This window comes from Trichomycterus rosablanca, chromosome 3, assembly GCF_030014385.1.
Source record: "Trichomycterus rosablanca isolate fTriRos1 chromosome 3, fTriRos1.hap1, whole genome shotgun sequence".
In the NCBI taxonomy this organism is placed as follows: Eukaryota; Metazoa; Chordata; class Actinopteri; order Siluriformes; family Trichomycteridae; genus Trichomycterus; species Trichomycterus rosablanca.
In genome coordinates, this window is record NC_085990.1 from 10,955,501 (window position 1) to 11,194,431 (window position 238,931).

Here is a 238,931-nt window from a genome sequence, read left to right on the forward strand (position 1 = left end):
AGGACTCTCCCAGGACCACTACTGTACAGAGTAGGTATTATTTAGGTGGTGGATCATTCTCAGCACTGCAGTGACACTGACATGGTGGTGGTGTGTTAGTGTGTTGTGCTGGTATGAGTGAATTATCACCTCACTGTCACTGCTGGACTGAGAATAGTCTACCAATCAAAAATATCCAGCCAACAGCACCCCGTAGGCAGCGTCCTGTGACCACTGATGAAGGTCTAGAAGATGACCAACTCAAACGGCAGCAATAGATGAGCGACCGTCTCTGACTTTACATCTACAAGGTGGACCAACTAGGTAGGAGTGTCTAATAGAGTGGACAGTGAGAGGACACAGTATTTAAAAACTCCAGCAGCGCTGCTGTGTCTGATCCACTCATACCAGCACGACACACACTAACACACCACCACCATGTCAGTGTCACTGCAGTGCTGAGAATGATCCACCACCTAAATAATACCTGCTCTGTGGTGGTCCTGTGAAGGGTCCCGATCATTGAAGAACAGGATGAAAGCAGGCTAAAAGTATGCAGAGAAACAGATGGACTACAGTCAGTAATTGTAGAACTACAAAGTGCTTCTATATGGTAAGTGGAGCTGATAAAATGGACAGTGAGTGTAGAAACAAGGAGGGGGTTTTAATGTTATGGCTGATCAGTATATATTTATATATACTATGGCCAGAAGTATATGGACACCCCTCCTAATGGTTGAACTTATTTTTTGCCACATCAGTTGCTAACAGAACTACAAAATTCTATAAGGTAAATGATATGCCAATCACGTCTGTCAAGAGACCGCAGCGCCACCCCAACACCTAATTTGTGAATTTTTTTTTTTTATAAACAAAGGATGTGTTCCAATCTGTCACAGAAAAAAGAAATCAGACATAAACTGTCTATACTGTGACTTTAATTCAATTCAAATGTAACTCGGATCTGATTGTCAGTATCCTGGATGGAATCAGATCACAGGTAAAGATAGTAATCGATTCATAACTGGAACACAAAACAATTCAAACTTGTTCCTGTCCAGCACAACAATGATGCCAGATTATTTTCATTTCTACATTATGCCCAGTGGAGCAGAGTCGGGTCGGTATAAATCTCTTCCCGGCAGTCTCAGCTCATTCTCATTCCCGTCCCAGTGACTCATACTAGAGTATAAAACTTCCGCATTTCGGCTTTGGCACCTCTTTTTTTTTCATCACTGATTTCACGATGTGGGCGTAACATGGTCAAGCAGGTAGTAGGTTTGGTCATTTTTCAGCCACCACAACGTGCATAAAAGCAAGCAAGCAGTCAATCATGAAATCTCCATCGGACTATAAAGCTTAATGCCTTTCACCAGGCCAGTATTACTGAAAGCCACTTTTCGTCTCAGTCAGTTTTTTTTTTACTGATGAGGCTTTTCTGATTGACAACAGCTCAGCTGTAAAGTGGGAGACCAGACTACCTAACAGAACTGTACCAGCAGCTTCTGAAGTGAATACAAATCATGTTTAAACTGTGTCTGTCAGCAGTGTCAATACCAGAAGTGTTGGTCAGGAGACTTATGGATTGGGTTTTTACGGCTGAGTAGCTGCAAACAATCCTAAGACCACCATGTGCAATGTCAAGTGTGGGCTGAAATCTTGTAAAGCATCAACGTTTTACAATGTATTCATGGCAAAAGTCACTTTTCTCAGTCTGACAGATAAATAAGTAAATGACTCTCTGTACACAAAGCTGATTCGCATATGAACTCGCTTCGTGCAGGTGAAAAGATGTAGTCGGCTACTGCACACAACGAAGGGGGGTTGGCTCTCCTCAACCAGGGTGATCAACATCAGTAGAGAAGAAGCAAAATGCAATCGGGTTATCAGATACGACTAGAAAAAAAATGTTTAAAAAAACTGTGTAATTGTAAATACATTATATTAATCCACTTATTTGTTTATAGTTTGTTTTTTTTAAATTTGGGACTGTGGTTGGATGTTTTAAAACTCTTGTGTGGGTGCTCGAATGATGCGGCTGTAAATTATGCCAACCAACATCTGCTGGGATCCAGGGTTCGTATCCCCATTGGTGCTATTGGCCAGTGGGGTGACTACATAGACATGATTAGCCACGTCTGAGTGGGGGTCTAGATGGCTGATGGATTGGTGTCCTGTTTAATATGTTCTTGATGCAAAAGCCTTATGACTTTGGCGCTTTGTTTGAAACATTAGTTTCACAAGCAGCCGCTCAGGTGATGCAGCGGTGAATTACGCTAGCCCACCACTGCTGAGATTTGGGTTTGACTTTCAGCTGTGCTACTGGTCGGCCAGGCGTCTACACAGACATGATTGGCCTGAAGTCCTGTGATGGATCGCACTTTGTCCACCGTATTCCTGCCTTGCGTCTAGTGTTTCCTGGTGCAATCGGACACGCCCCAAACCTGACCAGGATGAAGCGGGTGGTGAAAATAAAATTATATTGACATTTTCACAAGCATGAAAGAGAAACTGATGTTTAAACCCCACAGTAAGAAAAACAGCCATGTGCACCCATGCATGTTAAGTGAATCATTATATTTAAATTGCAGCCTAATTTGTACAGCGCCCCATTGATAAGTCAGTCCTCTCCTTCATGGATAAAGCTGGAAATGACCAGAACCCTGGACAGGGTAAAGGGTCCATAAGGAAAGCGCTTAAGTGGTAGCGTAGTGGGTAGAGCTTTGGGCTATCAGTTGGAAGACTGTTGGTTCTAATCCACTGTTGGGCCCTTAAACAAGTCCCAGGGGCGCCGTACAATGGCTGACCCTGTGCTCTGACCCCAGCTTCCAAACAAGCTGGGACATGTGAAAAGAGAATTTCATTGTACTGTACACGTGTATATTTACATATGACAAATAAAGGCATTCTTCTTAAGCTAAAAGTTCATGTTGTCCTCAAAATTCCACATTTTCCTGTGCAGCTCATGTTTTCGCTTACAAATATGTTCTTCTTTGCTGGAGCTGTACGTCCTGAGGACTGCGGTCTGGATGCTTGTGTCTCTGGGCAGGTTTTGGGTATTCCCTTCCATTGCAGGCGGCTGTAAATTCTTCCGAACCCACAATTCCTCTGTTGGTCAGAGCTCCGGTTCGTATGTGGCCGCTCTGATCCGTGTTACAAAACTGCTAAGTGGATGTTTGCTTCCCAACTGTAAATGAAAAGGAAAGGCAAAGGAAAAAAGCAAATCTAAGGAATGCAAAGCAAAGGTCATGCTAAATATACTATTTGGTCCAAGGTATGTGGACACCTGACAGTGAGCATGTTGGATATCCTATTCAAAACAAAGAACATTAACTGTTACTACATGTTTTTATGGAGCTGTTTGTGCAAAGCAGAGCAGTCAAGGTGGAATAGAAAAGAGCCTTTCTTAAACTGAAAACACTGGCCACGTATCAGGAATACCCTGGACAGGGTGTAAATTCAGCCATTGCAACACTGGGCAGGACACCACTCAACCATACATTCATGCTGTCTCACACCTAGGAGCAATTTAAGGTTTACCTTCTGCATATGTTATATGTTACCTTATAAGTTACCTTCTGCATATGCATACAGGAGCATCCATGCCAGGACCAGTTGGCTCAAAAACAGTTTTTTTCCCACTTCAATCACTTTACTGAACACCACACTATTATGACTATTATAATGTATACCTAACTAATCTTTTATTATTATTACTATTATAATGTATACCTAGCTAATCTTTTATTATTATTACTATTATAATGTATACCTAACTAATCTTTTATTATTATTACTATTATAATGTATACCTAACTAATCTTTTATTATTATTACTATTATAATGTATACCTAACTAATCTTTTATTATTATTACTATTATAATGTATACCTAACTAATCTTTTATTATTATTACTATTATAATGTATACCTAACTAATCTTTTATTCTTATTACTATTATAATGTATACCTAACTAATCTTTTATTATTATTACTATTAAAATGTATACCTAACTAATCTTTTATTATTATTACTATTATAATGTATACCTAACTAATCTTTTATTATTATTACTATTATAATGTATACCTAACTAATCTTTAATTATTATTACTATTATAATGTATACCTAACTAATCTTTTATTGTTATTACTATTATAATGTATACCTAACTAATCTTTTATTATTATTATTACCATTATAATGTATACCTAACTAATCTTTAATTATTATTACTATTATAATGTATACCTAACTAATCTTTTATTATTATTACTATTATAATGTATACCTAACTAATCTTTTATTATTATTATTACCATTATAATGTATACCTAACTAATCTTTTATTATTATTATTACTATTATAATGTATACCTAACTAATCTTTTATTATTATTACTATTATAATATATACCTAACTAATCTTTTATTATTATTACTATTATAATGTATACCTAACTAATCTTTTATTATTATTACTATTATAATGTATACCTAACTAATCTTTTATTATTATTATTACTATTATAATGTATACCTAACTAATCTTTTATTATTATTATTACTTTTATAATATATACCTAACTAATCTTTTATTATTATTACTATTATAATGTATACCTAACTAATCTTTTATTATTATTACTATTATAATGTATACCTAACTAATCTTTTATTATTATTACTATTATAATGTATACCTAACTAATCTTTTAGTATTATTACTATTATAATGTATACCTAACTAATCTTTTATTATTATTACTATTATAATGTATACCTAACTAATCTTTTATTATTATTACTATTATAATGTATACCTAACTAATCTTTTATTATTATTACTATTATAATGTATACCTAACTAATCTTTTATTATTATTACTATTATAATGTATACCTAACTAATCTTTTATTATAATGTATACCTAACTAATCTTTTATTATTATTACTATTATAATGTATACCTAACTAATCTTTTATTATTATTACTATTATAATGTATACCTAACTAATCTTTTATTATTATTACTATTATAATGTATACCTAACTAATCTTTTATTATTATTACTATTATAATGTATACCTAACTAATCTTTTATTATTTTTATTACTTTTATAATGTATACCTAACTAATCTTTTATTATTATTACTATTATAATGTATACCTAACTAATCTTTTATTATTTTTATTACTTTTATAATGTATACCTAACTAATCTTTTATTATTATTACTATTATAATGTATACCTAACTAATCTTTTATTCTTATTACTATTATAATGTATACCTAACTAATCTTTTATTATTATTACTATTAAAATGTATACCTAACTAATCTTTATTATTATTACTATTATAATGTATACCTAACTAATCTTTAATTATTATTACTATTATAATGTATACCTAACTAATCTTTTATTGTTATTACTATTATAATGTATACCTAACTAATCTTTATTATTATTACTATTATAATGTATACCTAACTAATCTTTTATTATTATTATTACTTTTATAATGTATACCTAACTAATCTTTTATTATTATTACTATTATAATGTATACCTAACTAATCTTTTATTCTTATTACTATTATAATGTATACCTAACTAATCTTTTATTATTATTATTACTATTAAAATGTATACCTAACTAATCTTTTATTATTATTACTATTATAATGTATACCTAACTAATCTTTTATTATTATTACTATTATAATGTATACCTAACTAATCTTTAATTATTATTACTATTATAATGTATACCTAACTAATCTTTTATTGTTATTACTATTATAATGTATACCTAACTAATCTTTTATTATTATTATTACTATTATAATGTATACCTAACTAATCTTTAATTATTATTACTATTATAATGTATACCTAACTAATCTTTTATTATTATTACTATTATAATGTATACCTAACTAATCTTTTATTATTATTATTACCATTATAATGTATACCTAACTAATCTTTTATTATTATTATTACTATTATAATGTATACCTAACTAATCTTTTATTATTATTACTATTATAATATATACCTAACTAATCTTTTATTATTATTACTATTATAATGTATACCTAACTAATCTTTTATTATTATTACTATTATAATGTATACCTAACTAATCTTTTATTATTATTATTACTATTATAATGTATACCTAACTAATCTTTTATTATTATTATTACTATTATAATGTATACCTAAGTAATCTTTTATTATTATTACTATTATAATGTATACCTAACTAATCTTTTATTATTATTACTATTATAATGTATACCTAACTAATCTTTTATTATTATTACTATTATAATGTATACCTAACTAATCTTTTAGTATTATTACTATTATAATGTATACCTAACTAATCTTTTATTATTATTACTATTATAATGTATACCTAACTAATCTTTTATTATTATTACTATTATAATGTATACCTAACTAATCTTTTATTATTATTACTATTATAATGTATACCTAACTAATCTTTTATTATTATTACTATTATAATGTATACCTAACTAATCTTTTATTATAATGTATACCTAACTAATCTTTTATTATTATTACTATTATAATGTATACCTAACTAATCTTTTATTATTATTACTATTATAATGTATACCTAACTAATCTTTTATTATTATTACTATTATAATGTATACCTAACTAATCGTTTATTATTATTACTATTATAATGTATACCTAATTAATCTTTTAGTATTATTACTATTATAATGTATACCTAACTAATCTTTTATTATTATTACTATTATAATGTATACCTAACTAATCTTTTATTATTATTACTATTATAATGTATACCTAACTAATCTTTTATTATTATTACTATTATAATGTATACCTAACTAATCTTTTATTATTATTACTATTATAATGTATACCTAACTAATCTTTTATTATAATGTATACCTAACTAATCTTTTATTATTATTACTATTATAATGTATACCTAACTAATCTTTTATTATTATTACTATTATAATGTATACCTAACTAATCTTTTATTATTATTACTATTATAATGTATACCTAACTAATCTTTTATTATTATTACTATTATAATGTATACCTAACTAATCTTTTATTATTATTACTATTATAATGTATACCTAACTAATCTTTTATTATTATTACTATTATAATGTATACCTAACTAATCTTTTATTATTATTACTATTATAATGTATACCTAACTAATCTTTTATTATTATTACTATTATAATGTATACCTAACTAATCTTTTATTATTATTACTATTATAATGTATACCTAACTAATCTTTTATTATTATTACTATTATACTGTATACCTAACTAATCTTTTATTATTATTACTATTATACTGTATACCTAACTAATCTTTTATTATTATTACTATTATAATGTATACCTAACTAATCTTTTATTATTATTACTATTATAATGTATACCTAACTAATCTTTTATTATTATTACTATTATACTGTATACCTAACTAATCTTTTATTATTATTACTATTATAATGTATACCTAACTAATCTTTTATTTTTTTTACTATTATAATGTATACCTAACTAATCTTTTATTATAATGTATACCTAACTAATCTTTTATTATTATTACTATTATAATGTATACCTAACTAATCTTTTATTATTATTACTATTATAATGTATACCTAACTAATCTTTTATTATTATTATTACTATTATAATGTATACCTAACTAATCTTTTATTATTATTACTATTATAATGTATACCTAACTAATCTTTTATTATTTTTACTATTATAATGTATACCTAACTAATCTTTTATTATAATGTATACCTAACTAATCTTTTATTATTATTACTATTATAATGTATACCTAACTCTTCTTTTATTATTATTACTATTATAATGTATACCTAAGTAATCTTTTATTATTATTACTATTATAATGTATACCTAAGTAATCTTTTATTATTATTACTATTATAATGTATACCTAAGTAATCTTTTATTATTATTACTATTATAATGTATGCCTAACTAATCTTTTATTATTATTACTATTATAATGTATACCTATACTAATCTTTATTATTATTACTATTATAATGTATACCTAACTAATCTTTTTATTATTATTACTATTATAATGTATACCTAACTAATCTTTTATTATTATTACTATTATAATGTGTACCTAACTAATCTTTTATTATAATGTATACCCAACTAATCTTTTATTATTATTACTATTTTAATGTATACCTAACTAATCTTTTATTATTATTACTATTATAATGTATACCTAACTAATCTTTTATTATTATTACTATTATAATGTATACCTAACTAATCTTTAATTATTATTATTACTATTATAATGTATACCTAACTAATCTTTTATTATAATGTATACCCAACTAATCTTTTATTATTATTACTATTTTAATGTATACCTAACTAATCTTTTATTATTATTACTATTATAATGTATACCTAACTAATCTTTTTTTATTATTACTATTATAATGTATACCTAACTAATCTTTAATTATTATTATTACTATTATAATGTATACCTAACTAATCTTTATTATTATTACTATTATAATGTATACCTAACTAATCTTTTAATATTATTACTATTATAATGTATACCTAACTAATCTTTTATTATTATTGCTATTATAATGTATACCTAACTAATCTTTTATTATTATTACTATTATAATGTATACCTAACTAATCTTTTATTATTATTACTATTATAATGTATACCTAACTAATCTTTTATTATTATTGCTATTATAATGTATACCTAACTAATCTTTTATTATTATTACTATTATAATGTATACCTAACTAATCTTTTATTATTATTACTATTATAATGTATACCTAACTAATCTTTTATTATTATTACTATTATAATGTATACCTAACTAATCTTTTATTATTATTACTATTATAATGTATACCTAACTAATCTTTTATTATTATTACTATTATACTGTATACCTAACTAATCTTTTATTAATATTACTATTATAATGTATACCTAACTAATCTTTTATTATTATTACTATTATAATGTATACCTAACTTATCTTTTATTATTATTACTATTATAATGTATACCTAACTAATCTTTTATTATATTACTATTATAATGTATACCTAACTAATCTTTTATTATTAATACTATTATAATGTATACCTAACTAATCTTTTATTATTATTATCATTATAATGTATACCTAACTAATCTTTTATTATTATTACTATTATAATGTATACCTAACTAATCTTTTATTATTATTACTATTATACTGTATACCTAACTAATCTTTTATTATTATTACTATTATAATGTATACCTAACTAATCTTTTATTATTATTACTATTATAATGTATACCTATACTCATCTTTATTATTATTACTATTATAATGTATACCTAACTAATCTTTTATTATTATTACTATTATAATGTATACCTAACTAATCTTTTATTATAATTACTATTATAATGTATACCTAACTAATCTTTTATTATTATTACTATTATAACGTATACCTAACTAATCTTTTATTATTATTACTATTATAATGTATACCTAACTAATCTTTTGTTATTATTACTATTATAATGTATACCTAACTAATCTTTTATTATTATTACTATTATAATGTATACCTAACTAATCTTTTATTATTATTACTATTATAATGTATACCTAACTAATCTTTTATTATTATTACTATTATAATGTATACCTAACTAATCTTTTATTATTATTACTATTATACTGTATACCTAACTAATCTTTTATTATTATTACTATTATAATGTATACCTAACTAATCTTTAATTATTATTACTATTATAATGTATACCTATACTCATCTTTATTATTATTACTATTATAATGTATACCTAACTAATCTTTATTATTATTACTATTATAATGTATACCTAACTAATCTTTTATTATTATTACTATTATAATGTATACCTAACAAATCTTTTATTATTATTACTATTATAATGTATACCTAACTAATCTTTTATTATTATTACTATTATAATGTATACCTAACTAATCTTTTATTATTATTGCTATTATAATGTATACCTAACTAATCTTTTAGTATTATTACTATTATAATGTATACCTAACTAATCTTTTATTATTATTACTATTATAATGTATACCTAACTAATCTTTTATTATTATTACTATTATAATGTATACCTAACTAATCTTTTATTATTATTACTATTATAATGTATACCTAACTAATCTTTTATTATTATTACTATTATAATGTATACCTAACTAATCTTTTATTATTATTACTATTATAATGTATACCTAACTAATCTTTTATTATTATTACTATTATAATGTATAGCTAACTAATCTTTTATTAATATTACTATTATAATGTATACCTAACTAATCTTTTATTATTATTACTATTATAATGTATACCTAACTTATCTTTTATTATTATTACTATTATAATGTATACCTAACTAATCTTTTATTATATTACTATTATAATGTATACCTAACTAATCTTTTATTATTATTACTATTATAATGTATACCTAACTAATCTTTTATTATTATTACTATTATAATGTATACCTAACTAATCTTTTATTATTATTACTATTATAATGTATACCTAACTAATCTTTTATTATTATTACTATTATAATGTATACCTAACTAATCTTTTATTATTATTACTATTATAATGTATAGCTAACTAATCTTTTATTAATATTACTATTATAATGTATACCTAACTAATCTTTTATTATTATTACTATTATAATGTATACCTAACTTATCTTTTATTATTATTACTATTATAATGTATACCTAACTAATCTTTTATTATATTACTATTATAATGTATACCTAACTAATCTTTTATTATTAATACTATTATAATGTATACCTAACTAATCTTTTATTATTATTACTATTATAATGTATACCTAACTAATCTTTTATTATTATTACTATTATAATGTATACCTAACTAATCTTTTATTATTATTACTATTATACTGTATACCTAACTAATCTTTTATTATTATTACTATTATAATGTATACCTAACTAATCTTTTATTATTATTACTATTATAATGTATACCTAACTAATCTTTTATTGTTATTACTATTATAATGTATACCTAACTAATCTTTTATTATTATTACTATTATAATGTATACCTAACTAATCTTTTATTATAATTACTATTATAATGTATACCTAACTAATCTTTTATTATTATTACTATTATAACGTATACCTAACTAATCTTTTATTATTATTACTATTATAATGTATACCTAACTAATCTTTTATTATTATTACTATTATAATGTATACCTAACTAATCTTTTATTATTATTACTATTATAATGTATACCTAACTAATCTTTTATTATTATTACTATTATAATGTATACCTAACTAATCTTTTATTATTATTACTATTATAATGTATACCTAACTAATCTTTTATTATTATTACTATTATACTGTATACCTAACTAATCTTTTATTATTATTACTATTATAATGTATACCTAACTAATCTTTAATTATTATTACTATTATAATGTATACCTATACTCATCTTTATTATTATTACTATTATAATGTATACCTAACTAATCTTTTATTATTAATACTATTATAATGTATACCTAACTAATCTTTTATTATTATTACTATTATAATGTATACCTAACTAATCTTTTATTATAATTACTATTATAATGTATACCTAACTAATCTTTTATTATTATTACTATTATAATGTATACCTAACTAATCTTTTATTATTATTACTATTATAATGTATACCTATACTCATCTTTATTATTATTACTATTATAATGTATACCTAACTCATCTTTATTATTATTACTATTATTATTAAAATACATACCCGTTTTTATTTATATGCTTATTGTTATTATTGCTATTATGTATATAGTACTATGTTTATATGTACATATAATTCCATATATGTAAATAGCTATAGTTATAACTTTATATTCATATTAATCATAGATATATGTTACTGATATTCTCCGTTTTCTTTGCACAATGCTACTATTTGCACTTCAAAGTTGAATCTATGTTAAGAAGAGGTGAGAAGAAATCAGAATGCTTGTTGAAAACCCACATTGACAGAGAAAGAAAATCCAATCTCCTCACAGAGCGTAACCAGAAGCACTGAGATACTGAGGGAAACATGAATAAAGCCAGTGTACCAGGACAGAACAGAGGATATTATCTCACCTGGCATGGAACTAAATCTGAACAAGAGCAACAAGTCCAAGCCTAAAGCCAAAATAACTTTCCAAACGTTTAAAAAAGATAAAGGTGCTTGCATGGTTCAGTGTGTCTTGATAAACAGGTGCTTGTAACTTTGGGGAATTCAGCTGATCCAAATCGAAGCACAATGCTGTGAAAAGCTCATTAATTCTCACCACAGACATCTCAAACCAAAGTACCATAGGTCTTAATTTGTGTTTTTTTTTTCCCTATTAGTTTTGTTGGGCAGCTTAGTGGGTAACACTATCGCCTCACAGCAAGAAGGTCCTGGGTTCTATTTCCAGGTAGAGCAGTCCAGGTTTTTTCTGTGTGGAGTTAGCATGTTCTTCTGGGTTTCCTCTGGGAGCTCCGGTTTCCTCCCACAGTCCAAAGACATGCAAGTGAGGTGAATTGGAGATACAAAATTGTCCATGACTGTGTCTGATATTAAAACTTGAGCTGATTAATCTTGTGTAAGCAGTGACTACCTGTTCTGTCATGAATGTAACCAAACTATGTAAAACATGACGTTAAAATTCTAATAAATAAATAAATATTAGTTTTGTTTGTTATTAAAAACCCTACATATTTGTTTGTTTGTTTATTAGGATTTTAACGTCATGTTTTACACTTTGGTTACATTCATGACAGAAACGGTAGTTACTCATTACACAAGGTTTATCAGTTCACAAGGTTATATCGAACACAGTCATGGACAATTTAGGGTCTCCAATTCACCTCACTTGCATGTCTTTGGACTGTGGGAGGAAACCGGAGCACCCGGAGGAAACCCACACGGACACGGGGAGAACAGAAAGGACCCGGACTGCCCCACCTGGAGATCGAACCCAGGACCTTCTTGCTGTGAGGCGACAGTCCCTACATATTTATTCATGTTATATATATATATGCTGTATATGCTGTGCACTCCTGCTGAAATATAACACACATGTTCTCTACAAAAATACACAACATGGACATGCTCATAATCTCAGATTATTTTCCCATGTAACCACTCAATTAAGGCGTAGGTCAGAATGGTAATGAGCGTACATGTCATATGTCATGCCAGTTTTGGAATTTCAAAGATTTCTGCAACTATCTTTTTCTGTGACTGAATAACTAGAACACATTATTGTGGTTTTATAAACATCTGTGAGTCCACAATATACATATCAGCAATTTAGATGATCAATGTCATGGTGTAGAAAGTTCTACAATGTATGAATAGCATTGACTACAGCTGCTGACTTGTCTGTAACTACATTAATAGCTAGTTTGTTGCTGGCATGAATCTGAGCATCTGAGCTACACAGGTAGCACTGTCCACCACCAAGCAAGTGTAAACACTGATCAGCCATAACATTAAAACCACCTCCTTGTTTCTACACACACTGTTCATTTAATCAGCTCCACTTACCATATAGAAGCACTTTGTAGTTTTACAATTACTGACTGTAGTCCATCTGTTTCTCTAAATATCTTTGTAGCCTGTTTTCACCCTGTTCTTCAATGGTCAGGACCCCTACAGGACCACTAGAGAACAGGTATTATTTAGGTGGTGGATCATTCTCAGCACTGCAGTGACACTGACATGGTGGTGGTGTGTTAGTGTGTGTTGTGCTGGTATGACTGAATCAGACACAGCAGCGCTGCTGGAGTTTTTAAATATCATGTCCACTCACTGTCCACTCTATTAGACACTCCTACCTAGTTGGTCCACCTTGTAGATGTAAAGTCAGAGACGATCGCTCATCTATTGCTGCTGTTTGAGTTGGTCATCTTTGAGACCTTCATCAGTGGTCACAGGACTCTGCCCACAGGGCGCTGTCGGCTGGATATTTTTGGTTGGTGGACTATTCTCAGTCCAGCAGTGACAGTGAGGTGTTTAAAAACTCCATCAGCGCTGCTGTGCCTGATTCACTCATATCAGCACAACACACACTAACACACCACCACCATGTCAGTGTCACTGCAGTGCTGAGAATCATCCACCATTTAAATAATACCTACTCTGTAGTGGTCCTGGGGGGTCCTGACCATTGAAGAGCAGCATGAAAGGGGGCTAATAAAGCATGCAGAGAAACAGATGGACTACAGTCAGTAATTGTAGAACCAAGGAGGTGGTTTTAATGTTATGGTTGACCAGTGTATGTATGTACAGTGTATCACAAAAGTGAGTACACCCCTCACATTTCTGCAGATATTTAAGTATATCTTTTCATGGGACAACACTGACAAAATGACACTTTGACACAATGAAAAGTAGTCTGTGTGCAGCTTATATAACAGTGTAAATTTATTCTTCCCTCAAAATAACTCAATATACAGCCATTAATGTCTAAACCACCGGCAACAAAAGTGAGTACACCGAACACTGAAGTTTCAATATTTTGTGTGGCCACCATTATTTCCCAGAAATGCCTTAACTCTCCTGGGCATGGAGTTTACCAGAGCTTCACAGGTTGCCACTGGAATGCTTTTCCACTCCTCCATGACGACATCACGGAGCTGGCGGATATTCGAGACTTTGCGCTCCTCCATCTTCCGCTTGAGGATGCCCCAAAGATGTTCTATTGGGTTTAGGTCTGGAGACATGCTTGGCCAGTCCATCACCTTTACCCTCAGCCTCTTCAATAAAGCAGTGGTCGTCTTAGAGGTGTGTTTGGGGTCATTATCATGCTGGAACACTGCCCTGCGACCCAGTTTCTGGAGGGAGGGGATCATGCTCTGCTTCAGTATTTCACAGTACATATTGGAGTTCATGTGTCCCTCAATGAAATGTAACTCCCCAACACCTGCTGCACTCATGCAGCCCCAGACCATGGCATTCCCACCACCATGCTTGACTGTAGGCATGACACACTTATCTTTGTACTCCTCACCTGATTGCCGCCACACATGCTTGAGACCATCTGAACCAAACAAATTAATCTTGGTCTCATCAGACCATAGGACATGGTTCCAGTAATCCATGTCCTTTGTTGACATGTCTTCAGCAAACTGTTTGCGGGCTTTCTTGTGTAGAGACTTCAGAAGAGGCTTCCTTCTGGGGTGACAGCCATGCAGACCAATTTGATGTAGTGTGCGGCGTATGGTCTGAGCACTGACAGGCTGACCCCCCACCTTTTCAATCTCTGCAGCAATGCTGACGGCACTCCTGCGCCTATCTTTCAAAGACAGCAGTTGGATGTGACGCTGAGCACGTGCACTCAGCTTCTTTGGACGACCAACGCGAGGTCTGTTCTGAGTGGACCCTGCTCTTTTAAAACGCTGGATGATCTTGGCCACTGTGCTGCAGCTCAGTTTCAGGGTGTTGGCAATCTTCTTGTAGCCTTGGCCATCTTCATGTAGCGCAACAATTCGTCTTTTAAGATCCTCAGAGAGTTCTTTGCCATGAGGTGCCATGTCGGAACTTTCAGTGACCAGTATGAGAGAGTGTGAGAGCTGTACTACTAAATTGAACACACCTGCTCCCTATGCACACCTGAGACCTAGTAACACTAACGAGTCACATGACATTTTGGAGGGAAAATGACAAGCAGTGCTCAATTTGGACATTTAGGGGTGTAGTCTCTTAGGGGTGTACTCACTTTTGTTGCCGGTGGTTTAGACATTAATGGCTGTATATTGAGTTATTTTGAGGGAAGAATAAATTTACACTGTTATATAAGCTGCACACAGACTACTTTTCATTGTGTCAAAGTGTCATTTTGTCAGTGTTGTCCCATGAAAAGATATACTTAAATATCTGCAGAAATGTGAGGGGTGTACTCACTTTTGTGATACACTGTATATATATATACAGTATATATATATATATATATATATATATATATATGTATATATATATACTGTATATATATATATATATATATATATATATACAGTGTATCACAAAAGTGAGTACACCCCTCACATTTCTGCAAATATTTCATTATATCTTTTCATGGGACAACACTATAGACATGAAACTTGGATATAACTTAGAGTAGTCAGTGTACAACTTGTATAGCAGTGTAGATTTACTGTCTTCTGAAAATAACTCAACACACAGCCATTAATGTCTAAATAGCTGGCAACATAAGTGAGTACACCCCACAGTGAACATGTCCAAATTGTGCCCAAAGTGTCAATATTTTGTGTGACCACCATTATTATCCACCACTGCCTTAACCCTCCTGGGCATGGAATTCACCAGAGCTGCACAGGTTGCTACTGGAATCCTCTTCCACTCCTCCATGATGACATCACGGAGCTGGTGGATGTTAGACACCTTGAACTCCTCCACCTTCCACTTGAGGATGCGCCACAGGTGCTCAATTGGGTTTAGTCCATCACCTTTACCTTCAGCTTCCTCAGCAAGGCAGTTGTCATCTTGGAGGTTGTGTTTGGGGTTGTTATCCTGTTGGAAAACTGCCATGAGGCCCAGTTTTCGAAGGGAGGGGATCATGCTCTGTTTCAGAATGTCACAGTACATGTTGGAATTCATGTTTCCCTCAATGAACTGCAGCTCCCCAGTGCCAGCAACACTCATGCAGCCCAAGACCATGATGCTACCACCACCATGCTTGACTGTAGGCAAGATACAGTTGTCTTGGTACTTCTCACCAGGGCGCCGCCACACATGCTGGACACCATCTGAGCCAAACAAGTTTATCTTGGTCTCATCAGACCACAGGGCATTCCAGTAATCCATGTTCTTGGACTGCTTGTCTTCAGCAAACTGTTTGCGGGCTTTCTTGTGCGTCAGCTTCCTTCTGGGATGACGACCATGCAGACCGAGTTGATGCAGTGTGCGGCGTATGGTCTGAGCACTGACAGGCTGACCTCCCACGTCTTCAACCTCTGCAGCAATGCTGGCAGCACTCATGTGTCTATTTTTTAAAGCCAACCTCTGGATATGACGCCGAACACGTGGACTCAACTTCTTTGGTCGACCCTGGCGAAGCCTGTTCCGAGTGGAACCTGTCCTGGAAAACCGCTGTATGACCTTGGCCACCATGCTGTAGCTCAGTTTCAGGGTGTTAGCAATCTTCTTATAGCCCAGGCCATCTTTGTGGAGAGCAACAATTCTATTTCTCACATCCTCAGAGAGTTCTTTGCCATGAGGTGCCATGTTGAATATTTAGTGGCCAGTATGAGAGAATTGTACCCAAAACACCAAATTTAACAGCCCTGCTCCCCATTTACACCTGGGACCTTGACACATGACACCAGGGAGGGACAACGACACATTTGGGCACAATTTGGACATGTTCACTGTGGGGTGTACTCACTTATGTTGCCAGCTATTTAGACATTAATGGCTGTGTGTTGAGTTATTTTCAGAAGACAGTACATCTACACTGCTATACAAGCTGTACACTGACTACTCTAAGTTATATCCAAGTTTCATGTCTATAGTGTTGTCCCATGAAAAGATATAATGAAATATTTGCAGAAATGTGAGGGGTGTACTCACTTTTGTGATACACTGTATATATAAATTTATATATATATATATATACTCCTGATCAAAATCTTAAGACCAGTTAAAAAATTGCAAGAATTTGCATTTTGCACTATTGGATCTTAAGAAGGTTCCAAGTAGAGCTTCACAATGCTAAAAGAAGAAATGGGCGCAAGAGACAAAAACTTTTAAGCAGCCAATTTATTGAAAACTGCATTTACACTCAAACATGCTTTTTTCAGCTGATCAAAAGTTTAAGACCACAGCGTTTAAAAGCCAAAATGTGCGCAGAAATGTGGATTCCATGTCATTTTCTGTCAAGTATTTACACTGTCAAGACCTCCTGATGGCAAAAGCAAAAAAGCTCACTGACTTTGAACGTGGTAGGATTGTTGAGCTTCATAAGCAAGGCCTCTCACAACGTGCCATCGCTGCTGAGATTGGATGCAGTCAGACAGTCATTTTGCATTTATTAAAAGACCCTGAGGGTTATGGAACAAAAAAGTCAAGTGGTAGACCCAAAAACATTTCACCGATTGGCTGTCCGTCAAGACACGGGACGATCCTGGACCCAAATTAAGGCCATTACTGGTGCTGACTGCAGCTCAATAACCATCAGACGGCATCTGCGAGGGAAGGGCTTCAGAAACAAAAAACATCTTCAAAGGCCACGTCTTCTTCAACGCCACAAAATTGCCCGTTTGGACTTTGCAAGGGAGCACCAAACATGGGACATTGAAAGGTGGAAGAAAGTTTAATTCTCTGATGAGAAAAATTTTGACCTTGACGGTCCTGATGGCTTCCAACGTTACTGGCATGACAAGGAGATCCCACCTGAGATGTTTTCTACGCGGCACAGTGGGGGGGCGCCATCATGATTTGGGGTGCTTTTTCCTTCAATGGAACAATGGAGCTTCAAGTTGTGCAGGGGCATCAAACAGCAGCTGGCTTTGTGGAGATGTTGCAGCGGGCATCCCTCATGACTGAGGGCCCTCGTCTGTGTGGTAACGACTGGGTTTTTCAACAGGACAATGCTGTAGTTCACAATGCCCGCCTGACAAAGGACTTCTTCCAAGAGAATAACGTCACTCTTTTGGACCATCCTGCGTGTTCCCCTGATCTAAATCTGAATAAGAACATTTGGGGATGGATGGCAAGGGAAGTTTACAAAAATGGACATCAGTTCCAGACAGTGGATGCCCTTTGTGAAGCCATCTTCAACACTTGGAGCAACGTTCCCACTAGCCTCCTGAAAACACTTGCATCAAGCATGCCTAAACGATTGTTTGAAGTGATCAACAAGAATGGTGGAGCTACTCATTACTGAGTCCTTTTTTTGACACTTTGATTTCTGTTTTGAGGGGGTTTTCGGATTTTTTTGAGCTGTGGTCTTAAACTTTTGATCAGCTGATGAACAGCCTATTTCAGTTAAATTGTTGTTTTCAATAAATTGCCTGCTCAAAAGTTTTTGTCTCTTGCGCCCATTTCTTCTTTTAGCATTGTGAAGCTCTACTTAGAACCTTCTTAAGATCCAGTAGTGCAAAATGCAAATTCTTGCAATTTTTTAACTGGTCTGAAGATTTTGATCAGGAGTGTATATATATGCTGTATGTATTAAATCTTGCTAGTTGATGATTTCCAATTTTTTAAATTGTTTAATAAAGTTTATATGACTGTGGCTGACTCAGGTGGGAGGGGTGTCCACATATTTTTGGACATATAATGTGTTTAAAAAAATCACGGTCACACACACACACACACACACACACACACACACACACACACACACACACACACACACACCACGCGGCCACATAGCTTTTTCAGCATGCGCCTGTGTGGGGGTGTGGCCACAGCCCGAATTCCTATTGGCTGGCAGACGGGCGGGGGCCGATTAGAGGGCGGGGCCATGTGAACGAGCTATTTGGAGAGTAAACAGAAGCACATTTGAGTGGAGTTTGGTTCTCTGCGTGGGAGAAGGTAGGAGCTCATTTACACCTCATCACATTACACATCACATTACACTGAGTGTGCTACAGGACCAGGAGACTGTAAATAACACATCTCACCTGCACTAAACCATACAAACCAGTACACAGTCCTACTGGTTCCTGCTGCTTCTCTAATGCTCCCTAATGGAGCTTCCATATGGGTTCATTTTATGGCATTTATTTAAAAACCCTAGTGGTTTAACAAACCTGTTTAATAATTCTTTTTAATAGGATTTAACGTTTCTTCATGAATCTAATGGCTTCTGATAATGATGTGTTGCTATAGACTGTAGTTTATTGTTGATTTGGTGGATTTTTTTAAGGATCTTGTTTCCCCTCTGAAAATAGTATTTATAGACTGTTTAGAAATGAAGTCCATCATGTTTGTTTGTAAGCAATGGAGTGTGACTTTTACAAGCCTGTAATGGTTCTTAATGGTGTTTCCATATGGATCCATTTATGAAACATCAGGAAAATCCTAGTGGTTTAACCCTGATCTGTGACTGTCCAAAGGTATTTGTTTTTAATGGGAATTAAAGGTCCTACTGGAACCTAATGGTTTCTGATGGTTAAATGTTGCTACTGTTTGTAGTCTAATATTTAATGCCTATTTTTGAATGTACAAACATCCAAAGGAATCGATTTGATTTTAGACAAAGTAAAAGGTAAAAACAGATCACTAAATTTTTTGGAAGGGTCTCATGTTTATTTCTTCATGCATCAAAAGTATCTATAAACACTGAGTTTACCATGTTTGTGTTTGTGAGCAGTAACAACAAGGTGTGGTTTTCACAGGCTTGTATTGGTTCCTAATGGTGTTCCTATATGGGTTAATTTTTGTAAGGTTAGTAATGAGGTTTTGTATCGAGCTTTAACTGATGATCTGTGACTGTTTTAATTCATTTAATTTCATTTTCCGTGTTATCCCAGTCAGGGTCGTCGCAGTTCCGGTACTGGGAAACATACCAGGGCTTTGGCCATCCTTAAACATAGCCAGTCATGTCTGTGTAGATGGTTGGCTGGCTAATAGCAATGGTGGACAAGTATAATAGGCCGCTGAGCCACCCGAGTGCTGTTGTGAGCCATATTTAATTGTTCTTTGAAAGGTCCTATAGAGGAACCTAATGGCTTCTGATGCTTATATGTTGCTTGCAACTGTAGTTTATTGCTCATTCTGTGGATTTGATTAGATGATTTGACATTAAGATATGTACTGCTCCTGATTTTAGCCTAAAATCAGGAACATTCAGAAGAATCTATATTATTTTAGACAGCAGGGTTAAAGGTGAATGCGTTTGGAATTTTATCATTTCTGAGCTACAAAGAGATCATACAATAATAGTATCTATAGACACTAACTGTTTAGCATGGGAGTCTACCATGTTTGTGTTTGTAAGTAGTAAAAATAGGGTGGAACACAGCAAGAAAAATGTAAACAAGCATGTAATGGTTTCCAGTGGTGTTCCCATATGAGTTCATTCACATAACTTTAGGATGGTTGATCTGTGACTCCTTCCAATGATATTTCATTAGAATTAAAATATCCTAATGGTTTCTGATTATGATATTTTGCTGTCGACTGTATTTTAAAGTTAATTTGGCATCTTAAGCTGTTTTTTACCACAATACATCAATATTTCACATTTAAATTGTCGGAGGGGAGCCCACCATGTTTGTGTTTGTGAGCAGGGCAGATAGGGTGGGGTTGAAGGCTCCTGTCCAATCATAGCCAATCATGTCTGTATGTAGATGCCTGATTGGCCAATAGCATCTCTGAGGATTTTAACCATAGGATCTCAGCGGCAATGGGCTAGTGTGATATACCGCTTCACCACCAGAGTGCCCCCACTATTACTGCATTGGTTCCCAAAGTGTGTTTGTGTGGGGAAGGGAAGGGAAGGGGTGCACAGAGCTATTGCAGGGGGGTCAGCAAGGCAAATAAATGAGGCTTGTTTGAGCACTGTTTGTGAGAGTTACACAGTAAGGGTTTAAGATACATAATACATGTCACTTGTAATAATTTTATTATAAGAGTGATTTGCCAGTTTATTTTCTTTTACTCAAAATGAAGTTGCAGTTTTTATGGATTACAATGTTTACAATAAATTCCAGTGGAAAAAATGCAAAAAGATGTGTATGTGTGTCGGAGTGAAGGGGACCACTGCATTACTAAATCATTTTCCCTGATATTAAGTATTTCATTAGGTAGTATTGATGCAGAGCTCCAAAGTTTTGGAAACCCAGGTTCCAGCTTCGCTTCTGTTTGTGAGGTCTGTTATTTTCTTCCTTGTGAATTTCTTGCCATTGCAGAAACAATGCAAGTAGGTGGATTTATTTATTCTAATTTAAGGTATGAACATATTAGAAGCAGATTAGATGTGTTCTGGTCTTAAGTACAATGTGTGCTCTGTACCCACCATGACCCTCGATCAGGAAAAGTTGTTACTGAGGATGAAAATTAAATTTTAAATTTAAAACCTTTATGTGAATGATTAACAAGCAATAATTGATGGGGTGTAAATAACTCAATATGTTATTGATGTTCTGTAATTAGGCAACATCCTGTTTTTATGATGGTTTCATGACTTTCTGTGACTTTGATCAGGACAAGGTGGAAGTAAAATTAACTTGCAGCTGGGTCCTTTGGATCTGGTATTGATCCTCGTTTTTGGTTACTTACTGTGTACAATTTGACATGTTCTGCCTTTTGGCTTTCCTTCATGTCACAAACAAATGCCAGTGGATGGATTGGCAACTCCCAATATTTCTGTAACTGATTTAGAAGCAATAATTGAAGGGGCGTAAACTACTAAATAAGTGAACGATGTCCTGTGTTTCAGTGATGGTGGATGGGGATCCTGGAGCCTTTAATACCCTAATCAGGTTAAAATTAAAGTAAAGTGAACTTAAATACAGCTTAGTTCAAGTTCAGAAGGCTTTTATTGCCATTTCGGCTTACATCATACACAATGCAGTGCAGATGGAGTACAGTGTGATAAATACAAAGACCTACAATAAATATGAGGGACATTTCTGGACCCAAAATAGTGAAGGTATGGGACCAAAGCACAAGTGTGGTGTTGGCCAGTACACAGTACTGAGTAAATGTAACGTGAGGTTATGCTAAAACAGAAACATACTATGACATGTTATGACATTTAGCTATTTATGTATGTTATAGCCACTCCATATTGACATACCTTGATATACAACATACTTTGATAGATAAACAACAGTGTAGAATTTATATAGCTGCAATTATAGCAGCAGACATATTTAGGAAAAGTGTGCAAAAACATGAGTGATATAGTCACTGAGTGTGAGATATAGTAGTTGTATGTATTATTTGGAAATGTCAGAGTCCAGGGAGCAAGTCTGTGTCAGTTGTGTGTGTGTGTGTGTGGTGTGTGTGTGTGTGTGTGTGTGTCCATCAGTTCAGACTTGGGTTGAGGAGTCTGGTGGTTTGTGGATAAAAACATTTGCACTATCTAGCACTAGGACCAAATGCTATGGTACCTTCCTCCAGACTGGAGACTGTAGGGTTCCTGTGAGGAGTGTGAAGGGTCCTCAACAATACTGAAGACTGTGTGGTGTCAATATCTGTTACTGTCAAGGATGGCATTTGGTGCAGTGGTTAGAGTGGGTCCCGAGCAACATAGGTCCAGGAAATCTGGGTTTAATTCTTGCTTCCGGTTGCTGTCTGTATGAAATTTGGCATGTTCCCACCTCACTTAAAGTGGTGCAGTGGTTAGACTGGGTCCTGGACAACATAGGTACAGGATATCTGGGTTTGATTCTTGCTTCCGGTTACAGTCTGTTTGAAATTTTGCATGTTCCCACCTTACTTAAAGTGGTGCAGTGGTTAGAGTGGGTCCCGAACAACATAGGTCCAGGAAATCTGGGTTTTATTCTTGCTTCCGGTTGCTGTCTGTATGAAATTTGGCATGTTCCCACCTCACTTAAAGTGGTGCAGTGGGTCCCGACCAACACCCCGTACTGTCTGTATTAAATTTGGCAAGTTCCCACCTGCTTAAAGTGGTGTGGTGGTTAGAGTGGGTCCTGAACAACATAGGTCCAGGACATCTGGGTTTAATTATTGCTTCCGGTCACTGTCTGTATGAAATTTGGCATGTTCCCACCTTACTCAAAGTGGTTCAGTGGGTCCCGAGCAACATAGGTCCAGGAAATCTGGGTTTTATTCTTGCTTCCGGTTGCTGTCTGTATGAAATTTGGCATGTTCCCACCTTACTCAAAGTGGTTCAGTAGGTCCTGAACAACACCCCGCACTGTCTGTATGAAATTTGGCATGTTCTCACTTTACTTAAAGTGGTGTGGTGCAGTGGTTACAGTGGGTCCTAAGCAACATAGGTCCAGGAAATCTGGGTTTAATTCTTCCGGTTTAATTCTTCTTGCGTTTAATGAAATTTGGCATGTTCCCACCTTACTTAAGGTTCCAGGGAGTAGATTTAGACTTCAATGAATGTGTGATGTTTTGTCCCAGCTGGATGAAGTGGTTACTGTAGATGAATGAATGAATGTCAGTGAGGGTGAGGAACTCTTGACACCTGCGTGTTAATACGCGTTATGTAGGCACTCAGTGCGGTTTCGCACGTACTCGCTTGCGTTGCTGGAACGTGTGAGAGCCGTTCCGGGCGCGGGGGCGTGGCTTGCACGGATAAGGGCGTGGTTTGGAGTGACCGCAGGCGTGGTTGATGTGCGCTGTGGGGGCGTGGCTTGGTGTGTGTTGGGAGAGTCAGCTGAGAGCGTATATGTGTCCTGCTCTGGTGAATCGGCCGGCTGGAGCAAAGCTGTGTGATTTATTGTGTTTTATTCATTCGGACTCTGCGCTTTTATCCTCTCTGAGGTGAGAAGAACTCTTCTAGATTGTATTCTGATGTGTATTTTAGCGGTAGCGCTCGGCATAAGTTTTGGCACCCTTCTAGAAAGTGTACATGTGTGGAGCAGTCGGTGGGCTGAGTGTATGGAATCACTCGGGTGGAGCGTGTCTGATATACATTGCATTTCTGAATCTTTAAGCTTTAATTAATTGAAGTAGAAAATGCATCGATTAAAATGCAAACATTTAAACTATATCTAATTCGATTTAGTTTGAACTTGTACATATTTTGTGCAGATTTTGATTTTCCAACTTGTTCACGTGGTCGGTTGGACTGTGTGCTTTCTTCAGTGCAGTAATGACAAATCTCTAAACTTCAATTCTATAGACGAGTGTATTGTTAGAAATCATAATGAATGATGATCTATATGGTCATTTCTTTTTGCTCAGAAAGCTCACAGGAAGTCTCAGATCCACCGGCTGTAATGTTTTATTGACCGTGGGCACAGAGTACAACTTAATGCTCTGCTGCGTTTTTACTTGATAGATTCACCAGCGAGTCGATTCACTTATACGACTCACAGAAACGAGACAGTTGCACGAATCGATTCACTGGTTTGTATACGTTGCATACGTTTTTATTCATTGGCTTATTGACCTCCAGCCGCTTTGTCCTGGTCATGGCCACCTGGAAACACTGGGCGCAGGGCTGGAATACTTCTGGAGAACTTCTAATAACATGAAAAAATGTGATTCAGTAAATACTGCAGCTGATAACAGTAATAATGATAAAACTATTATTAATAATAATATACATAGCAATATAATACATTAATGGAAAACAATGCTTTTATCCTTATCATTTTACAATTGTGATTGGGCGGCACGGTGGCTCAGTGGGTAGCACTGTCGCCTCACAGCAAGAAGGTCCTGGGTTCGATCCCCAGGTGGGGCGCTCCTGGTCCTTTCTGTGTGGAGTTTGCATGTTCTCCCCTTGTCTGCGTGGGTTTACTCCGGGTGCTCCGGTTTCCTCCCACAGTCCAAAGACATGCAAGTGAGGTAAATTGGAGATACAAAATTGTCCAGGACTGTGTTCGATATAGTCTTGTGAACTGATGAACCTTGTGTAATAAGTGACTACCGTTCCTGTCATGAATGTAACCAAAGTGTAAAACATGACGTTAAAGTCCTAATAAACAAACAAACAAACAATTGTAATCAAATGCAATCAATTGAGGGTTCCTGATCAGCCCAACTGAAGCAACTTGGCAGTGTTTGGTATTTGAGCCAGTGACCTTCTGATCACTAATACCATAAGCACTGAGCCTTTATTCAGGGGGTGGTCGACAGGGTGACTTTGTTTGCTACCCACTTTCTCTCTGTTCTGTCATGTTCTGCTAATATTTTGCAGCTGCAGTTGTTGGTGTCCTTTAACTAAGAAACATTGGTAGTGTTTTTTTGTATTAAAAAACATACACCTGGGGCACATCCCTGGACTGGTGCACCATGCAAGATTTTGCAACATGCTGTCTGACAAGTGATAAACATAAAGTGGAACCATAAAGTCTTCACATTTTCTCAAGATAAATTAAAATTGAGCCACTGTACTGCAAAAACTAAGAATTTCATACTGTAGTATACTTCTTTAGAGCTGTGATTACTAACATTGGCTTTGCTACCAAGTTAATGATTCCTTTCAGCTGTTCCCATTATGGCCTGCTACAGCAGATCATTCGACCTCTTATTTGACTTGGCCCAGTTTTTACACCAGATGCCCTTCCTGACGCAGCCCTCCTATTTATCCTGGTTAAGGGTGCACTGATATCACTAGGTATCACAGGGCAAGTCGTAGCCTAGTGGTTAAGGTACTGGACTAGTAATTAGAAGGTCGCTGGTTCAAGCCTCACCACTGCCATGTTGCCACTGTTGGGCCCTTGAGCAAGGCCCTTAACCCTCAATTGCTCAGACTGTATACTGTAACTGTAATGTAAGTCGCTTTGGATAAAAGGCGTCTGCTAAATGCCGTAAATGTAAATTATATGTACACCTCCCCATGGCTAGGTTCACATAATGCCATGCAACGTCTGTATTTGTGAGCCCAACTTGGGGTTCAAACGACTGGAACCTCGGGCACTGCTGTTACCAGCAACATGGGTCTTACCATTACATGACACCAGCTCACAGCTTTGCAACAATATACTAATGTTATTCATTTGTGGTGTTTAACTTTATTCCCCCTTATTTACTTTGTTTCTTGTTCAAGACAACTTCAACTTGTTTTAACTTCAGCTGTACCAATATGGAGAAAGTTGATCATATGACCCAATCCTAGAGTGATATGTTCTTTATGACACTGTCCCACCCCAACTCAATGCTTCTTGTTGTACTCTGTAAAGTGAAGCTGTTTATTTAAAGTGGTCCTCAGCAGACAGACATCTGAGCTGCTTGTTCAGATTTGTAAAAACTTTACTGAAGGCTGAATGAACTGATACTACACAAACAGAAGACGGATTTGAGTTTCTGTCTGGTTTGTTTGCACTGTCAATGCTGCCATACAGCAGAACAAAACCCCACTTTATGGACTCATGGCAGGCTTGGACGGTTTCTTTCAGCAGCAGAAATGAATTGTGTTGAAGAATAATCGTGTGTATGTAGTTAAAGTTCATGTCAGGTCCTGTTGTATAGTCAGTTTAGTTATACAAAAGATGAAATTGAAAAAATATATTAACAAAGATCAGGACAACATTCATGGAACTACACCACTGCTTTCAGTTACATATGATTTTTGAATTTTGGAACCATACATGGTTTCATGTGGTTAAATGCGTCAGATCACTGCATCACTGTGAAGAGTTCAAGCTCTGGAGTTCAAATCTCAACCACTGCAATACTCACCTCAGCGTTAGTAGTAGTAGGGACGTTGCAGGACTCCTTGTAGTGTTCTTTTTTGCAGCAATGGAGTTCAGCTTTGGCTTAGTTCTCTCTTGGTGAGGCTTTTACAAAGAATTGAATAAATGATTCAGTTACTTTTGTGATTAAGGGATTTATTCAATGGGAAAATGGCAATTATATCCATTTGAAATTAAATCTGTTTCAAGAAAGGGGCCAAAAGTCACGGGGTGTGAATACTTTTTGAATCCGCTGAACATCTGATTTTATACACTTGTGAGAAATGGGTGTGGAGGAAACACCTAAACCGAGTAAGTTAGAAGGGTGCCCTCATACTTTGGCGTAATTTACATTTCAGTGTTTTAATGTCCCAACTTTTCTGGAATCGCGTTTTGTACATGAGACAGTCTGTGAGCTCATAACATTAAAACCACCTCCTTGTTTCTACACACACTGTCCATTTTATCAGCTCCACTTACCATATAGGAGCACTTTTAAGTTCTACAATTACTGACTGTAGTCCATCTGTTTCTCTGCATGCTTTGTTAGCCCCCTTTCATGCTGTGTTTCAATGGTCAGGACTCTCCCAGGACCACTACAGAGCAGGTATTATTTAGGTGGTGGATCATTCTCAGCACTGCAGTGACACTGACATGGTGGTGGTGTGTTAGTGTGTTGTGCTGGTATGAGTGGATAAGACACAGCAGAGTTTTTAAACACATCACTGTCACTGCTGGACTGAGAATAGTCTACCAACCAAAAATATCCAGCCAACAGCGCCCTGTAGGCAGCATTCTGTGACCACTGATGAAGATCCAGAAGATGACCAACTCAAACAGCATCAATAGATGAGCGATTGTCTCTGACTTTACATCTACAAGGTGGACCAACTAGGTAGGAGTGTCTAATAGAGTGGACAGTGAGTGGACACGGTATTTAAAAACTCCAGCAGCACTGCTGTGTCTGATCAACTCATACCAGCACAACACACACTAACACACCACCACCATGTCAGTGTCACTGCAGCGCTGAGAATGATCCACCACCTAAATAATACCTGCTCTGTGGGGGGGCTGTGGGGGTTCTGACCATTAAAGAACAGGGTGAAAGCAGGCTAAAAAAGTATGTAGAGAAACAGATGGACTACAGTCAGTAACTGTAGAACTACAAAGTGCTTCTATATGGTAAGTGGAGCTGATAAAATGGACAGTGAGTGTAGAAACAAGGAGGTGGTTTTAATGTTATGGCTGATCGATGTATGTGAAGTTTTAGCATTAAGCTTAGCGTTTTTTTATAATACAGTTCTTGGTTGCCATTCTTATCATAGCTCATGATTAATCTAGTTGAGCAGACACTTTCTGTGTAGTCGTGCGTCAGGTTGCTATAATACAATGTGAATTCCCCCTGCTATACTGTAGCTATAGAGAGTGAAACCTACATTGATGCTGTACAGTACTAATCCCTCCCTGCATGCTTTGCTTTGTGTCTGAATCTATATTGAGGTGGTGACTCAGGGGGAGTGATGGGACTATATTTAGTTTAGTGTTATGATCGGCAAGATGGTTTTACAGTGTTGGGGTTCACCGTGAACATTAGTCTGGTTTATTTCTCTGACACTTAAGCCAGCTCAGCCTTTATGAGCTGCTATCACGGGTAATTTTAACATCTTGGAACTGATGTCACAAAAAAATAAGTTTTGAGAGCAAAGGGGGTCCTACCCAGTTTTATTGCATAGTTCTTCATAAAGAGAGCAGTAAGAGAACTATTTACCAAAAAAGTCAAAGGTGTACACGCACCATGAAGAAACAAAACAAGTAAAGAATGCTGCTTAGTCAAAACATAGATTAACTTCCACTTTTCTTGTAATTAATTAAATAAAGCTGGCACCTTCTCTGTGCCCAAATAACTAAGGCTAATTAGGCTGCACTTACTAGCTGGGCTCAAGCATTTTTTAAAAAAAATAAATTTTCTTCCCATTTTTCTCCCAATTTAGCGCACTCCATTTGTCTTCTGCTGCTGATGGATACCCGACTGCATCCGAGGAGAGCACATCGCTGTACACGCCTCCTCCGACACGTGCACAGCCCTCCTCGTCTTGCCCCTGCATTCTGCACAGGCGTCTCTTCCGCCAGTCAGGGTTCTTACACAGCGTATGAAGATCCCACCCACACATAGTCCGGCCCCCACCCTGCAGATACGGTGGCCAATTAGTATCTGCTGCAGGCAATGCCACTTGTGCCCACCAGATGGCACCCAGCCGACCGGTGGCAACGCCGACTTTCGAACCAAAGAGTTCAGAATCTCGGCACTGGTGTGCTAGCGGAATATCCCGGGGCTCAAGCATTTTAACTGGAAAACTAAAGTAGTCTGTTCAGATCTTAGAAAGCTGAATTGCACAAGTCATTTCTAAGCATCTACAGTCCCAAAATCATCTCTGCAAACAACTGTCTGCAGGTACAGAGCACATGGAACAGTGGTCTCTGTCCAAGGTCTGGAAGAAAACCTTGAACTCAGAGGAAATGTGTCTTTGTGGCCAAATGGAATCCAAAAACCATGCAAAACAGGTTTGCTAGAAATTAGAAGCTGTTGACATGGTGCCCAGGTGGCGCAGCGGGATATTCCGTTTGCACACCAGCACCGAGTTTCTGAACTCCTCGGTTCGAAACTTGGTGTTGCCTCCATTCGGCTGGGCGCCATCTAGCGGGCATAAGTGCAGAACGCAGGGGCGAGTGGAGGAGGGCTGTACACGTGTCGGAAGAGGCGTGTACAGCGACGTGCTCTCCTCGGATGCAATCTGGTATCTCTCAGCAGCGGAAGACAAAATTGAGTGCACTAAATCGGGAGGAAAATGGGGAGAAAATGCATTAAAAAAAATAAGCTGTTGACACAGGTTGCACTGTCCACAGTCAGACGAGCTTTATGTTGTCGTGAGCCTCCACTGCTTCACAAGATCTAAAGGAAGCGTATCATTACGCCTTGTTTTAGCAGCCCCAGGTTATACAGTTCACTTTATCCCAAGTTCATAGCACGTTCTAAAACCACATGTAATGCTGCTCTAATCCGCCTCTTTACTTCAGCCAGCATGCAGCTCTGTAATTGTTTTTTTTAGTTGGCACTCAGATACTTTGATAGTTTGCCAGCAGCGCAAAAAAGCAGCGTTTCCCTTTATATCATCCTCACATGATCGGCTCTGTACATGATATGAATCGAACCTGACACTCTGTTCTTTCTCTTTCTTGGAAGCATCGGTAGGACCGTTTGAATTTGAAACTTGGACGGCTTCAGCCAGCCCACCCACGCAGCAAACACGGGTACCGGCATAATAGCTTCCGTCCCGCCCGTCAGTCCAATTTCCTAAAAGCCTGTATCCTCCGTAGCCAAGCCCTCATATAATTAATGATTGTTCACGATGCCAAAAGCTTTACTTTGAGTGCAGCCATTCATCTCGTCATCATCAGACGCTCCCGTGTGCTCCCGTCTCCTGTCACTCAGGAATAATGAATCTAGCTGGTAATTAAGTAATGCTCAGCTACATCAACGTCTACTGAGCTGTGACCGCCGTCTGGTTTAGAAAATGACCCACTAATGCTCAAACCTATTTCCAGAAAAGATGGGACATTTTGTAGGACTTTGTGAAGACAAGAATCTAATTGACATCTGGCAATAGAAAAAATTAATTCCAATGTTTTACTGAACAGCTTTATTATAGTTTGTAAATTTGACATCTGCAACACTCCAAAAAAGTTGGGACAGAGGTGTGTTTAGAACTGTGTTCCATCACCTTTCCTAATTGTAGTTCCTAATTTTAATTGTTTGGAAACTGAGGACACTAATTGCACATTTTTGCTTGATAAGAGACTTTGTCTGATTCTCCTCTTCAGGAGACAAATCTGGACTGCAGGCATGCCAGTAAAGCACACGCACTCTGTGTAATCACATACTTCCATACTGAACAGTACGCGAGAGCGGTTAGTATGTCCGAATACATAGTTTTTTTATTTTGTTTATGCATTTTTTCCCCTTTTTTCCCCTTTTAGCACGCCCAATTGCCCGATTGCGTCATGCTTTCTCTCCACCAATGCCGATCCCTGCTCTGATTGAGGAGAACGAAGCTAACCCATGCCCCCTCCGACCAGGGCAGCATGCCGTATGCATCTCATCACCTACAATTTGACGAGTGCAGTGCAGTTCAGCGTTGTGTACGGAGAGACACACCCTGACAGCAATCTTTTCTCATCTCTGTGCAGGCGCCATCAATCAGCCAGCAGAGGTCGTAATTGCACAATCATGAGAGAGAGACCCCATCCGGCTTAGTCCCACCCATATCTGAACAACAGGCCAATCGTTGTTCATGTGGCCGCTCAGCTTAGCCAGCAGGCAGAGCTGAGATTCGATACGATGTATTCGAGATCCCAGCTCTGGTTCCAGCGTGTGTTTTTACCGCTGCGCCACCTGAGCGGCCTCTGGGCACCCATTTTTGAGTATGCAAACGATGCACACTTACGGTCCATTAATCTATCTCATAATTCAACTGGAGCTGCAAAGGCGGAAAGCGGAGCAAGACAAATATTAAAAATGTTATGATTAGGTACAGCCCTGAATAACATTTTGAGTAGCCTTGTGGAGAATGACAGAATTGTGCGAGGCTGCGTGCATACTGCACACTTGTGTACTGAAAGAGCCTACTCAAATCTAGTACGTACTGCTTAAGTATGCGATTTTGGATGCAGCCAAGGTCTGGCATCGTCTTGCTAAAATAATTATGGACTTCCCGAGAAAAGACGTCATCTTGATGGCAGCATGTGTCTCTTTAAATCGTTATATCATCGATACCTGCACACATGTGCAAGTCACTCATACTGTGGGCACTGATGCACTCTCATATTATGACTGATGTTGGGTTTGCACTTTTCTCTGCTAACAGTCTGGATAGTACTTTTAGTCTCTGGTGCTCAGCGAAATTGTGGATTTATGTGAACACAGCACACAGTCTTTCTTTGCTGACAATTAATATTTAAATAAGGAGCAGAGAAAACCGCACGCATCACCACTAAGAGACGAATCTGGTGTTGTGAGGAAAGTTTACTGAGCAGAAATTCAACATCCATTCAGATGGTACACCAGTGGTGTTACATAAAAACCTGAACGACTGCTGTCAGGTGCACCCCCTGTCGGCAAAGCATGGTAAAATTCAGCACGTATGGCTCTGTCTTCATTATAAGGTTCATTCTGACCTTGTTATATTAATTTCTGTTGTGAAGAGAAGCTTTGAGATACAGGTTGCATTTGTACTTTTTTACATTTGTTAAAAAACAATACATTCTCAGGGCGCTCAACTGGTGCAGTGGTGAAACACGCTAGCCCACCAGTGCTGGCTTGGATCTTAAAACTCTCAAGTTTGAATCTCAGGTCTGCTATCAGCCGGCTCAGCGCTTACAGAGACACATGATTGGCTGACTTAAAACAGTTGTGAATCTACCCAGATGTAAGCAGTCTGATAACATTTCTTCGAACCCTCAGTAATACATTTTTCAGGTAAAGATCTTAGAATACATGCCATAATGCCATATTATAAAGCGAACGTGAGGAAGAGAGGAATTAATGCTTCTAGGACCAGATGTGGATTCTCACAAACAGCTATGCTGTGATGCTTGTGAATCCTCCACCTCTTGTGCAGGTACCTCGACCAGAGATTGCATTATGCAGCGGCACTGAGGAGAAACCCGATCTGGCCTGTCCTCCTTCAGAGCTGGTGGGTAGCAGGCTCAAGCTCATCACAGTGTTGGACTAGCGTATTAGGCTGCAGAAATCTTACTAATTCTCCTGTGTTTAGTCTTTAATAAAGAATGTGTCTCTGTTAGGGTTACAAGCTAGAAAATATCTACAAAAAATGACTAAACAATGTTCTGGAAGGGTTCCAAACATTTTTCATTGTACTGGTTTTTACACAACCTGTAAGTATCCGGGCCACTAGCACTAATGCCAAAGAAAACATATTTTAACAACTGTTTGCAAAGCCTAATCCTCATGATATCATACTGAGGTGCTGCCAAAAATGAAGTTTGTTTAGAGAAAGAATAGGGCTTAGCCACATGATTGCTGTTAATACTGTGGAACTTATTAAGAACTTGCTTTATGAATGGACTATACCCTATAGCCTAAAAACTTGCTCCTTGGCCTGTAACTGGCCTTTCTATTTCTGTAACCTAAGCCTGCTCCCTGGATCCATGATGCAGCAGTAGACTCATTTTGCTACAGGCAGATTCCCTTCTGACCCAGATTAACCTGCTAATCACGAGGTTGCATGTTTCAGCGATGCAGCCTACGTGTGGAAAGTCATCAGGTAGCTTCCAGACCTGATCACAAAAAAAAATCTGGCCTGGTCCCAATTTTTGCCACAAGTCCTAAGCCCCTTAAAGTGCACATTTCTGTGATATGGTTTAATAGTGTAGAACGAGGTTGTTCAGCTCCAAGCTGTCAAAGACACAAGAATAGAATGTGTTTATTACATTTAAATCATAAACAGGGAAACTTGAGCTTTTCTACAGGCTCTACTTCAACAAACTCTGATCCTATTTGTCAGCCGTAAGTCAAATACAGAGGTGTTTAAAGTTTGCCATTGATATGAGTGGAACTCTTCTCAAACCTTCACTGACGGTCCGTAACCTTGGTGTTGTTTTTGACCCACTGCTTAACCTTAAAGCCAAGAACAGCTTCCTCACAAAAAATCTTTCATCTACATGACACTGCAAGACTTAAAAGCTACAGAGACTCTTAATTCATGACTGGACTACTGTAATGTCCAGTTCATTGGTCTTCCTTTAAAATCCGCCATCTAGAGCAGTAGTTCTCAGCCTTCGTTGGGTCTTTGAGAAAAGACAAATATTTGATTTGCCACCACAAAAGTGCAATGGTCAATATACAGCGACTATGAATATTCTGATTCAGTTGTTGATGCAGGTCCTGCTAAAGTGAACCAAGGTGAGGAAGTGCCCCCTGTGGCCACCCCTAAATACAGAAGCGGGCGAAAGAAAAAAATCTGACTAACAGGGGGTTCCTGGTTCAGTTTTATGAAATCTAAATTTCAAATGTGAAATTCAACACCTCACATCAATATTCATCCTGGCTGCTAAATTGACCAGTTGTCAGTATTTAATTGGTAAGCCATTGTAGCTAATCAAACCCTGCCTGGCTTGATTTTTAGCAGCTTTGTATGGCCCATTCATCTTAACTTTACCATCCAAGTCCATCAGTCAATTGAAAGCTTCTTCAAGAAACTCCCACCACCAGTGTACCAGATGTAAACCCACTACATCAACCAAAATCTGAAAATACCAAGATAATACATCTTCAGCAAGGGTTTATCGAATTTCCCATGAGCAAGAACACAATACCATTTGCCATGCTTGCTGAAAGCGTAATAATATCATTACCCTTGTCAAGGGGGTCCCAGAAAATACACTGTGAACGGGTTGGAGGGAGCATGTGTTAGGCAAATATACCCTCCGTGGATGTGCTTGGGATCCCCAGCAATGGAAGATTAATTGGCTGTGGTAAATTGGGAGAAAAAGGGAGAAAATGCATAAATAAAATGGTAAAAATGTATAGAAAATTAAAATAACACTATTAAGTGGCTGTCTGTCAATAAATCTTGACCATTGTATATCAAAACAAACAAAATACACCTAATCTTGCAGTTGTAAAAATGGATCCATTCAGCGTTTGCTTGGAGATTTTACATTCTTGACTCCACTTTTCCTCCAAGAAGTTGTTTAACAAAACCAGGTTTGGATCAGACCAGGGTTCACCTTGACTAACAACCCTCTTTATTACCTTTTTAGCAGATTGTGTTTTGGTTTTGGCAGATGCAGAAGGTATCGGAGCAGAACCCGGGTTTATCATTGGTTCAGTGCAGTAGCCTGCGTGTGTGTACATGTTCGATAGCCTGGAGATAGAACCTACAGAAAGATGGAGCAGAAGTGCTGATGTAGGAGATTTGGGTGCTGCGGTCATGCCACATCGACTCTAAGCCTGTCAGCACGCCTGTAAGTCGACACTTTGCTTTTTGCTTCAGGTAATCTGGTTCCTGACAGTCTCGTGAAGAGTATTCTGATGGTCTAAATGGCTGTCTCATGGTTTGGGGGTTGGGGGTGGGGGAGTATGACTTGGAGGTTCAATTTTTGCACTTTATGGACCGTTTGATCTTTTACTTTGTTTACCGTTTCTTAATCTGCACTCTCACTTTCTGCCACTTTGGCTTTATCCGGGTGCTCACGTCACCACTTGGGAGAACTCTGAATGGTTTGCAGTGTGCATTTATCTGCTTGTTGGGGGTTAACGGGCGAGCGAAGATGGTGTGATCAGTCACTGATGAGGGGTCTCGCACTATGGAATATCCATCACAAATCCAGATGTTCTCTCATAAATAAATACACAACTTCATACGCAACTGCTAAGTACAATTGATTACACATTTCCCGAGAGGTGCCGGGTTTGATTTCCAACAAGTTCAAGGCCCCATGTTCACATACTTTTTGTACATGTAATAAATTGATCTCAATACCGAATACAGAACCGGCCTGGTTCCACTTGCCAAGTTTAACCGAGCATTGTCAATCCAAATCCTGATCCAGTATATTACACTGAATGGTCAAAAGTATCTGGACACCTGATCATGAGCTTCTCGAACATTTCATTTCCAAACCATGCCCCCCTCCACTCTTTTAAGGATACATTCCACAGGATTTCGGATTGGCACTGATGTTGGACGAGAATGCCTGACTCATAATCGATGTTCCAGTTCATCCCAAAAGTGTTTAACTGAGTTGAGGTAAGGGCTCTGTGCAGGCCGCTGGAGGTTCTCCTCAGCAAGCTCGTCAGACCTCGTTATGGTCTTCACTTTGTGGAACTGGGAGGAGTCTTTTCCAACCTATTGCCACATATTTGAAAACACAAAGTTGATTTTATACACCTTTTTAGTAATTAGGAGGGGTATCCACATCCTTTTGACCATATATTGTGCGTATGCCCCTTTTTAGGACATTTTTTTTAACGTCTGCCTTTACAGTAGGTATATTTGAGCATTTTGCAGAGCTATAAGAATAGAGTTACAGGTCTTTCCAGGAAGGGATCTGCTTAAGCACTTCAATTAAATTTAGAAATGCAGGAAGCTTTTAGTGCTGCTCAGTCCTCGTCGTCTACGTGCTCAGGAGCTGTTCATTGCGGGGCGTCCTCCCGGTGAGGCACGATGTACTCTTCCTGACCCCTGCCTGATGAACCAAACTCGCTGTAACCTGTTCTAAGTGATGAGGGGAGAATTTCTGTGAAACTGCTCCTAGATAAAGATGACGATGCTAGATCAGATCTGAAGGTGGCCAGAAAATCACCAGACTATACAGGAACCTTAAGTCGGGTTAATGAGCCAGATTGTAGCAGCATCATCATCCTGAAATATGGGGACACGATCATAAAAAAGTGTCTGCACCATAAGGTGCACCTAGTCTTGTAAAACTACCTGAAATTCTCTGTTTTGTGACTGATGTACCTGCTTTGCGACCTCTTTGGAACTCTTAGTGAAAGACTTTTTATTTTATTAATGGATTTTCTCTTAATTTAGTGTAGCCACTTAGGCTTCTGCTGCTGGGGACCTCTATCATGTCTGAGAAGGGTGTATTTGCCTGACACACGATTAGTCCATTGACCCCCTTTTATTTTACCATACTTTGGTGAATTGGTGCCAGTCTCGCGCATGGAGAGTTATGCACTGATCTCCGCGTTCCTCCACTTTTGCCCAAGGCGGACACCTCCCACTTTTTTAGTCTAGTCTTTTCCCACCCAGCAGACTAGCAAGCCATTTTGTCTGCCACAGGCACTGCCATTTGTGCAGGTTTCCAGATGCTTCATATTCATGACATACTTTTTCATGTCTTGGATTACATCTGAACATCTGGACAAATTTATTCTTGGCATAAGGCGACAGTTCAGAGTTTCTTTCCACCCATGCCAAAAAGACCACTGTTCCATGCAGCTACACTGATCAGTCATAACATTAAAACCACCTCCTTGTTTCTACACTCACTGTCCATTTTATCAGTCCACCATATAGGAGCACTTTGTAGTTCTACAATTACTGACTGCAGTCCATTTGTAGAGAAACAGATTGACTACAGTCAGTAATTGTAGAACTACAAAGTGCTTCTATATGGTAAGTGGAGCTGATAAAATGGACAGTGAGTGTAGAAACAAGGAGGTGGTTTTAATGTCTTGTCAGTGTATAGGCCCATCGTCTGGCTAAGGCACATCTTTCTCTCTACTCTACCCTCTCTCTCTCTCTCTCTCTCTCTCTCTCTCTCTCTCTCTCTCTCTCTCTTTGTCTCGCGCTCTCTCATTCACTCCCACAAAGTGCACTTTCACCTACAAATGAGTGTGGCACTCAGCTGCTCTCCTCCCTGTACCATGCATGTTAAAGAATGCGCTTCAAAAATACCCCTCCCCATCCTTCCCGTCACACACAGTTTAGAAAACTTAGGGATTTGTATCTGATTTGTCTGATTTATTCACGAAAAAAATAAATTTTCAGTTTAAAGCTAAAATACCAACAGTTCATAAGTTTCCATCCCATTTGTGGGCAGCTATTACAGCCAGTACTCATCAGACAGTTTTGCACATCAATAGATAGCAGATTTTGCCAGGTTTTACAGGGCTGTGCATTATGTACCTGTTGCCATATTTTACAGTAGGGATGGTGTTACCTTTATTACCTTATTTTATTTTGTTTTTTGTTTTTCAGAGCCCAAGAGTTTTTGCCACTTAACTGGAAAATCTTTCTGACTTCTGCTACCCAGTAAGAGTAGTAATTAGGCCCCTTTTCCACTGCACAGCACCTTCTGGAACATTACAGTACACATCCAAGTCTAGAATTGTCTGTGCTGTACATAATGTGCATGTAGGAGGAGTCGCTGGAGGTGAGGATGTGACCGCATTCTAGACATACACTGAGAGCGTATATGTGACTGTAACTCTGAACAATAGCAGCATTAACAGTTGCAGTTATTGTGGAGGTTAATTTTCTGGAACCCTGCATATTTTTTACACCTTTTTTACACCTTTTTAATACAATTGCTGCAGTGGGGATTTAAACATGATGTCTGTATTGTCTCACTTCAGTTCCAATTCTGTTTAACCAATCAACGATCTGCACTATTTCTCGCACCACCCATAATCCCAGGTGAAGAAGGGTAACCAAATATAGCTCAAGTACAGTGCGGGTCACATAACACTTAACAGTGTTAAAACCTCTTTTTTTCACCTACGCAACATAGCTAAAATCCGCCCATGTCTTTCCCAGACTGCTGCTGAAGCACTAATCCATGCTTTCATTTCTAGCAGTTTAGCTTATTGTAACTCTCTTCTTGCAGGCATCAGCTCTTCTCAGATTCATAAACTTCAGATGGTCCAGAATTCAGCTGCCCGCCTCCTCACTTACACTCGGTCCCATCACCATATCACACCTGTTCTCCAAAACCTCCACTGGCTTCCCATAAAATATCGTATTCAGTTTAAGATCCTTCTCCTCACATACAAAGCTCTCAATAATCTTGCTCCGTCCTATCTCTCTGACCATGTCCACATCTACAAGCCTGTGCGCGCTCTTCGTTCATCCACAGCTGGTCTGCTTACCGTTCCCTCCTCTAACCTCCATAACTTTGGTGATCGAGCATTTTCCAGACTTGCTCCACGCTTCCTGTTTATCATTGTTTACTTGTTCCCTGTATTACCAATTGTACTCTGTAAGTCTCTTTTATATGTTGTCACTTTGACTTTTTTATCATTGTTTTCCTGTTTGTTGTCATTTATTTGTTCCTTGTATTACTAAGTGTTCTTTGTAAGTGTCTTTGGGTTGTTGAAAAGCGCTATATAAATGTGATGTATTATTATTATTAACAGTGGAAAAACGTACCATATTATAGGGTACCGTGCAGAGGAAAATGGGCATTAGGGTTGAGTTGCCTTTTAAGTTTGGAGAGGCGACCCAGGCCTAGTGTTGCTTTAGTTTTATTGTATTCTCTACTGTTGGGTGGCACGGTGGCTCAGTGGGTAGCACTGTTGCCCCACAGCAAGAAGGTCCTGGGTTTGATTCCCAGGTGGTGCTGTGCATGTCCTTTCTGTGTGGAGTTTTACATGGGTTTCCTCTGGGAGCTCCGGTTTCCTCCCATAGTCCAAAGACATGGAAGTGAGGTGAATTGGAGATATGATCTTGTGTAACCAGTAACTACCTGTCCTGTCCTGAATGTAACCAAAGTGACGTTAAAATACTAATAGGGATGTAACGATACACTCTACCCACAATGTGATTCACGATACGATTTTTTCCAGATTTTTATTTTTTTTCCCATTTATTTTAATTGTCAGATCGATTTGAATCGTGGAATTTTTGAATCAGTTATTAACTGTATCGTGGTGCATCGTTACATCCCTGAATACTAATATTAATAATACTAATAAATAAATCATTCTCCACTACTCTATGATGGACCAAACTGAGCTTAGTTAGATGCAGCCAGTTATTAAATTCAGGTGCAGTTATTTTTTTTACAGTGGTGATACGGGTGTTGGATAACTTAAGCTTTATTTTTGTGATATGTTTTGTTCATGTAACTATTTTATACCAGAGACTAGGGCTGGGCGATTTTGCAAAAAAAAAAAAAATCTTTTTTTTGTTCTTGTATAATGCAATTAAAATAAAACTCAAATTTATTTTTTTGCATCGGAATTAAAGGCTGCAGAAGTGCAAAAATAGTAACAGCACCACTTATAATTATCCTTTTAAGGGAGTCAAACTTTATAACAATAACGATATCACAATAATTAACAATAATTAAAACAAAATAGATCAAAATTATCTATATCCTTATCTATCTGTATCTAAGAATAGCTCACAAACAACTTTTATTTTAAATAATGTTCAGCAGAACCTCCTTACATTAGGAAAAAAACTACAAAAAGTTCTTTACAGGTTTCTTAAAAGAAAGCCTGTACTGTGCTGTTTCCACCACTGAGTGAGTCTGTATCAGTATCTACATTGGGGGGGGCATCAAGTGATCACTCAGCTCAGCTTTGATTTTGTCCTCTTGTGATTTGGGGGGTGGATACAACATTTTAAACATTTAAGGATGTGTAATGTGTCATTTTAGTCCCATAAAACTTTCAAACTGTATTAACCACTATTATGTGTCGTAGAATGATTCGATTCTATTGAACGGCCCTTTAAGCCAAAATAAAGGAACCGATTCGCGCATTTGGGAGTCGTTACGTACATACGGCTCTTTAAAAGGAACCGAGACAAAAGATCCGACTCCGTATCGCAGAATTCACTGCAGCAGTTTCCCAGACGCGAAAACTTTCCCTGATTTATATTCCGCGGGCGTCTGGTCAGTTTCTGCTTCGTGACATGTTGGTATTTTAATTAAAATATAAAGTATGTAAACAATCGCGATTGTCACATTCTAACATCGGGTGAAAACGTTCATGCGAATTAACCGAATTAATCGTGAAAATCGCCCAGCCCTACCAGAGAGTGACTGGGAGTACTGGCTTTTTGCTGCTGGGTTGGACCGTGCATGTCTGGTTAAATCTGCTTATGCAAAATATCCAAACCTTTCATAGCGCTGGTATGTATGGTACTTGTGGCATGCGCACCTCCTGGGTAGCTGTTTTGATTTCGGACAGCCGCGGCTATGAATAACACAAATATTTTTAAGTCCGGCCCGATTTGGAAGAAAGAATTTATGACCTCTTGAATGCAGCATAGCTGGTATGGGACGGCCAGAGACCTCAGCAGGCACTATTTAGAAGTTAGCTGCACTTTTGCTTTGGAGGAGCCAACAGAAACATGTCATCATGCTGGCACGGCGTGCCGCCTCGCCCATGTTGTGGCCCTATTTTTACTGCTGCCTCCACGTTCTTCGAGCCCTTTAACCCAGATGTTGTAGCCTGTGGGAAGTTCAGTGCGTCTGTGAGCCCCTCACAGACGCACCCTCCCGGGCCCCTCCCGGTCATCTGTGGATTTTCCCACTCCTCTGAAGATGAGTCTGTGTCCCGATTGGAGGGGAATAAAAGGGCATTTTAAGGATTTGTAAAACATCAGGAGCTTGTTAAGGGTCTTGGAATATCGTTCCATGGAGGAATTTGTTTTGCATATAAACAATGCTGTGGAAAAAGTAATTGGGGATTTCATTCACATTTTTTGCATTTAGCGGACGCTTTTATCCAAAGCGACTTACAATTTTGACTAAATACAGTTTAAGCAATTGAGTGTTAAGGGCCTTGCCCAGGGGCCCAACAGTGGCAACCTGGCAGTAGTGAGGCTTTACCCTGCCTCCTTCTGATTACTAGTCCACACAGACACAGGGAGAGCATGCAAACTCCGAACAGAAAGGACCCTGGCTGCCCGTCAGTGGAATTGAACCCACACCCTTCTTGCTGTGAGGCGACAGTGCTACTCACCGCACCGCCACCAGTTAATCATCACAGACTTAATCTGACTGCTCACCTGATCAATATGATTAAACATTCTATCTTAATAGGAGTGATCTCTTTCACAATGACTGTGCCCACACCCACAGCGCAACACAAAATAGTTTGATAACCAAGAAAATTATGTCAATACAGAGGAACCTCGATTTAACAGACCTCCATTTAACAGATTTTGGATTTAACAGACAAAATGTGGAAAACCGAATGTTGGGTCAGATTGTTTAAAATTCCAGCAAGAAGCGTAAGACCTGTAGTTCAGTAATTGTCCACTAGCCGGCGCACGTCTCTCTGTTTAAATGAGTGATATGCTTTGTCTTGCCTGGAAGCTTGCTTTGTTCTCGCCTTTTTCTCTGTGTTATGCTTAATTTTTGCGAATTAAATCACAGCCTATCACCAGCACTGCTCCAGTAGCCACCAGACTCGGAGTAATAGAGACGATCAGGGCAAAAAAAACCCAAAACAAAACATCTCCACCACACAGGGTAAATTAATCTTCTCCCCAGTAGGGGAGCGCAGAGCGCAGGGTCAGCCATTGTACGGCGCCCCAAGGGCCCAACAGTGCTGCTGGGAGAGCAGAGCTGGGAGTTGAACTCTCAACATTTCAGTTGATAGCACAGAGCTCTACCCACCAGGCTACCACTGTAATATGCCTTGGCTTTCACATTCTCTATCAAAGCAGCAGACATGGGATGATCTTTTGAATGAATGGCGTTCCTATTTCCAGTACAGTCATAAAGTCTTGTCGAAATGGGATCAAACGTTCTGGCGGGTCATGGTGGCGCACAAACTTACTTACGACTCTGTGTTGTTTTTTCCCACTTTAATTATTCATCTATCTGTAAAACAACTCCATTCTAAAAGATTACAAGTTTAAAAACATTATCTAGTATCTTCGAAAGTTTTAAACAGGATCTAATAAAACTTTTGCTGACTTTCCTCAAAAACCAGCGGCGTCTGGCGTGGCTCTCGGTGTGAAGTACAGAACGGGACTGAAAGTGGGTTGTATAAACTAAAGCTCCAGAGCTGCCGGCGAACCTGCTGTGCTCCTGTTGCTGCACACTTTCACTACACCATAAATCACGTCACTTATATCCACAGTGCACAGCGGGAACAATAAATCCTATATTCTTATACAGCGCTATAAGAACTGCTCCTGTCCCTCAGGGGTGTCAGTGCAACAAATCACTCAACACTTCAGCCTAAACCTGAATCTTCATCATTGAGAGGATGCAGAAGTGTTATTGAGAAAGCTGGTTCTGCTGGAAAGACAGATCCCCCTTCACACCCTTTTTCCATTGTTACAATTTGGATGTACCCAGTACCCTTTTACAGTTACAGTTCTGCCGTTTGCACGTTCACAGGTTGGCACGCACCTTCCGACCGCAGTGGATTTTTACAGAACTCCTCAGCGTGGCCGCTCAGGTGGCGCAACAGTAAAACACGCTAGCACACCAGAGCTGACATTTCCAACTCGTCGGTTCGAAACTCAGCTCTGTCCGCCCAGCCCAGCCGGATGGCAGAGCTGAGATTCGATATGATGTATTCAAAATCCCAGCTCTGGTGTGCTAGCGTATTTTAAAGCTGGGTCACATGAGCGGCCCTACTGCGACCCATTTAAAAAAAAAAAATGGCAATTGCTTTTTTTGCTTGATGTCAGTTAAACCAGGGATAAAAAAAAACTAAAAACTGGGTCACAACCCTTAGGTGGCCCGCGGGCCGGAAAAAATGGGACGCAGTGGGAAATAATACTTTACATTTATTTACATTTTCAGCATTTAGCAGACATTTTTATCCAAAGTGACTTACAGTACTGTGACAGTATAGAATCTGAACAATTGAGGGTTAAGGGTCTTGGTCAAGGGCCCAATAGCAGTAACCTGGCAGTGGTGGGGCTTGAACCAGTGACCTTCTGATTACTAGTCCAGTACCTTAACTGTTAGGCTAGAACTGCTCTCTATATAATATATAAAATAATAATATAATAATAATTTAATAAATTTGTCTGTGAACGCCCCCTTGTGGAGGCCTTATGTTACATCTTGTATAAAGATAGTAAGATGCATTGTTTGTGTTGCCAGGGTCGTGTAAAAAATTAAACCATGGCAACCAGATACCCACAATGCAATGATGACATTGGTGATAACAGGGTGATAAGCGTTGAGCAACAATAGGCGAAAAATCGCTGTCAGTCTGAACGTAGGGTTAGAAAGAACCACACTTCTCTCTCAGGATTCTTCCACCACTTGTGCCAGTACCTTGACCAGACATTAGGCGTTCACAGACAAATTTATTAAATTATTATTATATTATTATTTTATATATTATATAGAGAGCAGTTCTAGCCTAACAGTTAAGGTACTGGACTAGTAATCAGAAGGTCACTGGTTCAAGCCCCACCACTGCCAGGTTACTGCTATTGGGCCCTTGACCAAGCTGTGAACAATTCTTAATATGGTTGTCCACATTTAGTGCATATTTACATTTTCAGCATTTAGCAGACGCTTTTATCCAAAGTGACTTACACAATGAGCAGAACACGATGAGCAATTGAGGGTTAAGGGCCTTGCTCAGGGACCCAACGGTGGCAACTTGGTGGTGGCGGGGCTTGAACCGGCAACCCTCTGTTTACTAGTCCAGTACCTTAACCACTGAGCTATCACTGCCACTATTAAGTAAATCTAAATGGGTGAATACTCTCATCATTATACATATTGCGCACTGAACAGCTTGGATCATGGATCCATTTTTACCAGTCTATTTGTAACCGGGCTGCACTGGGATTTCTTTTCTGTGCTTTATTTTAGCACCATGGTGAATAAGAATCCAAAATAATACTGTCTGGTCTGTCATCCTCAGGTGTCCCTCATTGACGGTGTTCTCCAAATTTTGTAAACCTACAGGGACTATGTTTTGACTATGTTTTGGGTGTTCTGACTCCAAGTTAGAACCCTGTTCTGAGGTATAAACCCACATATGGAGAGGGCGTTGTTGCAGATAATCGAGAAACTAACCACCCTTTTTCACTCACAATCAGTTGTTTGTTGAGCACCAGGCCAGGCTGATGGCACTGCTGAGACTTAAACCTGGAAAATCAAACTCTCAGCAGCGGTGAGCCAGTCGTGTCCCCATGAGTAACCTGTACTAGGATGTCTGGTGTTAATTCACATGTTGATTACTGCTCATTATTGAACTGACTTGGTACAAACTTTAAATCAGCTGTGAGATTTCTTTTGGGTGTAACTTATAATATTTCTGTTTATTTTCTCTGATCTGATCTGCAGGTGAGACATTGATGACATGGCTGTAGCTGAATGTCCGGATTATTTCATGCATCAGCCCAAATATAAGGTAAAATATATTTTTTCATCATTCATCTTGTGTAAATGCTTCTTTCTGAACAGGGTTAATGGGGATCTGACACTCGATTTACAGAAGGTTTAGGAAGATCAGGATTGGTTGAGATGGGTGAGCTGAGCAGATTGAGTGTTTTTAGCTTACACACTTGGTTGTGAATGGCATCAAGTTAAATGTCTGCTGCTTGCACCACCTCTATGCTGGATCGCGAAGAGCTACCCCCTGCTAACCCCTGTACAGTTGCAGGTCATTTCTTTACACCAGCCAGCAGTAGATTCTTAAAGAGAGCTGTATCAAATATGGAGATTCACACTATGCACTGTGTTGCTGTTGCAGACAGGATTGAGGAGGAACCTTATTCAACCTTCCATCTTTGAGTGTGTGACTAGGCCGGCAGCCCCACTGACACATGAGTTCTCAGGCATGATTATTATTCTTATTATATTTTTAGGATAATCTGTGTCTGCTTTTTATTAACTGCCAGTGTTTGGTTCCCACACATAACGTGTCATGTATGGAGAGCCACACTAAGCTCCATGTGACCCACCTCCCCCAACATTTGTGCCAGTACCTGGACACTCTCAGGGGCCCTAACAGACCTAAATGACCTTTCCTCCCTCAAATTTCACAGTTCGTGGCATGATTTTCACGGCCATGAATTAGGTAGGGCCTTACCTATAAAGAAACAAATAGACCCCCACTTTGACCTTTTTTTCTATTTTATTTATGCATTTTCTCCCATTTTCTCCAATCTACCATAGTCAATTTTGTCTTGCTGCTGGGGGATCCCTGATTGCAGTAGGGGTGAGTATATTTCTGCTCACGCCTCCTCCGACCTGTGTTCAGCCCTTAGCGGAACCCTTTTTCACCTATGCATTATGCACAGGCGCCTCTCTATCTGCTAATCAGGGTCCTTACACAGCGTTTAAAGACCCCACCAACATAGTCCGGTCATCCTGCCCTAGCAGAACCGTTATGCCCGCTAGATGGCGCCCAGCCGACCGGTGGCAACGATGAGTTTCGAACCGAGGAGTTCAGAATCTCGGCGCTGGTGTGCTAGCGGAATATCCCACTGTGCCTCCTCGTCTTTGACCTTTTAAAAAACAATTATTCAGCCATTATGATAGCCATAGAAGCTGACATGCGTTAAGAATCAAACAAACAATCGTGTAGTGTGAAAACCACAACGACTTAAAAGACTCCCGATTACAAGCGATGAAGTTGTGAAGTGTGAACTGTACAGCGGTCTGAACACTTTAAAAGTCATGTAGTGTGAACTTAGCATTAGGCTCCCTGTAAAGTTTGCCGCTGGGAGCTGTAAAGATGCAACACAGGGCAAGTAAGTATATTTAAATAGGGACAATGCAAGCGGGGAGAAATTTGCCGATGCACAAACCAGTGCACCAAAGTGTTAACACCGATAAAGATTAAATCCTCTCCCTGACTGAAAGGCGTCAGGGTATGAAAGTGCTGGTTGTTGGTATTTTGATGGTACTTGTCGCAGCTTGTAGATTTAGTAGCCGGGTCTGAATAAAGCCGGGGAGAAAATAAACGGCCGTGGTGTGGATGTGCATTCCTTTAGGCTGACCGCATCTGATTCACACGGCGTAACCTGACGTAAGAGTATCTAAACAAAAGCTTAACTGGCTTGTTTTGAAGGCCTCTCTGCGCCATTGTGTGCGTCCACGTGCGGCGGTTCGGAGCCAGTGGGAAATATCCATCAGCGGCGTCACCCTGTGGAGAGCTGGCTACGCCGCCGGCTCTTTATTTAACCGCTGCTGCTCTACCACGGTCCCTCTGGTATGTCGTTCCAGGAGAAAGAGACGCGGATGCTTTTAAATGAAATGCCCGCCGCTTCACAATTACTGCCTAGGAAGGACTTAGACCCTGCATTTCACAGCAGTGGGAGAAACTGGGAACTGAGGGTACGAGGATTTTCGGGAGGAGGGGGACGGTGGGACTCTGGTTTAGGTCCAAGGTCCAAGGTTTAGGTCCATTCAGCTTGGCCGGGAATGCAAACCAAATTCCACAAAAACTGTCCCGAGTCTGCAGTGTTTTCCACACACACATTATTAAACCTGACCGGAGACGGATTCATCTAGTGCCAAGTGCCCAATGTGGTCAAAAGTATGTGGTCACCTGACCCTTAGCTTGTTGGACATCCCATTCCAAAATTATGGCATAGTGGAGTTTATATGGAGTTGTCACCTGTTTGCCTTATTCTGAACGTGGGGGCAGATATAAATGCATAGATTTTGGACTGCATCTGTGGTAAATTATGCCCATAGTCAGAAGCTGTTTGTAGGGTTTGTATGGATGAGGAGTGCTTCAGACTAGCACCTGTGAACACCAGCCATATAGCTTATGTGTTTTTTCACTACTTGTGTCAGTGACTTGACCACACAGAAGCAGTGATCTAGATAGATAGACAGACAGACAGACAGATAGATACTTTATTGATCCCGAAGAAAATGAATTATCTAACCTTCCCTCATACATGTTGTGTGTGTTGCGTGCCCAGCCCAGCACTTCTGAGACTTGAACTGGGAAGACTGGACTTTCAGCAGTGGTGGAAAGCTCAGCCAACCGAGCGGCCTGTTTGTATAATTTCAGAAGCATGTTTGTAAGGTCAGATACCTTACCCTACATACCCTACAATACCTTTCCCACACGGATAAGAAGAGCCTCAGACTAACACCTGTGAACACCAGTTAGAGATGGAGCCTTACAGAGAGCCGTACCACGTACAGAGTCACACAATAGCTTATGTGTTTCTCCACTACCTGTGTCAGTGACTTGATCACACAGCAGCAGTGAGATAGATAGATAGATAGATAGATAGATAGATAGATAGATAGATAGATAGATAGATAGATAGATGAAAAGATAAACAGACAGACAGACAGACAGACAGACAGAAATATATCCTTTATTTGTCATATATACATATACAGGTGTACAGTACAATGAAATTCTTTCTTCGCATATCCCAGCTGATGTTGGAAGCTGGGGTCAGAGTGCAGGGTCAAACAGGGCAGACAGGGTTAAGGGCCTTGCTCAAGGACCCAGCAGTGGCTACATAGCAGAGCCTGGATTTGAACCGCCAATCTTCCGGTTGATAGCCCAAAGCCCTACCCACTAGGCTACCACAGGCCCCGTAGATAGATAGATAGATAGATAGATAGATAGACAGACAGACAGACAGACAGACAGACAGACAGACAGACAGAGATAGATAGATAGATAGATAGATAGACAAATAGACATAGATAGATAGATAGATTAGATAGACAGAGCTAGATAGATAGATAGATAGATTAGATAGATAGATAGATAGACAGACAGACAGACAGACAGACAGACAGACAGACAGATGATAGATAGATAGATAGATAGATAGATAGATAGATAAAAAGAGAAATAGACAGACAGATAGATAGACAGACAGACAGACAGATAGATAGATACTTTTATCTTTATCTTTAAACCTTCTGACTTTTCCCCTCCTCATATACATGTGTGTTGGGTGCTCGACCAGGCTGATAGCACTAGACTGGACTTTCAGCCAATCGAGCGACCTGTTTGTATCAATTTATTGGTCTTTTGATAAATGAAACAGTGGTATTGATGTTTTAGACCAGGGGTGTCAAACTCAAGGCCCGCGGGCCAGATCCGGCCCGCCGCGTCATTTGATCCGGCCCGCGAGAGCTTAAACGACTGTATGATTGTTGTGATGGTTCGAGTCGTTACAGAGACGCTCCTGCGCCTTTAAGAGACAACGTGACATCGTAGTCATGGCAACTAACTTTAACCTTCGCTAAGAAGCCATGTGACTTTTACGGCAAAAGAACGCGGGGTAGCGTAGTCAGTAATGTAAACAATAATAAATAAATACAAATAATTATATTGCAATATAATACCCAAGCATCGTCTGTAAGTAGTGGCGTTTATATTCTCAGTTGTTAGTAAATGTTTAGTGAGTATATCACAGCGTTTTAGTTACAAATTTACCGTAATTAAATACTGTTGTTACGTTACTATAGCAATTAGTATCTTTACACACAATTTTTACTCGTTATTTTACGTTTGGTTAAATCTCATATTGTACCAGATGTAACACTTGACTACAGCTGTGTGCTTTTACTGTATTAAGTTCTTTATTGTTTTTATTGTTTGTATTTTTACTTCATTTTGATGCACACAGCTGGGAAGCAAATAAATCGACTGTATTCTGAAGGAAGCTGTCTGTCTGTCTGTCTGTCTGTCTGTCTGTCTAGCTGAGAAAGGGGGATAAACTATTAGTGAGGGCAGAATGATTGTCTTAAAAATACACTGTAAAATCCTAAATAAACTGCATCTTTCAAAATGCAGGCTGATTTTGTGACCTGCAAAGTGACACATCCCGCCAGTAGATGATGTTACACATATTTACACATGATCCTAAAATGTACAAAAAGATAATTAAGAAAATTAAGCATAAGGAGGAAATTTAATGAAAGTGAAAACAAGTTTGTGCTTCAGGAAAAGAAACCGGTGCGTCTCTTGTGTTATGAGGCCGTGTCTGTGGTAAAGTAGAACAATATAAATGCAGAATTCAGCCTCCAAGAAAAATAGCAATGTGACTGCAATCACAGCAGGATACGTTACAATCGGCCCTTTGAGTGCCACCATAATGCTGATGTGGCCCTCGGTGAAAATGAGTTTGACACCCCTGTTTTAGACTGTTTACATGTAACATGCTAGGTTAAAATAATTGTTTTTCTTGCATTTCCACCTTTTATCTTTCAATTTAGTCATTTCCAATTCCCGTTTGGTAATCCACTGCTACTTGCACATCCCTCGATCTAATCAGAGAGCTGGATCGCCACATGTGGCCGCTTCTTGTCACCTGCCAGTGTTGGGTTCCCACACAGCCATACTGCATGAAGAGAACCATGCTAGGCTCCATGTGACCCACTCCCCTCCCCAACACACACATTGCCTATCACAGTAAAAGTGGGAAAAGACCATGTCCCATCTTCCCTCCCTCAATCACCGCCAACTGTGTTTGTGTGGATGCCCGGCAAGGTCTGCTGAGATTTGAGCTCGGCAATGCCAATGCCAGACCTCAACACCACTCACACGCCCAGATTAAAGTAAAATACCCGACCCTAACCCTACTCTGAACTTGCAACATTGTATTATGTGCTTTCTTCTTTTGTTTGATATGTTAGCATAAATGTTTTATAACCTATTTCTGCCCCCTTATTGTGAAACATTCACACAATGGGACGAGAAATGAGCTTGGCCTGCTGAATTCCAAAACAAGACAAATCTCATTTTAAATTTAAAACCAGGCCTTGGCTTACCAATCATTACGAAACAATATTTTCTCAGCAGAGTCCTCGCTGGTTTCAGGCCCGTACTGGTCAGAGGCGTGACGCAGTTGACGGATCTTTTTCTGAAACGTGGGTTGGTCTGTAGATTCATGTGCGCGCTGTTTAATCCATTACAGTCCCTCCTGCTCCCCTGGACACACCAGCGGCCCGAGGGCCGTAAATTTTTCGCTGTGGGTTTTCTACATGTTTTCAGAGTGAATCAGGCTGGCTTTTGGCAGCATGCGGTTCCTGTTCCTGGAAGTCAAGCTCCTAGTTGTTGGTATTTCTTGGAACTGGCAGATTCAGGATCTGCTGCTTTTATTGTGTTGTCTTGAGCTAAAAGTGGTTTTTTTTTTTTTTTTGCTTGGGGCTGAATCAGAATAGAGGTGCTGTTCACATGCAACCAGGCCTCGCTGTCTAACAACTAACCTGAGGTTCATATGCACAGTGATAAATTACTGCTAGAAATTAAAACATAAACGATGTATCAAGCTAACATTCATTTCAACATTCTAATGATGGGAAACTTGTGTTTACAAGTCAGTCAGTAATCGGATTTTTTAGAGAGTCGTGGTGCAACTAGCTGTGGTGATGCTCTTCTCGTTCAAGTAGCAAGGTAGTAGCATTTTCTCCTATTTTCTCCCAATTCAGCGTAGTGAATTTGTCTTCCGCTGCTGGGGGATCCCTAATTGCAGTCAAGCTGGGTACATTGCTGCTCACGCCTCCTCCGACCCGTGTGCAGCCCTTGGCGGAACCCTTTTTCACCCCTGCATTCTGCACAGGCGCCTCTCTATCTGCTAATCAGGGTCCTTACACAGCGTTTGAAGACCCCACCCACATAGTTCGGTCATCCTGCCCTAGCAGAGATGTGTCTGCTGCAGGCACTGCCAATTATACCCGTTAGATGGCGCCCAGCCGACCGGTGGCAATGCCGAGTTTCGAACCGATGAGTTCAGAATCTTGGCGCTGGTGTGCTAGTGGAATATCCCGCTGCTGGGGATCTTGATTGCATTCGAGGAGGGTGTATTTGCCTGCTACATGCCCCTTCAGATGTGTGCACGGGGGTCTTCAACCCCTTTTTTTTTGGTCGAGATTTTGGTGGATTTGCCCATGAGGCTCATCCACTTCTGCACAGGCACATCGGTCTGCTAACCAGGATCCTTACACAGCATTTGAAGACCCCACCCACTTAGTCCGACATTTTCCCACCCAGCAGACTCTGTGGCAAATTTATGTCTGCTGCAGGCACTGGCAAATGTGCCCGCTAGATGGTGCCCAGCCGACCGGTGGTAACGCCGAGATTCGAACTGGGGTGTGGTGTGCTAGCGAAATATCCCGCTGTGCCAATGGCTACATTTTAAAGACAGGTTAGCTTTTTGCTTTTAAGACGCAGGGCAGGAATACCTTACACAGGGCGCCAGTCCATTGCATTGTTTCGCCCCTTATTCGTGATGACTCTTCTATTCATTTAAATGTTTTTTTACCACCAACATTGATTAAACAAACACATATTTGTGGCTAACTGGCTAAAACTGGGCCTTTTCCAAAGCATTTCCACTGCAGTTGAATCCAGTGCAGATTTGCATGTCGTAGTGAACCACTTTTTTTTCACATTAAAATCTGTCATGCAAAACCATAGAAGGTTTTTTTTTACTTGTGTGTTTTTGCCAACCAAAATGTGGTGTGCGCTTATTTTTCACTTCCCAGCACACACACACTCATCACACCACAATAACTTTATTAATCAATAATAAAGCTGAGCGTTTGGGGTGTGAAGCTAATCCAGGGTGAGATTTACTCTGATCTGCTGAGTCGGAACATAAATCAGATTTAGCTTCACCACATGTCTGACGTTTTGACACCATGTAGAATGTTTTTATGCACTCGTACCACAGGCTGTATTCACTTCTCATTGGCTGATTGATGTTATCTTAACATGCCAGTGTTGAAATAGTGATGGGAAGATGGGATCAGCTGGGATCCAAATGGTCATTTTATGGGCAGAATGTGCAGCTGGCTAATTTTTTTTAAATTAAGGCCAATACATGAACCCCCTCAACCTTCCCCCTTCCCCACCTACACATTTATATTACCTGATTTAACAATCATATACAGTGTATCACAAAAGTGAGTACACCCCTCACATTTCTGCAAATATTTCATTATATCTTTTCATGGGACAACACTATAGACATGAAACTTGGATATAACTTAGAGTAGTCAGTGTACAGCTTGTATAGCAGTGTAGATTTACTGTCTTCTGAAAATAACTCAACACACAGCCGTTAATGTCTAAATAGCTGGCAACATAAGTGAGACCCTCCCTGGTGTCATGTGTCAAGGTCCCAGGTGTAAATGGGGAGCAGGGCTGTTAAATTTGGTGTTTTGGGTACAATTCTCTCATACTGGCCACTGGATATTCAACATGGCACCTCATGGCAAAGAACTCTCTGAGGATGTGAGAAATAGAACTGTTGCTCTCCACAAAGATGGCCTGGGCTATAAGAAGATGGCTAACACCCTGAAACTGAGCTACAGCATGGTGGCCAAGGTCATACAGCGGTTTTCCAGGACAGGTTCCACTCGGAACAGGCTTCGCCAGGGTCGACCAAAGAAGTTGAGTCCACGTGTTCGGCGTCATATCCAGAGGTTGGCTTTAAAAAATAGACACATGAGTGCTGCCAGCATTGCTGCAGAGGTTGAAGACGTGGGAGGTCAGCCTGTCAGTGCTCAGACCATACGCCGCACACTGCATCAACTCGGTCTGCATGGTCGTCATCCCAGAAGGAAGCTGACGCACAAGAAAGCCCGCAAACAGTTTGCTGAAAACAAGCAGTCCAAGAACATGGATTACTGGAATGCCCTGTGGTCTGACGAGACCAAGATAAACTTGTTTGGCTCAGATGGTGTCCAGCATGTGTGGCGGCGCCCTGGTGAGAAGTACCAAGACAACTGTATCTTGCCTACAGTCAAGCATGGTGGTGGTAGCATCATGGTCTTGGGCTGCATGAGTGTTGCTGGCACTGGGGAGCTGCAGTTCATTGAGGGAAACATGAATTCCAACATGTACTGTGACATTCTGAAACAGAGCATGATCCCCTCCCTTCGAAAACTGGGCCTCATGGCAGTTTTCCAACAGGATAACGACCCCAAACACAACCTCCAAGATGACAACTGCCTTGCTGAGGAAGCTGAAGGTAAAGGTGATGGACTAAACCCAATTGAGCACCTGTGGCGCATCCTCAAGTGGAAGGTGGAGGAGTTCAAGGTGTCTAACATCCACCAGCTCCGTGATGTCATCATGGAGGAGTGGAAGAGGATTCCAGTAGCAACCTGTGTAGCTCTGGTGAATTCCATGCCCAGGAGGGTTAAGGCAGTGCTGGATAATAATGGTGGTCACACAAAATATTGACACTTTGGGCACAATTTGGACATGTTCACTGTGGGGTGTACTCACTTATGTTGCCAGCCATTTAGACATTAATGGCTGTGTGTTGAGTTATTTTCAGAAGACAGTAAATCTACACTGCTATACAAGTTGTACACTGACTACTCTAAGTTATATCCAAGTTTTATTTCTATAGTGTTGTCCCATGAAAAGATATAATAAAATATTTGCAGAAATGTGAGGGGTGTACTCACTTTTGTGATACACTGTATGTAGCCCTTACCACAGATCTTGTTTGCTTCAAACCGGAATAGTCATTGACCTTTTCTTAATTCTATTTATGCATTTTTCCCTTTTCTCCCAATTTAGTCATATCCGGTTACCCTTATTATATCTCTCCTCCACTACTGCAGACCCCTACCCTGGCTGAATAGGGTTGCACCTATGTACCTATGTATTGACCACCCAGCAGAGACCATATATTCAGCATCGATGAGGAAACCTTCCGGCTTTCCCACCTGTCAGACATTTGCCTATTGCGTCTGCGTGTATCCCACATAACAGAGAGTCATTTACTTACAATGATTTCTTATTACAATCTTATTTCAAACAGAAATGATGTGGATGTTTTGCCTCATGCTCCAGTATGAAGATAAAACTCTGATTATTGTCTTATATAATGACACTAATGCTGTCAGGAAGAGCTTTAATATTCCGACCGCTTTATTCCTTCATTGTACCTACACAAGGTAAAACACGCTAGCACACCAGAGCTGGGATTTCGAATACATCGTATTGGCTGTTGTTCATAGGGTAGGACAAGCCGGATAGGGACCTCATAACTGAGCAAATTATGACCTCTGCTGGCTTGGCTGGTTGATGGCGTCTGCACAGAGTCGAGGAATAATGCTAAACTACATGCACAAAGCTGAGCCGCATATGAACTCGCCTCACGCAGGTGAAAAGATGCAGTCGGCTACTGCGCACGTGTTGGAGGGGGTGTGTGACAGTCTCGCTCTCCTCAATCGGGGAGGGGGTCAGCTCCAGTAGAGAGGAAGCATAATGTAATTGGGTATAAATTGGACACGCTAAAAAATCAGGAGAAAAAGGGAGAAAATGCATAAAAAAATCATGGTAAAAAACCATTTGAACCATGGTTGATTACAGGTAACTGAAATCTAGGGAGTACACTACACACAGTGTGGCATCCCACTCATTACTTACAATGATTTCTTATTACAAACAGAACTTATGTGGATGTTGTGCATCATGCTCCAGGATGAAAATGAAACTGATTATTATCTTATATAATGACATTAATGCTGTTTCTTTATTTTTCCATTAGCATGTTTAGTTAGCGCTTGGAATGAACTCTACTGACTCTGCTCACTGTGTTTGTTCTTACTGTTTTACATTACTGCCACATTTACTAGTTACACTGTTTATTCATCTATAAATGTGTGACTTGTTTATAAACCTCACTGTTGTGTATAGGTTTTAATTGGCTGCTATGAGCATGTTATTGTTTAACTGTCGGTTTAAAGACTTTGGCAGGATTTGCATCCCTAATACAAACCACAGTGTTTGATGCTCTTCTGAAGAAAGCGAAGTTAAAAAGTGTCTACGTTGTAGAAAGTGCAGGTCAGCGTCCAGACGCTCGTTAATACAGGCTGAGGTCAGATTGGGTCTGGACGCTGTGCACAGACAGCACTTAAACACAACAGTGCTGAGAAGCTTTTAATGATTCAGGAGTTGAGATGCGTAGCTGGGAATTTGGAGCTACTATGGTGGAGTTTGATCACGATGCAGTCTGACAGAACGGACGAGTTTCTCCTGCTGTGGGTTTGGGTGGAACTCAGGACAAATCAGTCATGCCTGACTAACTGAACCTTGGCCTTAAGGTGCCGAGGTCAAGATCCAGGACACATAAACTTGCATGATCTGGATTTTAGTTTAAATGTGTCAGAGTTTAAGGATATTTTTAGCCCATGTCATGTTTTTTGTGCAGTCAACTTGTTTATACACGTGCTTGGTAAATGGTTATACACCTGATTAGTTGAAAAAATAGTGACCTCCAGACCTCCACTCTGACTGAGGAGAACTGTGACTGACACACACCCCCTTAAACAGAAGTGCAGTACCGACTGCATCTTTTCACCTGCATGAGGCGAGGTTATACATGGATCAGCTTTGTGTATGGAGAGTCACACCCTGATCCCATTATTCCTCGTCTCTGTGCAGGTGCCATTAATCAGCCAGCAGAAGTCGTAATTGCATCAGTTATGAGGAATCCCCTCCTAAGAACAAGCCAATCCTTGCTCGTGTAGACGCCCAACCTGCCGGTAGCAGAGCTGAGATTCGAACCGACGAGTTCAAGATGCCAGCTCTGGTGTGCTATGGCATTTTACTGCTGTGCCACCTGAGCGCCCAAGCCACCACCCCTTGTATGCGAGCATCTCAAAAAGAATTAATGCTGCTCTCAAGAAAAAGGATCCTACTTTGTATTCACACCTTCAGATTCTATTTCAAAGCCACGAAGCCTCCTGCTAAACTTCACAGCCTTGTTGTTGTTCTATTAAAAATTGTTATGTCTCCTTTTTTGGGCAACAATTATGTCCTTCATTTCATCCACACATGTGGGGCACTCATAAACCAGAAACGCTGGCATCGAAAGGAAGACAAGACCCAGCTTTAATTCCGTATTATTATTAGAGCTGGTACATCCACAATAGAATACATTGACCAGCTTTGTGGTTGCTTTGGGTACAACATCTCCGAACATGGGAACCACAGAACATTCTGTTCCTGTCTCCTGCTGTGACGGCCCCAATCAGCACGGTGGCTTCAGATAGATATCCCACCGTTCTCCTCTTTATAGTGCCGCCAGGAGAAAGTACAGATGGGGTACTTGGATTGCCCAGTCGCTTGTTGCTTGTGTATTGTCCATGTGTCCAGAGAGCAAACCTCCAGCTCCCAGCTTAAAACTTCTCATCATTTAGTGTCCTGGCCCCTGTGAAACATGGCTGTAACCCTGCTGAGACACTGCAGGGGGTATTCAGGACATGATGGAGGGCCTTCTCTACCCCGATCGTCTCCAAAAGAAGGATTATATTACTGAAAATGAGACTTTGACAATGGAGGAGCAACGAAGGAATGTACACACATTTTGGGATGATGCGAAAGTATACAGATCAAGGGATACACAGGTGTACTGTAAATGGCCAAAAGTATGTGGATACCTCACCATGTGTTTGTTGGGCATCTGTGGAAATGTGTGCTCAGTCAGATACTGATATTGGCCTGACTTGGAATCAGTGACTGCAGCTCAGTCCTAAGGGTTGAGGTCAGGACTCGGGAGTGTCTTTAAACCAAGCTTTTCTTCATGTCTTTGTAGACCTTGCTTTGTGCACAGGAGCAGGAAAGGGTCTTCCCTAACCTTGCGTTTACATTTACATTTTCGTCATTTAGCAGATGCTTTTGATCCAGAGCGACTTACGACAGTACTGTGACAATAGACACTCTAAGCAATTGAGGGTTAAGGGCCTTGCTCAAGAGCAGTGGTGGGGCTTGAACCAGTAACCTTATGATTACTTGTCCAGTACCTTACTTGCTAGGCTACAACTGCCCTAGAGATACAATTAATATTGAGCAGAATTACATTAACATTTTCAGCATTAAGCAGACACTTTCATCCAAAGTAACTTACAGTACTGTGACAGTATAATGTCTAAACAAGTGAGGGTTAAGGGTCTTGCTCAAGAGCCCAACAGTGACAACCTGGCAATGGTGATCCTTGAACCAGTGACCTTTCAATTACTAGTTCAGTACCTTACTCGCTAGGCTACAACACGTTACTTTAAAATTTGTTTAGAAGAGGCGTCCCAATACTTTTGTCTACTGTATTTACCAGGAGAGTCTGGTTTTAAGAAAGCCAGATGGTGCCTTCAAACCCACATGGTCAGCTGACGACTTAAGTAATGTGGTGGATCCAAAATTGTATGGTCAGCATCTGGTGGAAATCATTGGGTCGTATAGCAGCCAACAAATAATATATTGTCCTCCTAGTATCATTATGGACTTCCTCCATGTACTCTGGGTTCTTTCATCTTCCCAAAACATGCAGAAGGTAGATTGACCCTAGTTGTAACTAGCCCTATATGTAAAGGATGATATATGTTATTCTTTAAGGGGTTGCCACACTCTTCAGGGTGTGTTTCTATTTTTTGTGGCATATGACCCACAGCAGTCTTGACCAGGATTAGGCACTTGACATGAAATGAAAAATAAATTTTCTCTCGATAAAAAAAATAATTCTTGTCTTTTGACTCACCAGGACAACGTCGACAGAACCGCCAATCACAGACCAGCAGATCTTATTGGGTCGAGTTTCCAGCAGGCAGCCAATCGGAGCTCTCCTAACCACCAAGGTTAGTGTTTATTTACTCCACACTTCTGTTTACAGTTACACACACTTGAAAGATACTTGTACACTATATAGCCAAAAGTATGTGGACACCTGATCATGAGGTTGTTGGGCATTCTATTCCAAAACCGCAGGTAATAACATGGAGTTGCCTCTATACTGGCTATAACTGCTTCTGTTCTTTTGGGAAGGATTTTGTCTGGGATGAATTTGTGCCCATTCAATCCAAAGAGCGGTTGTAAGGTCAGGCACTGAAGCCTGGCAGTGGTATTGGTAGCTAAGTGGTTAGGGTAAAGGGCTAGTAATCAGAAGTTGCTCATTCAAGCCTCATGTTGGCCTTGTTGGGCTTTTGAGCAAGGCACTTAACCCTCAATTGTTTGCAATATACACCAATCAACCTTAAAACCACCTCCTTGTTTCTACACCATTTTATTAGCTCCACTTACCATATAGAAGCATTTTGTAGTTCTACAAGTACTGACTGTAGTCCATCTATTTTTCTGCATGCTTTGTTAGCCCCCTTTTGTGCTGTTCTTCAATGGTCAGGACTCTCCCAGGACCACTACAGAGCAGGTATTATTTAGGTGGTGGATCATTCTCAGAACTGCAGTGACACTGACATGGTGGTGTGTTAGTGTGTGTTGTGCTGGTATGAGTGGATAAGACACAGCAGTGCTGATGGAGTTTTTAAACACCTCACTGTCACTGCTGGACCGAGAATAGTCCACCAACCAAAAATATTCAGCCAACAGCACCCCATGGGCAGCGTTCTGTGACCTCTGATGAAGGTCTACAAGATGACCAACTCAAACAGCAGCAATAGATGAGCGATCGTTTCTGACTTTACATCTACAAGGTGGACCAGCTAGGTAGGAGTGTCTAATAGAGTGGACAGTGAGTGGACACGGTATTTCAAAACTCCAGCAGCGCCGCTGTGTCTGATCCACTCATATCAGCACAACACACACTAACACACCACCACCATGTCAGTGCTGAGAATGATGCACCACCCAAATAATACCTACTCTGTGGGGGTCCTGGGAGAGTCCTGACCATTAAAGAACAGCATGAAAGGGGGCTAACAAAGCATGCAGAGAAACAGATGGACTACAGTCAGCAATTGTAGAACTACAAAGTGCTCCCATATGGTAGGGCAGTGGTAGCTCAGCGGTTAAGGTACTGGACTAGTAATGAGAAATGGTTCAAGCCCCACCACCACCAAGTTGCCACTGTTGGGCCCCTGAGCAAGGCCCTTAACCTTCAACTGCTCAAAATTGTGTTCAGTCATAATTGTAAGTCGCTGGATAAAAGCGTCTGCTAAATGTGTGTGTACAGTATATATATATATATTTATACATGGTAAGTGGAGCTGATAAAATGGACAGTGAGTGTAGAAACAAGGAGGTGATTTTAATGTTATGGCATGATGCACGGCATCGCATGGCAAACATGGACAGTACCACACATTTTCACTTTTTGATTGAAATTTTGAAATTACATAATTAATTGGATTATATCTGTCCATCGGTTTAAATTTCCTCAAAAAAGCTACACTTTTGTATACTTTTTAATGGGATAACTTGGAACACTGACTGTGAGCCAGACCTCCTCGATAAACATCATTGCCTGACCTCAAAAAATGCTTTTTTCTTTTTCCGAAAAGTGTGACATCAGTTTCAGCTGCAAAGATGAAGGAGTGGGGGTCAGCTTCATATTAACCCAAATAGTTTTGAAACGGGACGTACAACAGGCTCATGATCATGTGTCCACATACTTTTGGCCAAATAGTCTTTCAAGGTTTTTTCTCTACAGCTTAACATTACCACAGTTTAGAGGCTGACTAAGGGTTCCAATCTCATTAGGGTTGTACAAAACATCCAAAACATGAGAATGGGAGCATGAGATTTAAACACATTATTGGCTCAGCGTGGGGGCAGAGCCGGAATGTCTTTGTGTGGTTTTTCTTAGGAACCATCGCCGCTGTCTCAAAAAGAAATGGAGCATAAAAGTTTACTGTGTTTGTTGATGTCTCAATTTCACAGAAGTCAATGGACACCAGAAGATCTGAAACAGGGAGGGGGGTGTTCATGTCCACACATGGCATGATTTAAAGCTTTGCGGCTGTGTGTGTGTGTGTGTGTGTGTGTGTGTGTGTGTGTGTGTGTGTGTGTGTGTGTGTGTGTGTTGCCCCTCTTATTTTGAACCTGGGAGTATCCTTGGTTTGAACTTGACTGGTTCTAAAAATAGATCTATTTAGCAAATGTAGAGGAATTACTAGTTGCTTCAGTGAGAGTCAACATATTCTATCGCTTTTATTTTTATTTAATATACTTCCAGTGCAAATATTCACATACTGTCATTTAAAGGTAAGCTTAGAAATAAGGACCCAAAAGTATGTCTTTTTAAGCAAAGTAACAGTGGAAAGTATCCAGAAACCACAAATAAAGCTGTTGTTGGCAGTTATAGCTTTAAGGCGTCTTTGCCAAGAAATAATATGCTTTTCGCAGCATTGTGGTTCAACTTTAGCCTATTTCTTTCAGCAAACTGCATGGTCTGTCTGATAGACTCCCAATTCAGGAGATCTAAGCCATGCTATCACTTTTACCTTAGTTTTTTAGGAACCAGTCTTGAATTGATTTTGCTGGGAATTTCTTGAATTGTTTATTTTCCCTTTGCACTCCGCTGACCTTTTTTGATTGCATGGGACCCTGGGGCGACACGGTGGCTTAGTGGGTAGAACTGTCGCCTCACAGCAAGAAGGTCCTGGGTTCGAACCCCAGGTGGGGCGGTCCGGGTCCTTTCTGTGTGGAGTTTGCATGTTCTCCCCGTGTCTGCGTGGGTTTACTCCGGGTGCTCCGGTTTCCTCCCACAGTCCAAAGACATGCAAGTGAGGTGAATTGAAGATACTAAATTGTCAAACACTGTGCTTGATATAAAAACTTGTGAACTGATAAACCTTGTGTAATGAATAACTACCGTTCCTGTCATGAATGTAACCAAAGTGTAAAACATGACGTTAAAATCCTAATAAACAAACAAAGCATGGGACCCTTACTGGCCGTGGGCTTGCACGAGCCTCTTCTGGTGACTGGATTCTTCTCAGCTGCTTCCACACGACATCTTCTTAGCCACTTTTTTTCAGGTCCTTTAACCTCAGCAAGAACAATACCAAAGACCAAAGAAGGTTTTGGGAAAAATTGGATGGAGTGCATCTAAGGAACAACACTTCACAAGGACTGTAAACTGAAATATGACGTACCTTTTCTTCCGTGAATATAACCACTGTGTAAACACAGCGTAAAGCATCTAAATAAATAAATGAATAGTCTCAGCAAGGAGGTCAGGACTTTCTAAGAGCTCAGTTTAGCCTATGTTGGCCTTTAGAAACCCAAGCCAACATAAGCTTAACAGGCCACATAGACTAAACTGAGCTTTTAGAAACTTGGATTTTAGAAAATCTGACCCCTACCCCAGTTGGTTTTGGAACGGCCAACATAGTCTGAATTGCTGGGTTGGAATTCAATACTTTTTTGGCTTCAAACATACCTCTGGTCATTTTTTTGGATAACCATGTGATCAGCAACAAACTTTATTTAAGCATTAAGCGTACATAGTGACAGTGGTAGCCTAGTGGGTAGAGCTTTGGACTAACAGTCAGAAGATTCTGGGTTTGATTCTTAGCTCTGCCATGCAGCCACTGTTGAACCCTCTCAGCTCCAAGGGTGCCGTACAATGGCTGACCCTGCGCTCTGACCCCAGCTTTCAAACAAGATGGTATATGCGGAGGAGAATTTCATTGTACTGTACATGTCTATTTGTATACACTGATCAGCCATAACATTAAACCACCTCCTTGTTTCTCCACTTATCATGTAGAAGCACTTTGTAGTTCTACAATTACTGACTGTAGTCCATCTGTTACTCTGCATGCTTTGTTAGCCCCCTTTCATGCTGTTCTTCAATGGTCAGGACCCCAACAGGACCACTACAGAGTAGGTATTATTTGGGTGGTGGATGATTCTCAGCACTGCAGTGACACTGACATGGTGGTGGTGTGTTAGTGTATGTTGTGCAGGTATGAGTGGATCAGACACAGCAATGCTGATGGAGTTTTTAAACACCTCACTGTCACTGCTGGACTGGGAATAGTCCACCAACCAAAAATATCCAGTCTTGTGACCACTGATGAAGGTCTAGAAGAAGACCAACTCAGTCACTGCAGTGCTGTGAATGATCCACCACCTAAATAATACCTTCTTTGTGGTGGTCCTGTTGGGGTCCTGATCATTGAAAAACAGGGTAAAATTAGGCTAAAAAGCATGTAGAGAAATAGATGGACTACAGTCAGTAATTGTAGAACGACAAATTGTTTGTATATGGTAAGTGGAGCTGATAACATATTAATGTTATTGCTGATCAGTGTATAGGATAAATATATGGCTCTCTATTCTAAAGGGCAGTTGTAGCCTATTAGGTCACTGGTTCAAGCCCCACTACTGCAAGGTTGTCACTGTTGAGCCCTTGAGCAAGGCTCTTAACCCTCAATTGCTTAGACAGTATACTGTCACAGTACTGTAAGTCGCTTTGGATAAAAGCGTCTGCTAAATGCTGAAAATTTAAATGTAAGCTTACCGTGGAGTAGGGGCTTCTTTCTAATCCCATGGTCATGTAAACCTTGCTTGACTGTGCACAGTGGCCAATGTGCTTCAGCAGCTTTTAATTAACAGCAGGCTGGCTTTTAAATTACATCAAACTATCTGAAGACATAGTCTTGTAGTATAAGGTGACAGTTTTTTTTTTTTTCTGACCTTGATGAAGAGACCATTGTTCCATGTACTTTACACTTGCATACAAACAGTCAGAACTGCCTGGACACAAATGCCCATAACAAGTGCCTTAACTGTACCTGTAAGTTTTTTTTCTATAATAATTTTAACAACAATTTAAAAGGTCCTAAAGCAGAACCCTGATGAACCCCACAACAGATGGGTCTGGTATTAAAGAGTATGCTGGTAAAATTTACAATGTCTGATTTACTGCAAGACTTCAGGGAAAGCTAAATAATGTGGTTTATAGGGAATACTAAGTACTCTGCATCAACATGCTCTTATATTCCACAGACCACAGCTTTCTCCTCAGGAACTACTTACTGTCTCGTGGGTTTGTTATTTGTTTTCAGTTGTGGGTATTTTAGATTTGCGCGTCATATACTTTTGATTTGTAGTCTTAAACTCAAAGGGCACATAAGGACCCGTAAAATCATCCCTGAGGTTGGTTGTAGTTCAACCGAAGCCGCGCACATCCTGCGCTAATGTAGTAGTGAGCAGCAGGCTGGGTGAACATGAGTCTGCATGGGGTTCAGCTTACCAGCTGATGCTTTTCAGGGAAGAATAACAATCTGATTTGATTTCGTCTCCCTTGGCTGACTTTCTGCTGGGAAAACAACGTGCCCTGGGATTCCTTGCCTGGATACAACCTTGTCTGCCTGGCGTAAGGCTGTTGAAATTTAGACACTTCATTTGCACTGTTTCACTTAGTTGTATTCTAGGTCCTATGTTGTTGTTATAAGTTAGTTCACACGTCTGTTACACATGGCGTTTACTTGGTGTTTTTCAAGTATATTAGACCTATTTTTAAGGGAACTTGCAGTTACTTGTGTTTTATGTGTATACAGATAATATCTGGAGGTTTAGTTAAGGAAATGTTGCTAATATTTTGTGAATGTTGAGAATTTTTGATGTGCACTAGGCTGGGTGAATATGAACGTGCATAGGGTTCAGCTTACTAGCTGATGGCTTTCTGGGAAATATTATACCCATCTGATTTAATTTAGGTGCCCCTGACTCTTACAGAGCAATATAATGTGATTATAGTGACCTTCCTGCTCCAGTACAAGTTATTTCCCATCATGCTGGCCAGAAGTAAGCCTTCATCCCAGTTTCTGTTAGCCAGTAGTGTTTTATTTATTAATTAATTTATTTATTTCCTCACCCCCTTGACCTTGCTCTGTTTAGCCAACCATTATTCCTTTTCCACTGGCACTGTGGTTCCAGTTCTCAATCTTGCACTTTTCTGCACTTTCCATCACAGTATAGCTTTGGTTCCCGTTCCAAAATTCTGTTGGTATGAAACCAAGACCTGGTGATGATGCACACAGTGTCATTTCGGAGATGTGACCAATTTATTTTCACTTATGTATGTACAGAGCGACACAGTGGCTTGGTGGGTAGAACTGTAGCCTCACACCAAGAAGGTCCTGGGTTCGATTCTTAGGTGAAGTGGTCTGGGTCCTGTTTATGTGAAGTTTGCATGTTCTCCCCATGTCTGTGTGGGTTTCCTCTGGGTGCTCCGGTTTCCTCCCACAGTCCAAAGACGTGCAAGTAAGGTGAATTGGAGATACAAAATTGTCCATGACTGTGTTTGACATTAAACTTGTGAACTGATGAATCTTGTTTAACCAGTAATTACATGTCCTGTCATGAATGTAACCAAAGTGTGTAAAACATGACGTTAAAATTCTAATGAGTACATTAATAAATCAATAACCAGAATCACATCTCTCTCTCTCTCTCTCCCTGCAAAACAAATGCTGAACATCTTTATATATATATATATATATATATATATATATATACTGTATATATGTATACACGAGGGTGCTTTATTTATTAAGAATTTCAAGAACAAATAACATCACTTTTCTACATAGTCACCTTCCAATGCATTTTTCCCGGCATCATACCAATTTTTTAGTGCCATCAGCAAAAAATTTTTTTGGTTGAATGCGTAGACAGTGATGCATCGCTGCTTTCACATCATCACATGAAAATCTTCTTCCCCTTAAAGCTTCTTTGAGCGTCCAAAAAGGTAGAAATCAGATGGTGCTAAATCCAGACTATAAGCTCTCCTTCAGTCTCTCAGACACAACCAGTTACTACTCCTCCCACACTCACTGCTTCCAACCAAAATATAAAGGTGCGGACACTTTTAGACGATCCCCGTGTATGTATATACCAGTGGCGATTTCTCTAAGACTGCAAGGGAAGCTCAGCTTCCCCTAAAATGTCAAAAATTAAATGGTCAAATATGTACAGTTGTGTTAACATTTCATTGACTACAAATGCGTTAGAACACGTTCATCTCGAAGACGAGTTCGTTCAGAATCAGCTACTTATTCGATTTTGTTAACTCCCGTAGCGTCAATGCATTTGCCCGTAGAAGCTGAGCGTCTGTTCACTTCAATGGGACTGAATGGAAAAGTTTTTTTCATTGCTTTGAAACTTGCCGGTCATTGGATAAATGCCACGATTTGGTCCCGCCCCCGGACGCTGAGCGTCTCTGGGGGTGAATGGAGCTGTGGGCGGGTCTGGACGCGGAGCTTCTGCAAGATGATTGGAGGATCAGTCGAAAGGCTGAATCCCGTTTTGATTGACAGCTATTTTGAGATCCACGTCACTTAAGCACTGGGAGCTTCAGTCCCATCGCGGATTTTGCGAGTGAAGTCGAAAGACAAACTGCAACCCATTTCTTGGTATTTGCTTGGTGAAATTACTTGACCATTTCCATTGTTCATTGTGTAAATAAAACACACTCATAGTATTTGTTTCAGGACACTGGTCAAGTCCGATAGGATCACAGGTCATTTTCTTGAAAAGGAACGGAGGGCAGAATTTATGTATAAATAAATTGACAAATTTTATGATGTAAGCCGACAATGAGCTTCCCCTCTTTGAAAGACCAGCAGCCGCCACTGGTATCTACTAATAGTAATCATAAAGGTAAACAAGTTTTCAGAAACAGAATATTTAAACAACACTTTAATGACAAAAATTAGAATAAAAGAGAAGCCAGAAGTCATTTGGAAAGAATTGCAGGATGATCTAAAACAGCAAAAACAACAGTTACACAGTTATGAATAAGCAATGGACTGCATCTCCATTTCTACACAAGTAATTCCAGTCTGCAAAAAAAATGCAGGGGACCTACAAGTGAACGGAGAAAGTCGAGCATGAGCATTTAATACCATCACAAGAATGTTGGGACTATTGGGAAATTGTCCTGGGAGAACACGGATCATCAGATTTTACATGTCCATGCATGTGTGTGTCTTTCCTCTAAGGAAGAGGTGCACCGGGATGCACTGTGGGACAATCCACCTGCTGGTAATGTCCTGGTACCAGATACCACAAGAGTGATTCATGTCTTGAGAAGTCCAGGTCTCGGCGATCAGAGCATATTAGGCAGTATAATTAGTGTATAATTTTTAAATAGGAGCTATATGTACTCTGAGCTAAATTTTTTTTTTTAGATATTTGGCTACCTCTAGTGGTAGGAGGATGAAATGCAGGTTAATAGTATTAGGGATTATAATACAGTACAGTGGTACCTTGTAACTCGATGTCCCCTAAACTCAGAGTATAGCAGTGTTAATTTTGACAGCAAATTTTGATTTTGTTTTAGTCATAGTCTTTTGACTAAAATGTAATTTAGTTTTAGTCATAATTTAGTCGTCTGAATTGTTTTAGTTTTAGTCTAGTTTTAGTCGACTAATTATCATAAGAATATAGTCGACTAAATCTACAGTCAATTCAGTCGACTAAAATACATATTTGTTTGTTTATTAGGATTTTAACGTCATGTTTTTACACATTGGTTACATTCATGATAGGAACGGTAGTTACTCATTACACAAGTTTATATCGAACACAGTCATGGACAAATTTAGTATCTTCAATTCACCTCACTTGCACGTCTTTGGACTGTGGGAGGAAACCGGAGCACCCGGAGGAAACTCACGCAGGCACGGGGAGAACATGCAAACTCCACACAGAAAGGACCCGGACCGCCCCACCTGGGGTTCGAACCCAGGACCTTCTTGCTGTGAGGCGACAGCGCAACCCACTCATGGAACTAGGTTAACTCCACAATGCCGCCCTAAAATAAATATAAAGGGTGTAAAATGTAAATGCTTTTTTATCACTTCCCTGAAATTATTTAAGTAATTATATACACTTACACAAAATGTAACATTTTTAACCAGTTATGGAATATTATTAATGTTTGAATGTGCAATACACAAAAACAGATTTAACTTATTTCAAACAACATCTTTATTTACATGACCTTGCTCATTGAGCATAACAATAACAAAATATTAATGACCAGTAGGCCTGCTCTGCCTGAAAAGTATATGCATTGTTCATAACAAATTGCATATTACGTTCTTTATAAAACTGGGTACCATAAAAGCAGCTGTGACATTATGTTGCCATTATACTGCCAGCGGTGCCAGATGTTTCAGATTTGTTGTGTTTTTATCCGAGATCGTCGCCCCACATGGTTTACACATCATCTTGTTTTTCACGACGTCAAATGAGAAATGTGTCCATATATCGGCTCTCATCTTTCTCCCTGTTGACATTGTGGAGTTAATCTAGTTCCATGAGTAAAGAAAGTTCACAGGCTAGTCTGCTCTTCCCGGGTTTAGATCAAACTTGTGCGAGTGTGGTCTTACCGCGGTACAGAGCTATCTCTATCTACGGCTCTGCCGCGGTACTGCAAAAGATTAGTACTGATTGGATGGCTAATCGCCTTGTCCTGCCCCTCCACATACGCTAAAGTAGTTCTGATTGGATCTCTTTCTAACTTGTCCCTACCTTCCACAAAACTAAATCAGTTCTGATTGGATGTCGCCCCTGCCAAACATTTTCGTCTCGTTTTTATTCGTTGACGAAAGTGTCGATTCATTTCGTCATAGTTTTTATCCTTTTATGTAGTTTTCATTTAGTCATCGTCTCGTTTTCGTCATGAAAAAAAGGTTTGTTGACGAAAACTATGACGAAAATCATTCGTCAACGAAATTAACAATGGAGTATAGGTGTCAAAAACACCCCCATTATTTTACATTAGCCTAAAATATATGCAGTTCCACAGGACCATGGAACGCATTAACAGGTTTCTCATACATCCTTATGGGAAAAAATACCTTGAAACTCAACACCTTTTAAAATCCTCCACTCCCAGAACCAATTGACGTTGAGTTTTGAGGTACCACAATGTTTTGCGTATAATTCAGTATTTTATTTATTTATTTATTTTTGTAATTTTTTATCAAGTGCTTTATCCTGGTCAGGGTTGAGGTGGGTCTAGTTTCATTGGGAAACACTGGGCATGAGGCAGAAACACTGGACTGGGTGTATCCATCTCAGCCGTAGTGGGCTAGTGTAACAGACCGCTGTCCCATTATCACTGTAGACCAAAAACCTGATCCTGAATTTGAAACATAAATCAGCTGTTAGTGATCATGAATCTTATGTAATGAATCTCCTTCTCTCTCTCTCTTTCTCAGAGGATGACGTTGATCTGGAGGCTCTGGTAAATGATATGAATTCGTCGTTTGATAGTCTGTACCCCTCCAGCAGTGTGCAGTGCGAGTCCACCCCACTGCTGCACAACGGGCAACATGCACACACTCTCACACACTCACACAGCCACGGTCATGGCCAGCCCACCTCAGGACATCACAGACTACGCCGCTCCCAGCCTGTACACATCCTCGCCTTCAGGTAACACGCACACAAATACACACACTGTATAAGTAAAAGTATTTGGACACCTGACCATAACCTTTTTGAACATCCTATTTCCAAATGCTGTTAATATAGAGTGACCTCTATGTGATTTTCTCACAAGACTTTGGAGTATGTCTGTGGAAATTTGTGTTCATTCAGTCAACAGAGCATTTGTATGGCTGATCACTGATGTTGGCCATTAAAACCCAGTTGATGGGCTGCTCAGGTGGTGCAGCGGTAAAAACACACACTGGAACCAGAGCTGGGATCTCGAATACATCGTATTTGCCGGCTGGGCTGAACGGCCACATGAACAACGATTGGCCTGTTGTTCAGATAGGGGTGGGATGTTAAAGCCGGATAGAGACTCTCTCATTACTAATGCAATTACGACCTCTGCTGGCTGATTGATGGCTCTGCACAGACATGAGAAAAGAGTGCTGTCAGGATGTGTCTCTCCGTACACAGAGCTGACCAGCATTGCATTCATCAAAGTGTAGGTGATAAGATGCATACGGCTGCTGCCCACGTGTTGGAGGGGGTGTGAGTTAGCTTCGTTCTCCTCAATCAGAGCGGGGATCGGCATTGGTGGAGAGGAAGCATGACGCAATCAGGCAATTGGACGCGCTAGAAAAAGGGAGAAAAAGGTGAGAAAATGCATAAACAAAATATATATATATATATAAAAAAACCCAGTTGATGTTCTAGTTCATTCCAAAGCTGTTTAGTGAGACTGCTGGAGTTTCTTTAAATCAAGCTTTTCTTCATGTCTTTATAGAGCTTGCTTGTACACAGGGGCACGGTCATGCTGAAATAGGAAAGGGCCTTCCCTAAACTGTTGCTGCAAAGCTGGAAGTGCGAACTTTTCTTAATATAATTGATTTATTACACCTGTTAGCAATTGTTGTGGCTGAAACACATAGATTCAAAAAGGGCGAAGAAGGGACACAAGAAGGCGCCACCAGCAAGCTGAAGTGAAACCTCACTCTAGGGGTTTCTGGTCTGTTGGTCCTGGATTCTGTAAAGTTGCTTTGAGACAATGTCCATTGTAAAAAGCGCTATATAAACAAATTTGACTTGACTTGACTTGTCTATGTACTATACAGTCTGCTCAAAATAGTTACATCCCACTTGTTGATGTGTCATACTTGAAGAATAATATACATAATGTGCACCTAATATTTGTGGCACCCCTCCTTTTTTTCCAAGCAATTTAATCATATCTAACCCCTCTTTGCACCCACAACCTGTGCCAATTGCACAACAATGCTCATGCTGGCCAAGGAGGGCTGCAGCCTTAACCATGCACCGCGACTGCTTCCTTTCATTGGTAACAGGTCACCTTCTTTTTATTCTGCGTGTACTTTCAGAAAACACACACACACAGTTTCTAGCACAGATCTAGTGTTTGTTAGAAGCTGTGTGTGTTTGTGTGTGTGTGTGTGTGCGTGTGTGTGTGTGTGTGTGCGCGTGTGTGCTGGGATAGAATTTCTTTCAACCTGGGTTCATCCAGAGGTTAGCATTCAGACTTAGCTGTGACCTCTGTGTTACCCACATGCACACAACGTCTGATGTGTGTGTGTGTGTGTGTGTGTGTGTGTGTGTGTGTGTGTGTGTGTGTAACCCTACTTCAAAAGGTCTAGGCCTCCAAAATTACCCCGTGGCCTAGTCAGTGATACCCCGACAATGACTAACCAAAATGTTCTGCACTTAAAATAACCTGTGTGTTTGTGTGTGCTTGTTTTTATGCATGTATATGTCTGCACATGGGGTTTGTGTGTGTGTGTGCATGCGTTCTTTGTGCAGTGTGTGTGTGTATGTGTTTGTGTGTGTGCAGTATTAGTGTGTGTGTGTGCAGTATTTGTGGGTGTATGTGCTGTAATTGTGTGTGTGTTTTTGTGTGTTTGTTGGGGTTTGTGTTTTGTGTGTGTCTAGGCAGTGATAGTGTGTGTGTGTGCAGTATTTGTGGGTGTTTGCGGTATTTGTGATTGTGTGTGTGTCTGTGCAGTATTTGTGGGTGTGTCTGTGCAGTATTTGTGTGTGTGTGCACAGTGTTTGTCTGTGTCTGTGCAGTATTTGTCTGTGTCTGTGCAGTATTGTGTGTGTGTGTGCAGTATGTGTGTGTGGTGTTTGGCTCAAGTGCTTTTTTTATACTAATCTGTATTAAGTTTGTGTGTGTGCATGTGCAGTATTTGTGTGTGTGCAGTATTTCTGTGTGTGTGTGTGCAGTATTTCTGTGTGTGTGTGTGTGTGTGTGCAGTATTTGTAGGTATGTGTGTGCAGTATTTCTGGGTGTCTGTGCAGTATTTGTGTGTGTGTCTGTACAGTATTTGTGTGTGTGCAGTATTTGTGTGTGTGTTTTGTGTGTGTGTGTGCAGTATTTGTGTGTGTGTGTCTGTGCAGTATTTGTGTGTGTGTGTGTGTGCAGTATTTGTGTGTGTATGTGTGTGCAGTATTTCTGGGTGTCTGCAGTATTTGTGTGTGTGTCTACAGTATTTGTGTGTCTGCAGTATTTGTAGGTACAGTGTATCACAAAAGTGAGTACACCCCTCACATTTCTGCAGATATTTAAGTATATCTTTTCATGGGACAACACTGACAAAATGACACTTTGACACAATGAAAAGTAGTCTGTGTGCAGCTTATATAACAGTGTAAATTTATTCTTCCCTCAAAATAACTCAATATACAGCCATTAATGTCAAAACCACCGGCAACAAAAGTGAGTACACCCCTTAGTGAAAGTTCCTGAAGTGTCAATATTTTGTGTGGCCACCATTATTTCCCAGAACTGCCTTAACTCTCCTGGGCATGGAGTTTACCAGAGCTTCACAGGTTGCCACTGGAATGCTTTTCCACTCCTCCATGACGACATCACGGAGCTGGCGGATATTCGAGACTTTGCGCTCCTCCACCTTCTGCTTGAGGATGCCCCAAAGATGTTCTATTGGGTTTAGGTCTGGAGACATGCTTGGCCAGTCCATCACCTTTACCCTCAGCCTCTTCAATAAAGCAGTGGTCGTCTTAGAGGCGTGTTTGGGGTCATTATCATGCTGGAACACTGCCCTGCGACCCAGTTTCCGGAGGGAGGGGATCATGCTCTGCTTCAGTATTTCACAGTACATATTGGAGTTCATGTGTCCCTCAATGAAATGTAACTCCCCAACACCTGCTGCACTCATGCAGCCCCAGACCATGGCATTCCCACCACCATGCTTGACTGTAGGCATGACACACTTATCTTTGTACTCCTCACCTGATTGCCGCCACACATGCTTGAGACCGTCTGAACCAAACAAATTAATCTTGGTCTCATCAGACCATAGGACATGGTTCCAGTAATCCATGTCCTTTGTTGACATGTCTTCAGCAAACTCTTTGCGGGGTTTATTGTGTAGAGACTTCAGAAGAGGCTTCCTTCTGGGGTGACAGCCATGCAGACCAATTTGATGTAGTGTGCGGCGTATGGTCTGAGCACTGACAGGCTGACCCCCCACCTTTTCAATCTCTGCAGCAATGCTGACAGCACTCCTGCGCCTATCTTTCAAAGACAGCAGTTGGATGTGACGCTGAGCACGTGCACTCAGCTTCTTTGGACGACCAACGCGAGGTCTGTTCTGAGTGGACCCTGCTCTTTTAAAACGCAGGATGATCTTGGCCACTGTGCTGCAGCTCAGTTTCAGGGTGTTGGCAATCTTCTTGTAGCCTTGGCCATCTTCATGTAGCGCAACAATTCGTCTTTTAAGATCCTCAGAGAGTTCTTTGCCATGAGGTGCCATGTTGGAACTTTTAGTGACCAGTATGAGAGAGTGTGAGAGCTGTACTACTAAATTGAACACACCTGCTCCCTATGCACACCTGAGACCTAGTAACACTAACAAATCACATGACATTTTGGAGGGAAAATGACAAGCAGTGCTCAATTTGGACATTTAGGGGTGTAGTCTCTTAGGGGTGTACTCACTTTTGTTGCCGGTGGTTTAGACATTAATGGCTGTATATTGAGTTATTTTGAGGGAAGAATAAATTTACACTGTTATATAAGCTGCACACAGACTACTTTTCATTGTGTCAAAGTGTCATTTTGTCAGTGTTGTCCCATGAAAAGATATACTTAAATATCTGCAGAAATGTGAGGGGTGTACTCACTTTTGTGATACACTGTATGTGTGTGCAGTATTTCTGGGTGTCTGCAGTATTTGTGTGTGTGTCTACAGTATTTGTGTGTGTGTCTGTACAGTATTTGTGTGTGTGCAGTATTTGTGTGTATTTTGTGTGTGTGTCTGTGCAGTATGTGTGTGTGTGCAGTATTTGTAGGTATGTGTGTGCAGTATTTCTGGGTGTCTGTGCAGTATGTTTGTGTGTTTGTGTGTGACTGCTGTATTTGTGTGTGTGACTGCTGTATTTGTGTGTGTTTCTTTCTATGTGTGTCGTTGCAGTATGTGTGGGTGTGTGTGCACTTGCCGTACTTGTGTGTGTGTGTGTGCAGTGTTTGTGGGTGTGTGGTGTTTTGCTCAAGTGCTTTTTATATAATCTGTATTAGGTGTGTGTGTGTGTGTGTGTGTGTGTGTGTGTGTCTCCATCTATGACAAGGTAATGTTCAGTTTTTCCACAAGGCCACTTGTCCACTTCTAACTGACATGGTAGGGTTTCCACTCATTGCTGCTGATGCAGCGTGTCCTGGCATGACTTGTGAGAATCCACCACTGGCTGGTGTAAAGAAGCAGCCGGTGACTCTTCAAGGTGCTAGTCTGTGGCTCTCGAGGCAGAGGAATTTGGATGGGAAATGGAAAGAATTAAATTGGGAGGAAATGCAGTGGGGGGAGCAACAGAATATTAAAGCCTGTTATATTGGATGTGATGTTTGGGTGAGGGCAGACTGAACTGACCGGGTTTGAACATGACGTTCTGATGGATTTTAAAGATTTTTTCTCCTCAGACAATTAAACGATTAGCATGAATTTAAAATGATGTGCAGCGTGCTTGTACAGACAAGACGTGAATGAAAATGTGTCCAAGTTCAGCCTGTACTTGTATTGTTCCAAGAACTCGAAGCTTAAGTTGAAAAGAATACACCGTTCTTACCTCTCGAGGACGTTTTGACCTAACGTCTGGTACATCAAGTCATATGATTTGGCGTCTAACAGCTGGTTAGAACCGGACTGATAAGAAGTGACAGTACAATCAACAGTTGGTGTATAATTCCTCTGTGGAACATTCAGTCCATTCAGTTCAAACTGTTTGAATGTTACCATTGTTAGCTTGAAATCATGTTCCAAAATGTACAGGTCTACACACTGGGTCTGTCTAAAAACCTAGTGAGCTGCCTTGCTGCCTACTGCCTACCTATTCAGCTGTTTAAGTAGAGAGGATTCTAATAAGACATAGAACTTATAAGGCAGATTATTTGGATGCACTACTTAGACAGCGATTATGGCGATTGCATCAACACAGTTTTCGCTTACTAAGCTAACACAGTTAGCCTCACGCCATTCAAACCATTGGGTTGAGGTGGCACAAATTACAGCTTGTACATCTTTATACAAATTAACAATCAATAAGAATTTATTTACTTTTAAAAAGAACTTTTCACTGCTAAGTATGCATCGGATTCTCCATCGTCATTCAATCAGTTTATGGCTTCAAAATAAGGAACATCAGTAAGCAGCGTTTTAAGGCATCTAAGAATTTAGACATGCCGTCAATGTGGAGAGCTCACTAGGTTTTCAGACAGACCCTTCATGACCAAAAATATCCAGAAACTAGACCATATAAACCTGATACCATCCATCCAAGGACATTATAATCCAGCGGATGCTCTAATACCTCAGTTCTGGACACGTTTATAACATTTAATTACACTTCTGTAAATATTTGACCACCTTTATTCCTCTTTCTGTGTTCAGGAGGCTGCAGGAGGAGGAGCAGCAGTACCGGACATCGTCTCTACCCGCCATCCCAAATCCCTTTCCCGAGCTGTGCAGTCCGGCCAGTTCGCCCACCGTTTGCCCTGGATCTTTACCTCCCAGTCAAGCCACGGACAAGCATGTAAGTCAAGTTCTAATATATCTATATGTGTTCACACGTGTGTGTTTGAGGGAGCCTGATCAATAGGTCAATAAAACCAATCAGCTCAGTCATGAGCATGAAGTCTTTTAGTAAGAGTTGCTCTTAACTTCACGTATGGATGGAGAACGTATGGATACGATCCGTATTACTGTATATACACACTGATCAGCCATAACATTCAAATCACCTCCTTGTTTCTACACACACTGTCCATTTTATCAGCTCCACTTACCATATAGAAGCACTTTGTAGTTCTACAATTACTGACTGTAGTAATTACAAACACAGCAGCGCTGATGGAGTTTTTAAACACCAGCAGCTTTGCTGGGTCTGATCCACTCATACCAGCACAACACACACTAACACACCACCACCATGTCAGTGTCACTGCAGTGCTGAGAATGATCCACCACCTAAATAATACCTACCCTGTGGGGGTCCTGACCATTGAAGAGAAGCATGAAAAGTATGCAGAGAAACAGATGGACTACAGTCAGTAATTGTAGAACTACAAAGTGCTTCTATATGGTAAGTGGAGCAGATAAAATAGACAGTGAGTGTAGAAACAAGGAGGTGGTTTTAATGTTATGGCTGATCAGTGTATATATTTATATATATAGTCAGTATGGGCTCTTCTACCTCGAGCTACTCCTGCTTATTACTGCACACTAACTAGGGTCCAGTACCATACAGAAACACTGGACACAGGGTACTGCGAATACAAGGCGCCCACTCACTCACTCTCACACACCTTGAGGCAGTTTGAGCAGCCAATGTACTGCATTTTTTAAGAGGTCGAGGAACCAAAGAACCTACAGAAAACTCATCTGAAAACCTGCCAAAGTGGTGTGTGTGTGTGTACTGTTTATGCAGGGATTTTTACAGAGTTACCATTGTTGGGCCCCTGAGCAAGGTCCTAAACCCTCAGTCGCTCAAATTGTATTCAGTCACAATCAAACATCGCTTTGGATGAAACCATCTGCTAAATGCCATTATGTAAATGTGTATAGGACAGGTACCTATCAAGAGGGTCATAAGTTAATAAATATTTGGAATCAAATGTATCATTGGATTATGCAGTGCAGCTTTCCATTAGTCACTAAGATGACTTATGCTTCCACAGTGTAGTAGATAACAGCCAAAGAACTTCATGTTAAGGAGAAGGTGAGGTTGGATTATCTCTGAAACTGTTCTTGTGATAATGTTTCCAAAAGCAGTTTGGGACTCAGTAGTAAGTGGTTCTATTCTGTGCATATGTGGTATCAGCTATGACTGAGCTGTTTTTTTTTTTTTTTTTTTTTTTTTTTTTTTTTTTTACTGTAGCACAGTTAACGACATGAGCCATAACAATACAGAAACTCAATCAGTTGGGCTGCAATAAGAACATCAAACCCAATTTCAAAAAAGTTGGGATATAAAGATAAAATGCAGGTGGCACGATGGCTTGGTGGGTAGCACTGTCGCCTCACAGCAAGAAGGCCCTGGGTTTGATTCCTAGGTGGAGCGGTGCGAGTCCTTTCTGTGTGGAGTTTGCATGTTCTCCACATGTGTCTGTAAGTGTTTCCAAAGACATGCAAGTGAGGTGAATTAGAGATACAAAATTGTCCATGGCTGTGTTTGACATTAAACTTGCGAACTGATGAATCTTGTGTAAAGAGTAACTACCGTTTCTGTCATGAATGTAACCAAAGTGTTATACATGACGTTTAATCCTAATAATAATAAATAAGTACATACTTGCTGCAATAAGAAATTGGGCTTAAAGATGAAATGCAAATAAAAACAGCCCCCTCACTTTTCCTCAGACATAGCTAATCATGTCTGTTTAGATGCCCAGCATGAAGGCTGTTGTCACCACTGAGATTTGAACCTGGAGCCTGTTGCTGGTGGGCCACAGTAATAGACCTGAGCATCCATTATTAATTTTAATATTAATATATAAATGTACAGTGTACAGTGGAACTCAACGTCAGTTGGTTCTGGGAGTGTCGTTGAGTTTAAAAGGCCTTGAGTTTTAAGGTATTTTTTCCCATAAGGATGTATGGGAAACCTGTTAATGCGTTCCATGGTTCCCGTGGAACTGCATATGTTTTATGCTTATGTAAAATAATGGGGTTGTTTTTGACACTTGTAACACAAATTTAAAAGTGAAACAAGAAAAATCCAGTTAAACACAGATACATGTGGAGCTTTCAGACTGGATTTGACGTTTATTCCACACAAATGCAGATTCGTCTCATATGCACACTTTGATGACATTTTACCGCACCGCTCAAGCCAAGCACTGAACAAAGTGGCTGTTCATTGTTAATTTAAAATTAAATAAATACATTTAAAAACAAACAAACTGAACGTTGAGTTTAAGGGTACAAGATTTTGTGTTTAGGGGACGGGGAGGGTTAAGGTACCACTGTACATTGGTTTGGAATATGATTTCCAACAAGCCATGTTTAGGTGTCCACATATTTTGGCCACATAATGTATCTATATGTGTATATGTAGGATATATATATATATATATATATATATATATTCCTCAGTGGGACCTTTCTGATATTAATAAAGCTCATTTATAGCACCTCCCTAATATCCACATGAAGATTTACTCCATTACTATAACAGACCCAAGATCATCATAAAAATTTGCTCCATGTTTGATTCAATTATTTTAATCTCGCTTTCTTGACGTTTATTGTCCCTTGGATTTGACCCAGTGGGCCTGTAGAATCAGAAACAGCCCTTCAGCCGGGCGTCAAGCACAAGAAGGGAGTCTGAAAGTCATTTCGGCTGCTCATGTCCATAAATATCAGCGCTGACTTTTCTTTTTGCACGTGAATAGCTGGCATTGCTTCAACATGTACGGACGCCTGATAGTCGCTCGCGTAGCTTTTTCATCTTTGCAGTACCATCCTACGCTTTTTTAACTTACACGCTAAGTATTACATCAAATTCATGACTACTGAGGCTATTTTACAATTCCACATGCACACGAGACCGATCCGAATACCTGGCATTCCTCCCATGCATGACTGGCGCTAACCTATGGAATGTAGCCGTGTCTTGGATCCACAGGCGGTGTCGCGTCAGAGACAATTAGTCCTCTGCATCTCGTTATGTGCAAACGGACATCGTTTCGGAGCACAGATGTCCCCTTGGCTGCTCGCTGAGGAGCCAAGTGCTTACAGGAGTGTTTACAGAATTTTCCAGGCCGCGGGCCTTTTTCTGACAGGCTCCTATTTTTTTGGCCGACCCCCACGTGGGAGGCACGCGAGCCAGAGCGCTTTCTTCAGTCCGTTCTGCGTGCAATGCTAATCCATGTTCTGCCATGACCTGATCCTTATTAGCTGCTGCTTAAGCCGTTCTTTTTTCTGTCTATTCATGCTCTTTCATTCTTTCATGTTGGAAACACATGTGAAAAAGTTTGTTCACGCTTCTCTAATCATCATGATTTAGATATAATGCAGGGGTCCAAGCACCAATAGACACGGCTGAAGTGTTCCAAAAGCAGGCAGCCGCCCAGCACTTATGAAACAGGGAGGCTATTAACAACAAAAACATGAATTTACTAAGTATATGCACATAAAAGAAGGTACAATGCTGTGGAAAACAAGTATTTGCCCATTTCTTGTCTTGTCACACTTAATTGTTTCAGATGTTCAAACAGAATTTGACAACCTTAGTGAACACAAAATGCAGTTTAAAACTAGAAAGGTGAGGCTGCTCGGGTGGCGCAGCGGTTAAAACACACGCTAGCACACCAGAGCTGGGATCTTGAATACATCGTATTAAGTCTCAGCTCTGCCTGCCGGCTGGGCTGAGCATCCGCATGAACAACGATTGGCCTTTTGTTCATATAGGGGTGGGGTATTGAGCCAGATAGGGACTCTCTCATGATGCAACTACGACCTCTGCTGGCTGATTGATGGTGCCTGCACAGAGATGGGAAAGGAGTGCAGATCAGGGTGTGTCTCGTCTGGTGTATGTGACAAAATGCCTACAGCTGCTGCCCACGTGTCGGAGGGGGCAAGGGTTATCTTTGTTCTCCTCAATCAGAGCCGGGGCCGGCATTAGGGGAGAGGAAGCATGACTCAATCGGATGGCAATCAGAGGTGCTAAAAGTTGGGAGAAAAAGTGGAGAAAATGCATAAACTACACATGTATATATATAAACTAGAAAAAAAATTGCAGTGTGATTGCAGCTCAGCAGTGGTAGGCGCCCGAATACTTTTGGTCATGCAGTTGGTGTTGTCCGAACACCTTTGGTCATGTAGTTGGTGTTGTCTGAATACTTTTGGTCATGCATGTGGAAGTTCTGTAGATCAACCTGCCTTTTAAAAAATAAATGGAAGTGAATGGGGTGAAAAAATGGGTGGGGGGTTAACAGGTGCACGTATCCAAAAGCTGTATACAAGCCTCAGGGCCATCAACGGGACGGATGATTTAGAGTTGGACCAGCATCGATAATTCGGATTCAAAAAAGGAATGGAAGTGAATGGGGTGAAAAAATGGGTATAAAACCGGGCATGGGGGCTGAACGGGTGTGCGGATCTAAAAGCTGTATATAAGCCGCAGTGTCATTAATGGGACGGATGATTTAGAGTTAGAACGGCATCAATATCTTAATTTTAAAAAATGAATGGAAGTGAATAAGGCAAAAATTGGGTATAAAAACGGGCATGGCGGGTGAATGGATGCACGTATTCAAAAGCCATGGTGTCATCAACGGGACGAACTGCCTTCTGCAATCACACTAATAATGATTTCATTCATTGTAGGAAAAAAGCTATTCAAAAAAGACTTTGCGTCCTTAGTTACCTAGGAAACCCATTAAAATAATAGTCTAAGGGTTTTTCTTTTTCTACAGCTCAGGGACTCCTAATGAACCACAACGAGAGCAATTGTCTCTAAATGAATAAAATTTGGTGAATCTTCCCTGAAGTTACTAGCTCACCAGCGTTTCACTAGAATGCATGAACAACTCATTAAAAGTCACCAACACCATCACATAAGGTCAGCACCCATGACCCCACCATTAAAGAGAGACCATAAATTATATGCTTTATGGCAAAGGTTTGGGGAAGGCTCTTTCCATGGTTTGATACATTTGGTGGAAAGGAACTCCAGTGGCCTACACAGAGTCCTGACCTCAACCCCACCAAACACCTTTTGTGATGAATTGTGATAAATTGATTTCAGGCCAGGAACTCTCGCCCAACATCAGAGCCTGATCTCACAAAAGCTCTTTCGTCTAGATGGGCCCAAATTCCCCAAAACACACTCCAGATGAGTGGATGCTGTTAGTTATAGAAAAGGTGAGGGCAAATCCATGTTGACGCCCATCGTTTAGGAATTAAATTGTCCAAAAGGCGTGATGGGTACACTGGCATCTGGATTGAGTTTGTTGCATTTCCTTGAACTCATTACATACAGACTTGCTGTGCAAAAGCAGCTTGCCGTGTGTTCTTACATTCTACCTATTCTGACACCTTTTCTTCATCTCAGTTTGTCAGCGTGTGGGTTTTAATCCATTTAAAGCGTTCAGTGAGCTCACACTCTGGCACTGGCTGGAAGGGTGCAGGGCAGAAATAAAAAGATGAGCCATATCAGTAATAGCATCCTGCCTTTATTTACCAGGATGAGGTAAGCGCCTGGAAATAAAAACTGCTGTCCATACTACACAGTCCAGGTGAGTTAGACAGCAAGGCTGATTAACAGATAGTCAGGTTCTTTTGGGAGGAACAGGAGGAGTGGATGTTCTGTTGCATTTCATTTTGGAGTACCCCATCACAGGGAAAGGGTTGCACTCTCAAGTTTGAGCTCCCGTGTTTGAGTTCTCATGTTTGAACTCGCATATTTGAGCTTTTAAGTTTGGACTCTCGAGTTTATGTCTCAAGTTTGAGCTGTCGAGTTTCACCTCCTGAGTTTGGACTTTGAAATTTAAGCTCTCAAGTTTGGACTCTCGAGTTTTAGCTTTTGAGTTTGAGCTCTCCAGTCTGAGGTCCCGAGTTGGAGCCCTCAAGTTTCAACTTCCGAGTTTAAGCTTTTGAGTTTGGACTTTCAAATTTGAGCTCTCAAGTTTGGACTGTCAAGTTCCACCTCCTGAGTTTGGACTCTTGAGTTTGAGCTTTCAATTTTGGAGCTTTCAATTTTGGACTTTTACTCCCCGAGTTTGAGCTCTTAAGTTTGGAGCTTTCGGGTTTGCACTCTCGAGTTTGAGCCTTCAGGTTAGAGGTCCCTAGTTTTAGCCCTCAACTTTCAACTCCCGAGTTTGAGCTCTTGAGTTTGGACTCTCGAGTTTGATCTCTTGATGTTTGGACACTTGAGTTTGATCTCTTGAGCTTCACCTCCTGAGTTTGGACTTTCAAATTTGAGCTTTTGAGTTTGGACTCTCAAGTTTGAGGTCCTGAGTTTGAGCCCTCAAGTTTCACCTCCTGAGTTTGAACTCTCAAGTTTGGACTCTCAGGTTTGAGTTTTCAAGTCTTGAATTTGATCTCTTGAGTTCCACCTCCTGAGTTTGGACTTTCAAATTTGAGCTCTTGAGTTTGAGCCCTCAAGTTTCACCCCTCGAGTTTGAGCTCCCAAGTTTGGACTCCTGAGTTTGAGCTCTTGAGTTTCACCTCCTGAGTTTGGACTCTCAAGTTTGGACTCTCGAGTTTCACCTCCAGAGTTTGGACTCCTGAGTTTAAGCTCTCAAGTTTCAACTCCTGAGTTTGAGCTCTTGAATTTCAGCCGTGATATGCAAAAAAAAAAAAAAACATAAAAAACATAAAAATATCTTTAATTAAAATTACCCTTACCTGAACATTATACTTTATTATCTGCAGGTTTCACCAAGGTTTAAAGTAAATGATTAATCCTAAACCCTTCATCGATAATTCATGTAATTAATCACTCGGTGCCCCAGAGCGGGTTTATAATGACTGGGCACATGACGGACAACGTGATGAGCGATCAAACTGCTAAAACATCATAATATCATAAAAGTCATAAAATCTAAGGCAAGTCTGACAGGTAATTAACACTTTTATATCCTCCTCACTTAATAATGTTTAAAAATATGTACTTATATAAGGATCTGAAGATTTGTCTTGTGCTTAGTATAGTCAAAGCACAAAAGATATTTTTATGGAAATAAAGCAGTACATTTAGAGTAAAACTGGATCTAAATGAATCTAAATATTATTGTTTTACTCACATTTGTGCCTAAATAAAGAATATCGCTGTCCTTTAATATTGATATTAATATTTAATTATTATAAAAAATGTGAGTTACATATTTAAACATTTAGACAATTCCTCCCACTTTGTCTACCATTATATCATGCTTGACATCCATGCTGGCCAAAGAGGAGCAAGGACTAGCATATGCCCCCTTCCTGTAAAGCCATCAGGCTCTACATTCAAGTTATCCTTCACCACTCATGCAATTGAGTTGCAGCACCCGTGGGGTGAGTTACCATTCTGTCTGTTCCCTCAGACATGACCAAATTTAGCTCTCGAGCACCAGGCCAGTGGCACAGACTCGAATATGGTACTGTGATAGCATAAAAGACTGGGTAAAGTCTGTTTTTAACTTTAGGAGCTCATTTATTGATGAAATAATGAGATAGGGACCCGTGACTGACTTCTCTTTGTGGAACACTGTCCAGTTTAGGTTTGATTAATGGTGTGGACTCTCTATAAATGCCTATATTTTTGGAATGTGATTTATCCAAAAGCTTATGATTGTGTCCACATACTTGTGGCCATTAGTGTATTTTTATGTAGTGCAAGCTTAACCCACTTTCTTGTGATTTCAGAATTGCAATACTTATTTGTAATTTAAATGAAAATTGCTTTATAAAGGTAATTATTTGAAGGTATTCGACGGCCTTGCTGTTCACTCTCAACACTCAGTAGTTACATTTTCCATATGCAGCGCTCGTATGTGAGTGACAGCGTAGTTTATCTACACCTCTCGCTGAAGTTCAATCCTCAGAGCTTTTCACCAGGAGGCTTTAATAACCGAGCGCACGCGATATGACTTGTTGCTGAAAGGTGGCTCATCTGTTGCCATGAGGGAATTGAACTCTCCAGGTCAAACAGATTATCTGCAGACTGCTGAGACTGCAAGCTCCCAAACTAGAGGAGGAAATTAGAAAGCTGCAAGGTAAACGACGGTGAAAGTGTTCTCTGTGTTAAAGCAGTCCGTCCTATTAGCATACCTATGAGAAACCCAGTCAGAGCCTAATGTGAGAGAGTACTATTTCTGTGCTTAATGAGAAAGCGTGTAATAGAAGGAGGTAAGCGAATGCTGACTGCTGACTGAACTTGGCTCAGTGTCCTGAGAACCGCTATTACAAAGCCTGAGTGAGACAGAATGTACCCTACTGTACCGTAGCTCAGCTGAGTCCTGATCTACATCTGAGAACATTTTCTTCTCTGCCCACACTCTCCCAATCCAACTGCACCAGTTTAAGAACCACACTCTTATCTCAGTGATTCTTATGGTCCAAATTCAACTGCTCCAGTTCAAGAACCACATTCTTATCCCAGTAACACTAATGTTTCCAATCCAACTGCACTAGTTCAAGAACCACATTCCCATCCCAGTAACACTAATGACCAGTTCAATGGTTTGTAAACAAACAGAATAATGTCAGTTGGGTGACATTTTGAACCTGAATGGCTACTAAATGTAATTATACTTGCTCGGAAATATGAAAGCACAACATCAGCCTGAAGCCATAAACATTTAGGGATTCTAAATGTGGCTTTTATTTATGACGCCCGTCCGACACAATCTGATGCATTTTATTTTGCAACCCTGTGGTTCACAGTGGTTGTTAACCTTTGATCAGGTGTGCCGCAATGGACCATGACAGTAGACGAGCGTAGACCCCACACACACAGAGTGGTGATTCTTAACTTTTCCCCAAACTTTTTACCAGTTTATTCACAGCATTATGGACAAATGTATTGGGACACCCTTTTGAATTATAAAATTCATGTGTTTGAGGCACAACAGTTGCTAACGTGCTTAATAAATCAGTTTTGTGAAGGAAATTATATGCTTCCAACTTTGCATCAACAGTTTAGGGAAGGCCTCTTTCCCATTTCAGCATGACTCTGCCCCTGGGCACAAAGCAAGCTCTATAAACACATGAGTAAAAGCTTGTTTGCCCAACCTTACAAATGCTCGACTGAATGGGCACAAATTCCCATACTTCAAAGTCTTGTGAGAAGCCTTCTCAAAAGAGTGGCTGTTGTTATAACTAAAAATATCACATACAGAAATGAGATGTCCATTAAGCTCATGGTCAAGTGTCCAAATATTATTAGCCATATAGTGTTATGGGTATTTATCATTTGTAGAAGTGGTTTAACCAAGTGGTTAAAGTGCCACCAGCCTGGCATGCCATTCAACATACAGCTTTTTAAAACTTTGGTCAAAATTGTCTATAAAGATATCAAGAAAAGCGTGGTTGAAAGTATAAAAAACCCCAGTGACCCGCACAGAGCCCCTGACCTCAGTCCCACTGATCAGCTCTGGAATGAACTGATACTTATTTTTACTAAATGGGCGCAAATTCTTATAGAAAGTCTTGTGAGAAGCCTTCTTAGATGTGCGGCTGTTGTTATAGCTTATACACCGATCGGCCATAACATTAAAACCACCTTCTTGTTTCTTAACTCAGTGTCCATTTTATCAGCTCCACTTACCATATAGGAGCACTTTGTAGTTCTACAATTACTGACTGTAGTACATCTGTCCCCCTTTCATGCTGTTCTTCAATGGTCAGGACTCTCCCAGGTTCACTACAGAGCAGGTATTATTTGGGTGGTGGATCATTCTCAGCACTGCAGTGACACTGACATGGTGGTGGTGTGCTAGTGTGTGTTGTGCTGGTATGAGTGGATAAAACACAGCAATGCTGCTGGAGTTTTTAAACACCTCACTGTCACGGCTGGACTGAGAATAGTCCACCAATCAAAAATATGCAGCCAACAGCGCCCCGTGGGCGGCATCCTGTGACCACTGATGAAGTTCTAGAAGATGACCAACTCAAACAGCAGCAATAAATGAACGATCGTCTCTGACTATACATATACAAGGTGGACCAACTAGGTAGGAGTGTCTAATAGAGCGGACAGTGAGTGGACACAGTATTTAAAAACTCCAGCAGCGCTGCTGTGTCTTATCCTTTTATACCAGCACAACACACACTAACACACCACCACCATGTCAGTGTCACTGCAGTGCTGAGAATGATCCACCACCTAAATAATACCTGCTCTGTGGGGGTCCTGAACATTGAAGAACAGGGTGAAAGCAGGCTAAAATAGTATGTAGAGAAACAGATGGACTACGGTCAGTAATTGTAGAACTACAAAGTGCTTCTATATGGGAAGTGGAGCTGATAAAATAGACAGTGAGTGTAGAAACAAGGAGGGGGTTTTAATATTATGGCTGATCGGTGTATATTGTATTATATAGAGGTCACCCTATTTCATACCATTTGTTTTTAAAATGGGATGTCCAATAAGCTCATGATCAAGTGTCCAAATACTTTTGGCCATATTGTGTATATACATTTGAAATACAGCCACAAATGTTGTTTGCAGCTGAGCTATAGATAATATCATATTGGTCAAGCAGAGGACATGATTCTGTATAGATTGCAGCCTTGTTGTGGACCACACGTGCAAGCTGACTCCAGACAAATGACCAGATCAGAAAATCTTTCACTTTATTTACTCATGGCTCTTAGCTTTTCCGTTCCATGTCACCATGCGGACCCGTGCTCATAAAAGAGGCGCTAACTGCCCTCATCTATATACATAACCCTCCAAATGCTTTGGATTAGCTAGTATTACATGATTAATAGGAGAAAAAGGAATGCCATGTCTTCCACCCAGACAGCAGTTTTAATTGGCTCCTGACTTATTGCTGTGGCTTAAGGCATAGTCTGAACTCAAACTCCATCCTCTGGACCATGAGCCCTTTGGAAGCCAATCAGAGTTTTATTGGTGAAATAAAAAGTGCTTCAAACAATCACAAAAAGACCCTAAAGTCCTGGTGGAACAGATAGGTGCTTTAAAATGCATACGATTTGGCTCAAACCTTTTTATTTCTTTTAGTATTACACCCTTGACAATAATTTGGCTGATTTCCAGCTCACCTGGTTTAACCTTTCCTCGTAGGTGTTGGATATCCACGCATTCATTTTCTTCAAACCTGAACACAGACACACTTGCCGGGCAAGTTAAACCAGCCCATTGTAAACTAGGCCCCTGGTTTAATTCCATGTCGCCACTTTTATGAGATCCCAGACTACATTTAAGTGTTACCTGTCATTACGCACCCTGTGTGACTCTACAGTATCATTAGTTAAACAAATCTGCAAACTGGTTCGGCTGCTTGTTGGCTCGATCACGGCTGTCAGCGTTGTTCTGCATCGAACCTGCAGTCTTGCGTCATACCTCATGTACCCTATTATTCCAGCTAACGTCATTTGCTTCTTAATTTTTCCATGAAGGCACGTTCAAGATTAAAGTTGTCTGTCCAGTGTTTGTTATTTTTGTAACTACAGTATGTCTGTAACATAACATTATCACATCGTTGTGATATTTTAGCTGCTGGAACACACTTGAAATAAACGTTCTATGATCAGATGAGACAAAATATGTACGAGGGATCTTCAAAAAGTTTCTGCACTTTTATATTTTCATTGGAAGCAGTGAGGGTGGGAGGAGGAGTAATTGCTCATGTCTAAGATACTGAGAGAGAGCTTATAGTCCGGATTTCATGCCATCTGATTTCCACCTTTTTGGACCACTCAGAAAAGCTTTAAGAATATTTTTATGTGATGATGTGAAAGCAGCGGTGCATCAGTTGTTACACGCTCAACCAAAACTATTTTTTGCTGATGGCATTAAAATGGTACGATGCGGCCGCTCAGGTGGCGCAGCGGTAAAAACACGCTGGAATACCAGAGCTGGGATCTTGAATACATCGTATCGAGTTTTAGCTTTGCCTGTGGGCTGGGCTGAGCAGCCGCATGAACAACGATTGGCCTGTAGTTCAGATAGGGGTGGGATATTAAAGCCGGATAGGGACTCTCTCTCAACTAATGCAATTACGACCTCTGCTGGCTGATTCATGGCGCCTGCACAGAGACGGGAAAAGAGTGCTGTCAGGGTGTGTCTCTGCGTACACAGTGCTGATCTATCTGCATTGCCCTCGTCAAAGTGTAGGTGACAAAATGCATACGTCTCCTGCCCACGTGTCGGACGGGGCATGGGTTAGCTTCGTTCTCCTCAATCAGAGTGGGGGGCGGCATTGGTGGAGAGGAAGCATGATGCAATCGGGCAATTGGACGCGGTAAAAGGGAGAAAAAGGGGAGAAAATGCATAAACAAAAATATTTAGAAAATGGTACAATGCTGGGAAAAATGCATCGAAAGGAAGATGACTGAAGTAAAGTAATGTAATTTGTTTTTAAAATTCTTAAAAAATAGAGTTAAAAGTGTGGAAACTTTTTGAAGAACCCTCGTATAAGTTTTTTTTTGACAAACAAGCGTGTTCAAATTTTTCAGTCGCAAAAAAACCCCACAAATCATTGAAAGTTCAAGTCCTAAATGTCCATGACAAGTGTAAGTACACTTTTGCCATTAGCTGTATAAATTAGAAATTAGGATTGAGAAAATTATAACCAATCAGTCGCCCTGTTTTTTTTTGCTACTGGTATTTATTAAAGAGGTTCAGTTTGGCATGAATTCAGCCTCAGTGTGTCACTTTTCCTGGCAGGCAGCTGAGTGTGAGTGGGTGGCCGGCTCTATGGGAAGAAACATGGGGGAAAGTGGAAGTACAGTGGCGCTTGTCCCAAATTGATTTGTTCAATTAAAGGGTATGATGTCATCCCCGGTGGCCGCTCTCGAACACACAATGATCCGCCGTTATGCTCAGCGCTGTCTTCTGTTCGAGAGATGCCATCAAAATGTCTGTGGCCGTCTATTGAGGACACGTTTGGCTCGTCCCCATCTTCATCGCGATCGGGCCAAGAGCTGAAGAGGTTGTGCATTGTTGGGGTCGATGTGGGTGGCAGACAGGGTGATGAGGAGGGCTGATGGACATGAAGGGTGTCCCATGTGATCTATATTTAGCCAACCAGTGCGTGCTGAGAAAAAAGGGACTTGTTTGTCAATGGAGCTGACTCATTGGGAACATTCCTGCTAGTCGTGGCTTTTATGCTACAGTAACAAAGGTTGAATTACCATGAACTCAAATTAGAATAAACTATATACGAGGGTTCTTCAAAAAGTTTCCGCACTTTTTTAAACTCTTTTATTAAGAATTTCATAAACAAATGACATCACGTTTCTACAGTCACCTTCCGATTCATTTTTCCCAGTGCCGTACCAACTTTTTAATGCCATCAGCAAAAACTGTTTTCTGTGAGTTATCAAGAGGGATGTTCAAAAAGTTTCCGCACTTTTATATTTTTGTTGGAAGCAGTGAGGGTGGGAGGAGTAGTAACTAGTAGTGTCTGAGAGAGAGCTTATAGTCTGGATTTAGTGCCATCTGATTTCCACCTTTTTAAACGCTTAAAGAAGCTTTAAGAGGAAGAAGATTTTCATGTGATGATGATGTGAAAGCAGCGGTGCATCAGTGGCTCCACCTTCAACCAAAAACATTCAAATTTACCTTCACTGTTTGGGCATAAGGGGGGGTGTTAAGACAACTAACCTTTTTCCGTTAGAACAATTCTGTTTTATTCGGGATGACCACTGAATAAGTTTATGAGATGGCCAGAACAGAAAAGAAGCTACTGAACCACAGTAAGTCCTGCAAGTTACATAACCTTAGGGTGGCTTGGTGGGTAGCACTGTTGCCTCACAGCAAGAAGGTCCTGGGTTCGATCCCCAGGTGGGGCAGTCCGGGTCCCTTCTGTGTGGAGTTTGCATGCTCGCCCCGTGTCTTTGTGGGTTTCCTACAGGAGCTCCGGTTTCCTCCCACAGTCCAAAGACATGCAAGTGAGGTGAATTAGAGATACAAAATTGTCCAGGACTGTGTTCGATATAACCTTGTGAACTGATTAACCTTGTGTAATGAGTAACAACCGTTCCTGTCATGAATGTAACCAAAGTGTAAAACATGATGTTAAAACCCTAATAAACAAACAAACAAATGCATCCTCAGGCATGTGATGAAGCACCACATGAGAACATTATAGGCAGTGTGATTACATGATGAGGAAGATCAAGATTAAGCTGGATTGACATCATCACAATGTGGATTGCACTATCAGAGACGTCTGAATTAGAGAAAGTTGAGTCATCTGAGCAGCCAACCATTACAAAGCGATGAAGGTGTAGTGACGTGGTGTGACTGTGTGTTCTGTAAAATCATTGATGTTTTGTCAGAGAACCCAGCAAAAGTGGGGCATCTCTGCATCCTGGGCCAATTATGATTCCGTACATTTTTACATCAGCCAATCAAAACGTAGAAAGGCTTGTTGTATTTTGAACAGTTAATAAACACTGTTCTATTTCTGTGCACCCAGATAATCTGCTTTAAAAAACAGCCTAACCAGATGAAGAGGGTTTGTTGGTGGTTGGCTATCTGAATTCCCAGTTTGGAAAAGTTAGTGTTGGGGCAGTCTAGCAGACCAGCATATACCTTATACCTAAACTACTGAGCTAACAGTGCCCACCTTGATGAAGTCCTTATCTAATAGAATTGGCACTGTAATTAATGTTAAGGAAGGTGGAAGCCTGTGATTGGTTTTGTTGTATTTCTGTTACACACAATCCCCACTGTCGAAATAACAGGTTTGATAAATGACCAAGGAGGCATGTAGCTTCTCTGACTTCATGATATTGAACTCAAATGTTGACCGCATGACTCTCATACTTCCTTTATGGTGACACTGGAGACTGTGGTGTTACGAGTTTGAATGACTTGTGTAATGCTCATGTCCATTTGAGGAATTCGGTTTCTTAGCTGTTACCTCCTCGAGGCATTGTGTAGATTGGATTACATCGTGAACGGTGCTCTGGCTTCTCTGTGTTCTCTGGACCTGTGCCTGACTGCTGTCATTTACAAAAGAGCTAATAGGAAGTTTCTCTTTCACACACCCACACAGATGAGCACAGATGTGCATGCTCGGAAAAATACTAAAGTTTTAGAAAAGGCGCAGTAGGAACTAAATTTAACAAATTTTACTGCACGGTACCCTGTGGTATGGTATGTTTTTAAATCCGTGATCCTTCATTTAGTGGATGTTTCTATTGCCAAGAACTATTTTGTCTGGATTTTCCCTCATGTCTCCCAGTCTAGTAATTTCTAATTCCTGAAGTGACTCCATCACCGCTTGCACAACCCTTAATCTGATCAAGGACAACCGGATGACCACACGCCCTATCTGACGTGTCTTTTGTTGGGTTCCCATACAGAGGGCCACACTAGGCTCCAAGAAAGAGGATAAAAACTTGCGCAGACGTCGCTCAGGTGGCGCAGCGGTAAAAAGTACGCTAGCACACCAGAGTTGGGGTTTCAAATACATCATATCAAACCTCAGCTCTGCCTTTCCGACTGGGCTGGGCAGCTGCATGAACAACGATTGGCTGTTGTTCATAGGGGTAAAAAGTTGGATCATAGGTCCTTATAACTGGTGCAACTGCGGCCCCTGCTGGCTGACTGATGGCGCCTGCACAGGGATGAGGAATAATGCTGATGGGGGTGTGGCCTTCCGTACACAGTGCCCGTCAGTGTGCTTTTGTTGGGTTCCCTCATATAGAGAGCCACACTAGGCTCCACGTGACGGCACCCACCCAAATAAGAAAAAAAACTTGCTCGTGCACCTGTACCCCGTCCAACCTTCCCTCCCTCAGACATAGCCACTTAGTGGATGTTTCTGTTGCTAAGAGCTATTTTATTCTGGATCTTGCCCCTTTATCTCCCAGTCTAGTTATTTCTAATTCCTGATGCGAATCCGTTGCCGCTTGCACAACCCCCAATCCGGACAACCGGGTCACCACACGCCCCATCAGGCATGTGTCCAATCTTTGGCTGCTTCTGTTGGGATTCTATGTACAGAGAGCGACGCTAGGCTTCATGTGACAATCCCCTCACAAATAAACTTGCGCATGCACCTGTACCCCGTCCAACCTTCCCTCCCTTAAACACAGCCAGTTAGTAGATGTTTCTATTGCCAAGAACTATTTTATTCTGGATCTTCCCCCTTTATTTCCCAGTCTAGTCTTTTCTAATTCCTAATGTGAATCCGTTGTCATTTGCACAACCCCCAATCTGATCAAGGACAACTGTGTTACCACACGCCCCCTTCAACATGTGTCCAATCTTTGGCCACTTCTGTTGGGTTACCACATATAGAGAGACACGCTAGACTCCTTGTGACAGCCCCCCCCCCCCCCCAAAAAACAACAAAATTTCAAACATTTGAACCTGCCAGTTTAACCCACTGCAGTGTCCAAGTGTACTAAAGCGGGCCATATGGATGGAGCGAGAACCAGTACAAGACTGCCAGATCCAATCAGTATCAGCACTGGGGTGAGAATGCAGTACATTTCATTAAGGTGTTACAGGGGTTAAAAACACATGGGTACAGAAAATTAAAGACCTCAATAACCACAGTGGGGAAACTGAAAACCGTCCTTTTGTTACTGCTGCTATTGTTCAGAGTACTGTAAGTGTCTTGGTGTCTCAGTGTCTGATAGAGAATGTCATCACATCTTCACTCTCACAGGTACCTTGTGCAATTGGGAACATATAGTAGCACATTAGGTACGGTATGAACAGTTCTGGATTTGAATGTGTACTGTAATAGACCGTAGGATGTTGTGCAATTGAAAAGGGCCTCAAAATCAACCATGCCTGCATTAGTCGGAAACACAAATCAGGCCTCCGGTACAGGAAAGGCTATAATAAGTACGTCTGAGAGGATTCAGTGGGAAGTGGAGATGAATATCTTGCTGAGTCAGCCTAAAGACATGTGCAAATAAAGAAACAGGAAGCTGGAAATTCGGCTTCTGGAATGTAGAGGACTGAGCCCTATTGTTAGAATATTTAACACCGTATTTCTTCCCTACAGCCCAAAGTTAGGGCTGGCCAGGCTGGTGGCACTTACCCGCTTGGTTTACCACTTCTACAAATTAAAAAATACCCTTAACACTACATGGCTAAAAGTATTTGGACAACTGACCCTGAGCTTGGTGGACATCTCATTTCAAAACAAATGGTATTAAAATAGTGACCTGTATGTGATATTTTCAGCTATAACAACAGCCACTCTTCTGAGAAGGCTTCTTACAAGACTTTGAAATGTGAGAATTTGTGCCCATTCAGTCTAAAGAGCATTTGTAAGCAGGGCAGACAAGCTTTTACTGATGTGTTTATAGAGCTTGCCTTGTGCACAGGGACACATTCATGCTGGAACAAGAAAGAGCCATCCCTAAACTGTTGCTGCAAAGTTAGAAGCATGTAGTTTTGTTTATATCATTACTTTAATACACCTGTAAGCAAATGTTGTGGCTGAAACACATGAATTTAAAAAGTCAGACGATGTGTCCCAATACTTTTGTCCAATACTTGTGTACTTTTGTCCAATACTTGGGGACAGTGGTAGCCTAGTGGGTGGAGCTTTGGGCTATCAATTGATAGGTTGAGAGTTTGAATCCGGGCTCTGCCATTCTGCCACTGTTGGGCCCTTGAGGAAGGCCCTTAACCCTTTCGGCTCCAGGGGCACTGTACAATGGCTGACCCTGCGCATTCTTTTACTGTTAGAGAAAACAGGATAAATTATCATGACTCTCGCGGCTTCATCCTTCTCCAACAAAGTTCTCCAACAATTTGACTTGAGACCAAATTGGAAGATCTTTCAATGACTGTGTTCTTCTCCAGCAGCTCGTCAGTAAATTAAACAATACTCTGGTAAACCGCCCATGTAGTGAACCTTTCATTCTAACAGTTTTGCTGTATAACTGAACCTGGGCTCGATGACCCCAGACTGCTTTAGGTGTCTGTGGTCAGCATGGAGCTGAACTGCTGTGTAATGAAAGGCTTTGTTTCATCACTGATAATGTGCCGTTTTGCTGGGGGTAAAGAAAAAGACACTTAAAGCACCACCTTGAGAATTGTACCATGAGGTCCCGCCTATACAATCCACAATGTATATGCTTCTGAGCGCAACCTGTCAGGAACACGCCCTAAACACATTCACCTCTGACCTTGTGCTGACAACTGATTCTTATCTGATCTATTATCTATTTATTTTAGTGAAAAGGGGGAAATCTTGGAAAATGTTACATTAAGATACAATAAAGGAACATATCTGTTAATCATTATTAGTAATAATAGTGATAGTAATAAAAATTAACTATTTAACAACTAACACTATGCAAAACTCCTGTTCCAGCATATCTAAGCTTCTGTGCTCAAAGCAAGGTCCACAAAAATGATGATAATTTGATGAAATTGCTTTTCAGGAACTCCAGTGACCCCCACAGCACGGTCAGTTGTGAACCAGGCCTTTCCATCCAATGTAAATGCTTAAAAAAAATCTTACCAATGTTTTTTTTTTTATAAAATTGGCACAAATTCCTGCAAAAAAACACCCAGAAGAGTGGGGGCTGTTATAGCTGCAAAGAAAGGGTTAGGACAGGCACCTCCATATTAATGCCCATGATTTTGCAATAGCTCATGGTCAGGTGTTTACATACTTTTGGTATATATAGTATACATACAGTACCGATAATGTGTTATATGTGGTATATATACCACTGTGCTCTTTTCACTCTAATTATACGCTTCCACCACCATGCCTCACAGTAGGTACAGTGTTGTTAGGTTCGAATCCTTCAACTTTCCTTCTTTAAACATAACTCTGGCCAAATAATTTTCCTCTTTTTCCAGAAGGCTTTTTTTCTTTGTCCATGTGATCAGCAACAGTCTTTATTCAAATTTTAGCAAAAAGCATTAATGAGGTCACTGGGCATTGATGTTCTTTCTAATTGATGAATGTTTTGGATGGGGTTAAGCACTTTTCTTTAAAATCCTTTCTTTGTAGACAGGCATTTCCCAATCTGTTGCCACAAGGAAGCTCAGCGTTCTCTAAAAATGCCATTTTATGCTGTAGATCTTCCCATCCCAAACCCAACCCAACAAGCCATTTAGAGAGGTAGTGTTCTTCTGGGTTATGCTATCCTATATATTATTGGTGTTTTTCTCCATAGATGGCAGTACTACTGCTCCATAGTGCAGTGCAACACTTTGTGCTTTATAGCAGGTGCTTACCATGGTGTTGATCTTTTGAAAGGCCAGTGTGTGGGAACAGAATTCATAAAGCATTGGTTTCTCTATAGTAAGTGTTGGAACTAAGGATTCATTTTTATGAGCTTTGTACCTGTGGTCTCATTGTTCTCTGTAAGCTTATGTGGCTTCACTGCTGAGCTGTTGTTGCTCTTAGACTTATTCATGTAAAAGTAATAGCACTACCTTTAGCAGGGTAGAATTATGACTAAGAAACTCGGTCAAAAGTTGGCATTCCACGACGATGCCACATTAAAAGTCACTAATCGTTGTAGTATGATCCATTCCACAGGAAGCGTTTGTCCATGCCAGTCTGCATCAAGCCCTTTTGGTCATGAAGTGCTTGTGCATGTAGAAGTGACCGGGATATTTCACCATGAGAAATATTAGTCTGAATAAAATCACTTTTTACTGGAAATCAGAAGCAGGAGCCAAGTGCCTCTACTTGGATGTCGAAAACTTTCCAGATCCCTGAGCGCAGCTCAAAAGGACAAGACTGTTGAAGTTCCTGGGCCTGAGCAAACACACACCCCCCTACACACCCACACACTCCTGACTGTCTGGGTGACGGAGTGACGGGCGGAAGAGGGGAGGGGCCACCCTGTCCAGCTGGAGCTCTGGAGAGTTAGCATGCCTTTTATGTAACTCTTTCTTCTGCTTCCTCTTGCTCCTTCCCCACCCCCATGTCCAAATTTTTCCCCTTAAGCCAGAGGCACTCAAACAGCCTGAGTCATCCTGTGCTTTCTTTCCCAGCACTGCAGTTTCAGTGCTGGTTTATGGTAATTTCCACACTATCAGAATGGAATGAAAAGTATATATAAATTAGTAAATGAAAAACGAAGCTTTCAGTAATAAAACACTTTCTTTGTGTGTTTCAGACTTGAACCCGGTTACATTTCTGTGTGACAAAAAAAAGGTGGAAATGAGTCAGTTTTTGCATGTAGTTTCTTTCCAGGTTTTGTATGTTTTTTTCTTGTTTGTTCGGGGGAGGAAAGAGGCAGACCAGCGTTCATTTCACTGCAGCACTAATGAGCTCTGCCTCGTCGAGAACAGAGAGGTTTCAGACTTCAAAGCTGAACTTCTAGAGGAAAAATGAAAAAAAAAAACCAAAGAAGCAAGTCTTCACTTGAAACTACACAGAAAATCACCAAAATGAAAGTTCAAATCGAGGTTTAATATCAGAAACCAAAAGTAAAACTGTAAAAACGATTTTAACTTAAAGCCACAGGTTTGAATATTTGCCCTGAATGTAATACAATTAAATAAAAAGATAGATAAAGAATGTTTTAACTTTTACAACAAGTAATTATTCTTTATTTGAAATGACACCGAATTTAGTTAAAGTTTAAACCAGGTGGTAATATAGTTAATGTACCTAAAACTACAAAAACACAGGTGCTACAATAGTGCAGCGGTAAATGAAGCGAGCTCACTACTGCTGGGATCCAGGGTTTGAATTGGTGCTAATAGCCGGTTACATACAGACTTTATTGGCTAACACTGGAGTGGGGAGATGGCCGAAACCTTGTGATAGATTGGCGTCCTGTCCGGGATGTGTTTTTGCATTGCGCCCAGTGATTCTGGTAAAGCCTTACCACCACAACTACCAAATAAAACTATCGAAACACATTTTTACGTAAAGGAAAATTTGTTGTAGCCTAGTGGTTAAGGCACTGAACTAGTAAGCTGAAGGTTGCCCACCACTGTCAGGTTGCCACTGTTGGGCCCTTGAGCAAGGCCCTTAACCCTCAATTGCTTAGACTGTGTACTGTTAGTCACTTTGGATAAAAGTGTCTGCTAAATGCCGAAAAATGAAAATAACATACTGAAATGAAACCATCCAGAAGATACTACCAGAACAATCTACAGTATCAACCATTAATCATTAATAAAAAAATCATTTGTGTTTTCTTGGGAGAAATAAGGGGATGAGGGGGTCGGTCAGTTGTGATTAAACAAAAACCGGCACCCAAACTGTAGACTTGGAGGGGGAAAAAGTTCACAGGGTTCGTTCCTCTAAAAATAGACTCGATTTTATTGTTCTCATTAACGTCGGCCAGATAAAGAAACTGTTGATAACTGACACATTAAACAAGCACAGTGTGTGTTCATACCCGGGTGCAAAACTGCACACTGAAAAGAAACTAAAACGTAAAACTGAATACAATCTACCAATCAGTTTCTTCTTTTCTTTTTCTTTATAAGCCTTTGATGTTCCATTAGTCTTACAAGAACTGAAATAAAAATTCACTCCAGGCAAATCTGAAATAAAAAGAGAGAAATGTCTTTTTTTAATCTCTTTAAATATAAAAACTCTTTAAATTTAATCTCTTTAAATATAAAAAAAAAAAAAACTTTTTTGGTTTAGTATGTTTTTTATTTAGTCTTTTTTTGTATTTTCATAGTTTATATAGTTTTTGACTTCCTTAATTATAACTTTTATAATAATAATAATAATAATTTAAACAGGTTTGTGTGTGTGTGTGTGTGTGTGTGTGTGTGTGTGTGTGTGTGTGTGTGTGTGTGTGTGTGTGAGCGAGCGAAAAACTCCACAGATTTTTGTTTGAGTGTGTGTGATTGTACACTGTGTATATGTATGTCTGTACACTGTGTGTAAGTAAGAGACAAATAGTGTGTGTCTGTGTACTGCGTGTGTGTGAGGTTATCCTGTATGTATGTCTGTGTGTGACAGTGTGTGTACACTGTCTGTATACTGCACATGTGAGTTGGTTGTGTGTGAGTGTACATTGTGTGTCTGTATACTCTGTGTGTGTGTGTGTGCGTGTGCGCACAGAGAGTGTGTGGGAATGATTACATCAGCCTGAGCTCAGCCTGTGATTGGTTAGGGAAGTGTGGTTTGATTCGCTACCTAAAGCCTGAGCCTTGTAACCCTTTGTGAGGGGAACAGAACGAAGTTGTTGGGGAACAGTTGCCTTTCGTCTACTTCCTCTAAGGAACTGAGAAAGAGAGAGGGAAGGAGAGAGAGAGAGATGAACGACTCGGAGAGCATAGAGAGAGAGTATAGATAGAGAGCGAGAGAGACTGACATACAGAGAGGGAGAGAGAGACTGCCCTTCAAAAAGAGAGAGCAGATAAGCAGATAGTGAAAGATTGTTTGACAGGTATTGTACCGTGAGTCTCTGACAGCTTCACATCTCCTCTGCGTTTTTTTATTTCGACTTTTTCCCTTGTTTTCGGATTGTTGGAGCTTATTTCTGGAGTTGTGGAGAACGTCGGAAAGCCGTTCTCAGAGGAGGTGGAAATGCCATCGTGCTCTCCCGACTGGTGCCTGCTCAGGCCTGGGGAGGTAAGATATATATAGGAGTTTATTTGAGTGAGCAGATTTCAGTGATGTTATGAATGCCGTGACGTGAAAAGTTAAATTTTAAGTCAAATGTGCGTTGGAAGAAGTGCACGAAGTGTGCAAAATTTCAATTTCAACGTCATCATTTCCGAGAAAAGCCAGTTTGATTTGTGCATTGGAGGTGGCTCAAGATGCAAACTGGGAAGAAACTGCGCAGTTTCTTTTCTGACCAGTCGTTTCCATTTTCAGATCATTTTTAGCTAATGATAAGTCAGTCGCCGTTCAGTACACCGCAGCCTTGCAGACCTTCTGATTCGTGTCATAATTCTGTAAAGAAAAAATTCAAGAGAACATGTTCATTCGCCTTGTGCAGCTTCATCTTTTCCAAGCGCTTTTCCTCCCTGCTTTTTGGGTGGAACATCCCTATATAAAGATCTTTAGAAATTTCACATTTTAATTGGGTGGCGAATGGATTGCAGGAATCTTCTGAATCCCATGATAAGTGAAGTTCTTGATATAAAGACCTTGATATAAAAAGTGGATGAAAGAGGGCAAAAATACAACGTAGACATTGTATGTTTGGTTCAAGCTAGCTGAGACTGAGAAGGCCAATCAACATGTGACAAAAAAAGCCTTCATATCAGATTAAGTGTTTATTTTAATTAATGATTGGATGTGAAATTGTACAGGTTGATTTTGTAGGATTTGATTGATATTATGATCCATCAAAGTGTCATTTTATTGTAAAGAAAATATCAAAGGAACGTATTTTCGTATTCGCATTCTATACAGCGTTATTTTTTTATTGGCGTCATGCTTTTTTCCCCACACTGGTGCCTGCCTAAGACCTGGGGAGATAGGATTTTTTTTTAAAGAAAAGCATTTCTTCTCTTCAGGCAGCAGGCAATGATGGAATATAAATGATGGAATTTTTGTTTGTTTGGACGGATCACAGGAATGTTATAATGTTATGGATCCTGTAGCAGTAAATGTTGGAAGGGTGTACAAAAGAGGGCAAACTATAGTGTAGAAATATTACTAGGATTTGGAAGATCAAGCTTGATTTTTCTTTTTCTTTTTTCTGTATTTTTTTCGGCTGCTCTTGTATCATGTATTTAGGGGTCGCCACAACGGATCTGATCTGCATACCAGACTTGGCATAGTTTTACACTGGATGCCCTTCCTGACGCAACCCTCCTTATTTTATCCAGACTTGGGAACAGCACTGAGAGCACACCGTCAAGTACGCTTCACAATAGCTAGGCTGTTTTGGCCAACCCCCCTGGACAATTACCAATCATGTCTGTGCCGACTCCCCAGCTGGACGTCAGCACAACTGATTCAATATAACGCAGGATTCCTGGATCTCAGAGGTATTGGGTTTGTGTACTTTACCACTAGCACCCTGAAGGAGTGAGCTTAATATGTAACTGTATAATTCTGTAAAATACACTGTCGCCTCACAGCAAGAAGGTCCTGTGTTTGATCCCCACAGATCGAAGATGGGTTTCCTCCGGGAGCTCTGGTTTCCTCCCACAGTTCAAAGACATGCAAGCGAAGTGAACTGGAGATACAAAATTGTCCATGTCTGTGTTTGACATTAAACTTGTGAACTGATGAATCTTGTGTGATGAGTAACTACCATTTCTGTCATGAATGTAACCAAAGTGCAAAACATGACATTAAAATCCTAATGAATAAATAAATAAATAAATTAGGTAAAATAATCATTCCGGGGAGATTCTGCAAGCATTTACATTCTATACAGCATTGCTTTTTCAGCTGGTGACTGTTCAAGCATCTTTTCTTTGAAAATGTTAAAATATAAAAAATATGTGGTAGCAGGAGCAAATAAGTGCAATAAGAGCTCCAGCTTCATTATTTGCCAGTATGAATTGTGAATGTGGATTCTGATTCTGATTACTGTACGGCATTTCTGTGCCATTGTATTATTTTTTAGATAAATTTTTGTCAGATCATGAAGCATGTTCTTTTAGAATTCTGTCCACTGCTTTTTGGATGAAGAAAATTACACTTTTTTCCAGGCAACTGGATTTCGGATCGCACAAAGCTTGTGGATACAAAATCATAGTTTACAAAATCTGCTGCATTTTCCATGAATAGACAGTGTCATTTGTGAAGTGGAGATAAAAAAGGGCGCATAAAATAAGCATTTTCCTCACTGTTATTCAGGAAGAACCTCCTGTTTCCAGACACCTGAAAACAATAGAATGTAAAGTTTGGAAATTTATGTGGGTGGACGGATTACTGGAATCTTGGTGCTGATGTGAAACTGGAAGTTTAGGCTGTTTGACAGATTTACAAGACCAGATGTGAAATGTGCCGTGTGACAATTATGCAAATGAGCCCAACAAACAAACCCTAGGTTATTCTGGGAAAAGCTGTTCTGATTTGTAAATTAGAGGTAATTTGAGGGCTAGTGGTCTGGTTTTTGAATAACTGTTTATTCATTTGTTTAGCTTGTACATGGTATTTAAGTCACTTAGTGCAGAGTTTTTTAAGTGACCCATATTTTGTCTATTCTTTTTACCGCGACCCAGGCAACACAAACAATGCATAAAAAAAAAAACTAAAAAAAAGCACAAAACAAAATATACTTATTAACAGAAGTGGTGGCAATCTGGTCCCACTGTGGCTTACAATTACTATAATAAACTACCCTTTCTGTATGGAGTTTGCATGTTCTCACCGTATCTGCGTGGGTTTCCTCCGGGGTATCGGTGTCCTCCCACAGTCCAAAGACATGCAAGTGAGAAAAATTGGAGATACTAAATTGTCCATGACTGTGTTTGATATAATCTTGTGAACTGATTAATCTTGTGTAACGAGTAACTATGTTTCTGTCAGGAATGTAAACAAAGTGTGTAAAACATGACGTTAAAATCCTAATAAATAAATAAATACAGTAAGCTATGTAAAGCCTCAAACAAGGGGTTTTCAGGTACAAGTTCATTTTGTGTTTATGTGCCTGTTAAAATTCCTTTATTTAATTATATTTTTGTCTGCGACCCTTTTTTTTTTTTTTTTTGGAAAACCCCGACTTAGTGCAAAAGGAAGTGTGTTAAACATGACTGTGTATTTAGTTTTGTACCACACACTCAATAATTTTGTAAAACGTTTCACTTTCTTAGCAACATGTTTCCTTTTTAGATGTCTGGAAATTTACAATAGCTGCCAGGATATGGGAGGTTTGAGAGGTTAGACAGGTTTCCCTGGGTCATATCCAAAAAAGTCCAGTCTGATTTGTGAATTAAAGGAAAAGATGTAAATGTCAGCAGACAAATGTGGTGTAAAAATAGCTTCGACTCGGATCAGATACATAGTTTATTATTTTATTTTTACTCAAGTTTCAGCCATAACATTAAAACCACCTCCTTATTTCTACACTCACTGTCCATTTTATCAGCTCCACTTACCATATAGAATGGCCAGGACCCCCACAGCCCCCCCACAGAGCAGGTATTATTTAGGTGGTGGATCATTCTCAGCACTGCAGTGACACTGACATGGTGGTGGTGTGTTAGTGTGTGCTGTGCTGGTATGAGTGGATCAGACACAGCAGCGCTGCTGGAGTTTTTAAATAAACTGACCGCTAGTGTCCACTCACTGTCCGCTTTATTAGACACTCCTACCTAGTTGGGCCACTTTGTAGATGTAAAGTCAGAGACGATCACTCATCTATTGCTGCTGTTTGAGTTGGTCATCTTCTAGACCATCAGCGGTCACAGGATGCTGCCCATGGGGTGCTGTTGGCTGGTTATTTTTGGTTGGTGGAACAGTGACAGTTTGGCAGTCCAGCAGTGACAGTGAGGTGTTTAAAAACTTCAGCAGCACTGCTGTGTCTGATCCACTCATACAACATACACTAACACACCACCACCATGTCAGTGTCACTGCAGTGCTGAGAATGATCCACCACCCAAATAATACCTACTCTGTGGGGGTCCTGACCATTGAAGAACAGCATGAAAGGGGGCTAACAAAGCATGTAGAGAAACAGATGGACTACAGTCAGTAATTGTAGAACTACAAAGTGCTCCTATATGGTAAGTGGAGCTGATAAAATGGACAGTGAGTGTAGAAACAAGGAGCTGGTTTTAATGTAATGGCTGATCGGTGTATGTCTATCTTTAGACTTTACTGCCATTGTCATAATTCTGGAATTCTTCAAAAGTATTTGCTTTTATTGCTGCATGTGTTTTTTACAGATCTTTTATCAGTGCACAGAGTCCCATAGCTTTGATACCAGAAACTGAAACTGGAATTTTTCCACCCGTGGTCAAGTCTTGTAAATACTCCAGTTTCAGTATTAACTCTACCTGTTCAGGTTCAGTACCAGCATGACTACGGATGCAAATTTTGCCAAACGTTTTGAACCGAAAACTGCCCATCATTAGTCAAATGTTAACCAGCAAGCGTGTTTCACGTCACCGCGGCTTTAGGCTTTATTGAAATAAAAACCACATGACGTGACAGTAATGAACCTAAATATCAAGACCAGAACTGGTTCATCATTTAAACCGTCTCTAAGCTTTTCTTGACAAGGTCAACAGAGTCTGACCTCAACCTTTGAGCTTTAGGCAACATATCTGCAGAATAATACCATTTTACAGTAATCCACGTGCGGACTTGTGTAATATTCCTGACAGGGGAGGCACCTAACAGCTAACGGGTGTGCACATTTTTGCATGACACCACTGTTGGGTGACACGTGCTGCACATGCACGCTTCTTCATCTTTCGGCTGCTCCCATAAAGGGGTTGCCACGACAGATCATTGGTCTTCATCTTATCCTGTCCTGAACGTTCTCCACGATCACCCCAACCACCTTACCACATTCATTAACCTTTTCTTTAGTAAATTTCAAGCTCAATCAAAATTCATCAGAGCACCAGATTCTCTCCCAGTGGAAGAAGTGTGAGAGATCTTCAGCTTCACTCCTTACTTAAATATCAACCATTAGCTGTTGACAATGGATTAAAATAAGCTTTTTGAACAACAGCTTTAATGGTTACATGTTAATCGTTACAGTCCCTAAAAAGGACTTAATGGTGCTTGGTGATGGGACTCTTATCAGTGTTTGATTCCAAATTCTTACACCTGTGCTTCTCAACCCCTGTATCACTGGACTGCGCAACAAGGACCAAATGCGTGTCACGTGTAGTAACAGCTCTGTGCTATAAAAGTACAGACTGCAGATAAAAAATACAGATACTCTATATGGCCAAAAGTATTTGGACACCTGACCAAGTGCTTGTCGGACATCCTATTTCAAGAAGAAGTGGTATTAAAATATAGTGACCTGTATGTGTTCTTTTTAGCTATAATAACAGCTATTCTTCTGAGAAAGCACTCAGTTGATGTTCCAGTTCATTCCAAAACTGTTCAGTGGGGTTGAGGTCAGGACACTGGACTTTCATCATGTCATTTTCATCATGTCTTAACAGACCTTGCTTTGTAGTAAGGGGCACAGTCATGCTGGAACAGGAAAAAGCCTTCCCTAAACTGTTGCAGCAAAGATAGCATATAGTTTCCTTTAAAGAATTGATTTATTACATTTGTGCCATTTATCAGACACTTATCCAAAGCAACTTACATTTATCACTGAATACAGTTCAAGCAATTGAGGGTTAAGGGCCTTGCTCTGGGGGCCAACAGTGGCAACTTGGCAATGGTGGGGCTTGAACCGGCAACCATCTGGTTACTAGTCCAGTACCTTACCCACAGAGCTACTACGGCCCTGTTACACCTGTTAAAAATTAGAAGGGGGTGTCCCAATACTTTTGTCCATGTAGTGTAAGTCTTATGCAAAAGTCTGGACACTGACCTTTTTAGATATTTTTCCCATGTGTTCATTTTATACTAATTACATCACCCCGATCAGGGTTTCGGGGGGCCCAGAGCCATTTGAAAATGCTAAGCACAGGGCAGGAATAAAACACTGGACAGGCAGACACTCATGCAATGGATCATTTACTCACTTAGGGATGATACAGAGAAGCCAGTCCTGCTTCCGCATGTTCTGGGAAGGTGGAGGAAAACAAAGTACCTGTTTGAGACCCATGTGGATGAAGGGAGAACATGTCAAACTGTTTACAGGCAGTGACCAGAGGCAAGACTTGAATGATACTATTGTGTGATCGCTGTGAGTCTGAAAGCTGTGGTGAAGTTAGGGAAACGTAACACTGGTGCCTTTTCTCGAGCTGTAGCTGCTGTTATGTCATTGGAGCACTTTTAGGAGGGTTCAAAGTGTGCCTTCCAAGCACAAAAGCACGCCAACACCTGCATATCTGCCGGAGAGAGAAGAATGGCATGTCCTGAGCTTAGCATGAACCAGAACAATTCTATTGTTACAGAAGGCTATGGTGTTGGTTGGGCCAGGGGTGGAAAACAAGATCTCAGAAAGAAAGACTTATACCCACGAGTCTCTTCTATCACATGAAAGCTAGCAGTCAGGTGGGTAGAGGCTAGAACTTGCTTCCTCTGAGACACTTGAAGCCAACCAACCATGTTTTTATGTTACAAGCTCTGGGTCATGTGATATCTTAGACTGACGGGAGTTGCATTGGTTATAAGGAGAAACAGGAACGTTATTCCTTCCACCTGGAGAGTAGAGCCAGTTCCAGAAGAGTCAGTTCCCGGTAACAGGATGGCTAGTACAATCAGCAGGGTTCCAACTCATAATCTATGTATGATGTGGTAAATACTGTAAATTTTCTTGGACCATTCTGGAGCTAATGTGGCATTTTCCTCAGACCAGTCATTGCTTTTCTATGATTCTACCAGCACTGTTAACTGTAAGCATTCAGACAACAACGACTTAAACCAAACCTCTCCTGTTCTTTCAGATCATTAAAATCTTTAGCGAGGACGGCATGGGCAAAGTGGTGGAGATCCCGGCCGACATGACGGCACGAGACCTGTGCCAGCTGCTTGTGTACAAAAGCCACTGCGTAGATGACAACAGCTGGGCGCTTGTGGAGCATCACTCAGCCATGGGGCTCGGTAAGAACAAAAGATACAAAGAGAGATGTTTTCTGTTTGTTCTGCAAATATTTTAAAGAAGTGTGGCTGTGCTATCAGCCGGCCGGGCGCCTACACAGACGCGATTGGATACGTCCGAGGGAGGGATGGTTGAGGGGGTTCCCTATTGCTGCTGCAGTTGTGGCCTCTGCTGGCTGGTCAATGTCGCTGCACAGAGATGATGAATAATGGAGAGCCAGGACGTCAACCCTACTGAACAGCTTTGGAATGAACTGGAAGCTTTCCTGACCAACAGTGCCCAGCTATACACATACTCTTTTGACTAAATGTGCTTGGTCATCAGCCAAAAAATACCAGACTGAGCATTTGCTCACAGGGTTATAGAGCAGTTCTCACATTTTTTGGGTCTTATTAAAGCAAAACTTCTGAATACCACCTATAAGCATCATGGAGGAACACATGCTACAGACGCATGAGACTCGTACACAGATGTATTAGCATATATTGAGCCTGTTTAAAATCACGGACTTGGTTCTTCTTCCCAAGTATAAGTAAATCCTGACCTGTGTAGTACACTTGATGCTCGCTGAGACTATCAGTGATTCATGAATATCTGAATGATGAATAGCTAATCAACAAGGATCAGTTGTAGAGAATCCAGCATCGATTTTCTTTTATTTTCTTTATATATTTTATGCATTTTTCTCCCATTTTCTCCCAATTTAGTGTAGCAAATTTGTCTTCCGCTACTGGGGATCCCCGACTTTTTGCAGTTGAGGAGGGTATATTGCTGCTCACAACTCCGACGACCCATGCGCAGCCCTTAATGGAAGCCTTTTCCACCCATGGACTCTGCACAGCGCCTCTATTTGCCACACAATCCTTACACAGCGTTTGAAGACCCCGCCCACATATTCCGGTCAGCCCTCCCTGCAGGCACTGCCAATTATGCCCGCTAGATGGTGCCCAGCCGACCGGTTTCGAACCGAGGAGTTCAGAATCTCGGCTCTGGTGTGCTAGCGGAATTTTCCGATGCGCCACTTGGGCGCCGTTTTTCATTTTCTGCATTTTCTGTCCCATTTTTTTCTCCCAAACGAAGTAAATTCCAATTCCCCACTACAGTTCATCTGCTGCTTGCACTTCCCCCTCGCTGGGTGAGAAGGGCCACATGTGCAGTCGGTGACTGCTTCTTTACACCAGCCAGCGATGGATTGTTTCAGAGAGCTGTACCACATACAGAGTCTTACTATGCCCCATGTGTTCCTCCACTACTCATGGTGATGCTGTTGTAGAGCTTGAACCCTCCACTCTGCCACCAAACCCATCAAATCACGTCTTTATGGTCTTTGGGTTTGTGAACAGGGGCACAGTCATGCTGGAAAAATAATTAAAATGGGTGTCTACATACTTTTGCCCTTCTGGTCGACGTTATTAGATGAGGTGGCTAAATTCCTCTTGGAACTGCTGATTAGTGTTATGTTGATAAGGACTGTAAATCATGTAGCTGAAACTTGATTAATTTTGCACCTTCTGAGAGGCGTCCTGATTTTATTTTCCGAGCACAGGCAAAATAAATAACGTGCCGGTCACATTCGTTATGGATTCACTGTGCCAAAAATGTGCCAAACGAATGACATCATCCTTCTGCAATGTCCAGCTCTGTCAGCGTTACGGGAATAGATGTGTCACTGACCCTCTTTGTATGTTTTACTGTAATACTTATCCTCACTGCTTTTTGAAATGCCTGATGTTTGTCCTTATTGCTTTTTGAAATGCCTGATTTTTGTCCCTGTTGCTTTTTTTTTAAAATGCCTGATTTTTTGTCCCCATTCAATCATTATCAATGTTCCAATACAAAGAACTGCTGAAAGTACCTTCCTTTCAAAACATGTTGTAGCGCAGTGGTAAAACACGCTAGCCCACCAGTGCTGAGATTTGGAACTTGCAAATTACTGGTTACTGGGTGCCTACACACACAGAGATGATTGGCTAATGTCTGCAGGTTGCAGGGCTCTAGACTAACTTTTTGCACTGGTTGCACTGGTGCGCCTAACTTTTTTTCTTAGGTGCACCAGCACAAAAGTTAGGTGCACCCAAATTTTCGACCGCATCGCATTTAACACCGCAGTTTTACAGGTTCACTTTTTTTTTTTAAATCACTGTCCACACAGGCAATATTGACTTGTAAATAACTAACAATCTGGTCAACATGGCCTTGTCTGATGATCTGTTTGCTACTGCCTGCCACTGAAAGGCAGTGGGGAGAGGGGACACTTGGGCAGTGCATTTATCGCGGCATGTAATGTGTTTTATAGATGCATTGGGCTTTTTCAGCCTTTCAATTCAAAATGTATTAGAACCAGTCACAAATATACTATTGCCGGCCATGGTCTTCCCATGCTCTTTACAGTTAATATACTGTAGTAATTATACAGTTAATACAGTTAATTATAGTATTATAGACTAATTATAGCACACTTATAAAAATTATAAAAATAATAATAGAGTAAATGTGTATGTATGTGTGTATATCTATTTATGTGTGTGTGTATATTTAAAATGATATGTATATGTTTGTGTGTGTGTGTGTGTGTGTGTGTGTGTGTGTGTATGGGGCTCTAGAGTGTTAGAGTGTAATCTTAAATGCAGTGCATTATATTATCGGCTTTACTGTATCTTTTACACAGATTCCCAAAATCGCTTGCGGTGCACTCGCTGCGTATTTTGACTACATGTATTGTAATATATTTTGGTCTTTTAGTTATTTTTATATTTTACTTAACGAAAATATTGTCGTGTTTTTACTTTCACTATCGCCACACTTTACCGCTAGCATTAGCCCCTTGCTACTGTAGAGGGTCGGCTCACCTAGCCGCTGTCCGGTGGGGATGCTGCGGGTCTTTTGCTGTGCGGTGGTGGAGGTGTGGGAATAAAGGCACACGACAGGGTCGAGTCACTTTTACTGTTTAGTCAGGACTTAAGTGAGCGTTACAACACTTTACACCGCCGAGCTCCAGAACCCGAACTTCCATTCTGGAACATCCGGCGAGTCTCATATACAAAACTAAACTTACTGCAGAACATCCGAACGCACGTGTATAAACCTGGTGCTGCATTCTGATTGGCTGAGCTGAATGTCGCTCACATATCACCGCTACAATAATGTCCCGCCCTTCGCTATCTCTGATTGGTTTAGACCATGTTATTGGCCTAATGTGTGTCTGTTGTTTTTTTTTTCCCTCGGATGCCTGGTCGCACCGGTGCGACCTGAGATTTTTTTTAGTCGCACCATTGAGAAATTAGGTAGCATGTGCGACCAAATTGGTCGCACTCTAGAGCCCTGAGGTTGGAAGGGCCGAAGGGTTTTCTCATCAGTGCTGCAGTTGCGGCTTCTACTGGCTGGTTGATGGCGGAGGTACAAGATACTCCTACCTGTGTAATCCTGCCTTGTGCAGGTGAAAAGAAGCGGTTTGCAACTGCATACGTGTCGGGGGGAGTGTGTCTTAGGTACAGCCCTTGTCAGCAAGGGTAGGGGTCTGCAGCAACCAGGATAATTCCAAGAAGGATGGGTCCCTGCTGAGTCTGGTTCCTCTCAAGGTTTCTTCCTGTTATCTTAAGGGAGTTTTTCCTTGCCACTGTCGCCCTCGGCTTGCTCAACAGGGGTTTTGGTCTGTTGGTCCTGGATTCTGTAAAGTTGCTTTAAGACAATGTCTATTGTAAAAAGCGCTATATAAATAAAGTTGACTTGACTTAACTTGATATTTAGATATGCTAGATTAGGACAAAAAGGGGAAATGTGTAAATAGAATATAAAAAACCTGTTAAGGCGTTTGAAAGAGTGATGGATTAAAGTGAGAGATCTCTGCTGGGGGTGAAAAGGACAGTGGGTGGTTCCTGTCTCCCAGACAAGCTCTCTTTTCATTAAGCCAACGTTGCTTTTTGTGTTTATTTTTTATCCTGACCTGGAGCGGTTGGTAAGCGAACAGACGATGACATCATCTCAGATGCAAATATAGATACATTCAAGGGAACATGCCGTGTGGTGACTGAGCTGTGCGATTTCCATAGACTGGCAGATAATTATGGAAATGTGTTGAACAAACAGTTTGAACCTTGTGTGACTTTGTGCTTCTTTTTACAGAGAGATGCTTAGAGGACCATGAACTTGTGGTACAAGTGCAGGCGTCCATGACTAGCGAGAGCAAGTTTGTCTTCAGGAAGAACTATGCCAAATATGAATTTTTTAGAAATCCTCTGGTAAGTTACTTAAAATATGTGTGTGCATATACACTGATGAGCAAAAGTATTACCACCCCCAAAAAATATGCATGGCAGTGTCTATTTTGTAACAATAGTACATGTGAGGCAGAGGGATCTACTGAATGTTTGGTGATGGTGGTTCCTTGTAGTTTACATTCGAACCTGAGTGACTTTGGTGAGGACCAAATTGTTATAGGCACACTACTGGGTTGAACTATTTCTGAAACAGTACGGAGTGCCTACAGGCGCCCATAGTGTGTACCCACAGACAGTGGTCTGAGCAGGGACAAGCCACGTACTACTGAAAACAGTAAAAGCATTCACAATAGACAAACAAGACAGCTGGACACTGAAGGTCGACTGGCCCAGGCACATGTGCATCGTTTACTCATGGAAGAGATGGAACCAGTCTACCTCACAACCTACATAAAGAACTACTTAAAGAACCTGCTTGTAATGTTCTGGTATGACATACGCCTGGACCCCTTCAGATATCTTGTGGAGTTTAGCTCTTAGAGAGTTAGAGCTGTTTTGACAGCTTATTTGGTGGGTGGTCCTCAGTATTTTGGCTCATCATTGTAGGCACGTACATTTAAAGGATTTGTTTCTACTTGTTGCATTGTGGTAGACTTTTTTTTTTTTTTGGTGGTGTAAAGCATATTGAGGTATTAAAACAACATACTACACATACTAAGCTTTGCCAAGACAGAACTCTACTTAACTGAGCTTTGGGTTTGAATTTTTTTCTGTTTGATTCAAGCTGGAATGGAAAAACAGAAGAAAATGTCTCATAAACTGTCCCAGTAGGTCAGTTGGGATGTTGGCCTAAACCCTAAGTTAGGTCTGTTGTGTAATTTCTGCATGATTTCTTACACTATCAACATTAATAAAGTGACCCTGATAAACACTATTAAGTTCTGCATTTCCTCCTTTTCCCAATTCCCAGTTCTATTATTACAATTCATTTGCCACTTGCCCCACCAGCCAGAGTCGTTAGTGTACGGTCACACTTTGCCTTGTGTGTTTCTTCACTACTTCTGCTGGCACCCTGACCAGACAGCAAGAGTCACTGTTGAGGGCCCAAGCCGTCAGCATTGCTTCGATTCAAACCTAACAGCTTGCCAGCATACTGGATATCTGCAGCACCCAAGCACTTCCACATTATTCTACTCCATGACATGTGCACTAGAGAAACCAAACAACCAATTTTAGATCCGAACCCAAAGTCCAAAATCTCCAAGAATTAGAAGACGTTTGGAAAATATACACTGTAGGAAAAGTGTTCCACTGAAATGCACCTCACACAGACTGTTACGTTTCTCCTTGTCAACAGAACTTCTTTCCAGAGCAGATGGTGGCCTGGTGTCAGGAAAGCAACGGAACCATTCCTCCATCTCAGCTCTTACAGGTACAATAAGATCTTCTTCATATCCATCATCTGAACTATGACCTTATTTTAGAGACATGAGGCAGTGTAACATTGTTTGTATTCTTTGTCCATCAGAACTTCTTAAACTCCAGTAGTTGCCCAGAAATCCAGGGTTATTTGTATGTGAAAGAGACTTGCAGGAAGTCGTGGAAGAAACTGTATGTGTTTTTGAGACGCTCAGGATTGTATTACTCGACTAAAGGAACGTCAAAGGTATGTTGACACATATACACCATACGGTCAAAATTATGCAAACACACATAATTATTAAGATCACGTGGTTCTACTACTTCTGCTGCTAATGGCTATATTAGTCCAGTCACTGTGGTGCTGTCCACAAAGCAAAGCTCATGGAATCGTGGTTTGATAAGATTAAGTCCAGTGTCCAGCACACAGCTCTGTATTCAACCCCATTAAATACCGTTGGAATGAATTGGATTGTCGATTGCAAAACATGCCTTCATGTCCAGTAGTAGTACCTGACCTTGCAAATGCTTCTTTGACTGAATTTTCTACACATTTTGTAGAATGTTTTGTGGAGGCTGTAATAGCAGCAAGTGTTTTATTTTACATTAAATGGGATGTTTTACAAGCTCATGGTCAGATAACTTATGTTGAACTTTTACAGGAACCAAGGCATTTGCAGATACTAGCAGACATTGAAGACAGCAATATCTTCACCGTAACGGCCGGGAAAAAGCTGCACAACGCGCCGACAGATTTTGAGTTTTGCATAAAGGTAAGTTTCTCATTAGTATTTTAATTGTGGCTATTTAGGACTGTTAATTTAAGGCAGACAGAAGGAATGTTGGCCATGTCTGAGAAGGGGAATAGGAATGAAAAATCTCCTCCTTGCCACTGCAACAGTGACTCCTACTGTTTGGTTGAGGCACATGCAGAAAAATATGGGGAGATTAGTCTGTCCGCAGTATGTGCTAAGGCTGTTTGTAAGATCCATCACTGACTAGTGTAAAGGAAGCAACTGTTAACCCGCTCCCCTGCTTAGCCAGTGCGGATATTCTGCAGCCAGCAGAGTGTGCAAAGAAGAATTGAGTATATCCCAGTTAAGACAATGCAAAGTGAAGTTGAATAATTTGTAAAACTTACCAGAACCTGTTATACAGTGTAGAAATGGCATCAGTCGTGCTTACAGTTTGTCAGTTTTAGTTGTAGGGCATTTTGTGGCAGCAGCAACATAGTAAGACCATGATTTCTGTGTTCTCCCCCTCTTTTCAAAATTGGTCAATATTAGTGTTCCTTTTATTGAGAATGCCATCGACTTGGTCAGTCTGAATGATGATGCATCTCCTTGCTGTTACAACACGGTCTTATACCTTGAAGGCATGAGTCGTAGAGAACTGAAAAGACAGTAACGTGGTTCTCAGCATGTTTTGGTCTTACTTGATTTTTCTTCTAGCCATTAGACCTAAAATTATGATGCCACCCGCTTTTAAAATGCCACAATAATTGCAAGCCACACTACAATTGTAAAGAAAAGTGATGTGCGTACTGCTTTTATCAAAAAAAGCTTTGTTGTTCTCATATGAAGCTGCCCACAGTACAACTAATGGTCTAGCAGTGTGTGCAAGCTAACCAGACTGGACGTAGACTAGCCCTAACAAAGATTTTATTTGTTTTTTTAGGTGAAACTTAGTCTCTAAAATTGAAGCAATTGCATGACATCCTTGTTCATTTTATTCTTACTTTAACCTGCTTGTACATCACTGTAATGTTCACATTTGCGACTTAATATGAAGTTATATGGTTTAGTTGTTTTTTTTTAATAAAATGAGAAAATTTGCATCCCTAGTCTGCTGCTAACAGTTTGAGCCTAAGTCTCTTTTAGTAACAAGGGGACTAACAAAATCATTTGGTTTTGTATTTTCAGCCCAGTAAAATGAGGACGGAGCAGAAGGAACTCAGGATGTTGTGTGCAGAAGATGAACAGAGCAGGACGTGCTGGATGACGGCTTTCAGACTGTTCAAGGTTTGTCAGGCTACAAACTTCAGTATTTCTAAAGTAGATCTCATGGTAATCCTAAATTATATCCTTAAACTGCACACAGTATGAATAGAAGCAATTATTTTTTATATAAATGCTAAAGCTAAACTTCCACTTCTCAAGTTGGGCGCTGTTGTTAGATATGTAGCACATGTGTAAATCTTCATAGAAGTAAAGATTACAAATATTGGTATAGATGGAATAGTTGAGTGTGGCTGTAAGGAAAAAAGTTCTACCTACATATAAAAGCAAATAGCTATAAAAGTTAGCTTAGCACATGGCTGGCTAACCAGTTTAATTACACGTTTCATTTTGGGGTCATTATAATCCAGTTTGCTTAGGTTTATATTATGAAAGAAAATGAATTATTTAGTGCAGAAGAAAAATGTTTTTAAGTATTTTCCGCCTGGCTCTGGTCTAGATATTCTCTTGTAGTGACATTATTTTATATAAAATAGCTTGCTAGCTGCTAGTCACATTCAGACTTGCCCCACAAGCCATTCATTTCACCCTAATCTCTATTGCTTAAAAAAACAAAACAAAAAAACATGATGGACTATGTCTGAAAATAGGATGTGCTATTGTACTTTATTTTGTTATTACTAGAGCCAAAATTCTACCCCATGCACTTCAAGTCTCAGCTAACTAACAGCTGGTCCTAACTAACACTGCTAAGCTTAGCCAAGCTCCAGAATCAACTTACAACAGATATAAAATCATAAATTGATAAAACAATGGATTGTCCTTTGTGAGGTTTCTCTAAAACTCACTACACATTGTGTTTGTTTTTCTACAGTATGGAATTCTTCTATATCAGAACTACAAGATCCCACAGCAGAGAAAAGCTTTGCTCTCACACTTCTCTACACCAATGGTGAGATTTTCTAGATTTTGTATCTTTTTCTCTGTACTTGTTTTCCTCTTTCTCTTCCTCAGCCAAAGTTTGGACACTCCAGGTTACTGTTTGTTTGTTGTCGTTCAAAGTAAACATATCTTTGTGGTTTTAGTGCACAATTACTGTTTATTTGCTGAATTGACATTTACATTTTCGGCATTTAGCAGATGCTCTTATCCAGAGTGACTTACAGAAGTGCTTCCAGAGTAAACATTACCATACTCTAGTTTAAGTAATCAATTTTTTTTGCAAGACATGAATGAGTGTTAGTAAGTTAGTACATGTCAGCTTAAGTGCTTAGTAAAGAGGTGGGTTTTAATCGACAGCGAGAGAGAGACTCAGATGTTCGGACAGACAAACTAAGTTCGTTCCACCACTTGGGTGCAGGTACAGAGAAGAGCCTTGATGCTTGTCTTCCTCGAGTTCTGGGTGGAGAATCAAGTCGAGCAAGACTAGTGGCTCGGTGGTTGTGTGGTTCAGAGTTTTATTGGACCTCAAAGGTAGTTTGGGGCTGGAATTTAGGTTTAGTTAGTAACTTTTTGGAGATAAAAATAAGCATTAATGTAAAGGTAACTTATATGTAACAAAGCTTTTGCAAATGTAACATTTTTGTTTACCTTTTATAACCAAAATGTAAAGTTCAGCCAAAAAATTGAAATCAGCTGAAGTTTGTTCCTAATATGAACATTTCAGTTACAGAATAATTCTTGGCATGGAACGAAACATAAAACTTGTTGTCATTTTCTAAAAAATTCACATTTACATTTATCATTTCAATAAATCAACAAAATATAACCTATTCGTTTCAATCTAACATTGTTTTTGAAAATGTCTCTCGGCACTCACTTAATAAGAACACCGTTTTCATCTCAGATCTCTCTGATAATCAACAGCTGGTCACTCTGAATTCTTAGAGGGCTCTTTTCCAAACCATTTCACACTAATGGCGTTTTGTAGCTATCACTAATATCTGCAACGAACACATTTTTAGTCTCAGGCCTCTTCTACTGTATCATCTACTGATGGCCAGTAATTAGACAACAAAGGATGTTGCCAAAAATCTGACAATGGGTAGCAACGATTTCTCCTCTTTCTTTTAAAATTGATTGGATTTATTTTTTATTTAATTTCAGTTTTATCAGCTGCTTTATCCTGGTCAGGGTAGAGGCAGGTCAGGTTCCACGGGGGAAACAAGAGACCGCTCTGCCACCCGAGCACTAATTGGATTCATGTGTTCCATAATTTGTGGTTTTCTAAAGAATCTAGTCACTACCTTCCACTGAAATTCATTTTAGGGTCCAGAACTTGTGGTTTTATGGGTTTTAGTCATAGAGGACAGAGCTGCATTCTCTTCGTTATTCAGTCTGAAGGTTCAGAGTGAAAGTAAATGCAAAAAAAAAAAAGTTTGGCAGTATTTTGATCGTTCATTTCTTTTCATTTCAAAAGCCAGTTGGTTTTTAAAATCTATTACTTTACAATAATAATGTTATTTTAATGTTATCTTAATTTCAGAAGTTTCAGTAAGGTTCATGTGAGCTTGTAATCATTTTTGAAGACACTAATTCCTGGTCTCGTGTCCACAGAGAAGCGTATCAGAGAACTCTTTAGTTGCCATGGATTTCTCAGGGAGAACAGGCAGGGTGATCGACAATCCTGCAGAAGCCCAAAGTGCTGCGATGGAAGAGGCCCACGCCTGGAGGGTGAGTGTCAAAAATGAGTTTGCTTTTTTTTTTAAATCTGTTTATAACATGGTCACATTTGGGTTGAAGTTGATTAAAACCTCTGTGGGATCTGCAGTAATCTGACAGTTCCAACTTTTGGTTTAAATTTCCAGAGAAGCTAGCTTTAAAATTGTTGAACTTCGAGTCTCTAAAGGGGTGATTTCCTACATTTATACTTAGCTCTTAATTTTAGGGTATTATAATTTAACTCTATTATCTTACTTCTTAATACCACTCAAATGGGCAAAGCAACAAACTACTACTGAACAAAAATGTGTGTACATGTAAGAGCTTATTTGTTCTATCTTGAAAAAAACTAACAAATTCCCAAATTACAAGTCACAGCTAAGTTCCTAACTAAACCATTATGGAGGATTATTTCCTGGACAAAACTACCAGTCTCAGCCTTCCTGATGCAACACCCACTGTGTGACCAGACTTTTATAAGTAACAGAATTATGACTAAAGTTTGTTGCATCACCTCATGGTTACAGAAAAGAAGTCAACGGATGAACACTCTGGGAAGCCCCAGTCCACTCCACCCCTCATCGTTAAGTGGAGGTACTTTCCTATTCATACACTTTTCCCTCTACTGATCGCATGCTGAGCTTAGTTTAAAAATGTAATTTGTAACTAGAACTGTTAGTATCAAGCCTAACTTTAAAGCAGTGCTTTGATTGCATGTGTTTTGTTTTACCATCCAGCCATACACAGAACTCAGATTTGGTTTCATGGTCGAATCACACGGGAGGAATCGCACAGGATGATGCATCAACAAGGCCAAGTAGATGGGTAAAAAACTTCATAGATATTGTCTATAAAGTTTAGCATCTTACATTTGTTTTTGTGTTTGTAATTTGTGGTCATTTTTCCCTTTTTTGTTATAGATTGTTCCTCTTGAGAGACAGCCAGAGTAACCCTAAAGCTTTTGTGCTTACACTGTGCCACCACCAGAAAATCAAACACTTCCAAATTTTACCGGTAAGCTTATTCATTGTCTCTATTTTTCCTTCAGAAATAAATTGTGACCTGTATGGACCATTCATGGTTAACTATAATAAATAATCTGGTATTCCTTGGTTTTTTGAAACACTCAGACTACCCAACAGATTACTATGATTGGCTCTGACATTTTGATGAACTCTTATGAACTCTTGTTGGTTACAGTGATAATCTGTATCAGGTTATAGGTATCAGTCCATCCATACTCGGGGCTTTCATGACCTGGCTTGTAATAAATCTTCCAACTCATTCCAAAAGTTTGTTTGATGGGATTGAGGTCAAGGCACTGTGCAGATCAAGTAAATAGGATCTGGAGTATCTTAGACAGTAAAGGTCCTTCTTAAAACTGTTGCCACAAAGTTAAAAGCTTATCATTTGTTGGATGTTACTGATTTTATACACCTGATAGCAATTGGATTATTATTATAGCAATTATTAGGAGGGGTGTCCACATACCTTTGGCTATATTGTGTGTACGTAAATAAGTTCAGAATAGCCTAGAGAATAAGCGATCAAACATTGTCCTTTAAAAGCTAAATTAAATGGCGATCATCTCAACTAACTTTCTCATTTTTTTTGTGGTTTCCAGTGTGAAGAGGACGGTCACATCCTCTTCAGCCTTGACGACGGAATCACCAAATTCACGGACCTGATACAGCTGGTGGAGTTCTACCAGCTCAACAGAGGGGTCCTGCCTTGCAAACTAAAGCACCCCTGCACCACAGTGTTCTTATGACCCCGAACTAGACTTTACCTTTGGCTCTTTAAGGATAGGAGAAACTTGGACATGGTTAAGTGCTGTGCAAAGCTGAACAGTGACTGGCTGCCTGTCACAGAAAGTACACTGCAGGCATTCTTCTGAAGGTTTCTGAAGGTTTAGAAAAGAACTAAGAACGCAAAATGGACCTTGATAAAGATACTGAGAGGAAAAGCTCAGATCTTGGTTGCTTTCATCCACTGCAAATCTCAGGCATGGTTGGTAAAGGTTCCTAGAGAGTTCTTCATGTTGTACAATCATCAGTTTTAACCTGCAAATTATAGAAGATGGACGATTTAGTTCACAAGGTCCACTGTTTAGAAAAGATCTCCACAACCTGAAGATAATGAAAGCTGGACTGATTGTCCAGTTCACAAGGTTTATTATTTTCTTTAACAATCTCCACAAACTGAGAATAATAGATGGTTGGAAGATGGATTGTTTGTGTACTTTACAAGGTCAGGTGTTCTTCAAAGGTCTCCATACCACGCATGTTATGATTATACCTAGACTGTTGAAGTCTTATTCAAGTTTATTTTTGTTTGTTGTGAAAAGATCTTAAAAACCTGCAAATGATGAAAGATCGAATGAACAAGTCTACTTCACAAAGTTTGTTGTTTTGGAAAAAAATCTTCAAAACCTGCAGATGATAAAAGATTGGAAGATGGACTATTGGAAGTCTTGCTCTCGAGGTTTGTTGTTCTGAAAGGATCTCCAGAACCTGCATATAATGGAAGATTTAAAGGTGGACCGTTTCATTCTTGTTTATGTGGTTTATTGTTTTGGAAAGATCTTTAAAACCCGGAGATGATAAAAGACTGGATAATGAGCCGTTTCTGACTTGATCTCAAGGTTTGTTGCTTTGGAAAGATCTCCAGAACCTGCAGATTATGGAACATTCAAAGGTGGACTGTTTCAGTCGTGTTCATGTTGCTTGATGTTTTGGAAAAAAACCCTCCAATGTTCGAGGATGGAAGATCTCCAGTTTTATGTTTTTTTATTTAAGCACAGGAAACAGCTGATCTATAAACAATGTAATCAGAGTCCAAGCTAGATTTGATCCACTTGCCTTTCAGATCCGGAATGACGAAAACAAAAGGCAAAGCACAGTGCTGTGAAAGATGTCGAAGATGGTTGATAAATAAAATATTTGTCTTTCACTACACTGACATTTTGTCCAGGTTTGTCTATTTGAATCAGAGGAACATGGCAGCGCTCTTAAAGTTTATTCACAATCCAACTTTCTGTCAACGCCATTATCAACAAATGGCTAAATGCTTTATGACCCTCTGTCGCCCTCTACTGGTCGCCATAAATAAGTGCAGCCTCTGGTTCACCATTGCAAGGCGCACCTTGATGTGGACAGATGGAGAACGGTGGAACAAATAACCACTATGATCCTCCAAAAGTGGAAACTGCAGGGAGCTTGGTTCTGACCGGAGTCGTCTTTTATGGATGAGATCAGAAGGCAGGAATGGACGGTAGATCGTGGATTGGACAGTGCACTGTGAAGCTTCAGGGAAGGTGGAGGCACTAGGAGGTCCTAGGCTGCCTTGTTCAGTAGTAGCAGACAGATTTGTAATGTTATTTTAAAATTGTGACACGAGCCATTGTTTTTTTTTTTTTTTTATTATTTTTTTTTTTTTATTAAAGCGTTCACCTATAACATATTAAGCTATAAGGAGAAAGCCTAACCACAGTGTCTACGAGCTCACCGATGCAATCATTTATAAGTGTTGTTCCCATGGAGCTATTTATTTATCTGGATCTGAGTAATTACTTGAAATTGAATGAACTTCTGTTCAGCGCTGTTCAGGACTGTTCTTCCACATTTTTGCAGACTTGATTGAGCCTCCTGTATTTTGTTTTACTTTATTTCAGAGTTTTTTTTAACTCATCTGCTGTAGTTTTGTATCTGCCCTATCTCTGACTTTGTCTTCACTATTAATTTGACAAATATACCCATGAACAGTTTCATCATCTCAATCATCAGCGCCATAATACCAGTTAGATTTCAGCAACACTTCCTATACTTTATTCATGATGCATTATAAATGCTTTAGACAATAAGCATAAATACAGTGATGTAAAAAATATTCAGCCCCTGTCAATCTCATGCAACATCCAAAAAATTTTTTGGGACAGGAGCGTGTTTGTTTGGTAATTTTTCCATAATGCACCTCTTCAGCTGAGCAACTGCACATGCTTTTGTGCTTCATGTTGTGCCATGTATTTTTTTTTTAAGGGAGACAGGTCTGGGCTGCATGCAGACCAGTCTAGCACTCACGCTTTCTGCACGGGTTACAACGTGGGCACGCTGTCATGTTGCAATAAACAAGGACGTCCCTAAAAAGACATTTGCTCCTAAATAAGAATAGAATAAATAATAAATAGATAAGTTGCTCCTAAATGTGTAGATATGTTTGAGCTTTAATAGTGCCTTTAAAGAGGTGCTAATTTCCCATACCATGACACACCCTGGAAGTTCTCAAAGTTATTATTTCAATTACAACTGCAGGGTCACTTTCTTGGACAACAACACAATTTTACAGTGCATCACGTCATTTCAGATGAGCTTGAGCATTTCTGGACGTGGTTGCCCTTACTGTACCAGAATGTGTTTATTAACAACTATTAACAATAGTTTGTCAAAATTTTAAACCCATTTCCTTCTCATATGTACTATTTTAGGGTCACAGAAATTTAGTAGCGACCTTCAGACTTGCCCTACTCAGAGGTTGTTCTAGATTCCTTAAAGGTTTTGATGATGATATGCACTGTACAGGTTGAAAAAAACTCAAAGCTTCTTAACAGCTTAGTGCTTCTTTATGTCCAAGCATGATGGCATCACCTGTTGATGAGTTTCTGGTCCTAATTTACTCCTGTCCTAGTTGTTTTGGAACATGTTGCAGGCATCAATTTACCAATAAGCATATTCACAAAAATCAAGTGTATTTTGCTGTTTTTATTTAACTACAGGTCAAAGTGAATTTCAAAATCACTGCATTGTTTTTATTTTACGTCCTGTCCCAACTTTTCTAAAATTGAGGTTTGTAATAAAGGATATACTTTTGACTACTTATAGTGCTAAGCTGTAGCTCCTTTATTATTATTCCATTTTCTGCTTCATGTATTACGTTGATGTAATGATCAAGCATGATGCTGTATCAAATACTTATAGAAGTGTAGTTCATCATTCTGGGCCCTAAAACATATTGCATATCGCATTACCCTCATTCATCACCACTTTGCACCCCACTAGCTCTGGTCCTGTATACTAAACGTTTTTCAAGTTTTGTGAGTACAGTTAGAAATGCTATAATGTATAACAGCTACAGTCCAGATGTTATAGCAGAGACTGTATTGATCTGTATTCATTTACAGATGTCATGCATATATCTATACATCTTGAGCAACTATAGCTACTTGATAAGCTGGACATTATAAGCTATGGTGTATGCTCTATAGCAGGGGTTCTCATTCCTGGACTGGAGGCCACTGCCCTTTCTCTAGTCCGAAAACACCTACTCCAGCTCACTGAGGTTAAATCAGGTGTGTTGGAAGCAGAGAAAACTTAAACTCTGCAGGGATTGTTTGTTTGTTTGTTTATTAGGATTTTAACGTCATGTTTTACACTTTGGTTACATTCATGACAGAAATGATAGTTACTCATTACACAGGGTTCATCAGTTCACACGGTTAAATTAAACACAGTCATGGACAATTTAGTGTCTCCAATTTACCTCACCTGCATGTCTTTGGACTGTGGGAGGAAACCGGAGCTCCTGGAGGAAACCCACACAGACACGGGGAGAACATGCAAACTTCACACAGAAAGGACCCGGACCGCCCCACCTGGGGATAGAACCCGGGACCTTCTTGCTGTGAGGCGACAGTGCTATCCACTTAGCCACTGTGCCACCCTAAAACCCTGCAGAGTAGTGAGTCCTTAAGAATGATAATGCAGTTCTAATGCATTGTGAATATGGGATTATTTGGAAGTGTTGCTTAAGTATTTGAGCTGAACAGATTCTCTGCTTTGCAAACAGCTACAAACCCCAAAGAATCCTACCTTGTCCGAACGGATTCAAGTTGGTGAAATCAGATTTTATGTGGCTTTTACGTCATTTGATGCACTATGCTTCTTTACACCTTACACTTGCGATGGCGGCGACAGCAGCAACAACTTGGCGTAATGTGTTCATAACCATGACTAGACACTCTGCCCTTGTGTAAAACACTATTATCTTTATTATTGGCAGCAACTAACTGGTTGTCTTTTTTATACTCTAATCCACTACTCAGAATAGGCAAGTCTGTGTCCTTACCATAGCAAGCAAGCAAAAGTAACCAATGTGCTCACTTGAAAAACTGGATTTGAGAAAGAATCCGATTTGCTCTGCAATCTAAAAATAGCCATATTGTTCTTCACTTGGATTTCATGTGAGTCTAATGGTGTGAATATTTATTTCTGAGGGTTATAAAAACGCTGGTGTATGGCTGGAGCTCTGAAAAAAACATTCCCTTAAACTATATACAAACTACAGAGACATCACTGTCTGTAATATGCAGGGGGAAAACACACCCCTACTTGACTTTCAGGAATAAATGCAGTGCCGCAAAGTAGCCAGTCCATGACTTTGTCCCTGCTTGATACTGACATAGTGATGATCCAGCTCTCTCGAGCTTTTTCTTCCAAGTGGTTTAAAGAAAAATAATAGATAGTTTTAAGCTCTAGGCTCTACACGGCATTTTTCTAATGTCAAAAATAGTCAGTGACTTGCCCCTTTTGTACAAGTTTCTACAGGTTATGTTGCGTATTTCTGCGCTGCAGATTGTGAATGGTCAGCATTTATTTTTGATACTCCACAACTAATCTGTTCAGCTTTGAGCAAGTAAAAAATTAAGCATTTTTAAAACTTAAAATCTGTTTTTAGCACTTTTTGGGGGCATTTGTTAGAAAAACTGAATAAACTGAATTTTTTTTAATCTAAATGACTAACTGTGTTAGCCATCTAGTTTTATGATATTAGCTTATTCAGGTCATGGGTAAAATATGTTGATTTACTGTATTCCATGCTCTATGATTAACATTAACTTTATAGTTTTTTTGCTTTGCATCTCATCTGATATGTTCTTTATGAAGTTCTGGTTTTAACATCTTGTTGAGTATTTCACAGGAACTAGCCACAACATATAAGGTAATATATACAGTAGATCATTTTAGATTTCCTTATAACAGTGTATCATCAAGCTGGTATTTTATCACACCTGTACCTTGACGGGTTTATCATGATCATCACTGGTTATGTTATTGTGTCATTTCTCTCATATCGTATCAATCCTGTTCAGTCAGACGTACCTGGTAATGAATGTGACATACCTTTTAGTTATTTTTCCTGTCCTCAGTAATCCTACGTTTTTATCGCCAATAACAGTTTCATCCTGATCAGGTTCGTGATAGCTTCGGATGCATGGCAGGAAAACACTCCAGTAGTCTCATGGAGCTGGTCGTGATCTTTAATGACATTATGTCTGGAGATAGTTTGTGGAATAGTAAGCTATCAACAGCACTAAAGTCAGGAACATCTATGTTTCCTCAACCCTCCCCTGTTTGAATACCAGGGATATTAAATCCACAGCAAAAAGCAAAGAAATGACTTTATCTAACAACCTTAATCTTGTTTCATTTGATTCTTAAATAATTTTTCAAACTGCCATTATCAACCAAATATTAATTTCCAGCTGTATTGAGCACATTATTCACTTTTACTTTTGGTACAGAGATTCCTTCTGTTGCTTTAACTAAACAGTTTTATATAAAAAAAAGTGCATTCATTGTACTGCCTAATATCCATGGTTATGACAAGTAAACATTTGGATGTGCACTAATTAGACATGCTAATGAGTACAGCATTATGAGGTTTGGATCACAGCTAATTTTAATAACATGGTCATTCAGCTTAGCCCTCAGGAAGCATACTTACTTACAGTGACCATAGGTGAAGTTTGGTTGTACCCGTTCTGGTTGACACTGTTGCACAGTTATCATTGGGGTTTTTTGTGCACTGTTCTGTCTATGGCAGTGCAGATTGGCACCTAGTTGGCTGACATAGAAAGACTTTTAAACATCATGTATAAGTTGTTTAGTTATCGATTTATTACCCAGGGCTAGCTATGGCGCAGGGTGATGTAAGAGGCAGGGCTACTACTAAATTAAATAGGAACTGTGCTTGTATTAAGGTAAACCCGTAAAAATACACGTCAAGTGTTATTCAATGGATATGCAATTTTTAACAAAAAATTTCAGCACCGAGTTCACATATTATTCATTTTAACAGGAAATTACACTGTATATTGAAAAGTGTATCAGTTATATAACACTCTTAATTAAGGGCTCATGTTTTGTGCTTACCTGTATCATGTCATACATAATAACAGTACCTTTGACACTGTTTTTAAGGTTTCTCGATCGCTATGTTCTACATGGCATACAAAATGAAAACCCTTGACTTTTTTTGGTAAAGTGTATTCTAATATTGTGTTTTGCTGTATGATTTTATCATGTTTAAGGACCCAAGGAATGCTTGTTAAGTTTAAATCCTGTGGTCAAAAGTAACTAAGCTAAAAGTCATAGATACACTTTAATAGCGCTATTTGAACATAGCTTAGCCCCTTTTTCTAAAGGTCTGTTTTTGTCACAGAAACATCTTGTTGTTGAGCTGGTAATTCAATATAAAACATTAACAACACGTTTGAACTGTTCAGGGTTTATCAGTTACAAAATAAGTGTTGATTTGTTTTTGATGTAAGAGAAATGAATGTAACTGGGTTGCTCAGGGTTGATGTGGCACGTAATAAGGCCTGGTCACTGGGACCGGTGACATTTTCTACAACCCCTGGCAAAAATTATGGAATCACCACTCTTGGAAGATGTTCTTTCAATTGTTTAATTTTGTAGAAAAAAAATACATCACAGACTTGCCACAAAACTATCATTTTTCAAACTGTCAACCCTCTGGCATTAAGAAACAATAAAAAAAGAAACAAATATAATAGTTGTGGTCAGTCACAATTGCTTTTTTTTTAGATCAAGTAGAGGAAAAAAATATGGAATCACTCAAATCTGAGGAAAAAATTATGGAATCATTAGAAAACACTGCACCATTATTACTTTGTTGCACCACCTCTGGCTTTTATAATGGTTTAAACTCTCTGAGGCATGGAGTTAACTAATGACAAACAGTATTCTTCATCAATCTGCCTTCAACTGTCTCTTGCTGTTGCCAGATCAGCTTTGCAGGTTGGAACCTTGTCATTGACCATTTTCTTCAATTTCCACCAGAGATTTTCAAATGGATTGAGATCCGGACTATTTGCAGGCCATGCCATTGACATTATATGTTTTCTTGAAGGAAAGTTTTCACGTCCTTTGCCCTATGGCAAGATGCATTATCATCTTGAAAAATGAAGTCATCATCACCAAACATCCTTTCAACTGATGGAATAAGAAAAGCGTCCAAAATTTCAATGTGGACTTTGGCATTTATTGAAGACCATCTCCCCTGTGCCTTTACCCAACATGCAGGCCCATATCATCAACAACTGTGGAAATTAACATGTTTTCTTTAGGCAGTTATCTTCATAACTTTCATTGGACAGACACCAAACAAAAGTTCCAGCATCATCACTTTGCCCAATGCAGATTCGCGATTCATCACTGAAGATCACTTTTGTCCAGTCACCCACAGTCCACGATTGCTTTTCTTTAGCCTACTTTAACCTTGTTCTTTTCTTTTTAGGTGTTAATGATGGCTTTTGTTTGGCTTTTCTGTATGTAAATCCCATTTCTTTTAGGTGATTTCTTACAGTTCAGTCACAGACATTGACTCCACTTTCCGGCCACTTGTTTCTCATTTGTTTTGTTGTGCATTTTCTGTTTTCAAGACATATTGCTTTAAGTTTTCTATCTTGATGCTTTGATGTCTTACTTGGTCTACCAGTGCTTCCCTTTTACAACCTTCCCATTTTGTTTGTACTTGGTCCAGATTTTAAACACAGCTTACTGGGAACAACCAACATCTTTTGCGACATTCCACAATGATTTATCTTCTTGAAGGAGTTTTATAATCCTCTCATTTGTTTCAACTGACATATCTTGTGTTGGAACCATGATTCATGACAATCTGCTTTGTGCAACAGCTCTCCGAGGTGTAAGCACTCTTTTTAAACTGAAGAATAATTAGCAAATCTAATCTGCTGCAGATGTTTTGTTTTTAAACTGCAAATTACAGAGTGATTCCATAATTTTTTCCTCAGATTTGAGTGATTCCATATTTTTTTCCTCTACTTGATCTAAAAAAAGCAATTGTGACTGACCACAACTATTATATTTGTTTCTTTTTTTTATTGTTTCTTAATGCCAGAAGGTTGACATTTTGAAAAATGATAGTTTTGTGGCATGTCTGTGATTTATTTTTTTTCTACAAAATTAAACAATTGACAGAACATCTTCCAAGAGTGGTGATTCCATAATTTTTGCCAGGGGTTGTAGAACTTTCTGTTTCTTCTGTTGTATCCTTATGATGTTGTTTTCACTCTGTTTTAGGGTATATAAATTACAGCCCAACAATATATAAACCAGCTGATAAAATCAGCTGAAATCATTGGTGTCAGTGAAAATTATGCCAATAAAGTTATTAATAAAGTTGTCAATGCCTTTTTTAAAATGTTCTACAGAAGTGCGTATAAATACACGTGAGAAGATTTTAAACAAACTGTGGAGCAGTACAAACGCTAATAATTAATAACGAAAATACATTTCCATGAGAATACAGTTTGCTGTAATTATGTACTAGCTGTGTCATTATTGAAGGCTTTTACTCTGTTACTCTGCACTCACACTACAAGGCAACAGAGGAAACTGAGAAAAACTCCTCACAAACAGTGACCATAATTATTATTATTATGAACGATATACAATAAAGACTTGTGCACTGTGTGCAGTACACTAACTATACGACAGACATTACAGCTGTGTTGGTACACAACACCGGTACTTGTTAGCTTAGTCGCTAGTGTTAGTTGCTAAGCTAATTGCAGTGATTTCTGTTTCTATAAGCACTCATCTCATAACTATTAATCATGTTAATATTGTAATACATACATTTTTGTTAGTAGTTGCTTTCTGTAGGGTTGTAGATACATTTTAATTTCTCATCACTTCTGAGGTAAAAACTTTACTATCATTGCGTATCACCAACAAGCGGCTAACTCATACCACATAGTTGTGTTTGCTGGGTGAATAAATATGTACATTTTAAATAAAGATCAAATATGTTTGTCCTTGTTTATTTAAAATAAAAAAATCGATGCTATTCTGTTTACATTTATAAGCACAAAGTCAAAAGAAAACAGCACTTATTCATCAAAACACAAACACACGGAATGAGAGCCTCACTACACATGCTCCGATTCACAAACCTGACCTACGTTTTTAGCGTAGTTCGTGAATTTCCGTAGGGTGCGCAAGCGCAAAGTACGTAAGGTGCGTTCGTACTTTACTTACGTATAATTTACACCATTATTTCCATAAAAAATGCCCCTATTTCTGTATGTGCTAAGCAAAGTAATTATATAAACTTAGAATTCATATAACCGTACAATCTTCTGTCAAAAATTAAAGCAGAATGAAATAAATATTAATTAGATCCAAGAGAAAGTTACAGCAGGGAGATAAGTATATGTTCTGCTAGCTTCAAGTGGCATCAAGAATACAAAACAAAACCATCTACTAACATTAAATGTGGTTTGCATTATTTATTTTTTCAACTATAAATAGGCCTACATTTTACAATGCAAATAAATCTTAAATCATGCAAATGTACCATCCCTCTCGACTAAAGAACCATTTTTTTTGTACAAATCAGGACAGTAATCAAGTACAGTTATGTAAAATAAGACAAGATAAGACTTTATTTAAAGATATGTACTTTATTTGTACTTGTAAGTAAACACAAACAAAAAACAAAACACTTTTTTGTGTAAAATAAGCAGCATGAACGATACAAACATTGACCGCTACAAGAGCTACATGGTCGCTATTCCACTCGCTCGCAACCAACTTATCAATGCTGTTAACAGATGATCATTTATCTAAATAACGGTCCCTGGAGTTCGTCTAGGTATGATTTCCTCTTATTTCACTTCTGCTTCTTCAGCTTTCACTGATATGAAACAGTAAATAAAATAAGTAATACACGTGTCTTTGCTGCTACTTTCACTGTATCGGGACAAAAACAAACACATCCACAGTGGCGCATCGGTGACGTCACACTAAACACACGTGACTGACGAAGCTGCGTAATTAACTGCTGGATCAGTAAACCGACTCAGGATACACAGCATTCATTTTAATGCGTATTATAATATTCCTTATTTATATTTAAATACAATAATTTATTACAGTTCCACATATGAAAATAATACTTATAATAAATAATACTGGTGTTTCTGTGCCATCATGTGGATCTTTGCTGAGGTAACTTGCCCAGTTGCTAGCTTGGGTTAGCTCGTCTTTCGGGAGATTTACTATATAAAGAAAATAAGTAAATAAACATTCAACAACGTGGCTGCACCGCAACAGCGTCTGTACAGGAGCTCAAATACTAAAGAAAATAAAATTCAACACGTTTCCATGTTGTATCGATATTATCAATATTTGGATCGATCCGCCCACCTCTATCAGTTTGTATTAAAGAGCCCAGTGTGTGCCTAGCAAACATTCCGCTCACCATTACACCACCTTTAAAAACTAGTTTCTATAACAAACATAGTGCCATGACATGTTATTTTATAATTAAGAAGTTTTTGTTAAATATTATTGTAAGTCAAAATATCAGTAACTTAAGCTGAAAGCTAAAAGAATATAACGTCGCTGATTGAAGAGTTGTTTGGGAAAAAAAGAGTCGACTCTTATTGTCTTACTGGTGAGTCAATTGTTTTTCATTATAAAATATTAAAGCAAAATAAAATACATAAATAAAAAGTTGAATAAACACACATTTACAAAGGGTGAAAATATAAAAAAACAATGACAAAATAACGAGACATTAAATGTACAGAATCACTATTTAGTATTGTACGTTGCATGTAGTTCGTTTAGTTGACACTAGGTGGCAGGCAATAGCTATATTAATAATTCCCTTCACCAAAAATCACCGTTTACTCTGTTATAACAAACTGTGACTGGATTTAGCTGTTGACAATGTGCTTATGTTGTTTAGTGGTTATTTAGTCCTACGTTTAGAGGTAAGGTAATCAATTCAATACTTCAGTATAGTTTATTTAATATAAACTATATGACTAAAGCTATGTGAACATCCCTCCCAATAATTATTCATAGGCATCTATACAGAGATGGTGAATAATATAGAGCAGTGTGTGACTCTGTGTATGTGATACTACTCTCAGGTTAAAGGTCTGCACCAATGGGATGAATTGGCCTGTTGAATTTGGACCAAGCCTTCTCATTTAGCATCAGTGCCTGAACTTAACTTAATGGTCTTTTGACAAAATGTGCAAACAATCCCACAGACATGCGCTAAAATCTGAAACCATCACATAAAGTGGATGATGTGATGGCTGCAATAGGGAAAAAATGTCATTATCCTAATAATGGGCATGGTATTGAAAGGAGAAGTCCAACAAGCTCATAGTCAAGTGTTTATAAACCTTTGGCCATATAGTGTGCATTCAGAATGGCATGATACATTTACTTAAAATTTAATTTTGAAACAAAAAGTGTGTATTTATAACAAGGATGGAGCCATAAATTGAGCACTGGGAGATACCAAAGCTACCTGAAAGGGAGGGAAGGGGGTGTTTGTGTTCCTGTCAAATTAACAACTGCTGGAAACACTGACAGATCTTAAGATTATACAAATCTATTAGGTGGAATACGTTTATTGGTGTTTAAAATGTCAAATTAATTGGTGTTCCTGGAGTTTTATGTGCATCCATCATTGTGCAACAAGAAAAAAATTAAACTAAAAATTGCAATAATAGATTTTAGAAGACAGAACTTACTTAAAAAATAAAGACAACAAGCATTTGAAAGCCATCAATAGTAAACAATCAGATGAAAATGATATTGTGTATTAAAATATTTTATTTTAACCCTGATATAAAACATTCTTAATAGTCTTTTTAATTAATTCAACATAAAAAAAACCCTTACATTAATTATTTCACATTCTTTTGTTTTTTATAGTCACTGTGGAACCAGTGTCACCCTAAACTTAAAAAACCTGTTGTGGGAATTCAAAATAACCCTTAAAGATTGACACAGACAACCGGGATAATGATAAAAGCAAATAATCAATTAATTACTCAGCTGAGGGCCAATCTCAATGCAAACGCTACACATGCCTTTACAGGAGAGAAAGGGCGACTCCGTCTGCCCTATCATAGTATTTATACCCTGCTTACTGCCCCTTCAGGCTAACTCTGCTCAGCAACCCAGCTCAAGGTCAACTTCCCACACCAAACGTGTTTATCATCCTACAAGAATAGTCAGTTTGTTAGAAACATGGCTTACTTGCACAAGAATGCACCAGTATCAAAACTGCGTGTGCACCCCCGCACACACAGTCCCGACACCCATGCATTCCAACAGAAGCAAGAAGCCCATGCCAAGGTCAACATATCTCTGGACCTAAGAAACCTTCCAAAAGTAACTTCTACCTCTGCTCATTGAACTAAGAAAGCAGAAACTTATGAGTTTAATGCAAATAACTAATAAAATATAAAATTTCCATTCACAAACCCTAGCAGCTGTACCACCACATATTGATTATTTAATCCCCTACAAACCTTTTAACCAACCCTCCCACTTAGCACATACCCTGAAAATAACACAGTTATCTAGTTGTAAATTATGACTACAAGTTTATCAAAGTCAAAGTGAACTTTATTGTCATTCAGACTATACAGCTAGGAGTGCACAGCTGAACGAGATTGCGTTTCCCAAGCTCCAATGTGCAGAATATAAAACAAGATAGAAAAAGAGCATATACAAGACAAAATATACATTAAGTTTTAAAAAAGATATACATTCAGTAAGAAAATAAAAAATAAAAAAGCACTATTGCACATACATTGTAAACAGACATAAAATACACGTTAAGTAGAGTAAAAATATATATACACACTAGTAGGAAATATTGCACATAATTTGCAGTGATGAGGTACCGGTGTAATAAATAAATAAAATGCCTGGTGTTAAACACTTAAGATATTGCACAGAATATAATAAAAGAGTAGCAGCATGGTGTAGGTATTTAAATCTTAATAAATATATGTGGTTAGAAAGTCCGTAAGTGTGAGCAGGTATGTTGTGTGTGCTGTTATAGGGAGTTGAGTAATCTGGTGGCTTGTGGAAAAAAGCTCTTGCTGAGTCTGGCGGTCCTGCATCGCATGCTGCGGTAGCGTTTGCCAGAGGGCAAGAGACTGAACAGTCCATAGGCCGGGTGTGTGGGGTCACCAATTATCTTGGTGGCTCTTCTGAGGCAGCGTGACTGGTATAGTTCTTGTATGGAAGGGAGTGAGGTTCTGATGATCTTCTCCGCCGTCCTCACTACTCTCTGAAGGGATTTCTGGTCTGAGGCTGTACAATTTCCATACCAGACTGGGAGGCTGTTGGTGAGAATGTTCTCTATAGCACCTTTGTAGAAAGTAGTGAGGATCGGAGGGGGAAGGTTTGCTCTTCTCATCCGTCGCAGGAAGTGAAGACGTTGATGTGCCCGCTTGACAAGGGAGGTGGTGTGTGTAGTCCATGTCAGGTCGTTTGTGAGGTGCACCCCCAGAAACTTGGTGCTTCTGACTGACTCCACAGCGTTTCCATGGATTGTAAGCGGAGCATGTACCATGTGTTTCCTCCTGAAGTCAACAGTGATTTCCTTTGTTTTGTTGACATTCAGTGACAAGTTGTTATTTTCACACCAGACAACGAGTTGGTTTACTTCCTCTCTGTAGGCCGAGTCATCGTCGTTGCTGATAAGGCCCACCACTGTTGTGTCGTCCGCGAACTTTATAATATGGTTTGAGTTGAATTTGGCACAGCAGTCATGTGTCATCAGGGTAAACAGCAGAGGACTCAAGACACAGCCCTGGGGAACCCCAGTGCTCATGATGATAGTTTGAGAGGTGTTTTTTCCAACCTTTACTGTCTGGGGTCTGTCGGTGAGGAAGTCCAATAACAAGTTACACAGTGGGGTGTCGATGCCTAGTGGTCCAAGTTTTCTCACCAGGTGCTGGGGGATTACTGTATTGAACGCTGAACTAAAGTCAATAAAGAGCATCCACACATAACTGTTCTTATTCTCCAGATGGTCCAGGCTCAGGTGAAGTGCTGCCGATATGGCGTCATCAGTGGAGCGGTTAAACATCCATAATATATATCTAAACATATAATATGTGTATTATGAAAAGAATATATACCTAAACATATAAATATAATTGTCAGTTAAGTCTTAACCAGAGGGAACTAAATGGGGAGGGATTGTAAACAACCAAGCTGCTCTGGCCGTAAAAGACATCCTGTTAAAAGGGGATGTTTACCTGAGTATACAAAAAATGCTTACAAAAATCAGACCTGATCACTAAACTGGTCAGTTGTCCAACAAACAGTGTTTGCATGTGCAAACTTTCACTTAAAACTGCATCTTTACCACAAAAATGCTACAAATATGGTATGGCCATGTTTGTGCAGTAACTTGCTAACAGTACCTTATAATAATAAGTAATTTTCATGTCAGTCTTCATCACATATTAAAGTGTCATGTAAATTAGAACTTGTTTCAGGTACAGTAGACTACAGTAAACAGACTATTTTAACTGTGAATAAATATTTATTGGAATTGGCACTGGAATTGGAATTGAAAGACAGCTTTACAAGCTTTATCGGTGTTTCCTGATCAAACAGACATCTAGCCCCGGGGGTGAGCTAATGACAATGGATTCATAGAAACATTATACTAGAATTCTCATTTTTTTGGCAAAGTATCAAATGTGATGTTTCAGTTCCTCTAACGATGTGTGATGCTCCAGTAAAGTTTGTTGAGAAGCAGCTTCAAATCATGTTGGATCATATACTCACCCCAACCTTCATTTTTCTATTTAAGGAAATCATGCATTTACAAACACATATATTTTATGGTACAGACATTGGTACAGAAATTTGCCAGGTGAACAATTATGCAACAGCAGGATAATTCATTACTGAATGAAACGATTTAAATTATACAACAATAAAGAACACATGTTGGCACCAATGACTATGATAATGTGTATTGTACTCAATAATTAGGAGAGGTGTCCGTATACCGTATACAGTGTTTGCATGTGCAAACTTTCACTTAAAACTGCATCTTTACCACAATCATGCTACAAATATGGTATGGCCATGTATGTGCAGTAACTTGCTAACAGTACCTTATAATAATAAGTAATTTTCATGTCAGTCTTCATCACATATTAAAGTGTCATGTAAGTTAGAACTTGTTTCAGGTACAGTAAACTACAGTAAACACAGTTAATTAAACACAGTTATTTTAACTGTGAATAAATATTTATTGGAATTGGAATTGAAAGACAGCTTTTTTTTCTTTTTTTTTTCGTGCTTTGCATCTCATCTGATATGTTCTTTATGAAATTCTGGTTTTAACATCTTCAGTGATGGCATAGTTACCTTGAAAAAGTAATCTGATTACTGATTACTCCTTTAAAAAGTAACTCAGTTACTTTATGGATTACTTGATTTTAAAAGTAACTAAGTTAGATTACAAGTTACTTTATTAGTTATATAATGCAGAATATTTCAAAGATATTCCTTTGCAATACTTTATCATTTGGCTGCCAACTTGTGTGTACTGATGAGACTCAATTGAATCCCAGAACATGCTAGTGTGAATGCATGGAAAACAAATTTTTATTTTCTTTCAAGAATATGATACAGACTGACCAACACTATTACGCTAAATCAGCATTGAAAATTGACTTTACTTTTAATAGCCTTCTACAATGCTGGAGCTTCTTAAAATGGAAGATTTTCTTTTAAATAGAAGTGTTATTTACCTGCTATTAAATTGTTTTCCAACAAAATCCGCCCAATTTGGCAGATAATCGCCCAATCTGGCAACACTGGAATGCGCAGAGCCAGCTGGCGCTTTTACTCGTAGCGCGCCACGAATACTACTAAATAGTACTACTGTACTTCTGTAATTGTGTTGGTGGTTGACATTTATGTTGAGTGTGTTACTGCACTGTTTTGGTGAAGAACTACTCATCTGAGGTGCGCTGCTCCTGCGTGCAGAAATGCTTCCGCAAAAAAATTGCCGGCAAAGCGGTGGTGGGGGGGCCAGAGGGGTGGCCGGAGATTACTTTATGGTGGCCATGGCAACCACTGGCCACACCCTGGCTCCGCCCCTGCCAAGAAGAAAGCAAAAATATCTTTTCACTAAGGAAAATGACAAAAATAGTAACGCACAGTAACTTGGATAAGTAACTTTAATCTGATTACTGGATTGGAAATAGTAACGCGTTAGATTACTCGTTACTGAAAAATGTGGTCAGATTAGAGTAACGCGTTACTAAGTAACGCGTTACAGACCATCAGTGAACATCTTGTTGAGTATTTCACAGGAACTAGCCACAACATATAAGGTAATATATACAGTAGATCTTTTTAGATTTCCTTATAACAGTGTATCATCAAGCTGGTATTTTATCACACCTGTACCTTGACGGGTTTATCATGATCATCACTGGTTATGTTATTGTGTCATTTCTCTCATATCTTCGTATCAATCCTGTTCAGTCAGACGTACCTGGTAATGAATGTGACATACCTTTTAGTTATTTTTCCTGTCCTCAGTAATCCTAAGTTTTTATCGCCAATAACAGTTTCATCCTGATCGGGTTCGCAATAGCTTCGGATGCATGGCAGGAAAACACTCCAGTAGTCTCATGGAGCTGGTCGTGATCTTTAATGACATTATGTCTGGAGATAGTTTGTAGAATAGTAAGCTATCAACAGCACTAAAGTCAGGAACATCTATGTTTCCTCAACCCTCCCCTGTTTGAATACCAGGGATATTAAATCCACAGCAAAAAGCAAAGAAATGACTTTATCTAACAACCTTAATCTTGTTTCATTTGATTCTTAAATAATTTCTCATGGTTAACAGAAACTGCACTTAGATTTATAAGCACAAAGTCAAAAGAAAAGAGCACTTATTCATCAAAACACAAACACACGGAATGAGAGCCTCACTACACATGCTCCGATTCACGAACCTGACCTACGTTCTTAGCAGTGGCGATTTCTCTAAGACTGCAAGGGAAGCTCAGCTTCCCCTAAAATGTCAAAAATTAAATGGTCAAATATGTACAGTTGTGTTACCATTTCATTGACTACAAATGCGTTAGAACACGTTCATCTTGAAGACGAGTTCGTTCAGAATCAGCTACTTATCACAAATCGACTCGATTTTGTTAACTTAACTCATACATTCCCGGAGCGTCAATGCATTTACCCGCAGACGCTGAGCGTCTCTTTGCTTCTATGGGGCTGCATGGGCGGGACTTTGAAACTCGCCGGTCATTGGATAAATGCCACGATTTTGTCCCGCCCCCGGACGCTGAGCGTCTCTGGGGGTCAATGGGGCTGTAGGCGGGTCTGGACGCTGAGCTTCTGCAAGATGATTGGAGGATCAGTCGAAAGGCTGAATCCCTTTTTGATTGACAGCTGTCACACAAAACCATGGACTAACATTAAATGTGTTTTACATAATTTATTTTTCCGACGATAATTAGGCCTACATTTTACAATGCAAATAAATCTTAAATCATGCAGATGAACCATGTCTCAACTAAAGCACCATTGTTTTTAAGTGTGTGCGCAAATCAGGACATATAATCAAGTACAGTTATGTAAAATTTCAATATATGTACTTTAATTGTACTTGTAAGTAAACACAAACAATAAACTAAACACTCTTTGTGTAAAATAAGCAGCATGAACAATACAAACATTGACCGCTACAAGAGCTACATGGTCGTTATTCCACCCGCTCGCAACCAACTTATCAATGCTGTTAACAGATGATCATTTATCTAAATAACGGTTCCTGGCATCCTGAGTTCGTCTAGGTATGATTTCCTCTTATTTCACTTCTGCTTCTCCAGCTTTCACTGATACGAAAGTGTAAAAAAGTAATGCACGTGTCTTTGCTGCTACTTTCACTGTATCGGGACAAAAACAAACACATCCACAGTGGCACATCGGTGACGTCACACTAAACACACGTGACTGACAAAGATGTGGTTTTGGCATTTTTCACCTGCACGAGTTGAGTTCATACACTGACAGGCACTGTGCACGGAGGGCCACACCCCCATCAGCATTATTCCTCAGCCCTGTGCATGCGCCATCAGTCAGCCAGCAGGGGCCGCAGTTGCACCAGTTATGAGGACCTATGATCTGACTTTTTACCCCTAACCCTGAACAACAGCCAATCGTTGTTCATACTGCTGCCCAGCCCAGTTGGAGAGGCAGAGCTAAGGTTCGATACGATGTATTCCAAACCCCAACTCTGGTGAGCTAGCATACTTTACCGCTGCACCACCTGAGCTCCTAAGATGTGTAATTAACTGCTGAATCAGTAAACCGACTCAGGTTGCACAGCATTTATTTTAATGCGTATTATAATATTGCTTATTTATATTTAATATGTTTGTGTTCCTGCCAAATTAACAACTGCTGGAAACAGTGACATATCTTAACATTATACAAATCTATTGAGTGGAATATCTTTATTGGTGTTTAAAATGTCAAATTGATTGGTGTTCCTGCAGTTTTATGTGCATCCCTCATTGTGCCACAAGAAAAAACTAAAACTAAAAATTGCAATAATAGATTTTAGAAGACAGAACTTAAAAAATAAAGAAAACAAGCATTTGAAAGCCATCAATAGTAAACAATCAGATGAAAATGATATTGTGTATTAAACTATTTTATTTTAACCCTGATATAAAACATTATAGTAATATAGTATAAATATAAAACTTAATAGTCTTTTTAATTCATTCAACATAAAAAAAAACTGGTTCCAATGAATAATTCAAACTCTTTCATGTTTTATAGTCACTGTGGAACCAGTGTCACCCTAAACTTAAAAAAACCCTAGCACCACCACATATTGATTATTTAATCCCCTACAAACCTTTTAACCAACCCTCCCACTTAGCACACACCCTGCAAATAACACAGTTATCTAGTTGTAAATTATGACTACAAGTTTATTCAAACACAAATAAGTCTTCCAAACATCCATAATATATATCTAAACATATAATATGTGTATTATGAAAATAATATATATCTAAACATATAATATGTGTATTATGAAAATAATACATATCTAAACATATAATGTGTATTATAATAATAATATATACCTAAACATATAATATATAATCATTAAGACTGATAAACCTAAGGTTGTTACTATTTTTTTACCATTCCCACTGTTCTTATCCTGTGTTTTATACTCTTCTTTATCAAGAAGAATGGGGTATTTAAAGAGGGTCAGCTGTTTGCACCATTTTCACCAATGCTGTTGTTTTCCTTATTTGTACAACATAAATAAAAGAAACAAAAAAGAGTAAGTGTGTCACTAATGGAAAGCAAATGTTGCAGGCAGCTTTTCAAAACACATCCAAATGTGTGATTCAGATTTTTCCACAAGGGTGGAAAAGTACCACAAGGGTGTTTCCCAGGGCCAATAAATGATTTGTTTTACTTTTGTTTCATGTCCAGTTTTTTTTTCTGTTGTGTTAAACTGGTGTTTTAAAAATGTTTTTTTTTAATGCAAACAGGTGGCAAATTAGAGCCATTTACAGTCACCACCACCATCTCAACTGTTTTCCACCAGTATTTGTTTCAGTTGTGTTATAAAGGATAAAGATAAACAGACAGTAGGGTGGGTGACTGGATCAATCTTAAATGCAAACTTGCCCTTGTCAACTCTTGCAAACAAAGCTACAGTAAAAATGTATGTACAGTGTATCACAAAAGTGAGTACACCCCTCACATTTCTGCAGATATTTAAGTATATCTTTTCATGGGACAACACTGACAAAATTACACTTTGACACAATGAAAAGTAGTCTGTGTGCAGCTTATATAACAGTGTAAATTTATTCTTCCCTCAAAATAACTCAATATACAGCCATTAATGTCTAAACCACCGGCAACAAAAGTGAGTACACCACTAAGAGACTACACCCCTAAATGTCCAAATTGAGCACTGCTTGTCATTTTCCCTCCAAAATGTCATGTGATTTGTTAGTGTTACTAGGTCTCAGGTGTGCATAGGGAGCAGGTGTGTTCAATTTAGTAGTACAGCTCTCACACGCTCTCATACTGGTCACTGAAAGTTCCAACATGGCACCTCATGGCAAAGAACTCTCTGAGGATCTTAAAAGACGAATTGTTGCGCTACATGAAGATGGCCAAGGCTATAAGAAGATTGCCAACACCCTGAAACTGAGCTGCAGCACAGTGGCCAAGATCATCCAGCGTTTTAAAAGAGCAGGGTCCACTCAGAACAGACCTCGCGTTGGTCGTCCAAAGAAGCTGAGTGCACGTGCTCAGCGTCACATCCAACTGCTGTCTTTGAAAGATAGGCACAGGAGTGCTGTCAGCATTGCTGCAGAGATTTAAAAGGTGGGGGGTCAGCCTGTCAGTGCTCAGACCATACGCCGCACACTACATCAAATTGGTCTGCATGGCTGTCACCCCAGAAGGAAGCCTCTTCTGAAGTCTCTACACAAGAAAGCCCGCAAACAGTTTGCTGAAGACATGTCAACAAAGTACATGGATTACTGGAACCATGTCCTATGGTCTGATGAGACCAAGATTAATTTGTTTGGTTCAGATGGTCTCAAGCATGTGTGGCGGCAATCAGGTGTGGAGTACAAAGATAAGTGTGTCATGCCTACAGTCAAGCATGGTGGTGGGAATGCCATGGTCTGGGGCTGCATGAGTGCAGCAGGTGTTGGGGAGTTACATTTCATTGAGGGACACATGAACTCCAATATGTACTGTGAAATACTGAAGCAGAGCATGATCCCCTCCCTCCTGAAACTGGGTCGCAGGGCAGTGTTCCAGCATGATAATGACCCCAAACACACCTCTAAGACGACCACTGCTTTATTGAAGAGGCTGAGGGTAAAGGTGATGGACTGGCCAAGCATGTCTCCAGACCTAAACCCAATAGAACATCTTTGGGGCATCCTCAAGCGGAAGGTGGAGGAGCGCAAAGTCTCGAATATTTGCCAGCTCCGTGATGTCGTCATGGAGGATGGAAAAGCATTCCAGTGGCAACCTGTGAAGCTCTGGTAAACTCCATGCCCAGGAGAGTTAAGGCAGTTCTGGGAAATAATGGTGGCCACACAAAAATATTGACACTTCAGGAACTTTCACTAAGGGGTGTACTCACTTTTGTTGCCGGTGGTTTAGACATTAATGGCTGTATATTGAGTTATTTTGAGGGAAGAATAAATTTACACTGTTATATAAGCTGCACACAGACTACTTTTCATTGTGTCAAAGTGTAATTTTGTCAGTGTTGTCCCATGAAAAGATATACTTAAATATCTGCAGAAATGTGAGGGGTGTACTCACTTTTGTGATACACTGTAAGTGTAAATAAGGATCTTACTGTTTACTATGTTTTTATGTCTGTGTGTATGTGTCAAATGAGTAGGATCTCATTAACTCCTTTTAAATAAGATCTTCCTGCTGTGAAGTTCTGTGCTCTGATTGGCTGATAGAAAGGTGCGCTCAGCAGATAAAGAGGCTGGCTGCCCTTCGCCAGTCCATTCTGCTCTGTGTAAGTGTGTTAGTGTGTTAGTGTGTATTTGTTACATAAAAGATTGTGTGTTACCAGTGAAGAGGAGGGTTACGGGTTTTTACTGCCACTGTAAGTACATTCTGTGTATAAGTGTAAGTGTGTGTGTGTGTGTGTGTGTGTGTGTGTGTGTGTGTGTGTGTGTGTGTGTGTGCGCGCGTGTTCACACTTGTTGAATGATCAGACAAGGGAGCAAGGTTCAATTGTAGCATATATAAGAGCTTGGAAACTAGGGTCACTTCAGTGCTGAATTAATCAGTGCTGAATACTTTATTTATGAGCACATTTTTATTTGTATGTATATGTTTTGCCGGTGAAGAGAGTACCTTAGGCATTAAAAAAGACAAACAAATTAATCCTTGGCCAAATTAAACCTAGCTTTTCACTTGAAGTCTAGAACTAGGGCAAAACTAGAGCTTTCTTATTTTGGGGTGAATTGTAAGAACCATTTTATTGTAAAATAGAATTATACTTGGAAGAGTTAAAGTAAAAGAGAAAGAGGACAGCCAGCAACAAGATGCATGGAAACAAGAACCATTAAGAAGCCTGAAGACCCAAACAGAAGACAGGATGTTCTGGAGAAAGTAGTTAGAATCGACTTGATGGCGCATAATAATAATAATAATAATAAGAAGAAGAACAAAAATAAGAATTGTAATGTATAGTCACATGGAAAATCATAGAACAGTGAATTGTTACAATGGATTTATAGAAACATTATACTAGAATTCTAACTTTTTTGGTAAAGTGTCAAATGTGACACTCCCGTTCCTCTAACGATAGTAAAGTTTGTTGAGAAGCAGCTTCAAATCATGTTGGATCATATACTCACCCCAACCTTCATTTTTCTATTTAAGGAAATCATGCATTTACAAACACATATATTTTATGGTACAGACAATGGTACAGAAATTTGCCAGGTGAACAATTATGCAACAGCAGGATAATTCATTTCTGGTAGGAACAAAATGTCAACGATTTAAATTATACGACAATAAAGAACACATGTTGGCACCCATGACTACGATAATTTGATTGATTTGTAGCTTTAAATATTATTTAATAATACATCCCTTGCTTATACTAATCCTGTGTATTTATACATCTTTATAACTCTTAATTCTTTATCAGTTTTAAGGTTCTTGTATAATAGTAATAATAATGTCTTATGATGTCCCAATAATTATTATATAAGAACTATAATAAATTTGACAATTGACAGCACTGGCACCAAATTACAGATATAGGAAAAGTCATTATGCTTAATAAACATGTACTGTACACATGTATGTACAGTGTATCACAAAAGTGAGTACACCCCTCACATTTCTGCAGATATTTAAGTATATCTTTTCATGGGACAACACTGACAAAATGACACTTTGACACAATGAAAAGTAGTCTGTGTGCAGCTTATATAACAGTGTAAATTTATTCTTCCCTCAAAATAACTCAATATACAGCCATTAATGTCTAAACCACCGGCAACAAAAGTGAGTACACCTCTAAGAGACTACACCCCTAAATGTCCAAATTGAGCACTGCTTGTCATTTTCCCTCCAAAATGTCATGTGATTTGTTAGTGTTACTAGGTCTCAGGTGTGCATAGGGAGCAGGTGTGTTCAATTTAGTAGTACAGCTCTCACACTCTCTCATACTGGTCACTGAAAGTTCCAACATGGCACCTCATGGCAAAGAACTCTCTGAGGATCTTAAAAGACGAATTGTTGCGCTACATGAAGATGGCCAAGGCTACAAGAAGATTGCCAACACCCTGAAACTGAGCTGCAGCACAGTGGCCAAGATCATCCAGCGTTTTAAAAGAGCAGGGTCCACTCAGAACAGACCTCGCGTTGGTCGTCCATAGAAACTGAGTGCACGTGCTCAGCGTCACATCCAACTGCTGTCTTTGAAAGATAGGCGCAGGAGTGCTGTCAGCATTGCTGCAGAGATTGAAAAGGTGGGGGGTCAGCCTGTCAGTGCTCAGACCATACGCCGCACACTACATCAAATTGGTCTGCATGGCTGTCACCCCAGAAGGAAGCCTCTTCTGAAGTCTCTACACAAGAAAGCCCGCAAACAGTTTGCTGAAGACATGTCAACAAAGGACATGGATTACTGGAACCATGTCCTATGGTCTGATGAGACCAAGATTAATTTGTTTGGTTCAGATGGTCTCAAGCATGTGTGGCGGCAATCAGGTGAGGAGTACAAAGATAAGTGTGTCATGCCTACAGTCAAGCATGGTGGTGGGAATGCCATGGTCTGGGGCTGCATGAGTGCAGCAGGTGTTGGGGAGTTACATTTCATTGAGGGACACATGAACTCCAATATGTACTGTGAAATACTGAAGCAGAGCATGATCCCCTCCCTCCGGAAACTGGGTCGCAGGGCAGTGTTCCAGCATGATAATGACCCCAAACACACCTCTAAGACGACCACTGCTTTATTGAAGAGGGTGAGGGTAAAGGTGATGGACTGGCCAAGCATGTCTCCAGACCTAAACCCAATAGAACATCTTTGGGGCATCCTCAAGCGGAAAGTGGAGGAGCACAAAGTCTCGAATATCCGCCAGCTCCGTGATGTCGTCATGGAGGAGTGGAAAAGCATTCCAGTGGCAACCTGTGAAGCTCTGGTAAACTCCATGCCCAGGAGAGTTAAGGCAGTTCTGGAAAATAATGGTGGCCACACAAAATATTGACACTTCAGGAACTTTCACTAAGGGGTGTACTCACTTTTGTTGCCGGTGGTTTAGACATTAATGGCTGTATATTGAGTTATTTTGAGGGAAGAATAAATTTACACTGTTATATAAGCTGCACACAGACTACTTTTCATTGTGTCAAAGTGTCATTTTGTCAGTGTTGTCCCATGAAAAGATATACTTAAATATCTGCAGAAATGTGAGGGGTGTACTCACTTTTGTGATACACTGTATGACTGTATGAGCCTGATGTTATTGCTAGCTTTACTAGGTTGAGCTTTTGAATTTATCTGGGTGGGTCTATTAGTCACTGTTATTTTTTAATATATATTTAATATCTTTATCAGCTGGCATTCTACTGGGAAGGTGTTTCACAAGATTTTTGAGTATTTGTGTTTATTCAGTCAAAAGAGCATTTGTAATGGTCAGGCACTGAAGAAGGCTGGCTAACAATCAACATTTACATTCTTCCTAAAAAGTGTACAGTGACGGTGGGGTCACCACTTCCTTCACACCAAATTTGTCAAATAATGTCTTTAAGGACCTTGCCATGTGCACAGCGGTACAGTAATGCTGGAACAGAAAAGAGAAAACTGTTGCAATAAAAGTTAACAGCATATATTTTATTTTATATAATCTGTTAGCACTGGGTGTGGCTAAAGACCTGTATCTAATAATTATGAGAGGTGTCCGTATACTTTGGTCATGTAGTGCAGCTGAGGAACTGTTTTACAGCATAGAACCTCTGTTTTTTATCCAGTTATCTAGTTTGCTGTTGTAAAACAATATGACTAAACACATGTTGTATAACAACAAAAAATGTTGTATAACAACAAAGTATTAATAATAAAATTAAATCATTCGCTTTCACACTTTATCTTGGTCAGAGTCACGCTGGGTTTGGATAACCATGCAAGCCATTACAATTCAAAATCATTAAAATATCAATATGTTAAAATTCCATTATCCCAGAATGTATTATTTGTAGTATTTTTTTAATCACACACTCTTTACACTCTTAAAAAAATCTGTTTGTTTTTTTACCTCAAATGGCTCCCTTTAGAACAAACACATTCACATATTAATGTTTTTCACCAATTTCAGTTAAGTCTCTGCACCAACCAGAGGGAACTAAATAAGGGAGGGATTGTAAACAGGGAATGTTTTCCTGAGTATACAAAAAAACTTACAAAAATCAACAAACACAGTGTTTGCATGTGCAAACTTTCACTTAAAACCGCATCTTTACCACAAAAATGCTACAAATATGGTATGGCCATGTTTGTGTAGTAACTTGCTAACAGTACCTGGTAAGTAATTTTCATGTCAGTCTTCATGACATATCAAAGCATCATGTAAGTTGGAACTTGTTTCAGGTATAGTAAACTACAGTAAACAGCATATTTTAACTGTGAATAAATATTATTAATTGGCACTGGAACTAAAATTAAATGACAGCTTTACGAGTTTTACGGGTGTTTACTATCAAATAGCCTGATCAAACAGACCTCTAGACCTGGGGGTGAGCTCACATACACACCTTAACCCTTTTGTATTAGTGTGTATTAATGAGGATTAGAAAGTGTTTACTGGAGAATAGCAGTGAGAGCTTGATAGACTGTTCTTCAGTGTCATCACTTCTTCAGATGATCAAACAGATTAAACATCTTGTCACTGAACTGCCAATAAATACAAAGAAATAATTATATGCCTATTAAACGACTGCAGTGCTCATGTGTAAGCATGTGCAGCTATGTAAATCCTTATTATACAACTGCACAGTTACCCTATTTTATAACTGACTGATATGTAATTAGATATTACTGTAGTACAGTATTTTCTGTTTGTAAAACTGCAGCTGGAATGCATTATACCTACTATTTCAGTTATTTAGTTCCAGTTTTTTCACATTGTATTCACACCCCAATTATTTAAAAGTATGATAGGATTTTCACATGGGATACTCACCCAGAGCACCACTTATGTAGTTGGCACCATAAATGTAGGGCTCCTTAGTTATTAATATTAATAGTATTAATATTTATGTAATATAATTGTATGGTATAATTCTAATAATCATGATCCAGTCATTTATGGTGCCGCATGTGAGGGTAAAATTTTTTACAACTATATTTTACTATTAGAAATTATTTGAGCAGTGGATTTTACACCTTATTAAAATTCTTACTGTGCAAAACCCACTAAAATCACTTTTTAAGTTTTTAAGTTTTTTTGTAAAAGCACATATGTTCTTTTCAGTGTAAGGATGGACACTGCAGAGTTTCGCAAACGAGGGAGGGAAATGGTGGATTACATAGCTGACTACCTGGACAACATCGAGAAGAGGCAGGTTTACCCCGATGTTGAACCAGGTTACCTGAGGTCATTAATTCCTGATGAGGCTCCGGACGAGCCAGAGACGTATGAAGAATTGGCCAAGGACATTGAGCGGGTCATAATGCCTGGGGTAAGATTACATAGGCCACTTGAAATTTCTTATTTTATATTTGTTGGTCCTATTCATAATTTAGTCGTGTAAAAAGTTCAATGCCATTTACCATGCTCCTATTGTAATCGAGTACAGCTGGTGACTTGATGTCTCTTGACATTGTCTAGAAGAATGCTAAGTAAAAAAAACAGGTCTGTGGTCTGCTATAAAATAGTAGCCACTAAAACATGAATGTCAATGTCCACAGCAGTGATGGCATAGTTACCTTGAAAAAGTGATCTGATTACTGATTACTCCTTTAAAAAGTAACTTAGTTACTTTATGGATTACTTGATTTTAAAAGTAACTAAGTTAGATTACAAGTTACTTTATTAGTTATATAATGCGGAATATTTCTTTGCAATACTTTATCATTTGGCTGCCAACTTGTGTGTACTGATGAGACTCAATTGAATCCCAGAACATGCTAGTGTGAATGCATGGAAAACAAATTTTAATTTTCTTTCAAGAATATGATACAGACTGACCAACACTATTACGCTAAATCAGCATTGAAAATTGACTTTACTTTTAATAGCCTTCTACAATGCTGGAGCTTCTTAAAACGGAAGATTTTCTTTTAAATAGAAGTGTTATTTACCTGCTATTAAATTGTTTTCCAACAAAATCCGCCCAATTTGGCGGATAATCGCCCAATCTGGCAACACTGGAATGCGCAGAGAAGCTGGCGCTTTTACTCGTAGCGCGCCACGAATACTACTAAATAGTACTACTGTACTTCTGTAATTGTGTTGGTGGTTGACATTAATGTTGAGTGTATTACTGCACTGTTTTGGTGAAGAACTACTCATCTGAGGTGCGCTGCTCCTGCGTGCAGAAATGCTTCCGCAAAAAAATTGCCGGCAAAGCGGTGGTGGGGGGGCCAGAGGGGTGGCCGGAGATTACTTTATGGTGGCCATGGCAACCACTGGCCACACCCTGGCTCCGCCCCTGCCAAGAAGAAAGCAAAAATATCTTTTCACTAAGGAAAATGACAAAAATAGTAACGCACAGTAACTTGGATAAGTAACTTTAATCTGATTACTGGATTGGAAATAGTAACGCGTTACATTACTCGTTACTGAAAAATGTGGTCAGATTAGAGTAACGCGTTACTAAGTAACGCGTTACAGACCATCAGTGGTCCACAGTCAACAAACTTTACATTATCATTGGGCTAGAGACTGCTGTCTGAATATGATGCCCCTGTTCCAAAATCAACACTAAAGCTAAACTGAAGTTTGTGGCCGATTTCATGGACAAAGGAAAAGCTGGAGCAGACTTCTATCACAAATAGACCTTACAAGTGTATGTCAACAGTGTCGTTTACAGTGTCGTTCCTCTAAAATTAAAAAGAGCCATTTCGCACCTTTTAGGAATTATTATTTACAATTATTATTATTTATTATTTAAAAGAAGCATTTCACAGATCAACAGTACGACAAAAATTATGTAATCCCATGTGACTCTGAGACTGATTTTTGAAAGGTTAATCCCCAAACGTTATTTTGCACTTTTAATTTTTTCTTTCTTTCTCTCCTCTCTCTACAGGTCACTCACTGGAACAGTCCATACTTCTATGCCTACTTCCCCGCTGGAAATTCTTATCCCTCATTATTAGCTGACATGCTTTCTGGGGCCATCAGCTGCGTTGGCTTTTCCTGGGTATGTAGCTTTTTAGAATTAATTCTATTCCATCTATATCTACCATCCATCTAACCATCCTACCATCTAAGTATTCATCATTGTAACTTCCTCCTTGTATTTGTTTTCATCATTACTTTTTCTTTTTCTCTATTAGCACAATCCAACTGTCTATTTATCCATCATTCTATTCATCCTCTTATCTATTAATTCCTTCCTCCTTTCATCCATCCATCCATTCATCCATCTATCCATCCTTCCTTTCGATTAATGTATGATGCGTTATTGTTTTAGGCTGCGAGTCCGGCCTGTACAGAGCTAGAGACTTTGATGATGGACTGGTTGGGAAAGATGCTGAAGTTACCTGAGGACTTTCTAGCAGGGACGGGGGGTAAAGGAGGAGGTGTGATTCAGGTAAATCTTTAGAATTACTCATTAATCAGTAAAGAGGTGTTGATGTAGCAGTATAACCTTTAAGCTATTTGGTCTTGTTGATGCAGTCTGCAAGGTTTTCCTGAACTTTCCTGCCTGGTAAGCAGTTTGAGATAAAGGTACACAGTTAGCAATGATTTGGCAACCGTCGAAAACTCAAGGGTTAAGCATCTGGGGAAAAAACTTACTTGTTCTATGTTTGCTACTTTAAATATTAGCTACTTCATTGATATGGTGTATCTAAGTACAAAACATGTAATGAGGAGGTCTTTAGATGACAGTATAGGGGATAAAAGCAACAGCGATATTAAATATAATTTTGGCTTGTGAAATTATACCTTCAATATGAGTCATGAGTGACAGAACTTAAGCAGCTACCTTTTTGGATATTAAGTGTTCATACTCTGACAATGCCATATCAGGTTCTGCTCTATATATAGAAGGGATGGCATCTCTCCCTCTCTTGTTAATCACTGTGAGACCCTCCAATTTTTAGCAGTAAGCAGTAAGCAGTAAGCTGTTCTCCTAGTGCATTTATTAACCCAGTGACATTGTATGAACAGCAGCTTATGCTTATATTACAACGACAGTCTGTTCAATAGCTAATGTCAGCATACTATTTAAAATCTATATGCTTTAGATTCAATCATATCACAGAGCAGCCAAAATAAGTCATGTAGTGACAGAACTAAAGTATCTACCTTGTAATTGGGAAATTAAGTGCGCATACTTTGACAATGCCATATCAGGTTCTGCTCTCTAGGTGGGAGGGATGGCATCTCTCCATCTTCTGTTAATCCCTGTGAGACCCTCCAATTTTTGGCAGCAGTAAGCTGTAGGTGCTTTCCTTCTAGTGTATTTATTAGCTTGATGACATTGTATAAACTGCAGGTTATGCTTATGTTACAGCGACAGTTTGTTCAATAGCTGAAGCCAGCATATTATTTAAAATTGATATGCTTTAGATTCAACCATGTCACAGAGCAGCCAAAATCAGAAATACATGTATACCTTTTTACCTGAGTTGCACAGACATGGCAACACAGGAATGTTAACCAAGTGTTCAAATAGATCACTAAGTGGCACAGTGGCTCAGTGGGTAGCACTGTCACCTCACAGCAAGGTTCTGGGTTTGATCCCCAGGTGGAGCTGTCTGGGTCCTTTCTGCGTGGAGTTTGCATGTTCTCTCTTTGTCTGTATAGGTTTCCTCCGGGAGCTCCGGTTTTCCTCTCACAGCCTTGTGGACTGTTGAATCTTGTGTAACCAGTAACTACCTGTTCTGCCATAACTGAGAGATAGGGATTTACATTTGTCGTGTCCTGATAGTCCCTCCTATGCACTAAGAAATCAAAGTACTACTTTAGCGTGTTACCCCAGAATGCTAAAAACAGAAAGTGATTAGTTAATTCTCTTATACCTGATCTGGTAAAAAGTAAATAACTTGTCTTGGCACTGTTTTAGTTCAAATGAACTCACAAATCACTGTTTTTTCCCTATTTTGTACTTACTGTCCAGCCTTTTCTGAAATTGAAGAACACTGTTTCGGTCCTCCTGCTAAACCTGTTTGTGTAAGTAATTGGTGTTTAGGGCACCTTGAATCAATGCTGCCATGCACAATCCATTTCAATTTTACCTGGAGCCACTTTTCAGCATCGTCCTTATTTGATTGTGACACAGAGCACCAAGTAAACAATTTATTTTAACTACCTTAAATCAAAGAATCATGGCACTTGCTAGAAACTGTGTCTGTTTACTCCAAGAGCAATCTGTCGCTCATCGAAGTGTTATTGTGCTGGAAATTGGCTTTTACGGCATCAGCTGCAGATGGGTCATGACGACATGAGATGAGCACAATTTACCTTTATTTAGCCCATCAGTTTGTGCAGGTGGATCCATCTGGATGACGGATCTTTTCAATGCTGGACTTTTCATGTGTGTGTGCGTGAGTGCGTGTCCTCCTCCAGCCTCTGTTTTGTCTCTGGGCCATTCAGTGATGCTCACTATGGCAACAAACAGCACCCACTTCCTGTCTGTGTGATTGAGGGGGTTGTAGATGCTGTAAATGATGCTTCACAGGACAGACATTGACAAAGAGTGGCTTGAATAATGATTAATTTCACATTAATCTAATGTATTCAGGTTGATTTATCTTTGGATGGTACACTCAGAATGTTGATGCCTTAGAAGACTTTTATATAATGACTTTACTTCTATATTTTATATTTTATCTTATCTTACCTTCCATGGTAAAAAAAAAAGCATGTGGACACCTCATAATTATTAAGTTTGTGTTTCAGCCACACCCATTACAAACAGACAAAACAAAATCTGTTTTATTAAATATTATATTATTATATTAATATTATATTATCATATGCTCCCAAGTCCTGTTACCTGTTTTTTTTGTCTATTTTATTTAGGCATTTTCTCCCATTTTCTCCCAATTTAGTGTAGTCAATTTGTCTTCAGCTGCTGGGGGATCCCTGATTGCAATCGATTTGGGTGTATTGCTGCTCACCCCTCCTCCGACCCGCACGCAGCCCTTTGCAGAACCCTTTTTCACCTATGAACTCTGCACAGACGCCTCTCTAACTGCCAATCAGGGTCCTTACACAGCTTTTGAAGACCCCACCCACATAGTCCGGTCATCCCATCCTAGCAGAAATGTGTGGGATTTATGCCCACTGGATGGCGAACAGCCGACCGGTGGCAACGCCGAGTATTGAATCGAGGAGTTCAGAATCTCGGCGCTGGTGTGCTAGCAGAATATCCCGCTGCGCCACCTGGACGGCTTCTTACCTGTTTCTTAACATCTGAGGCTAAACACCTTTGTGATGTATTGGATTGGTTATTAACACTTCACTTTTGTTTGTTCATTACTGGGTACCAACAGCACATTTATTTCCCAACTGTTTAAATGTGCAGATATTTCTGCTGCTTAGTATTAGATTCAAACTGCAGGATAGGTTATTAGAAATAATAATAATAACTGTGTTATTCAGTTCATACTGTATTTTTATGGACACACATGCCGCATGCCTCGATGGATTACCAATACTTCTTCTTCTTGTTCAACATCCTGTAGAATAAATATTTAACATACCACAATGAATTGTGGTTCTTGTTTCTAAGGTCACTGGTTCAAGCCTTAGCCTTGCCAGGTTGCCACTGGTGAGCCCTTGAGCAAGACCCTTCACCGTCAATGGCTGAAAAGCGTATGAAAGCATCCACTAAATGGCGAAAATGTAAATGCCTTCCAAAGAACCAAACCTGATGAAGTTTAAAACAGGGAATAATACATTATGGAATAATGACAGACATGGTTAGTTGGTTGAATTTACCCTGTAAAGTGCTCCATTATTTTACTTGGCATTTAGTGCTTTCACACAGTGGTATATTGCCAGTGGATACTTAAAAGTTTTTCAAGTGTGGGTCGCTCAGGTGGGGCAAAAACATGCTAGCACACCAGAGCTGGCATATCAAAATCGTCAGTTCAAAACTCAGCTCTGCCATGAACAATGACTGGCTGTTGTTCATACAGGGTGGGAGCCGGACGGGACCTCATAACTGATGCAATTATGGCCTTTGCTGGGATAATGTCGAGGGATAATGCATTGATCAGGGTGTAGCTCTCCATACACAAAGCTGATCCACATATGAACTAGCCACATGCAGGTGAAAAGATCCAGTTGGCTACTGCATGAAGGGGGCGTGTGTCAGTCTCGGCTCTCCTAAATCAGGGTGGAGCATCAGTAGAGAGGAAGCATACTGCAATCTGGTAATTGGATAGGACTAGATTGGGGGGAAATGCAACAAAAAAAATTTTAGTGTGAGAGAGGGCTGTTGCATAGTATATATTTCTCTTTAGCCAGTGTATTATTTAACATGCAAGCAAACAAATTGAATCTATATTTTTTTGGCCAAAAATATTGTAAGATAAAAAGTACTAAAAATGATCATGGAATGTTTTGATTGCATTAATTTTTAAATAACGGTTTGCTAATATGGTACAAAGTTAGAAGGCAACAGTTCGCATGATAGCATTGCACAACATTTTTAAATTTAATTCTTTTGATTCTTGTATCAATAAATCAATGAATGCAAGCTCACAGGCAACAGGATCTCATTAGCCAGTTCATGTCTTGTGAGCATTGCTGGCATTGTATTTGTAAAGTAGCCATTATTCTGTAATGGAGTGTTCCTGCATGTTACAGCTTCATGCCTGAGTAATTCAAGTCTGTCATTATTTATCTACATCAATAAAAATGAATTTGCTTTTCCATGAAATTGTTATTAGTAAAAACATTCTAGCAAACAACTGCATTTTCAGGTAACTGGTGAATTACTAGTATCAGCAAGCTGATTTTAGTTGGTGACCATCAGCTGTTCAGGCTTGTCAGGTTTGATGGTTTTAAGATGCTAGTCAAGTGGGAAGTTCAATCAGACAGCACACCAGCTGTTTAAAATGCTACTAACAAATATATTTCTCCTTCTTTAGGGAACTGCTAGTGAATCGTCTTTGGTAGCTCTACTCGCTGCTCGCTCCAGAATGGTGAAACAGATTAAAAAAGATCATCCAGACTGGACTGAACTGGAAATTTTGTCTAAACTGGTAGCCTACGCCTCAGACCAGGTTTGAATGCATATTTAATAACTTCTCACACTGTGATGAACAGACTTTGTGTTTTTTATTCTGCATTTACCAGGACTTGAGGTTAAAGTGCTAACTTAGATAACATAAATACTGTATAGGCTGCATTCATGTCACATGGAAGGACTCAGGAAGACGGCAAAACCTTCAATTATTTTATTTGGATTTGGATATGCTTAACTTTCCTGTGCACTCTGGTGACCTCTGCCTGCTGCAAAACAGTCTAGCACATGCCTTGTTTGACACACAGAAAGCCATTGGCTTCATCTTTCTTCTGTTCATCAGTGGATTCTTACTGAGAGCCTTAGCACTTAAAGAGGAACTCTGTATTCTCTCTGTATTCCTCAGCTTCTCACGCCACTTGCCCCCGCAGAGGCTCAATCTCATGACAAGTAGCGTATTAGACCACTGCACCACCCTGAGTGCTTAGCTTTTCATTATTTTAAATAATTGAAAGCATTAATTTAGTGCAATTGATTGCCAGGAAGATTGCCAGGGAAGCTTTCTGTATATCATTCAGTTGTACTATAATTATAAAACAAAGCTGTTGTTCTTTTGTTCCTCCACAGGCTCATTCATCAGTTGAGAAGGCAGGACTGATAGGAGGGGTGAATATGAAACAAGTTCCTTCAGACAGCAAGTTTGCTGTGAGAGGAGAAGCACTGAGAAAAGTAATAGAGGAGGACAAAGCAGCAGGACTCATCCCTTTCTTTGTAAGCTAATCTATCAGAACTTCACCAGAACTTAAAAATAGTATCCATTAAGTCCTCTTGGATAGATGATTCTGATTCTGTGACTGAACTGGCATTTGTTTACAAGTCACATATAAATCAGAAATGCTTTTACTGTTTTCAGAAACAAACACCAAGATTTAGCAACAGAGCTTGCATGCTAAGCTAAGCTAGCAACTTAAGTAATGCTAGTAAGGTCAGTGTTACGATACACTATATGGCCAACAATATGCGTAACCCACTTCTGATTATTTAGTTGAGGTGTTTAAGGAACACCCATTGTAAAAAGTTGTATTAAATCAACTAAGATCAATCAAAAAATTAGCTTTCAACTATTCCCTGACTGGGTGACCAGTGTTTTTTTCTGTCTGAAGCTTGCATGTTCTCCCTGTGGCAACCCTGACCAGAATAAAGTGGTGGCAAAACAGACAATAAATGAATGATATTTATTGTGTATATTTATAAGTATATTAAATTATTAAATTAAGGGGCCGCTCAGGTGGCACAGCGGTAAAATACGCTAGCACACCAGAGCTGGGATTTCGAATACCTTGTATTGAAACTCAGCTATGCCATCCAGCTGGGCTGGGCGGCTACATGAACAACTATTGGCTGTTGTTCATCCACGGAAGGGAGCCGAATAGGGACCTCATAACTGATGCAATTACGACCTCTGCTGGCTAATTGATGGCGCCTGCACAGAGATGGGAATAATGCTGATCAGTGTGTGGCTCTCTGTGCACATGGCTGGTCGGCATATGGTCGGCCTCATGCAGGTGAAAAGATGCTCACGTGTCGGAGGGGTCATGTGTCAGTCCGCTCTCCTCAATCGGGGCGGGGGTCAGCACCAGTAGAGTAAAAATCGGATGTGCTAAAAAAATGGGAGAAAAAGGGAGAAAATGCATTAAAAAATTTAATTAAATTATTATTAAATTATTGAAGATTATTATTTATTAAAAATGTTTATCACTTCATGTAAAATCGTTTCTTTTTGTTATTTAGAACTATCAGTATCTCAAAGCACATGACAACATTGTCTAGTTATATTCAAATACATTTAAATTTCATCTACAGCTTATTGACACGTTTACTATTACATAAAATTATTGATAATTCAAAAAGCTACTTTCTAATGTGTGCTTGATCACTTTTCTTCCCACCAGTATTGTGCTACTTTAGGAACAACTCCATCATGTGCGTTTGACTGCATCACTGAAATTGGTCCCATATGTGAGTAAACCTTCTTTTACATTTTTCTTACTGGTGATTTATAGTAGAAATGCATGAATACATTTACAGACACTGTGATCCAAAATCTTTTTTCTTGCTTTTCTTGTGCAGGTAATGCAGAGGGGATGTGGATGCACATTGATGCTGCATATGCAGGAAGTGCATTTATCTGTCCAGAATTCAGACCTCTGTTGAATGGCGTTGAGGTAATTATATAAAAATGAGTCTGTCAGGCTAATCAGATGAATGTGTATGAGTGTGGCAAACATATGTTGTTGTCTATATCAAAATTCTAATTCATATATGGGATGCTTGGGTGATGCAGTGGTTTAGTGCTCTGGCCCACCACTGCATATAGCTCTCAAGTCCAAATCTCACCTGTGCTGTTGGTCTAATCGGGCCCGGTCTGAGAGAGGCAAGATTGGATAGGGATTTTTCTCATTTCCACTACATACAGTGTATCACAAAAGTGAGTACACTCCTCACATTTCTGCAAATATTTCATTATATCTTTTCATGGGACAACACTATAGACATGAAACTTGGATATAACTTAGAGTAGTCAGTGTACAGCTTGTATAGCAGTGTAGATTTACTGTCTTCTGAAAATAACTCAACACACAGCCATTAATGTCTAAATAGCTGGCAACATAAGTGAGTACACCCCACAGTGAACATGTCCAAATTGTGCCCAAATGTGTCGTTGTCCCTCCCTGGTGTCATGTGTCAAGGTCCCAGGTGTAAATGGGGAGCAGGGCTGTTAAATTTGGTGTTTTGGGTACAATTCTCTCATACTGGCCACTGGATGTTCAACATGGCACCTCATGGCAAAGAACTCTCTGAGGATGTGAGAAATAGAATTGTTGCTCTCCACAAAGATGGCCTGGGCTATAAGAAGATTGCTAACACCCTGAAACTGAGCTACAGCATGGTGGCCAAGGTCATACAGCGGTTTTCCAGGACAGGTTCCACTCGGAACAGGCTTCGCCAGGGTCGACCAAAGAAGTTGAGTCCACGTGTTCGGCGTCATATCCAGAGGTTGGCTTTAAAAAATAGACACATGAGTGCTGCCAGCATTGCTGCAGAGGTTGAAGACGTGGGAGGTCAGCCTGTCAGTGCTCAGACCATACGCCGCACACTGCATCAACTCGGTCTGCATGGTCGTCATCCCAGAAGGAAGCTGACGCACAAGAAAGCCCGCAAACAGTTTGCTGAAGACAAGCAGTCCAAGAACATGGATTACTGGAATGCCCTGTGGTCTGACGAGACCAAGATAAACTTGTTTGGCTCAGATAGTGTCCAGCATGTGTGGCGGCGCCCTGGTGAGAAGTACCAAGACAACTGTATCTTGCCTACAGTCAAGCATGGTGGTGGTAGCATCATGGTCTTGGGCTGCATGAGTGTTGCTGGCACTGGGGAGCTGCAGTTCATTGAGGGAAACATGAATTCCAACATGTACTGTGACATTCTGAAACAGAGCATGATCCCCTCCCTTCGAAAACTGGGCCTCATGGCAGTTTTCCAACAGGATAACGACCCCAAACACAACCTCCAAGATGACAACTGCCTTGCTGAGGAAGCTGAAGGTCAAGGTGATGGACTAAACCCAATTGAGCACCTGTGGCGCATCCTCAAGTGGAAGGTGGAGGAGTTCAAGGTGTCTAACATCCACCAGCTCCGTGATGTCATCATGGAGGAGTGGAAGAGGATTCCAGTAGCAACCTGTGCAGCTCTGGTGAATTCCATGCCCAGGAGGGTTAGGGCAGTGCTGGATAATAATGGTGGTCACACAAAATATTGACACTTTGGGCACAATTTGGACATGTTCACTGTGGGGTGTACTCACTTATGTTGCCAGCCATTTAGACATTAATGGCTGTGTGTTGAGTTATTTTCAGAAGACAGTAAATCTACACTGCTATACAAGTTGTACACTGACTACTCTAAGTTATATCCAAGTTTCATGTCTATAGTGTTGTCCCATGAAAAGATATAATAAAATATTTGCAGAAATGTGAGGGGTGTACTCACTTTTGTGATACACTGTATGTGACCTCTACTGTCTGATACACATGACTCTCTTTACTCTCAGTAAAAATCTTTTACTATGTGTTATTATTTTAAGTTTTAATTTCTAAGTCTGTTTTGTTTCAGTAACTGTAGTTCTAAATGTGTGTTGTTCTAATTGTGGTCTAAATGTGCCATAGAAGTGAAATGACCATCAATCAAGGGTCACACAAACAGATTGTTCCATGTCTGTGCACATAAAAGTATTCAAATGTCAAAAATGATGAGCGTTCGAGTGAGCTATGTTTGGAGAAACTGTCTGGAAATTAGAGATGCTCCGAGTTGCCGTGGTACCCAGTGGAGTATTGAGCAGATAAGGGTAAAGTAATTTCCTGAGGCGCATACAGACCTTTAGATAAGCCCCTACTTCCCCCTTCATAACAAAATCTCCCTGTTTATGGGCACCAGTTCAAACGATACTCTCCAGCTCATGCTCGGCTCAAAAGGTCCTGGTCTTTATCATAGGAACAAATGACAGTCGCATGCAGTTTCCTGTGTTGAGATTGGTTTGTTAGGAGCTGGATGGAAGGAAGCACCATGCATGGCAACAATCAGGTGTTGCTCATAGTGGCTTGGATTTTATTCTCAGATCATTGGTGTAGCGGTGATGCAACAGATGGGGAGGATATTGAGGAAGAGAGGGGTGTACAAACAGATCAGAACACAGATAGATATGGCAGGTGTGACAGCTGATTCTTATTTTAAACCAATATTGTGTTTATGGTCTCATCAGGAAGAACTGGTGGAGTTTGAATGAGTCACCATACATGACACATTCAGTATTATTATAAATCACCAAAATAATATGATACCAACAAAAACAGCTAGATAATCATAACCGTTATAAGATTTTTCATTGGCCATACAATATAGCTACTGTTTGATTATACTTACTACTAATAAATAAAAATGTATTTGTCATTCGAGATTATTTTTAAAAAAATCTACCAAAAAGTTAGGTTAAATACACTAAATAAATGTGTTTACAGTTTGAACTGTCATATGTCACTGTCATACTGTGATTTTGTTACTAATATTTGCCTTTATTTTCTTATATTTCGTAGTGTTTGATGCAGTGATAAAGCATATTTAACAAGTTAATGTTGTATCTGTTTTTCTTTCTTTTCTTTTTTTTTTCTGACAGCCTTTTTAACTTAGACTGGGAGGAATTGTGCATGCTAAATTAGATCAAACTTGGCCTCTTTTAAACAAGAACGTCCTAGTTTTCACAAAGTACCAAACATATTGTAGATAACACAATGTAACATGAACAGTAATAAAGTCCATATTAAAAAGTACTTTTAATTGTTTTTTAGTTTGCAGATTCCTTCAACTTTAACCCTCATAAATGGCTGCTGGTGAACTTTGACTGCTCTGCACTGTGGTAAGTTAGGTTTTTGTGGATGATTTTTTAATATACGTGTTACATTTATCTGTATATATAGAAAGAGTCCAGCTGCTGTTTCTGTCAGCACCAAACAAACAGGATATCAGTCAGACTGAGAGGAATGGAGGTTTAGGGGATTTTTTTACCTGTAATATTACACTGTTTTCTTAAACACTGGTATCTGATGTAGGAAAAGTCTCATATAATATAAACATAAATATCCAGTAAAAGTTTTTATATGAAATTGTAGTTTCATATAAAATAAACAGTTGTGTTGTAGAAAATAGTATGAACAGCCACTATGTTTAATAGCAGAGAAGAACCTTTTATAGAGTCTCCAGATATTCACAGAGTTTGATATATGACAGGTTGTTTCTTCATGCAAAATTGATTTGTGGTTTACAATTGAATTAAGCTGCTTTATTTTAGGGGTTTAGGAAGGGGAGCAGAGGAGGAGTGTACAAAATGTTGTGACTACAAAGTTTTTAAAACAGTGTTAGAAATATCAATTAAGTTAAATATAACTGAAAAATTATGTTTTATTTACTGCATTTGCACATACAGCATATCGTGAATATTTAATTTTATTTGATTGTCATTTAGTGAATTTTAGTAAATTTATGAAAATGTCAGTACTGGCAATCTTACAGTTTGGTCAATGATCAAGCAAACAAAATTTTCCCTAATTTAACATGTTTTAATTTGGCAGTATTTTTTGTAACATGACAGTAGATTAAAATGCAACAAGCATCCTGTTATTAAACTTAAATAAATTAGTGCAGTGTACATGTAGTGTATGTAAATGATCAGATATAACTGCAAACTACACACATGCAGATCAGATGCTCAATAAATGTAGGACTGAAGTAATTGTCTAAATAATTGTATTTTATTTAGGGTGAAAAAAAGAGCTGACATCATTGGGGCATTTAAGATGGACCCACTTTATCTGAAGCATGAACACCAAGATTCAGGTACCACACCCAAACACAAATACACACAAAATACCCAGACTAGTCCAATACTGCACAGAGGAACAGTACAACTGATTCAATTGGGGAAAATAATCCAAAAATTGTACAAGCACAGCTGTGGAAACTTCAGCAAAGGTGAGAAAAAATGTAATGAAAATATACAAAATATTGAAATGGATTAATCATGTGCATCACATGCACATGATATTATATCAGCAGGAAACGTGCTTTATCAGCTGCTGTGTTCCAAACTTTTCTAAATACTAAACAGTGTGCAACCTTACATTCATCCAATGTACATTCCCCCAACTTCCTGCGTGCCTGATTACCGAAATGTATTTAAACAATAAAAACATGACGTGTATCTAAAAGTTGCTTTTCATGTTTGCACTGGATTTTAAGGCTAATGTTGCTAATATGCAATGTGCAAGCAAGCACATGTGAAACTGGAATGATCTACACTTGCTCTCTAGCAACTGATGTGGCAGAAACAACTAAATGTATTCATTAAGAAAGGTGTCCACATACTTTTGGCCATGTAGTGTATCACTGGCAACTTCAAACTAAAACTTGGTAAAGTTGACCCAAATTGTCAGTGTATAATTCACATTCTGAGGTGAATGATATGCGTTTATATTGTGGCAACAGTTTGGGAAATCACCCTTCTCTCTAAATTTCCTTTAGAAGTGATTCAGATGATAAATTAGTTTTTAAGGTTTTTATTTAAAAATCCAGTGGCTAGCTACCGTACATTAGCCTTGTCGGTCCAATGTTAAAGCAAAAGCATAGATGTCTTGCTAATCAAGTAGAATTGGATTATCTTAGGTGGTACTTTGAAAATATCAGATGTTATTTTGGAATTATCATTGGATTTATCTATGTCTATATCAACCGTCATCCACCCTTCTCCACTGTAATTACCCATCATGCTCTGCACTTTTTGATGCTCATCTGCAATGTTAAACACAATAGCAGGTTGGTGAGCAACACAGCTGTGCAGCTGCAGCCAGCCTGTAATTGCGCTGACAGAAAAACAAAAGAGTGGCCATGTCTCTCTAAGCCCAGAAACACACACACACACACACACACATACACACACCCACACACACACACACACACACACACCCTCTTTATAGCCCTGTCCATTGCAAGGCCAGAATGGCACTTTCCAAACAGCAACCTAATGAAGTTACACTGCACCGCTTCAGGCTGTTTTCTTTTACATAGAGTTTCTGACTGTAGCACTCACAAACACACACACACACACACACACACACGTACACACACACAGACGTACACACACACACACACACACACACACACACACACACACAAACACAATTAAATTTATATAAATTATACCTGTAAACAATTTGGGTCTTTCATTTAAGATATTAAGAGACTCATGAACAAAGCTGTTCAGACAGCCAGCGGCGGTTTGGAGGGTCAAGACAAACTGTGCGTTTGGCTTAAAGGGTAAGAGGTACGAGAAAAGGTTTAGCAAATGATTTTAGGGGGGTGAAAATTGGTCCCTTTTTGTTTTTGTAGGGAAACATTGTTGTAAACATGTTGTAATTTCATGTGGGCATCAACAGGAAGCTAGTGAAAAGAACAAAGCATCACGATAATGTGGCACTGCTTTAGTACATTTTAAAAGTTGGGCATGTAGAGATCTGATGAGGGACATGGAATGACTTTCCTGAATAGTTACAATTATGCTATTTTGAAATGACAAAATATATATATTTATATAGCTATATATATTTATATATATAGAGAGAGAGCTATGTAGATAGCATATTACCTTATGAAGTATTATCATAGAAACTTATTTAGTATGAAATATTAAATATGCTAATTAAATCTGCTTCCATTGATTTTGTGCAAATACATGAGTTCTATTTGAGATGGATTGAATGGATTTTTGTCTGTTCACAGGATTGGTGACAGATTATAGAGTAAGTACAGTATTTATTTAATGTTTTACAAGTGTGTGTACTCATGTTTGCTTAAGGTTTATCTAGATTTTTATGTTTGACTGTTGCTTAAGTCAGATTTATGTGGTAAAAACAGATTTTTCAAATAGCCTTTTGGCCTTGATGGTGTATTTGGTTCAAGCCCCACCATAGCCAGTTGCCACTGTTGGGCCCTCGAGCATAGCACTCAACCCTCAATTGCTTAGACAGTATGCTGTCACAGTTCTGTAAGTTGCTTTGGATAAAAGCATCTGCTAAACGCTGAAAATGTAAAAACGTAAATAACATACAAAACATACATAACATGAGTTTTGCAGTTAAATGAAACAAGGATAAAATTATTTTACATTTTCAGCATTTAGCAGACGCTTTTATCCAAAGCGACTTACACAATGAGCAGAACACGATGAGCAATTGAGGGTTAAGGGCCTTGCTCAGGGACCCAACAGTGGCAACTTGGTGGTGGCAGGGCTTGAACCGGCAACCTTCTGTTTACTAGTCCAGTACCTTAACCACTGAGCTATCACTGGCCCAAAATTATTTGGCAACAATGACCACAATAATTAATGGTGAAGGGCTTAATTCCATTAGCACTGTACCCACTATCAAGCATTGTGCTAGTAGTATTGTGGGGCTTTTTGCTGCCAGTAGAGCTGTTGCATTGCAAAAGATAGACCATCAATCTCAAACCATCACTCACATAGTTGAAAACTGGACAGGTTTTAGCAACACAATGACCCAAAGCACACATTGAAATTGGTTTTAAAATGACTAAAGCAGACTAAAATTAAGCTTAGCTTTTGGATTTTTTCATAAGTTTGAACCTTAACCATTTTATAATTATGTGAACTATACTAAGAAAGTCAAACATAATTCAACTCTACCAATCCAACCAGAGCTTTGCCACAAGCTTGTAGATGGCTACCAAAAGTTCTAACAAAAGCTCCACTTTAAGGTGAGAAGAGCTATTAACACATATAAACACACATTAGGTGGACTGTATGTAAATTTTTATATCAGCATATTTTGTTATATATTTAAAACTCAACAAAGAAAAAAACTAATGATATAATTTTTGAACATTATTTTAAAACAAAGAAGGATGTTCCTGACATACAGTCACAAAAAAATGCAAAAATCATTGAAATGTATTTGAAATGTCTGCAATCTTTTGATATTAAAAAGGAATTCATAAAGAGTACTAACACAATGAGATTGCACTAGTTTTTGGGGCATACTGGAATTCCAGTAAGTTGTGTTATTATGTATTAAAATTAATAGAGCACAAGACAAACGTGATAAGGATTTAAACATAATTTGTTGGATTTAAACAAGAATGAACAGGACCACAAGTAAAAAAAAAAAAAGGGTGTTCATGTCTACTCCTCAATTTGATGTGTTTTTTAGCACTGGCAGATCCCGCTGGGCCGCAGGTTTCGCTCTCTTAAGATGTGGTTCGTGTTTCGTTTGTACGGCCTGAGAGGCCTGCAGCAGCACATTCGCAAGGTAATCCATCTAATCTGATCTGTCAATCAAACCATTCCTGTCTATCATAATACAATAGATTGATTTGTGTTGGGTAATTATATTTACATACATTATTACATTTTATTACCTTTTCTGTACTTTCACTTTTCTGGTTTCTAGGTTTTTTCCAAAGATTAAATATAATGACTTGCAGTATCGTATGTATAAAGCCAACGTTTTATAACAGCTTATAAAACACATTAACTGTATTATGAAGGTCAAATTAGGATAACATTACCTGCTTTATTACTGACAAATAATTATCGAAATAAAAATATATCAATTATCTTTTTATCACATGTACCATGTAAAGTAAAATTATAATTGTATTAATAATGAATGTATTTACTGTACTATACTTTTATAAGTTATATGTTAGACATGTTAGGCAACAATAGAACAAATATCAATGCCATTTTTGAAAAATACAGGTGTCTTAGTATCAAAGAAAATCTGTCAAAATTCTTTCCTTGACATACCTGCTTTAATAATATTCAAATTACATTATTATTATTATAACTACATTATTGATCCTCCAACATTTGATGCTTCCTCTTTAAAATATTTAGCTGCAGGTAGATACTGTTAGGATGTACAGGTAAATAACATTATATTATATACATTGTTATATCATGTCAGCTGTGTTCATAATTTTCTGACACTGCCTTTTAAAATATGTTGATAATCAGGGCAGATTTTTGGGGGCAGATGCTTCAGTGAAAAAAGAGCATCCTTCTCATAATTATTTATAAAACATATAGTAACATATATTTTACTTACTAATAATAATTCATGCAGATCTTTAATATTCAAGTACAAATGAATTTAAGAAAAATGTTCATTGTTCATTAACGGCACTAATGTGTAAAAAGTTAATTTCAAAATTATTAACAAACTTTAAATAAAGATTTTTAAAAAGAAACAAAAAGCAAGGAGTGCAGCAAATTACACAAACTAGATTGGATACAAGATTGAGCTAAAAGCAAAATAAAAGTTTGGTTTTAGTCGGACAGCATTTATCGAAAACCAGACAGAATCTAATCCAAACTAAACAGCTGAACTTGTTCAGCAGAGGCCAGTAAGATTCAAACTGAAAAGCTTTACAGAACCAAGGAATTAGTTTTTAATCTGTGTGAAAGCAAAGCTGCTCAGGTCTGAGTAACAGTACAGTAAAAATAAAAGTGTTGGCTCAGTCTGAATAACAGTACAGTAAAAATAAAAGTGTTGGCTCAGTCTGAGTAACAGTACAGTAAAAATCCAGCTGGGTTTAAATCAACAAATTATTTTACTGAATTATCATCAAATCACTGAATTCATTACAGTAAAGTCATTAAAAAAACTTACCATTTTCACATTTAAAGTAAGCAATAAAGTAAGAAAAACCTACAGTGAAAGAAATTATGATATTAACGAACTATTATAATGTAATTATTCATCAGAAATGTAGAAAAGAGCAGTTCTTTGTCCAAGCTAGCAAAGCTAAATAATGTATTGTTATTGTGAGTAAGTTAGCATTTCTCCCAAGACTGGCACAGAACAGCAAGTTCTAACCTTTTACAAATACATCAATGTTTTTTTTATGTAAATTAATGGCAAAATAGTAATTATGGCACTAATTCAATAACTTATTTTATTTTAATAGCTTATTTAACAGGGACAATACAGATAAACATTGTTACATAAAATGCACCAGATGTAAATAAGGCTTCTAGCATAAGCTAATTTGCAGCCCCAGTCCCTGGGCTTTTATAACAAAAAATGAATACATAAAATACATAAAACAACATACTCATTTAAGTGATTCAATTTGTGATTAGTCCATCTTTATACTGTATCTGTAAATCAACTAATACTTACAGAGTGTTCACAAGTCTGTTTAAACCGTTGTTTTACCTTTATATTAAAAACTTTCAATTCGTTTTGTGTTTTGATTTCTGAAGGTAATAAATTCCATGATCATACACCTTTAACTGTAAAAGATGACTGACCAAAAGTTGTTCTATACACCCTCTTTGGTACATATCATTGCTTGTAAACCCTTTTTGTACCCGGCTTTAGCCAATCTCCCTGGTAAGGTTTCGACACTTCTATGTTTAGACATTTATGGTCAATTTTAATTGCACAGCATGTTTATTATCTACCCACAAAAATTCAAATGAGGTGACTGCTGGAGCTCTTCAGTCTTTGCTGACTGGCTGTTGTACATTTACTTTCATAATTTGCTGATTTGGCTCCTTTTGATTTCTAATATTTTCTTCACCGAGCATTTCTGTTTTTAAAGTATACAAAACTTGCTTCCAAAAATCTTTCAGATGTTGAGGTTTGTTATGAGGACATGGATAAGGTTATCTTTTGGCCATGGATAAGGTTATCTTTTGATGAATCTTTCATGCAAATACAGTCTGTATAAGCAACACTTTTGCAGATGTGTTCATTTTTTGTTTTAAAAATCAACACAATGTAAATTTGGAGGGTTTGCTCAAACCCTTGAATACATCTGAGACCAGGGCAATGCTGTTTACATTATGAGGATTTTTTTATAATAGGAGGGATTTGTAAGGGATTCATTGTATTCAATGTATTTTTAGTTTGAGGATGTTAAAATTGATCATGAAACCATAATGTCTGTTTTCATCTGTACAGCAAGTTGCGTTGGCGAAGGAGTTTGAGAGTTTAGTGCAAGCAGATGAACGTTTTGAAATTTGTGCTGAAGTGGTGCTCGGCTTGGTCTGCTTCAGAATAAAGGTCAGCTATAAAATTTTAAATCCATGCTTCAACTTCAGTTTTAACTGAGTAAAATAAATTAAATAATGTATAAATGTATTTCTGAATTAATATTTCCAGAAAGGTTATGTTTTTATTAACATTTCTTACTAATCAATCCAAATGAATTAATAAACAATCAATAACCTGAAGAATATAGAAATAAAAATATAAACCAATATTAAAAGTATCTTTTTTTCCTCAGGGTTCTAATGAGCTGAATGAAACCCTGCTAAAGAAGATCAATAGCAGTCGTAAGATTCACCTGGTACCATGCCAGTTGGCCGATCGCTTTGTGCTGCGCATGGCTGTGTGTGGCCGTAGCACTGAATCAAAGCACATTCGTGAGGCTTGGACGCACATAGTACAGCTGGCATCTGTGCTGCTACAACAGAACCATCACTGAGTGCCGGGCACAGTGCTGTACAAACACACAATACCACACTGTCTTATACACTTCCTACTGCTGCTCTTCTAAATGATCTCTGTATCTGTACATCTGTCCACATACTTCTGGCTATATAGTGTATAATGTGTAGTACAATGATGTAATAGTCCACTACCAAGAACTTATAATACTAACATTAAAAAACAAATGCAGAATTTTACTCAGGAAAATACAGAAGTTGTAAGTTTAGAAACATGTTAATGCTAAGTGTATTTAAGATGTTATTTTAGTTAAACTAAGTTATATACTTCTAATCTACCACTACTTTTATGCAAATGTTAATATTTCTAACCATTTTGTCTCATGTATGCACTTTTAAATTGTCCATATAAAAAAGCAAACAGCTAAATGCTAACTAGTTACAATAGATCATTAGGTTTAATGATTTGCTAGCTGAAGCTTGGTGTCCACACAGAGCTTTGCAGTCAGGAAACAGTCACAAATATCAGTGATTAAAAGATGTATTGTTAGAAATAATGACTAAACCTGATAAGACTGACTTACCATAAGCTACGAGTTGTTATAAGCACCAGTCCATCTCATTACACAAATCCAAATGTGATCTAGATCATTGCATAGAACAAGCTTGTGTTAGCTTTAATCACCTTAACACTCTAAAATATTTGCAAAGACTTGTTCAGAAAGGTAACAAAAATGGGTTTTATAGTTTTTAGTAGTGGACACATATTGGTGGCGTTGTTGTTTTGTCTCTTTATTGTTTTTGTCAGTCTATGTACAACACTGATTATGTGTCTATTTTTCCAGACTTACATGTGTGTATGTTCGTTGTAGATGAATAAATGATGTTAAATGGGTCTGTAATGGTGGTGGTTATGTGACGACCTGAAATGATGTGTACGATATTTATCCCTTAATAACAGACTGTATTATTAAGAACTGTAACATGGTATTATGGGAATTTACACACACTGATATCACACAAACTCTGTATTTATGGTATAATCCAATATTGGTTTTTAAAGAGATGATGGTTTTAATGTAACAAATTGCATGTTTGGGATGTGGGGTACTAAGGAAAAAAGTAAAATAAATATTATTCCTAAAATTTTCATTGTTACTGATTTATATACTTACTAAGTGGTCTGTCTTGATTGGGCTAATTAATAAACATTTAATTTCCGTTCTCAAAAGGACACATTTAAACATTAATTTTAGCCAAAATATTGATGAAACAAATTAAAACCAAAGGTATACAAATGTAAAAAATAAACCATAATTATGAATGAAATGAAAAAGCAATTGTTTATTTATTCACCCCCTTCACGTCTCTTAATATTGACTGCACTGGTGCAATAATCACTGCATTATTCAATATTTTCTATTATTTATATTTAAATACATATTCTAATGTGTCTTGGTAATTAATTTAAAGCAGTCCTTGTCAGAAGAATCAGACATTTAAACCTTCCACATGCTACGTTTCATTCTCCTGTGTTGTTCTGCTGTAGATCTGAATGCTTTAATCTGATTTAGCAGTCCAGGTTGGTTCTGTCCTCTCTGATTTAAACTGAGTGTTATGATGAGAACAGACAGATGTAACATTTTACTCTGAGAAACCAGAGGGTGAAACTGCACCACCAACCTCCTTCCTGTTTCCTAACCTTGTAACCTCATGTTTAAATATAATATATTCTGTTATAGTCACAGTGGTCTAGGCCCACTCTCATTCACTTACACATAGAAGCAATTTAGAGCAGCCAATTCACCAAAAGGTGGGAGGTAAACGAAGTACCTGGAGGTAAAGCATGGAGATAAAACATTTGTTTATTTTATTCTATAAACATTAATTATGAAACTGTTCAGGCGTGCAGTGTGATCACTGCCACCAGGTAACACAGAAAACAAGGCATGTGCATGCACACTCACTCGTGCCCAGAGGCAATTAGGATCAGTCAATCCATCTTCTGCATGTGTTTGGGATGTTACTGGGATGTGAGAGGCAGTACCTGATGCTAAAAAGAAAGGATCTGGAGACCTAAAGCCACATCATGCATGGATGACCGCTGTCTAAAATTTACAGTTCTAAAAGAAGACAGTTAAGAACTGGAAGAGAAATTCAAGACCTTAGAAACCTGCAGGACTCTTTCTAGAACAACAATATGCATGAATCTTTGGCAAAATATGGAACGTTTGATTGCGAGTAGTTTAGCAGAGTTGTGTAGAGTAATGGAACCATGATTTGATGCTCCAGAGAGGCGTCTTCAAAGACCTGGTGCAAAATACAACCACACTACATTTTTATAATGGTAACCTTGAAGGAAAGGGTGTCATGGTGTGGGAAGGTTTTTCAGCTCCTACTGCGTACTAGTGAGCTGCTTCACAGTGGAAAGTCAATTTTATATAAAGGAAAAAGTGATCTCAGGTTCCTTTATCAGTTTGTTTCATTTTTAATTAATTTATTGCTACATACAGTGGGGGAAATAATTATTTGATCCCCTGCTGATTTTGTAAGTTCACCCCCTTACAAAGACTTGAAGTCTATAATTTTTATGTTTATAAGTTTATAACTTTTAATTATTTATTTTTTATTTATTTATTTTTTTTAATTTAGCACGTCCAATTTCGTCCCATCTATCATCCTCTCATTAGTGCGGATTCCTGCTCCTGATTGGGGCTGACGAGGCCGTTCCACGCCTCCTCCGAAACGTGCACAGCCAATCAACCGTCTTTGCCACGCTACACTCGTCAAGTGTGGGTGATGAGTACTGTGCACGGAGGATCACACACTCCGCCACACCCCCTCCCGTCTCCATACAGGCGCCACCAACCAGCCAGCAGAGGGCGCAACCGCCCCGTTCCTGAGAGAGCATCACCTACGGTCTCAAGTCCCGCCCCCCACCCGGACAACAGGCCAATCGTTGTCCATAGCCGCCCAGCCTCGACCGTGAAGGCAGAGCTGGATTCGAAACGACGCTCCTTCGAAATCCAGCTCTGGTTGCAGCGCGTGTCTTTTACCGCTGCGCCACCAGAATATCAACAAAAAATCCAGAAAAAAAACATTAAATAAAAGTTATAAATTAATTTGTATTTAATTAAGGGAAATAAGTATTTGATCCCCTACCAACCAGCAAGAATTCTGACCCCCACATACCGGTTATGTGCCCATGAGGCACACAAATTAGTCCTGTCCCTGTATAAAAGTCTCCTGTCACAGAATCAGTTTCTTCCGTTCAAATCTCTCGACCATCATGGGCAAGACCAAAGAGCTATCAAAGGACGTCAGGGACAAGATTGTAGACCTGCACAAGGCTGGAATGGGCTACAAGACCATCAGCAAGAAGCTTGGTGAGAAAGAGACCACTGTTGGTGCGATGATTCGAAAATGGAAGAAATACAAGATCACAGTCAATCACCCTCACTCTGGAGCTCCATGCAAGATCTCACCTGGTGGGGTAAGAATGATTCTGAGAAAGGTGAGGTCAGTCCAGAATTACACGGGAGGAGCTTGTCAATGATCTCAAGGGAGCTGGGAGCACAGTCACCAAGAAAACCATTAGTAACACACTTCGCCGTAATGGATTGAGATCCTGCAGTGCCCGCAAAGTCCCTCTGCTCAAGAAGGCTCATGTACAGGCCCGTCTGAAGTTTGCCAATGAACACCTGAATGATTCAGAGAAAGCTTGGGAGAATGTGATATGGTCAGATGAGACCAAAATTGAGCTCTTTGGCATCAACTCCACTCGCCGTGTTTGGAGGCAGAGAAATGCCCGGTGGGGATGGTGTTCTGGGTCATATCCAGCATTTCTCTGCTCCCAGCTCCCTTGAGATCATTGACAAGCTCCTCCCGTGTAATTCTGGACTGACCTCACCTTTCTCAGAATCATTCTTATCCCACCAGGTGAGATCTTGCATGGAGCTCCAGAGTGAGGGCGATTGACTGTGATCTTGTATTTCTTCCATTTTCGAATTATCGCACCAACAGTGGTCTCTTTCTCACCAAGCTTCTTGCTGATGGTCTTGTAGTCCATTCCAGCCTTGTGCAGGTCTACAATCTTGTCCCTGACGTCCTTTGATAGCTCTTTGGTCTTGCCCATGGTGGTCGAGAGATTTGAATGGAAGAAACTGATTCAGTGACAGGAGTCTTTTATACAGGGACAGGACTAATTTGTGTGCCTCATGGGCACATAACCGGTCTGTGGGGGTCAGAATTATTGCTGGTTGGTAGGGGATCAAATACTTACAGTATTTCCCTTAATTAAATACAAATGAATTTATAACTTTTATTTAATGTTTTTTTCTGGATTTTTTGTTGATATTCTGTCTCTCTCTGTTAAAATAAACCTTCCATAAAAATTATAGACTGTTCAAGTCTTTGTAAGGGGGTAAACTTACAAAATCAGCAGGGGATCAAATACTTATTTCCCCCACTGTACATATATGTATTGCTGCCTAAACACCTAAATGCACTTTCTGAAACACACATGGACTCACAAACTAAGGAACAGCCAAGCTGAAGATATTTTAAGTACATTTTGTAGCTTGTACAGTCACCGAGGACAATCTACAGGTTCTCTGTAACACAAAGATCATATATGACTTCCAGAATGGTGCCAATGGACCAGGCTTGGGTCTCACAGCTGAAAGGGCAGTATTGTCCATTTTCATTAGTCAGCTCGGGTAACCCTTTCAATGGAGATCTAGAATATGAGAATAGAAGAGAGATTAGATTATTCTAATGTGCAGACTGTAAGATAGAGCTTGAGAAATATGTCGAGAAGGACTCTTGGTGTACCGATCCAAGTGGACATGATGCCTGGAGAGTACATTTTTCACCATGCACAATGTGTTCTCATACACGCCTTGGCCTGTCTGCTTGGCAAAGTAGAGTTTGGCTCTTAGGAAGTATCCAACCAGCCAAAGCCACTCCTGCAAAATAAAAGAGAGAGGGTTGAGTAGTGTAGTCAGTACTTGATTTACTAGCATTTGTTTTCACAGTGCCAATGTTGATATTATGAGACGTACAGGTCCTTGGTGGTCCATTAAAGCCTTTGGCAAGATTGTAGTTGTTGCTATCCAGGGCGTTGTCATAGACACCACAATAAACCATGTCACTGTAAAATAATAAACAAAAATTTTAGAAATCAGTACAACAGTATTCATTTTATCATTATTAAAATACTATATACTTATATATATTGTGGCTTTTATAAAATAAATATTAAGAGCCCACGATCATGCCATGTAGGTCTCTGCTAGACATTGTCCACATTCAAGTAGAATCTGAACCAAATCAAAGACTTGGCTTACAATCAGTTAGGCGCCTAGGTGGCGCAGCAGGATATGCTGCTAGCACACCAGCACTGAGTTTCTGAACTCCTCAGTTTGAAACTCGGTGTTGCCACCGGTCGGCTGGGCGCCATCTGGCGGGCATAATTGGCAGTGCCTGCAGCAGATACTAATTGGCCACCGTATCTGCAGGGTGGGGACCCACCACTGTTGACCTCTTGAGCAAGGCCTATAACCTCCAGTTGCTTGGACTGTGTCCTGTATCAGCTTTAAGTACCTTGGGATCAAAGCTTCTGCTGAATGCCATGAATCTAAATGTAATAATGAGCACATCCAAATAATAAGTAAATTCAATAGTACTCACTCTGGATCTAAGGTCCTCATTCCCAGTGGCCCCAGCAGTTTCTTTTCTACAATCTCTAATGCTGCCCATGCTCGGTCCACAGTAAACAACTCAGGAGCCTGCAAAACAGACTGTCTGTTAAAAATAGTAAAGCATTTACGAACATCATCAACGAGAAATCACAATGACAAACGTATTCATTTCTCCAGGGGACTGCATTAACTCAACACTACATCGCTTTACTACCTTATTTGTTAATAAAGAATGACAACAGAAAATTTTGGGCATTTGTGAGCTCTTGTACAGAGTTTCTGAAGTATTAATTCTTACTGTTTCAGATTGGTGGATGCTGTGTAATAAGATAAACCCTGATAGTGTGTGAAAAGGGATAACATGGCTGCGCATGGCCGGGTGTGGCCGTAGCACTGAATCAAAGCACATTCGTGAGGCTTGGACGCACATAGTACAGCTGGCATCTGTGCTGCTACAACAGAACCATCACTGAGTGCCGGGCACAGTGCTGTACAAAAACACTATACCACACTGTCTTATACACTTCCTACTGCTGCTCTTCTAAATGATCTCTGTATCTGTACATCTGTCCACATACTTCTGGCTATATAGTGTATAATGTGTAGTACAATGATGTAATAGTCCACTACCAAGAACTTATAATACTAACATTAAAAAACAAATGCAGAATTTTACTCAGGAAAATACAGAAGTTGTAAGTTTAGAAACATGTTAATGCTAAGTGTATTTAAGATGTTATTTTAGTTAAACTAAGTTATATACTTCTAATCTACCACTACTTTTATGCAAATGTTAATATTTCTAACCATTTTGTCTCATGTATGCACTTTTAAATTGTCCATATAAAAAAGCAAACAGCTAAATGCTAACTAGTTACAATAGATCATTAGGTTTAATGATTTGCTAGCTGAAGCTTGGTGTCCACACAGAGCTTTGCAGTCAGGAAACAGTCACAAATATCAGTGATTAAAAGATGTATTGTTAGAAATAATGACTAAACCTGATAAGACTGACTTACCATAAGCTACGAGTTGTTATAAGCACCAGTCCATCTCATTACACAAATCCAAATGTGATCTAGATCATTGCATAGAACAAGCTTGTGTTAGCTTTAATCACCTTAACACTCTAAAATATTTGCAAAGACTTGTTCAGAAAGGTAACAAAAATGGGTTTTATAGTTTTTAGTAGTGGACACATATTGGTGGCGTTGTTGTTTTGTCTCTTTATTGTTTTTGTCTCTGGATCACTGCCACCAGGTAACACAGAAAACAAGGCATGTGCATGCACACTCACTCGTGCCCAGAGGCAATTAGGATCAGTCAATCCATCTTCTGCATGTGTTTGGGATGTTACTGGGATGTGAGAGGCAGTACCTGATGCTAAAAAGAAAGGATCTGGAGACCTAAAGCCACATCATGCATGGATGACCGCTGTCTAAAATTTACAGTTCTAAAAGAAGACAGTTAAGAACTGGAAGAGAAATTCAAGACCTTAGAAACCTGCAGGACTCTTTCTAGAACAACAATATGCATGAATCTTTGGCAAAATATGGAACGTTTGATTGCGAGTAGTTTAGCAGAGTTGTGTAGAGTAATGGAACCATGATTTGATGCTCCAGAGAGGCGTCTTCAAAGACCTGGTGCAAAATACAACCACACTACATTTTTATAATGGTAACCTTGAAGGAAAGGGTGTCATGGTGTGGGAAGGTTTTTCAGCTCCTACTGCGTACTAGTGAGCTGCTTCACAGTGGAAAGTCAATTTTATATAAAGGAAAAAGTGATCTCAGGTCCCTTTATCAGTTTGTTTCATTTTTAATAATTTATTGCTACATACATATATGTATTGCTGCCTAAACACCTAAATGCACTTTCTGAAACGCACATGGACTCACAAACTAAGGAACAGCCAAGCTGAAGATATTTTAAGTACATTTTGTAGCTTGTACAGTCACCGAGGACAATCTACAGGTTCTCTGTAACACAAAGATCATATATGACTTCCAGAATGGTGCCAATGGACCAGGCTTGGGTCTCACAGCTGAAAGGGCAGTATTGTCCATTTTCATTAGTCAGCTCGGGTAACCCTTTCCATGGAGATCTAGAATATGAGAATAGAAGAGAGATTAGATTATTCTAATGTGCAGACTGTAAGATAGAGCTTGAGAAATATGTCGAGAAGGACTCTTGGTGTACCGATCCAAGTGGACATGATGCCTGGAGAGTACATTTTTCACCATGCACAATGTGTTCTCATACACGCCTTGGCCTGTCTGCTTGGCAAAGTAGAGTTTGGCTCTTAGGAAGTATCCAACCAGCCAAAGCCACTCCTGCAAAATAAAAGAGAGAGGGTTGAGTAGTGTAGTCAGTACTTGATTTACTAGCATTTGTTTTCACAGTGCCAATGTTGATATTATGAGACGTACAGGTCCTTGGTGGTAATTAAAGCCTTTGGCAAGATTGTAGTTGTTGCTATCCAGGGCGTTGTCATAGACACCACAATAAACCATGTCACTGTAAAATAATAAACAAAAATTTTAGAAATCAGTACAACAGTATTCATTTTATCATTATTAAAATACTATATACTTATATATATTGTGGCTTTTATAAAATAAATATTAAGAGCCCACGATCATGCCATGTAGGTCTCTGCTAGACATTGTCCACATTCAAGTAGAATCTGAACCAAATCAAAGACTTGGCTTACAATCAGTTAGGCGCCTAGGTGGCGCAGCAGGATATGCTGCTAGCACACCAGCACTGAGTTTCTGAACTCCTCGGTTTGAAACTCGGTGTTGCCACCGGTCGGCTGGACGCCATCTGGCGGGCATAATTGGCAGTGCCTGCAGCAGATACTAATTGGCCACCGTATCTGCAGGGTGGGGACCCACCACTGTTGACCTCTTGAGCAAGGCCTATAACCTCCAGTTGCTTGGACTGTGTCCTGTATCAGCTTTAAGTACCTTGGGATCAAAGCTTCTGCTGAATGCCATGAATCTAAATGTAATAATGAGCACATCCAAATAATAAGTAAATTCAATAGTACTCACTCTGGATCTAAGGTCCTCATTCCCAGTGGCCCCAGCAGTTTCTTTTCTACAATCTCTAATGCTGCCCATGCTCGGTCCACAGTAAACAACTCAGGAGCCTGCAAAACAGACTGTCTGTTAAAAATAGTAAAGCATTTACCAACATCATCAACGAGAAATCACAATGACAAACGTATTCATTTCTCCAAGGGACTGCATTAACTCAACACTACATCGCTTTACTACCTTATTTGTTAATAAAGAATGACAACAGAAAATTTTGGGCATTTGTGAGCTCTTGTACAGAGTTTCTGAAGTATTAACCCTTACTGTTTCAGATTGGTGGATGCTGTGTAATAAGATAAACCCTGATAGTGTGTGAAAAGTTATAACATTAAAAAACATTTAGGAAAAATTACAGGTCAATTTATTTAATATTTTTCATATTTTATGAATAAAATACTGTTTCAGTATGTAAGGTATTGTGTTAACACACTATGTCTGAGATCTGGGTTTAAATGTCAGCTGTGCTACAGGATGGTTGGGCATCTACACAGACATGATTGGCTATGTCTGAGGGGGACTAATGGCTGAAGCTCTGCGATGGACTGTTTCCCTGTTCAGGTCATTCCTGCCTTGTGTCCGGTTTTTCCAGGCGGAGCCAGACATCCTGCACACCTGACCAGGATAAAGCAGTTGATGAAAATGAAAGTTAAAAGTTTACACAAACTCCTAATGGACATGTCATGACAGGGTTGTAAGGAATTCTGGAACTGTATTTATAGGTAAATTATATCTATAAGTAAATTAACTGCTTACCACCACCATGGCGATGGTGAAGTTTGGTCGGAGCTGGTAGTCACACCAGGGACTGGAGGCACCATATGTATCTTTATAAATGCCTCTTTTGTGCACCAGCCCTGGATGTTTTTCATGTTTTTCCTCTGGATCAGGCGACACATAGAACATCCTCTCAAAGTTCTCCTGGATCCTCTGGTTCCACTCAGAATACAACACCATGTGAGTTTCACCTGAATTAAAAACAGTCATGATGGTCATGAGTTTGAATACACCCAAACACCTTAATCCAAAACATTAAGCATTAACCATTAATACTAGACTTTTACTAGACTACTAGTTTCCAAACTGTCACCATTACTATAAAAACCCACATTTCTCTTAAAACTTTTCCCTTGCTGGAACCAGGGGACACAAACCCTCCAAAACCCAAATTATTGTTCCTCCTCCACCAAACTGTTCAATTTCCACAATGCATTTGGACCAGAATAATATCTTCATGGCATCTGTCAAATGAGAAAATATGCTTTACGACATTCCAGATCAAACCTGGCATTGTGTGATGTAATCTTATGCTTGTGCACCTTTGCTAGATTGTGAGAAAAAAAATGATGAAGCTACAGCCAAGCAATGCTCATTCTAATAATAATACCATAGCATTAGCACGGTACCATTCTATAATCTTATGTGGCCTCATGGCTGAGCTGTTTTTTGTTTCTAGACACTAAAATTTTACATTAATACCACCTAAAGTTAAATACACCAGCAGGAAAGCAGTTTGACGAAATAACCTTTCAGAATGGCAGTATCTGCTAAATGTGCCACATTGTTCCAAAAGTAACAACCTATTTTACTGCCAGTGTCTATACAGAAGTTGAATAGATGCATATTTGATTTTATGCGGACACTTTAATGGATGTGAGTAAAACATACAGGGTTTTTACATATTTTGGGTCATATAATCTATGATAAATATGATGAGCATTTAACAATGAGTAGACATACCATCCTTTTGAACACTGACAGATGAGTAGGGGAAGTGACCATTTTGGTTTAAATGCATCAGCCAGCGAATGGTGGACTTACAGAGACCCACGATCTCTACCGCAGAGCCATCTCTGTAAAAAAAAAAAAGACAGTAACCCACTTTGTATTTCCCAAGAAACATTTAATTTCCATGGTCATAGATACACTGGTGCCAGCAATGGTTGATTTATGCTAATCTATAGGGAAAAAAGAACTGACATCACTACCACCCAGTAAACATGGACTTTTCTGGACTACTGCAAACAGATGACGATGGCATTGTCAAGGGTCAAATTTGCAATCTTAAGATTATACAGGAGAAAAGGTGGATTTTGACTGTATGCTGTTAAACTGCAAGCTACTGAAGCAGCCTGAATTTATTATTTTAAATGGAAAATAACACATTTTACAGAAGTATAGACATTCAGAAGCAGTACCTCGGGGTTGCTGGTATCCCTCTATTGCCTGCTTTGTCGCTCTCACCCATTTTGTCCATCCATGTACCACAGTTGAACTGATTTCCCCCATAAACAAAGCCTGTTTCCAGGTCTACTCTTGCCTCAACGTTAAACCCTGGCAAATAATAATACAGGTAAAAATGGATCATGGCAAATATCATGGCATTTAAAAGCTTAAAATGTTACATACTGGCATGATGAAAAAAACACAGGAAAGTAATATTGGACTAACCTTCATCTCTCATGTGATAATCAATCTGAGGCCCGGCATTATGTTCCCTAAATACAATGCCCTCCATGTGGCGCTGCATGGCCTCCTGGATCACATCATACAGAGGCTGGCCCTTAAGAGGAAAAAAATTCTAAATAAACAAAGTATCATTTATAATATTTTAATTCTTACACATCCAGTAACTAAAAAAATAAAATTGCTTACAATTTAATGCTATACATATTATAAATTATGGCATTATAGTTAAAACAGATACTTTGATACTTAAAACTACCAACTGTGCCTACCACAGTGCCTGCAGGCTGGGGTTCAGATTCATCAGTAGGATACATGCGAGACACAGGACACTTCAGGATGTCTATTCCATTGGGCACCATAGCACAGTAGTCCTGGATGCACTGCAGCCACCACCACACTGCATCTCGGCAGTTGTAGCGAGCCTTCATGCCCTCGCCAAGCAGGTTTGGGATCAGCCCATGCCTCATCGTGCCAGCAAATGCCAGGATAATGTTCCTGTAAGGAATGTTAAAGGTCTAAAGTAGGTACTTCATGGTAATGACAATGCCTAGTATAAACAGAAATTTAGAAGGGATGTCCCAATACTTTTGTTTATATATTTTACCTAAAACATAAAACATAATCACTGCTATGTACCTTGCCTCTATGTATCTTCCAGTGATGAGCATGAGTCCACGCAGGGCAACAAACGTGTCTCGGCCCCAACAGCGGAAAATTCCAGATGAGAAGTGAGGCAAGCCTGTGTGACAAGGGAATCCATAAAAGGCTTAATTATAATTATATCAAAATACAAATGTCCATACATGGCATGTTTTTATACAGTATCAGCACAACTGGAAATCAAACATAAACTAAGCACACTTAAACTCAAACAATGATTTGTTAGTCACATCAGCATCTAAATTCAGTCTCTTCAGTGATGTTTTAGATTACAAGTGTAGATATGATACCTGCAGCCAAAGATGCACAGCACTGTTCCTCCTGCTTGGTAAAGGGACTGAGGCGATAAGGGACGTCCTGCAGGGAGGGAGAAAGAGCAGGCAAAGCCGGCACAGGGCCCATACCACACATCTGTACTGAGCCCAGCGCCAGCTGCTTCACCAGGGTCGAACTGTTTTTCACGAAGCTGTCACATGACCAGAATAAAAAATAAATAAAAAAAAGTATTAAATAAATGGATAGCTGGATGGATGGATGCATGCATGACAGGATGGATGGAAGGAGGAATGGATGAGTAGATAGATAGCTGAGTAAAGGGTTAAATAGGAGGACCAGTGTAGGAAAACCCTCTGGATGGACAGATGTACAAATTCACAAGGTGAGATTATTAAGTAGATCATGGATCTCTGCATCACTTTAATTTTTACCTGTGCTTTTAAACATCTAAGTGTGCAAAACAGACCTGGACATTTTGCTGATGACGCCATCCACAGCTGTAGTGTACGCCCCAGCAATGATGGCATCAAAGTAACATGGCACGAGAAAGCGTGGCAGTTGTTTTAGGTAGGCAAACATAGCCTGAAACCACTCCCCCACCTGAGATGTTCAGAGACATACAGACAAATCATATAAACAACCAAATCATCTCCATAGACATTTGTAATAACAATGTAATGATGCTAAAATAAAGAAAACAACTTTAGTGTCAGACCTCCATCAGCGCTCCGTTTTTATCCAGGAGACGAGAGCTAATGTAATCGAGCATCCAGTCGCCCTGCCTCAGGTTGTTGCAGAAGGGATGGCCGAGGTCATTTTTGGGTCGAATCTCTGACAGCACCGACAAGAAACCTGTGGGTCAAAGCATGAGCTGTATAATCCAGTCCATGTACAGCTGATTCACAGTTTACTGTACTGTAAGAATGTTAGTATTTAGCTTAAAGTATACTTGTATGTACCTTGAAGGCCGGCGTACTTGAGGGACAACCAGAATGGAATACTGTAGCATCCTCCACCGTCCTCCCGCTCCTCATCATCACAGCGGAACAGCAGGACGTTTAGCTCAGCCAAAGACAGCTTGAAGACAAGGCTATAGTGCAAACGTACACACAATGCATGCTTTATAATAACTGTTTATTCCATAATTGGACCGAATTATGGGATCGAAAATAATTAATTCTTACAGTTCTAAGGAATTTTTCAGGATGTTTGGAACATCAGGATCGGTGAGACTGCTGGATTTGTACATGCGGTTAAACTGAGAGAGCTGAGTGCGTAGAAAGCCCACTGCGCTTTGAGATTTTGGATCCAGACTCACCCTGTAAAATCATGTGATAAACATTATAATGCTAATACAATGTACATTTATTTTACTTCTTTCATCTAAACCTAGTGCTAAAAATGAAGCTTTTATGTTTTTTTTTTTAATTCTTCCCCTTTTTCTCCTGATTTAGCGTAGTCAATTTGTCTTCCACTGCTGGGGATCCCGATTGCTTTTGAGGAGGGTATATTTGCCTGCTCACGCCCCCTCCGACACGTGCACAGTCCTTGCAAACCCTGTGCTTTCTGCACTGGCACCTCAGTCTGCTACCAGGGTTCTTGCACAGCGTTTGAAGATCCCACCCACTTTTTCCAATTTTCCCCACGCAGCAGATACGGTGGCCAATTTTTGTCTGCTGCAGGAACTGCCAATTGTGCCCACTAGATGGTGCCCAGTCGATTGGTAGCAGAGCCAAGATTCAAACCGGGGTGTTCTGAATCTCGGCACTGATGTGCTAGAGCAGTGGTTCTCAAACTGTGGTACGCGTACCACTGGTGGTACGTGAAGCAGCACGAGGTGGTACGCCAGATAATCTCGGAAAAGTAATTACATGCACCGAAAAAATAAATAATTTAATAATTATGAATAAAAAAAAATCATATGAAACAAATTGTGTAAATTACTAATAAAATCTGTTTCAAAGTTCTTATAATTCTGTTTTAATAAAATCAGTTTAATTAAAACAAATTGTATTAAAACTAATGTGTTTTTAAAAATATTCTGGGCTACGCAGCCACCGTACTTCATTACGTCTATACTTCACGTTCGCGGTTTCCATCTCGGAATTTCCGAAACGTTATCAGTAAAGTTATCAGTAGCTCTCTCACTTTTATCAGAGACAGATCTGCATTTGAAGCTCACTGATCTCGTTCCTGACATCACAAGGCTACTCCGCTAAACAGGCGCACTCACTGAAATGGTCAGTGGTAACTGCATATATACTAGTGATGAGTCGTTCGCGAACGATCCGATTCTATTGAACGGATCTTTGAAATGAACGAAAGGAACCGAGTCTTTTATTTCTGAGCAGCTCTTATCGGCTGTAATCCACCCATTCTGCTTCGCATCAGTAGAGGGAATTAATCATAACTCGTAATAAGAGCTGTTTATTGTCGAAATTCAAATCCGAAATCACTTTCAGTATCGCGGAGAGCAAGCGAGACACACACACACACACACACAGAGAGAGCTAGTAGTATAATGACAAATAATTGAGAAATAAACTATAAACTTGTTTAATTGTGTTAAATACAAGAGAGGATTTTTCTGAAACTTAATGCAATGTAACCACAGTCTGTCTCTTCTCTGTAGTTTTATTCCTTTTAAAATAAATCTTTTTTTCTCGTTTAAGTGTTGTTTGAATTAGGAATACATTTAAGGCAAAGTAGCAAAATTTGATATTAATATCGGGGGTGTCTTATAGTTTACGCAGTAGCGCCTCCCGAAGAACGAAGAGCCATTTTTTTGAACGGCTCTTTAAAAGGAACCGAGCCAAAAGATCCGACTCCCTTCAAGAAGCCATAATTCCCATCACTAATATATATACACACACACCTAATTAATGTGTGCCATATGTGGTTCTGAGATGAGAAACATAGGTGGTACTTGGAAGTTTTGGTTTGATAATGGGTGGTACTTGGTCTAAAAAGTTTGAGAACCACTGTGCTAGAGGAATAATTAACCAAGCTTTTATATTTTACTCTTTTTTTCATTTATTTTTTACACATTATTTTTTATTACTATGTTTGAAGAGTAACATCCAAAAGTTCCTCCACTGCTTCAACCAGAAAACAGGACAAAATCAAAGTTATATCGGACATTTCCATACTCGTACATGAATAACTGCGAGGATGGGAATGAAAGTCAAACTCTGTGCAGTGGTGGGCTAATGTATTTCAAATCTAATAGCATAAGAATACAATAAAATGATAAATGTGCTGTCTTTAGTCCTGTTCCACACTATTTGGTCTTACTAGACAGCAAAGTAGTGAAAAGTAGGGATGAGTAATAAATCCCTGTTGAACTTAAATGTGTGAATACAGACCCAGCATGCAAGTTTATCCTACTTTGTATTTATTCACTAATAAGAATGAAGCATTTTAAACAGAATGTCGAGAATACTCAAATGTATTAAAGAAAAAGTGGATATAAGTTGTTAGTATGGTTGAAGTAGTTTGACAGTTGACAGTGTGAGAAGTTTGTATTTACCTGAATGCAATCACACTTCCTGGAGTGAGCTGATCAAACACAATCTCTTGTAAAAACTCACTGCAACCGTTCGTCTTAGCATCTCCTAGTTTTGCTATCTGGCTGTCCTTTATCTGTCAAAACAAGACCGGAATAAAGTTGGTAACAAATTTACCTCACTGTATTATAATAAATTATCCACTGTTGTAGACCCCTGCCCTGACAGAAAGGAGCTGCAGACTATCAGTCACTCTTCTTTTCACCTGCCAAAGATGGAATCTCACAGAGAGCAGTATCATGTACGGACAGTCTTGCACTGCTATTCTTGAATCAGCCATCCCTCATGCAGGCACCTCAACCAGCCAGCAGAGACTGCAAGTGCAGCACAAACGAGGAGCCCAAGAGTCCTGTTGCGTGCTCTGGTTTGTTGATAGCACAGCTGAGATTCGAACTAAAGAGCTTGAGAGATTAGGGTGATGGGCTAGCACTTTTGTGTTTGTCCTCCCACCCACCTTGAATAAGTTTTAAATACATAGATAAAATCTGAATCCTGACCTGTTATACAAAGTTATTGATGTGGTCACTTTTACAAATGTTCTTACTTCTTTTTTAGCATCACCAAATACCAAGAAATTCTAAGATTTAAAGATGTATTTTTGAAAGATTTAACTTTAAAATTTTAAACCACATTGTATTCAGTTTAAGAAAGTAACAACATTTCCACTAGTGGTCTCAGATGTGTGCCTCTTACTGTATCTATCAGACATTACGTATGTGCTTTATCTGATATAAAAGTTTGGTGGTAGCTTGCATGGGTCCAGCTGTCCATTTAGGCTCAGAATACCTGAACATGTTCCTGCAGCTTCACAGTGTACTCCGGCATGCCATTTATACACTTCTCATCTTTCACATAGAAGTCTGTTTCTCTCTGTACTATCTGAGCCTCCAGAATCACCTCATCTATTTGACCTGTGGAGTCATGGGTTATGTGATAAAACATTTCATTAGGATTTAACATGGACATCAGTATTCATACTTATTCTAAATCTTAACAAATCTTATAATAATAGATCAGACAGTATTTGACAGTGTGCTGACCTGGTATGTACATGGGAGAAACGCTTTCTCTGTAGTGGTGTGTTTTGGGGTTTTTAAAGGCCGTTCTGGAAACAGTTACTACAGATTGATGAGTTCTTGGGCTGTGTCTGGTTATAGCCACAGTGTCCTCATCCAGCTGGTCTACATACACCTACAAACACACAGAAAAAAACAAATACTTCATTTAGTTAAAAAAAGGAAAACTAAATGTAACATTTAATCTTCATGTTTTGCAGTACTACAGGACACCAACTCATCGCAAGTCTTGGCTATCTACCCTTACCCCCCCCACCCACCCCCCATAGCCAATCCTGTCTGTATGTAGATGCCCGATCAGCATAGCACCACTGGGGATTTGAGCTCTGGATCCCAATGGTAGTTGGCAAGTGTAATTTACTACTGTTTCACCAAAACAATAAAGGTAAAAATCCTAAAATTCTGTCTCACAATTATCCCCACTATTATAATTCCTCTTCTGCTTGCACCACCCCCACGCTGGCCTAGGAGTAAGCAGAAAGCCGCAGTGTGAACAGAAATTCATACCATTTCCAGAGTATTTCTCTACTATTCATACTTGCTTATTGACAGGACAGCAAAAGTCGCTGTTGCAGTGGCATTAAGGAAAAACCCCATCTGACCTTCCAAACCACAGACAAGGCCAAATTTGTCTGTTGAGCACCCAATCAGGCTGGAAGCACTACTGAGACTTGGAAAGTTACTGAGACTTAGGGCAGTGATAGCTCAGTGGTTAAGGTACTGGACTAGTAAACAGAAGGTTGCCGGTTCAAGCCCCGCCGCCACCAAGTTGCCACTGTTGGGTCCCTGAGCAAGGCCCTTAACCCTCAATTGCTCATTGTGTAAGTCGCTTTGGATAAAAGCGTCTGCTAAATGCTGAAAATGTAAATGGAAAGTTAAACTAATTTAAATTTAACAGAACAAATTAGAAACCATTAGCTTTGGTCTTTTCCATTATTTTACTACTAATAATATTAGGATGTCCCTTTATGTCACAGAGTAAACGAATGTACAAATACACACAGCACTTCGTGTAACTACCACTCCCAGGAATGGAAAAAACATAGTGTTACAATAGAAATAACTCAATTCTTTTTACTACTACTTCTCTATTTCACTAAAACGGAACTAGTAGTGCAAAAGTATGTCTGTTTTTTACAAGGTTTCAAGATTCCTGGCCTACAGATGCCATACAAACCTGGGTAAAGCCCTTTTCAGCCAGCTCCTGGTGAAGCTTGTTTAGTGCCAGTTTCCCGGCCAGGATGCCCGACTGCAGGTTGATTTCTCCAGGAGAAGAAGGTAGAGCATCTGGGTTCCACCTGGAGTATAATCGCTCCTCAGTGATCACTGAAATCTAGGTAGAAACATTCGAGTGGAAACAAGGTTGACCAACCTGAAACTTTAACCAAGTAAACAATACAATTTACACTAAAGTCATCCTCAATTATTCAGACTGTTAAAGACCACTGTTTGTAGTTTATACATAATCAAGATTAGAAAAACAATCACAGTCTGTTGGTGTAAATTTGGTCATATTTAGCACTATTATCAGTACACTTCCCATGTGACTGGTTTCTATAAAAGTGAACCATTAATAAACAAAATGAAATGTGCTTCATGTTAACTGGATCCTCATCATTATTAAAATCATGCACATTTGGCAAAACAGGGTTAAAGGTCCCACGCTGGTCTTTAAACTAGAGGTTTACTCTACATCAAAGCTAGGCTGGGCAGTTGTTAGCTAGAATGTTCTACCTTCATCCTTACCTGGTGAGGAACCAGCTCATCGTATCCTCTAGTACTGCCTGTGGCACAACAGGCCATAGAGACGATAGCAGAGCTGGGAAGGGAGTCGTACACGGATCGGACCTGTAAAACAGGAACACTGTGCACTGTCATACAAGAACACTATAAACCTTGCCATTTTATTACCCTGATCAGATAGATGCAGATGTTTCCACAGCCTTCGTCAAATTCCATTATTACTCTCGCTCTTTTTACTAACCTGGATGGGACACTCGTTGTCATGGCTAACGTCGAGGAACATAGCAGGCGCTACGCCTGGAACCAAAGGTCTGAGATTGGGCTGGAAAAAGGAGCCGACAGGTTCTCCTCCAAATCGATAGACCAGCCTGCCTTCCTCATGACTGTCGCCAGCGCTCATAGCCTCTGCAGCAACACACGTCCAAAGTCAATTAAATTCAGGAGAAAATTATTCAGAGAAACATTTATGCTCAATTATTTAATAAATGGTAAAAACCATGTGTTGCCTTTACATAAAGCTGAGAAAAAGTATTCACTCCTTTTGAGTTTGCCTTGGTTATGGCATATTAGTCACATTAAACAGTTTTAGTTCATTAAACAAAGCATAATTATGCACAAATGGATGGTGCATTAAAAAAAAAAATTATTAATAATAATTAGTGCATTTAGTAAAGGAACAAAGTTATTCAAAACGTATATCACACATGAAAAAATGCATAGCCCTCATAATGGTTGCACCACCTTTAGTAGCAATGGCATCAAATAAACAGTTTCTATATTTTGAAATTAGTCTTTTACATCAATTTGGAGGGATTATTTAATCCCTGCTTTAAAATGGACAGACTGCTGTTTTTGAGTATGAACTGATTATGAGGTCTTACAACATCAGGTTTTTGGTTTTAGGTCAAACCTTCCATAGATCTTTTAAACTTCAAGTCTGTTTATTTTTATCCATATAGATGTGAACTGGATAATTTTGGATCATTTGTACAACCATATTACTCCTCAGCTCATGGACAGTGATGGTCAAAGATAATGTAAAATTCTCCTTGTGAATTTTATACAACAAAATGAAATTCATTAACCCCTAATTAACAGCTTGTTATCAGGGTCCTGATTCAGCGAAGGACCCTCAAACTATCACATTAGCCATGTTGTGTTTGACTATACGTATGATGTTCTTCCATAAAGATTTAAGTCTGCCATGAATTAAAAGTTGGTGATATTGTCAGAAGTCAAGAACTCAGGTTAGAGGGCAACAAGGAGAACCTTTTTTTGTCCATGTAATAAGCAACAAACCTAACTATCTTTGAGTGGCAAAATCTAAGCCCATGGTGATGTAAAGCTTGCCTGACTGTGGACACTTTCCCCTGTGTCCCATTTACATATTCAGCATTTAGCAGACGCCTTTATCCAAAGCGACTTACAGTCATACCTGTCAAGTCTCCCGTTTTGGCCGGGAAACTACCGTATTTTACCCCTCTTTCCCGCCTTCTTCCCGTATTAGTATTTTCCCGTAAATTTCCCGTATTATATTATTGTGGTATCTTCAATCATCACATCCAAATATAATATATTTAAGTGTCTTTATTATTAACCAACAAATCTCAGATAAGCAATAAAGTCATGTGCAAACTCTCAGAACGGTAACTTTCTTCTGACCCTCCTTTAACCGCACCACAACAATAACAAAAGGTAACAGTGCCTCCCACAGATTCAGCTCCCCATTACAGGTAAGTATTTTTATGTTTCCTTTACACAATACTACAATTATAATTTAAAAAACATTCCTGTGCCTCTCCAAACTGAAATGTCACTAACCTCGCGAGAACTGCCACCCAGGCTGCTGCAAGTGGCAGTTCTCGCGAGGTTAGTGCGGACAGCGGGAACAAACCTGGAACAGGGAGAGATGGATGGATGCAAGGAGAGAGAGGGCATTCCTGCCAAAAAAGTAAAGTCTGCATGTAAATATCTAGAGAAATGGGACATCGAATTTACCTTTCTAAAGAGGAGCAGGATGGGGCAGAGTTATGCATTCTGTAAGGTTTGTAACTGTGTTTTCATTTAGGCTGTATTATAAGAATTACATATGTAGGAATGTCCACAGCATTTCAGTGTCAACAAAGGTAGGCCTATCAGATTCTGATCATCCAATTGTAGTTTGTAAGTGTTTCACAGGTGGTTATTTTAGATTTCTTGTAAACCTGTCTTAAAATGTAAGGGATACTGAACCTCAGTTGGGCTGGTGGGACGGCTCGAAGCGCGCGGCGGAAAATTTCCCTTATTTTTAAATCCAAAACTTGACAGGTATGCTTACAGTACAATTACAGTCTACAATCTGAGCAATTGAGGGTTAAGGGCCTCGCTCAAGGGCCCAACAGCAGCAACCTGGCAGTGATGGGGCTTAAACCAGCGACTTTCTACCCACTAGGTACCCTAACCACTAGGCTATGGCTTGTAATTCATGACTCATGAATTAAGAGGCAGTGTCACAAACCTAAATAACATTTTGAAACTTTCTACACTGCCAAATTAATAAGCCATGTTTCTTTGTGTATATTTGGATGCAACATATTAAAAAAACAGCTTTTTATTCAGGTCCTGATTCAGTCGTGTTTGACTGTATGATGTTCTTCCATAAAGATGTAGTATTTTGCTGTTTAAAAAGTATAAAAAAGTAATAATTATAAAATAGCTACAAAGTGGTTAATAAGTATCATTTATGAAAAACTTATCACACACAACCTGTCCTGTTTGGAAACTCTTAAAAGTAAGTGGGAAGCAGACCTGGATGAATCAATTTCAGAAGTTGTTTGGCATAAAATTTTGGGGAAAATCTTTTCTTCTTCTATATGTTCAAGACATGCTGTTATTCAGTTTAAAGTCGTACACCGCCTTCATTGCTCAAAAGTTAAACTTAGTAAGATTAAAACATCGCTGGATCCCACATGTGATAGATGTAGACAGTCCCCGGCCTCTCTCATACACACGTTTTGGACGTGCCCGAGGCTCCAAGCCTTTTGGCAGTCTTTTTTTTTGACACATTTTCTACAATATTTGGACAGGTAGTAGCTCCCTCACCATTTATAGCATTGTTTGGAGTGGCCCCAGCGGACGCCTCTCTTGGTGAACTGGAAGTAAATATGTTGTCTTTTTGCTCACTTCTTGCTAGGAGACAGATCTTGCTTAAATAGAAAGATGTCACTCCACCAACTTATAATTACCTTAATGGATCTGTTGACAAGTTTTATAATATCTGGCAACCTTTTCTAACATTTGTTGAGAATTTGGAGGCTGACAGCATTATTGTGTAACTCTTATTTATGTCTTTTCTCCTATTACTATTTTTTTTTTTGTTATTTGATCGATTATTTTTGTCAATTTATTTATTAATTTATGTAATGTCTTGCTGGAATTTGGAATACATTTGTCTGGTATTTGATGGGTGAGGGGTGTGGGTGTTTGTTGTACTGTATCTGTGATAAAACTTTGAAAACAATAAAAAGACCTTGTTCAAAAAAAGTAATAATTATGGTTGTAGTTTTAATTGTGCACTGTATAGAGAAATATTGCAATAATTTAGGTATTTCTAAAACCCTTGGGAAATTTGCATACTTGGGAAAATATTTAAGTTATTGTATAATCATTTATTAATCATTCATACTCTATAGATTGCTCAAAATGACTAAAGATTGGATTGAATAACTTTCCACTGTACATGCATTGATTTTCCATGCACTTTCTTCTGTCTCACTCTTACCCCGGATGAGGGAGGTAATTCCAAGGCGAGAGATGAAGACATTGTCCAGCTCCTCGCTCTGCGTAAAAAGCTCAGCCACCACGTACAGATCGGGCCTGTGTTCACGAGCAATCCTCAGCATGTACTGCAGCCACAATCATGCCAGGTATGTAAACAGCAGGGTTAAAGCAGGAAGGAAAGCAGAAGGCAAAGGCCATGCAAAGGCATCCAGAAGAATGTAGTGAGTGTGTAAAATGGACAAAAAGTTACAAATGTTAGCAAGCAAATAAATGTATGTGCAGGTCAGTGCATTTGCATTAGTACAGCAGTAGAGTGAGCAATGCAAATGAAACAGTGAGCACAGTGAGAAATAAAATTTTTGGTAGAATCAAATTATTAATGGCATTATTTACAAAACAGAACACAAGAGAGAGAAAAGGTCAATTTAGACTCATGCATTTAAATACATACAGTTGAATTAAAAACTTTACATACGATTAAAGGCAGATGTATGCCATACCAGTCTTGCAACTGTTCTTTTTGTGTGTAAATTATTGTAATGTATATATTTATATATATAAAAAATAATAATGATAAGTCTGCCATAAGTTAGAACTTGGTGATAGTGTCAGAAGTCAAGAAATGGGGTTAGAGGCCACTCAGGTGATGCAGCGGTAAAATACGCTAGCACACCAGAGCTGGGTTTTCGAATACATCATATAAAAACTCAGGTCTGCCACCGGGTTGGCTGTTGTTCACATTGTTGGGGCAAGCCGGATCATGGGTCCTCATAACTGGTGCAATTACAACATCTGCTGGCTAATTGATGGCACCTACACAGGGCTGAGGAATAATGTTGATCCAGGAGTGGCTGTCTGTGCACAGTGCTGATCAATATATGAACTCGACTCAAAAGGTAAAAATTGCAGTCTGTACTGAGCACGTGTCGGAGGGGGCATGTGTCAGTTGAGAAGCGTCCTCAGTCAGCGGTGGAGGGTTGAATCAGTGGAGGATGCAATCATGGTAAGTGGACTAGATTAGGGGAGAAAATTGGGTGAAAAAAGTTGGAGAAAAATAGAAAATGAAAAAAAAAATGGAATTAGAGCAGTGGTCCCCAACCACTGGGTCACGGACCGGTACCAGTCCGTGGGTCATTTATTACCGGGCCGCACAGAAAGAATAAATATTTATAGATTGCTACAAGAGCAATTACAACCTATAACCTAAAAAAACATTTTAAAACTTTCTACACCACCTAATTAATCCAAGTTTTTTAGGATATTTGGATGCAACAAAAAAAATACACACACAATACAATTATCCAAAACTTAACTAAATTTCAATTTCAATACTGATATGACAGACATGTCCCTACTGGTGTACATAAACTTTTGACTTCAACTGTATGGCTCTTTCAGAAGGCAGTTCATCTCAGTACCTCTGACGAGACTGTTAATCCCCAGACTGTTAACAAAGGTATTGTCAAGCTGCTCGCTGCCAGTAAACAGCTCAGCTATCACGTACAGATTGGGTTTGACCACCCGGGCAGTGGCTAACATCGCCTAGAGCACAACATACCATATGTTACGGTGTATTTTAAATCAATTAGCATCTAGCATGTCCAATTTAGTCTTTGTTTCTGTACAATTCCAGCCTCTGTTGAATCTAAGGTAGCCAATGACCAAATACCTGATTTTAAGGGAAAAAAATATTCTGACCATATTAACCTTTTTACGGCACATAATACACAGCTAACAGTTTAGCCTAGCAGAGCTAGTTTCTAGAATACACTGTATCATTAAAATTATGTGGACATCCTTTCTAATTAGTTGTTTTGCTATTTTAACAACACCCATTGCTAACAGAAGCTTTGAATTAACCATACGACCTGCACTAGCTTTAAAACAGTACATACTAAAAAGTAACATTCAAATGTTGTAAAGCAGAAACCTCTATAAGCAACAAAACTGGGGTTGGAAATAGCAATGTTGGCCAACAACATATCATTGTTTATTGATTTGGATGTGTCCACATACAACTTTTAGCCATATAATGTACATTGCCATTAATTAAGGCCAACATTTGACATGCTTTAATACAAATAAGGTTGCCAGTACCACTCTTTTCACCAGTAGAAATGCCAACAGATTAATCAAAGTCCATGAATGAACCAATAATGGGTTATACAGTCAAAAGTGTTACTCCTAGTGTACACTACATAAAATGAAAAAAGTGTAACAGTGTACCTCAGCTACATGTAGAGGAGTGGAATGGCAGTTGTCCAGACGTAAACCATAGAAGTGTTTGGCTGTGATCTCTGTATACTTTCTCATGTGTTCCCACAGGTACGGACAGTCCTCAGGTTTACTGCCGTAGCGGAGTTTCACACTGTCACCCCAACAAACCAGCTCTCTCCTTAAATAGATGTTGGTGCCTGGTAAATAAAAAATCGATTAAGTTTAATAATAAGTGTTTTATCATTTTCTTCCTCTTGCTTTAAACAACATTGTTAATAAACAACACGCACATCATAATACAAAAACTAGATATACACTTTGATGTACATTCTGTGGCCAAAGGTATGTGAAGACCCTCCAAACTGTTGAATCCAAGTGTTTCTGTAAGGTCCATAAACACACAGGGCTAAACTTCTGGCAATATAGTGTGGAACAAAGCAGCAACATTTACATGGTGTTGGCTTACCAGTTTCTGCAAAGTTCCTGAGAGGGACATCTCCCATTACCCATCCATTTTGGGCCAAAATGTGGCATGCATTATCCGGATTCTGTAGCAGCAGGTCCTCCTTCTCCATGGACATATCCTCAAATGGGAAGGTAAAATATCTGCATCAGAAAATATACAAAACTCAGTCCATACACTCCTCACCTAGTTAATTTTTTACTGCTTAAGCATAATAAGGCATTGCCTTGTCACCAATGGGTGCGTCCTGGTGACCAGTCCTAGTTTGGGACCCTTGGCTGCCAGGCGTTCATATCTCACAGTTCCCAGTATGCAGTTTACAGCCTATAAGTAAAACAACCAACAAATAATGTTTATAAATAGTGGTCTACACGTAATATATATGTACAAGTTGACAGAACCTGATTTGACCTGTTCATGGTGGGTGCGCATTTCCTTATAGCACTCCAAGTTCAATTCCTCCAGACTGTTCTTGAACCAATCACAGCGCACCTGGATGGCTGCTGGACCATTCCTGTTGATTATTAAAATAGCCACCACATCTATAATCAACTATTTGAGATCTGTACAAAGCTCATAAGACTTTCCCTTTGTAGTGCTATTGGCATGTCTTAAAGAACTTACGTGTGTCTGCCAAACATCTTTAGTGCCACCTGCATGTCTACAGTATTTCCAAACCGCCTATACTGTGGATCCTGGATGATCTTCAGCTTATGCTTTTCCTCATTTTCTGTGCCAGCTGGAGTGTTATCTGTGGCACAAAGACACAGATCAATGCACACTGCATTTTACATTTTACAGTCATCTTATCCTAAACTGGACGTAAAAAGACTTGCCAGCTTGCAGAAGCTTTTGAAACTGCTCCACAGCTTTGTCCACATGAACTTGGAGGAACTCCCAGAGCTTCAACAGAGGGAAAACATACTCCCACAGAAGTTCTCTGAGGGTCTGCAAATAGAGATTTGTGGTTTTGTCAGATCCTTGTTTTTCATCATTCCATTACAGTACTCACCAGTAAAATTTACATACAATTGTAAGGATCGTGTATGTGATTTACAAACCCTTAACCCCCCTTTTGGTAAAATTATATGATGGCATCTGATATGTGTGAAGACGTCATTGTTACTGGATGTTTATGATTGTCAACAGAATCTTAAGAATCATCTGGGAACTAAAGACACCAAGCAGTCCAGCTTCTGAATGGAATTTTCCATAATACAAGTCTTCTGCTGCTCAGCATAGTTCTTTTATACTATTCATAACAGGCCAGACAGTTTAATTGGAGACAGGTCTGTCCTGCTAGCAGGTCAGTCTAGCACCTACACACTCTCTCTCTGAGTATGTATGTGCATAATGTGGTTTGGCGATGTCACACAGAAACACTTTACACAAAGATTACCTGCTCCTTTAAATACTATTATATTCTTTTATACAAGGGTTCAAGTTTCTGCACTTTTTATTTAACTCCTAATCATTTATTAGGAATTTCAAAAACAAATAACATCACTTTTCACAGTCACCTACTGATGCATTTTTCCCAGTGTCGTACCAACTTTTTAATGCCATCAGCAAAAAATGTTTTTGGTTGAGTGTGTAGCCACTAATGCACCGCTGCTTTCACATCATCATCACATGAAAATCTTCTTTCCCTTAAAGCTTCTTTGAGCGGTCAAAAAGGTGGAAATTAGATGGTGCTAAATCCGGACTAGAAGCCCTCTCAGTCTCCTACCGAATCACTACTCCTTCCGCCCTCACTGTTTCCAATGAAAATATAAAACTTTTTGAAGATCCCTCGTAGCATCTGCACAAAATGCTATTGTACAAAAATGGTAAAATTACATTTTACTATGTTTCTAGTGCTAACCTGCCCCTGTACCATCCTTTTCTTAATGTGTGCAAAGTGTGCAAATATTTACAAAAAAAAATGAAACTGAAGTAAGTTCAAGTCAACATGGATTTACAATTCACTGCTCCCTGTCTTATGTGCATTACCCTTCCTGTCCCAACTTTTCTGAAACTTATGTTTGTGAGTTAAGAATAAAAAATAAATGTAATGCCAACATGATATATCAAGTGCAGGCACCAAACTCACATCAAGGTGCTTGTCATTCTCAATCAGAGCTGGCAGACCTCTCTCAGTGTATTTTCCATCTGCAACGTCACAGCTGAAGTGCCAGAGAGCTCTGTCCAGCATCCAGGCTGGCCTCAGATGTGGAGAGTTTAGCAGGTTGTAGCCACACTCGGGATGCTGTTTGAGCCATTTACTGTTAGCCGCTAAACAGAAAAACAACACAAATGCTGATAGATTTGGGTCTAGGCAGAATTAAGGCTGAAATTATACTTGTTGTGAGATTAAACGTAGGTAAACACATAATTTTAAATAAAGCAGCAGTAGAATGAGTTCCTTTGATAAACCTAGACAAGTATAAAGGTAAGGGGCAAAATAGTGCAAAAAACCAATACAACAAAAAGTCAGAATGTGTCCCAAATGCATAATAAATAGTAAGCTATGTCAAGCGAGTCACATTCCATAATGTCACTACTAGTTAGAGTAGACCTATTAATTAAGTACTATGTGGTTTGGGACATGGCACTTTTTACATAAGGGTGCAGATCTGTACAGCCACTTAAGGATTTATATACAGCTGTGTTTTTCAGTCAGTGTTTAAGCGAAGCCAAATGTAGTTTGGCAGTATAAACATATTCACTTCGTCAGCTCTAAATTTATTCTAAAATGTTACTCGAAATTAGTTTTAGGGGGAGTTTGGTTTGGGGGACGTGGTAGCTCAGTAGTTAGGGTACTAGATAGTGATGGGCGGATCGATCCAAATATCAATATTATCGATATCAACGTTGGTATTGGTAGGATCGATACTTTAGTTTTACTTTTTCTCCGCTACATTCAGCACGTTTCTCCCGTTTTATCAGAACATAAAGACCATGTCTGTACAGACTCCGCTCCTCTCACATCTTACATGCTCACCTCGCTCCTCCCTCCGGCTCTGCTGTGTTTTGTTGTGGTACCGTCACGTAGTTAAGTTGTTAAAATCCTAACAGACATCGGTACACTGGTAGGCATTGGAAGATTGTAAGTTTTTGAATACTTTGCGTTGCAGATACAGAAATAAGGGCAATTTTATGGAAATAACAGTGCATACATGCGTAGTGAGGCTCTTATTCTGTGTGTTCGTATTTTGGTGAATGAGAGCTTTTTTCTTTTGACTTTGTGCTTATAAATGTAAACAGAATAGCATCTATTTTTTGTTTTAAATTAATAAGGACACCTATATTCGGTCACTATTAAAATGTACACATTTATTTACCCAGCAAACACAACTATGTGGTACGAGTGGCCGCTAAAACACACGCTGTTCACCAGAGCTGAGATCTCAAATACATCGTATCGAATCTCGGCTCCGCCTTGCCGGCTGAGGCTGAGTGGCTACATGAACAACGATTGGCCTGTTGTTCAGATAAGGGGCGGGACTAAAGCCGGATGGGGACTCTCTCTCAGACTAGTGTGATTACGACCTTTGCTGGCTGGTTGGTGGCGCCTGCACGGAGATGTGGAAGGAGTGCGGTAGGGGGTGTGGCCCTCGATACCAAATTTTGCAGTATCGCACACCACTAGTACCAGACTAGTGATTAGAAGGTCACTGGTTTAAGCCCCAGCCCCTAAGCAAGGCCCTTAACCCTCAATTGTGTTGTATCAGTCACCATTGTAAGTCACTTCGGATAAAAGTACATGCTAAATGCCGTACATGTGAATGACAATGAAAAGTATTTTCACAATGTTTAGGCAATTTTGTACAGAACTATTCATAACTCTTTACTCCTAAATTCAAACTGAGTCCATAATTACCCTATATTTTTGAGATCTTTAAACAAGACAGTGCATTGGCATCAGCTCGCACATAGTTAGGATAGTTACATCCATACACCATGCCCTATTTTTAGATCTAGGACAGAATCTTTCTTAATCTCTAGAGGTGTTGAATTTCAGGATAAGGCAAAATGTTTGACCTTCAAAGAATTTTGTAGACATTTGCCAAATTTGTTCACCTCAGCTTTGCTGCATGTGTTTCTTTGGTTCTTGTAGACCAGGGCTGCCCAATTTGGGGCCTGCCGTCTCTTTTTTTTGGCCCGCCTCGCTAGATCAAAGTAGGGCCTACTTTTGTCAGTAGCTGGGAATTTCTTTCAACAGGTTTCAACTGTCTATAACGCTAGCTGCAATCCATTAGCTGACCACAATTTTACATGAGACAGTGGAGAGGAAAGGGGGGCGCTGTGGAGCTCCTGTCAGCAGAGATTAAGTAACCTATGATGACATGAGTGAGGCTGTTAATCATGGAGCATATGAGGCAGTGGCATACGGATAAACAAAAATTTTAAAACAGTTGGCAGCATGAATATTTTTTCACCGAAATAGGTTCGACCGCAGTTTGCCTCATCTGCAGACTAAGAGTGGCTGTGCTAAAGGAGTATAACATCCGTCGGCATTATGACACAACATGCACACCTGTTCTCAAAGTACAGTGGCGAGTTACCTCAAAATCTCATCTTCTTTCAAAGATAATATTTTGATCTGCATGTTTTTTCTTTACAAATTTACATTTGTTCAAATGTTTCTGCTCCTAAAAAGAAAGATTTTCTATCATTCGTTGAAATCAATAAAAACACTGTTAATTAGAATAAACAGTAGTGTTTTATTTAACAATAAAAAGGTGATATATCTTAATTTAATGCAATATTAAAACAACATAATCTTTTTGTTTTGGCCCATGGCCCTTTATTGAGATTAACTTTTGGCCCCTTATAAGGGATTATTTGGACACCACTGTTGTACACACTGTAACTACCTCATCTAAGAGAACTGTCTTTACTGAGTTTTGGTATATGCGGTACAAAAGTGATTGTTAGAGACAATGGATTAGAAGTACCTATTTAGCTAGCTTAGCATGTTACCAACAAAAAGATTGCTGATTGTCATCAAACTCCCAGTGTATGAAACTTGCACATGTTGAACCTTAGTTTGCAAATTAAAACAGCAAAGCCTGCAAGAACAAATTATTTCAAAAATTACATTTTAGGCATAATTAAAATGGGCAGTCATGGCTGTATTGCTAGATGAGCCTCAATGCTTGACCATTATTTTCAAGCCATTAAAATCTACACCAGCAGTTTTCTGGTGTAAATGCTGCAAATCTAGGACACTTGTTATGATAACCATGTCATGTTTCTGGTTTTAGTGTAAAAAAAAAAAAAAGGTAAAAGGTTTAATACCCTACATTTGATTTCCCCAAGAAACCCCATGTCTTTTGTGGTTAAGACTAAACAAATCACAGATGTGTTAATGTTTGTCTTGTTTACCACATATACCTCAAGCCTTCTTTATTTACTACTACTACTTAAATCCATAACTTGTATGACCAATACAGTTTTTGGCCTTTTCGAAGTCACAGTGCAAAGGTAATCTTTATGCATCCCATACGTACAGGCAGGAGGCAATTCCTTAAAGTCATGCCAGTTTAAAGAGAGTGTTGACATTGTCCCAGAACACTTAGAGGACAGAGTGAAACACAGTAATGGCAGAGATAATGCTGTACTCTACTTTTAGAGCTCGGCCATGTCAAGCGAAATGTCAAAAGAACACACCATTGTAGCACCTTCTTTTCTTGCTGCCTGTCAAAGACTATGATGTACTATGTTCATATCAAATTATTTTTTTGAAGAGATTCAGCCATTTTTCCAACTAACCTTTTCTCTGAAAACTAACCTTCAGATGATTGGCGACAGATAGCTGCAGAAATCTGAGAATGTGATGCAATGAAGACAGCTGCTTCTGCAACACTTCTTGCTCAGAAGTTGTTCCCTGTATTATGCAGTATTGGCAGTAAAACACAGAAAGACCACACATCCTCGAACCAGCTGGAAAGGTCGTGGGTTTTAAATCCAGTGAATGACATTAACAAACTGGTCCATGGAAGGAAGAATAGCCAACTTAAGTCATTTTGTCCAGACCTTAAACTGAGACTTACGTGGAGAAAACAAAATTTCTCTGCCCTTTAAACCCCCCAGCTTATCAGAATAGCTGCAGACTAGCACCTGGCTCCTCCAACACGTGTCATCACTGGCTGCTACCTAACACAAGCCAACAGTGTTACATTCTAACAGAGAGCCATAACGTGTACAGAAAGTCAAGCTATTTCCTATGCACTCCTCATGCTGACGCTTAAAATATTGCTGCAGCAATCCGGAGAAACTCTATCCGAGCTCCCCTCCCTCATACATAGCCAATTGTTGAGCTGGTAGCACTGCTGGCAATTAAAATCAAGAGCTTAAACTTTCCACAATAGCTAGGTAGTGCATTAATCTGCTGTGCAACTCAAGCACCCATGCCCATTTTTTTCTGGTTTTAAAAATCCTGGTTCTCTATTGAGTTAAGGTAGCATATTCGGGAAGGGTTGAGCTATTGGAATCATCCCAAGCTTTTTCCATGCTAAAATATCATTAAACGTGCTGTTATAAAAGGCAGAATCTCAGTAGCTTGGTACCTGTATGGTTGTACACAACATCTGTAATGCAAACCATGTTCCAATCTTTTCTGATCTTTTCTGTTAGATTCCCCACATCTGCCCAGGTGAAGGTCTTTCCTGGAGGAGAGAAATCTGGGTTCAGCTCAAGCCGGTCAGCTAGGGAGTAGCAGGAACGTGACTCGCCCAGTGTCTGCAGAGGCGTCAAGTGGATCATGTTGTAACCTGAGTAGAAAAAGCATACATTGTTACAATTTCTCCAAGTCATGGTACATGGGATCTGAGTTATTTCTGTGCAGGGCATTTCTGTACAGGTCAACTATTTTTTTATGATTATAAATTGTACACTGGTGCATTGTCATGCTGAAACAGGAAAAAAACATTGTCTAAACTGTTGTTACAATATAAATGCATGCATTCTTCTAAAAGCTTTGCTGTAGCATTAGTATGTCACTGAAACTAAGTGACCCAGGCCAGTCCACAACAGCTCCATATTGTTCCCTCTCAACAGCCACAGAGCAAGTATGACTTACTAAAAAGGTGGAAATGTGTTTACTAGTTCAAAGGAATGCTTATATGCTTTTACCATTCAAAAATCTCTGTTTCTCTAACCATCATGCTAGATGCTGTTTGGGTTCTTACCAGTTTCCTTGGCCACTCTGAGTCGATCTAGCCATTCATCCAGTGGACCAAGACACTTGGCCAGATAAGTCTGAATGGTGATGCTGTTCAAAGGAAGAGGCTTTATCTCATGGCCCACATGCAGCACAGGGTCCACGACGAAGTACCCACCACCTGACTTCTCTTCATTCCTGACAGGAAAATCATGGTAAAAATCATGCTTGTGCCATGAGGGTTTTAAAAATATTAAAAAATGAAAAACATTCTGAACCCAGAGTTGCAGGGCTGTAAGACCTACCCACAACCAAAGTAATACTGGTAAGATCCTGCAACCTCAAGTTCCAGTTTGCAATACTTGTCAGAGTCATCTTCCTTCCCAGTGGGGTTGATCCAATCCAGGGCTTGAAACTCTTGGCTGTTGAACTTTTTTCCTGGTGTAGGGTAGTTGGTGTAAACACGAACATTCTTTCCTTGCAAGGTGGGCCCCAGACGGAACTGAAGCTCATAGCCTTAAGCAAATTAAAGACACAATAAAGACAAGAACGTCAAACTGTTTTCTCATGCAAGGTTTTGGTCCTGAACTTAATGCTACCCTTTGAGTCTGTGCATGGTCACCCATCCATTCACTTATTTGTGTAATGTATTGAGCATGATCCAGTCTATATATTACAGTACAGTCTGGATGGATCTGCAGTCTTTGGAGCAAAAACTAAGCAGCCCTGCAGCTTATTACATAACTATGCTAATTTGATCCTCCACAGATATGCCTAAGTAATGCAAAATGAGAACCTCAAATCCAGAGGCTTGTGTTGCATGACTCCAACTACTGAAGACATTGATGAAACCTGAGGCAAATCCAGCAACCCCGACAGATATTTTCTACCAACAGATCTTTACTTTACAACAACCTTAACGAAATAAATTGAAAAAATAACACTTTTCTAACTGGAAAAATAAATAAATTTTACTACTCATACCTTGTTCCAGGCGAAACAGAGTCTTCTCTGGTGTCTCCATGTCATTGAGCGAGAGCTGGTCTCTGTGGTGTAGAGCATATCATTCTTTTTTTAGGATAACCTTTACGCGCAACTGTTTCTCTGCAGTGCCAGAATAAAGCGGGGCATACACAAACAACATGTAAAGAGTGTATATAGAAAGACCTATGCAGGTTCATAAATCATTTTCATTCTCAGACCCAGCCACAGTCTTCAGTCCAAAACCTAAAAAGGCTTTAATAATTAAAACTCAGTTTACCTTTTAGACTCTGGACATTTTCTGGATTTAAACTAAAATGACAACTTTAATTATTCAGAAAAAGCTCTGCAGTTACATTCAAAATCTTGAGAATGGAAATCAACTGTTCATACAGTTGAAATATCACCAAGACAATAACAGCAAATGAATACAGCAGATCTTAACACTTTAGTGCTAAGTGCTATTAGAATGTAAATAGCACTTCTAAAACAATGTGCATATAGAAATTGGTGTTTCTAAATCTGTTTTACAAACCCCATTTCCAAAAAAGTTAGGACATTTTGTTAAATGCTGTAAAAACAAGAATTTGATCAACACTTATTTAGCTGCCAAAAGGACAAAAAAGACCCCTAATGCTCTTACTGTATGTTTGTGTACAAGTTATAAATGTGATGCCAGCTACAAACTCAAAAAGTTGGGACAGGGCAAAATAAGAGTAAAAGGTTTAGGTACTGAAACCTTCCACTATAAGCAGGTGAATTAGTAACAAGTGAGGGTATCATGAATGAGTATAAAAAGGCTCATTCTGGGTCAGATGGGTCATGACTGGCCACTATGTACCAAACTTGTTAAGAGAATTGTCATTCATTAAAAAACAAACATTTCTCAATGCAAGATATATACGTACATATTCTGACCTGTGATGAATGAATAATATATACATTAATAATGTAAACAGTTACATGCATAATTAAGACAAACTTACACTGAATTTTTTACATGCAAACATGCAACATGTTTGTCCCAGTAAAAGATGTATGGCTTCAGTACCTCTGTCCTAGTGAAGGGGGTGTGGCCTCTGTGCATGTCAGTCCTAGTGAAGTGGGTGTGGCCTCTGTGCATGTCAGTTCTAGTGAAGTGGGTGTGGCATCAGTGCATGTCAGTTCTAGTGAAGTGGGTGTGGCATCAGTGCATGTCAGTTCTAGTGAAGGGGGTGTGGCCTCTGTGCATGTCAGTTCTAGTGAAGGGGGTGTGGCCTCTGTGCATATCAGTTCTAGTGAAGGGGGTGTGGCCTCTGTGCATGTCAGTTCTAGTGAAGTGGGTGTGGCATCAGTGCATGTCAGTTCTAGTGAAGGGGGTGTGGCCTCTGTGCATATCAGTTCTAGTGAAGTGGGTGTGGCCTCTGTGCATGTCAGTTCTAGTGAAGTGGGTGTGGCATCTGTGCATGTCAGTTCTTGTGAAGTGGGTGTGGCATTTGTACATGTCAGTTCTAGTGAAGTGGGTGTGGCATCTGTGCATGTCAGTTCTAGTGAAGTGGGTGTGGCCTCTGTGCATGTCAGTTCTAGTGAAGTGGGTGTGGCCTCTGTGCATGTCAGTTCTAGTGAAGTGGGTGTGGCATCTGTGCATGTCAGTTCTTGTGAAGTGGGTGTGGCATTTGTACATGTCAGTTCTAGTGAAGTGGGTGTGGCATCTGTGCATGTCAGTTCTAGTGAAGTGGGTGTGGCCTCTGTGCATGTCAGTTCTAGTGAAGTGGGTGTGGCCTCTGTGCATGTCAGTTCTAGTAAAGTGGGTGTGACCTCTGTGCATGTCAGTTCTAGTGAAGTGGGTGTGGCCTCTGTGCATGTCAGTTCTAGTGAAGTGGGTGTGGCCTCTGTGCATGTCAGTTCTAGTGAAGTGGGTGTGGCCTCTGTGCATGTCAGTTCTAGTAAAGTGGGTGTGACCTCTGTGCATGTCAGTTCTAGTGAAGTGGGTGTGGCCTCTGTGCATGTCAGTTCTAGTGAAGTGGGTGTGGCCTCTGTGCATGTCAGTTCTAGTGAAGTGGGTGTGGCCTCTGTGCATGTCAGTTCTAGTAAAGTGGGTGTGACCTCTGTGCATGTCAGTTCTAGTGAAGTGGGTGTGGCCTCTGTGCATGTCAGTTCTAGTAAAGTGGGTGTGACCTCTGTGCAAGTCAGTTCTAGTAAAGTGGGTGTGGCCTCTGTGCATGTCAGTTCTAGTGAAGTGGGTGTGGCCTCTGTGCATGTCAGTTCTAGTGAAGTGGGTGTGGCCTCTGTAAATTAGTATCAATACTTTCCTATGTTTATTTCTACTAACCTCAGTGTAATTTAAAATGACTACAACTATTAACAACTGTATTTATTTTTAGTACATTTGTGAAAGAATGGGAATGGGTCACTCTCAGGAGCTCAGTGAATTCCAGCGTGATACCATGATAGGATGCCATCTGTGCAACAAGTCCAGTCGTGAAATTTCCTCGCTACTAAATATTCCACGGTCAACTGTCAGTGGTATTACAACAAAGTGGAAATGATTGGGAACAACAGCAACTCAGCAACGAAGTGGTAGCCACGTAAAATGACAGAGCGGGGTCAGCGGATGCTGAGGCGCATAGTGCGTAGAGGTCGCCAACTTTCTGCAGAGTCGATCACTACAGACCTCCAAACTTCATGTGGCCTTCATGAACAGTGTGTAGAGAGCTTCATGGAATGGGTTTCCATGGCAGAACAGCTGAATCCAAGCCTTACATCACCAAGCGCAATGCAAAGCATCGGATGCAGTGGTGTAAAGCACGCCGCCACTGGACTCTAGAGCAGTGTAGAGGTGTTTTCTGGAGTGACGAATCACGCTTCTCCGTCTGGCAATCCGATGGACGAGTCTGGGTTTGGTGGTTGCCAGGAGAACGGTACTTGTCTGACTGCATTGTGCCAAGTGTAAAGTTTGGTGGAGTTTTCAGGAGTTGGGCTTGGTTCCTTAGTTCCAGTGAAAGGAACTCTTAATGCTTCAGCATACCAAGAGATTTTGGACAATTTCATGCTCCCAACTTTGTGGAAACAGTTTGGGGATGGCCCCTTCCTGTTCAAACATGACAGTGCAGCAGTGCACAAAGCAAGGTCCATAAAGACATGGATGAGTGAGTTTGGTGTGGAAGAACTTGACTGGCCTGCACAGAGTCCTGACCTTAACCAGATAGAACATCTTTGGGATGAATTAGAGTGGCGACTGCGAGCCAGGCCTTCTCGTCCAACATCGATGTCTGACCTCACAAATGAGCTTCTGGAAGAATGGTCAAAAATTCCCATAAACACACTCCTAAACCTTGTGAAAAGCCTTCCCAGAAGAGTTAAAGCTGTTATAGCTGTAAAGGGTGGGCTGACATAATATTAAACCCTATGGATTAAGAATGGGACGTTACCCAAGTTCATATGCGTGTGAAGGCAGACGAGCGAATACTTTTGGCAATATAGTGTATGTCTGAGTGGAACTGAAATAATTCCTTATTGCTGCTGCAATTGCGACCTCTGCTGCTTGGCTGATGGTGCTGCACATAAACGTGAAATAATGGAGATCAATGTGTGACTCCATAAGCAATACAGATCCCTGTGTGAACCCGCCACGGGCAGGTAAATAAAAAAAATAAATAAAAGGATGGCTTTTGCACATAGTGTCAGAGGGGGGCACCTGTTAGGTACGGCCCTCCTTGGTCAGGAATCAGGGAATCTGCAGCAGTAGAGGAAATACAACTTTGGATTGGAAAAACTGGATATGACTAGATTGAGGGAGGGGGAGGCATAAACAAAATTTAAAAAAGCGACTAGAAGACACCACACATAAGAGATATGTTCATTTTATTTATTCAGTTGTAGATTTACTCTCAATTTATTTATCTTATCTTTATACAATTACTTAAAAATCTACAGCACGCCCAGATAACAAGAGATACATCTTGTGGGCCTTTAAAACAAACAAAAATCCTTACAGCAGAAGACAATACTGATCTAAAGTTTATACATGTTTTTTTTTCTTATTTAGAATAAATATCAATCTTTACAAATGTATCCTTCATTAGAGCAAAATACCTGTCGGGTTTACTTGCAGCTAAATTTAATATTCATGTTTTAAGTGACAAAGTGGAGCTCCTGCTCTTGCTTTGGATGTTCGGAGTGCATGAGTGCAGATTCACAAAAACGTCTGTACACGTCAGTATTTAATGACAGCAGTGCATGTTGGGTGCTCGATGCAACTGCTGCAGTGTGTTGATATCAGATAAAAAGAAAGAACAAGTCACACACACACTAGTTAGGACATCCAGCTGCTTTAAAGGCAGGAAAACATCTGTACATCAGAAGTGTGCAAGACTGCTTGTAGTGAGCATAAGAACAAAATAAATCAAAAGTTGCCAAAGTGCAGCCGGCAAATCTTCCAGTCAGAATTAAAAACAGAAACTGGGAGCACACCCCCCACACAGTTGCAGTAATGACTGAGATGTCAGGAATACCATGTCGCATTCAAGCGTATTCAAACATCTGACTTTCAGATTATATTTATTTAAAGTCATTCAAATTTTGCGGAATGGATTTTCTTTTACAGAATTCAATATATACACAGAGAACTGGGTGCATTTAAGTATTCAGCAGGTATAGACTGACTGTCCAGAAACCCGTACAAATGGGTAAATTACCATAACTGCTGGATTGGCAGCCCTACCATAAAAACCTCAATAAATAAGCATATTACTATTGAGCTAAGGTAGACACATTGTATGTATGTATATATATATATATATATATATATATATATATATATACGTATATATATATAAGCTTGCTGTGGAATTTACAGCACCATCTAAAAGCTAAAAAAAACACTGCTTATCTGGAGGATACAGATTTGAATTTACTTCGACATGGAAGTCAAAACCAACAAGGCAAAAAGTCTGTCCTGGCAGAAACGTCCACATACACACTCAGACATGCAATTCTGAAAAGTGTGCATGAAAGCATGGAAGACAAGATTCAGCTTTGCTTCCTTCTATAAAAATAGCTATAAGCAGTGAGAAAGCAAGAGAATGAAAAAAATCAGAGTATTATTTCCATTAATAGAGAGGAATGTGTGCATTTACTCATGTCTCAGTAGTTTAGAGTTCAGAGAGGCTGCATGCAGATGAAACAGATTCTTCCTCAAGTCTTCTTCGTCAGTTTCATCATCAGTTCATAATACATGGCAAAATAATTAAAATGAAACTAAGCTTTCTTTATTGTAGCCTTCAAATTCTTTTCAAAGTGCAAACGTTTTCTTCAGTCACAAGATTTCCAGCCAATACTTTTTTTTGTAAAAAAAAAACAGAACTTCCCGCCAGATGCGGTTAGATACCCTCACTCAGCAAGAAAAGCCACACGGGCTTAGAACTACAATTCCCACAATGCACCATCTCACCAGCTTCTCTCATAATGATCAGCAGCCAATTAGCTTGTGGAGATTTGTCCATTTCAGCCCCTCGCCTTCTGCTTCATTGTAATAAACACATAAAAGGAAACAAAACACACACGTCATAAACTATGTCAGCAGTTATCACACGTGTCTTATGTCATGAACATTATGTAAACACACACACACACTTCCCCTCAGGCCACACGGTGTCCCTCACATGGGTTAAAATGTGGTAGATATACTAAGTTGTACTGCAAATCAAACAAAAATCAAACCTAACACTAAATAGCTGATGTACTTGTGTGTGTGCAGGTGGGTTTATATTATTTGTGTGAAATGATGTCTGGGTAAGTGCACAGGAACTGGGTATTGAGCCCCTCAATCCCACAACACAGGGAGGTCAAAGGAACAAACAGATATGCTTAATCTTGGATATGGACACACACACCAATGCACGTACAATGCTTTGTCATCTACTGAAAGGTGCCTGAATAAATCTAATAACATAGTGTCAACAGGAGCAGAGGAGGAGCAGCTATCAGAAATCTATATCCCTTTGAATGTTGAAAACATGTTTAGGTCACTTTGTTTTAGAGCAGCTCCACCTTCAGGACTGGAGAATTATTTGACCTCAAGTATGGAAGGATTGGACTCCATGATGGCCACAATGATGCGATCGATGTAGTCCTGGAGGCGAAAGTTTATCTCCTCTTGCTTCTGGATGGCCTCCATTAGCTACACACACAAAAACACAGAGTGACCTGGTTAGAAAAATTCCATTTGAAAATCAAGTCAGGTGTGGCCAGAGCAGTTTTGGGCTGATATGGTATTATAGCAACAGCTTCTGACTAGAGATGCTGAACTGTGTTGTGTTTAAAGGCAAAACTTACTACACATTATGAGTAATCGTCCCATTTAACCTTAACCTGCTTCTTTACAGCGTTTGGGGTAGTGCAGCAGTCTAATATGCCAAACCATCTCAAATCTCTTGTTCGAGTCTCTGCTGTGCCCTTAGACTGGCCAACTGGCTATCTCGTTTAGAAAGTGCTCTGCTTATTGGCCACTTACCATGGCATTAGAAGTAAAAACGGCCAAAAATAAAAACGTAAAAGGTAGATCACATTTCCAGGATTTAATCTATTCTGTGTATTTAGTTAACACATGTGCGCACCTCTGTACGGGAAACATTGTTGATCTCTGCAGCAAGTGACTCGGACAGGGACTCAGTGAAGAGACTTTTTGCCCCCTGAATGCTGAGGTTGATGATCTGTCCATTCAACTCATCATTTTGCTCCTTTAAACTGCGGTTATCCTGTGGAAGGGAAACCAGGGTGAGAAAGATAGTCAGAGAAAAGTAATAAAAAAAGTTTACACACATTTGTAATTTGTTTTTTTTAACTTTCAATAGTGTACAAATATTTTTTTGATAGGCTTGAGGTCAGAACCTCAGGGAGGATGTTTCAAAAGCTTGATTTTAGCCTGATTAAGTCATTATTCATTTGAGGGTGTTTTGTGAGTTTAGGGTCATTGGTTCTGTTGGAACACCCAGTTACATCCAATATTCAATCTTCTGGCTGGTGCTTTGAGATTTTGCTGATTTCTTTAGGTAATCATCCTTCCTCCTTGTAATTCCGTCTACATTTTGCAAGCACCCATTCCACCGGCACAAAACAGTCCCAGAGCTTTATACTACCACCACCGTGCTTCAGTGTTTCTGGCTCTGTTCCTTTAAACATACACCATATAGCACACATTATACAGTTTATTATTAAGTATAATTTATATGAACTACATTATATGATAGAAACCCAGACCAAAAATTGGAAAGAACTTTGGACAGAGATGTTTTTCAATCATTGTAGACATCATTATATTACAAAGGCTCCTAAGTCCTTTAAGTGTGTGTAAACAATTAACCACAACAGTAAATCAGATAAAACCCGAATAGGATGAAACCCAAAAATAATATATACATGGGAAATTACAATGTGTGTGTATACCTGTTTAAGTCTGCGGATTTCCTGCTCTAGCTCGTTTTCTCTCATGTGTGTGTTGTACTCCTGCAGGCCGGCGGCAGGTGAGCGTCCATGTCGAGCCTCCATCTCCAACTTGAACAACTGCAACAGCTCCAACTGCTTCCTTAGGTCCTCTATCAACTACACAAAAACAGAGACAGTTCAACAAGACAGGAACACCCTTCTTTCGGCCACCTCCCTCCCCTCCCAGACATAACCAATTATATTTGTGTAGACGCCTGGTCGGTCAACAGCACCAGAGTGCCAACTGAGCAGGTCATATAAACTCAAATTTCACACCTACCTCTTGTGTGCTCTCTTTCTCTTTTTGGCTGGTGTGGCGCTCATGGCTCAGCTTGTCGGCCATTTTCCTGCGAGAGTCAGTCTCTTTATTCAGCCTGTCAGTCACATCTTCCATCTCGTCCTGAAGCTTCCTCTTCTCCTACAGTAACAGTGTTTCCACACATGGTTTAGAAATGTGCATTTATCAATGAGTCCAGAGCTCAACCCAAAAGAGTGTGTGTGTTGTTAGGAGGAGTGTCAGGAGTGTCCATGTGATAGCAGTTTAATCAAACATATTACAGCAGTATTACTGTAAGTAATACAGTAGCAAAAAAAAAAATAAACCCATGATGTGTATAGTACTGAATTTAAATACACAAGAATGGATCTATCATGCTGTTACCCAACTTTAGGTCCAACAGACTAGCAGTTGGTTTTAAGATCAGCAATATTACTTAAATGTACATTTTTGGCATTTAGAGAGACTTACAGTACTGTGGCAGTACATTGTCTAAGCAATTGAGGGTTAAGTGCTTTGCTTAAGGGCCCAACAGGGGCAACCTGGCAGCAACCTTTTGATTACTAGTCTAGTACCTTAACCACTAGGCTACAACTGCCCTATTATGTACGGGTTGAAAAATTACCCAAATAACAGTCACACATTTTCTTTATTCATTTGCTGCATTATTCAATTTAAAATTTAGCTCTGCAAGAGATCTGAGGGCTTTGAAAATTTCTAATTGCAACTGGAGACTCCAGATAACTAAGACAGTAAATGATATGTCCTTTTTGTAAATAGGCCCCAAATATATATATATTTATATATATACTGTATATTTGGGCCGTATAAAACCCGATCGCGGACCTGCCTGCTTTATACAGTCCATTGTGATCCATTTAACGGCAGTGTTTGTAAAGCTCTGTGTACAGTTCATGCGCTTTACATCCTAATTCATCTGAAATACAGTTAATTACCACGGAGACACCATGTGACACAAAGAGCCAAATAAAAACAGTTAGATAAAAAATTTTTTATATCGATTAAACGATTAACGCGATTAACGACAGCCCTAATATATATATATATATATATATATATATATATACTGTATATATATATATATATATATATATATATACTGTATGGTCAAATGTATGTGGACATCCCTCTTAATCAATGAGTTCAGGTGTTTCAGCCACACATTTACTTTTACAGAATTTAGCAGATGCTTTTATCCAAAGCCTTGCTCATGGATCCAATAGTGACAAGCTGGCAAATGTAGGGCTTGAACCAGCAACTATTCACTACAACTGCCCCACCCCTAGACACAACAGAGTAAACAACAGTGTGTTTTCACCTCTTCAAGTCGTTCGATGTTGGCTCTCAGGCAAGGCACGCATGATCGTAGTTCACCGTTCTCTTCATCCAGCTGCTGTAGCCTGCACATCAGCACAACAAAATGAGCACAAATCACTCAAATACGAGCACAAATACACACACACTAAACAGTTTGCTTTTTTGATCACAACCTGCTCAAGCAAAAAATTTTATACGATTTTATAGCAAACTGTCCCTTTTTAATCAGCAGGTGGCAGCAGAGCACAATCTGGACCCACCTGGCCTGCAGGGTTTCGATCTCCAGCTCTCTCTCACGCTGCAGTTTGTTTAGAGCGTCTCTATGTTTTCGGGAGAGTGTGTTGAGGTCCTCATCAGCGTGGAGCTCCTGCTCCTTAAGCTGCTCCTCCAGCGCATTGGCACGGTGCACCAGTGCCAGGTTCTCCTGTCGCAAGCGCGCATGCTGCTCCTCACTTTCTGCAGAGTCTTTCTCCAGCTCAGACACACGCCGCTCCAGCATCAGCACCTTTACACATAACATGCACAATGTGTGCTTTTACAAACCCAGTTCCAAAAACTTGGCACAGAAGGTAATACCAAAAAATTGCATACCTTATCAGTGATGTCACTGTCAGCGAGGTCCAAGATGTCACGGCTCAAGTTGCTCATGCCATCCAGACCACTGGACTGTAGCAAGTGCCTGTTAGAGAATGAAAACCTTTTATTACTGCAACTAATCAGCAGTACACACGTTCAAAACATACAGGCCTGTATATTACACTTATAACAGAATAGTCACCCAATTTATGACCACCCAACCACCCAAGGCCCACACAGCAACACACAAGAAGGTTCAGGAGATAAAATTCTCACCTTGCTGCTTTCTTACTGGACAGTCTTTTGCTGGAGCTAAGAGTGAGACAGAAAACAAGAGAGAGGGAAAGCAGGAAAAAGATGTCAGGAAAAAAAATCTCAGAGGAAAGCAGAGGGTCGCCCCCTCATCCTAAATCCATGAACTATGGCGTTAAAAACATCCAGGGAAAGTAGGCAGTTCTGACGACTCAGCTTTTTAGCTAAATGCTCAGGGTTCAGTGAACATGTGAAATGCTGAATGCAGGAAAATATGTGGAAATTAATACAGTATAACTAAAAACTAAACTGCCAGGATTGTGCTTGCTTTGATGTAAACACTTTTTTCTGAATTTTCATTCATCGAGTAATCATTATCGTTAATAAATGCCTGATCAGGGTCCGGAGCGAACCCGAAAGAAGTCAGGAATGCACCCTGGACTGGGAGCTGATCATCCACTTACTTACATTAGGGTGAGAAGAAACCAAAATACCCACACACCACCACACAGACATAATGAAAACATAACAAACACATACTGAAGGGAGAAGACGTTTGGATCCAGGTTCCTGTGACCTTCTGTGCTGGTTCTCATACTGTTCCAATTCTGTTTTCCTGTCTGAACCATTCAGTGTAACAGGTCCACCTGAAGTGGAGGTTGGCAGCAAGGCTCTGTTATGAAATCATGTCCTTCTGCTTTGCCAATTATGATCAGCAGATAAAGCACAAAGGTACATATGATTGATATATCAGTTTGCGATTTGCTCCAGGTAAAACTGTTTCTATTTATCACAGTTTCTTCCTCACATATTTGCCAGCTCCTTTGTTGTGAGACCTGCTTTTCTCTTAAAACCATGTAAAACATACGTGTATAATTTCTGGGTGAAGGAAAATGTTCCCCAGACCCCATCACACCCCACAGCACAATGCACACTAACTCAATGGAACATGCAGGATGGTTGCAGAGGGAACAGGGAACAGTAAGGAGTGTGTACAGGGTTTTAGCACACGCACACACACACACACACACACACACACACACACACTGAGTACACACAGCATGAAGAAGGTGTTACCTATTCATTTCTAGTAAATGCAGACGTGTGGAGATATCCTCGAGACGGCTGATCTGTTTGTGACAGTGAGTGCAGAAGAACTCCAGAGATTCAGACTGCAGGAAAGTCTGGAAACTGGATGGAAAAGGATCAGAGCTGAGAGGTGGGTTGGAAGAGGAGGAGAAAGTGGTGGAAAGGAAGAGTAGTGAAGGTATGAAAGAGAAGAGTGAGAAGAACATGTTTAGGTTAGTTAGTGAGGAGGTTAGTGAGAGGAAAGTAAGAACGGGTAAAGAAATTTTAATTAAGAAACACCAGACAAGCAACAGATGGGATTTGGTGTAGCACACACACTTACATTAAAAACAGAAGGATTCTAACAATTGTGCCCTTCCAGTTTTTTAAGAAGCGGATTTTTATTATTTTCATCAATTGTTTAATCATGGTCAGGGTTGCGGTGGGTCTGGTTCAATCAGGAATCATTAAGTACAAGGCATGAACACACCCTGGACAGGACGCAGATCTATTGTGGTGGCACAGCCGTCTCTTATGCTAACCCACTACAGCAGAGATTTTAAGCTGGTATCGGCTGGTCAGGCGTATGCACAGACATACACAGAACAATTTCTGTACCTGCACATGCTTAGAAGGTTTTGTTTCCATCCACCTATTTTACATAAATCTTTTTAGTGTACAACAAACCTCCCGTATTTGTGTGATTCTTCCGCTTATGTACATGCATGTGCGCGTGTGTGTGTGTGTATACCTGGGTGACAGCAGCACTGGTGGCCGATGCAACGGGCTGCCAGCTTGTAAGTGTGGCTCCGGGTCTCCCTCTCCTTCAGGTGCCACCCTTCCCTCCTCCTGACTGGTCGGTAGTAGATCAGAGGAGTTGTTGCTCTCCCCAAAGTCTTCATAGTGCTCTTCTGCTCCACCAATCACAGCCACCATGGCGTGGCCATGCAAATCAGAGCCCAGAGAGAACCTACCACAAAAAGCAGAGGTTTGATAAGAAACAGGTAAACATTTTTTTGGACAGTGATTTTATGTAAAATGTTTTATATACAGTGTATCACAAAAGTGAGTACACCCCTCACATTTCTGCAGATATTTAAGTATATCTTTTCATGGGACAACACTGACAAAATGACACTTTGACACAATGAAAAGTAGTCTGTGTGCAGCTTATATAACAGTGTAAATTTATTCTTCCCTCAAAATAACTCAATATACAGCCATTAATGTCTAAACCACCGGCAACAAAAGTGAGTACACCCCTTAGTGAAAGTTCCTGAAGTGTCAATATTTTGTGTGGCCACCATTATTTCCCAGAACTGCCTTAACTCTCCTGGGCATGGAGTTTACCAGAGCTTCACAGGTTGCCACTGGAATGCTTTTCCACTCCTCCATGACGACATCACGGAGCTGGCGGATATTCGAGACTTTGCGCTCCTCCACCTTCCGCTTGAGGATGCCCCAAAGATGTTCTATTGGGTTTAGGTCTGGAGACATGCTTGGCCAGTCCATCACCTTTACCCTCAGCCTCTTCAATAAAGCAGTGGTCGTCTTAGAGGTGTGTTTGGGGTCATTATCATGCTGGAACACTGCCCTGCGACCCAGTTTCCGGAGGGAGGGGATCATGCTCTGCTCAGTATTTCACAGTACATATTGGAGTTCATGTGTCCTTCAATGAAATGTAACTCCCCAACACCTGCTGCACTCATGCAGCCCCAGACCATGGCATTCCCACCACCATGCTTGACTGTAGGCATGACACACTTATCTTTGTACTCCTCACCTGATTGCCGCCACACATGCTTGAGACCATCTGAACCAAACAAATTAATCTTGGTCTCATCAGACCATAGGACATGGTTCCAGTAATCCATGTCCTTTGTTGACATGTCTTCAGCAAACTGTTTGCGGGCTTTCTTGTGTAGAGACTTCAGAAGAGGCTTCCTTCTGGGGTGACAGCCATGCAGACCAATTTAATGTAGTGTGCGGCGTATGGTCTGAGCACTGACAGGCTGACCCCCCACCTTTTCAATCTCTGCAGCAATGCTGACAGCACTCCTGCGCCTATCTTTCAAAGACAGCAGTTGGATGTGACGCTGAGCACGTGCACTCAGCTTCTTTGGACGACCAACGCGAGGTCTGTTCTGAGTGGACCCTGCTCTTTTAAAACGCTGGATAATCTTGGCCACTATGCTGCAGCTCAGTTTCAGGGTGTTGGCAATCTTCTTGTAGCCTTGGCCATCTTCATGTAGCGCAACAATTCGTCTTTTAAGATCCTCAGAGAGTTCTTTGCCATGAGGTGCCATGTTGGAACTTTCAGTGACCAGTATGAGAGAGTGTGAGCGCTGTACTACTAAATTGAACACACCTGCTCCCTATGCACACCTGAGACCTAGTAACACTAACAAATCACATGACATTTTGGAGGGAAAATGACAAGCAGTGCTCAATTTGGACATTTAGGGGTGTAGTCTCTTAGGGGTGTACTCACTTTTGTTGCCGGTGGTTTAGACATTAATGGCTGTATATTGAGTTATTTTGAGGGAAGAATAAATTTACACTGTTATATAAGCTGCACACAGACTACTTTTCATTGTGTCAAAGTGTCATTTTGTCAGTGTTGTCCCATGAAAAGATATACTTAAATATCTGCAGAAATGTGAGGGGTGTACTCACTTTTGTGATACACTGTATATGAAATGTGTGTTCTCGTAGTTTTCCATTGAATCAGCGATTTTGGTTACTTGTTTTAAATACAAGGTTTCACATTGAATTCCCCAGAAACAAAATGTGTGAAGTAATTTAAAATGGTATTAACATTTAAAATATTTAGCAGATGCCTTTATCTATGAACAGATGTGAATGAATACAATCCAAGCAACTAAGGGTTAGGGACCTTGCTAAAGGGCCCAACAGTGGCAACCTAGCTAGAACCAGCAAACTTCCAATTACAAGACCTTAACCGCTGAGCTAGCACTGGTATAAAACCTTTATCTGTAAGAACTTGAACTGATATGTAACATTCAAGTGTAAAGTTCATGCATTAGATGAGTTATATGCACATCTACTGCCTTATTATGTCAGTCTAAAAAAGACAGAAGTGACGGCCTGGAAACGATCTGAGATCAATATAACTTACTAACGTCACCATTATAAAACTAAGGAGTAATGAAAAAATAAAACAATAAATTGCTGTTCTTTATCTTTTCCTTGTTTACAATAATTAAATTAATACTTTATTGCTATTATAAAAAGTACAAAACCCAATAAAGACCTTTGACTAAGTCACTGAGAAGTTATGAATGTTCCAACAGTAAATCAAACAGGCTTCAAATGAGAACAACTGCCTCATTTCAAACGTATGTGTGTTAATCAGATTTAGAGCTTGCTGACTTGGTAAGCATGTGTCATGGCCACTGTGATGTGTGTAAAGCTTAATCTATTTTGTATTTAATCCCTAGCAACAGCATGTGAGGGTTAGTGTGCTGTGTGTGTGTGTGTGTGTGTGTGTGTGTGTGTGTGTGTGTGTGTGTGTTATATGGCTGTTTAACAATACAGAATATTAAAAAACTGTTTTAATAAAGCCTGGTTTTATTAATATTATTTTATATTTGAGCAGTTTTTAATTCACTACATTTTAATATAAAACAAACTAATTCAAATATTTCTGAACTTGAGCAGCTTTCTTCATTAACAGGAGCATTTGAGTGTAAGAACTTGCTGTTCTCTGACTAGATGGATTGAAGACAATCATGTTAGTTTTAAGACTGAGATGCTGAATCGGCAGAAATGTTAGCCAAGACTTGTCCAGGGTGCAAGGCAGTAACAATGTTCATTGGAAACAGTGATCAATTAACTTCAGATCAAACCTCCAGCACTGCCTACAAATAAAAGTACTAGCATAACCAACTGCCAAATCTACCGAATGTAAAATACAATGATCATTAGAGGAAAATAGTTTTAACTCAATCAAGCAGTATACAGCTACCTACTAAGTCACTTGTCCACCAGTCACTGATATTTCAGATCAGCTTTCTAATAGAACTGTGATTAAGCCGGGAAAATAAAAAACAAGTGAACACATTTATCAAGTCCCTGTATACAGATTCAGAACCCGATTTCTCTAGAAGGAAGTTTTGGATTTACAACACACCACAGTTTTTACTACTGCATGCTGAATCACACACACACACACACACACACACACACACACACACACACACACACACAATACGACACAGCATGAGTGAGATGGAGTGATGGATAGGCTCTCAGATAGGGGAGGAGGAAAAAGTGCAGCCTCCACACTTCCTGCTATTGAGAAGCAGGAAAATTAAGACACAGTGCTGTCAGCTGTGTCAGCTGATAACCCACACAAACACACTCACTCTCTCACACACACAAAGTGGAAACACAAACACCTTGGTCAGCTCCTGGTTGGTTACCGATATTCCAAAAACAGAAATCGGTGCACACACACACACACACACACACACACACACACACAAATAAATCACTGTGGCCACAAATATGTGTTAAGTCAGCCAAATGTAGTTAGTCAGATAAAATTTGGTGTTTGACATTGCGTCTTTTATTATGAGACAGTTTGTGTATTAATAAATTCATTGATTGTCTACTAATTTCATTTGATTTACAACATAATTCAAGACAATTCTAGACAACAAGACAATACTAAACACCAAACATGACCTCGTCTATTCCACTGACTGAATTCCTCCGTCTATTGTCCGAGTGTCTGACTCTTAAATGTAAACGTGCTTAACAGGTGGCATCACACACACACATCGACTACTGTATACATTCTAAAATGTGAAGCAAAAAGTACTTACTGCATTGGAAGAGGTTTGGATTCTGTTAGTGAAATACTGAAATGATGAGGCATTGTTCAGTATCTAGTTCAAGGTTTTTAGACTGTTACACCTTATCTGTGTGTGTGTGTGTGTGTGTGTGTGTGTGTGTGTGTGTGTGTGTGTGTTTGCAGCTCACCAGCAACTGTGGTTAGCTGTTTTTCAAATTTACTAGCCTGTCAGCATGTTTAATTTTTAAAAATAAGATTATTATTTATTATTCTGTAGAAGTGGTTCTACAGAATAATAAATACACACACACACACACACACTAACAGTGGGCCTGTATAGTCATAATTGGAAATATTCAACTCACCCAAAGAAACTCAAGATTTATATCTCCAATCTCACGCACAGCTGAATTTTGCTTTCAATAGCATAATTTTCATTTGAATGATGTAGCAAATGAAGAAATGAATAATGTGGTATTTTATGATCCCTCTGACTATGAGAGTAGATGGGGATTTTGGTTACACTATTACAGTTATTCAGCCCCTACATAAAATTGTTGAGCTTAAAACTGACTTATATGTAAGATCTAAAGTTGGGTTACAACATGATTAATCCATTGGGACTCAATAACCAGCCTTCTATGTATATGTGTCAGCTATGATGTATTATATACACAACCAAGAGAATCAAGTGTTCAAGGAGTTGCAACCAACCACTGTGAAAACTAATCAGTTGCTCTCAAAAGCTGAGAGAAGAGATTTTATTGCACTAAAATGGCAATGGATATTAGAAAAATTTCCCTTTCTTGAACGTTTCTAGAGACACTATTGGGAGTGTAGCCTGGGAGTTTCAAACATATAACGCAGCAGCAAACTTATCTGGGTGTAGAAGAATGCCCAAAATTTTATCAAGAGGTCTGAGCAGTCTCATTAGGCCAACCAAAAGACTCTAAAGACTTACAGAATGACCTGATGAAGACTGGGACAGATGTGTTGGTGGCTACCATGAGAACAATTTGTGTGTGTTTGTGTGTGTATACACGTATTTGGTTTACCTGTTGTGGTCCTCGCTTTCCGTAAGCGTGTTTTCAATGCCGCTGTCCGTCTCGACGTCCTCATGCAGTTCCGGGTGTACCATTGCTCCTGTATCCTCATCTGTAAATGTCTCACACTCACTGTAGGCACTTTCTGAACCCAGGTATGCACTGTCTGACACCTCTGCCTGCTACAGACACAAACATACATCCTCTATAGTTTAGCATTTTACTGGACAGAACACATACTACATAACATTCATGCTTTGAGGATAAAATGGTTTGGCATAACTTGCTGTGCACTGTGATATACATGAAATTGATCCGAATTCCAGCCAATGCCTCTTAGTAAGAAGTCAACACAATCATAGTCAAACAGGAAATTTGGAAGCTGAAAAGTCTGTTCTAGTGACATATTTCTTAGATTTCTTTTCAACATGTGGCTGGAACTAAAAGTCATGCCATTTTGCTTTTTTCTACAAACTGACTTTTTAATCAAGGTTTTTATTGGTATAAGATTTGGATAAAAAATAGAAAAATGGGATCAGAGCACCCATATTAACAACATAAAATGTGAGCAAGTTTGTGGAGGTTTGAGCTGTTTTGTTAAGAATCTTTACCCAAAAGCTCCAGCCTCACAACAGCCCAATGCAACACTTACGCTCATTGCTATTTTAGGTGTGAATGTTTTCCCATAAGAAAATCAAGTCTCCCGAATGTTCCAGCACTTTCACAATAATCTTTAACTCCAGTGTTACTCTTTAATGAACGCAACACCTTGTTATAGTTCTGCTACAGGTTCAACTCACACGGTCAGCAGTTCAAAACACACAATCAGCTACTTGTTTCATTACACTCTTCGCAATCCAACCAGAGACGTGTTATACACTGTACATGGAACGAATTTCAACTCAGAATAACCAGATCATTCTCATAAACACAGGAACCAAATACACACCACCATTGTGCATTTGATGTTTCACATAACCAGCTTCTAGTGAGTTGGAATGGTTACTGTGATAAAGAGTATACTAAATTTAAACAAGTATTGTGTGAGTTACAGAATGGGAGCAGATATAAATAAGAAAATACAACAAGTAAAAGTCAGTCATGGTTAGGGGCTCAAACACATCAGAGAACACAATCTGGTGAAGTGATAGCAAATATTATGTTTGTTGTATTTGTTTAAAGACGGAAAATACCAAGAGTGAGGATGTACCGTTGGCTGTAAACTGTTCGGACCTGAATATTATCCGCATTATTGCAAGCCAGACCCTTTTATCCAACATCTGTGTCTGACCTCACAAATGCTGCTCTGGATGGATGATAATAAATTCCCACAGACACACTGGAAGATCTTGTACAAAGTCTTCCCAGAAGAGTGGAAGCTATTTTAGCAGTGTGAGCAATTGAGGGTAAAGGGCCTTGTTCAGGGGACCCAACAGTGGCAACTTGCAGTATTGTGGCTAGAACCAGCAACCTTCCAATTAACAATCCAGGTCTATCCAAGATAAGCTATATAATTAGGGACCTACTAAATTCACGGGAAAGTGTGCTTAATTTCACGGACCTCATTTGAAATCACAGATTTCATGAATTTGAAAAAGTCATTAAATTACACTCATAAATTAAATAATAGAATAAGTGAAAGCTACAATACAGAGCGCAGCATACTGTAACGCCTAAATGTAAACCAAAACATCCGTGTTTTGATACACCCCCTTTGAGTCAACAGAATTGGTTGGAAGTTTTCCAACTCAGTTACTCAAGTAAGTGTTTTTAGCTCCTATAGACTTTGACATCTTGAACATTTTGTCTAACTGAGTTAGTGTAACCGAGTGTCTTTAGAGTTGCTGAGTTTATAAAGAAAGAACTAAACTGTACATAGACAAACTATCAGGAGAATAATATTTTACTGGCTTGTTCTTTAAGGGCGCAGCACAGACCACAGAGAGATGATCACATATGTAGAGAAGCACACTTTACTATTGGTTATGGAACACTTAAATGGACTAAATGCACTCAATACGGAAACACGCACATCAAACATTGTCAGCACACTTCACCACAGAAAAGTCTGCTACACTAACTTAATTGCCAGATGGTTGCTAGGACCGCTTCATATTGCATATTGTGCGTCATATTTTATACGCTACGCAAATAATAAAAACATTAAATCACTAAACACAAACTTTAAATTTTGAATTTCACAGCAAATTGCATATTACACGGGAAACTGCAAATTGCACAGTTTGTGACGCGATTTTCACGGCTGTGATTTTGGTAGGGCCTAATATATAATAAATATTTTCTCATAACATGACAGAATTTAGGGCATTATTGTTATGTCATCAATAAACTGTCCAGCCTGAAATCAAATCCCACCATACCTGCATGAATGTTGGTGAAAGTCCAGAAGAAGAAAGTCCCAAGGGATAGGAAGCTGTCCGCAGTACCATTATTTTGGGCAAAAAAGTGTCCACAGGAAAAAGCTGAAACGTTACCCCCCCCTTGCTTCAGATCATTCACAGAGCAACAATGGAACGAAACGGTGACAGAGACGACAGGGAGTGAAATGGTGTTTTCAAGTGTAACCCTTGGACGAATGAAGCGTCGCATGGGAAGTCCGAAGGGCAGTGCAGGATCGGGCGGAGCCACAAGGCTTTACATTTACAGCTCATGTGTGTTTGTGCTTCTACAGAGAAGCTAACATTCAACAGTTCAAACTAACAGCCACCCTCCTTACGTCTTACATCTGCCAAGTTCACAGGTAATGTAAACACTACTAAAACAGGTGTGTTTACCTTCAAACTGCTAAACACCAGGGTGCAGGGTGTGGTTAAAAATGTAGATTTTCTGCTCAATACCTATTTGTTTGAGTTCTGGATCTCAATGTTACTCTTCTATAATAGTTCACTGCTGCACCACACATTAAAATCACCCAATATTAAGATCATTAAACATTACAGTTCCTGAAATAATGATTTTGATGCCGCAGTAGTGACATACAGTGTTTATTCTGTCCATCGTACTTCAAGGCTTATTTAAGTGTACGTTTTCCAATGTTGGCCAATGCACATGTTTGGATAATATACCATATCATGCACGGAGAGTCATGTTATGAGCTCTGTGTTTATCCATCCTCTTGTACATACAACTTGACCAGGCAGCAGAGATCACAATTGCACAGCGGCAGTGAGACCTATTCCACTGCCACCTCCATCAGGCATGGCTGATTATGACTGCCTGGTCAATAGCACTGACTGGGATTTAAACTGGAGAGCTTAATATCTAAGCAGGTGTGGGCTAGAGCGTTAGATTGCTGTGCCATCTGAGTCCCACTTTTCAGTTTAAGGCAGCATAGCATTAGATTGGATCTGTAGAATGATAGCTAGCATGCACTATTGAGATGTTCTGAAGATAAGTAATCTTTGTCAGGTATGAGAAAAAAGATCAGATTCAGGGCAGTATGAACCTTGCCCGAGAACATGTGTACATGTAACGAGGGAGAATGTTTTGATCCTGATGTGTACCCATTAGTGGTTCTCTGCTAAAAGTGCTGCTCCTGCTCCACCCAGCCACCTTGTTTAGTTTAAAAGTGAACAGAGAAACATATTCATTCATCGTGCAAAAACTCGAAAAGGTTCAGGGTGGGGAATGAGAGAGGAAGGTAGTCGAAAAAAGAAAAACATTCAGGTGCTCTCCACAAAACACCCTTTCATTAGATTCAGTACTGCATCAACCCTCAGAATTAATGATTAAACTGCACGACATGGACACAAAGATTATACCACAAATGCGTGATTCACCAAAACAACTACCCTGAGGAGCTAATATTAGTCCGAATTTACATACGCTTATCCAGCTTTCCATTTTGATATGATTCAGCCTTAATAATCAAGGCAGAATCTATGGAATGTTTTGGGGGCAGGCGTAAACATATTTGAAACTTATTTTTCTCCTATGTTAAAATAAATAGAATAATAACTTAAGCCAACAGGTATCAGCATTTAGCGGACGTTTTATCCAAAGTGACTGGTTAATGCACACGTGTCGGAGGAGTATACGACAGTATACAGTCTAAGCAATTGAGGGTTAAGGGCCTTGCTCAAGGGCCGAACAGTTGCAACCTGGCAGAGGTGAGGCTTGAACCGGCAACCTTTTGATAACTAGTCCAGTACCTTAACCGCCAGGCTACAACTGCCCTTATCCATTACAAATAAAGCTTTGCAAGAACTACTTGTGGAGCAAAGATGATCACTGTGCTTAACGTCACAAACATTTCTCCACAGTCACCTGACTTAAAGCACATCCAGCATCTATGTAGGCACTTGAGGACAGAAAACCGAGCATGACCATTCAGCAACATTGCAAGATGCTTTTTGGAATAATGCAAAATCATGCTGGGAGAACATGGATCATCAGAATTTAGCTCGAGTACATACTGTCATTACAGCAAAAAATGGAACATAGCAAAAACGAATTCAATATTTTACTTTCATTGTAATGCTGCATGAATGATCATTTTTACTAGCGGTCTCTTTTGCATTTCTAAACTAGCCTATAGATCCTGTATAAATCGTTCCTCACAGCTGACGCAATGCAATGAACAGAACATGATAATGGCTCTAAATTTAGTCTCCTTCTCCTTCGGGGGTAGAGATTTCGAAGCTCTTCATAATAAACGATCCACTACATCTGAGGTGTGAACTGCTAAACAGTGATGGTACGGCAGTGACGCACGTTAGATGAGCTGTTCTGATTTAAAAACACCTCACCAGCAGGAGGCACCAGTTGAACACCACTATAGAACTGACTGCCTGGGGATGAACATTTTGATCCAACATCAACACATTCCAGCATGACACAGGACGAACACCCTCCCAGCTTCTGCATACCCCAGCACCATACCCTATCCCTGTTTGCATATCTGTGTACACCAAACCAACAACATGCCTTAACACTGTCCAACATGAAGCTCATCACTGGTTCCCAATCACTGCCCGCATTCAATACCAAATACTACTTCTAAACTACAAAGCTCTTCATACTCTCGCCGTTCATCACTCATCCCTACGCTACCAGTTACCCACAGATCCTCAAGCCGTATGTGTGTGTGTGTGTGTGTGTGTGTGTGTGAAGGGGGGGTCACAGCGTTTTAGACAGTCGTGTTCTCCTAACTCTGCTCTGGTGGAGGTTTTTTTTTATTTTAGTCATATGTATGATCTAACCTCAGGAATCACTGGACACAAGGCAGGGCTCTTCACCGAACATGATGAGCTGAATTAATAAAAATTTTTTTTAATGTATTTTCTCCATTTTTCTCCCAAATTTTTTGCACATCTGGTTTTTACCCAATTGGTTTATGCTTCCTTTCTACTGGTGCTGACCCCCGCCCCGATTGAGGAAAGTGATATGACACAAGCCCCCTCCAACACATGCGCAGTAGCTGACTGCATCTTTTCACCTGCACAGGGCGAGTTCATATATGGATCAGCCTTGTGCATGGAGAGCCACACCATGATCAGCATTATTCCTCTTCTCTGCATCAGTTATGAGGTCCCTATCCGGCTCCCTCCCTGGATGAATAACAGCCAAACGTTGTTCATATAGCCGCCCAGCCCAGCCGGATGGCAGAGCTGAGATTGGATACAATGTATTCAAAATCCCAGCTCTGAATTAATATTATTAACATTTTACAAATTATAAGAAGTCATTTTACCCTTTTTACACTTTTGATTCTAAAGTAGTTTTGCAACAAATAATATGAGATAAGGTCAGTCACTTTTAATTAAATATACAGTGGGGTCAAAAAGTATTTAGTCAGCCACTGATTGTGCAGGTTCTCCTACTTAGAAAGATGAGAGAGGTCTGTAATTTTCATCATAGGTACACTTCAACTATGAGAGACAAAATGAGGAAAAAAAATCCAGGAAATCACATTGTAGGATTTTTAAAGAATTTATTTGTAAATGATGGTGGAAAATAAGTATTTGGTCAATAACAAAAGTAGCAGTGTGTTTGGGATCATTGTCATGCTGGAAGACCCAGCCACGTTCCATCTTCAATGCTCTCACTGATGGAAGGAGGTTTTGGCTTAAAATCTCATGATACATGGCCCCGTTCATTCTTCCCTTAACACGGATCAGTCGTCCTGTCCCCTTTGCAGAAAAACAGCCCCAAAGCATGATGTTTCCACCCCCATGCTTCACAGTAGGTATGGTGTTCTTGGGTTCTTCTTCTTCCTCCAAACACGACGAGTTGAGTTTTTACCAAAAAGTTCCATTTTGGTTTCATCTGACCACATGATATTCTCCCAATCCTCTTCTGGATCATCCATATGCTCTCTGGCAAACTTCAGACGGGCCTGGACATGTACTGGCTTAAGCAGGGGGACACGCCTGGTACTGCAGGATTTGAGTCCCTCTCGGCGTAGTGTGTTACTGATGGTAGCCTTTGTTACTTTGGTCCCAGCTCTCTGCAGGTCATTCATCAGGTCCCTCCATGTAGTTCTGGGATTTTTGCTCACCGTTCTCATGATCATTTTGACCCCACGGGATGAGATCTTGACCCCAAGGGAAATTATCAATGGTCTTGTATGTCTTCCATTTTCTTACAATTGCTCCCACAGTTGATTTATTCACACCAACCTGCTTGCCTATTGTAGATTCACTCTTCCCAGCCTGGTGCAGGTCTACAATTTTCTTCCTGGTGTCCTTCGACAGCTCTTTGGTCTTGGCCATGGTTGAGTTTGGAGTCTGACTGTTTGAGGCTGTGGACAGGTGTCTTTTATACAGATAACGAGGTCAAACGTGTCATTAATACAGGTAACGAGTGGAGGACAGAAGAGCTTCTTAAAGAAGAAGTTACAGGTCTGTGAGAGCCAGAAATCTTGCTTGTTTGTTATTGACCAAATACTTATTTTCCACCATAATTTACAAATAAATTCTTTAAAAATCCTACAATGTGATTTCCTGGATTTTTTTTTTCTCATTTTGTCTCTCATAGTTGAAGTGTACCTATGATGAAAATTACAGACCTCTCTAATCTTTCTAAGTAGGAGAACTTGCACAATCAGTGGCTGACTAAATACTTTTTGACCCCACTGTAAATAATGTGGAAGCTTGTGTGGTGCAGCAGTCTAACACGCTAGAACCCACTCAAGTTTGAATCTCAGCAGAACCACTGACCTGGCCGGGTGTCCACACAAACACAATTGGTCAAGTTTGAGGGAGAAAAAGTATTTTTATATAGTCATTTCCAATTCACGATTGTGAGCCCGCTGTGGCTTGCACAACCACTGATCTGATCAAGGAGAGCTGGATCACCACACGCCTCCTCCATCCAATCTGTGGCTTATCACCCACACAGAGCTGTATCGTGTACGCAGAGCAATGTTAAACTCCATGTGGTAAAATGGGTTTTTGCATGCCTCTGTCATCATGACTGACAAGCACAGAGGCCAGTACAGAGATATATACACATTCGGCCCAATGAAACAGTCACAGCATAAGAATTGAGGCGCCAGCACCGATTTAAAATGCTGAATTAAAGAATAAAATGAACAGAATGACTTGATGTGTCATATAAACAAATTTTCCACATATCCCAGCTTGTTTGGGGAAAAAAGTCATAACATAAGGTCAGTCATTAAATGGCGCCACTGGAGTCGAGAAAACTGAGAGCCTTGCTCCAGAGCCCAACAGTGGCTGCTGCCAGGATCTGAACCCACAACCTCACGACTTATAGCTTATAGCTAGACTTATAGCCTATCTTACCCGAGCTTTGTTCCTCTCCTAAGACCCAGAGAACAAAGAATACCAATGATCTTATAAACACAACATCCAGAAATGTCAGATATGCTTCCCACCCAGTGTAATGACAGCTGTAGCAGTCCAAAATAGCGACAATAAGAGAGAGCAAGGGTGATGAGAGTTCAGTCAGAAACAGCAGCATTTAGAAAAGCCACTTTCTGTATGTGTGTGTTTGTGTGTGGGTGTGAGTGTTTGTGTAAGGTAAATATACCTCATCATATTCCTCAGCTGCTCCACTGGCTTCTGTTGAATTAAGCTGCAACTTGTAGAGGTCTGGATCAGAACCTGAAGAAAGAAAGCATTCCAGTCAAAATATTGGACTGATTTGCACTGACAGCTGTTTTTTGTGAGTGAATTTCAAATAAGTTAAAGAAGTTGTAGGTGCTCAGGTGGCACAGCAATCTATTATGGTAGCCCACCACCGCTGAGGCCGGCCGGGCGTCTACACAGACATGATTGGCTGAGAAGGGGGGGTGGCCAACACCCTGCAATGGATTGCGCCTTGCCTGGGGTATTCCTCCACCGCCCAGTGTTACCCAGTGGAACCGGACCTGCCACGACCCGGACCATTTCATTAATGCTATTACTTAGCCAGGCTGAAGCTTCACACATTCAGAGAGAGCAGATGACAGAGTGAGTAAATATGACAGCAAACAAGAACACGTTAGTCATTCTCTTTGAGTCATCCTGTTAAAGGAGCAGTGGAACATCACACCAGCTCAATAATCACAGAAGCAACACACACACACACACACACACACACACACACACACACACACACACACACACACACACTTGATATGCCAGGTTTGAAGAACGGAAACAATCTGCTGATTTAACTGAGGTTAGAAACCAAACAACCTCCAATTATCTAATTTTACATTATTGTAGAAGTATGTATAGAACACTAATTTAAAGTTTTTCTTTTTCATTTAATTTTTATCAACTGCTTTATGCTGATCAGGTTCGCAACGGGTTCGGTTCCACTGAGAAACATTGGGGGCAAGGCAGAAATACCGGACAGGGCGCCAATCCATCACAGGGCTTTGGCCACTGCTCATGTCTGTGTAGATGCCCAGCCGGCCAACAGCACCACTGAGATTAGAACCCGGATCTCAGTGGTGGTGGCCAAGCTTGATAGACTGCTGCGCCACCTGAATGCACAGTAACATGTTTTCAGAAAAAAATGCCCATCCAAAAACATATATTTAAAACAAACCTTAAACAATTAAGTGAAAATGAGTGTTGCTATCTGTTATTTAATATGTTTTGAATCTAATACAAATGGCAGGACTCTAAACATTTTATTTATTCTATTTTTTGCATTTTCTACTCATTTCAAATTCATGATTGCAACATATATGCTGCTTACACTGCCCTCCACCCACCATCACCCTGACCGACACACATGCAGTGGACTCTAGGAGAGCCATACTGTGTACGAAGAGTCACGTTATGCCATCTGTAAATAATCCACCCCTTGTGCAGCTACCTCAACCAGCCAGCACAGGTCACAAGTGCAGCAGCAATGAGGAATCCCATCAACCTCCCTCTCTCAGGCAAGGCCAACTGTGCCTGATTGGACAATAGCACAACTGAATTTCAAACTCAAGAGCTCAGCTCAGCTCAGCACATGAGACCGCTGAGTCACTCAAGCACCCAGAATAATTGTCAAGAAAACTGGGAATGACTAGGTAAAAAAAAAAAGTAGAAGGCTGTCATAGTATTAGATGTTCTCGTTAGTAACACTAAGATAAAATTCTGCTTGTATCTACAAAATCATGTAAAGTGAGTATCATTAACAGCCCTACAATAAACAAGACAAAAATAGAATAGATATAAAATAATCAACATACGGCGTATGAAACATGATGAATTTCTCTCTAAGCAGATCTCTATTATAAAGCTTTTAAAGTCATTAAAAAGCTATTAAAGAAGAAAAAGCAATGAAGGGGGTTCAGATATCTGTAGTAATCACCCTTCTACAGTGTTATGTGTATATGTGGGCCGATACTCTAAGTGCCTGCGGGTTCTCAGATTACAGAAGCTTTATGCATCTTTAATGGCGACAGAAACCAAAATCAGGTCAGTCTTACATTAGCAAGTCTTTCTCGGTCTGCAATTGTTTTGTATTAATGTGTCTGTGGGGTTCTGATACTGGCTTCTTTATAACTGTAGATTACAGATACACGTATGGATGCCAACTTCTTTTTACCAACCTTCATCAGATGAGGTTTTATATTCAAGCTTTTAGTTACAGGGAAATGGTTACACATTAGTATTGAGAGGCTTGGATAAAAGGAATGTACTGTATTAAATTGTGCAGATGTGTGTTTGAGTGTGTTTGTAAATGTTGCTGTAAATGTTGCTGTTGGTACTGATGCTGTGTGTGTGTGTGAGAATGTTGCTGTTGGTACTGAAGCATCATGAGTGAGTGAGTTTGTGTGTGTAAATGTTGCCATTGGTAATGACGCTGTGTATGTGTTTGTGTGTGTATAAACGTGTGTGATTGTAAATGTTGCTGCTGGTGGTGATGCATCATGAGTGTGTGTGTGTGTGTGTGTGTGTGTGTGTGTGTGTTTACCTCCATTGCTGATGGCTGTGATGCCTCTGTGGAAATCTTCAAAGCTGATGACACCCATTCCACCGGGGTCGAGGAAGCGTGTTAGATCCTTCACCTGAGAAACACACACACACACACACACACACACACACAAACCACGTTAAGCACACACATGTAAGTTTTTTCTATAAATAAACAGCAACCCACAGCAGCAGAATAAACATTAACATAACAAAACAGAATCTGCCTCTGTCCCTCCCACACACACATGGCAAGAAAAAGCGCTACGTGCATCAACACACACCCGTACAGTAAACACAGGAAATACACTGAATTGTCTTCTAATTAGTGCTGGACAATAATTCGATATCGATATATATCGCGATAGAAAATGTTTCAATAACGGTGATATGATTTTTAAACAAATTCGAACGATACATATTACGTCAGTGCATACTTTTTTGCGGAAGCATTTTTGCTCGCAGGTGTTCCCACAGGGACGCAATTCAACAGCGCACCTCAAGCAAGTAGTTCTCCACCAAAACAGTGCAGTAATACACTCAACATAAATGTCAACCACCAACACAATTACAAAAAAAAGTACTAGTACTGAGTACTAATACTAGTGAGTACTAATACAACTAATATTAGTTGTGGCGCGCTACGAGTAAAGGCACGAACGGGCTCCGCGCGTTCCACTGTTGCCAGATTGGGCTGTTTTCCTCCAAATTGGGCGGGATTTTTTTTTGAAAAACAATTTAATAGCATTTAAATAACACGTCTATTGAAACGAGAATATTCAGTTTTAAGAAGCTCCAGCATTGTAGAAGGCTATTAAAAGTAAAGTCAATTTTCACTGCTGATTTGGCTTAATAGTGCTGGTCAGAATGTGTCATATTCTTGAAAGAAAATTAAAATTAGTTTTCCATGCATTCACGCTGGCATGTTCTGGGGTTCAGATGAGTCTCATCAGTACACACAAGTTTGCAGTCAAATGATCAAGTATTGCAAAGGAATATCTTTGAAATTCTTCCTCATAATGTTACGGTTATAGGCTATATTTTAGTTTTTTACTTGTCGGGGAAAATGAGAAAAAATAAAAAGCTTATTATGCTAGGCTTGATGTAATTCTACATGGTACTCACTGCCATAGGTAAACGAGTGAGTGACCAAAACACTACTAGATCAACAGCCACTAGCCACATACAAAAAATAAGTTATCAGACAGTTTCTGTGCCACCCCTGTGAGCAGTGGTCTCAGTCTGGCCACCCATATAGAAATTGTCTGGCTCCGCCACTGTCCACAGTAGAAAAAGAAGCAGACGAAATAGCTGATAAGAGATGAAGGACTAATTCAGTCGTGTATTCAGCTTGTATTTCTTGCCAGAAACCAGAAAAGAGGTTTGCAGGTACAGCCATCCAATTTTGGTGTTTTTGGCAGTTTTTCTGACATTTGTATTATTCATATCGATATCGGAATTATATCGTATCGACCGAAAATAGGAGTTATATCGTGATATAAATTTTATCCATATCGTCCAGCCCTACTTCTAATCATCATATTGAATTTTATATTTGTATAGTTATGTATGTGGGGCGGCACAGTGGCTCAGCGGGTAGCACAGCAAGAAGGACCTGGGTTCGATCCCCAGGTGGGGTGGTCCGGGTCCTTTTTGTGTGGAGTTTGCATGTTCTCCCCGTGTCTGTGTGGGTTTCCTCCAGGAGCTCCGGTTTCCTCCCACAGTCCAAAGACATGCAGGTGAGGTGAATTGGAGACACTAAATTGGTCATGACATTATGTTTGACATTACACTTGTGAACTGATGAATCTTGTGCAATGGGTAACTACAGTTTCTGTCATAAATGTAACCAAAGTGTAAAACATGACATTAAAATCATAATAAATAAATAAATAAATAAATATGTATGTGCTTTATTATACTGTACATCCAGTCAGCCTAATTAATATAATTCATTACATTCATGTGCAGAATTTAACACACAGTCAAACTTCATACAGACAACAAACAGCTTCTGCTTGTGATTTTAATCTTAAATATAAAAAGCAATTTAATCATTCAGCCCTACCAACTGTCCTCATAATAATAAAGCTTGTGTGAAAGACATCCAAGTGTTTACTTTGTGCAAATACAAGCAATAAAGGCATAAAGACTTACATAAAATGCTTATCTACATCCAGTATAACACTAACACACACACACACACACACACACACAACACCATGGAGCAGTTCTAGATTAATAATTAAGGTACTGGACTAGTAATCGGAAGGTTGCTGGTTCAAGCCATACCACTGCCAGCTTGTCACTGTGGGGCCTCTGAGCAAGGGGGCGGCACGATGGCTAAGTGGGTAGCACTGTCGCCTCACAGCAAGAAGGTCCTGGGTTGATCCCCAGGAGGGGCGGTCCGGGTCCTTTCTGTGTGGAGTTTGCATGTTCTCCCCGTGTCTGTGTTGGTTTCCTCCGGGTGCTCCGGTTTCCTCCCACAATCCAAAGACATGCAAGTAAGGTAAACTGGAGACACTAAATTGTCCATGACTGTGTTTGATATAACCTTGTGAACTAATGAATCTTGTGTGATGAGTAGCTACCGTTTCTGTCATGAATGTAACCAAAGTGTAAAACATGACGTTAAAATCCTAATAAACAAACAAACTGAGCAAGGCCCTTAACACTCAATCGCTGGGACTGTACACTATCAGAACTGTAAGTTACTTTGCATAAAAGCATCTGCTAAATGCAATAATTGCCAAACTTTATCTTTTTAGCCCACATGCTAAGTTGACAACCACACATGTTCATTTAAAGCCATGACATAACACTCTCACACACACGCTTCTTCACCCGTTCTGCAGTCAGCTGATATGATCAGAGTCTAGCCTGTAGCCTAGCAACAGGATATCAGGTTTCCAGGGAGACTGAAAGGGGTTTCAGAATTGGGACATCACATACCCACTTTAAGGTACAATAAAGGTTAGGTGCTAAGGGCAGATCAACAACTACTGTAGCAACAACAAATCCTAATCCCAATTCTTAGAATTAGTATCAGGGCTAACAGTGACCTAAAGTCCAGAATTATGGTGCTGGAAAGATTTAGATCAGGTCTAGACTGGAATCACTAAATTTCTGGCCAAAATGTGCCATCAGTGAATGACCAACTTGCATCAGACTGATACAAAAGTCTATACAAAACAAAACGTACAGTGTGTATGTGCCTAAAATCAGAGAAAACCACGTGAGGAGCTTAGATAACATGATGAGCAATCTTAGAATATTTGATTTCATCCTTTAAATTTGTCATCATCTGTATGTTCATGTGTATGAACTGTTTCATGCCAGTCAACATCTTTTAACATGTTCTCACCATATAAAATGTCGTGTATCAGTTGATTATGATGTAGGAATAAAAAGGTCAGTATCTGTCCCAACACAACCACAGAAATTCTTACTAAAACATTTTTGCTAGACCAACACATTACTCATAGTCAGAATCATAACATTACAAAAAGATCCAGCAATCTGAAACTGAAACTAGTATTTTATCAGATTACTTGGTTAATAGACAGAATTGTGAACAGACAAGACCTCAGTTAGAATTCAAATTTGATGCTACAATGAGGCTAATCTTCCACCCAGGCATGCAAATTCAAACACAAGACTGAGAGACCTAAAGAATGACATTTAAAGAGGTGAGAGGACGTGGTACAGTGAAGTGGGGAAACTGTGTGTGTGTGTGTTTCCTGTTGGTAAGTGGGAAATTTATTACCACTACAACAGAAAGAATGAGCAAGCATGACCATGACATTTAGTGTCTGCTAAAAGCTGGAAACTTCAGTTTAAAAATGTGTGAGAACACAAAGTCAGTTATGGAATTTCACAGATTTTTTTTTACCAGCTTAAAAGGGGCTCAATTAAAGTAAAAGCTCCTCGTCAGATGACTTATACTTCCAACCTTACGGACTGCACTTCTGGCATCCTCTTTACTAACAAACATGATATTTTGTTTCTTGTGTAGCAGCAGCATTCATATGCAGCACAAATGCATTTATCTGTTTATATTATTCACATTTACTAATAAACACAATAACACAACTATTCATAGGTCTGATTTAAAATATATGATAGTGAATCTTTACATTTTATAATCACTGTAGGAAGAAAAGTCTTGTATTTTGAACTACAGTTGTCACCGTGTTTGTAGATTTAAGATTTAGCTGCAAATGAAGTGCAAATATTAATAAATGCAGAAATTAATCCTGATATTAGGAAAAGAGCACCAGTATAACTAACTGGTTTGCTAACACAGCTGTAAGAAGAGGTCTGGTTATGCATTTAGAACTTGTATTACATTTGGGAGCTTTTGCTATTATTATTATTATTATATTTTATTATTGATTTAATACTGTAATGACTACTGTCATTTCTTATTTGTGACACCATATATACAACATCTCAAAGCTCAAATCATTTCAGCTTGTCTCGTAAAAACAAAAATACACTGTTTCACTAACCAGAATCCCCTCTCTAATTTGCCATCCTGTTCTTCCTGCAAAAGTGACTTCCTGTCCAGGATTTGCATATGAGCATTTGAGTAAATGAAAAATGGGCTGCTGAACATTCTGTTGCTTGTTGTCCATTAACAGACTGTGCAAGTCTATCTTTTTTATGCTAATCTGTAACTTTACATTTCTTTTGAAAAAAAGGTCATTTATAAAAATAAACATGTCATTATGTTGTATTTATGTCATTATATACGTAGAGTCACAGTTTCAAATAGCATAGCATGACTTTCTGTGCAAGTCCAGGTCAGAAAGGCAGTGGTGCAAACGACAGAGGAATTACAATACAGAGTAACTACATTAAAAGAGAAAAACTATTTACTATTCACAACTATTTACACACTCACAGTACTAAGAATCATCTCATGTAAAATCACTCAGCTAAGAAAATTCTTGCTGAAGATGTGAGCTGTACTATGATTCTGTACTCTGTGCAATACATCATTAGAGTGTTATTACTGTGTAACAGCAACAAATATTCACACATAGTCTGGAAGTCATCTGTTTTCCAAAATTATGTTCCTACACTTTGAAAAATAGTCCTTTTCTGTTCCAGTGTAATTGTGCTCCTATCCATGACATGGTTTCACGAGTTTGGTGTGGAGACACTCCAGTGGCTTGAACAAAGCCCTGACCTCAACATCCTTCCAAAAGCAAGCTGCTTTCACTGAATAGGCAAAAATTTCCAACACACCACAAAAGCTTGCTGCTAAAGAGTGAGAGAGCACTTTATTAATGCTCATGGTTTTGGACTGGAACATTTGTTGCATTGTACTTCTAAAGCTGTTTACACAACCTCCATTCTGCCCAAGCAGAGTCGGCTTCTGATCACCTTCCAGTGACGGGTTGGGACACAGAGGGACAGAGTGTCACACCCCCACCACCCTCTATCACTCATCCTAGTGCCTAGACCAGTCCCGGAGAACACATATCAGACCTCCAACTTGTGAGGCTGAACACTTTTTTTTCAAAAAATTCCCTTCATTTCCCTAATTTTCTGGATTTCAGGTATTTTTATTTACTTCTGTATTTGTTACTGGGTACTGTACTGTGTCCACTGCCTAATGTGTCTATTCTGAAAAGTACCTGGTACTGTATCCACTTCATACAAAACACCATCTCTCCTTTTTAAGCAAGGAAAACATTTGAATATTTACTCCGGTTTGCAGTGATGCTAGGGTTTGGCAGATGCTCTATTTTTTGCATACACAAACTCTACACATGGAAAAGAGGAAACGGGTTCTCTTTAAGCTGTTATTTTTGCACGAAAATACGAGAATGGAATTGGAGGGCAAACTGAGGTTAACCTCGGAAAAATACAAAGAAAAACAAACCTCAGCTCTGCAGCTCTTGGTTCATTCTTTCTTTCTCATCCTGCCAATCTAATCTTTCCTCTGTTAACGTCGGCATTTTTTTGGCTTTGACAAAAGAGCCAGACTTCCTGTACTAATGCTATCCATCCATCCACAGATACACACACATACACACACACAGACTGGATAGTACCTAAAATATAGGTGTTCTATATCAGAACACCAGTTTAAAAGGTAAGTGAAAAATCAGCTGATGAACTTGTGAATGGTTTAATGATTAATGTGGTCACTGTGCTGAATCTGGTTGTAAAACACATATTAAAGACTGCTAAAACCACGTTAAAAACATAAAAGAAAATGAACTGCATCTGCAAATAAGCTGTAAAAACACTTGCACTATTTAAAAAGGCTCAGCAAAAGCCAGTATCAACAACTGCTACTAGTCATGAATGATTTGAATTATAAATAATACTAGTAAGTTAACAAAGCCTAACTTACAACAGTATTAGTACACAAAAAAGCAATAACACAAAAATGAATATAAAAGAGCAGCATGGCAAAAAAAAAAGATGTACAAATGTATTTACATGTTTACACAATTACAGAAACATTGATATTAGTCATTTCTTTTCCATATAGTATCACTACACTAATCTATAAATCTACAAATTGCACATAAATGATCTGAACAATGCACCAAAACCTGTTTAGATGTAACTGTAATATATTGAAACTTCAGAAGTGCTGGAATGACTAGCAAGATCAATTTAAATAACTATGGCATGACCCATTTCACTATTACTGACCTGCAAAATAAACATTCTTAGCTCCAATGCTGCAAATGCTGCACAGTCCTTTTGTCTATGCATGCACCAATCCCACTTTTCCAACTTCTTCAATAAAAAGTTAGAAGTATCACCAATACAATACTGACCCAACACTGGCATCCTAACAGTGACAGAGTTAACTCACTGCAAGCTATGCCAGACATTACAGGCAACTTGTGACCTACATTCAGGCACGTGAGCTATGTGGGGTAGGTCAATATAAACCACCCAACACGTTCATGCACAGTGGCGATCAGATCACACCCCCCCTCAGACATAGCCAATTCGACCTCTGGATCCCAGCAGTAGGCGGCTAGAGTAATTTACTTCTGCTCCACTTCAGAGCCTAGATCTGACAAGACGACCCAAATTCTGTGCATTACCAATCCAATTCAAACCAAAATCAGACCTGACAATAATACTAAACATTAAACTGGTGCATCCAAGTTTTTGTCTGAACAGCTACAACAGAAATATGCAGATTTTCAGGATATACAATTTATATAAAACATATTGCAAGACTTGAACATTATGCTGAGGCTTTTCAACTAAGTGCCAACCAAGCTGTTAAGCAACATTATTTATGACAACATACAGTATACTATCTAAAGATAGTAATGTGTCCATGGGTAGAGATTTAGCTCTACTATTAATACCATAGTACTAAGATATCTGGTGTAATTGGTCCTAAAACAATGCTGTCACCAGAACTGCTTTACACTATTGTAATGTGAGGGAAATAAGAAATTCTAATTAATAATAATAATAATAAGTTCAACTTATATAGCGCCTTTCACCAAGCTCAAGGTCGCTGTACAGTAATAAAAAGTGAAAACAAACGACAACACGCAAAACAAGACAAGGCAAAACAAAACAAAAACAAAACAAAAACAAACCGACAGTGAGTAAGGATAGGTTAGAGATATAAGTTCAAGAAGTAGAATGAAAATGTTGTGAGAAGAGATGGGTTTTTAGAGACACCTTGAAAGCAGAAAGAGAAGAAATAGAGCGAAGAGTCGAGGGCAGAGAGTTCCAGAGTGTTGGGGCGGCAACGCTGAAGGATCTGCCGCCCATAGTGGACATCCTAAATCTAGGAACAGATAGTTGATTCGTGTCTGACGACCTTAGTTTGCGTGATGGTGTGTGATGTGTGAGGAGTTTAGTAAGATAGGCGTAAGACCATGAAGTGCTTTAAAAGTCAAGACCAGAATTTTATATTTAATGCGCATGGAAATTGGCAGCCAATGTAGTTCTTCCAAAACAGGGGTGATGTGGTCAAACTTTCAGGTAAATGTCAGGACCCGAGCAGCTGCATTTTGTATAGTTTGCAGGGGACGGAGGGTTTTTTTAAACATTATCATACAGCTTAGACTGTGAATACTCTTGCAGACTGCCACCACTGTTCACAAACACTACAACACGTGATGATTATTTTTGTGAATAAGACCAACAAAGGAAACAAATTACCACAGGAGATGAGCAGCCAACATATTTAATGTATGCGCATCTAGTTAACAGAACCTATAATTTCAAAAGGATGACTATAAAGGATAACTATACAGATCCTGGACCTCATTAGCTAAAAAATGTAAACAGCAGATGTGATTGAAACAACACTGTGGAGTCTACTGTTGAAATTAAACATCCCACTTGTTATTTTTGTCACTGTTTTAGACAGATTAACTAAAGAGAGTATTGCCAAAGTATTGCCAATTCATGGAAAACATAAAAAAAAAGATTTTTGAACTATCCTGATAATCCTTTTAGTCAATTTTTGGTTTTAGAAGCATGTATTTATCATGATATAACTTTGCCATATTGTCCTTATTTCAATTTAAGCAAAGACACACACAGGCCAAGTTGTCTTGATGGCACAAATAACTACTAGGAATAAAAAGTAGCAAAGAGGCTGTCAAGGCTAACAAACCATAATAATCAAACCATCTAATTAACCCTGTGTATGAGCAACAATTAACAATTTAAATTAAAAAAACAGTGAAACTAAAGACACTACAGCTTGTGTGAGAGTCAGGGAAAAAACTAGTGGTTTGATTCCCCGAGAGTGTGAATAAATAATAAGCTCTTCTTGGGTGTCAGTGAGCTCAAGTTTTCTTTTGGTGTATTGTGACTAAAGGAAAAACCAACAGCCGCTCTATAAGTAAATTACACCCGCAGGCAGAGTTCTAGACTGAATATATCACCAAAACACACAAAACATCAGATAATACATGAGAGAAATTTTATTCAGACCTCATATGAAACCAGGAACACACAACGTAACTCACCTGTTCTGCTCCATATGCAGTGGCAAACTCCATAAACTCCTCAATACGAACAAATCCATCTCCATCCTGGTCCAAAGCTTGGAAAACCGCCCGTAGTGCAGACGAGTCTTCATCTCGATAAGTTGCTGTGGGAACAACGTTGGCACCAACACTTTCACCCCGGATGATATCTGAGTTCACATGTAAGTCCAGAGCCATTTCCACATTGCTGGGATCAATGTTAATGATGTCCTCCTCCATTAGAGGTGGGCATGTTTCCTCCAGCTGGAAAACTCCGCTGGTAGACTCATTACTGAGCGGTGAGAGGCAATTTACCTCTGGATCTGCTACCTGAGAAAGGTCTAGTTGTGTTTGCTGGCCAGGTAGATCAGTTACCCCCTCTGTCCTTAGATCAGCTGACTGACTGAGCCTTGATGTAGCCCCTCCTACCTCCTGCTCCACAGCATTACCAACCTGACAATCGGTACCTGAGAGGAAGGTGGAGTCAGGAAGACTCACAGAAGAATAGGTCAGATTTTGAAGGGTATTTTTGTCCTCTCTTTCTTCATCCTGCTCAAACAGAACTTCAGGTCCTGCATCATCAGAGGAGCCTGTCGATGTTTGTGTATTCTGGTAGTCATCAGATATTTTGTGTTCACTTGTAGTTTCTTCGGGTGTAGTTTTGTGTTCTAGTGCATGCTCGCAGTTATTGGCACCAAAGGAAAGGTCTTCAGATACCTTCTGTTTATTTAGATCGTGGCAGTTTGGCTGAGCTGTATTATTTTCTAGGATGTTTTCTGACATGTAAAGCTTAGTCGGGGCTAATGAGCGTTCATCCTCAGCAGCAAAGATGGGTATGTCTAATATGGCTACATTTGGTATACTGATTGTCTCTTTGTTGCCTGTGTCCTCAGGCAAGTTACCCATGACTAAAGGTGTAGATTCTTCATGTGAAATATGAGGTTGGGATTCAGACTCAGGTAAGATTGTCTTCGCATTTGGGTCAGTTGAGATCACAAGCAAAACATTTGCAGAGGAGATGAGAGGTGGTGAGCTTTCTAAGGCAGGAAAAGAGTCAACAACTGTATCTTTCGTAGAATCAAATGGGTCCCAATTCTGGATTTCACCTGTACATACAGAAAAGTTGGAGTCTCCATTTAGGACATGTGATGTTTCAGATAGATTATCAGTCTCTGAATGATCTGTATTTACACAGTGCTCCTCCTTTCTGTACTCAGGTAGAGAGTCAGTCTGAGGAGAGTGCAAGAGGGAAGAGAATAAGTCCACTGAAATTGTTGGTTCAGGTTCAAATTCCGGTGTAAACAAAACAGCTTGATTAAAATCTGATTTTGTTTCATGTATCAAACTGTTTTTGGTTACTGCATCAGACGGGAAGTCTCTATCTGCATCTTTAATTTCACATGAACTCTCACAATTTTGGTCCAGTAAGCTGCTCTCAGGCAGATCATATGCAGACACACAGGATGATATGTACTCAGGTGGTTCAAGTTTGGCATATAAATCTAATTCAGAATTTTCTAGTTCCGTTTTTTCTGATGCTAGCGAACCTGCATGTGTGGCCTCGACCTCAGGGGTATTGCCACATATCGTATTACTACCTGAAGCTGTGTCAATGCTGGCCTTAACAGCCTGATGACAAATGTGGTTTACAACAGATGTGTTGACTGGTGATTCCCCACAAAATGGCGCTGACGAAGGGTTATCTAAGGGGTCTAGTTGACAAGAGGGGCTTGAAAATAAAGATGAAGAGCCGACATAGGGCAAAGGGATCAACCCTTCAGGTGAATTCAGAAGATTACAGGGTGTAGTCCTACTTAAAACTTCTGCTTCTGGAAAAGGCTCGGTCAGATCCAACAAATTTGCAGAATCTAAACAAAAGAGATTTTCAATCTGCTCAGATGGGCTCTGCGAGCAAGACAAATCACTTAAAACTCTATGTGAGCCCAGACTCTCAAAAACATTACTTCTCTCAACAGGCAGGGTTGTAGAGAGTTTCTGGTCCAGCAAAGGATCTAGTGGGAGCTGCTCTATTAAGCCATCAAATAGACAATCCAGGTTAGGGCTTCCAGAAGGTTGCAAAAGGTCCATGGCCGGCATAGATGTGCTAATGTGTGTAGGACTAGACGCATTGGAGTTAAAACTGATGAAATCTGTTTTGTCCACATCACATGGAGTATTACAGCATTTCTTTTCGGATAAATCCTGTGGTTGAGGATGCTGTTTATCCCATGCTGAAGAAACACAGTCCAAACTCCTCTCACTTGGACATGTCTGGTCTAATCCTGAATACCGAGATGCCCTAAAGAGTTCATCTAAATTGAAGGTATTTTCCTGAAAAATCTCATCAAAGCTTAGAGAGACAATGCCAGGCTCTCTGTCTGGATTCTTAGGGCTGCCTGCAATGGCATCATTATCTGTATCCAAAAGAAAAAATCCAAGCGCATTCTTGGATTCCGATTCCCAGTTGGAATGACCTCTCGGGCTGGAGAGAACCTGCTCCATTTAGGAGCAGCGTTTCCCCCCTGGTGTAGAAACACTCCAGGAGGTCTTTTGTATTAAAGCTCAGAGTAATAATGTTTGGAATTTGAGGTCTGTATGTGTCTGCAAAGTGCAGACAGATTTTTAAATCTATACACAGATGTGTGCTTAAGGACACATAACCTTTTCAATTAATTTATTCCGAAATTCAAGGCTCTTGGCAATGCTTACTTGTCTTATGTTTACACAACTACAACAAATCCTGTTTAGCCTTTTTAAAGCTGCATAAGCTACAACACAATCTGAAACTAATACAACAGTATTACCTGTTGATGACTAAGGCATGTAAACCTTGTAACTTCTCATTTCTTTGATTATTTTAACTGACTCAATTATTTGATTTTAATACACATTTTGATCACATCATATAGAATAACAAAAGCTGGAGTTTAGACTAGATTACCAGGTTCAAATGCCATATTAAAAATACCCAAACAAAGACAGTTTCCATAATATTTATGATCTCTTATATCTCCATAACCCATCTATACATTCCGATTTATTCCCAGTCAAACCAGCAACCATGAAGCAGGCCTAAAATTTCCCTTTCTCAAATCTACGTTGTATGTAACGTAACCAAAGATAAATAAGCAGTATTTATCTGAGGCATTAATGGATTTTCAGAGCTAATCTACAGCTTTGTATGATCCATAAAGCTGTAAATTAGCCAGATTTTAGAATGTGAAGCTAGCCAGCTAGCTAAATTGGCTAGCAACAGCATCTCCTGCTCCCTGACTGAAAACCGAATCAGACAGAACTGGAAAGCGGGCTCGAGGCGAATTGTTGTTCCATTCTCGAACATATAAGTTTATACTCGTTCTCCTTAACAAAATTCAGTGGAAATATGTATTTTCATGTGATAAACACAAATCCTCTTCGACCAGTCCAGAAAAAAATCCACCTGCGCTGAGGTTAGCTCGCGTTTAGCTCGTTTAAATGGCGAACAAAATTCCGTTAATCCTTCATTCGGTGATAACACATCCCCGACCGAATCCCTCAGAAATCCCGTAATAATTCCGGATTAATCCTTCCACACTTCATTAGAATCTGTATTCGGGTTAAAACCCGGTCAGTTCGTTTTGCATTACGGATAGAGAGCAGCTCTCATCAGCAGCAATAACACACAGGTTGCAATACACACAAGTGATGAGCGGTTAAATAAAACACTCGGCTCTTTGAGTCGAATCTTTTAGATGAACCTTGTGAGTCGACTCTCAGTAAAGAGTCGTCAACAGACTGTTAAACTGCATAAGTTTTGTTTACGGTCACCGGACAGTTGTGTGATCGAAAATAATTTCCAAAAAGATTAAAAAACAAAGGTATGAGTAAATTTATGCTTAGTTGCACATTAATAGGATTGTTTTATTATTTATTTTATTATAGGTTAGTATTTTTAACCGTTAAGGTACTAAAAGAGAGCCATACATATTGTCCCTAATAAGTACATAAAAATAGTTAGCATTACAAAATAAAAACATAATAATTGAATACCATTTTTAGTTTGGCTAATGTAATTTTGTATATTGTGTGAAAATGGACTTGTTTAGGAATGTTGTTTGTGTAATAAATGGTACAGCAAAATCTATACTGAAAGCCACTTTATCATATATATACGTATATATACACTGCCTGGCCAAAAACAAGGTCACACACTAATATTTCGTTGGACCACCTTTAGCTTTGATTACGGCACGCATTCACTGTGGCATTTGGACCAGTCTTCTCCAGCACATCCCAAAGATTCTCAATGGGATTCAGGTCTGGACTCTGTGGTGGCCAATCCATGTGTGACAATGATGTCTCATGCTCCCTGAACCTCTCTCTTTCACAATTTGAGCCCGATGAATCCCGGCATTGTCATCTTGGAATATGCCTGTGCCATCAGGGAAGAAAAAATCCATTGATGGAATAACCTGGTCATTCAGTATATAACGTTGCTGAACCTACACCTGACCAACTGCAGCAACCCCAGATCATAGCACAGCCCCCATAGGCTTGTACGGTAGGCACTTGGCATGATGGGGGCATCACTTCAGCCTCCTCTCTTCTTACCCTGATGCGCCCATCACTCTGGAACGGGGTAAATCTGGACTCATCGCCGATCACGATCATTCAAGATTTTTTTCCAACCACATTCCTTCCTCGAAGATGTTTCCCCACTGTCCTTCCACTTTTTAATAATGCGTTGCACAGTTCTTAACCCGATTTTAGTAGTTTCAGCTTCTCCTTAGATGTTTTCTCTGCTTGATGCATGCCAATAATTTGACCCTTCTGAAACAGATTAGCATCTTTTCCACGACCACAGGATGTGTCTTTCGACATGGTTGTTTAACAAATGAGAAGCTACTCACTGCATCAGTTAGGGTTAAATAACTTGTTGCCAGCTGAAACATAATCACCCATGCAGTAATCATCCAATGGGAGGCTCTTACCTATTTGCTTAGTTAAATCCAGTTGGTGACCTTTTTTTGGCCAGGCAGTGTATATAAACTGGTCTGGTGTTAATAAACAAAGAGTTGTTTGAGTCGACTCCTAATGGGCTGGGTCAAACAATATGACTCACTGAATGAGCCAGAACTCCCATCACTATACACACTCTCCAAACCAACTTCGTATAAAGCGCATGCGTAGAACTGGTCGCCGCACAAAAGTACCAGCATCATGGCGCCGAGCATCATTTTTAAATCGGTGTTAATGCCTTATTGTGGAATGAAAAAAATTTCCAAAATGCTTGCAGTGCGTGATTAAATGTGACAAGGACAAGAATGATCATATTTCTGCGATATCATCCTTCGACCGTTCGTGACTGTAAACTAGATAACAGGCTTCATCCCAAATAACTCATACTTCTCACAAAAGTGCACTAGTGTGTTCGCAACGGCTATAGACCTGAATGTAGTCTTATCGTTCCAGTAGGAAGCTATTAGATCTCTCTCTGTATCTCAACTATTAAAGAAGTATTTGTAAAAAGCCACACATGCTCAATTCCAAATCAACGATTTTTGCAACTGCTCTTTTTATGATAAGACATGATTGGATCACATCCTAGGTGGGCGTTACATAAGGCTTTTTTCTTGCTTTTCTAAAACTCACTCGACTGTGGACACTTGAGTTCAGACAAATTCTAATAAATGGCAGACCAATTTCTGGATTACATCTGAACATTTGGGCAGTCTTTCACTCGCATAAAG

General features: G+C 39.4%; 5 protein-coding genes across 14 annotated transcripts; 2 read left to right on the forward strand and 3 right to left on the reverse strand.

Moving 5' to 3' along the window:
* The first annotated feature begins 19,775 nt into the window (after positions 1-19,775).
* Positions 19,776-121,915, forward strand: grb10b (growth factor receptor-bound protein 10b). Of its 5 annotated transcripts, none has more exons than XM_062992649.1 (18): positions 19,776-19,800; positions 45,354-45,420; positions 58,505-58,598; positions 68,943-69,159; positions 75,072-75,213; positions 97,754-97,852; positions 104,719-104,875; positions 108,996-109,111; positions 110,448-110,522; positions 110,619-110,756; positions 111,172-111,282; positions 112,432-112,530; positions 113,342-113,419; positions 115,024-115,140; positions 115,656-115,722; positions 115,866-115,953; positions 116,049-116,142; positions 116,753-121,915. In XM_062992649.1, the coding sequence occupies exons 2-18, from the start codon at positions 45,370-45,372 to the stop codon at positions 116,897-116,899; spliced, it is 1,890 nt and encodes a 629-aa protein (XP_062848719.1). In that variant the 5' UTR covers positions 19,776-19,800; positions 45,354-45,369; the 3' UTR covers positions 116,900-121,915. The 5 variants fall into 5 exon arrangements, with proteins under 5 accessions (XP_062848719.1, XP_062848723.1, XP_062848722.1 ...); XM_062992652.1 differs by lacking the exon at positions 19,776-19,800 and adding an exon at positions 24,657-24,675; XM_062992651.1 differs by lacking the exon at positions 19,776-19,800 and adding an exon at positions 35,396-35,582.
* A 16,967-nt stretch (positions 121,916-138,882) lies between these two features.
* On the forward strand, positions 138,883-164,731 carry ddc (dopa decarboxylase). Its single transcript, XM_062991825.1, has 14 exons — positions 138,883-138,966; positions 143,858-144,065; positions 145,638-145,751; positions 146,025-146,144; positions 150,661-150,795; positions 151,383-151,526; positions 152,708-152,774; positions 152,886-152,980; positions 156,158-156,225; positions 157,126-157,202; positions 159,141-159,160; positions 160,586-160,684; positions 163,349-163,450; positions 163,674-164,731. The coding sequence occupies exons 2-14, from the start codon at positions 143,865-143,867 to the stop codon at positions 163,872-163,874; spliced, it is 1,443 nt and encodes a 480-aa protein (XP_062847895.1). The 5' UTR covers positions 138,883-138,966; positions 143,858-143,864; the 3' UTR covers positions 163,875-164,731.
* A 3,641-nt stretch (positions 164,732-168,372) lies between these two features.
* Positions 168,373-171,235, reverse strand: LOC134310278 (glycogen debranching enzyme-like). The gene is made up of 5 exons (XM_062991826.1): positions 170,558-171,235; positions 169,528-169,625; positions 168,900-168,988; positions 168,670-168,803; positions 168,373-168,574 (listed from the first exon to the last, which is right to left on the reverse strand). Coding segments are annotated over exons 2-5 (360 nt in total). The 5' UTR covers positions 169,529-169,625; positions 170,558-171,235; the 3' UTR covers positions 168,373-168,438.
* A 101-nt stretch (positions 171,236-171,336) lies between these two features.
* On the reverse strand, positions 171,337-197,042 carry LOC134310906 (glycogen debranching enzyme-like). Of its 3 annotated transcripts, none has more exons than XM_062992655.1 (33): positions 196,997-197,042; positions 196,318-196,528; positions 196,041-196,210; positions 195,420-195,623; positions 190,958-191,139; positions 189,702-189,813; positions 189,490-189,616; positions 189,277-189,379; positions 189,092-189,189; positions 188,869-189,008; positions 188,412-188,599; positions 186,187-186,310; positions 182,668-182,831; positions 182,430-182,531; positions 181,861-182,016; positions 180,648-180,798; positions 180,394-180,518; positions 179,571-179,683; positions 177,226-177,360; positions 177,001-177,131; positions 176,757-176,893; positions 176,508-176,641; positions 176,056-176,231; positions 175,742-175,844; positions 175,375-175,600; positions 175,088-175,199; positions 174,835-174,970; positions 174,377-174,489; positions 173,393-173,604; positions 172,595-172,692; positions 171,968-172,055; positions 171,738-171,871; positions 171,337-171,642 (listed from the first exon to the last, which is right to left on the reverse strand). In XM_062992655.1, the coding sequence occupies exons 1-33, from the start codon at positions 197,034-197,036 to the stop codon at positions 171,507-171,509; spliced, it is 4,581 nt and encodes a 1,526-aa protein (XP_062848725.1). In that variant the 5' UTR covers positions 197,037-197,042; the 3' UTR covers positions 171,337-171,506. The 3 variants fall into 3 exon arrangements, with proteins under 3 accessions (XP_062848725.1, XP_062848726.1, XP_062848727.1); XM_062992656.1 differs by lacking the exon at positions 186,187-186,310 and adding an exon at positions 187,604-187,727; XM_062992657.1 differs by lacking the exons at positions 195,420-195,623; positions 196,041-196,210; positions 196,318-196,528; positions 196,997-197,042 and adding an exon at positions 193,413-193,474.
* Positions 197,043-200,819: 3,777 nt separating this feature from the next.
* Positions 200,820-234,424, reverse strand: rab11fip3 (RAB11 family interacting protein 3 (class II)). 4 transcript variants are annotated; one of them, XM_062992659.1, is made up of 15 exons: positions 233,203-234,424; positions 224,220-224,313; positions 221,847-221,920; positions 213,843-214,012; positions 208,720-208,938; positions 207,978-208,112; positions 206,925-206,960; positions 206,664-206,751; positions 206,333-206,577; positions 206,074-206,155; positions 204,738-204,875; positions 204,419-204,574; positions 203,590-203,730; positions 203,024-203,153; positions 200,820-202,492 (listed from the first exon to the last, which is right to left on the reverse strand). In XM_062992659.1, exons 1-14 carry the CDS (start codon positions 234,106-234,108, stop codon positions 203,040-203,042), a joined length of 2,598 nt encoding a protein of 865 aa, XP_062848729.1. In that variant the 5' UTR covers positions 234,109-234,424; the 3' UTR covers positions 200,820-202,492; positions 203,024-203,039. The 4 variants fall into 4 exon arrangements, with proteins under 4 accessions (XP_062848729.1, XP_062848731.1, XP_062848728.1 ...); XM_062992661.1 differs by having other exon boundaries at positions 200,820-203,153; positions 207,978-208,091; XM_062992658.1 differs by having other exon boundaries at positions 200,820-203,153.
* Positions 234,425-238,931: the final 4,507 nt, after the last annotated feature.

Bases quoted from the DNA above. Each gene is read 5' to 3' on its own strand.
- LOC134310278 (XM_062991826.1), bottom strand. The intron at 168,804-168,899 runs GTACGTCTCATA...TTTATTTTGCAG, and splicing joins TAATGGACCACCAAGGACCT to GAGTGGCTTTGGCTGGTTGG. The intron at 168,575-168,669 runs GTACACCAAGAG...CTCATATTCTAG, and splicing joins CATCATGTCCACTTGGATCG to ATCTCCATTGAAAGGGTTAC.
- rab11fip3 (XM_062992659.1), bottom strand. From the start codon at position 234,108: ATGGGTAACTTGCCTGAGGACACAGGCAACAAAGAGACAATCAGTATA. The intron at 208,939-213,842 runs GTAAACCAAATA...TTTTTGTGGTAG, and splicing joins GAAAGCGAGGACCACAACAG to GTTCTCTCTGGGCTCTGATT. The intron at 206,961-207,977 runs GTAACACCTTCT...TCTCACTCTTAG, and splicing joins CATTTACTAGAAATGAATAG to CTCCAGCAAAAGACTGTCCA.
- ddc (XM_062991825.1), top strand. From the start codon at position 143,865: ATGGACACTGCAGAGTTTCGCAAACGAGGGAGGGAAATGGTGGATTAC. The intron at 157,203-159,140 runs GTACCACACCCA...GTCTGTTCACAG, and splicing joins GCATGAACACCAAGATTCAG to GATTGGTGACAGATTATAGA. The intron at 159,161-160,585 runs GTAAGTACAGTA...TGTGTTTTTTAG, and splicing joins GATTGGTGACAGATTATAGA to CACTGGCAGATCCCGCTGGG.
- LOC134310906 (XM_062992655.1), bottom strand. From the start codon at position 197,036: ATGGAGACACCAGAGAAGACTCTGTTTCGCCTGGAACAAG. The intron at 189,380-189,489 runs GTAAGTTCTTTA...AATAATCAACAG, and splicing joins AAGATGTTTGGCAGACACAC to GAATGGTCCAGCAGCCATCC. The intron at 182,832-186,186 runs GTAAGAGTGAGA...GTGTTGCTGCAG, and splicing joins AATTACCTCCCTCATCCGGG to AGGCTATGAGCGCTGGCGAC.
- grb10b (XM_062992649.1), top strand. From the start codon at position 45,370: ATGGCTGTAGCTGAATGTCCGGATTATTTCATGCATCAGCCCAAATAT. The intron at 97,853-104,718 runs GTAAGATATATA...CTGTTCTTTCAG, and splicing joins GCCTGCTCAGGCCTGGGGAG to ATCATTAAAATCTTTAGCGA. The intron at 109,112-110,447 runs GTAAGTTACTTA...CCTTGTCAACAG, and splicing joins AATTTTTTAGAAATCCTCTG to AACTTCTTTCCAGAGCAGAT.